This window comes from Balearica regulorum, chromosome Z (assembly GCF_011004875.1).
Source record: "Balearica regulorum gibbericeps isolate bBalReg1 chromosome Z, bBalReg1.pri, whole genome shotgun sequence".
Lineage (NCBI taxonomy): Eukaryota > Metazoa > Chordata > Aves > Gruiformes > Gruidae > Balearica > Balearica regulorum.
The window spans coordinates 45,473,310-45,718,138 of NC_046220.1; the positions used below are offsets into that span (position 1 = coordinate 45,473,310).

Genomic DNA, 244,829 nt, shown 5'->3' on the forward strand with positions numbered 1-244,829 from the left:
GGGAAGCTGAGCGATCCAGAACTAGAGAAGGCTGACTTTCCCTTCTTACTTTAGAAGAAATACTGAAATAAGAAGTAGTCCATAGGTGGTACTATCAGAGCTGAATTTGTGATGCTGTGGAGGGCTGGAAAGCTTCTTTTGGTTAAAAACACAGCAGTCAGTATTTTAGTACAAAGAGTATGGATGCAACCTCTGAGTAGGAAGTCCCACTTGATTTTTCTAGCGTGCCTCCACAGGGCTTCTTGCAGGTAGTTTGGAGGCTGGTTCTGCCAGTGATAGAAACACGAAGAAGGTTTTGAAATAATGCTGCTGTCCTGCAAGAATCCTTGATCCTGCCAGTGTATTCTATCTTAAATCTAGTGATCTATATAATGGGGATTTTTTTAGCCAAAATATTGACAGGAATGTATGCCTCTACATAACTTAACACTAGCTTTACATCAGTTCATCAGATTGCCTGTATTGCACCATATGGTACTCAGCTTGGTCAAAAACAATAGTTACATGAACTCTTGACTTGAGTTCCCATGTGTTTTATGTCCAAACCCAGGAAATCATACAAATTATACCTGGAAAGACATACTAGGTTTATTGCCAAACCAATGCAGAGCATTCCCTACAGGACATTTCCGTGTGCTCTCTGCATTCTAATATAATGTCTTGAGCAACAGATCTCCCTGTTAAGAAAACGGTTTCAGTTTTGTATAAATTTCACGGTCAAGAAGCTTTGCCCACTTTGCTTAGGGTAATCTCACTATTCTTAAATATACTCTATGTGTAATACTAAGTAATTATTTGAATTTTTCTGTTTATGGCCTTCAAATATTTGGAGATGTTTATTGTGTCCCATTCTCTAAGCTAGGATAACAAAATGTATAAGCATGCAATATCTTATGTCGCTTCCATTATGCTGCTGATTAGTTTGCCCGTCTTCCCCCATTTTTTATTGAATTCTAATTCTGCTAATAAAGAATTGAATAAACAACCTTACTTATCCAAATGGTTTCGAGAAAAACATTTTATCTCTTCCACCTCATAGATCATAATAGGTTCTATTTCATTACCCTAAATCACTCCTACTGCCTTTGACATTTGGTTAAGAATAGGTTTAGGAGAGACTAGTTTGTCATTACTGGTGACATAGCTTTCATGGAAATGCAGCAACTCATGTACTAGAGGCTGTACTTAAGAAGAAACTTTAAATTAAAAAAAAACCAAAAACAACCCACATCATTAAAAATATTCTGTAATAAAAGCATCTTTATCAATTTAAGAAAAAAAAGCTTTCGGTGATCCAGTATTTTGTATGGACATAGAAGAATTGTGCCTCTTTAAAGTGCCTGATTATTCTGAGTTACAGTCCTTTCTGGGACAGTTGATATTCTTGATACATCCAGCAGAGAAAACAGAGGTTGGGTAGCCATCATTATTACTGTAGATTCGTTCCTGGCATCAATAAATAATAGTACCATTGTCACTGCAATCTTGTTCTAAAGTTCAGTGCTACATCAATGCGCTGCTAAACCCTTGATTCTTAATGTGGAAAAGTCATATGTACATACATACATATATAGATAAGTATATACGCACATATATACATATATATTTGTATGTATTGAATAGTATTTGTGGGAAATGCACATAGAGCTTGCATATATTCTTGGAAGCTAAAAGGTATGTGATACTGTATTCTATTTGGGAGATGGTGTGTTTTATTTGGGAGAGCATTTTTATGAGGTTTTTGTTTATTACTGCTGAAAATTGAACATTCACCTTTTCTGCACAGAAAGGTGAAAATGCAAAAAATTGTTAGAGGGAGTGTTGTTTTGAAAATTTCCAAACCATGGCACGTACGTTGTTAGTACTATGAAATCTATCTCAAACATCTATCCAGCTGTGTTATGCCTGTGTGTGTAATGGGAAAAGCTGAAGAGTAACAAAAAAGCTTTGGTCACTCTTGCTGTAGTCATTCTTACTGTGTTTATTTCTGCGATGCAGGCTCAGAGAAGTGTTTCTTTGAAATTGTCAGGCCAGAATATCAGAACAATTGCAGAAAATATTTATCAGCATCCGTGAATAGCCCCAGTGGTAGCATCATATGCCATTGCTTGTTGAAAATTAAGAATAATGTGGAATTAGTCTGAAATCAAGTGTTGGTGCTTTTACATATGTACTATAACAACCTTAGTCAAACACATTATGGAGGGTTTGTGTAGTTAGCTATTCCTTTCTTCTCAAAAGAAAGTAATTTTCTAACCAGGGAGGCTAGGGAATTTCTGAGATCACTCTAAAGAGGTTATCCTTTTTTTGACATTCTCCATGCGTTTGGCATAAAACTGTGGACTTTCTTGTTTTTACATAAAGTGGAATAAACTTCTTTGTACCAGATAATGCATCTCTGCCATTCTTTCTTAAAAAAAAAAAAGTTTCCTTTTTATTTTTGAGTTGTTGAAACATGTAATTTCTTTTCCTAGAAATCATGCCTTCATTGGTAAAGATCTGAAAGTCTTTGGAGAATGCTGGCTCATGATATATCTGATGCAGTGAAACTCTCTTTTCCATATTTTCTCTTACAGTGTATGTTGTCAGTTTGTCTCAGCTAATGTAGATCTACCTGAATCAATGTTCTGTTTTTTTTAACCTGAGTTTCTGTATGTTTCTCCAGATGAGAAAATAGCATCTTCCCTCCAGACCATATGTTTCCCCAGATACTGCAAGCGTGACATTGGGAAAGGAGGAAAATTCAAATTAATATCTGGCAGAAATATTATTTCAAGGTTAGAAATTTGTTTGCTTTTCCATAGCTGGGACCAGGTGAGGCAAAGCTTTAATCTCAGAAATATTTTTTGGGGGAACAATCCTCTTTTTTTTAGCATTATCTTTTTGCATTCCCACAGTGCCTAGGAGCTCATTCAACAAGACAGGACAAGGTTATGTGCTGTCAAGAACAAACCAGAAAGAATCATGTATTCCAGAAATTCCTCATTTGTGTGCTTTTAAACAGTCTTTGAGTTTGAGTTAAACTATCTTTGAGTTTGTATTTTTAGATGCTGTACAACCAAAGCTTTTATTACAGAAACAAAAATTAGCCTACTGTGAATATAAACTTTCTGTCTACTTACTTGGACAGCCAAATAAGCAAGGGGAAAAAAATGACAGGAAAAAGATGAGTATCTACTGCTGGAGGTACTAATTGGTCACTGTTTAAAATCCACTTCAGAAATTTCCCTTTTACTTTAAAAAAATACAGGGTTTCCTTAGGAACAAATCTGATATAAAGCAGAATCAGATCTGAGGTAATCTTTCTAGAATAGCATTTGTGTGTCCTTTCTTCTCTGCTGATGTAGAATAAATCAGCATGCATGCCTCTGCTGTCTTTTGACAATGCTTTAGAGCTCTTCTGTGTGGTACCATGATGCAAAATTGCATGCTGTAAATGTAACTTTCACAGAAGGAAAAATTTCAGCTGGTTGTTTTTTAAAGGCAAACTACTGTGGACAAATGATATACAAATGTCTCTGAAGGGGACTGTGTGCAGTAATAAGTGTGTGTGTGTGTGTGTGTATAGAAAACAATCAGCTTGATTTTATATACTTGTTTAGAGTGAGATGTGTGGGTCCATGCTATGCAGGTATATCATAAAAAATGAACAGTAGAGCAGAGAGAAGAGCTGCTTTTAAGTAATATTTTTTATAAATGCATTTCATATCTCCCAATAGTTCTGAGAGATGATCCACAAAAATGTTTGTTGTTATTATTATTCTTTTTTAATCTAGTTATTAATTTATTTTTCAAAGGTTTCAGTCCATATTAAACCTGGTTTTGAACAGCTTGCTTTTGCTGTGGTGCAGCTCTGTAACCAAGCAGTAGAGGGCATTCTTTCTTTAGGAGATGGCGCTAGTTCCTGTAAAAGACTACTGTTTCATTTAGCAGGTTAGTGTTCTTGGGTCCTTTTTGTCTCTAAATGTAGCCCATTCACATGTAGATGTTGGAGATAGGATAAAGGGATAAATTCTTACCTCAAATGTGCAATATACTCCTTAGTCTTGAGTAAATAGTTACTAATATTGTATATATTTTTAACTATTTCATGGAGTATTTTTGGATAAAAAGGAGATTATACACTCATTATTCAAATTCACTCTGCAGCATTTTTCATAAATCCAATTCTCTTGAAATCTGAGCTATTTTAGTTGGCTATGATCAGTCAATAATCCTAACAAAACAATTTTCAATAGTACAGCAAACTGCTCTAGTTGGCAGCAGCACCTGGTAAGTATTTTCAGAGCATGTTCAAATGCAGTTGTTGGGGACCGTATCAAAATTCCAATGGGTATATTTGTTTTTCACGAGTTTTGACATTACCTTAACCCAGCCCTGTCTGAAATTAAATTTAATGTGGTGTCTTCCTCTCCTGCTTGGAAAATGCTATCTTATCTGGGGGAAATGAGCACTGGGGGTTAGACCCATCCCTTCCTAAGTTGGGAACTTCCCTCCTCCATTCAGTTGTCTGGAGATAATGCAGTCAGAGCCCCTCGATGGAGAGCAGCAGGGGGACTGCACCCCCAGAAAAGAAGGCTAATTGGCAGTGGCTATGGATTGCCTGTCTTTCTGGCACTGTTGAATGCTGCTCTCCCTTTACCAGAGAACTGACCACGCACTGGGTGCTTGGAGAGTATGTTTTTAAGTGTTCCTCTGTTGTGAGGAAATTGAGATTTTCTTCTTCTTTTTAAACTGAGGTGACTAAATGGCTTCTAAATGTGGGTATTAGTCATAGGGAGATCCATTATAGGCATGGGTATAATTAGGCATAGGCATATAGGCAGACCTGTTATACTGTAGATTTCATTTCAGAAAATGGTTGTCTTAGTGAGTCTAGCAACATCTATGTTTCTGGATTGTGCAGAATCGCAGGTGAGGTATGAAACAGCGTAGACAACAAAATGTTTCTGTATATATACACTTCAATAACATCAGGAAAACCAAAATATCTGATACCAGAGATTAAAATGTTTACATTTTAAATTTGAGGCTGCGTATTGCAATTATATTTTCGATGTTGCATTTGAACACATGGAAATAAAACTCCTTCCCATGGCATTGGCCTACTGATTCACATCTGCTATTTTACAATTTTTCCCTGATGTTACTTGGTCATCAACAGCGCATAACCTAACTGTATATTAAAAAGAAACGCCATGGGAGAAGTCATAATTGAGAAATGCAAGAAGAAGCCTGAAGAGACAAACAACAGAATGTGATCTGATAAACCACTATTCCGCTATGACATGATTTCATTTGATGTCTGGTGAGTTATTGTTTTAATTTTGTACCAGTTTGGCTTCAGAAACAAAACAACCATTTTGGTTTCATATAGTACTCCAGTCAGACCTTTCTTAGAACAAAGTTTTTGATCTCTATTTCAGGAATTTTCTCAAACTGGTAAAAGAAGTTTTAGTGTTGATATTTGTTTGCCTTTAAAAAAAACAAAAAAACCCCCACCCAAACCATTGTTGTTTGTTTAGTATAAAATAGCTATCAGTTATGAATGAGAGAAAAAGTTTTTGTTCCCTGGAAAATGGAAAGTCCAGCAGGTATTGCCTCTTCAGCTGGCTAGTAGTTTTTCTGATATTACAAAACTTCAAAACAGTTACTTAAGATAATATCTGCAAATAAAACTCCTTTCCATGTCACTGGCCTACTGATGCACCTAACATTTCCTGGCTATTTTGATGTTAAATAACCACCTTTTGCTTGCATAACCTTGAAGCATTCAGGAATCTGACTCTGCAAAACAACACATTATTTCTGAAGATGACTGTTAGCAGGAGACAAGTGAATTTGGGCACACCCAGACTCTAATTATGTGTAAAAGAATAAAATAATCCTGAAAAGTAGATGTCACTGCTGTCTGCAGCTGTGGAATTGTGAAGATGGTTCTGAGGCTGGAACTTTTATTGTCTGTTGCTTAGGTGGAATATCTGCCCTATGGTTTTTTTTTGATGTGAATGGATTTGCACAGAGAGTATCAGAGAAGGGCGATCTTAGTGATACAACAGAGTAATGAGAGCAAAAGTTATTCCCAGCTGAAAACTGGCATTTATGGAGAAAGCTCACAGATTTTGAGATGAGAAAGGGCTTTCTGATCACCTGTGGTAAATCTGTCTAATGTTTACTGCTTCTCCTCTGATCCTAGACACATGCTTCTTCCTACTTCTATATGCTGGATTTGAAGTTGTTGAATTCTGTGTTGGGCAGGATCTACTGCAGTGGAAAACTAACCTGGAAAAAAAACCCCAAAATGAGCCCTCTTTTTTATGGAAGAGGGAATTATGCTTAGAATTGATTCAGTGATGTGCCCAATAAGCACTGCTGGTGCATAGAAAGGTGATGGGAGTACTGAGCGAGGAGTATTGGTGAGACAAGAGAAAGAAGGATCTCTTTGCAAAGTGAAGAGCTATGTGGTGGGCCGTTTGACTAATGCTCTGGAATACGGGTTGGTAGGCTCCATCCTATGGCAACTATCACAAGTAATAAAGTGAGAAAAGCTGAGGGAGCATGGAAAGATCTTTAGACCAGTTACTGGATTTGGTGAGTTAGAGGTGAATTAGATGGAAATGCAATATTTATGGTTCTTGGCAAGTTCTAATGCTTCATTGCTCAGCACTGGCAGTTCTGTACTTGAATGGAAACAGATCTGTAGGCAGTTTTCCCAGGGAAAGGACTCCCATAGGTCCCTAGGAAGTTAAGCAATAATTTAAAGGGGTTTTTTAGTACTTGAATTTTTTCATATGTGCACAGATGGGAGAATTTAGTTTTAAGATTGGTCCATGAAAGTTAGTAGACTTGAGTTGATTTGCTTATAAACAGAAAAGTCTGAGATAAGAAGATAATTTAATGCAAGTGTCTCAGTTTCTGCGTGTTCTGTTTTAAGCACTGGTCTGTCTTCAGTTTCAATTGTGACATACTGCTTTTTCCTTTAAAGTTGGAAAATTGAAATTTTAACTCTGTATTTGGTTGCTTCACCAGTAAGCTTAGCACTTTGTAGACTCAAACCTTTGGGTGGGAAATATTTAACACATTGACTAGGAAATGCAAAGTTCTCTAAATAAAATACTCTCAAGTCTAATGTTAATGGTGTATATAGTTGATTGGTAATGCTCTTTATATGGCATCAGCAGTCCTGAGCAGAAATGGAAAAAAGAAAAAAAAAACAGATTGCATTACAGTACCTTAGTATATCATGGCTGTCTGTCTCGGGACTCAAAAAGGAGCATGAGCTTAAACATGTTTTTAAAAACATGTACTAATGCTGAAGTAATGATGCTCTCTGGCCTGAATGTTAGCCCACAATAAAATCTCTGTCATTGTCCTGAAAAGCACCATGTTCTCTATTATATTTGGGTTTGGGGTTTGCTTTTTTGCTTGTTTGGGTTTTGGGGGGGGGGGGTTTGTTGTTGTTTGTTTTTGTTTTTCCCCAGGAAAAAATGGCACTAGCAAACATTAAACATTGTGTTTAAATATTAAACATCAAAATGCACCATGAATTTTTAATAAGCCAATTAACAAAGAAATATCTCCTCTTTTTTTGGTGCAAATGTAAGGGTAGCGCAAAGAGTTCAGCAGACAGAATGTCAGTTGCAATGAAAGGAAAGGACAGCATTATAAAGCAAAACTGCTGCTCCCAGAAGGCACATTATTAAACCCAAATAATACTTTGAAAAAACAGAGGGTCTGGGATTTAAAAAAAAAATCTTAATTTTGGGAAACGGTTGAAAGATATAACCTTTAAATTTGCAAAGGTTCATTAAAAGGAAATTAGTGCCCTAACTTGTAAGTGATGTGACTTACCTTTAACATTAAGGAGAAGAATGTTAGAGAAAAGCAGAACAGCAAATTGTATAGCTGTAGCTTTTCACAATGGGAGTGTATTCTCATAGGGAAGTATTTCTTCAAGATGTTATTGCAGACTCCAGTTACTGTTACTGTCAGGCAAATTTTGTATGATAGTTTTTTGTTGTAAGGCTATTTCCAAAATACAGACCCTTCTCCACCTGGCAAAGTGGTAGGAAGTTCTGCCTCTGGAAAGCTATGAATGTAAATGGGAGTACATTTGTAAGTAGGAATTTCTTCCATTTGATACAATTAACATGGAAATGCCTATCTTTGAGGCTAAGATGAGCATTTGTGAAAGAGTTAGATGTTTAATAAGGAGAAAATGAAGTTTATGAGGTTGGACAAAATTTGAATCAGTCTTATTTCTGGGCAAAGACCACCTGGTTGGGTTGCCTGACAATGTGTGCATGTGGCATCATTCCAGGAATCTATGGTTTCAGAGTAGCAGGTGAAGGTTAACACAAAGGTCTTAACATGTAAGTACATCACAAACCCATAGCTCATAGAACATGTTGAGAAAATAAGGAATTCCTGGTATTAACTTGTTTATATTTATTTATTTTTAATTGTGAAATTGAAGGGGCAGGAATAAATATAGTGTGTAGAATGATTATTCATGTCAGCGGTGCAGGTTTTCACAGCTCCCATTGAAGTACCTGTTGCTTTTCATCATCTCAGATGAAATGTGGGACTTAATACGGCCTGAGTTTCCCCATTCCTTGTACTGATTGTTTTCTACTATCAAGGTGGAAAAGATCTATCCCATCACTGAATTCCAGTTCAAGAATAACTGTTACATTCACTTTTTTTTTTTTTTGTTTTAGCTTATTGGGAGCATAAGACTACATTTTTTCCAAGTGCCAAAACATGGTTGCTGTGGTGTATAACCATTTTTCTCTCTGGCACCTTTTGGACTTCTAAAAGTCTATTTGACTAGGCTTCATCTAGTCTTAACTTTGATCTCTTCTTACTTTGTCTCATACCATCCTCCTTTCCCAACACTGTCTCAAATCACCCCTCAAAACAAAACAAAACAAAGCCTTTTAGACTGTTAACTTTTTGAAGGCAATGGGACATTAAGAACATTAATCAGCATAGCAGAATGATGTTGGAGTGTTTCCCTTTGTGAACACCCTGCATGAAATAGCCCTGAGAGCAAGCTGTTCTTTTTTGCTATTAGAGCACTCTTTTTCCTGGCACTTAATACCTCAGTGAACTCCATTGTTATTTTACAAGACCTTCAAAAATTGCCTTGGGTCTGCTATATTAAAGCCCTAGACTTAAGTGCAGAGCTTTGTGCTGTTCTTTTCTGCTCAAAGCAGTCTCTGCACCTCTCTCAATTTGCTATTCATTATGTATGAATGGCACTTACATATATACTGGAAATGTACAGCACTTATGATGGGATCTCAACAGATGCAGAGGAAAGATTTTTGGTTAGCTTAAAACACACAGGAATTGCTAGCACAAGCTTCTGTTGTAAAAATTTTGTAAAGTTTGCAGGACCTAAACATATGGTATTCTTCCCTCTTCTTTTTGTGTGGTGCCTATGAGCTGAAAGAGCTTTTCATTTATTACTTCCTCTCAGTTCCTGCTATTGAAATACAGATGGACCTACGTACATGAGAAGAAAGATGTTCTGATAATAGAACAGTCATTGTGGTTTAAATAGTTTGGGCTGATAATTTCCTACCATATTGATGGTTATGGCTATGTTCTGGGCTGACCTTGGCTGGACATCAAGTGCCCACCAAAGCTGCTCTATCACTCCCCCTCCTCAGCTGGACAGGAGGGAGAAAAATATGACGAAAGGGTCATGGTTTGAGATAAGGACAGGGAGATCACTCAGCAATTCCATCACGGGAAAAACAGACTCAACTTGGGAAAATTAATTTAATTCATAACCAAGCAAATCAGAGTCAAGTGATGAGAAATAAAAACAAATCTTAAAACACCTTCCTCCTACCCCTCCCTTCTTCCTGGGCTCAACTTCACTCCCCATTTCTCAACCGCCTCCAGCCTTAGTAGCACAGGGGGGATGGGGAATTGGGGTTGTGATAAGTTCTGCACACATTGTCTCTGCTGCTTCTTCCTCCTCCTCAGGGGGAGGACTCCTCATACTCTTCCCTTGAGAGACAGTCCTCCACCAACTTATCAACGTGAGTCCTTCCCACAGGCTGCAGTTCTTCACGAACTGCTCCAGCGTGGTCTCTTCCATGGGGTGCAGACCTTCAGGAGCAAACTGCTCCAGTGTGAGTCCCCCACAGGGTCACAAGTCCTGCCAGCAAACCTGCTCTGGCCTGGGCTCCTCTCTCCATGGGGCCACAGGTCCTGCCAGTAGCCTGCTCCAGTATGAGCTTCCCACGGGCCAGAGCTTCCTTCGGGTGCCTCCACCTGCTCTGGTGTGGGGTCATCCACAGGCTGCAAGTGGATGTTTGCTCCACCATGGACCTCCATGGGCTGTGGGGGTACAGCCTGCTTCACCATGGTCTTCTCCACAGGCTGCAGGAAAATCTCTGCTCCGGCACCTGGGGCACCTCCTCCCCTTCTTCTGCACTGACCCAGGTGCCTGCAGGGCTGTTCCTCTCTCATATTCTCACTCCTCTCTCCTGGCTGCTGTTGCACAGCAGATTTTTTCCCTTTTTGAGTATGTTATCCCAGAGGTGCTACAACCGTCGCTGATGGGCTCGGCCTTGGCCAGCGGTGGGTCCATCTTCGAGATGGCTGGCATTGGCTCTGTCAGACATGGGGGAAGCTTCTGGCATCTTCTCACAGAAGCCACTCCTGAAGCCCCCCTGCTACCATGGCTTTGCCACCTAAACCCAATACAGGCTGGAAGACATTCTAGCAGAAATCAGTGGTAAAGTTCTTGTTAGTGTCTAATTGTAAATCATAGATGAATCTCCAACAACTACTAATGTGATTACTGAAACACATAGGTGGAATGTAAAGAAAGGCATTCTGTAATTGGATAAATATTCTTATTGTAGTTTTCTATCTGTGTATAAGTATACATGCGCTGACTGTGGTTTTCTCAGATACCTTCAGTTAAATTTACTTAAATACCTTAGGTTTTCATTTTATCCATTTTTACTCTGGTTATTGATGAAGTAGGCTTTATATCATGGTTTATTTGCAATAGTTGCTGGGAGTCAATCTGAGGAATTGAGTGTGTTCTATCAGAGGTTATAGATGAAACATTCAGCAGAAAAGTCAAAGCTAATTCATTCCAAAGGTTGAAATTAATATGGGGAACATTTTTTTTAATCCCTCCATCAAAATCTCACTCCTTCTTTTAAGCCTTGGAACAGGATTCAACTTTCATCACTTTTCTTAATTAACACACTGGTGGCCACAGCAGAATCCCATGAAATAGTCCTTATATCTCAAATGTCTATGATGCTGAGCACCGCTAGAGTGGGAAGCTGTAGAGAAGCAGCATGTCCTTCACCTGAGCAGATGATTCCTTCAGTCTACTAATCCTAATTCATTCACTGAAAAAATTGTTTCACTCTTACCAGTTGACACATATCTGAAACAAATATGCTGCTGATTTTACATGATCTTGCATCATGTATGGTATTGCTATTTCTACAGCTTTTGGAAATCTTGAGACAAAAATATGAATCATTCTGAAATACCAGCATTGTTTTCCTTGTATTTGAAAGGAAGGAGAATCAGGAAGGAGATAAGTACGGTATGATTTGTATATGGTGGAAATTATGATTATTACTGTTACTACAGTTATTATTTTATTATATCAAAAAGGAGAGAAAAACACATTAGCTGGGTGTTCTGACATGATTTCCCAGGCTGGATGAATCTTTTTAAATAAAAGAGGAAGGGTAACTTCATTAAAAGATATTGGAAATTGAGGTGCTGGTTTAAGTAACTTGCAAGGATGTGCTTGACTTAACACGTGTAGTCACTGGAATTACTCAGATAACTGTTAGTGTGTTTGTATGCTTGTGAGATCTGGGCCTTACAAAGGGCATGAGATAGTATTGGTACTCATGTATTAAAGCCAATGAAAAGAAGGGAGATAAACTTTTCTCAGAGGTCAGTGCAGGGAAGGGAAGAAAGGTAAATATTTGTCAGCCTTTTTTTTTTTTTTTGGACTACTGTTGTCTATGATACTACCAAGAAAAGCAAATTACTATATGTTAAGATTGATTATTGGCAGTTAAATCAGAAACATTTCTGAATAGCTACAATTTACAGAAATAACACCTGTTGTATGTAAACTAAAATATTTTTGTTGAGTATTAAAAATCTGAATTAAGATGTGGAATAAGATGTTACCTTTGGAGTTCTGAAGGCACTTAAAAGCCCTAGGCAGTTTATGTTTAATTGGCTCTCCAAGGTAGAAAACAATTCTATATAGACAGATCCCTTAACATATTATCCTTCATCCCTACCTTGGACTTATCCATCTGAAGGAGAGCTAGAGGAGAAGTAAAAGTACAGTCTAGCCAGAAAAGTGGATAGATCAGTTGCCCACCAAGCAAATAATTCCTGAGTATCTTGAGAATTTGCTATAAAAATCAATAGTGTATTCTTTGTTCTATACTATGTCCTATTTGAAGCAAACAATGCTAATTCAGTAATTGCTCAAGAAAAATAATTGCTAAGATTGTTGCAAAGTTGAACAGCTTCAAAGAAGTTCCGCCCTTCATAAAATGATTAATTTGACTAATAGTTGACTATTCACATTACAAACAGCTGCTTTCCTATAGGAAGTTTCTGGACTGTAAGCCATCAGGAGGCATGAAGGTGAGTCTGTAGATGTTCAACTGCCTGAATGCTGTCTGTCAAGAATTATGTGCCTGAGATTCTGCTTACAGAAGCTTTGGGCCATAAAACAAAATCCCATTTTTCTGCCTGTAATAACACAGTTCAAATATCTCCGCTCCTCAATGATTCCGTACATTCTGGATAGATACGAGCTCTTTAAGAAGTAAAGCAACTATACCAATATGCAACTAGATTAGCTATGCACTGCCAAAACAGAAGATTCCAAAGAGTAGCATAGGAATTGCTTACCAAGAACTGTAACTCCAATAAGAATAAAGGAGGCAATTTTTAGTACTACCTAAATAGTGTCATGCAAATATAAGCCGATAAACATGAGATAATAGAATACTGCTAACAAAGGAAATCAGTATGAATAACTGTAAATTTTGGGACAGTATGAGAAAGATTCAACTAATATACAATACCAAGTTTTGGGCTAATTTCAAACACAAGCATTGTGGCTGTCATGAAGCACTACAATACATGTGATTTCAGTTGAAAATGAGTATTTTGTTATTCCTGTATTATTCATCTTGTATTCCTGTGTTCTTTTCTGCCTTGGTCTATAAAAATGCAATACTTGTGAATTAGACAATTTCTAAGGTTCAAGAGCAACTGAAGATAAATAAGAAGGAGGAAATGTTGACCTGACTGACTGTGGTGGAGAACCTTCTTGTTGACATGAGTAGATGCAGTCTTTCATCTCTTGTTAAAAAAAAAAAAAAAAAAAAATCATCCTTGAGGAAGCACTGCCATTCAGGCATACTGAGTTAATTCACCTTCAGGTGGTACAACAAAATTCTCCCCTGTTGAGGGGAGAAAAGAAATAGAACATAAAAAATCATTTGCCCTTTTTAGAGCAAAAGGGATATCTATGCAGAAGTGAATTGACATCATATTCAGGGGGTCATGATACAAGTATATGTGTTGATTCTGCTTCTTATTCCCAAGATTAATTAGTTCTAACATCCTTATTCTTTGATTAGTCTATTCCTCCCATATATTTCACTCTCAGTAGTTATTTATTCTACAACAGTGCAATTTGCCAACAAGATTCTTTTTAGGCTCAGTGTTGGTTCCATTAGTTACTGTGAGTATTACCATTTTTTTTTAATATGCTTTACTTGCATTTTACAATTTTCTCCAGGCTGTAAGTCTTTCTCCCCAAAAATGTTCCTGCTAAAGTGAATGGAACTGCTCACTAAGTAGACTGAACTCAGCACTCAGAAAAGCCTATTGAGGCATAACTGTCCTGCATGTTAACATCGTGATTGCAATTATCTCATGACTAGGAAGTCACTGTTTATATACAGTTAGCAGATGAGAAGGCCACAACCTCTAATCTGATCTTCCTCTCTAGTTTTGTTATACATACTGGGAGTGAGGGTATAGAGGATACTAAGTGATGTTTTATTCCTTCATAAACTCTTTAACTACATAACCTCTCTTTTCTTACTACCATGAAAAATGTTTCCTCAAAAAAAAGGACAGTCTTATCCCACCACAGATTTGCACTGACTTGCAAGGTAAATTTTACTCCTTTCTTCTATATTTCTGAAGTAATATTCCAATAAATATATTTCACTGTAGCTGGTTTTGTGGTTTAGAAGGGAGATGGCGTGTCATAAGACTATCCTGGATTCTGTCCCTCTCTCCTGAAGCAAGTCAACACCCAAACAGTGCGATTATCCAGCAGTCACTTGGGAACAGACTGAATCCAGACGAAAATACCTGAATGGGAGCATGCACATAGAAGGACACACGAATGTAACTAACAAAATATATTCTGTCCGTGGAAAAATACCACTAACTGCAACTCCGTTCACAGCTACAAAATTCCCCTCATGCAAGTGGCATATTTTGTGTTTTGGAATATGTAAAACATTAATCTTTTCAAACAAACAATAATTTAGATTATTTATCAAAACATTAATGATCTCTTGTCACTGTATCTTTTGCTTTGGGATTGCTTTGGAAAAAGCACAACTGTTTCCTAAAAACAAAAGTAGCAGATGATGCTGATAATCCATATTAGGCTGTAGTTGCTAAAAAAGATCATTCTTGGTTTTGGAAAAGTAGGCTTCATCTGAGGAGGGCAGACAGCTACCTTCTTACCTGTCTTACTGGTCTCTGCTTGACAATGTTTGGAAATTATAATATTGATTTAATAAACACATTGTTCATACTTCAGCAAAAAGTGCACAGTCGATAGACACTGAATTAATTTGAAGATAATTTTTGTTAATATTCTAAATGGATGTTCTTAAAAAAATTTATCCAACATTCATATTTGTTTCTAGATATTTTGTGTGATAGGCTTTATGATAGACCCAGTGCTATAGTTTGTGTTTGTTTATTTATTTCTGCTGCCGTATTGCAAAACAGTGAAGTAAGACTTTTATTTCAGGTCTCAGGGGAGGACTTTATGATGCCGAATCTCTGTTTGTAGAATCTGATACTGGTGTTCTTTATCTCCTAAAGTAGCCCTGAATAAATAAAATGCTCTGTAGTACTTCAAATTCTTTGTTTTTCTGGTGGGTAATTTACATTAGAAGTGATGAAGTTTTGTTTGTTTGTTTGTTTTTAATGTTTTTTTTTTTTTTTTAAATCGTATGCTGGTTTGAAGGCAGAAGCTTGAACAGATAATTTTTTGACCTACCACAGCTCTCAGTCACTTCTCTGCTGCTGCAGCTCTTATCCTTAATACAACTTCATGCATCCAAAACCAGTGTTTGCCTCACAGTGTGAAGATCCACATTTATTCTGTTCTTTCCCTTTGAGAATAGGAGTGTCCTCAGTTGAAAGAAAAAGTCACTTCCAGAGCTGCACAGGGAAGCTTCTACAACAGCTGCCTGCACTGTATTTGTACTGTGGGTAAGTAGGGGAGTTTGAATAAATATTGTAATTAGGAACATAATAGCACATTTTGATTGCTTTAATAAATAATGCCAACATGAATCTTTTCTTAGTGGTGACACTAATGATCATTAATGGCCAAGCCTGTTATCTTTATGGTATGAATTCTTAGCTGAAAAGCCTAAGTCTTGAACAAGACATGCTATTACTGAAACAGAAAATAAATGCAGAACTTTGGCATTAATCTTATTAGTTTATGATAGTCTTCAAAAATATAAAACAGAAATAACAGAAAAGACTCAAAACCTTTTGTTTCCATTGGTTTTCATGCAAAAATAATAGGAAGCCGCATGGACACAGCTGGATTCCGTACGGCTGTGTTTACTCATTATACACAGCCTAGCTACCTTTGTGCTCCAGCTCTCTCAGGTTTCTGTGCCACACAGAGCAAGTACCAGAAGACGTTTCCCACTTTCCAAACACTGTGTTATCCAGTGCGGATGTTACAGGCTTGAGGCAGTGCAAGTCAAAGACACAGCTTTGCAGGGGACTTGTTTCAAATGTTGCCTTTAGCTAGCTCAGTCATATATGCGTTCCTTGGGGCTGGGCATTTAAGGCCCATGGTGTGCTACTGATTAAAGCACTTGCAGAATCTACTTTTGGCAGAACAATGTCTACTTTAGCCAGTTTTCCTTTGGAAATTGTTACTTTCATGTCTGTTACTGTTTCCAGCAATAACTTTTAAAGCCTTGATCAGTTTCAACCACATTTGAAAGAATTTTCCACATATTTAACTTGGGGAGACGAATTAAAGGCTGAAGATTAGTTTCTCTTTATCAGATGACATATTGTCCATTGAGATGCTATCAAAAGTATCAACTATCAAAAGTCTCCAGACTTCCAATGTAGACACCAGAAAGTCCTCCAAAAGAAATATACCTCTTCTTAGAAGACCCTTTGTTGGTCTGCTCCTCTGTGCTGTTCATGGAGCTATTAGCTTTTTGCGGTATTCCTCCACTTGAATATAAAAAGACATTTTGATCATGAAAATGCATTAATGTCATTAAATATACAGCATTCTACAAATGAAGTCTTATTATCAAATATGATAAGATTATCTTTGGATAACATTTTACAGACACTTTATCAAAACACGTGGAACAATGTGCTTTCTAGCCTTTCTTCATCAACAAAATCATCCAGCTGTGGAGTAGGGGAATCACACTTGAAATGTCTGGTAGGAACAGGGATGTACAGCACACTGGTGGTGTTATGTGACATTGGCTGTGCTCTGTTTCACAAGAGGTACCCATAACGCATAATGTTCTGTAGAACTGGTGGAAGCTTTCTTCCACCTTTGCCAAAACACATTGCTGTCTCTCATTTCTCATGATATAGGGAGAATCACACCATGAAGAAACATCACCATCTCCAGGTCTCTGTTATCTTTTGTCAACTTATCAGTCCATCACTGACAGGGCTATAATAAATCTGTATGGACACCTCCAGCTCTATCATATAAAACACCTTCTGTCAGCTTATAGGAAGGCAGTACATTTGCAATTATCTGTTGTAGGATATATTCTCAGTTATAATTTGAAATACTTACTGGAATACATGAATAAATCTTTCTACTAGTGCATTTGTTGCTGTATAAAAGATGATGGGACATATTTGAGACAATTCCTCTTCAGAAGTTAACAGAATTCCTTGGTGACTTAAAATCTGTTCAGGAACTCTATTCTTCAAGAAGTATAGTGATAATTTTCAACATCTCCATTGAGTTACAGTCATACAGAACACAACCCATTTAGAATGGGAATCTGTGGATTCAAAAGTCTTCTTTAGTATTATCTTCAGAAGAAGATGACCATGCTTTTTGAATGATCTGCATATATTCTGTATGTGCTTCAATTTGTTATTCCTTTTTTCAATTAACAACCATGTGTATTGTGAGTAAAACACATTGTAGTTAGGTGTTTAACCCCAGTTTATCCAATTATATTGCAGCTTCCTGGAATTTTTAGCAAAACTCGCAACTGACATGATGAAGTTTAGTACCAATCTTAGGGCTAAATTAAACTTAGTATGCATATCTTACTTTGCATGCCACACAGTAGTTATTCCCTTAAACTCTTCCAAACTGATGACATTTTAATTTTACCCAATTTAGTCACATAGAAACACTTGAGTTATTATTTAATTCTATATATAAAAGTGGAAATGTGCTGTAGTGGCTTAGGAAGGAGTTAATACAAGACCTGATAGCCAGAGTCTTAGGAAAACCAGTCCCCTGCGGCATTTATAGAGGAGCAAGTTGTAAATTTTATCTCCAAATACGATTAATAAAATTTCCACCTTTAAATGAGCTATCTTAGTACCACTGCATACTGCTATAACCTGTTGATGTAAACAGGCCAGCCTTCAGCTAACCTGTCAAGAACATTTACTTTGCCCACATAGAAGATTTTAGTAACTTTCATAAACATTAGACTAAAGATTTCATTCATTTTTCTAATAGCTAATAAACTGTACTCAATTTCACTTTCCTAGCTTTCCCCTATAAATACCATTCTCCCTTTAAAACATGAGAATTTCAACTATGGAATGTTCTTTATTGTACTTTATTAATCATATAGAATATTTTTACTGGTATTTGGGACCTTAACAGTAAATGCTCCTCTACTTCCAGATAAAGAAACTCTTCATCTTCCTCACACCATCGCACAAGCCTTAATTTTAGCCTCAGCATACCTACTAAACATTCATTATTGTCCTCAAGGCAGAGGTCCTATGAATTTGTTGAGCATGTGTGAATTTCAAAGCTCAATGTAAGAATTGTACTGGCTTTATAATATTATTTTTAAGAAAGTAATTGTAGTTATCTATGATACTTGTCTGTGGAATGAGAAGACTTAGCTAAAAATTATAATATGATATTCTACTAATTAAGTAGTTTCTAACTTAAAAAATACTTTGAGCTGATCTATTACAAACAATAGCATACTTTGCTCAGCTTGCAAAATGAGAAGTACTGCTACTACTCTTTGGATTTAAAATAGTAACCAATATAATATTCAGTGTAATATGTTTCAGAATTAGGTTTATTGTCACAGAGCCAATATTCTGTTAACATTATATTCTCTAGTTTGAAATTTGGAGAACATTTTTATTTCCTTTTTATTTGTATTCAAACTATCATTTGCAAGAACGTTCACTTATGTAATTTTGTTAAACAATTCGAGAGTCAATAATAATAAATTTACTATTATGCAATTGATTAATGGTAATCTATAAAGCAGCAGATGTTTTATGTACTGTTTGCTCTATTTTCTTATAGTTAATTTGAAAATACCTTGTGCTCACTGCAGCATAAAACCTTATTGTCAAAGGCATGAGACTGGATATTGCTGAGAAAGGAAAGCGGTCTTCAAGGACTTTGACCCATGTGCATGGGAAGCAAACAGTGTTAATGATTTAAGTCAAATGGCTTAAGCCCTTTCCCCCTATTTCGACAGGGATTGCTGTACCTTGGAAACGTAATTTCTGCTTAGTTTAAATGATACTAGTGAATGGCAGTGTAATGGGAATAGATTTCCTTCAATTAGCTTCCAGGCAAGGGGTAGGTGGACAGGAGGTTTGGTAACAGCTTTAACCTGAAAAGCTGAGCTCGTCTATCAGAATTACTTCTTTGACCTGGGACTAGTTTAATATGAGTAGCTTGTATTCAGGCTGTGCAAATGAAGTAAAATACTCTGTCTCTTAGTAGATTGATCATTTAAACAGTTAGGGATGTATTCACATGGGGCATGTAATTTGCTTAAGTTCTCAGTATAAGTGGCCTAAGAAAGCGGCAGCAGCACAGCAGGTTGATTTCTATAATAACCTATCTTAGTGCTCATTTGTATTGAAATTTGATGAACAACCTGGGAACACAGTTTCTATGGACTTAGTGCTAATGGGAAATGCATCTGGATTCTGGCTTCTCGCACTATTTCATGGTTTTTTTGTACAAGTTGGAGTTTGGGAGGGGCCTAAACCTGCAGTTCTATTGTCTGTGCCTGTTGGCCTGTACTTTCCCAGAAAGAAAACCATTCAATCAGCCAATTGTTTGGGATACCTCCAAGTACTTTTGGTATTGATTCAGTGGTGCTTTTTGGCTTTGAATTAGTAGCCAGTCTTGGCTGAAAAACATGCACTCTGGTCTCTTACTCAGTTTTGCATGGAAGAACAGAAAAGACAAGTATTGTAACACAAGAATTATATGCTATTCACAGCTAAAATGAGATTAATGCATTCAGTCTTTGAAAACCTCAACAGATATTTGTATCAGATCTTTAGGAGTTATCTCCTAGCCAGGTATGGCTTTTCCTTTCTCTCTCTTTACCCCTCAGGAAAAGCAACAGAAATTTCATTTTTACCATACATAGTATTTCATGAGAGCAATAGGGGCTGTTATAAAGCTTTCATCTAGAAATTTATGGTTGGGAATGATGTAATCAAGTAAACAACAGTGATCCCTCAGAGAACATAATTTCTTATTAGTACTTGAGTTACATTGGGCAAACTAGCACTCCAACAGGGACACTGAGTTCATTGACTCAATTTTCATGCCCACCTTCTCTAAGGAAAGACAGGAGGTCTTCACAATTCAGAGGTTTTATGCATTGTTGATGGACAGTATTCACGTTTGGAGGAGCAGAGTCTCCCGATATTTGGAATGGTTTCTTTCGGTCCATCTTTATAGGCTGACCAGTGTAATTGAAACATGTAAAACTGGGAAGTGCAAGCAACATGGGAAAGCATTGCTCCCCATAGGAAGTGAAGATGCTCAACACAGAAGACTGGATAACTGGTGACTCTAAGTACATGTCCTGTTGATAAAACCTGTGAGAAAAAAGTAGTAGCTTTCATGGGTGTATGTGGAAATCATATGGAGACCCTGCAAATAAAAAGGCTTGAGTGCCAGTGTCAATGCCTGTCAATCTGCTGCTGCTATGTGCAGTTTTGGTCTTCCTTGTTTATTTGGGTGGTGGTCTGGAGAATTATTCCTTCAGTAATTTGTGAAATCACCTTTTTCCTTTGAAATTCTTTAATCATATCCTCTTCCCTGTTGTTTGGTTTTTTTTTTTTCTTTCTTGTATTGAAATGATTATGTAACATTTTGATTCCATGGGGAAGAAACTATTTCTTCCTACTATGGTAGTATAGCAACTCTTGCAATGGGAACCTGAGCCTTATTTATCATGAAAACGATTGTTAAAATCATAGAATCATAGAATGTTTTGGGTTGGAAAAGACCTTAAAGATCAGCTAGTTCCAATGCCCCCTGCTGTGGGCAGGGACACCCTCCACTAGACCACGTTGCCCAAAGCCCCATCCAACCTGGTCTTAAACACTTCCAGGGATGGGGCATCCACAACCTCTCTGGGCAACCTGTTCCAGTACCTCACCACTCTAACAGTAAAAAATTTCTTTCTAACATCTAGTCTAAATCAACCCTCCTTCAGCTTAAACCCATTACCCCTTGTCCTGTCACTACACTCCCTCATAAACAGTCCCTCACCAGCTTTTCTGTAGGCCCCTTCAGGCACTGGAAGGCCGCAATTTGATCTCCCCGGAGCCTTCTTTTCTCCAGACTGAACAACCCCAACTCTCTCAGCCTGTCCTCATAGGAGAGGTGCTCCAGCCCTCTGATCAGCTTCATGGCCCTCCTCTGGACTCTCTCCAACAGCTCCATGTCTCTCTTGTACTGGGGCCCCCAGAGCTGGACGCAGTACTCCAGGTGGGGTCTCACAAGAGCGGAGTAGAGGGGCAGGATCACCTCCCTCGACCTGCTGGTCACACCTCTTTTGAGGCAGCCCAGGACACGGTTGGCTTTCAGGGCTGCAAGCGCACACTGCCGGCTCACGTTGAGCTTCTCATCAATCAATACCCCCAAGTCCTTCTCCTCAGGGCTGCTTTCAGTCCATTCCTCACCCAGCCTATAGTCGTGCTTGGGATTGTGTCGACCCATGTGCAGGACCTTGCACTTGGCCTTGCTGAACTTCATGCAGTTCACACAGGCCCACCTCTCCAGCCTGTCAAGGTCCCTCTGGATGGCATCCCTTCCCTCCAGTGTGTCGACCACACCACACAGCTTGGTGTCATTGGCAAACTTGCTGAGGGTGTGCTCCAGCCCACTGTCCATGTCGCCGACAAAGATGTTGAACAGTGCCGGTCCCAGTACCGACCCCTGAGGAACACCACTCGTCACTGTTCTCCACTTGGGCATTGAGCCATTGACCACAACTCTTAGACTGTGACCATCCAGCCAATTCCTTATCCACCGCATGGTCCATCCATCGAATCCATGTCTCTCCAATTTAGAGACAAGGATGCAATGCGGGACAGTGTCAAATGCCTTGCACAAGTCCAGGTAGATGACGTCAGTTGCCCTTCCCTTATCCACTGATGCTGTAACTCCATCATAGAAGGCCACCGAGTTTGTCAGGCACGATTTGCCCTTAGTGAAGCCATGTTGGCTGTCACCAATCACCTCCTTGTTTTCCATGTGCCTGAGCATAGTCTCCAGGAGGGTTTGCTCCATAATCTTGCCAGGCACGGAGGTGAGACTGACCAGCCTGTAGTTCCCTGGGTCTTCCTTTTTACCCTTCTTAAAAATGGCGGTTACGTTCCCCCCTCTTCCAGTCGGCAGGAACTTCACCAGACTGCCAGGACTTCTCAAATATGATGGCAAGTGGCCTGGCCACTTCATCCGCCAGTTCCCTCAAGATCCGCGGATGCAACTCATCAGGTCCCATGGACCTGTGCACCTTCAGGTTCCTTAGATATTCTCGAACATGATCTTCTCCTGCAGTGGGCAGTTCTGCATTCTCCCACTCCCTGCCTTCTGTGACCTGAGCTCTTTTTTACTTTTCCCTGTATGGTCACAATGAAGATGAGAGGAGAGTTTTAGAGGATCCCATAGGGTAAGGCATTCTCTTTCCACATAATTACTAGAGCTATAGTTTTTTTTAGGACACAGAGAAATGATACAGCAAAATCATCATGTATTCCTGCATGCTTTAATAATGGCTGAAATTTAAAAAATCAGCTTTTCCTTTGTCCCATGAATAGAGAAACATGCACTTCCAAATCATACTGTCTCAGAAGTGCAACATAATTTATATTTACATTTTCAAAACCACAGAAAGGTACAATGCAGAACTCGTTGTTCACAAGCTAAATCTCATCAATGTGACAAAAAGTATTGCAAACGTGCTGATGAACAAGCAAAAATTCAGCATTGCTCAACAAGTCTATTTTTTAAATAATTCAATTCTATGCATGAGATATAGAGTAAATTCTCAATTTGGGACACATACATGACTCAAACTGATTTCATAAGGAATTATGTTACACACACCAAGGGAGGAACACCCCTTAGGAACAGCTTCGGGATGAGTTTAGTCCATTTTTTGCAAGATCATATTGATTTCTTACTTGGCAAAAAATTCTTAGTAGACCTTAACTCTGCATCTCAAATTACACAGCAACTCCTGTATTGCAATACTTCAGTTTCAAGTGTGACAATATGTTGTGCAAAACTTGTAATCTTTCAAGAGACCTACTTTTCTTTAGAACAATGGGAAAATCCAAATTCAGATAGAGTTCTGAAACACACTAATGTGTTTCAGAAGAAGAAATGTTCCAGTAAATGTAGCAAAATTCAATTTTATCTGTAGAACACTGTCATTTACAATACTTTGCTTCATGTCTTTTGCACAGTGCTTCAGTCCGCCATAATATTTTAATGAAGATTTACCTTTCTGTTTTAAATGTTTCTAATACAGACTAGGGGTTTTTTTCCCTGTTCCCCAGAACACTTTGGAACAGGAACATATGACTAGTCAGAGCAGATTGATCATGACAGGGAACTCAGTAATAGGATCTGCGAGATATCATGAAAGAATTAACAAATCAAATGGGAGTGAATTACACTCATAAGAAAAAGTTTGTTAATAAGGAAGCAAGAGCTTTTAGCTGTTACAGTAATATCTTCAATGAGCTGTAAAATAATACACAAGAGAAAAAAATCCCAAGTCTCATAGCACTGAATTTATTAATAATTAGCCATTGCTAACTCCTCAGTGAGGCACAACTTGATTGGAATAATAAATCTGTATTATTCAGGTTAGTTATTTATAGTGGGCAAAGGAAACACACTGGTGAATACTAGTGGTGTGAGAGCATTGGGGAAGCTATGAATCCTGCCAGTTTTTTCGTGGTCTATTCTATACTCATCGCATGACCTTCCAGCGACTTCTACAGTCCCGGGCAGGGACTCCAGCTCTTTGACATTTCACTTTATTTTGCTATAAAGTGGATGCTATGCTAGGAAGCTCCTTTGCGAGTTTTCAGTTGAATATGTATGGAATGTGACTGTGGGCACTACAGTTAGAAAGGATCCTAGGTCTGAAGTAGAGGGCAAGGTTTCTGGAGCCTAGGCTGTGTCTGCTAGGTTCCCTCCAGAGCTTGTGTCACCGTCGTAAGAGGACCCCGAAATGGTCACTGCCTCTGGCCTCGATGCCCCAAAGCTTTGCCTTGTTGGGTTTTGCCATCTGTAAAATGGGAAACTGAGAAATCCCTGCCCGCAGCAGCCAGCAATGCGTACCTGTTGCTTTGAGACCCCGGGATGGGCGTTAGAGTGCCTTTATTTCGGTCATACATTATTGAAACAGAACAAATCAGAGGTTTTACGGGTCTCACAGACTGCGCAGACCAGAGGGAAACGCGATCCAGCTGCACGGGAGGGGGCTGCCTGCTCCACGCCTCCTGCCGCGGGCTCACCCCTCCGCGGGGCTCCGCACCCCTCCGCGGGGCTCCGCACCGGCCCTTGCGGCACGGCCTGACGTCACCGCCCGCGGCGGCGGGCGGGGCGGGGCCGGGCGGGGCGGGCGGCGGGGCCGCGCTCCAGAGCGGGCAGCGCGGAGACCGTGCGGGAGCGCGGCGCGGTGCGGAGCGGTGCGGCGCGGCGGGGTGCTGCGCGGCGGGGTGCGGCGCGGCGGTCCTGCCTGCCTGCCCGCCCGCCCGTCCGCCGGCCTGCCTGCCGGCCGGCGCCATGGAGGAGTTCCTGCAGCGCGCCCAGTCCAAGCTGGTGAGTCACGGCGGGGGGCAGCGGGCGCAAAACTTCGCCCGACTTGCCGGTAATTGCAGTCATCGGCCTCTGTCCCCGCACCCCCGGCTGCAGCACCCGCGGATGCTCCCGAAAACTTCTCGGAGTGTTTCAGCAGCTCTGTGGTCCTCGGCGTTGTTAAGCAGGGCGGGCGGTGGGAAGAGGATGGGGCTTGCGACCTTTGCGCCAGCTGGGGCATTTTTTGGGGGTGCGTTTTCTTCTCACACCTTGCTGCCCTCTAGTTATTGCTGAATAATGCTCTGCTTTACCAGTATACGAACCTGTATTTGACAGGCATGTGGGGAGTGGCTGCGTGCCATTTTGAGATTGTTTGCGCATTTGTAGAGTCTTCAGATGCATCAAGTTGCATAGTTGAATGGGGGAAAATTTGTATCAGAAGTCACTGAAAACCTGTCATTTCCATGGTCTAAATGTCACTAGGAGTAGGGGATAAGTTTGGATAAGCAAGACTTAAAATAACTGAGAAATATGCAAAGGTAATCAAGGACCAGTCCCATAATTGTGTCTTATCTGCCATAGGTAGTTAATATTGTGTAAGGAATCACAGAGATACATAAGTCCTGTTCTCAAATGACTCTGTAGGGTTGTGCTGAAACTGCAGTGCATTTATTTTGTTTACAGTGACTGATAATCTGTCCTCAAATAGTATGTGCTTTTTTTACCTTACATGCAGTGCAAAAGCAGGATTTTTTTTAAGACTGGTCTTAGACCAGGTTGTTTCCTGTCTTGAGGGTTGATTTTCTGTGCAAAACTCGGTTTTACAGTTGTTACCTTTCATGGGCAGCCTGAACTCCTGCTAGCTATCTCAGCTTTAAGAAGTATGTTCAATTATAGAACTAATAATGGGTTAGTAAAAAAATCCCGTGGCTGGTAGTTTTGCCCTGTATTTTTGGGTGCTTGGGACCTATATGCCGGCAGGGTCCTTTCCCCACCATTTGGAGAACGCTGTAGGTAACTAAATGTAAACTTCATTGTTGATAATTAGAAGAGTAAGGCCTTCCCGGTTTCGTAGATCTGTTAGGAATCTCTGGAGGTGAGCAATCGTAAAACCAAGATCGTCTTTCTCAATGGCCATCATTCTCTCTATATAATAATTTGTACAAGATGGTTTGTTATACCATCTTTTGTTGTCACGCATATATTGGTAATCAGAGAATTAAGGCATTTTTTAGAAGACTGGCAAAATAGAATCCCTTGGTTGCCCCCTTAATATTTAACTGTGTGGGCAAATGTTAAGGGTAAACATGAAGTGTGTCATCTTGGTCACATGCCAGCTAAGTTGTTTTACTGTGGTTTTTAGGAGTTTGTAAAGTGTTTCCTGTATTTTTCATGTAAACAGTCTAAATTTTGGTAGCCCTTTTAAAAGATACTGCATAGTGCAGTTACAAATACTTAATACATTTTTGCATCAGCATTTTATATATTGCAACATTTGGACTGGAGACTTGGTTTTGACAAGTTTCCTGTTCAAGTACATCAAAGGTGGTCTTACTTAATAGACATTAATTATGTTATGAAAGCAGTCCCCTCTGAACCATTAGTAAATGGCAGGCAGTAAAAACAACTTGATTTTACTACTAAAAGAAAATACTGCATTCATCTTTCTGAATAGCTGTTGATAATCAGAAATGAGTTGTCTGGAAAACAATAAATCTGAACAGGTCCATGGATAATAGATAATATTATTTCTTTAATTTATATGAAACAGGGAGCACAGCAACTGAACAGTAGCCCTTTTTATTTCTGCAATGTGGGTTTTCAAAGGCAATGCAGACTTCTCTTTGTACCTTCTGAACCATGGGAGAAAAGCACATTTTGGAGCAGGTCTCCTCTACAGGAGGAGTACTGCGGGGGCAGGGGAGTGTCTTTCTGGCTATGATATTTCATTGTATGGTCGTGTCAGCTGAGCATGGCTGGGGAAGAAGCATCTGAGCACTAGCATGTTCAGTTCAGAACACATTTATAAATCTTATCGGTTGACTTCAATTTCCCAATTTACTTTGTACCACAGTAGCCTGAAAATGGTAATCCAGAGCAATTCAAGATTTGCATATTGCAACACAGAGGGCTGATGATGTGTTTTCCTTCCTGCTTGGCCAAGCCTTTTGTGGGGAATCTTTCTCTGCTGATACAAGGTAGCCATAGACTGAGTTGAGGGCAAAGGGCTGCGTTTGGTTTGTCGCTGATACAAGGTAAAGCTGCACTGGTAAATTGGTGAATGGCTCAAAACTTACGATTTGCTGTGTGTTGCTGTGCTGCTGCAACCGTATCGGTGGAAGATGCTAAAGCCCTACATTTGTAGCTCAGAGGCCTGATGATGCCAGTCTTACAGTGCTAGTATTTCACACCATAGGTAATCTCATTAGGTTAAACTGATTGCAGTTCACTGGGTACATGAGTACTACCCATCATGAGTAAAGGAAAATTTTCGTTGCTCATGAACAATAGCTCCAGAAGAACCATTGCTCCAGACTGTGCAGGAGAACCTATTACTGCAAGTGCTTCATCATTCATTTGGGTCTGGCTCCAGCCACAACGTTAATCAAGGCTTTGTCCGCATGGAGTGAATTCTAGCCTGGGAGTATACCACACAAAGGACTTGCACTTTTTTTTGTTTTCTAAGACTCTCATATTTTGTACCTTCATTGATTTTTAGAGACGAAAGTTCTTTCCATAAGATCCATTAATAATACAGTCTCCATTAGGCTATTCTTTCCTTAAGAACAATGAATTTTGCTTTTGTGACTTGTCATGTAATCATAGAGCGTTGTCAGTAATTTTCAGTACTGATTTTTAAAATTGTTGTGTATAATCTATGTAGAACTGAGGGAGGAAAATGTTAGAAGGCAAAACATGGCAGAACATGAGATGAGGCACTGACATTTTTTGGCATTTCCAGTTTAGTCCTGCAGGTTTTTCTCCATTTTTTTTCTAAGTCTAGTAATAATGTGAGAATAGGTGAGACTAGGTGAGACCAAAGGTCCTTCTAAGCCAGTGTTCTGTCTTGTCTGAGGGAGGATTATAAGCAGGAGAATATACAGGTCTGCTGATCAGGTGTTGAAAACTTAGATCAAAAAATGTGTCATCTGAACTACAATGTTAGCCACAACTAGAGCCATATTCCATACATTTGGCTACATTTTGAGTTTGCTGGGGTTTTTTTGGGGATCAATTTATGCTTCGGGTTCCACAAAATCCCTGAGACAGATGAGTTTTACAATTTTATCATGTGCTCTGTGTAAGTGGGGCAATATCCCTGTTTGTTTGCTTTAAACCATCTGCCCGACAATTTTAATGGGAGTTCCATGGTTCTTATGCCTTGAATGAGTATTTTTCCTTCACATTCTCCATGGTGTTTAGTTAAGTATTACCATGTCCCCCTTCTCTTCTCCCAAACATTTCCTAGCTAAGGTTTTCTATTGCCCCTTCTTACATGAGCAATGTTCTATCACTCTGCTCATCCTTGTGGCCTCTCTCTGAAGATTTTGTAATTTTATTAACCCTTTGGAAGTTGTGGAGCCCAGAACTGCCTGCTGTATTTAAGGCATGAGTGCATGAAAGACTTTGACAACAGTATAACAACATCTCAGTTTTTTTCCATTTTCTTAAGAGTGCTTGATATTCCACTTACCTATTTATTTTACTGTCAGAGAGCATTTTTCTGATGCTTTCAGAGTATCATTTAAAATTAATGCATGATTTTTTTTTCTGCTTAGTAGTAACCATTTTAAAGCCCATCTGACTGTGTATGTTACCTAAAAATAGTTTAAAAATGGAGTTGGGGTTGTTTCTTCACATTTTTCTCTAGTCTGCACTTCTCGACCTTCATTTCCATTTACTATTTTATTACCTAGTTCCTCAGTGTCATGAGTCCATTCTGTAGCTCTTGTAGGTGTTTTTAAATGTGACTCTCTTGAATAATCTGGTATTGTCAGTGCTTTTCTCACCTTATGATTTGCCTGCCTGTCCTACTGGAAGTAATATTATTTATTATTTATGGATATGAAGAACAGCACATATTCCAGCACATATCCTTGTGAAGAATCCTTCACAGATATTTTTCCTTCGTTATGAAAACTGACCATTTGTTCCTGTTCTTTGTTTCCTAACTTTTAGTTCTTTATTATGCCATGAGAGGATTACACCCCTTTTTTCTTTGGTGATTGAGTTTCTTTACTAGGCTCCGGGAAACTTCTCGATAATATTTTTGGAGACCCAAGTACAATGCATTGACTAGCTTGTCCTTTTCTGCATGCTTGTTGAATTCTTCAAAGAACTTTAAAGGATTTTGTACAAAAATGCCATACTTCACAAAACCTTGCTGTCTTTCCCCAGTATATTTGTATATTCCCCAATATATTATTGATATGTTTTGTGGCAATTCAGTCTGTCTCTCTGGTTAGACTCTTTCAGGCACAGCTGAGCTCTGAAGTGGGAGAAAAGTGACTGATCAGTCAATATATCATTTTGTATAATTTAATTAGAAAAATAAATCAAAAGTTTACAGCTTCAGTGGTGTAACTTCAGAATAATTATAAGAATGGTTATCAAAATGTTAAAGGCAATTAAATAGAGAAGTAAAAAATCAGAAATTATTTATTTAATAATTCTCTGATGTGAAATACTGTGTGCTGCATGAGGTAGTTAAGTTTGGTATTTTCAAGTAATCTCATGTGCTTCAGATTGTTTGCAGTGAAGCTGAATGACTGTGAGAGAAATTAAATCAAGGGAGTCTGTCAAGAAAGAAGCTGTAAGAATTTAAAAAAAAAAAATTCAAAAATTGACAGAATTCCCACTGAGAGATGCTGAGACAATGGCTGCCAGCCAGTACTTTTCCCCTGGCCTTTGGTCTGTGCTTAATGGAGAGCCTAATGCTTTGTATGCTGGCTTCAGGGAAGTCAAAGAGGACAGAATGAGCCCTGGAAAGGGCTTAATGTGCAGATGATACTGAGATATCCACACACTGCAGCAAACTGCTTCATACTAGCAATTGAAAGATGGTCCTCCCTCTGCAGACAATAGCAGATCAACTGGGGAAATAACCTTTCTAAATGCTGTGTCATCTTCAGCAGTTAACAGTATTTGGAAGAAACCCCCAAGCCCCCTAAAACATCAAGTTCTTTTAATCACTTGCTGCCATAAGGAAAGAGAATATAATGCTAGACCAATGTTACAGCTGGCAGAGTAATACACTGGGCAAAGGGGGAATTATGCCCTCAGACAGATGTGCCCAGAGAAAAATTGGACTATGCAACTGGACATTTTCCAAAGTAAGGGCCATGCCCATGACCAGGGAGATGCTTTTAAGAACAATAAAAAAAGCTTCCAAGGCATCGCTTTGATAGGTATGAAAAATGACTGTTGTTCTTGTTTCTGAGTCAAAGAAGTTCAAAGAACAGTTAGTGATGATGGCAAGACTTCAGCAGATTTATGTGACCACAGTTTGAAAACAAGCTGAGTCACTGACATGTTTATTTGTATTCCCTTTTATTTGCCTATCTGGAGTTTTGTTATCAACGATAGACGGTGGTTACTTTGAAAATAATATTTGATTTGGTTGGAATAAAGTGGTGGCTTTGTTTGAAGTGAAAGACATAAAGTGAAGCAGAAGTTATTTTCCCAGAAATTGCTGAACTTATCCAAGCAGAGGGGTAAAAAAAGCTTTCAAGCATTAAGACAAGGAATCAAGTCTTACCGTCTCATGTATCTTCTTTGCATTAATCCAGCAGCACACAGGGGACTTGACTCCATTTAGTAGGGCACTTACAGTATGTACAGAATTAAGAGTATGAGTAATGATATTGACTTCAGTTGGAAAACTCATATGTGTAAGTTGTACATACGCCTAAAAATGTTGCAGAATCAGAGTCTTACAGCTGATTAACCTTTTGTTCCTTGAATCAGTCAGAAGAAACCATGTACTAGGCAGCAGGAACTTCAGAGTCAGGGTTCATTAGTAATGTGGAAAAAGAGTAAACATTGCACTAAGGTAATTCTGAGATGAATATTTAAACAAAGAATAGTTGTGAGCCATGCTGAGAAGATATAGTAATATTAAAGGGCTAACAGAGATGAGTGAAATGATTAGAAAAATGTTTTGGGAAATTCTACTGAAGAGCAGTTCTAAATATGCCTTCAATACAAGTAGAAAAATCTGTGAGCATGAGAATAGGAAGATGGAGATGAGTGCATCACTGCAATGTAAATAAGACATGCTTGTAGGGTGATATAAGTGTTAAAAAATGCAATTTTGGGATACAGTCTTCATATCCCATAGTAAGGCACTAATAGACCTTTGTATGTTTATACACACTAGGCACATCTTTACTAGGGAGGCTTATGTCCTGCAGACTTACTCTGTCTCTTTTTCATCATCATTATGCAGTTTCAAGTGGAATGCTTCCTTCTGTTTTGGGTACCAAAAATATTTCTTGACTGGATGAAGAATTCAGAGAATCATAACAAAATGATTTAAAGAATTGACTTCCAAGCAAATAAAAATGAACTAATCATAAAACTTGATTAAATTACTGCTAAGCTGAGACATAAGAGCAGTCTGGATCTATCGGGTACTAAAAGCAACACAAAGAAGGAATCATTCATTCATGTACAGAGGTATAAATAAGAAATTGCAAAATGGTCAGTGGAGGCTTAATAACAAGAGAATATTTCCTGAAAATGAGGTCTTTTAGCTAGGAGAGCAGTCTCCCAGAGGAAGGAGAGGAAGCCCATCCATAAAAGCAAACCAAAATAAGACCTGAATTGGATGAACATATGTAAAACTATTTTAAAAACAACATACAGTTGTAAGGAAAATATATTCGGTGATTTAATAGCCTTCTACAGTTCCACTAAAGCCATACAGACTACTAAACATGTAGCAGAAGCTGAGAATTAAAAATGCTTTCCCCCCATGGATTTTCTTGGTTTTGGAGGACAGAAATAACATTTTTTAAATGATAGCCTACATACCTTGCCTTTCATCAGTCTCTGGTGCAGTGATATTTTTTCCTTTTTCACACATTAAAAAAAAGAAAAAAGGAGTGGAAATGGGAGAATAAAACACATCTTGGTGAACTTTCCATTGGAGGAGGTCAAGTACATCCGATTAATCAAGATTAAGCCAAATTCTGTCCTGAATAACTTTTTGGGTTTTGGATCATTGCATGCATAGCTGACATACTTTATTCATTGTTCTACACAGAAAGAAATTCCAAAGGCATTTCAGTGCAGTATATGTCAATTTACTGAGTATCATGCTACTCATACTATTATTTAAGCGTGGTATTGACCAGGATCCTGTTGTCCTAGATGCTATGCAAATACTACATAAAAATCTGTTCAATCCCTGTCTTAAGGAGTCCATAAAGTAAGCTGGATAACATGTAGGAGGAAGCAGATTAATCCAAGATAGTAGTAGGGTGGTAATAGACAGATATGATAACATATATGTATCCTAACCTATTTGTTAGCATTTTGGCAAAGGGCAGCTTTGAGTAGGAATTAGAAAAAAGAAGGTGGGGAGGTTTGGAAATGTGTCTTCAAGTGTAGGGAGGAAATGAGAAGATCTGATTACTCTTTCCATTCCTCTGCTATTGACTGTCTGGAGATAAAAGTTACCGTTTCATTATTGAATAGGAGATGATAGATGAAGCAGAGGGAGGTTTGTAAAGGTTACAAAATGTGGTTCAGGGATTCTGTTTAATGTGTTGGATCAAGGAGAGCCAGGAGAGAGAGGCTGGCATGAACAGAGCCAATATGGCAGGGTCAGAGCCACAGACTAGGGGGAAGGTTTCCCACAGCATGGTTCTAGAAGCTGCCAGGTTACATCTGCTGAAGCCAAATAATGTTTCTGAGATTAATCAGTTAGGTAATGATAGCCAGTGTGTTAGCTCTGAGGGTAGACAGGAGAGATTGATGAGAAAAAAAACAACCTGTGGAACTTTGGAATAGGCAGGATATGTGTGTCTAGACTGAACACGATGCCAAGATTATGGGCCGGAGTGATGGGTGGGATAGTTTTCTTAATCTCTCTATATCTGTTATATATGTGCCTGTGAGAGAGATGTGCAGTAAAAGGAGAGGGAGTACAAGCTTGGGTTTAGCCATGCTGAACTGGAGGGTATGGTGAGATTTTGCCAGGGAGGTGGGGAGAGGGTGTGGGATTTTGGTGTGAAAGGTGCAGGACCACAGCGGCACCGAAGTCCCATTTGCCAGCCTGGAGTCCAGAGGGAGATTAGGCTCAGAGCTTAAATGACTTGATAACGTTCCTGTTATATTCTTTTTCTCCCCAGAAGAGAGCCTGGTGCCAGCAACAGTTAGACAGGTCCTTAACAACTGGAATGATATCACTTGTCCTAATGAGACACAAATAGATTGCAGCACAGTAAGGACAGAGGACGGACAGTGAAAAGGTTAGGAACATTTCAGAAAACAATGACGTCTGGATGATGTCAGCTATTTCTCTTTCCTTGTTTACTGTATCATTTGGCAATAACTGAATAATAGACCTAACAGACCTAATGCACTGGCCCAGTTCCATTTTGCACAGTCATAACCTGCTTTTGTAGATTCCCCTCTAGCCTCAATTTATTAGTCTTAAGCCTCCTTAGTCAACTTCTGTCTAAAGCAAAGTATACCTGGCATGATTTACCTGTTTTGTACTACTTAGGAAATTTTGATTTTGCTGTATTTTGAGACCAATAATTGTGTGTATGTCTTTTTTGTAATTGATGTAGTTTTGATAGTGGTTTAGTTTTCTGCATGGAAACAGCTCTGTATACTAACTAACCAAGTTAGCCACTGAACCAGCATTTGAATAAGTGACAGGTAGTCATTCTGAAGTGACCTTTTCCGTAACGGTTAATCTTATTGTGCTACATCGTGATACAGAACATAAGAATTATTATACTTAATAAATGCTTTCTTGCTCTTGTACAATAGTGATTAAAAAATCCTGAGCAAAAATGAGTTGGCAGGGAAGAAGAACCTCTGAATTGGTTCTTCAGATACTACCATGCTTTTATAACGCATGGAAATAACTGGAGACGTAGAGTCTAGCTGGTATGCTGACAGAGAAAGGCATATTCTGCTTCGTGAACTTTGTATGCTGTTCTGCAGTCAGTGGGATAGGAGGAAAGAAAGGAACTTTTCCTTTGATTGTGCTCTTTTTTTTCCTCTCTCTCTCTTTTTTTTTTTTTTTTTTTTTTTTTTTTTTTTTTTAGTAAGAAGCAGAATTGCTCCATTTGGAATATATTTGACTCTTTGTGAAGCAGCAAAAAATGGTAAACTTTTAAACACTTGGAGGGACAGTGTCTCCTAAATATAGACAGTTGGCAAGTGATCTATTGACTGATTCAGCAACGTTTCTTTTGCCTAACAAAGGTTTTAACACTCAAAGTCAATTGGATGCCTGGCTGGATTACAGCTGACTCAGAGGGAGTGCAGTGATAGATTAACTTGCTGGAAAAGTACATTACTATTTTTTGACAATACATGTATGCAGACCACAGCAGTTTCATGTATGTTTACCTAGTTTTCTTACAGGTAAATCTGTCTGAGACTGTATCCTGAGCATTCACATTACTCAAAAAGCAAGTGGTTTTATGTGATGTACATGTGTGTTGTGCATTTAAGAAGTTTAGGTCTACGTGAAATCTTGGAAAGGTTAGCCTGCCAGGTTCCTGCGTGTTTTTTAATACATGTTTGAAGTGGACAGCCTTATCTAGTTAAAAGACCAGGTATGATTTTAAAACCACTGTTTCACTTCTGGTGTCTCTCTGGTTTTGGATTTATTTATGTGTTGCTTTGAGTTTTTTTATTTTTTAATTCAACAAGCATAAAAATGGAAATTACTCATTCAATGGAATAACTTTAATGCAGAAAACAAACAAAATTTCTCCTTTTTGCAAAGATGGACCTAGCTGTCCTTTCTCTTGACTTAGTTGAGATAGTAGCTGTAGTAATTTTTTCACTAGAAAAAAAAATACTGTAATTCACATTTACCTGAACTACAGATTTTTATTTTTTTTTTCAAAATGGATTACTCGTTCAGTTTGTGAGGGCTTTATAGGATGAATCATATCACTAAGGCATAGTCTGCGGTAAGAGATTATATACTTCCTCTCCGCCACCCCTCAGGGGAATGTGTGCGTTTATCTCTTTGTGATATGATGGAACTGTAGAGGCTAATGATAGATAAACTGCGCAGTTGCTGCAACCAGCTTTAACAACGATGCATCTTGGCTATTTTTTTACATAAAACTTATTCTGTATATGAGAGGAAGAGGTGTGGGATGGCTTTGTGCAATTCTTTCCTTTCTGCATATTGTGAGAGACTAGCTACATAAACTCATATAAAAACAGTTCCATGCTGTTGTGTGGAATTTGTTCCCTCCCTTGAGAATTTGATGCACACTAGAACTTCAGCACTGGCAGTCTTAGGAAGAATAAGCAAAGGCAGTGACTTCATTTACTCTTTGAAAGGGTGACATAACTGTGCATTAAAACATTCATTACAGGGATGAGAGAGTGGTGCAGTTTGGAGTTCTAGTCTTTCATCTCCAGACACATGGACTCATATCCTGTTTTAGATCACATGTGATAATGAGTTAAGTGATCTAATCTTAGTAGCTATATTTGTTCACCTCTCAAAAATCATTGCACAGTTTTCAACCAGCAGCTTTTGCACAGTGGAAGAGGGATTTCTAAGGCTGGGTCTAAAGTCTTTTGGTTGATCTGTTTTGCAAAGTTTGTGCAATAGTTGTTGGTATGAACGTGCATCAATATCAAAGCACTGAGCCTTCATTTAAAAAAAAGCAGGGAAACCAAGCCAGCCATCAGCTTAAGCTCCCCCCGCCCTTCATTGTGTGGGAGTTGAGTGAGTTACAATCTCATGGTCTGAAAAGATTATTTACAGATTCTAAATAAAACACAAATTACAGTTGATAGAGAAAATGCACTCATCTAAAAAAATACTTCTAGTTAAGTTTAGGTAAGCACGAAGACTATGAAGTCTGTTTGACTGAAAATACTGAGGTCTTATTTCTTGGAAACAGACCAAATTAAAGTATATGGCTTACTTGTTATGGAAAGTTTATATGCCATTTCTGTGTTCTATATCTGTTCCCATATAAAATAATTTGAATGTGCCTCTTTACCAAAGTGTCTATGGTGGCAGAAACCATTGCCAGAGAAAACTTTCAGGCTCTCTATTGATTTTATTTCCTCCCCCTCTGCCCCCCCCCATCATGTAAAACTTGAGATTTTATTCTTGCTGTCAAGTGCCTTGCAACTTTTCTATTAGGTTGGGACTTAGAGTTCTGCTCTGTGTTACAGTGATGAAAATACAGAGTAATGCCAGTTCTGGTAGCATTGGTTTGTGTTTATACAGAAGAAAACAGAAGAGACTGGTTTCAGTATGCTAAAATGGAACACTAAATATAAAAATACTCTCTTTTAATGCAGACAGCAATAAGCAGGTGAACTTACCTTCTTTGCTTCCTTTTCTCCTCAACTTTGTAGCTTCCAAAAAGAAGTGAAAGCAATGAGATCTTTACTGATATATATACATTATTTTCTTTTTCCTTTTCCTCTTTTTTCTCTCTGCTTTCTCTCCTTTCCTGCCAGTAGCATATTCGATAGTCACAGAATCACATAATCACACAGAATGGTGGGGATTGGAAGGGACCTCAGGAGATCATCTAGTCCAACCCCCCTGCTTGAGCAGAATCACCTAGAGCAGGTTGCGCAGGATCACATCCAGGTGGATTTTGAATATGTCCAGAGAAGGAGACTCCACAACCTCTCTGGGCGGCCTCTTCTAGTGCTTGGTCACCCTCGGAGTAAAGAAGTTTTTCCTCATTTTCAGATGGAACTTCCTGTGTTCCAGTTTGTGTCCATTGCCCCTTGTCCTGTCACTGGGCACCATTTAGAAGAGTCTGGCCCCTTCTTATAGACATCCACCCTTTAGATATTTATAAGCGTTGATGAGATGCCCTCTCAGTCTTCTCTTCTCCAGGCTAAACAGACCCAGCTCTCTTAGCCTTTCCTCACACGGCAGATGCTCCAGTCCCCTCATCATCTCTGTTGCCCTCTGCTGGACTCTCTCCAGGAGTTCCCTGTCTTTCTGGGCATGGGGAGCCCAGAACTGGACACAATATTCCAGACGTGGCCTCACCAGGGCAGAGTAGAGGGGGAGGATAATCTCTCTCGACCTGCTGGCCATGCAGAGCCATGATGTGGCCATGTAGGGGCATACATACCAATGTATGTGAAACTAGTATGGTCTCTCAGTAGATTTCAACAGTTTCAGTACACTGTAGTGTAGGTACTTTCTAGTTCTCCAGAAATGCTTGTAATATTACAGTTTGTCATTTCCTTCTGTGCTGACCAATGAGGTACAGATTGGTTCTTTTGGGTGTCTTACAACATTTAGGATAAGTTAGCCTTTTGACAAATGATTGTTTATGAGCTGTCATTTTCTGTTCTACCTTATAACATGCTGTCCATTGCTAGACAACCAGACAGTTCATCCTGTCTGCCTCCGAGGTTATTTCTCTTTGCATTTGCTGCACTGGAAAATAAACAAGGGCAGTAAACAAGTTGAGAAATGATATTCTAAATCTTCCTAGCCCCACTTAATTACATGTATCCTCCACTGTTAACTGAGTGGTTAATCACTTACCTTGTAACCTATATAGATATTCATTTTAATTCTTTGCACATTTTAATTTTTCAGAGCTTAGATTGGTGCTGTTTGATGATGTTGTGGAAAAAACAACCTAGTTAGTTGCCATATTAAGTAGTGATTAAAATCTAGCTGCTTCTCTTCCAACCAGATAATAATTACTGATATTGAATTAACGTCAGTCTGTAAGAGCAGAATCTACTCTTTGCTTCCATAAATAAGAAGTGGCTATGCAAATGAAGCTTATGGGTAATAGCGAGACAAGGAATTCTGCTGAAGAAATGCTAGGCTTATGGCAGAAAGAAGGAAGAACGCAGCACTATTTCACAACATTGTTTTGAGCTGAGACAGCAACCCTGTGGTACAATAGCAGAAGTTAGAGCTAGAGTAGCAATCTGACATGTTCTCTCCAATTTGAAAACTTAAAAGGTGATATAATAGATTGCACTCAAGGCATTGTAAGGTGACAACATCTCTCCCAGATGCATGAAAATGTCTCTTACAGATTTATTGCATTGTGAGAACATGGGACTCGCTTTAAAGTACAGGCTTGGATTTTAATGTTTTCCAAAGTGACTGCATAGATCCTTTAGGTATATGTTAGCAAAAGAAAAGAAGCCAAGATAAAGGAAATTGGAAGGAAGTTGTAAACATTGAACGTGGCTGTCCAACCTGACATCCCAGCCTTACCAGTTTCCACTTAGCCCATATTATTAAAACACCACTTTCATCTAGTACACTTGCTTGTGTGCTTGCACTCTGTCACTCGCACGCACAGAGAGAAACATGAACCACATCTCCCTGCAAGTGGGTTAATGGACTAGAGAGCCCTTGGGCAGAGTTCTCTGCTTTAAACGCCTAAACGCGACCACAGTGTGAGGCTGAGGACTATCTCTGAAATCCCAGTGAACCAGCCGAGGGATGGTGTCTGTGTTTTGTGCATGCATGTGCATGTACATGCACTTGTATGCATACTGTAGTACATCTCTCAGGAAGTATAACTGGTGTCAAGCTCGGGAGATGCAAGGGGATGCGATGTGTTTTATTTCCCACTCATCTCTAGGGAGACTTCTTCCAGAAGTTGTTGAGATGTGCAAGAAAATTCCCGAGGTGACAGGGGTGGAGGCCTTACTGAAAAAGACTGGTCCAGTTGGTGTCTTTCATAGGTATTAGAAATACTGTCCTCTTAGGTAAATTTACACCTCTAAAGAAAGGGGAGACTGGACTTCCCTCATGTCCCCATTGTATGCTACAGCTTTTAACTTGCTGACAAAAACTGTTCAGGAAATAAAGTACTCTTAACGCTCTATTTTTACTTTGATTTGAAGGAAAAATTTGAAGGCTTCAAGGGACTTCCAAGGAGCAGCTGAGGCCACTTGGTTTGTTCAGCTTGGAGAAGAGAAGGCTGAGGGGTGACCTCATCACAGCCTACAGCTTCCTCAAGGGGGGCAGCAGAGGGGGAGCTGCTGATCTCCTCTCTGGTGACCAGTGATAGGACACGAGGGAATGGAGTGAAGCCGTGTCAGGGGAGGTTCAGACTGGACACTAGTAAAAGCTTCTTCACTGAGAGGGTGGTTGGTCACTGGAACAGGATCCCCAGGGAGGTGGTCACAGCACCAAGCCTGTCAGAGTTCAAGGAGCGTCTGAATGATACTCTCAGTTATATGGTTTAGTTTTAGGTAGTCCTGCAAAAAGCAGGCAATGATCCTTATGGGTCCCTTCCAACTTGAGTTATTCTATGATTCCATGAAAAATGAAGAGCTTTTAGTTCTTCCTTTGAAATTAAAAGGAATACGGTAAATGAATTTTTGCAAGCTTTTCTACAAAATCTAAAATAGATCTGTTCTTCTATAACATGACATGCTCTTATGTGTATTTTTAAGGCTGGATATTAATAAGTATGTCATCAGAACATCGCAGGTTCTTGAGAAAGCATTTCAAGTCAACTGACTGTCATTTTTAACAGGAAAGAGATGCTAAGCTCCATCCCCCCAGAGATCCCAGCAGAATCCACAGCTGCAGTAAACAGAACAGGTGACTGGATGTTACTGACATTGTACACAGCTATAGCTGAAAGATCATTTATCTTCAAGTTAAAAAGATTTAGCCCTCACAAAAGGCTATTCATCTATGACAGTCCAGAGAAGCTAAGGAGTAGCATGCTTTCTAATTCAAAGATTCCTCTTTTTTTTTTTTTTTTTTTCTTTTTTTTTAAGAGTAACACACTCTTGTATCTGCTTTGAGGACCCCTTAACACATTTCTGAATGTTTAGGAAATCACCCATTTTTATGATAATTTGATGTGAGTCAGATTGGTAGGTGACAGACAGAAGAACATATTGTGTGCACTGAGAATTAGAAAACACTGCTGTAATAAGAAAAATAACCAAAAGTGTGTAAGAATAGATAACAGGCAAGGCAAAGGAATTTTCTTGCACTTTCTGCATCTTTACCAAGTACTTGGGTAATTGCAAGCCCCATTCTATCCCTGCCCATTAACACTGAGTACTATTTTGAACAAGATTAGTCTCATACTTTTAAGTTGAGGAATAGCTTGCAGGAAATCATGGAACTTTATTTGAAATGATTAGTGAGTAAGACAGGACCAAGGCCAGGGAGTGAAAACCACACCAAAAAAAAAAAAAAAAAAAAGCCAACGAAAAAGAGAAAAGTGGGAAGTAGAATGATAATATGAAATATATTATTTATTGAATGTAGAAGTGTCCTGTCTGGTTCCTGGTTCTGTCAAGAATCTAAATAAACTTGAAAAGTTGACTTGAGTCTTGAAAACTTCCTCCTTTCCCTATGCTTACATTCTCTGTCTGCAATTTTTGGTTACTATAGTTAGAGAGATATTAATTTCAGGGGCCCAGCTTTACATAATTGCAAATGTTTCTGAGGGCATTTAATTAACTTAAATCAACATGCATAAAGTTTAAAATAGCTCAAACCCACTGAGCTTTAGTAACTAGGTCTTTTTCCTGGCAAGCCCTTGTAAAAACACCTTTATAGATTTGACAGTTGTACTGGGAGGCCAGCAAGCAGTGTAAATCAAGGGAACCAAGTGTCAGTTTGAAATCATGGGCTGTTTCTAGTCACAGAGAGATGCATTTTCCTCTGCCTCTCCTCTTTGGTGTTTGTAGCTTCTGCTGCTGAGTGGTCTGTGAGAAGAAAGGTTGTTCTATTGGTTCTGAAGAAGGCCATGCTGAACCACAATGTTATTTCTATTTTTGACAGGGTGGTCTGTCATCCAGTACCTAATACTAAAGCTGTCTAGTCTCTGTCACTTAAAACACATCTCTTGTAAGTGCATCTTTTGAAGTGTCCCTGGAGGAAAGAATCAACAAGTCTGATTTTAGCTCTTTATCATCTGCTCTTTAATTGCAGACATTAGTGCCAAATCCCTGAATTGGACTTGCAATCAGTCATGAGAAAAAGGAAGACATAGAGCATCAGTGTGTTGTGTTCTTTTTAGCTAATGATAGTCCGTAAGGTAAATGTCCTCAGTAAGGCAAGTGTGATACCACTGTTGTCCCTGCCCTCAGGTCCACACAGCTGCTGTATCCAGGAAACCAGTAGGAGGGTGGGAATGGAGTTGGGTGTAATTAGTTCTGATTCTGCAGATCTTTACCGAGATGAATTAATAAGAAATTGAGTAAGTATCACTAGCACAGCTCAGCACTCTGTGGCAAGACCAAAGACATTTTGGAGGAAATAGGAGAAACATACTAATACTGTTACTGAAAGCTTCTGAGCTTCATGCTCTTTCTGCAGCTTTAATTTGAACTGTAATTGGTATTAATGTCAGATCTCTGTTATTTGCAGAATTAGTATCACTTACAAAAGTGCCATTTTTGACATTATGTATCTGGAAACAATAATATTTCTTATCTGGGAACAATACTGTACTGCTATATTTGCTTTGGATAGAATTTCTGAAATGTCTTGCCTTTTTTTTTTCTTTTTTTTTTCTTTCCCCTATGCCTTTCAGAATGTCTGTGCTGAATCTCTGCTAGTTTAATTTTCAGTACTGACTGTTATGTTATTGGTATCATTTAGCCACGAGGGATGAAGGAAGTGTTTAGACAGGCATGATACCTGTCTTGCTATTTGCGAAGTATTCAGACTTCCAAATCTGATTGTATTTTTTTCTGAGGACTAATATATTAATTAGGAGATTTTGTCATTTAAATATTTTTTACTACATTTTCTGAATGTCATTTTTTATGCTGAAGTGTTCCTGAAAAGAGAATTCCGTTCATGAGGAGCAGTTAGGTGTAGATTTCATTTAACTGTGTTACAGACTTTCCCCATATCATGCATTTTTAAATGGCATTTTAAGTTGAGTTTCCTCTTATTGTTAAGCACAGCTGTCACTTTGTATCACAGTAATTGATTTCACAGACTAAATGTCAGCAGAGTAAAAACTGCAAGTTTTCTTGCTAATGTTAACTTAAGCATGTTGCACAGCTCAAATGCTTCACAATATACCTGTCATAACAAAACAGATATTTTATGTCATACTCTTGTTAAAACACGTATATATGTTGCTATCTATATATTTATATGCTGTTTTTAAAGAAAAAAATTTAAATGCAAATTAAACTTTCTATTTTGATGCTAATTGTGACACTAACTACCATAATTATTAGCATCCTGGTTCCCCAAATTGATGGAAATCTTTACAATGTATTTGTAAGGCTGGTTATCACAGGAATGCAATATTCATGTGACCAGCAAGTGGACATGGATCTCCTCTGCTAGCCACAACAGTCTATTTTTATAAGTAGACCTCATTCTCAAAATTTGCTTCTCATATACTGCTATGCCTGTAACAGATGACTCAAATCACAAAGCCTCTGCGGGTTGGTCCTTGTATAAATTTAAACAGCTTGCTTATCTGTTTCAGTTATCATGTAGTGGAATATCTCAAATCTCTTTTAAGTCAGTATGTTCTTTTTAAGACCTGCTGTGCTTTTTTTATTCAGGAGTGGCAAGTATACCTTGGTATTTATACATACGAACTCTATCTAGAACCAGAGATTAAATATTCAAATGGACTGCGTATAAATACGTTGCCATTATACCTTATCCTCTTTGATGGATCCTGAGATAAAATGTTGTTCTACTTAGCTGGTAAAAGAAAGGAAAGAATTATGCTGTGTTTATTTTTAACAGACTTTCCTAATTCCATTAATGCTAAACAGATACCCTTTCAACAGCAGTAGAAGGCCAGCACATGCTTCCCGTATAAGGGAAAGAAAGCTGCACATAGTTATTCCTCTTGTTCTTTCAGTGCAAAATGCTTATTTTACATAAAATGCTGTGTAATGTTCCTCTGACCTGCTGAGATTTATGCAATTAACTAAGCAGAAATAATAAGCAAAATAAATGTCAGATTGAGAACAGAGTGACCTTACACTGCAAAGCCGTGAAATCATCACCAGTTTCTAATGTTACCACTGTTCCTGTTCTGACAAGTGTTTAACTGGAGGCTTGTCAGTATCTCCGTGGGTGATATCCCTTCTTTTAACACCTTGAACACCTTGTGAATATAGAGAAATTTCTGTTCATGTGTTGCAGCATTCTCATAGCTGGAAACACAGGAACTGTGTTATTGGCACATACAAAACATCCATGTGATGGAGCATGTTGTGTTGATAGTCATTGATGTAGGGTTTAATCACAGGCAAATACTAAATGCCCTACCAGTGTTCTCAGACTTTACCAGTAGAAAAGTGTGGATCTTGCTGCTGTGATCAGTCTTGTACATCAGATATTTTGGCTTCCATAGGTCCCTTTATGGTTTGGGGTTTGGTTTTTTTGGGTTTGGGGTTTTTTGGTGGGGATTTTTTGTTGTTGGTTGGGTTTTTTTCCCCTCGCTTCCAGAGATTTAAGGACTTCTCTGTGTGCAAGAGGTGACCTAGGAGAGATGTGCTCTCCGATTCTTTTTACCTTCAGAATCACTTTAAGCAAGTTTAGAGCTCCGCGATTTGGTGGAAGTAGGATATTAGCCTGAGAGGAAGCCGGTTGTTCTTTGCTAGCTTAGGTATCTCTCCTTACCTTTGGACCCTTTGTTCTTATCTGCAGCGGACACAGGAATCAATGGAGCTTGACTGTTGAGAAAAATCAAGCAAGTCCCTGTGTGGGGCAGGATGCAGTTGTGTTTTCCGTAGATTAAAAATACATCATAGTGTGTTAAATACAAAACTAGAAGATAGTGCTGATCGATATGGAAACTGTCAATTGAAAGTTAAAGTTGAAATATTAATGTAATTCTGTTTGTCATTACCATATTTTTTTTCTAAAATATTTGTTCTCTTTTGAATTAGCTAGTGCAGCAGATTTGCCAGGGATGATGAATTGCCCATTTTGGTGTTAACTGAGAAGATTCAGCAAAATTATCATTGAAGAGGATGTCTTACTTAATCAGTCATTAGTGTCTTTTCATATGTGAATTGGTCAATTTACATCTACTGTTTCCTCCTTCTTAATAAAATTTGAAATAATACATTATGGAAATCTTAATCAAAACGGATGAAATTGAGCCAAACCTTAAACAAAAAAAAATCTCTTCTAAGTCTGTTCCTTGTTCTCATATTCTGTTAATGCTTATAAAGTTTTTTAACAGAAATGAATGGCATTAAATATCTTTAAAGAAATTGTTTTATAGCTTTATAATATAAACAGTGCTTCAATTGACTTTGTAATTACACTTTAAATTTTTTTTCTATTATTTTCCATACTTTAAAAGCAATAGTTGATATGCTTACCATGAAGGTCATCTTTAATACTATATATTCTCTATTTCTATGGTTCTTCTCTATATAAAATATTTTTTATGAGATGAACTATTGTGCCAGATAGTTTGTGGAATTAATATGCTAATTGCCATTACAGAAGCTCTCACCTCTGTTTAAGGTGGGGGTTTTTTGGTAGCTACAGTGACAATCTGGCTATAGCTCTATATAAGAAAGATGTGTTTATTGTGTTGTGGTTCTTGACAGATCTTGGCTGTAATGGAACATTGCTGTGATGACCAGCAGAACTATCATAATTTGTTCCTTTTTTTCCTGTACCAATTGTCCTAGTGTGTTAAATTTAAAATATGACTCAGGTACATGTATGTTCTATGTCAAGACAAGATAATGTGGAATGGAGTTGTGGTTTAGATGGGCAATAATAGTCATCACCATAAATATTGTTTGCAGTATCATCATCTGTATGTCAGTTCAAGGTGTCATTGGCACTATGCAAGAATAATAAGGCAGGAGTCTTACCCAAAATATGTAACCTCTAGGTTCTTACTTTTTTGGGAATCTTTGTAACAGGCATGGTCGTGCTCTGTGGGACTTTAACTATTGCAGTGCTGAAGGAATGGGAAATGCAGATTTGAGCATATTCCCTCCTATAGATCTTTCCCAGCTTGCCCCAAACGTAGGAGGTAATCATGATTCCACCTCCTGATAACAAATTTTTACTTCCTCTGGAAGATATTTTTCAAAGTGATTGTTATTTATTCCAGTTCTTTTACTATTTTTCCATTGTCAATTGTGCTGGACAAATACAAGGATTAGATTCAGTGTTTTCTCTGATGCAGTGTGTTTTCACAGAAAGACACTTAAGAATTAAGTCCCTGCTGAAATTCATTTTTTTCCTGAAAAATCTTACATCCTTAGCAGTATTTAAAATGTATTCCCTGAAACCCAAACACTCCACTTCAGTTTCCTACCCTTTTCTAACTGAATGTTAGAAGAGGAGGGTTTTTCTCAATAAGACTAGTGTTGCATTTCTTCAAATAGGAATATTTTTGATTTTTTTTGTTTTTACAGGAGTGTATTTTACCTGTTCTAACTCATTAGAATGAAAACTAACATCAGCACAGCAAAAATGAATGTTTTAGATTGCTACTGTATATTGCCTTTCAGCACACTTTAATTAAAGTGGCGTTTGTTTGTCCTTTAATATCATCATTCCCTAATCGATGTACTGAGCAAGCACCATGGTGACAAGATAAGTTGCTTTGTTTTGTTCCATATGTCTGTGTTCCAAATTTTCCATAGTTTTAATTGGTTCCCTGCAGAATAACATTTACAAGCATATGGTATGGAAAATGCTGACTGCATTTGTTATCATATATTTTAGTACATTGGTGGCACTAGATCACTAAGCCTTTAAATGTGATTATGAGGTTATTTAATGCAGTCAATAGTGTGCTTAAAACACAGGAAAAATCTGCAGTGAGCCAAATGGTATCAAGGAAATATGTTTGAATGCCTTCTTAATGCTTCAAGGATAGATGGAGAATGATTCAGAAAAGCTTTTGGGTGATGTTTATGCTGAAACATACTTTGTCACCTAAGAGCAATTTGGAAAGGTCTGTAGAGGCTTCTTGCCACCTCAAGAGGAATGTACATCAAAACATTGAATGCAGAAAAGGCAAAATATATGATACATCGAAAATTATTGACTTCTGAAGAAAGGTACTGGCATTAGCTGATGAAATAGAATACAGGATCAGCTCTTAAATTTCATGTGTCTGACTTTGGAGACATCAGCACCACATTTTTACACTGATTCTGCTCTGGCAGAAGACGGCCAATCCAAAAGAGAACACAACTGACTGAAAAGACCCCAGTCATCTCAACATGTGTGAAAGTCTGAGTTCAACAATATTGACAGAGCTGTTGGCTCAAATCAGAGCCTTTTTGATTGTGCTGAAGGGGAGGGTGTGTCATGGTGGAGAATGGCTGTATTGGATTTCTTGCTCAGACAAATTGACCAAGGTGGTTTCAGACTTCTCTAAGAAGTCCTCAGTGGGTCGTTGTATTAATGACCTCTTTAGATTTCATGAGCAGACTGGGAACTCAGACACAGCCCAAACGATGAGAGAAAGAGGATCACTCCATGCATGGAGATTTCCGATGTATGGATTACATCCTTTTTGTATGGATTCAAGAAGTACCATATCCCTTCTGTCCCTAGCCTGAACCCAGCCTAACTTACTAAATAAATTACTTCCAAATTTCCACTGTTTTAATATCATTTATGTAGAAAAGAGTATTAGACATTAAAGCAGCACAAGTTCTAAGATTATTAGTGACTAGATGTATGTTGAAAAGCATGTGAATGTTAAAAGTAATTGAAGAATGTGATTACACATTTCCTCTTGCTCATACACAATACATACATGGTTCTGACAATAGTATTATGGTGGGGACACTTCAGAGTACATCTAAACAGTATAGACATAACCAATTACGGTATGAGTAAAACCACAGTGGTTTCTCATAATGGAGCATAGGTTTCTATGTTCATAACATCCCAAATCAAAAAATAGATTGTTTTTGTAAAATCAAGTGACAGTTTCATTCTGACTGTTCATTTCTTAGTGTCATTTCACTAACAAGCACAGTGTTGCAAGAAAATTTCTAATTTGTGCTCAGCTTCTGCAGCAAATCAACCCAATATCTATCTCTCACAAAGACACTTGGACTTAAACATGTTACAATAATAGAATTCCCTCATCGAAAAAGAAGCTGCCAATAATAAGAAAGGGCTTTTGAGAAAATTCTTTTGGGGAATGATATTTGCAGCAGGCATAAAGGACAGTAGAGGAGTACTTGTTAATTGGTTTCTGATTTTCAGTGTGGGAAAAGAAATAGTGACTAAAATAATACTAAAGTAAAAAAACCCAACAAATGAACCCTGCATCTTTTCTGAGGCAATTTTACCAGAGAATGAATAAAAAGTCAAAGACATTTAGAATTATAGTATGATAAAAACCTGTTGAACAATAAAGAAAAAATTGAAAGTGACTTTGGCATCCTGATCCAGCTATGATTTTCTCTCTCACTTGAAGGTGTGTAATACATTTTAGGATAAGTCACTGATGGGAAGAGGGTGTCTATGATTCTGTTGTGAGCATGGACTACTTGTTTGTCTTGAATCACTGAGAAAGAGGGGACAGAAGTTTACACAGAAGATCTGAAAAAGAAATGAAGATGTGAAAATGTAGCCACGCATGATGTTTGTATTTGAGTTCAATATAGTCACAAATATTATCTATAGCACACTGATAAAAATTTAGAAGAAACATTGAGATTGCAAGCTGCAATGACATAAAAAAAAGAAAGAATAGAATAAAACTTGCTTATATATTGTCCACATAAACACAGAAAATTCAGTCTCATATGACCACTAACGGTATTCCTACTGGGCGGGTGGCTCACTTCAGGGTATGGTGTCCTGTTTGACTTGGTGCACATCACCTAAGGGCTACACTGACTTAAGAAACATGAAGCTCAACTCCAGAGGCGCCTGTATAGCACAATGTCCATGTGCATCCTAACTGTTGGTAAATCTATTCTCAGTTGCAAAGTTGCTTCTACCATTTTAAAGAAGACACTAAGCTTCTTAAATGCACTGAGGTGTGATGTTTAAGTCTGTGACAGAGGCAGAAAAAAGAACTGCGTTATTTGAGTTGAATTCCCTTGCCTTCACCAAAGCAAAATCACCTTTTTTCTCCAGTACACTTTCTCTTTCCTCTCTATAAGTCATTCAGCTTCTGCTGTGTATGATGTAAGGGATTATTGGTACTGTTCACCTCCTGACACATCACAGAACTGATACAATTACTCTGCCCCTCAGGTAAACGTGCTCACTACTTTTAACTCATTTGTTTTTAATGTCTCAAGGGACAACTTGATCCCGTAGTAAAAGCTAAACAATTCCTAAAGGAAATGAATACTGTCAAGTCCTGTAAACTGATAGGCATCCCAGTCTCATGTTTGCACGTAAAGCGTCAAGCAGGGAAGGAGAGGAAAGAAGAGTCGTGTAACTTGACCTGAAAATTCAAAGACATGCTGTGAGTCACTTTAAACACTAAAGATAACCTGGAATAGGAATATACTAGTTCTGTTGCAGAGCTGAATTACTGTATGTTGTATTGCATAATCAGTTATTAGGTGAGAGCAATAATCCCGCATAGAACACAGTAATTTGAACAACAAATTAGTCAATGCAGCATAAAAGGAAGAGGGGAACTTTGATTTTTACTTTAGTAATTTCTATGATAGAGAATCCTATTGACAGGCTGTTGAAGTACTGCTGATTCAAGCTTAAATAATCATTCTGCTGGAACATTTTCCTTTTTCAGCCATACGAGAGTATATCCTGTTTTGTCCTGGCAGGAAGGGCAATGTGATATCTTTATTGAGCCTGAGGTCATTTAAATAAGATTTTCCCCTCCTCACCTTGGTAATCTTGTATCATAAAAACATAGGTTTCTTTAATTCCCTCAGACAAAATATATTTAATATCTGTTTGACTTAACAGGAGTTTTATTTGATGTAACTGCAAAATTGGGATCAAAATATATGGTGCCAAAGTCATGCTTCCAAAATGTGTGTGAACATGGGCATGTATGTGTACCCTACATATGACCCATTTTGAAAACCAGATACTATTGGGTACATGGTATACTTATACCCCATGATCCAGTAGAAGTGGTGTCTCAAAAGCTGGCCCTAAAGGCAAAATTTGGAGAAGCAGGAGTGTGAACATCTAAAGCTTATAAAACATGGTGGAAAATCAATGCCAAACCAAGTGATGGAATAAATCTAATTTTAAAAGACGCCAACAAGATTTTGATCGATACTTTTAATTCTGTGGTGCTTCTTTTGATATTTAAATGGCATCTCTGCATTGTTTGATTACTCCAGCTACTCTTTTTCAAATGAAAATTACATGTAGAGAACATTGTTCATTTTTGTTTTTCGCAATGTGAATAAATGCACGTGATAAGTTAGAGAGAAGGTATTTCAAGAACGGGCAGAACAGACTTGCATGCAGTTATGTTTTGTAAAATTAATTAAAAAAGAAAAGAGATCAGATGTTTGCAGTTGGTAGGAATTCTTTCTTGAACAGCATGAAGTTTGTCTGTATGCAGAATGCCAAATCAGAGCCTGTTGGTAATGCAGAAATATTGAACTCAGTTCTCAGCAGCAATAGCTGACCATGCCAATTCTTGATTAGAAATTACTGGAAAAGAGAGCTCCTGTCTTGTGGAAATTCCAGTAACAATCTAGGGATGGGACTTCCCTGCCTGGCTGACATGCCAGATAGTTAACTTCACTCATTTCCATTTTAAGTTTTGAAGGATCAGCATGCATCTACAGAACAGTGTGATTTTGGGAAATGACATTTTAAAATAAAAATCTCTTCAGCAAGGTCTTGGCTCTTAAATATGGCTTTTAAAGTGTTAACTTCAGAAGACCAATAATGCTTGTTCAACAAGGCTATGTTCAACCTCCTGTGGGAAGTGCAGTCACCATCAGAGAGGGGACTGCAAGTAAGACTGGGTAAAATATGTGTATCAGTTAGGCCCCAGGTGAGTTCTATATGCATGATAACTAAGGTGTTAAGACCTTTTCCTGGTATTTGTTATAGATTAGTCATAGTTTTTTGTCGTTGGATCTTATTCCAAAATATCGGGTGATATTTTATGCCTGTCTGACCAGTTCTGAGTGTGGCATTGAATTTTTATGACCGCTTTTGTTTATTTTTTTTGTAAGGCTGTGTCTCCCTTACAAAAGCAGATGGTGTGGATTTAGCAAATTGCCCTTTTGTTTTATTATATTTGGTTCTGCTAGTGGGATTGATGTTTGCTGTAAAAGATTTTTTTTGGATCCATAAGTGAACCAACTTTATACAATATAGATCCAACAGATAATGATTAAAATATGGCACACTTGAAATTTTCTCTATTAAATTATGTTCCTTAGGGAAGAATCCACTATGTAATCACGTATTATACAACTATTAAAGCAAACTATAATATATATTATATACTGTACATGATAAATGTGATACTGCAGGGGCAGAGAAACATAATAAGTTGTGGTTGGGTTTTTTTTTTTTTTTTCTGTCCTTAAAAATAAGACAAAACAAAGACTTATCAGGATAAGAAACCATCTTTTTTTCCAGGCCATTATAACCCTTTCTTGTGAAAAGACTTATGAAATATTAAACTAACCTGAACTTTGCATGAAATATTAAATTAACTTTGCCTTGGCTTAAAGCCATTTCTTTGACAACGGAGAAGGATGATCAACTTAAAAGCCCTCAGGCCAACGGAAGTATAATACTGCCTGAGACTATAAGGCAAATGCAGGATGTACTCCAAAATGACTACTCAATAAATTGTACCTCTGGGTTGGAGGTACAATTCCAAAACTACTGAATAGGTACAAAAATTTTCTCTCATGTAAGTAAATGACTTAAAATCTCAGTTGGAATATTTATTACTATCTTGTTCTTGGTCCGGGTAGTTTGATTTTTTTTCCCCATGCATCTCCAGGAAAGCTAAGTATGTTTGTGTAGCTCTGCTCCCTTGTTAGTTTTCATGATTTGTAATCTTGCAAGATCATTTCAAGTTCTTCTGTATTAACAGAAGGGGGAAAAAAAAAAAAGAAAAAAAAAGAAGAGACAATGTAATTTTTTACTGGGATATTGTAACTTGATGAATCACTGTATGATATGTCCTAGCCAAAGTTTTTGCAAACCTAATTGCCAGTATATGCAGTATGTTTGAATGAATCAGCTGTTTGATGCAGGTAAGTACCAATAAAAGGTATTTTTGACTGCAGTTGCATAAAGATATAGCTGCCATACTAATGCTTTTATGTGATTAAAGATGACAAAAGTGGACAGATAGGAGAGTTTCTTCACCTTATGTGTCAGAGTATCAGAAGAGATCTCTTACTAGATTGTAGAAGTAGCTTCGTGTTTATGTGTCTTTTTTGAGCATTATAAGTGAATGTTGATCTGTGCAGATCTGATCTGAATTGAGTTGTCCTGACTGATGCCATCTGAGAATGACACATCATTTCTTTAATTCATTTTATCCCAGACTTCCAGTGTTTGTGCATTTTACAAATTACTTTTAATCTAGCTAAACAAAAACTCATCAGCACAAAGAGAGATCAGTGGTCTCTTATGAAGTTTAATTTATGAGTTACAGTTTCATCATCAACCTGCTGGTTTTTTTTAATTCTTAGAGATATTGAGGTTCATGATTCCTCTCAGGTTTAGCTGTAGTAGCTGCAGGAGTTAATCACATTTTGGTGCTATTGCAGCTAAGTCTTACAGAGTTTATGCATCTAAAGCTTCTTCGTCCTGATTGTGGGCTTCTCTGCTGGGGTTTTACTTGGAAAGACCTGGAAGAGGTCACATCCATGTGCCTGCTTTTCTCCTAGCTGGCTGATTAGCAAGCAGTAGACTATGCAAACTAGTTGTATCTGAGATGACGAAAGAGGAAGCAGTCTCAGACCTGTAAGATAAACTCTAAGCTTGGATAGCCCTGTGAGGGTATACTTCAGGGTTGCTTTTATGGAGAGTACACTTTTTGGAAGGTTATTATTAATTACTAGTAGTAAGATATTAAAAGCCATTCGGGGAGCTACACATGAGGAGAGGAAATGTTGGTGAAAATGTTGCTTTCATAGTCCTATGTGCGGAATTAGTAGATGGCACCCATTTATGCTAGGATGAATGCTTGCAGTAACGTTCAAATTTTTATCACTGTGATTTGACAGAGTTTGTCTTCTTCCTAATGCACAGATCTCAAATTTTCTGTCCAGCACAGGATAAAGCAGTATTTAACCTGCTCTCCCTTGTAGAACACTGTGGTCATCGCTAAGCATTTCATAATGTATCTGTGTTGTTGTATCAAGAAGGTTCCCTGTGTTAAAATAGAATGAAGGAGATGCTACCTAGCTGTCTTGAGTAATCTATTAAAATATAAATACATTGTCTGTGATTCTAGCATCAGATAAATACACAGTTCAAATAATAAAGATGCTTAGAGTAGAAAATGTTGTCCATGTGAATAGGTTACGCAATTGTGATTTTTATGTGTCACTAAATTATTGTAGTGGTTTTCACTGGGGAATGGGAAGGTAAATAATTCAGCAATAATGTACTGACCTGTGTCAGGGATAGCATATACCTGTTTATGTGCTTCCCTGTAGATGTCCTTGGCTGATCAGTTTTGCACGTGGCAGCTCTCAGACCATAGGTCCTGATCTGTGGTTTGGAGTTACATCCATGTACTTAGGGGAGTTGCTGCTTAGCCCAATGGTTCTAATTGTCCTGATAACTTCACTTCTAATGGGACAGCACATACTATGTGAATGCAAATAGCAGGATGGGACTTATAGCTTCGTCTGCTGCAGATTGTCTGCAAGCCTGATCTATCTATATCAAATTTGTGCTGTTTTCTAGAAATGTATCATAGAATAATAAAAATATCTCGAGTTGGAAGGACCCAATAAGGATCATCAAATCCAACTTGTCTTTGGGAGAACATATGACTTAGGTGGATAAGAATATTTGTTCAGAAAATGGAGGATTTAACTTAGGAAAATAATAGCAAACATCTTCTTATGCTTTTGAGTAATTAAGAGTGACATTTTACGTTGTTTTTGTTATGTTTTGCTCCCTTTGTGAGTTTCCAGCACTACAGGAAGAATTAGCGTCCAAACGTATTCTACAACTTTATTAATATAAATGTATTTTATTTTTAATAAATAGTTTGGCAATACATGATTTGGTGTTGGAAAGCACCTCTTCAAGAATCATGCTTTCACATTTTTTGAATGAAGAAAATTCCTCAGACTGGTGAAACAAGATGTGGACTATCACTTCACTGTTTTGTCTGTGTGTCTTACATCATCAGAATGTGAAGCACAGACTTTCTTTGCTGTTAATTCTGGCCAATTTTAGCTTTGAAATCTGTGAAAAAGAAACTTGAATTACTTATTAAGACAGCTTACAGGTTGACTTTGAATTTTAACATTAGTAGAATAGCTGCCGTATTTTATTAGAAAAACCCCATCATAAAAACACTTTGCTAAAAGTCACAAATGAGAGATTAGGGAGTGAAATGGGGTAGTTGTGTGGAAATGAACAGATTCTTTCTCAGGGAGAGGTAGGGTCATTAAAATAACAAATTGTAGTGCATGAAACAAATATATCCTCTCTGGAGTGACCAGAGAAAGGCAGTGTGGAACAGAAACCCCTGAACGCCTTCAGAAATTTGTTTATCATCATTCCTTTTCCTTTGGGAAAGAGTTGTCAGTAGCTAGTAGGTCATCTCGGCTGCATGTGTGGTTTAGGCAGAAATATTCTGAAGGAAACCAGCAGTCGTTTAGAGGGCTAGTATGTTAACAGCCTCATCAAGAAATACACCCTGTCACTGTTACTATACTTACTGCCATTTTAAAAACTCAGCTTAATAAGCTCCATCTCAGAGTTCTTGTTAAGCTCTTGAGAACAGCCCAAGGAGATGGCCTGTCCTTCTGCAGTCTCTTCTCGTTCATATGTGTTGATGAAATTCTGGTGTGCTGGAGTTAAAATGATCAGTCCTCAGATGGCTAGTTGACCTGTTTGGATTATGAAGAGATGGTCTCCAGAGCTTTCTTGCTCCACTATGGTCTCTTTGTATTCCACTCTTTATTGCCATGCTTTTCTCATTTCTTCAGACGTCAAGTGTAGGGTTCAGAAACTTTCAGCCTTGGAATTCTTCAATTTTTGTGTAATTATTCTGTCTTCATTCATGAAGAAGTAATAACGAGGAGAGGCATGATGGAACATACAAATGAGTGAAAGATGCTGGGTTGTTTTGTTGGCTTTTTTCTTTTTTTCTTTCTTTTTCTTTTTTCTTTTTCCTCTTCCTTTTTCCTTTTTTCTTTTTCTTTCCCTTTTTTCTTTTTCTTTTTTCCTTTTTCTTTTTTCTTTTTTCTTTTTCTTTTTTCTTTTTTCTTTTTATTTTCGCCGCCCCCCCCCCCTCCTTCTTTTCCTTTTAAACAGCTGTTAAGACAAGGTGCATTTTCCATCTTTGGTGGTTCTCCTCCCACATGATTTTCTACAGGTATTAGAACTGCAATATGCCTGTTGTAACAAGGCTACAGCTAACATGTGAGTTTAAAAAAGCCATAGCAACATATGAGTTGTAAAAACAAGTGTGCAGATTTTAGTGCTTGAGAGAATGAATTCTAAAGACAACACGAAAATGTCTTAATATTTCAGAAGAAAACACTCACCTGATGAAGGGGTCTGACATTCATCACTGAAACTTAGATGGCTGTTGAGGATCGTTGCTAGTTCTATATGGAATACTGTTTTGTGGACTATGAGCAACAGAAAGCAAATTGTTTTATAGGTACAGAATATGTAAATACAGAGCAGAATCAGATTGGTTGAAATTTTTTATATTGTTTGCACTGGATTCCTGGATGTGGGTGACTTCGTGGATTTAATAATCAATTTTCCAGTTCATTCAATTTCCTTCTTTTTCAAGGTTGAGTCATTTGTTTTGTAGTTATGACGAACCTAGAGAAAAAGACTTCTATGCACTGAATAGTACTAAAAAAGGATGAGCTCATGAACTTTATTTTCATTCTTTAGGGTGGTAGATCAATCAGAAATGTACGCTACAGAAGAACAATATGACAAAAAACATATTGAAAAGAGGAAAATGGAGACAGTTTATTGCTGGTGAAGGCCTGCAGCTAGAATGAACATACCTGTTCCAGGCACTGAACTCTTCAGAAAGCTGTCTGTCTTTCCCAGTACATAGGGAATGGAGAATAGGTGTCCTGGTTTTGTTACTCAAAGGTATTTTGACGGCTGTGTTCCGTATAAAGGAAAGAGAACTAAGTTTCTTTCTTCTATCTAGATAGAGGTAAGATTAGACACAGAGAAAAAAGGTTAGTTTAAAAAATTTCACATTTATAATGATTGAGGATAATATACTAATTATATACTTCTGCTGAAAGACTAAAATATTACTCGATAGCCAGAGCCTAATTCAAAATAACAAAAAGTACATCAGCTTGTATATCACAACAACAACAATGTTTAATTGCATATTCTGAGACCTTAGTGTCAGTCAGATATATTTCTCAAAATAAGAAGCATAGCTCATTAAAAGAAAATAAACCGTAATGTTTTTGTGCAGCTAGCTTGACATTAATGATGTGCACAGGAGAAAAACATCACCTTTTACATTTTGTGTGTGCAATTGTGAAGACGGTAGACACTTCCTTGCAATATTTTGTTTTCAAACAGTTGGGCTGTTTTTTCTTTTCCTTATATTTGGAAGGCTCCTAATTTTATTAAATACAGAACAGACTGAGTTCTGTTTGTGAGTAAGAACAACTCGAAGCCCTCAGTGGTTCGTAGGGCATGTTCAGCTTCTGAAGAGTAAGGGTGAAAGCCACTTACTTTGTCTAGTTACCCATTTCAGCCAAGCAAAGAAAAAAGGGAAAATTAAAATTACAGCTTCCTACGTATGTTTGCTGTGTGTATTTCCACACTCTTTGGGACTGCTTTTCTTAGATTCGTGAGGTGTTTTCAAAAGCTTTTCCCCCATATACATGAAGCTGCTTATCTGTTACTCTGGTGCTAAAGGGACTTCTGTCAGGTTAGATCTTGTTTGAGTTCTAAACCGAGGCCTCTTGTGAGCTCCAAATTTCTTGGCTTTCTTGGGAGCTTTGAAGCCAAGGAAACTGTCTGATCCCACACTAAGTGCATTCTTTCAGCCAATGGTGAAAAGCGCTGCAACTGAGGACAATACCTGATATTTCACGTGTTTTTTTAAGTGTCTTGGTGATTGGACTTTGTTTTTTCTCATCATTGTCACTCATTGCAATTGTCTTTTAATGTGTTACAGAACAGGAGCAAACGCCTGGAGAAAGTCCATGTTGTTCTTGCGAATAAATCCTGTGATCTGGATTCGCTCATTTCTTCTCTGGCCTATGCCTACTTTCTAGACAAGGTAATGGAAAAAATGGACCAAATGGTCTTAATTCATTTGTTCCAGGTAGTTACAGACTTCTTATTGTTAAGTTAATTAAAATATATTGTAAAAATATTATGCTGGACAATGCTTTTTTTATAATCAGAGGTGAGGTTTTTAAATAGACACAATCTACATTTCTTTCCGTACAAAAATTAATGAGTAGGTGGCTTATTCAACAGCAGCAAAAAGTCACCCCTGTACATCCTTCTTTTTCCCTTCTCCTTCCTAGTTTCTGAATGATTCTGTAGGAACCAAACAGAGACAGAAGGACAAGAAAACAAGCAAGAGACTTTTTTAAAAAAAATTAAGTAAAAGGAGAAAAAAAATCAAACCAAAAATTCAGACTGTTTCTAGTTGCTCACTCTGTTAAAACATTTTCCTAATAAAAAAACAGGTCTTATTTTATGCAACTCTGACAAATGCACACCTACGTTACAGGTCAGTCCTCCTGACGTTCTTTGCTTACCCGTGTTGAACATACCAAGAAGAGATTTTAGCTACTTCACAGAGACAAGATTTATATTGGAGGAGCTGAATATCCCGGAGTCATTCCATATCTTCCGAGATGAAATCAATTTGCACCAGCTGAATGCTGAAGGGAAATTGTCTTTAACACTTGTAAACAGCAACATGCTGACAAGGTATTGCATTGTATGTACAGCAAAATGGCTTATATGGGTTTGAGCTGTTTTAAAAATTATATTTTACATTTTTCTGCATTAATATTAGTATTTCTACATTAACACAGACCCAAAAAAATGAAGTTAAAATATATTTTGTCTCCCATTATGTCCAATAAATGCAACAAACTAAATAGCCACCTTTCCATCACTTTTAATGGAACTCCCTTTTTTAAGTACCTTGTATTTTCACACAGCTTAGATTAGCTCTTTTAATTTAATTTAAACAGTCTGGAAGTTTTCTGTAACCAGTAAGTAAGAGATTAGGGGTTTTTTTCCTGCTTCTCAGTTATCTTTTACTGAAGGCATTAAGACGCTCACATTAATCTGGAGATGGCCAGCACACTTGGATATCTGTTGTTAAGATGGCTGCTAGATTATTCCAGTCCTTCAAAAGAACAGCATTTTTCTTAAAATGTCCTCAGTACCAGAGGCTCAGAGTTACTCTGTGGAAGACCACAGTCCATATACACATCCTTAAGAGGGAATATTTACAAGTCCATAGTGAGTCTTTCAAAGGGAGCTTCTTTACAATGGTCTGCCTGTCTTGCCCAGAGTGAAGGATGCTGTTTACTTCCAACTATCTTTAGAACTTGATTTAAGATAAGTAGCATCCTGTTGTGCTATGGCCCCGTCCTACTCTGAGGGGTCTGTAGATTAGAATAAAAGTAGGGGGAATCTAAAATGAGAAATACGCGTAAATCTCATAGCTATTGATTCTTTAACTGCAGTCAGCTCAGTACATCATTCACTTTTGCAAAGTAAAAATTATCCATAAGATTTGCTTTTTTGTTTATTAGTGTCCCTTGTTGTGTTTCTTCGTTCTAAAGAATTATGATTAGCATTTTATATTCTTAAATATGGTTTGGCTTTGTTATTACTTTTACGTGCAGAAACATAAAGTATCTAAATGCAAAAAAAAACCAACCCAACCAAACAAAAAAAACCCCTTTTGTAAGTTGCCAAAATATTCAATGGGGAAAATTCAAAATCCCCTCTATAGAAAGGGTACTGTATTTTCAGTACATGTAGAAATATTTTTTTTCAAATTATTGATTTTTAAAAATTTTGGTAGTGGAAATGTAAACATTTAAGTCCTAGCACTTAGTGATGTATCAAGGAATAAAGCCACTGTGAACACTTCATTAAAAAAATCTCAGTTTTAGGACTTCCTTGTGACATTCTTTGGCTTTATAGCAGACTTCAAGTAGCAATGACACTAGTGTTATAGTCTGGAATTTAATTTTTTTTTTTTTTTTGCATTGTTTTTCTGGGTTGTCTAAGCATCTAGAAAGAAAAATATATATAATTTTTAAATTTTCTTGATAGTGAGGATAAAAGTTTGGAATCAGCTGTTGTCAAAGTCATCAATCCAGATGAGCAATGTGACGGCAGCCTGGAGTTACAAACGTCTTCTTCCTCTTTAGTAGTAAAAGAGATTCTTCAGGAGGCACCAGAGTTAATCACTCAGCAACTGGCTTATCTCCTCAGAGGTGAGAGATTACTCTTTATATTAAATACTGAAAGGTTTAATGGAGTGTTTCTGAATCTGCTCATGCAGAAAGAGTGTGATCCATTCTTTGGTTAACAATCCCTTTAAAGACCACGGGAAGCTTCATAAAAGAAGCAGGGAGTAAAGAGTTTGTTAAAGAGTAACATTATATTGAATATTAAAAATGTGCATTTAAAAATAGGCATGAGAGGTCTTTGCTGTATCACTAGACAAGAATATTAAATGGAGCTGTCGACACACCAGCTGGGTAGCTGGAAAAGCTGTGCAGTTCGTCGATTCCAGGGGCTGTGCAGTGCCACCAGTTCGGCTCTGCCTGCCTGTGGACAGCAATATGGATTGGAATCTAATATTTACACGTTAAAGCTTCTCCTGATGGTGGTACCTTTTTATAGAATGATGTTTTAACGGCTTGACATGAAACTTTTACTGTTTAAAAATGCTGTGACTGCATCTTCATTGCACTCTCCTTTTCTTTTGTATCATATGCCCAGTAGTGTACAAAGGATGGAGCTCCAACAGTCAGAAGTATTTTCATTTCTGTCTTCATAGTTCATTTTTTGTATTAGTTTCTTCAGTTTATTTGCTGCAGCAGAACTCTTCAATCAGAAATAAAACTGGGTTTGAAAAGAACTGATTGCTGCTTTTATTTACTGAATTTAAATAGCATTTAATGAATTTTAAAGTTTTTATGTTTTAATTGATGTGCAACTGTTAAATGCCCTTTTAAGAAATTAATGTGGGCATGTTTAATGAGGAATATGAAAACTTGTCTACACTTAGATTTCAGAAGCTACTGGAGTCTGGTCTTGTCATTGTACTCATCACTGTGATAACTAATGTAATGAGGATGTTCTGAGAAATTACAAAAGGTAATTATGGGGTTTTTTTAATGTTGCCATGGAAGAAGCATTAACAATAACACAGCATTTAGCCCTCTCTTTTAGTATCCTTCCATGCTAATAAGCTCTCATAAATGTGCCATGAAATATTTTTTTAAGCTCCAGATTTCTGTTGAGTAGCTGTCCAGGAATCTAGGCAAATGACCAAGCATAATAATTGAATTTGGAAGCAGAACAAAGAAGACTTTGGGGATCTCTCAGGATACCTGTTTTGTGCTGTGTAGAGTCAGGAGGGAATGCTCTACAAATTGAACAAGAACATGTTCAAGTACTATACGTGGTTGTAAGTGTCTGCATGTTTTGGCTCTCTAGTCTGTATCCAAGTTAAAATTAGAGAAATATTGAAAGCATTTGCGTTAGAGATAGCACTTCCAGTTTTGAGGGAGATAGTAGCTACATTTTTTTTTAATCATTAGCAACTTCATTTTAATTACTGTGTTTGGTAGCGCATATTTGAGGAACTTAGTGGATATGCATTCCTTTTCTTGCCTGGTATGAGAAGTGATTGACAAAACCTAAACAACGAGACACAGCTGTGCTTGTGACTTGATGCTTTTCTGCTTCTCCCAGCAACACGGTTTGTACATACAGAAGGCTAAGCAACACAGTGAGTCCTCTTGTGGTTCTCTTAAAGTAGAAGAGGTTTTCGGTACTTAAGAACCTTCCATTGCAAATGCAGAATAGTCAGTAAATCCCATTGCTTGTTTTGATAATAAGAAAAAAAATTCCTAGATATAAATGTATATAGATGGCGTATCAAACTACAAGCAGTCTGAAAATAAAAGATCAAATACAACCTACCCAAGTCTAGCTTTTGTGTTTCTCTGTATATATTATGGCCTTTTGTCAAAGTCCTTGCCCATAAAGTACAGCTTTTTAAATTCATCTCACCTGTGAGCATAGGAAATGAAGGGACTACATGCATATCATGGTCTGGTGGCTGCTTCATTCTCGCTGCCAGTGAATGCATGCGTAGAGGCTCGCAGGATGGCCCTTCCCTCTGGTGGCACTCTATGGGCGTACAGCCAATGAAAGGGTCCTACTGCATTTTTCTTGCTTCGTTATGTTACTTCCAATGTAAACCTGCGTATTTTTAGTATGTATAAATTTCGGGGGAAGTTCAGAATAGAAGTCCGAAATGGAAGTCAAAGTGCTAAGAATTAGGATTTTATTTTTATAAACAGCTGAGAGATCCTAACATCTGAGTCTCTGAGCTGGGAACTCATCTTTCATTTTCTGGCTTTCCAGTGAGTATTTTGCTGGAGTTGTAAGATAATACAAATATCTCATGTTTTAATAATTATCATGCAGTAGCTTCATTTGTTGCCTCTTTTTCAAACTACTTCCTTCTCACAGTCTGTTAGCATTTTTTTATTTTAATAACAAAGATGTTTATAACCTGACATATTTCAACTTTGAACAAACTTCGCCTGCTATGTTTAAAAAAACACACTTCTGTGTTTAAAAAAAAAAGTCAAGAGAAAATACTTTTCCTGTGAAACTGAGCAGTATTGATTTAGGTAGCTTAATATTTAAGGACTTTCTTTTCTGCTGAATGCTTTCCTGGTATCTTTGTCTCCCCGTCAGACGTAAGTTAATTCTACCCTCGGGCTTTGAATAGAGCCTGCTTGGAGAGTCAGAGTGTTGTACAGCCATATTTGCCTTAGGTTAGAGCTTGTGCTGCCTCTGGATTTATGCCAGAAGCAAACAATTATAGAACCTGCCAGAGACTTGGGCCTGTATTATTTTATTTCCCCAGAGATGTTTACAAGGGGACTGTTGCCAAACTCGAGATCCATTAAACTGCTGAATCATTACATTTTCTGTTGCAGCCAGCTGGCAAGGATGATTCCAAGCACTTGCTGTCAGGTACCTTGGGTCACTGCACTCTCAAAAATGCCTCCTTATGTTTATTTGTATAAGGCCTTGAAGGATGCCACAAGGTGCAGACTGCAATGTGTAAATAGAGACAGATTTACAACAAGGGCATCAGCAATTTTTTTTTTTTTTAGTGTGAATCTGCTTTTGCTAGTTATGAGCTGCATAGTTGAGGTCTTTTAGCGCCCTGTTGGGGCAGTCTGACTTTCAATAGAGAAGATTAGTTTGTTATTCTAGCCACCCAGACAAATGTTAAGAAATGCCCTTTTAAGGACTTCGGGAATTATGCCATTTTTTTGTTGTTGTTCTATCTTGTACGTTGATCAGATGATTCACATGTTCCCTAATTGGTTCATCCCTAATATATATGCCAGAAAGAAAGGAACATTTTGAACTGCACCAAACACTGCACTTACTTGGAGTGATACTTTTGTTTTAGGTATGGAAACAGTTTTCTTAGACGCATTGCTTCCCTCCCTGCCCTTTCTCCCTCACATTACATTTTATTCCAGCTTTCTGGCTTTTCTGTTAATTGCAGTGATGACTGCTTGCCAGGGTCTGTTTTGGTTTGTGGATTTTTTTGGAAGTGAGGAGTGTTGAAGTACACTTTTCATGAGGGACTGTTAGTTTTCCCCTTTTCCCTGTCCTTTATTTTTCCAAGTCATGGAACAAAACCTCGACAGGAGAAATGCCTATATTTTCATTGTACTGTTTCTCTCAGCCATAAACTTATAATTCAGGAGATGCTTGTGCTGTTCTTAATGTTTTCCCAAAACGACTTCTGCCTTCATTAGATCATGTTTAATATTAATGCACAGCAATTGCTTTTGGCAAAACTAGTGCTCCACTTCCAAACTGCTTTGCAAAAAAGAATAAAATGCACATTGTTTTTAAGAAAGAGTCCTAGCCTATTTTCTAGTGACCTCTCCTTAGAAAAAAAATATCTGTAATGTAGTGTGATGTACACAAATAATATTGAATCTTCTATTACCTATTATATATTTCTTTTTTCTGTGCTTATCAGCAGACAGAGCAGCCTCCATTATGCTTTCAGAAACCCTGGGGGAGTTGCACCAGCACTCAGTAAAATCTGCAGGAAATTTCTGAGCCCATGTATCTCTTTTACAGCAGGTACTTACAAGAGAGCACATGACTAAATGGACCACTGACCTTTGGCCAAGCAAAAGTACCTTGATTGAACTGTTTTTCTGAACTACAATGCCTGGGAGAGAAGACATGTGCCTTTCTGTCCTGCTGATGAGCATAGTATTAAAGAATGAAGGAAGAATAAATGTTGATCTTAGGGCTGGCTGACACCCTACTAATTTGAGAAGGATCCTTTTCTTGCTTTCATCCTAATAGAAAAGTTAGCAATTGCAAGCACTACAGTATTGCTGTGACAAGTAGCAAAAATAACCTTTTAAAAACCTTTCTAAGATGTCTGCCTATGATGAGGCATTATTTCAGGCTGACTGCATTTCATTCTTGTATTAAGTGATAAACCCCAAAATTTCTAAGTTTGCTTTGCTCTTTGAAGATGTCATCCTTGATCAAAATATGCAAGGGGATTGACTCTGAGATGAACTGAGCAGTGAAAGGCAAAGATTTGCATTTAGATGCTGCAGTACAGTGCATGTCTAAACACATTCTGGTTTTACAACTTTACAGTAATTTCTGTGTCCTGCCAAAGGTGATATCAAATCCAAGATGGCCTTACTGTCGAAGAAAGCAAGAATTTGTCACACGTGTGAAAGCAAGAGATAAATGCACACTGGTACCTATAGAAATGCATGGTAGGCTGCCATAGTGTGTCCTAGGCAGCCTTTCCCTTCCTTTTGATTGGGGAATAGATAAATAGTGTAAAAGTTTCCTTTCACCAAGCCATGTGTTTGTGAGAATTAAGCTAGTTTTATTGGCATGAGCAATGCTGCTGCAACACTATAGTAGAACTGCTTTGGGTGAAAGAAATCCATGTATTATTTTAGCAAAGAGATACTTGTGGTGATTTTTGGTGCTACATAGCTGCTATAGATCAGGCACTTGTTAAAATCACTGCCAGATACTGACCTGGCTGCTAGAACCTGTCTTGATGTAACCACAACTTTCTGCTGCCAGTTCTTCTATTTCCTGCAATTGGAGAAATACAAGACTTTTCCTCTTCTTTGTTCAATTTCTTTCTTGTCTTGCCTCCCAATGCCCTTTTGCTTGGCTTTAGAAGGGCTGGGCTACGTTAGGTCTGGAGCTAGTCAGTTTAATTTGGTGGCCCAGTCCTGAACTTTACAGTAGAAACTACCTGTGCTAGATGGGAGCATCAACTATTTGAAATAATGACATAGAAAAAAAGTTTAGTTATATAGTCTATTTCATTTTATTGTAATAGTTTGGGAATTTCTTCTGTGAGAAGCAGGAGAAAATACTTTTTCTGTCTTCATTTGACTGTTTCTGTATGGTTCAGCTTTTATTATGCTTTAGGAAGGACACAGTTCTGCATTTGTCTTACAGCTTAGTTGAAATCCAGGACTGACTGGATAAAAACTGTGGGTAGTTATCACACAATTCACAATCAATCCTGTAATGAAGCTGGAATGATTTGTAGTATAAGGAGCTAAAATGCGTAAGAAGTTGCTGACCTGACAATGAACCCGCTACATAGTAATTTCTGTATAATTAGGCAGACAATGAAGCTCACGTCATGTTGACTTCAAAACTGCTAAGCTTGATTGGATATACAATCCACACATCTTGTTTTACTGCATTTCCAGTATGTTTGTGTTAGGATTTTCTCTTCTTGGTCTTCCCCAAATACTCGCTCCCTGAAGCACAGCTCAGCTGTGGTAAAAGTTTGACACGTTGTGTGTCTGAGGACCTATGCAGATGGACAGACTGCCTAGCTTATCCTAGTGCTCCTGGGAGGCTGTATGGGATATGCTACAGCCTCCTTCCAGTAGGTAGCTGTATGGTGAATTTGAGCGTGGATTGTAGGTCCAGTACTTTCTGCTGGAATCTCCATTTCCATTGTATGTGCCTGAGCAATTTCCCTGTCTGCTCCTGGAGGAACTAAAAAAAAGGGTGCTGAAAAAGCAGAAGATTGCTATTGCTAAAATAATTCATGCAACCTGGTCCCTGAGCTGCTATTTATCCAGGTGCAGCTCTGTGCTGACTGGGAGTGTGCTGTGGGCCAGATAACTCGTTCTCGTCACTGCCCTTCCCAAGGTATGGATAAGAATAGGTAGCACAGGCGCTGTTACCTGGTTAGAGGTGGGAACAATGAAAGGATATTGTTAGATGAATTATACTGGAGGCTACTGATTACTTCATATAAAAGGGACTGAAAAATAGGTCTTGCTAATCTATATCTATATCATCTATATCTATATCTATATCTATATCTATATCTATATCTATCTCTATCTATCTATCTATATGTATCTATCTTGGGTGGTTTATATGTCAGTTATTTACCTGTAGTCATCTGAAATCTGCTTGCTGTGGAGCCATGTTGTATGTATGTAAATTTACAAATGTCATTCTGGGTAATTCTGCATGATTTTCATGCAGTCTGCATTTCTTTAATATTTTTTTAATACTATCAAATAGGGCAGGAGCATTATCTTAAAATGATGATGAGACTGACATAAAGAAAGAAACATGGAAAATTAGAAGAACATTCTTCTTCTATTGTAATATTAGAAGAATATTACAATATCTGCAACAGAAACACAGAATGGAATTTCATGTGTGTGAATTTCCAGAAAATTATATCTGATGGGGAACAGCTTTTGGCTTATTAAGCATTACTAAGTATTTAATCCACACAGGATTTGTCTAATAAGGAGGTGTGTACTTAGCATGGCAAAATTTTTTGTGTTGCAAGTGCTTTATGAATTTTGAAGAAATGCTTTTCATCACTTTTGTGATGGCAGTGTAGTAGAAAAATGGATGCATACGAGATGTTTGGGTCCTAGTCAGTCTAATGAGATTGAGGATGGCTGTGTCCAAGTTTTTCTTTCCCTCTCTTGGCTCTGTGCTAAAACCTAAATATTTTGGCTTACAACAACTATCTTATACTATTGTACTGATTTGCCCATTGACCTAGCATGATGCAATGCAATCATACGCTTGTTTGAAATCCCTATGCACAGTACAGTAGTAAATATTTTCAGTGCTGAAGTATAAGATTTTATTACACTTAATTTAGTGTGAGTAATTGGAAGTGAAGGCTATCTTTGGGTATATTAATAAATGGGATCTCAGTCTCCAGGGAGTGAAAGGCTGACTTTAAACCTTGAACCATCAGGAAAGTTTCACATCTCGGATGGAATACGTGCAGCACATAGTGGTCCAAAAAGACATCAAACCCACCTCTATATTGTATGAGCATACCAATTATGGTGAAGTTATTTATTGGATTATGTTTCTTTTAAATTTTAAGACTGAGTGAATCACTTTGGCTGAATGTGCTGTGCTTTTTTGGTATGTTCATTGACGATAAATTAGCCAGAGTCAGTTACACCAAAATGACCAATGACTTTAAGATCATCTAGTCCACCCCCCCTGCCATGGGCAGGGACACCCTCCACTAGACCAGGTTGCCCAAAGCCCCATCCAACCTGGCCTTGAACACTTCCAGGGAGGGGGCATCTCTGGGCAAGCTGTTCCAGTGCCTCACCACCCTCACAGTGAAGAATTTCTTCCTTATGTCCATTGTAGCACTTCATTGACAGGTCTGTGGAAGGAAGGTTGGCAATGTGGATTTACAGTTTCCAAGTATACCAACACTTGGTCTAATGCGTAGAGAGAAGAACAAGCCCTGGTGACCCAGCGCTTGCTAGTAGCCATGCTGCAGAGCTATGTAGGACGTACAGAAGCATGCCGCGCGGCAGCACTGGGACCAGCCAGTTAGCTGTAGCGTAGGCCCTGATAAGGCACCCAGTTCAGATTTTAGAAACTGCCTTCATGTTAGGAGGATGTTTCTGCATGAAAAGCTTTCAATATGTAATTCAGTGAACTCATCAGTGGAAACAACTCAAAGAAGGAAAGCGTTTGGATGGTGATACAGTAAACATTCCTGTTTCTGTAGTACCTCTTTGCTGATTACAGGAGGCATTTGTTTTTGTCTTTCAATGTTTCAGGAAGCATTCTCTTCAAGTGCATGTCTTTGGAGGCTGACAGAATTACAGAGCAGCAAGAGAAAGTACTGTCAATCCTAGAGGAAAAGTTTCCAGGCCTTCCCCCACGAGAGGAAATTATCTCTGTTCTCCAGGAGACTCAGTGTAACCAACAAGGTACTGTAACTTGCTTTTATTTTTCAGACCTTTTACAAATTTAGTTATGTAACTGTATCAGAATATATTGGCTTATTGTGTGTGGTGAAAATAATTGCAGCATGCTATCTTCATTGACAGTTACATGTAATTATATTTAATTTTAAATTAAGTGGCTTACATTCTGAATCATGGAATTGTGATTTCTGTTGAGGAACTACTAAACTCTTAAATAATCTTGTATTACTTTTACACATAAAGTAAACATTAATTTATTTCATATATTGCTTTTACAAGTGTATTCTAGTCAAGAATTTGTGTTCATGAAGTATAGAGGCATAATCAACATGTCAACTCATGTACAGAAATTGTGCTGCAATTGCCTACATGGTGTGGGAGTGGATTTTATCTGTTGAACCTTCCCAAATTTATCAAGGGCTCTGTACAGGTAAAGTGAATTTGACTTCAGACTAAGATTAAGGAAGCAGTGGGAAAATTGCAATTCTTTCATTTCCTTCTGCTAGGAATAGATGAACGCAGTTGTCATTTTTTCAGTGATCAAAAGCGGGAATGTTTGAACCCACAATTTGGTAGCAGGCCTTCGAAGGGATGCTCTGAAACCCTGAACAAAATTGTTGCAATAACTCTCACATTTTTTACTGTCTTTGTTAAATGGCATTTGCTACCAAGTTGTTACCAAAGAGCGAGTATTGAATTACTGACACACTTCTTTGTTAGATATATCAGGTATGCACAGACTGCATGCAGACTCATAGTCTTTTTTACTGTTCTTTATCCACCCATCTGCAGAATCTTCTCATCTGAATTCAGACTGTCAGCCTGAGATGGCTGCCCTAGCTGGTAGTTAAGGACAGAATTTGAGGTGCTGCTTCCTTTGCTCTTTCTTTCAGTGAGGTCAAGGCTAAATTAGTTCAGGGCTACAAATCTTCACATAGTTCCCTAAACTTCCTCCAGACGTTAGTCAAGGAATCGGAAATGAACTGAATGCAGCCTGGGTTGGAGAGACCCAGTTAAAGTGGCTTTTATGGAACTCAGTCCTTAGTTCTGCCAGTTGCCTGGGAAGATGGTTTAGTAGTTTGTCATGTACTTGGCCTATGAAGTTTACCCTAATATCCAATGTAAAGTAGACATAACGGACAAGTAGATATAATGGATTCAGTTTGCATGGCACTGGTTGCCAATAATTTTTATATGCCACATGAGGAGGGCAATGTCATATACCTTTTTTTTTTTCCTCATAGCTACTGTTTGCTATGTGTTACAAGGTACATATTCAGCACTGCATACGCTCATGTGGCATTTGTGTTAGTAAATTGCTGTTGCATTTCTGAAGTTCTTTGAAGGCACTAACCGCTACTCAATATTTTACCTTATGTACCTGTTATTTCAGGCAGTATTAGGACAATTAATCAAAAAAAGGTCTCAGTTTCATGCAGAAATAATGATTTATTTGCCTGAATTCATGAATTAATTTGTTATTTGAGGCACAGTGGGTTGTAGCCCACCAGAAAGTCTACACGTTACCAATAAATATTTTTAGAAGGACAAGTGTGTAAATATAAGAAGCATGTTAGCCAGCTCATCTTGTCATTAGATTGAATGCAGTAGCTGGACCCTATACAGGAACAGTAATGAGAAGATTCTTTTTTTTTGGCTTAAGTTGTTATTTGGTTCCCTCTTAAAAATAACTTATGCAAACACATTTTGGATGTTATGCTGCCAAGCTTTAAAAGTCTGTGGACACTTTAGTTGCCACCCTGCTGAAGTAAGTGGCTTGCAGCTTTCTTTTTATAGACATTTGGCTATCATGTCTATATTTTTGATTGTGTGATATGACCATGTTCCTATACATGATATATATTTATTTTGAGAATCTTTAGAGCATTTTAGACAGACATCTCCCACTAAAGAAACTTAATCATATGGATTTTCACTACATTGTACTTAGACATATCAACATGTCTGGTTAATGTGAAGCAATTCCAATTTTATACTGGTGTTTCTGATGATAATATGTACTTCTGTTTCTGCAGTACGTAAACATCTAGTTGGTTCATTCACCATTTGATGTATATAAGAAGAATGCATTAGTGTTGGTATCAATTTGTGAGGAAGGTCAGAAAGGTTGAATGACTTTGTGTTTACAGAATATCTTAACTGCTTGCTTTGAATATTTTATAAATACCATAGTATTCCACATGTGCTTTTCAATATATCACTCATTCAATATGTTACACATTATAGTGTTGCATATTAGTGATTTTATGTTAGACCATAGTAATCATCTATGTATACCTTTATCATTAACTGGAATTCAGTTTACTTAAAAAATGTGAGTGTTCACACAACTTAATTGCAGGAGACTTAATTCTTCATCCTTTGCTCCCCCCCCCACTGCCCCCTCAAATCTCTTCTTTCCTTAAAAAATCACTCTAGAAACATTAAGCATTAAAGTATTAACGTTGGTTTTAATTTTCTCGTAGGACATCCTAAAATACAGGAGGCTCAACATTAAGGTCTAAGCTGTGTTTTTAGTTTATGTTGCAGCATCTGGTCAGTTGTAGATACTTGTACTTATTGAACTTCCTTTCTTCTCAAACAGGTGTAAGTATTGAGGAGATTATGCTGAAGGATCTCAAGGAGATTTCAGATGGAGAAATCAAAGTGGCAATCAGCACTGTGTACCTGACACTGGAGGTAAGAGGAAATCTAAACATCGTAGTTGGTAAACAGCCCTATTGCATGTGAGGATAGTTCTTTAACAGAGAGTTTGAACCCGTTATTTTCCCAAGTTTATATGAGCAGAATTTTCAGTGATTTAATTAACATTGAGAGAGGCAGTAGCTGTTTGTATTCTGACTTACATTATTATGCATGTATGCAGACCTGTTAGTCTGTACTGTGGTGTGTTAAAGCAATGGCATCAGCAAATTGCAGCCTTTGGGCGAATTAAAGGTGTGAGTTTTCTGTCGTACTTTAGTAGGCGGTTACTAACTAGGGCTTTGTCCTACCTTTACCTTACAGTATGGCATACAATTTATAAAACCACTATAACACTCTCTCAGCTTTTTGAGAGGAGGGGATATTATTTTATGCCTTCTATAAACCTATCTTGAAACTGTGTAATGAAGCACATCCATTGGCACATCGCCTACATGAAAATCTTGGTAGAAACAAAAGGACATTGATGGGGCAGAAGTTCCTAGAATTTTGATCTTTTGGATGAAAACTATAGTTTTGTCCTTATGAGTACTCCTGAGACAGCCTGAAGGTGGCTGCTTGGGTTTTCTTTCTTGACTAGTCCCAAACATTTTGTAATTGCTCAGGGAAAACTCTTGCGTAGTATGTTTTGTATCTTTATTTCAAGATGGTTTGTATTATGGATGTCAGTGGCTGTTTACCTTCACTTGAAGCAGATATAAATGTTACTGGCTATTATGTAAAAAAATTAATTAAAAATATTAATGTTTAGATCACTGAACAAGTAATGACATAACAGTATTACTTCTAATGGAAGTTTGTATACTGATATACTGATTAATAATAAAACTAACTATATTGAAGAGAATTTCAACAACAAAGAGGTACTTCTATGTAGTATATATTTGCAATTTACAATCTTACCATTTGCCTGAAAGTCACGTATACAAAAGTATTTAACATGCAAAAGAAGTTGTCATCTTCTACTTTTGCATTTTACTTTCATTTTACCTCAAATGGTACTAAAAAAAAAATCACTTGAATAGTTCTTTCCTATGAGATTTCTTACAACATGTCTTTTGTGATGCATTTTACAAAAAAATAAGATGTTTCTGTGGTTGAACAAGTTTGTGGTGCAATCCAGCTAATAATTATCCATAGATTTCTGCTTGCATACTGAAATATACAAAGAAAATTGGGTAACAAAGCTTCAAGAAATGAATCAGAATCTTAGTTACTTTCTCAGTGTCAAGCAATCTTTACCAGCCACCAAACCTGCACTGCTTTATGAACCATAATTTTGCTTCTGAAAATTATGCAAGGTTGGTAGGAGAGGGCATGGGGAAAGACTATAGTAAGATAAATCCCCCAAAAGAGGAAAAGAGATTTTAAAAAATTCTTACTAAAACCTTCCTCTTCTTTTGTTTTAAAACTTTCTCTTTTATTCTGTCAATAAGTCAATGGTGAACACACAGGGCTAGTAATTAGTAGCTAACTTTAGCATTACATTTTCTTTTTATTTATTTCCCTTTTAATCTTATTAATAGACTATGTAGAATGCAGGCCTTGCACTCCACAGATCTAAGCTCCAGCTGAACATGGCTGGACTCATCTTTACTACTTTACATACTCAAATTAATCATAACATAAAACGTGTCTGACTTTTGGCTGCAACTCATAAATTGAATTTGGCAACAGTAGGTTTTCATAGTCCTAAAACCAGGCAAATTTTCAAAGTTTTTTCAGTGATTGTGTAACATTTAATGCAGACATATTTTGTTCAAGGAGTGTCAAGATTTGGTGGTCAAGCAATAAATGTTTCAAAATTTTTTTTCTTAGGACATATCTAGTGGCCATCATGGAAGAAAAAGGAGATTCAGTTGCATGTAAAAAAGAAAAAATTGATCAGCATTTTAGTGATGTTAGATGGGGTTTAATCCCAATCTGTTAAGTAATTTTATTACTAGCATTTTTGATGGTATTTTTCTGGAAGTTACAGGTATCTCTCTTGACCTCTCTCTGTTGTTCTGCTGTGAATAGTTTGATTCAGAAAGAGCTAATTTTTCAGGGATGCAAATTCTTTTTTTCTAGTTATAATGTTTACAAAGTCACACTTAGTACTAAAAGGACTCTTAATTTCACATTTGGGATGGAGATCAGTTTTGCATTTGTTGCATTACTGCACTTTGTTCAAACATTTTTTGAACTCTCTGATTTACAGCGCATGACCAGCACAAGACTTTTTTGCTTGCTCTTACTCGAGCCAGGGATGATATAGTCTGCATGATGGTAGAGGAGATGGCTTGTAAAAACATTCTGCACTAGTTACTTCACGCAGTGTAAGACACAGAATATATATAAAGGAATTACAGACAAAACTGTTCAGATCTGTCTGTTTTTTCAGTTTAGATTTCTGTTATGAACTCAGAATACACAGACTTTAAAGACTTCAGTAATTTCTCAGCAATAATAATGATAATTGTTATTCACCCTCAAAGTGCTGTATGGATGTTACCTGATTAAACATTAAGGGAACATGAAGAACAGGCCTGGCTTTGCTGCAGGTGTTGAATCTCTAATGTGTTTGCTTCTTCAAAAATCTCACAAGGTCAACTTTTTTTTTTTTTTTTTTTTTTTTTAATCAACAGGTATGCAAAAGTATCTTTGACTAAAGTTCTTTACATAGGCTTGATTATTTGGTTTGGTTCAATGGTCTACCACATAGGTGATACTGCTAAGACCAAAGATGATAGTCATGCAATATAGTGGGTAGAGTAAGCTGTTCACAAGCATGCATCCACTGCTGCGTTGGGTATGTGTCATGAAGAATGAACCTGTTGCAGCTCAACCCTCAAGGTCTGATTTCAGTCAGAGTTTCACAATAGTAAAGACAGATATCAATAAGTCTGGTATTCTAACAAATGTCACACCTCAGTAGCACATACTCAAATGATTCTAAGCTTCCCTTATTTCTGTTTTCATGGCAAATGTTGCAGATCTTTACTGAAAGTAGATTCTGAAAAAAATCTCTGTTCTTGAGGGGGTGGATGCTCTTTTTTAGCAAAGTCTTGACCTGGAGCTAAGTTCCTTTCCTTTCTCTACTGCTGATTTCCTATGTTAAATAAATAAATAGTTTCCTCAGTTTCACCTCTGTAGATATTAATTTTTTATTTCATAAATATGCCATGAATTTAAATTAGTTGAAGCTTGTGTTAGATATGTTGCTATAAATCCTATTTTTTTAGTGTTGATACACATTTCCTAATATCTGTGGGAATGTTTTCTTAGTTCTGTACTTTAAAAGGAAGGAAACGATGGTAACTAATAAGTCATCAATTGTAATTTAATACTTATAATTGCTTTTAGTACTATGGCATAGCAGTACTCAGGCACATAGGACACATGCAGGTACACTCCTGCTCTCCAGTTTCTCATGAAGACAGACATGAACGCAAAAATAATAGTGCAATTGATCTTAGTGCTTTATTTGTATGTGCATACTGATATTAGTCATCAGAGTGTGATTTACATCCATTGTCTGTTGGCTCACTAGTTGTCAACTGACTGATTTTTAAGTGTCTCGGTAGAAGAGAATCTCAGATATTAAAGGAATAGACAGTGTTGGCGTTAGTGGTAGAGGCAGGGGAGGCATTTTGTGTGGATGTGTTTAGGTTTCTATAAGAGTCTATATGCAGCTTTGCATTTCTTGAGATAACTGCCTTTGGGTCTGGACTTCCTGGATTTAGGCAGCATTAAAGCTGTAAGTTGACATCAGACCTGTGTCTCCAGTGACTGGCTGCCAGAGCGTATGCTACTTGGATTTTGCATGCATAGCAGCAATTTTTTCAAGAGAGTGACAAAAGAAAAGCGACAGAGGCTAGATCACAGTTATTTTTGTTGCCTGTGCTGGAAAGTTTCCCCAAGTCATAATAATGATTACTCATAGGATATTGTGGCAAAATTCAGTGCATGCGTTACAGTTAATTTCTGTTACATTATGTTATACCCTGAGAGTATATTTTGCTTGTTCTCTGCTGGAATTCTCTTGGAAATGAGAAATATCTTCTCAATGTGACTTTCTGTGAAAGTCATCTTTTTCCTGAGGAGTGGATATTTCCTTTGTAAACTGAACTTTATTCTCTGCTTTCTTAAGTCAAGCGCACGAAAGAACAATCCAGGTTTTGGGAGTGTTCAGTTTAGTTGAAATGGCTCATGATATTGTAGCTTCCTAATGTGTTTGTTGGACTAAGTCCTTTACCTTTTGATTCATGAAAATTTATTCTAACTGCTCACAGAACTTGCAGTAACTTAGGAAAAAGAAAATCAAGTTTCTCCAGGGAGAAGCAGGGCAGTCGGTTGAAAACAAGGCAAATAATCTATGGTTGTCTGCCATTGACTATTACAGACAAGGGAATATGTGCGTTCTGAAGGCTGACTGATCTGTTGAGGCTCTTGTTCATGTTTCTGGCCATGGTATCTGAATGCTTCTTAAAGACAGCTTCCAGGTTGTAGAGGTTGTGTAATCTTTTAGTATTGTAAGGTTGGAGCCACCTCTTTCTGGGTGCCAGCCAAGAGGTTCAGAGAATGTCAGAGCCTGAATGGACGCTGCTGTCACCCATGTTGCCCCAAGAAAGTGACCTGCAAGTTCATGCCGGCACAGTGAGCTTGACTGTCCTTCGGTAGTATCTGGTAGTCCAAATGAGCTGAGGATGGTACCAAGGAAAAGTTCTGGCTCTTGCAACAGCTTTCCTCTTTATGGCTCTGTGTCTCAGAGAAACTCATGGTGGCTGTTGCACCAACAGTAACTTTGGAAATTTAGAAATGTTTGGGTGCACAGTAGATCTGCTTCCTGATGAATAAAATAGTCTGATCTCAAAGAGGCGGTTTCATTTTCAAGCTATTTTGTAGTAGTAGTAGTATGGCATGCAACTATGTTACTAATTGGGACAATTTTACTTGTGTGTTATGAAAAGCGATGCTTTTAATATTGCTGTAAAGCAAAACAAGAATTTCTGTCTAAGCTGGAGTGTGTCAGACAAGTACTAGGTAGATTACAGCATGTTTGTTTGAAGATTTGAACTTTTGGTGTCTGTAATGATTGGACCATAGTTACGTATTTGGGAACTTTTTTCTTGCAGTATAAATATAAACATATTTTAAATGGCATCAGATTGGTCCATGAATTTGTTTTTAATGCTAAAAACAAAACAAGAAGAAAACCCCAAGTAAACATGTTAACATTTAATCTTCCAGTAATGGAATTGGAAACAAAATTCTCAGCAACTTACAATAGCAATGCTGTTCAGGGATATTTTTCTGACGCCTGTTGTGAGAAGTTAGGGTATGTAAAATAAATGATGTATGGAGCTGTAGGAATGCGACTTTTGCAGACTACCTTATGTCTAAGGAACATTAAACATAGGGTTCTCGTTTAGCAAATAAATAACCATTCATTTCAATGGCTGCATAGTCTGGACTTTTGTGCATATTTTTGCAAAGATGAGAAGAGGCCATTAGGGATTTAATATAAAATAAATCGCCAAGGGGTCTTCTTGTAGTCCTAGTCTTTCTGCCACATGGTGTGTCACTAATGTGCATAAATGGGCTTAAATGAATTTGTTATCTGTATTACATTTGCAGTATGTATATATTTATATATTATTTTTTAATTGTGTTTAAAAATAAAACATTAAATACATCATTTCTGAGAGTTGAAAACATACCATTTGTAAATAAATCAACCTTAATTAAGGTCTTAAAATGTCAGTGTGTGAGATCTGCCTGTAGGAAAATGTACAACTTCTATAGCACACAAAGCTTGCACATTCTTTCATTTCCTTTTTTTACAAGTATTAGGAGGTTGAAGTCATCACCTTATAGGACTGAGTAATGCAGCCAAACATGCATTAATGTAAATACCATACTCATGTTTAAACATCAGACTTCCGTGTTCTGGAGGACGGTAGCTGTTCTGTTGGTGGCTCGGGTCAGCAGAAGTACCCCAGTTATAACGAGTGCCGTCCAAGGTGTGGAGGGCTGAGGCAGACCTGCTGAATTCTCTGTTGTAGTAAGCTACTTGTCTCTACAGGTATGAAAGGAAACTGAAGGGGATAATCTAAGACTGTTCTTAGTGCTTCCTAATTAACTATGTGAAATCAAATGGCAGCAAACCCAACATTGATTGCAGTGATTATCAGGATTGCTTATAGTTTTCAAATCAAGACCAGATTCCTTCCAGAAGATGTTGTGAGGGTGATATGAGCTGAAATTCCCCTACTCAGTGACATGTTTCTGCATGAAGTCATGCAGGGTGTCACACAAGGTGTCCATTGTTGTCTCTTCCGATGTGAGAAAAATGTGAACTTGAAAAACTGGCCGAGACCATTATATTTATCAATCAGTTCAATTCAGCCTGTGCTTAAATAATTAAATAATGATTTATTTAACTGTCATTTTTGCAAGATGTATTTGATTATTTTATTCTATACTACTGTCATAACTTGTAATAAACCAGAAGCACCAGAGATTTTGTAGTATCTCTTTAAGAACACACAACGTATACAGCAATATCAGGTCTGCAATGGTATGTATGTTGAATTTCAGTTTATTTCAGTGTCTAAAGATATTGGATAGACTTCATCTGTAATCATTTGTGTGACATCTAGTCTAAATTTGGCCCATGCTACTGTTTATAATTTTGCCTTTAGTGGTTTTGTTCAATCTTGGTTCAAAAGTTAGTAAAGAAAGTAAAATAACTATGAGAATTATAAAAGGAATAAGCATAGACATTAGATTAATCTACTAACATTACAGTAAAAATGTGCTTGCGATTACAAGTACATTGTTTAAGAAGATAAACTGTATTTTCTTTTGTATCATTTATGAAATGTGTTTCTCTAAATAAATTAAGATAGTTTCTTTATTAAATACAGCTGTATAATATGCAGTCTCTCAGCTAAATAAAATGCTGTCATCTACAGTATCATTATTGGACTGCATTCCTGACTTCTACAAAGCTGACTAATTTATCATTTGTGTACTCTTCTAGTTCTTGTCAGTAGCATCTCAGCTCAGCTGCTCATGGGGCATAGACATTGACAGCGGGAGGTGCTGTTTTGAGAAATGTTCAGCATAAAAAGAGTTTTTTCTATGAAATACAATATACTTTTTAAAAATTTCAATACAAGACCTAACTTAGACATTTAATATTTTAAGATCTAGCCGTAATGCATGAGAATACATGAACTGGTAATAGTAAGGGATAACAACAATATAAACATTACAGAAAAGTAAAATTTTATTTTCTGCTATTTAGTTTATGCTTCTTTTTTGCTATTGTGTGGGAAACAAATTAATTAGAACATTAAACTGTTGATCCAAGATTACAATGTAATTCCAGCTATAAATAAAAGAACTTCTTTTGAGTTTACTGGCGTTAGTGTTGCGTTACTACAGAAGAGAGCAATTCTGTCCACAGGAAATGACAGAGAGATATAGGGTATTTCTAAGCAAATGTCTGTCTTGGTGACGGCTTTTGTATTTTTCATTTTGAAATTAAAAAAAAAAAACCAAAAAAACCCAAAAAACCCACAAACAAACCACATTTAAGATCCTGCAATATTTATTTAGGATAACCAAATTAATCTTTAAGCAATTAATCTTTTACCAAAGTTGCTAAGTACAGATTGAATTTATTGATTATGATAAAAAGAGTAGGAAGTATTCAAGGTAGGTTTCTAGCATTTCTTTTTTTCCAATCTGCTTTTTAATTTTCTTATAATTACTTTATCTGAAGAATAGATCTTGGTAATTTGAGTTTCATAACTTTCTCCATATTTGTGATTAGTGGTTAATAACAAAATCATGCTTTGTCTGAATCCTTAGCTAAGGAGAGATTTTCCTTTCTCATGCTAGTCTAATTCTTGTGGTTTTGTACAAAGCCACAGAGTTCTCATTTCTGTTTAGGTAGAAAAGGTAGGACAAGATACTTTCTTCAGCTGTGATCATGTAGCTCTCAATGCATCAGAATTCCTTATGCATATCTAATGGCTGTCTTCCAGGATTCTTACAGTCCCCTTTCCTTCTGAACACAAGGTAAATACAACGCTTAGTCTGATATAAAACAGAAAGAATTTTGAGGCCACTAAATTTATGCCAAATGAAAACTATGGCAACTGATTATGTTATATCTTCTCCAAATAAGAAAAATCACATTATTTACATTGCAGAGATGGGGAATTCAGGTGTACGTACAACCCTTTCACACTTGGGAGAATGTTACTGTCAGTTCTGTGAGAAAGAAATCATGAATCTGAGTATGGGTATGAATCTTCGATTCTTTGGCTCAGGACTATAGAGTTAGTAATAAAATCAAAGAGAGAGCCTGGCAGAATTATCTGTCTTCATTGCTAGATGACTTTTCTTCTTCCTTTGCATGAACAATGAAAACAGTTGAAGAAAATCTCTTCTACTCTGGATTCTACCTTTGCCAACAAAAGCTATTAGTTGGTATCTACTTAATGCCAGTTCTGGTTCTTTTTACAGAAGGACAAACCTCGCTACTAGGTATTCTGTAACCTGACTGCATTTCAACATTTCTGTCTTGCTGTTGTTCTTTTTCTTAGTCACATTTCCAATGAATTTTCATAAAGCATGACTCTCTCTCCCTCCTCCCTCTCAAAGGAAAAAGAAGAAAAAGAAAAAATAAGAGTAAACACAGTCCACAGGGAATATTCTTGCAGTCCAATCTTTTTTTTTTTTTTTTTACTCCATTGCAAGATCGCCAGAGAGATTTAGCCAGCAATCTGTGCCTGGATTCCACACCAGGAATTTGATTTATTTCTTTTAGGTTTCATGGATGCCAGACATCTGTGTGCTGGTTCGTTCTCTCAGTGTTTGTCATAGACTAGAAAGGAAAAAAGCTGGAATAGATTAATTTTGTACCTAAAAAGGGAACTGTTAAGTCAACTCTTTGGCTGGTAGAGCACCGTGGACTTACACTGTGGGTTGTTTTAGCTGAAGGATTCAGGGATAAGTTTGAATAAATGGCAATTTTACAATCAAGAATGCTTGTAATTGTGTTTTAAAACCAAAAATCTTGACTAAGCACTGAGTTAAGTGCTGTTTTTTGTCAGATTTCATCAGGTACTGAATCATATTCAACTGAAAGTGTATTTCTTTGGTCTAAAAAGTTTGTCATCTCTTCTTCGCTACATAAATAGCATTAGCAGGGGTGTTTCTCAGCATTTGCTATTAAACAAGACTTTCTAAATAAAGGGACTAGAAATAATTCAGAAACAAAAAAGTGATTTTCCTTTCACATCTCTCAGTTGAGTATTTGCCATATGGGTTGCTCAGCATCACACTCTCAGCAGGTCTAATTTATGGTAAACACACAGTGAGTGAACATAAAAAAAAGGCAATGAAAATATTAATATTCTCCCCCCACCCCATTTTTTTAAACGGAACCAAACATATTCAGGTTCAGCCCATATAGTTGTGGCATTTAGCTGAGTATATATGTATTTGCCACTCTGCTGGGAGTTTGTGAAGAATGAAATGCTGCACTTTTCTTGCCATGAGACTGATTTGCTGGAGCTTGCATGGCAGTGTGTAAATTATACCTTCCCTGCTCCGATATGGCATGCTGCCAGGCCCCCCAGGGCTGTGCTCGCTCCATGAAGGGCAGTTGGTGAAAACATTGCTGCTCTCGCTGTGGCGTGGGGCGCGTTAGCTTTTCCCTGGGCCTCCACAGGAGGATCACCAGCTGAGTGAATGTGTTGATGCTCTGGTCCACTGCTAGGATTTGGAATAGGCAAAGAAAGAGAGATAGAAAATAAATAATAGTATGGATTTTTCTCAAGACTCACAACCATGGAAATCCACAGCATCAATATTTTGAAAGCCTCCCATCTCCCACGAGTTCCTGGGGCTTTCTTTTTCTGTTGCATATGTGATTTCTTTCTCTCTGTGGGTTACCTTCTCCCTCTAGGGACTTTGCTGCCATAACTGTCCTTCAAGGACTCTTTAGAACTTGGTCAACCCCACTCCTTAGTGTGCCTGTGTGGCAAATCATTGGAGAGCAACATGAAGTACTAAGCATGTATCAGCCTAAGTGAGCAGCCTTTCATCAGTGCTTCCTGCTCAGGGAATGAGTTTTTTCACAGGAGGATCTGCATTGCTATATAAAAACAAAACAAAACAACCCAACAATCTGTTTTACAGTTAGGAGCAGGCATATCTGAGCAAAAGAAAATACATTTCATAAACAGATGCATTGTTCTGAGAATAGAAATTGCTGCCATTTCACACTTGATATTGTAATTACAAACAGGAAATAGCTACAAAAGAAAATGCTCTGCCTTATGGTCATACACTAGACCCTGGTAATGCACATATTTCCTTTCTATCTGGATACTGTCTGTTCCAGCAAGAAACCTGCACATTCCCATTCCAAATTTGAAGATTCAGCCAAATAATTAAGAACTGTACATGGTTCAGATTTAGAAGAAAGTCCATTAGTGCTGCATTGAACAATCATCATATAATTTCCTTTAGGCAACATTTTTTCTGAGTCTTCAAGAGGAACTACTTAATTTGCAACACCTGCAGGTATTTATTTCAAATAAATACAAAACTTTTTCTATGGATCCTGCTAAATAGTTGTCTTAGCATGATCTCCACAGGTTGGCAGCAAGATCCGCAAGCTGCATATTTAACTTGTATATTAGTACTTGCAGTTGTGTTCGATTTCCCCGTGTTCATTTTTTCGAACGGGGTTCCCTGGAATGGCCAGTTTTGTTTCCCTAGTTATTACTGGGTGTCTTGTACTCCTCTAGTGTCCTGCATCTTGTTGATCTTCTCCATGAACTAATCTGTAAATACTTGTAGATGAAAAAATAGAAAACATTGGTTATCATCTAGTATGAATTCTTCCTTCATGTATATCATTAGCTTAATTGTTTACAGTGTTCCAGTCAGTTACACTTACACAGATCCTCCGAGGTAATGGAGTTGTGTTTTGTAATATAAACCAATATTTACTCAGAAGTCAAACCTCAGCCTCACTTCCTGTGGACTTCTACTACTATCAGTGTAGCAGTAAAATCCAAAGTGAGATTTTCAAGATGCCCAGGTGAGCGGAACCATGAACATAGTAATTTTACTAATTCCTAGTTATGCATTTAAATTTCTGTGAATAACAGCCAGCTAAAGTCAGGTGCCACAGGTGACTATTTGGGACTCTGTGGATTTTATGCTTTAATAATTTTAGAAAAATGTTAATTTACAATGTCTCTGTCAACTGGAAATGGTTGGGAGGTTAAAGTAAATTAAGTGATGAGGGATCTTTTGTGTACTGTATACTCAGTCATTGTGAACTCACATTCTGAACACATTTCAAGTGGCATTGAATCTGACTATATTTTTGATCCATTATTAAAGACCCAGAAAACAAGCATATTTTCAAATGGCGTTCTGCACAGTCAGTGATGTATCTGTGCTTGATGCCACTATTCTTCACAAAATGTGATAATAATGTTATCTGTTAACATAAAAACAAAGTTTGACTCCACAGAAGCAGCTGGAAATGGATAACCGCAATATGCTTAAATCTCTTAGGAACACACTGTTTGACATATACTACTAAAAGTTCCTCATATTTAGGAATTCTTTTGAGTGAAATACTTGTGCTGAGTCTCAGCTGGTGTGCATGAAGGAATATTCATTTCCCAGTGGTAACATGGAATTTGATTTTTTAACCTTTTTATATATATATTTAATGGATTGAAACACTTTGAAGAAAAAAAAAAACCCATACATTTCTGGTCCTAATGTAATTCAAAGGGGTTTTATAGTTCTGAATCCAGCCTTTTCTCATGTTTTATGTATAGGTAAATCAGAAGATTATGCCTTGTCCAAGCTAGCGGGGAGCAGAAACAGTCCTTCTCTGTGACATCCAGGAAGGTGATCAGTTGGGCTATGAAAAATGAATGTTTACTGGGTGGATACTTCAGGTGATTTGGAAAGAGATTTTCTACAGCTTGGCAAGAGGGTCATGCTAACAGCAGTATGTGTTAAAACTTATTATTTTGTAGTAGTGAGTTGCAAGAGAGGGATATATGAATCTCATAATGTATGCTGGTTATTTCATGCCTGCAAATCCATTATAATTTAAAACTTTTAAAGTATGATTATTATGTTTTAGTGTTCTCTATATAGAGTCAGGCAAAGTTTCTGCAGTAGAAGTGAGTGGTGGAAACAACTGAAAGAACGGAGCTTTCAGGGATTTGATGTCTGGTCAGAAAGGACATTCCAAGAGTCAGAGGAGAGGTACAAAATGATGGCAGAAGAGTAGAGTGAGTTACTATGGCACAGAATATAAAAGCTTAAACCAGTATGAGGTGGGATATAAACCAACTTGAAGCTTCACCAACTTGTGGGCTTCAAGACTATGCCATGTCCAAAGAAGGGCAACGAAGCTGGTGAAGGGTCTAGAGCACAAGTCTTATGAGGAGCGGCTGAGGGAACTGGGGTTGTTTAGCCTGGAGAAGAGGAGGCTGAGGGGAGACCTTCTCACTCGCTACAACTACCTGAAAGGAGGTTGTAGCCAGGTGGATGTTGGTCTCTTCTGCCAAGTGACAAGCAATAGGATGCAAGGAAACGACCTCAAGTTTTGCCGGGGAGGTTTAGGTTGGATATTAGGAAAAATTTCTTCACCAAGAGGTTTGTCAATCATTGGAACAGGCTGCCCAGGGAAGTGGTGGAGTCACCATCCCTGGAGGTATTGAAAACATGTGTGGATGTGGCGCTTAGGGACATGGTTTAGTGGTGGACTTGGCAGCACTGGGTTAATGGTTGGACACAATGATATTAAGGGTCTTTTCCAACCTAAATGATTCTGTAATTCATAGAGATGAGGCTGCTAATTTGTGGCACTGCATGTCACATCAAATTATGCCATACATTTGTATGTGTGTGTATGTGTGTGTATATATGCACCACATACATGTGAGGAACATGTGAGCTGTGAGAAATATGAGCTGTCTACCTGCTGTGTAACATGAAATTTTTGCTACACGGAGAATGAATTAGGCTCACTCTGTTTTATCTGTAATTACCTTTATTTTTTTTTTTTTTTTTTTTTTTTTTTTTGCTAATGCAATTTGGTTCTCATTTCTGTCAGTGAGGGTGCATATAGATTTCTGACTCAGATCCTGAGAAATACATATCTAAATTTCTGAAATTCAGACATGTTCTGAGAAAGCACCTTGCTAAAGTTTCCTGTTTCAAAGAAATGGAGAGACGCTGGAGTCTCTGTTGACATAACTGTTACCAACCAGGAGTGTCATTTCTCTCTTAAGTTTGACTATGCACAAGCAGTAAAATTGACTCAGTTACACTCAGTAGTAAAATCTTTTTTCCAGAACAGTTTATTCCATGTATGATTTCGCTTAAATTTTGCTATATTGAGAATGTAGTTTTCAGAGCTGGAAGAAGTATTTGTGGTGAAAGTCAACTGAAAGAAAGGGGCTTTCAGGTGCAGAGTGAATTAACCTTGTCCATAGGATATTCTAGAGGTAAGATACAGTCCAGTTTCCATTGAGGGAAAAGAATAATTGCAAGCAGACGAGTAGCAATGCTCTTATACCAGAGCCATAGCCTAAGATACCATCTTGGATGGTACCTACAGTAAAATATTTTAGTATATAGGCAAAGCAGAATGAAAGTCAAGACGATATGATATGTGGAAAGAACTGCATAATTCCACAGATCAAAGAAAACTAGAGGCAAAAATATCATGCAGATACAGAATATATCTCACATTAGGTTTTAGTTAATAGTGTTTCATAATCACAGACAGTAAAGTTGAAGCTCTTCGCAGAAGTATAAGTGATTCTGTTGCAATGGGCAAATGTGGATTTTAACAGAAAAGAGTTTATTTTGGGTCAGAAGATAGAGTCTTTCTTTTCCTGAAGAAAAAATGGTGTTAGTTTTGCAGTATCTCTATAATGCTGATAGTTTTAAAGATACACCACTCGTAAAGCTTAAAAAAAAGGATCTCTTGACCTCATGAACAAGTTAGTTATCTGGAATGTTAAATGCAATTATATTGACATATGGTGATAATGTGATAAAGCGTAAGGGTTAAAGGTTGAAGGAACCATGGCTTGGCAATTAGCAATGTAAATGAAACATTCATTATCCAGCATGCTGAGAAGTTGATGAACTGTACAATAAATCTGAGCCCAAGTCACTACTGAGATAACTCATTTCAGACATAACAGTATTTATTAGGATCCTGGACATTGTTTTGCATTCTCTGATGAAATATCTTGCTATATAGAAATATTTTGTCCATTAATTTTTTGAAATAAGTTAATACTAAAAAATCACAAGGCCCTAAACTGTTCTCCAAATAATATAGAATAAAAAAGGAAGAAACATGAAAGACATTGAAGCTCATTCTGTCTGGAACAATGTTTCATTAGACATATTGGTATCTCTTCAAAGCATTGGTATTGGTATTTCTCTGATGGAAATTTTATCCCATTACTTATATTAACTAATTTGAAGCCATTTTTCATCTTACAAAATACAATTGAAATCAGAATCTGACCTAGTAAGTAAAGAGCCAATTATTCAATGTTGTAAGTTCCATTTATACATAAAACAGGGTATTTTTTGATAAGAACACAAGATATACACTTGTTTGAGACATGATGCAGAACAGTATTTGTAACCATAAAGGTTAGGGTTGAGTGTTCTCAGACATTTAACAATTGAGTGTTCTCAGACAGTTAACTGTACTTGTGTCTCTCTCAGAATAATGCCCAATACCAATAAAGCCAGAGCTAAATGTATTAACTTGACGACAGCAGTGGTAGATTACCTCCCATTCATTAGACAGTTCTATGAACAGCTTAGGAGAAGTTCCTAATAATAAAATACATAGTGCGTAATTTGTTCAGTAAAAATAGCTAAGGAGAAGTTAACAGAAACCAAGACACACAAATATGCGCTTTCTTGTCAGTGAGACAAAAGAATTTCACGTTCAAGTGATTGGTGGCAACAGAGTATATATTTGGTTTGTGTTTTAAAATGTTGAAGATGTTTGTTCCTTTTAAAGGCTACTAGTTTACCATGGCCATAGCAAGCAATACGTTGTATTTTCTGCTCCAGCTTTGCATCTGTTTGATGTTGTTAGAAATTTTGCATTACATTTTATTTTACATAGATTTCCCACTGTGGCATAGACAAATTTCTTACTATCAAGGCAAAACATTTGAGTAGATCTGTATTAATGACATATAAACTCTGAGGGAGTATCACATCTTATGTAGTTTTCATGCTAGTCCTGTGAAATTTTATTCTTATGGATTGTTATGAATGCTGAAAGATCACATAATAATTTACAAATTGAGCCAAAACCCCCTCAGCACTCCCTTAATCTTCTCCTCTATGAGAATCTGATACACATAATTCTCACTTCGCTCATTGGTGTCAGCAAGAAATGCAGTATTTGTTCAGTAGTACAATAAAATGTAATGCACTGTTCAGTAAAAGAGTTTAATAGTACTTATTCTGTATGGAAGAGATAGCATTCCTATATGTGTATATTATCATATACTTGCATACTATTCTGTAGTACACTGAAAGTACAAGGAACATGCAAGGAAAACTGAAGAGCATTGGCTTACCACCCCCCTTCATTCATCCTACAGAAAACTTCAGAAAATAAACTTACGTGGTATACATATCGAAGTGCTGATAATTGCTTTCGATTAGGCATCTGTCAAAGGCTTTGTATCTTCAATTTCTTTTTGGAATCTCTCTAGTTTTATGATTTGACTGAAAGTTCCTTGGGTCAGCATGATACACAGGTTGGAGGATGCAGGATATGTTGGAGATCCTATGGGAAGCCTATAATAGGAGCAAAAATTTAGTACTCTGAGTTCTTTAAATAGCAATTTGAACTCAAAAAAGTCTTTTAATCTTCTTGGAGTAATTGAGATGGCTGAGTATTACATATGTCCCAAAAATAGGTTGCAAAACAGATTTGCAGGAATTACTTGGTTTCTGCTATGGTTGTGTCAGAGCATGGCTGTACTTTAAAATCTAAGTTGTGGGAACTTAACAGTGGGTGAAGCACATCAGCCAGAATACTTACTATAAAGACAGGTGCAAGTGCTGTTTTGAGCACAGCTCTGTCAGAACTGAGAATGTAGCCACAAAGTTGTTATAAAATCGTGAGGAAAACACTATAAAGAAAATATTTAATAAATCTTAAGTTATATTCATATAAAGAGTCTCTTATTTAACTACCTTTGAATTTCTCTGTACATCTACCTACCTTTTACTTCTGTGGCTATTGCTGTGCTTTCCTATAACACTGATATCAGTTAGCAGAGTTTGAGGCATTAAACTCTAAAGTATATAGTAGGTCATCATTTACCCAAACTTTTTGAATTAAAAATGACCACAAATAAGTTAATATGTTGTGTTGCTTATCTTTCCTTTTAGAATGTTTCACTGTAACATCTCTAACCTACATACACTTGCTGACCCACAGCTTATTTGTACTATTTGGATAGTGTACTTCTGAATTACAATATTTGAAAGTCTTGATTTCCTGACTACATATTGATTGGCTGTACTGGATCAACTTGAACTGAAATCTGTAAGCAGTAGTCTCTATGTTTACATGCAGAGACTACTTACGATGATTTCTCAGAATATGTCTAACTTATTGCAAAGTCCTTGAACCAATCTTCTGGAAAGATCATAGATGAGATTAAGAAAAAATAAGGCATTGGGAAACTTTTTGCATACTAACATGAAGGTATCTACACATACACTGTACACTTTTCAGACAAGTTAAGGCAACATTCTTTTTTACAGATGCAACAAAATTAAATAATACTGTGCGATATGGGTAAGTTCTTGAAGCTGAAATCCAAGCAGTTTCTCAGAGTTCCAAAACTAAGAGAAAAATAATCTTTCTTCTATATATTTGTGAATTTCTCAGTTAAAACCAGTTGAAGATATTCAGTGGCATATCCATAGGCATGAGGTCCTTTTGTCAGATAGGAGGGTCCACCTATAAATGGCAAAAATATCTAGTCTTGAATCAATATTTTTTTCTTATGTTTTTCTGGGTACATCACTCCGAAGTATCACCACTTGTTCTCAAAGAGTAACTCTCCCATCAACAAAATAAGCCCTTTCCAGTATGATGCTAGTGAGTTAGTAGTAACCAGGAAGAGTCAGGCTTGAAGCGATTTTGTATACTTTTTTTTAATGCCACCTGGTTTATAAATATCATTTGTGGGTTTTGCAGTCTAATCTCATTGGAGGATTTTTTTTTTTAAGCCCAACTCAAATATAGCTGGTTAGAGATAGAAAGTACTTGCATTTTGCTTGATCAGATTCAGATTGTGCTTTGTAATTGCTTTCCTCTTATCAGCTGCAAGGCCAGAACGAGGTCTGACCACAACTCTCTTGGCAAACACCAGGAGAGACAAAAGGCCTTAGAGCATGTGTCTTGGGAAAAACAACATTTTTGTTAACTTTTTAGTACTTCTGGCATGAAAACTTCTGCTAATAGCTATGCTTTGCAGAATGGATCTGAAAAAACAGAGTAAACCAAATAGAAGTGGTAAGTGATGGTAGGGTATTGAAAAGACTAGGAAGAGAAGGCAGTGGCTGTCCATGTAAAGCTTCATGAATGTCAAGGCACCACATGAAAAAAATGTAAAGATTATTCTTTTAGTAAGTTTTCTGATTACTTGAGACAGGTAAATGCTTATCAGACCACAGAGATCATCAAGCACAGAGGTAGAATGTGAAGCCTGTAGAGCCTGCCCATAGCTGATGTTTACTCTGAGCTAATTACCCAGGAGAACCTTTATGGTATGGGTGAAAGGTGCCTTTTTGTAAGGTGGCTACCTAACACTACTCACAAACAGTACTCACTTCACAGCTTTTTTATTCATATCTTGCTTACTGCATACCAACTCCCCTGTTCCTGTATTGTGGAAATGACAGTCTTGGCTGAGAATTTTAGTGGTAGCTTTCTTCTGTGGAGAATAGGAGCCATCTACTGTCCAAAGAGAGCATCGTTTAAAGCAAAGTGTGTGCTTTTTCTGTCTTGTCCTATATCCTCAGAAATTCTCCAGTGTTGTTAGTAGTATATATGATGACACCAAATTGGGTGGGAGTGTTGATCTGCTTGAGGGTAAGAAGCCTCTGCAGAGGGATCTGGACAGGCTGGATTGATGGTCCAAGGCCAACTGCATGAGGTTCAACAAGGCTCAGTGCCGGGTCCTGCACTTGGGTCACAACAACCCCATTCAGCACTACAGGCTTGGGGATGAGTGGCTGGAAAGCTGCCTGACAGAAAAAAGACTGGGGGTGTTGGTCAACAGCAGGCTGAATACGAGCCCAGGTGGCCAGGAAGGCGAACGGCATCCTGGCTTGTATCAGGAATAGTGTGGCCAGCAGGACTGGGGAAGTGATTGCCCTCCTGTACTCGGCACTGGTGAGGCTGCACCTCAAGTCCTGTGCTCAGTTTTGGGCTCCTCACTACAAGAAGGACATTGAGGTGCTGGAGCGCGCCCAGAGAAGGGCAACGAAGCTGGTGAAGGGTCTAGAGCACAAGTCTTACGAGGAGCGGCTGAGGGAACTGGGGTTGTTTAGCCTGGAGAAGAGGAGGCTGAGGGGAGACCTTCTCACTCGCTACAACTACCTGAAAGGAGATTGTAGCCAGGTGGATGTTGGTCTCTTCTCCCAAGTGACAAGCAATAGGATGCAAGGAAACGACCTCAAGTTTTGCCGGGGAGGTTTAGGTTGGATATTAGGAAGAAATTCTTGACTGAAAGGGTTGTCAATCATTGGAACAGGCTGCCCAGGGAAGTGGTGGAGTCACCATCCCTGGAGGTATTGAAAAGATGTGTAAATGTGGCACTTAGAGACATGGTTTAGTGGTGGGCTTGGCAGTGCTAGGTTAGCAGTTGGACTCGATGATCTTAAGGTCTTTTCCAACCAAAATGATGCTATGATTCTACAATTTGCTAACAACATGGATGCAAAATTAATTAGGTCTAGATGGTCTACATGTTTCTGGAAAAAACTTATCCATTAGTACATATACTAAAAGTCATTTATTCAGACTTCAGCATTAACTATTATTTAAAAATTTGTATTACATGGGCAGCTTGAGAGTCAGCAAAAAACCTGGACAAACAACCATCTGCAAGTGTGCAACATCTAAAAAATTCCTTCAATATAATTAACAATTTTTCTGCTCAGTTCATAGTTAGCTTCCATTCCTAGTTATTATATCAACAGTTTTAAAAAAATCTCATTTGCTGAAGTACAGTTCAATTCTGAACACGACTCAAAGGAAAAAGCAGCATGCCAGGGTCCTATTTTCCTATTTCTTCCTGATTTTGGATCTAATAGATACCAAAAAATATTTGATCATACATTAAAAAAAAAAAAAAACAACCCAACAAAGCCCTCTCACAAACTCCCCCCCCCCCCCCCCAATAAAACCACCCCACCCCAAACAACCAAATCAAACCAAACCCAACCCACCAAAAGTAAAACCCAAATCTGAAACAAGTTATGCTTTTCTGTTTTTATCTCTGGTCAGTCTTCCAGCTCAGATTGAACTTTGGAAGCTTGTCAAGATCTTTTTCCTCTACTGTTTCTCTACCAGTTCTACAGGTCACACTGTGCTATTGTCTGCTAGCCAGTTGTCCCATTTATGCCCTTGTGACACATAGTACTATATTTCAAAGTCTTAAACTTAGCTACATGGAATTAACCAAATAGTCATTTGTCAGTTTGAGACATAAAATAGGCTATAATCTAGGCAGCTGTTTTTTAGTTGCAATGAGCTAATCAAGAGCGGGAAGAAAGAAGAAACATATAAAACACTTATTTGCTGTTAAAAATCAAGATACATGGTAATTAGTGTAGCTTGTAAGGTTCCCCATTATTTTCATTGCTGTGGTAGTTGCTCACATCTTATACACATATACAAACACACCCAACGCGAATAAGACAGCATTTATGTGTAGGTTGAACCAAATGATTATAAATGAATGGAGGGATGTCTCCTGGGATTGGACATAAAGGTCTTGTAAACTGAAAATTTTATAAACAAACAGCTGTTGGGAAAATACCATTATGCTGTAATAGCTGCTATTAAAATCCATTAGCAATCTTGATGGCCTGTTTGAATTTGATGCATCATTTGCTCTGACAGCATTTCTTTCTAAAAGAATTTTGTAAAATATATGTAGATTATGAAAGACAGTAGTAATAGACTAGGAGATTAACACTGATTACACATTTTACTTCCAAGTGCCAATCAAGCTTTGAAGAATGCTATGTGTGCTCCAGTTTAAATGTCAGTGGACAAACAGGAACACATTAACCTGAACAGCTGTGAAGCTTTCTCCATCACTGTGGGAGAAATACACAGCTCTGCAGAGATGGAGTATTTCCAGGTTAAAAAACATGTTTCAGGCAACAAAATAAATCTCCAGTGTTTTCTAAGAGTTTGTTTCTCCTAATTAATGCCAAACTGTCATTCTCCTCCTGCTCACAAATCCAGATACCACAGTGGATACCAGCTGCCATAGGGGTAGGCATGGCCTGTAGATCATGCTGCTACAAAAATTAGTCAGATTTCTAATGAGATTTTGAAAAATCAGTATGCCAAGAACTATCTGAAAACTCTCCTCTTTTAAGAACAGTTCAAGTGTCAGTGTTATATCTAAACTGTCCCTTCAGAAACAGCTTTGAAAACCCACAGAGTGAAATGTGATGTGTCTGTGTCTGTAGACAGAGGTAGAGATGCGCTTGGCTTGTCCGTGGATGCTGCAAGGGCACCATCTGGTGGGTGAACAAAAATAAAAGACTAAAGCTTGATAGAGCAGTCAGATTTAAACATCTTTTCATCAAGATTTCTTGTCTGCTCCCCCTTTTTTGTAATGCTCATACTCAGATGATATAATGTTAGTTGTTGTATATGCTTTGTTTCCTATTTCTTCCTGTACCTTGTGTTTTTCAATTTTTTATTCAATGAACTAAACAGAATTCTTTATAATTATTGTGGTATAAACTCACACGCCAGTTTTATGGTTACCCTCTTTTCTCCCCTCTCCTTCTACCTGTTCTCAGTTTCTTTCCCATATCCTCTTTCTCCTCTCTGATATATCTAAGCAGCTTTGTGCTAGAAGGACTGGCAAAGGGTGCTGTGTCTCCTCACTCCTCCTCTCCTTCCTGGTGGAAGTATAGTGGTGGAGCTGAACCACACCTTGTGTGTAATAATGTGGTTCTGCTGAAGTACACAGCATACAGCAGAGCCGTGGTCAGTTCCTTTTGCAAGTGGGAGGTATAGAAGTGTTTGTGCTTTAATGTAAAGAGAGCGAAGTCAGTACGTCTATGTCCTTCTAGCTCTGGACCATTCTGTCTTAATTCTCTTTTGCAGATTTTGGGTTTAAAATTTTCTTTTTCCTAAGGATTATGATACAAGTATGTTCATCAAAAGAGCTGTAGGTCTATGATACCACTGTTTGTTCTGGTATTGTCTTAACAGAATTGCAAGAGGCTAAAACTAGACTAGTAGTTGCACCATTTAACATGCAAATTGTTAAAAGAGCCTTTACTTTACTACTTGTCGGCTACTGCATGGTTGTGATAATATATTATGCATTCCACTGAATGCCTCTCTCTAGCACTGAGCAATACATGGTTTTGCAATGCACAGTGTAGCGGAGGTAAAGACCTTGTGTCATTCCATATGGATTTTTTTCATGGTTTGAAAGAAGATTGGATGTTATTGGAGCCTCAGCTTTCTTATTTACATGTTAACATTTTTAATAATATTTTCAGAAAATAGTTACGGCCCTGAATTTAAAGACATCAATTTCACAGAGGTTGAAGTGAGAACATTCTAAAAATGAACCAGCAGGATAGAAAGCCTTAACTACAGGCCTAATTAGTAAGGTGTTCATGCACATATTTTTTACTGCTGTGAAATACTTCAGTTCCAAAGATTTGGTAATATTTGAATATATTTTAAGTACATTTTATCTGCAAGTGTATTAGCAGTTTGATCACCCTACGACCCTATTTGTACCTCATTTACTTCAATGTTCAGACAACACAAATTCAACATTTATAGAATTGCATTTAAACCTTGGTTTTGAAACCTCAAATTATCAACAGGCTACAGTGAAATCAATGGGTAGCAGTACAAAATTTAGTAAATAAGCTGCTTGCTTTGTTAGATAAAATTTTGTTTTGACATTACCGAGAAGTACTTGTTTCTTTCCCTATTGTGTTTGAAAGATGCTTCAGTGACAATGCATGTTTACACTTATGAAGCAGAGGGTGAATAAGGCAATGCATGGCATGCCTGTGGCTAACTGAAATATGTGCTGTTAACTTGCTATATATTTATTTTGTGGTCAATTTTTTTCATTTGTTACTTATTGAGTTTAAATATATTTATTTACTTTATTGACAGTCTTACTATACAATTTACCTGACAGATTAGGCTTGGCTCAAGGTTTAAGTGCTTGGAAGAAAGCTGTAATTGCACGAGGAGAGTCAGTTGTGCTAGCTGGAGTCACTACTGCACAGGGTGGAATTGCCAACCGTTGGTAAAGCCCATTTTAAATTTGCATTAAGCTGCAGAGGCAGTACCAACCTAACTTCATCAGCACCAACAAAAGTTTTTGGAAACTGACTGCTGAACAAATTGGAAAATAATGATTTTGCTTGCCACTCTTCCTGTAATATTAAAACTTGGAGCACTTTTTTGTTTGCCAGGCCCAACAAAATCCCTGTATTATTGTTCTTTAGGAATTTTTTTTTTCTTTTACACACTTAGACATAATTTATTGTTAACATTGAGAGTTCCATGTAAGTATCACGTAAAATTAGAACCATATTAAATGTATTCCAGCTGCTTTGGGCCCTGAGGGCAAACGGTTGTTAAACTAGATTTACATGGCAGTGATAGCAGAGCAGTGGTCCCGTGCCTCAGAGTGCTTAACTCCAAGTTGGATTCAGAGTACTGTCTTGCTTTGCATCTCATTTTTCACTTTTACCTGTCTGGAGAGAGAGCAAAGCACAACTTTCTGAAGCATGCAACCCACATAAAGCGCGTATGCTGGAGAACTGGATCCTACCAGTTGTGATCCAAAATCTGCCTTACACACTGCTAGTGTTTTCTTCTCAGACACTTGAACCATCTCAATGGTAAAAGCTGCTGTCTCAGCTACTGTGTATGTTAAACAGACAAGGGTGCCACTGCTGAACTTCTGCCTGGTGTAACCAAGTGTGTGTCTCCTGACAGGCATCTGCAAAGAACTTTGTTTTATCCTGTTTTTTGCTTGTGTTGGTAATGAGTCCTTTTATCTCTTCTGAAGGAACTGACTGTTTAACAAATGAGTTGCTAAAGGCATTTTGCTTGCATAACTGTACGTGCTTATTAGAAGAATCCTTGGGAAAGCTTAAGTGAATTACAAGAAACTGAATTGCTACTCTTATTTGTAAGAAGACTAGGATTTTTTTGGTGGCAAAGTTCTGTGACAGTATTCGATCATCTCTCTCCAGTTCCTAGTTCCCGTTCAGAAACTGGCATTGCACGCGAGACTAAAGGCCAGTGCCACCGAAAACGCATTGATCCCTGTTTGTTTGTGTGTCTTGGAGCAAGAGTTCAGCTTCCTCAGCAGAGAGATGAACCAATAAACGGAAAATTAATTAATCTTTTTGTCTCCAGTGGAGACATTCCAGTGGAGCATTCCAGATGAGGGTTACTCAATATCAACAAGGCAACATGAGTGGCCAAGAAAGGTGCCAGTGATTTAACATACAGTGCAAAACTGACTTAATCAACACAATTTAAAACGCATTTTTAAATTTTTTGCATACTTGGCAGAAAACTTTTGTTTCCTGGAAGGGCAGTTTGCAAAACATGAGTGCCTGAGAAATAGCATGAATATTGTCTGTGTAGGGAACTGATTGGAGGAATATTTACATGTACATTAGTGGTGTTTGCCAAATCCTTTGAAGTCAGCAAGAGGCTTTCCATTATCTTCTAGTTTGTATGATTCTGAATAGGCCTGTTCATTCAGGCTTGCAGAATGAACACTACAGATAATAAATGGTATTTATATTTTTTAATACACAGGGACCCCCGGTTAGAGTGAGGTATTTCAAAGCCATGGATATGTGCTGCTAAAAGGAAAACAGGATAAAAGTATAATAAGGACTGGGGTACAATCGAAGAGCATTTTGCCTTAACAGGAAACTGTATTTGCAATTAGGAAGATTGACGGCAATAGGAAAAAACAATAAACAGTTAAAACTAAATTCCTAAAGTAGCATCAGTGGTTCTCGCTGAGAATTCAATTGCAATAGGAGAATGAGAAATTTGAAACAGGATCAGAGAGTTCATAACAGATAATAGGGAAAGTAAAAATTAACGTAAGTCAGGAATTTGCAGCACCAGAGGAAGAAAACTTGTAGGAGAAAATAGCCTTTTGGAATCAAAAGAATGAATGGAAGAAGTACAGTTTTTGAGAAAAATGGTTTGCAATCAAAAGACCAAGAGAGGAAACAAACAGCTACTTTAGAAAGGCAGAAAAAGAGGTAGCTAGTTGAAGCAGGAGTCTTCACCAATTACTAAAATTTGATGCAACAATCCAAAACTGACACATTTAACAATTTAGAATATAGTAAAAGTGATAGATCTGAATCCTGCATGAATGGTTCTTTTGATCTATTATCAGCTGATAGTTTTCACAGCAGGATTTTTGGTGGGGAAAGAGGTTTGGATCCTGCCCAAATCTGGGTGCCTGGATGGGCCTGTATCGATAAGAGTGGTCCATTTTTGTATTCCAGATCAACTATCTTGCAAAATCATTTGCCCATCTATATAAATACAGTGAAATAGCTTTAACAATTAAGTAACTGTGGTTTGTTCCTGTAGTGAGATTGTGAGATGTTCATATAAATTAGTAAAGTAAATGTAATGGGGAAAAAAAAAAGGTAAAAAATAAAAAAGTCAGAAATTCAGGATTTAAAGTTGTCATTTAACATTTAAAGAACTTAAAAACATTTAAGCAATTATAATAAATTACTAAAAATTTTGGTAACTGAACCAGAAAACCGAAAAGTGTGAGTGCATCTGCATGGCAGCATTGCTGTGTGAAGAACACTCAGATTGAAAGACAGTATTCCCCAGCAGGTTTTGTCGGTTTGGTTTTGGTTGGGGTTTTTTTGTTTTTTTTCTGATGAACTAGTAATTTCACATTAAATACCATTCTCTTTTAAAAATGATTTAATGCTGAGAGATAATGTCATCCCACAAAATATTTTCAAAGTTTCTTCTTATTTTGACTTCTTAGCTGCAAGTTTTTGAGCTCCATTCAAAATATTTTTGCTGTTTTTACAGTCTACATTAGTATTAAAAACTTTGGTATTTTGTTATTAAATACAAGTCATACTGAATGGTTTGTTCAGAGTCCCACAATGGAGGAAGAACTGCAGGTTTCCTTCTACTTCCTATACAAATGAGTTTTCCCCCTCAGCACAGTGGTGTTAAGGAGCAGGAATGCTGGTAGAAACATGGTGCAATGGAACTCTGCTAGATCATAATCCAACAACATCAGGTGGAGATGTTCGCTGGTTGCTCTCTTTGGGCTGCAGTAGGAAGTCTAGCAGCATTTTTCTCTCCTTTGCAAAGAGGGGACAGGGTTGGCTTCCCTTGTATCACAAAAAAAAAAAAAAAAAAAAAGAAAAAAAACCAAAAAGCCTGCAGGACTAACTCAGCTACATTATTTCTAAATATGCTCTTGGCTGAAGACTGATGATTTATTAGCCTGAGTGAAAGTCATTTTCAAAGATTAGGAGAAAAATATTTCCCGTTTCAGGTAGGGACGATATGTGTGATACATATAATATAGAAGGTACAAATGTATATATAATTTTTCAGACCGGCTGCCTGTGATGGTATCCATTTACAATATTGCTAACTTCTTGCCATTGAAAGTGTTTTTAATGGTACATCTAGTCTTACTGTCCCCAAACAAAAAAGTGTTCCTGAAAGTTGAGAGAAAGCACTGTTTCATCCCTCTATAGTGACAGCAGCTAAAGAGATGTAGCGCTTTTTGCCAGATAAAACTACATGTTTATGGGAAAATGGCAATAGTATATACTATTGTCATTCTTATGATGAAGCAAGTCTCCATTTCCTATTTAAGCTGCGAGCATTAAAAGTGCACATAAGAATAGCTCACCATCCTGCCTTGGCATTTTTGTTTTTTCCTTGATTATATCTTCAGGAAGAATTAACATTTTGATACAACATTTGTTCATGGATTTGCAGTGGTTAAATCAATAGTTAATGAGGTTCGTCGTATAATTTGAGCTTGTAGTTTGTTTATGCTAGACCAACTTTATCCATACTCCAAACAAATTATCTCTTATAATCACCAGCCTGAAGATAAATCTCTAAATGTTTTTCTGATGATAGTGCTGTGGTTGGCAGGTGTTAGAAGTGCCTCCCAGGGACAAAGATTGAAGATGGGCTTGTTCTCACAAATCCTTCAGGCGAGGTTGTTTAGCTTTCTATCCTGTCATCTGCAGAGGAGCCTTGTATGGTGCCCTGCTAATGAAATCTAATAGGCAAAGGTCATATATCTTTATGAAGAAAAATGCAAAGCTGGTGAGTGATAAATGTGCTCCATGGGGTTCAATGGACGATGCTCAGCAATAAAATCCGTGTTTAAACAGTGTTTCAAACGGCTTAGCATAGCTCTGTTTTTGTGCCTTAACTACTTTTTATAACAATTCTCATTACTAGTGATGGGATTAGATAAATACAAAAATAGTTGAATATGCATGCAAAGTTGTTTATATAATTAAAGAAAGAGGTGGTGACTTTAAGTGGGTAATTATTTTTCTGTATTCATAGCATAATAAATAAGATGGCTCACATAAAAGTACAAAGCAGTGTTGTATTTAAATTTGAAAGCTCTGTTGACTACTAGTAGAAGCATCTTAGCTAGTGTGAAGATGTGAAGATTTAGGTAGATTCTAGCACCAGTTGTAAACCAAAAATGCCTTTGTCAAATGTCAAAATGAAAAAAAAAACAACCCCAACCTAAAAACTAGAATGGAAACAAAACATGCTGGCATAAAATTGCAGATGGAACTTCTAAAGAATGCAAGTCAGTCCCTTTAAGAAATTGCTAATCTGAAGTTAGAAGGAATTAAATAAACCCGATATTGTTGAATCACTGCTGTTTTTTGAGAAGTTACCAGTTCATTTGCTATAGTTATACTGCTGAGCTAAGAGACAGTTCAATAAATCAACTCAGGCTTGATGGATTCTACAAACCATTGCAATGAGTGCGTGGAAGAGGAAAGAAATCTCTTAGTATTCCCTCTTTGACAAAAGGGTATGCAAAGAGCCTGAATGGATGAATGGTTGATTAATTTTGCCAGAAATTTTCTTGACAGCCAGAAATGTGTTTTTGCGTTACCATGTTTGCATGGGAATTATTTTGTAAAGTATGAATTATTACATATAAACTTACACCTGAGACTTAGCTGGCTAAAATAGACAGCTCCTGGTCAGTATGTATCTGGTTGTGATGTTTCTTATGTTTTCATTCATCACTCTGGCAAGTCAGCCTTTTGCTCGTTACCACTTGCTAATCAGTCAACAGTGAAATCAAATATTGTATGTGATTAAATGAACCTTGTAACTGAAGTGGTAGGTTGTGTCTTTTTCCATTATTTTTTTAATTGATTTACAAGCTATGGAAAAATCAGATGGAAGTCCTTAACCTAGGATCAGAAAGCAGAACAATATAAAGGAGAATAAAAAAGTGTATCATACGCCATGTCCACATGGCCTATTGATTAGTAAGACACAAAAAAAGTGTTTCTTTTTCGCCTCTTAAGTTTCTGAGGTAAGTAATATATTAGATTGTATATACTACATTGTACTTCAGTATACAGATGTTTTCCTTTTCATTTTGTGTGTATTTTGTGCATATTTTGTACAGGTGATATTTGCTTATAAATGTGGTGCATAATCAGGTCCCTGGATTCCTTTAATTTTAGGCTTTGGATACTTATACTTGTGGTTTCAAAATAAGACACTTTCCATGCAGTTTGCTGCAGAAAAATATGTACATACTTACTTCAGCCTTTAAACTGACCAGGAGGGAGTACATTTTAGCATAATGCAAGTACATTTCCCTGTATTTCCCTACTTGCAGCAGAAGTTGTATGGTTAGGATTGCAAGCTTTCTAGTTTGTCCCTTTAACTATTTTACAGAGACAGAGTTTTAAAGACACACTTGAAAAATGAGGTGACATTTAAGCCTTTAAACCTGCAAATCACATCTATATATTTAGCTCTATTTTGTATTTTTAACAACCCCAAACTACTTATCTGTTAATTGCCAAAAATGCTGAAAAATGGCAGCTTTATCTTTATCATTCATGATTTTCTTATTACAGAAAGCATCCATTAACAATAGGAGAAATTACAACCGCTTTGAATTTCTTCTCACGAAGATAGAAATAAATAAGGGCTTTCACCTTGATCTCACTAGACTAGACGACGTACATTCCTTCTTGGATCCGGTGCTGCTGCAAAACATTTTTTCTTCTAGATGTGGTCACAGCCATCTAATATCGTCATGTCATTCCAGTGCACATCACAATAGAATGCGCACCATTACCTACGTTTGTCTATGTCCTTAGGCCGAGTGTTTAATGTTTATCTCATGCAGCAGCCCCTTAACAAGCTAGACTTCATCTCCAGCCCTTCTGGTCTGTTACATACTTTGAGTGTATGGGCACAGACCCCACCAACAGCAGGGACCATTTTTGACTCTTGTGTTTCAGGCAGTTCGTTGTACACCCCAGTAGCCAGGGGATAAGAATTTGTGTTCCTTCAGGTGCGTGGCAGTGATGGCTGCTGAAGGCAGATATTCCAGCCAAAAGAAGAATGTTCTAAGCCAAATGGGTCGTTATGATAGCCTTATGTTCATGGACAGTATAATGTCTCTTCAGATACATGGAGATGCTGTATCCCAACTGCTAAATTCAAAGCTCTCTCAGCTAGCTCTGAAAATGTGGAATAGTGGAACTGAAGTTTGGCTGTTTGCCTAGGCAACTTTTTTTTTTTTTTTTTTAAATTTTATGAATGAATCAAGACTTTCCAGTCTTTCCTGGAGATTGTGTGCTGTGCTAAATACATATAAAACATGGACATCTTTATAAGTTCTAGTTAAACACAGATCAAAATGGACAAGCCTGAATTTGAATACACAGAATTTGTACTTGTATCAAGTGCAAGCAAACTTGTTTAGCTGTAATCTTAATTCATAAAGAGTGGATCATTGATAAGACACACATTCATAAAATGTACCAGTGCTGTAGAAAAGGCACTGTTTCCAGTGTGAAACTGCCTAAACACACTTACATTGAATAAAGCTTGATAATTTATTTTATTATGGATTAATTCTTCTTTCTTCTTTGCTTTATTTTTTTTTAGTTATTCTGAATTTAATGAAAATAATAGACTGTAAAAACACAGCCACCACCTATAGTAATGTGAGTGAGATCAGTGCTAAACTGGCATTCATCACTTTATTCCATATGCAGTGTTTCACAATGCTATAGAATTTCCTGTTCGTTTAAATTTCCTACTAAGTTAAGCTTGGGAGGCCTAAAGTTAAACATAAGGTGTGACTGGGGTCTCTATATAGCAGGATAACACAAGCTCTCAGATGCCCAGTCTCCTGCTCTTTGGTTTAGGACCTAATACCTATTTCTCTTTGGAAACTTTAGACAGCAACACAAAGAAAGCAGAATTAGCTGCTATTTTTGTTCTTTTCAGAAAACTGATAAATATTGGTACAACAGAGCTGTGATTTGGTAGATTGAAATGCACAACAGAAAAATGCAATCTTTCTTTACAGAAAAGATGGTGAATTTTGTATAGACTGTTTTCACCACTGGTGCTGATACAAAAAAAGAGGCAAAATAGTGAATGTACTTGTCCATATTTCTGGAATCTTATAAACACTGTACTGTTTATAATGTTTTTTCCACTTTTAGTGACCTTACCTGAAAACTTTTATAAAAAATTGAGTGGTTTTTTGCTCTTTTTTCCCTTTTTTTTTTTTTTTTCAAGGAAGGGGCTTCTAGTAATTAGCTGGGTTTAGAACAAATGGCACACAGACTGTTAGCTCTGCATGTGTGCTATAACATTGGTGTTTACCCTATTATATTGCAATTTAAGTATGTCATAAAGTTTTGTCAGTGATCACATAGAAATAAACTGGAATGAAGAAGTACTGACCATGAAATATTAAGAGACTACCGTGTGAAGCAGTATGTATCGACTTCTGTATTGTGATAATTGCTTTGGTTGTGAAAATTGTAATGGGATACAGTGATATTCCTCATTTATATTTTGTGATGGTTGGGTATTTTTAGCAAATGAGTTGTCAGCAGAAAGGCTTCATTAGACCCATCAGGGTATCTGCCCATGAATAACGAATCCCAAACTGTACTGACAGTTTCCTTGAGCCAAAATGATGGAGCACCTCTGACAAAAGCCATATTGTGCTCTCCATGTGAAGAGTGTGAAGAACAAAAGAGACAGTTTGTTCTTAATTTGGTCAGGTTAATATTGACACAGTTAGCTTAGAAGAATCAGAAGTGTGTGTAATGTACATTTACAGTGATCACGCGGGTAATTGACTGTTGGCTTCTGAATTAGAAAGTGTTGCTAGACATGAAGTCATAAATTCTCTTTGGATATTTTTTGGTGGTTTTGCTTCTTTTAAAGGATCATCCATGTTTGTAGTTATGTTAACTATTCAATTTAAAAATAGATTCCTATAATGAAATCAAGTTTCAGAGAAAGAAGCTTCACAAAAATTACAGCCTATGTAAAATGGTATTTCTCAACAGAACTACGTAATAGCTGAGCAGGTCATGTTAAAAATACTTCAAAAGTCTGTGGATTTCTTAAACTTTATTATTCTCTTTACTCAGATGATAAAAAAAAATTTGTAATTTCAGAATGTTCACCATATTGTTGTGTTGTAGCACTGTATAAACTATATGCATTAGACAAAACAAATGCACAATTTTATTACAAATGCTAAGACACTATATTTCTCCAGTATCCAAATTGCTGTTAACCATGCAAATGCTTTTGCAAAATATATTTACTACTAGATTCTATTTAGTTCAAGTATTCTACATTTCAAGTATACTTACAGACCTTTTTTTTTTAATAGGTTATTTAGAGGGCATTATGACAACTAATAATGTTTACATATGCTGTTTACCTGCTGTACACTATGCAAATATTAATCAATATTTAAGCCAGCACATACTAATAAAGTAAGGAAAAGTAGTATAAGAATGAATAGCTGACTGACCTTTGTCATGGTCTGGCTATATCTCAGTGTATTTCCTACTATACTAAGTCATCAACAGCATATTTTACAGTGCTTGTAATTAATTTGGGATGTAGCAGCTTAACTGGTGAAATGATTAGCATTTTTTTCATTTCTGAAGGAAATGTTTTAATTTCTGTTAGCATTTACAATACATGCAACATTCTGGATGTTTACTTAGGTTAGCAAATTTGTTGAAGAGTCCATATGTTTACCATGTCTTCCAATACATAGTCTTGGGTAATTTATAAGAGTTTCTTGTTTGCAACTGTCTTTATTTCAATGTTTGAATGCTTGTGAAGGAAGTGTCTGAATTGTGTTGGTATTATTTTAAAAGACTAAACTTTATGGATGTTTGGGGGAGGGATGGAATGAAACTAAGTTTTATAAAAAATTATTACTTAATAATATTTAGTAACATTAATAAATTACCTTTACCTGTTTAAAAATTAATAATTAGTTTTATATTTTTATTAATATTCCATCCAACCAAAAAAATTAATGGGGTAGAGTCATGATGCTGTAAGACATGTGGTCTGATCTTGTTTTTATTCAATAGCTTAAGTCAACAGCATTTTCCAGCAAACTTAGTATTTGACTTATTCATTCAACAAGGTCTGTTTGCCTTGTGTTTCATATCTGGATGCACTTAGTGATGTAACAACTTAGGAGAAAAGCTTTTTGTTGATTTTTAAAATGACTGTGAGAAAATTGAGTAACTTATGTTGTCAGGTATTATTTGAATATTAATTGTTGCTTAGTCATAATAATGTGAGAAGTTTGTATCTTATTCCTCATGCCACAGAATGAATAGCAACTTGGGTTTTATACCTTTCCTGAATAATGACTTTTTTGTCAGAAAGTTTTCTCACTGAGAGGCTATGGGGTAAAGTAATAAATGGGATGTGATCAGCATCATTTTGCTTGACTTGGACTTTGTTCTGATGTGCTTTAATGACTCCCTCAGCATTATCGTTGATTGGATGTCACTGTAAAATATCTCTTCCCATCTTGCACTTTTAAATCTTCAAATAATTTGCACGTTTTCTTTAAAGATGTTTTCTTTCAACGTGATGTATGGTGCTGGCACACTGAAACCCGTTCCCATGCTGCTCCCCTGCACCAGGTGGCGCTGGGCCATTATGATCCCAGTAACAGGCAGGCAAACCCTGTGATGTACTTTTTCAAATGCTATGTATCACAGCTAATGTTATAAGGAGAAAACACGATAAATAATCCTATATCCCTTTAGGTGGTGGGAAACCTGAGAGGTGTTGCATTGAATAAACCTCCAATCCGTGCACAGCATGCTGGAGACGCCCTGTTCATAGAAGAAATTTCCACCTTTTCGTCATTTTAGCTATTATAGGATTGTCTTATAGGGGAACAACTTCATTCGTCATTTCTACCGTCAGAAAGAAAGGATGTTCATACGAGAACTTGTTGTTGCACTTTTAGATAAAGGCAAGGATGCAAAAGTGACATTGTTGCTCGTACCAAGTGGATGCTGTCTGCAGTCTTCTCTGGTACAGTTAGCTGGCCAAGTTTATTCTATGTCCAGGAAATATATGTAGCACAGCCCAAAGGCCAAGTTGGATGTAAGGCACGCAGAAACACGTAGAAAGTAACTGATGTCCTTCTGCAACTTGTACCCAATGGAGAGGGATGTGTAGCCTGCTCAGAAGCTTTGTGCTTCTCTCAGTCATGAACATGCTGAGAACCTCAAGAAGGAAAAATATGCACTGAATAGTAGTAAGTTTGAGAGCATGGAAGAAATTGAGAGAACCTCAAGTAGCTGGATTAGATAATTATGTAGGTAGTACAGATCCATTATTGTTTATATTAATCTGGCCCAGTGCCAATTGCTCCACAAGGAATACATACTTGGCAACTTCCCCACCTACAGCAGCAGGCTACTGGATCACCTGCTGCTGTATCAGTTCCTCGGTGTTGCTCTTGATTGTATGACGTAAGTTAGCAAAACACAGGGCACGAGGCAAATTCAGAATTTAGGACCTTTAGGGGCTTTACCATGGCTGTTTACATCTTTAGTTCCTGCTCTGACTGGTAGAACTGACCTTCCATTGTATGGCATTTGGTGCCATACGCTTGCTGTGGTAACCATTCCCACCACAAATAGCTGCTAGCATGTGAATGTTCTGTCTTATTCTCTTCTATTCATAGTCTTGCTCTATGGTGCCTTAGTGGTCCTTGGCCTTAAACTCTAGAACTGGACCTCTGATTGCACTGTGTGCACACATTGACTTTCCAGTAGGCCATGATAGTGACAGGGGAGTTTTCCCTGGCCATGTAGGCAGGTTAAGAGGTTCCTCCCTCAAAACACTGCAGAAAGCAGGATTTTTGGCACTCCCTAATCTACTATTTTGTGAGTGCCAAATGTGGGCTGACAGCAGATATTATCTCACTCAATGCCACTTTCATGACGCTTCCAGTTCACAGGATTTTAACAGAAAATTTCTAATTCCTTGCATTTTCAGCTGATACAACCAATTTAGAAGATAAAGTATCGTGAGGCTTGAAGGCTGGATATTTTTAGAAGGATCTTTTTTTACCTTATGTACAGCCATAAACCACCTTGCAGACTAGATCCCTGATTGGTTCATGTCCTTCCCTGTGACCTCCCAATCTTCTTGAATTGCTTGTCAGTGGGTAACTGAGATAAGGAGCTATCAGGGATTTTCAGATGGTTTTGAATCTGCTTTAGTTCAAATTTTTCATTCCAATAGATTTTAATTAGTCCAACTGCAATTAGAGTGACATAATTGAAGTAACTTTTCCATGCTTAAGTACATTTTGGCACTTTTTCTAATATACCAAATACCTGAGTCTTCAGAAAAATGTTACTGGTTTGGACATTCAAACCTTATTCACCATAATTCCTCACTATAACCTCCTATTCAGATTTCATATGTGAATGTCCACCAGTAAAATGACAGATGACTTTTGTTTGTGCATTAATCTGTGTGAATTTCACATAAAACTCTTTTTTAGGTGCTACATGAACATCAAAGTGGAACTTCATCTCTAATCTCAGAAAAGAATCTACTTCCAAAGCATTTGACAAACAAATTTTTTTTTGTTGTTGTTTTAAGTTTAACTTACAGGGAGGGAGACCCATTTTGTGGACAAATTTGAGTAGATTAATAAATAGTATTTGTATATATGTAACCAAAACAGTAATTTATCAGGTAGGAGACAGATGCAAGGGAATAACATGCCAATCTGCATATACAGTTGTGTTGTGTTCATGATGAACTGCTGTTTATTCAGGGCCAGTGTAGCTTGTCAGCATCAGAAGAACTATTAGCTAAAAGATGACAAAAAAATTATCTCAAATACAAATAGCAGAAACATAAAGGAGAAAATAAAATTTCTAAGTCTTTGTTCACTGGCAGTTATCAGAACTGGGGACTGAAGAGAGACATTTATACTTTGTGCATTATGTCCCCAGGTGAGAAAAAGTGATGTATGTCTTACATTGCAAAATCTGGATAATTGAACACTGAGCTAGTCCAAGTATAAATGAGAACAGGAATAACAAATGCAGTGTTTACCTACTGTCTATTTTGTGTGTGGGATGCATGAAAATAACCTTTTTTTTTTTGACACAAAGCAATTTTAAAACTAGTTTGCCTTACTCTATCCTTATTTGGGGGGCTTGTTGTTTTGAAGACTTGCACAGAATTCAAAGAGGAAGAATAAACAAATCTAACGGAATAATCCATGGTAAAATTGTATACAATCATGTAACATCATAATAGACACATATAAAGGGCTAAAAAATTAAGGTAGCACATACAATTTCCTTTTGCGTGCCTGATTTTGCACCTCAATACTATTATTGTAGCATCTATTGTTTTAAATGAAAGATTGACATGGCAAATTTCATAAAATATTTTTATTTTTCTAACAAAAAAGGGGTTTTATTCAAGAAATAGCAGTAGCCCAATACTGTTAAGCAACGTTGCAAAATAAAATAGCAGGAACAAGTAACAATTCTGTTTCAGCAGCAGTTTCAAGAAGGCAAAACCTACATTTAGTATTTTAGTGTTGTCCAGAAATAAAAGTCCATTATTGTGCCGTGAGACCAGTTCTTGATTTTTTGTAAGTACATAGCTGTTTTGACAAATGGAATGGAATTCTCTTGCCAGTTACAGACACTGATGCTTGTTAATGTTTCTGGCTATTTTCACCATAGACTTGGATGGAAAGAGCAAGAAAAGACACTGACATTTCTTTCAATTTCTTACCATATTTCAGGACTGCATATTACACAGAAGTCTTGTTGCTGATCTGAAAGCATTCATAGATAAATATGGGTTTGATGTACTTGTCATTTTGGCCAACTGCTTGTCAGATGAGAAGCAAACGAAACGACAAATAGCGGTATACTCGGAAAACGTAGAGCTAGGCAATCAAGTAAGTACCTGGAAAAACAACCTACTAATGTCTTTCCAGAAAAAAATGTTTGTTTTTTTAAAGTAGTATATGTCAAAGTGTTGAATAATTAAGTGGTGTCAAAAAGTAGCAATAGTTGTCTAGCAACTGAGTAGCTATTTGAAAAAGCTGCATTATTTATATGATACAAAATGAAAGATTGTGATATTTATGATTGTTTCAGACTAGCCTACTAGGAAGAGTGTAAGATTACAAGAAATACAGAAAGAGACAAGATTTTTCAATTTAGCTAAAACAGAATGATTTTTTATTTTATTTTATTTATTTATTTAACTAGTTTTGGCTTGGTCTTGTGTTGTGATCTACACGAATGAGTTTTTGGCAGTGAGGGACAAGCAAACACATTGTAAATGGTAATGACCAGAACTCATGTTATTGCTAAAGAATTTAAGCTCTGAAATGAAGCCAAATTATTCCTAGGGTGTTCATTTATCCAAAGCCAGCTGCTGTCAATTTTTTTGACTGTATTTGTTCCCAAATGGAAAAAATCATCTCGGTGGCAACTTTTTGAATGTTTTTCTCAGTCTTATAAGCTTCTGTTCTTTAGGAACAGGTGCCTAAATGACTATTCCTTTCAAGGTCAATATAAATATATTTATTTTATTAGTCTAATTATCCCATTCTAGAAATACTTTTCTCACGTACCGTTACATATTTTACTCAGATTTCTTAAGGCAACAACTAAACATTTTTTTTTAATTTTCTTTTGCTAGTGAAAAGTGAACTTGACAGTCAAATGGTATAATTTCAAGTAAATATTCTGACCATTTATATAATGCATATTTTGTATTGATCTTCTATTTTAATACTTCATCTGTTTAGGAATCATAGTAAAGCTGTTACAGTGAAAGAAATAGATTAATAGGAATAGATAGGTATGTCTATGTTACACAGTGAAGTAGACAATATGTGCCCTTATGCCCATGATTGCAATGGCTTTTGAAACATCCTATTTTTCAACAGATCTGCTGTGAATTAGAAGAATGTCAGAATCCTTGTTTGGAGCTGGATCCTTTAGAATGTGGATGTGACCAAATTCTCATTTATCATCAAGAAAATTCTTTGGTGACCTGTGATCAAATTTTTCTTCTAGTTAAGGAAGTTATGAATAGAAGACAACCGGAAATGGTATCAAACAGTAGAACTTCTTCTACTGAAGCTGTTGCTGGAAGTGCTCCACTTTCACAAGGATCTTCTGGTATTATGGAGTTATATGGTTCTGATGTGGAACCACAGCCCATTTCTGCCAATTTTATAGAAAATCCACAAGATCTAAATGGATCTATGCAAGCCCACGTTGATGTTAATGTAGACCTTGTGAGCCCAGACAGTGGATTGGCTACCATTAGAAGCAGCCGGTCTTCCAAGGAGAGTTCTGTTTTCCTTAGTGATGATAGCCCTGTTGCAGAAGGTGCTGCTTCCCATCACAGTCTTCTGCCTGGCTTTGACTCCTATAGCCCTATTCCTGAAGGAGCAGTAGCTGAAGAACAAAAACCTCAGTCTAGAGACAATAGTGATAACTTTGATCTTTTCAATTTCGATCTGGCACCCGTGGTTACAGCTCCATCCGAGTCATCATCTCATTCTGTCGATTGTTCCCCAGCAGATGACTATTTCCTTAATAGTGATTCATCAGAAGGACATCAACTCACTGTGCAGAAAGAACTTGATGAGGCAAACCTACTAGAAAATGATACAGCAAATTATTCAAATGATTTATTTGTAACACCGAATGAGGAAGACAATTTAACTGAATTTGATGAGAATCCAGGAGAACTGTGTGAGAAAACTTCAAATTTGATTGATTTAGTTGAAGGTGATTCTTCACCAGAAATTTTGAAATCAGCTGATTCAAGAGTTCCACCAACTCCTATGAACAGTCTTGTAGAAACTTCACCATTAGATAATGGGCAGCCTTTATTTTTCCCACAGGATGTCATTAAAAAAATTAATGAAATAGATGGCACAAATTATTCTCAGTCTCGTGTTAGATATGGGAGCTGGTGGGATGGCTTTGACATAGAGTCCAGAAATGCTGATACATGGAGTTCAAGTGAGCAGGAATCTGTATTTCAGAGCCCTGTCTTATGGAAAGATTGTAAAGAAAGTCCCTTGCTACGAGAACATATTGATAGAAGAGCCTCAGATTCTGTATTCCTACAAAAACAGCCAAAGCAAATGGAATACATGAGAGCAGGTCTGTGGGATAATCAATTTAAACAAGATAATTGGAACCATGAGAATCAAGAGAAAAACAGTGAGCATTCACGTTTGCAAACTGCTTCTTTAGAGGAGACAAAGCAAGAACTGGAGAGCTTTACTAACCCATGGAATGTCAGTCAGCCGACATCTATGATATCAGATGCATGGTGTAGTGGTGAAGGGAAGAGTAGTCAGCTAGCTGGAAATTCTTACGAAGTCTGGACTAAGTTCGAAGCAGGAGACATTGCTAGATCCTCAGAAAATATGTGGAACATGCCCAGACTGGATAGAGAAAAAAAATCAGTGAATATTCCTGAGGAATGGGCCATATCAAAAACTAGTTTATCAGATTCTTCAGAAATCACAGCGGACAATGAGGCTGAAAATCCACCTATCCAGATATCTCCAGAAGCCTGGGATAAAGACAGATATTATTCAGTAGAATATGGAAAATCTGAGAATATAAATTCTGTTTTCAACAATATGCAAAATAATTCCAAGCTGCAAACAGAGGAAAAAACTGTATTTGGTGACCCTAAACGTAGACCAAAACAATTTGAAAATATAGAGACCTGGAATATCTATGACAAAAACAACATCCGGAAAGAAGTAACAGAAGTAGTAGTGCCATGGGAGGATACCTTCTTGTATAAACACTCAGATCTTCCTTCATCCAACATAAGTGAAGATTTAGTTATTTCTCCACCAGACACCAATTATTCAACATCTGATTCATATGTATCACCTACATATGTGGAAGATGAAAGAGAAAATGAGGACAAAGATTTTGATGAAGGATCAGTTATTGATAAATTGATAAACCCAAATTTGGCTGAGCCAAAAGTACTTGAGAAAGCAAATAAGGAACCATTATCTCCTAGAAACATGCCTTTTTCAAGCACTGGAAACACAGACATCTGGAACACTCCCCTAAATAATGTCACCCCGTTACAAGAAAGAAATTCTGAAATTACTGCTCTTTCTGTATCTGCTAAACCTTTCCTTAATTCAGAACAAAGACCTAATCAATGTTTTTCAACTGAGATACATACCAGTGAAAATAATTTTTCTGTATCTGAAAACAGAAGAAAAACACCAATATACAAACAAACAGTAAATGACTTATCACCTCCACAGAACAAATTAAATACTAGACAGACTGCAGCTGAAAATGTAGAAACAGTGAGCAGTGTTCCTGTAGAAGACACAGACACATCTACGTCAACTTCGGACACTGGGAATGGTTTGGATCTGAAAATATGTGACTTAGGGAGTGAGCTAATTAGTAAGAAGGCAGTGCAAAACACTGCTGATACGGATGAAAAGCTGGATAGTCAAGATTCAGCGCAGCAGCTGAACTCATGGAGTTTACAGACTGGGCAGGCCTGTGAGGAAGTCTGGGAGAATACAACTGTCATCTCTCAGGACGGAAAAGAGGAATATAAGAGTACAGATGAGATAAGTGAACAGCAAATGCTTAGTGACATCTGTAATAAACCAGTGCAAGAGGACAGTGAATCTTCATGTAACGCAGATTCAGAAGAAAACAGGTCAACAACTGAAGTTCCCAGCTCCCCAGAAAAAACGAGGAATAGTGTTAGTTTAGAAGCATTAGTCACAGAGAATGAGTCATTTTCCAATCAAAGTAATCCAGTTAGTCAGGAAGAGAAGAAAGACTTGTTACAGAATAATGTAGAGTCTTCTTCAAGTCCTTCTGAGGAAGGCAGAAATTATGACTCCAGACCACAAAATTACAATAATAGTGAAACATCACATCTGCTTTCTGAGAAAGCTGAAAAGGAGACTACAGTGATAGAGGATGCAACAAGTCCTGAGATGGAAAGTATGTCTGAAAGTTCTGATAAGGGTAGTGATAATCCTGAAAACAATTCTTCTGAAATGTGCAGAAGCTCGGGCATCTGGAATGATTCTGGAAAGAGTGGTTGCGACCCAGCCACATCAACTCCTCTGATGACTGACCCACAAGAAGAACTGGGAGAAGCGAAAGAGGGCTTACATGAAGTGGTTCCTAACCATCCAGGCATTTGTAAATCTGAGTTAGTATCTTTCAAAAATAGCTCTGAACTGAACAGAACTCATGAAAAGTCTTTCACAGATGAGTTTAAGAGTCCTTCTTATGGATATGTTAGTGTTCCTGACATTACAGATCTGTCTGCAGTGGAAAATTCATTTTCACATGAAATAGTTTCTGGGAGAAATGAAAACTCTGAAAATTTAGACCCTGCTAATAATCTTTGCAGAGAGCCATATGTAATGTTTAATGACAGTTTTCCCCAAACTGCTTGGAATTCACAGCCATGTGAAGATTGTCAGTCTCCTGGAACAAGCCCTGAGGCAAGTGAAGCCCTTGAAATGGCAAACACCACAAGCAGCCTTTCAAAAGCTATACAGATCAAAAGTTATTTGGAAGAAGATAATGTGTGGAGTGATTCAATAAATGATTACGCGCACTCAAGTGGAACAAGTCCTGATTTAAGTGATGCATCTGTGAATGTGTGGGGAGACATTCCAGTTGCCAGTCATCACAAAATCAGTAGGGATATGTGGGATATTAAGAATAATAAAAATCTTGAAGATGCTTACAAAAGGAATGAATTTGACAATAAATGTGAAGAAGGATTTGAAACCAAGGCTGAACAGAACAAAGTTCCTAAAAGCTTAGATTTTTGGAATGCCCATGTAGATGATGATACTGTATCTTCTCTATCAAGTCCTGACATAAATGAAGATTCAGAGAATTCAGAAACAGGTTCAAAAGTGATTCATGAAGATTCCATGTATGAAAAGGAACAGCACAAAGGATCTGAAATTGGAGAGGATTATGCTCAATCCAACGCAACAAGTCCTGAAGCAAATGAAGACAATTTAGATGCAAAATCTAAGGTGGGAGAGGAGGTCCAGGTAGGCATCTTCAGTGAAAATCCTGAAACAATTAAAGCTGGGAAAGTATTACAGGAGGCCTTGACTACAATGGAGTGTAATGAGACTTCTGAATATTTAAGTCATTGTGAAACACTTCAGAAGAAAGCTCAAGTGTGTATTTTCAGTGAAAAAACAGGTAGTGGAGAAGACGCATATTTGTATCTAATGAATGAAGATACTACACCAACTTCTGCTGGTGGTGATAAAGAAGAGTATTCTTCAAAAGCTGTAGATACGTGGAGTACGTCATTGGAAGCCGATTTAAAAACTGATCCAAAATCCACAGCGGGAACATTTGCTTTTCCAGATGACAGTTCAGAATGGTGGAATTCACAACCTGGTGAAGAAAAGCAAGTGGAAGATCAGTATTCTGTTTCAAATCACTCTGCAACAAACCAGTTAACAAATAGTAAGAATGACCCCTGGGGATCACCCTCACAAGATGAAGAACTAAAAGCAGCACATTTCACTAATGCAAGTAATGACGGAAATCAGCCTCTCTCTCTGTACTGCGATGAAAAAGAAGATGAAAGGCTAGTACATCCTATGAATATTCCTGGTAGTCAAATAAATCAAGATGCTATACAGTTCAAACAATTTGATCCCTTCATACTGGATAAAGAAGAAAAGGGCTTGAAAGAGCAGGAAAATGAACTGACTCCACAGAATCCTTTTTCAGATGAGGAACGAGGTATGCCAAATATGTCAGTTCAAGAAATCACTGTACTGGATCTACCAAAAGACAATGAGGGAGATGCAAGTCTCATTCCTCAAGAACAACAGCAGGATACCTGTGAAAGATCAGAAGTGCACAACTCCCTTCCAGGTGCTTTCACTGTAGATGACACATCTTTTGAAATGACAAAGAAGCCAAGTCCAAGTCCAGGGTGGAGTATAATAGTTCCCCAAACTGCATTTATCCCAGATATTTTACAGGACAACACACAAGAAAGTAATCAGCTGCTTTCAGTGGAACCTGACCTGTGGACTAATGCTGAGCAGATTGTTACTTTGAAATCAGATGGTGAAAATCCTGATATATTAAGTCACTGTGACCAAGACAATAGTTCAGAGGCATCAAGCAGTCCTGATGTGTGCCAGGAGTATGAAGTTAAGCATGCGTCTATCTCATCTTCTCAGATGGGGGTGGAGCCTGAAGACAAAAATAGTCAGTCGATTCACACATGGTCAAATATGAGTAGAGAGTCAGGTCTTGATTCAAAGTGTCAGTTAGTAATACAGAAAGTAGAGACACAGTCTGAAAGCAGTAGCCCCCAGGACCATGATCAGGGAAAGACCGATCAGCTAATCTCTTCTAATACTCAGGAGCCTCATGAATTTGCAGTTTTGGAAGAATATGGTCCAGAAAATAGATTTGTTACTGATCCAATTGAATCAGCTGGAATTACCAACGAAGTTTTAGAAGTGACGTCCTTAGATCTGAAAGACACATTCAATGAAAGTTTTACTCCTGCAAGCCATCAAGGAACACCAACTAATACAGCTCAAATAGTGACCTCCCAAATGCGTTTGGTTCCCATAGATTTCAGCCTACCTGATAGGGCAGAACAAAACTTAAAAGAAATCAGTGCCTTGCCTGAAGTTGGAAAATATTCTGATATTGACCATACAGCAATAACTGGTAATGAGCTAGACATGTCAGAAGCATGTGTGGATGACTCTGAGGTGGGGGTAGAACATAACATCAGGAACAGATCAGTGACTAATGTCCCGGCAAGCACATGTGGTGGAATGGCCATACTGGCAGTATTAGGCAGTGAAGCAGGAGAAGGGGAATCAAAGGATAAAGAGATATTTTTTCCCAAATCCTTTCTGCCTGGTGATAATGAAGACCATGAATCTGATTCAAATAATCAACTGGTTGATGACATAGCAAAAGAATCTGAAGATGCAATTGAAAATGATGTTCCTGTGTTTAAGGAAATGCCCAGTGACCAATCACCAGTGCTGCATGCTCCATCATCCTATTTATCTTTTGATGCTGAACCCTCTGGCAGTAGAGAGTATGCAAAGGATGAACTCTTGTTACAGCACCCATTTTGTGACAGTGTTTCTTTGGAAAAACCTTTACCACTGCCAATTCCTTCAGAAGGTGCAGAAAGCATCCTAATGACCAAAGACAGCATTATTAAAGATCAGGTGTCTGGCACATCCACGGAGTGCCTTCAAGAGAATCACACATCAGTACCTTCACTCTCCAAGTCTGAAGTAACTCTAGGAGCTTCTGAGACTTCGACAGGAAAATCTGAAGGAGAAACAATTGATCTCAACTCACCGCCAGGTGGAGATAAAAGATCACCTGATGGTAAGAGAACATGCTTTCCAGAGCAAGTTCATAGAACAAAGAAAGAAGGAAATGTCTGGAGTATTACTGCTGAAAGATGAGGCTTTGAGTGAAGTTTGAACTTTTGTGTCTCCCTGATGTACAAAACTCTGTACTTTGGGAAGACCTCAAGCATCACCCTTCTAGACAGATCCAAATCTTTTAAACATTGAAGTATGAACATTATTTCGGTTGTTTGTACAGGGCCAAGCACATGGGACACTGAATCATTTCTTCCTTTAGGAATGATTACAGTGTTAATGTATAATCTTTAACAATAATAATGATGATGATGTTATAAAATTCAAGTACACATTAACAGAGCAAAGCAAACTGAGAAGAGCTTTATCTCACTGTGCTGATTTAAAAAAATCATGGTGACTGAAATAGTAATTCAAAAACTAAAAGGAGTTTCTGTTTGCCTGTTTTTTTAGAAGCTGGCACTGACTCCCTACTTTGTACGGAGAATGAACCGAGAAATTCCTCTGAGAGCCCCGAACTGAAAAGTACAGAGGGTAAGGAAGATGTGAGGATGCAGGTGCACCGAGATCCAACTTCACTGGACATGGATTACATCCTTGTTACTGAGGAAGAAAATATACCATCAACAAAAGACACCCTTGAAAGAAATGAAAGTAATTTTACATTTCAAGAAGCTAATGTAGCTGAACAAACAGAATCTCATGAAGGCTTTTCACCTGGCTCCTTGGATACCTTTCAGTCAATCTCCATTACAACTGAAAGGGAAGATCACTCTGTTTGTGGGACTGAATGGGACTCTGTTCATGTAGAAGAAAAACGTTCTTCTGTTGTGCCTCAAAAACTGGATGATGAAAGGAGATCTCAGGAAAGCTCTGGGCAAGATGAGGGCTGGATTATATTGGGCCAAAATGAAGTCAGAGACATATCACCTGAAGAGATTTCTGCTGAGTCAGAGATGCCAAAATCGGGATCTGGACATTCTGGAGAAGAACCAGCAGTTGTTGCAACACAGGAATCTATCCTTGACACTCAAACAGAATTTCAAGCAGAAACTCCCCTTCAGAAATCTTTTGAACATGAGGGTTGTTCTCCTTCAGACATCCTGACTACAGAAGACAAGAATTTAGGCATCACAGGAACACATGTATTGCAGGTGTTTGATGGTGATGAGGTATGGGAAGAAAATTCTCAACAGACGCTTGGAAATAACGTAGCAACAGAACAAGAAATGAAGGAGGAAGTAGTGCTTCTCAACAGTGAAAGAGAACAGAGTCAAAACTCAGGGTAAGGACAAAACAACCTGTTTCCTTTCAAAAGTCTTCTCTTCCATTCTTATTAATGTTATTGAAGTGTATGATGTTATGAATAGATGGCAAGACTTTCAAGTCTGAAGTACTAATTATATTTACATGATTTAAGTATCACTATATTCCTCCCTTTGTAAAAAGAGAGTCTTGGTTCTTGGTTACTTGATATGAGTCAAATTAGGATTATTTTGCAATGCAGAAATCTTGTAAGGCCACTTCCCTGCAGGAATAAGTCCGTCTTCCCCCTATGAAGTCCCACAGACTTCATAATCTACCTTTAAATCTGAAACAGATGTGGCCAGGGAACACAGGCCAAACATACTGATGGAATTGCCAGTCCGATGAAATGACAGTAATGAGATTATGGAGGAATCGAAGTGAAGTACTATCTCTGCCTAATGCGAAACTGCTGGGAAGGAAGATAAGAGGGAGTTGAGGCCCAGGGTCAGAAAAAGGTGCTGCTTATAGAGGAAAGAAAAGGATAATGGAAAATTATGGTCTTTGTGGTTATGTCCCAGCTGTAGTCAGGTCAGAGCAGCATTTCTGTGTTTGGACTGGACTGGCAGGTGAGGCAGTTCAAGTATATTTGCACCTGCCTTTGGGTGGAAGTGCAGCCTCTGTGCTTACTGCATTACTACTGCCTGCTGTCTCTCTGCTGTGTCACCAGCTGGGAAGCGAGATGACCCTCTTGACTCCATTTACTGTAGTGTATTGGAGAGGGTGCTTCTGTTGTTGACGACTCATCTTTTACAACCAGGAGGTTGTAACTCCCATAGTGGACTTCTAGGGTAGCCCCAGAGATGCAAGTGTGGAAGTCTGACCTCATTTCTCCTGGGCATCTGCAACTGACATGCTGCGGTTTTACAAAGAGGAACCTGGCACTGGGTTTATACAGTGAAATTCTTGTGAACAGTAAAAGAAATTTCCCAGTACAAATAAAACTAGGGGGTGTAACTGCTTTGTACTTGTCACTCTTTTCAAACTGCACTTACCCCAGGGAACATACGTGGTATGAAACATGTGGAAACATATTTGTGTGGAAGGCAGGACTGAAATTTTACTTTTTTTCTGGTTTCTCCCAAGCAGTTGTCAGTTCAGTGTAGAATACACATCACATTCATAACTTCTATCAGGTCTTAATTGGCTTGCAATTTATTTTAGACTTTATTTTTTTAAATTTTCACTAACAATTTTGCAATTTTAGCATTAGGGTTTCTTTCCGCTAAAGGTGGCATGCCCGTGTATGACAGTATAACCCTGATAACAGCATGTACTAATAATCTGTGATAGGAAAGCACAGCTTTTTGCTAGCCCCCTCCCCACCCCAAACAGTTCACATTTTATTAAGATTTCAGGAATGAATAGGTCAATAGCTGTGATTTATCTTCCCCCAGACTTGTTAAAATACCTCCCCTCTAACCATTTTCACACATTTTTCAAAGAGTATATTAAGAGTATTATTACCGCAAGACCAGACACTGTTATAGCTGAGCTATTTTTAATATAGAGTAAGTGCCGGCTTAATCCTAAACAGAAACCCCGGTCTCAGAAACTCTGAAATATAATGATGTTGCTTGCAGGCTTAAACTTAAGCACCTGTATAGGACTTTACATTTTCTTGACAGACAAGATTTTGAGTAGTATACAGAGCACACTTTGCCCTTCACACACTGCCCCTGGCTGAAATCACTTCAATCTAACTGGACAGACAGTACTGAAGAGAATATGAAATGAGAGGGGCTCTGTTTCTGTAGGGCAGTGTCAGCTTTTATTGATGCAGGTTAGCATTTACTGCCCTAAAGCAAGAGGCAAATCTTCAGAAGGTTTAGCAGAACATGAGCACTCCCCAATTCTGCAGTTCTGAAGTAAATGAAATGCTGAGTGCTTCACCTTGAAACTATCAAAAGTAGAACTGATTGACATAACATTTCTGTTGTACTCAACCCTCCAAGCTTTTAACTTTGATTCCAGAAGGAAAAGCAGAAATTTTGAAATTTTCTACAAAAGAGAAATCTGGAAGAAGCAAAACAAGCAAAATCCCAAGCAGTTGTTTTGAATCCACATAAGTGTGTGGAAGGGCAGCTTGGGATTTGTGCATCTAGGAAAACTAGATGTCCTTTGAGTTTGCATGTTAGGACTAGTCCACACCCTGGAAGTCATCTTCCTCCATTATCTCTGCAGGGTTTCAGTAAGAGTTAATCAAAAACAACTAATTTAAATACATAAAGCTGGGTTTTGACAAACTAGTAGCTTGTAGTGAAAAAAATCTTTAAATCAAAAAATGCTTACCACCTCTGCTCACAATAAATGGTGAATGGGATGGGAAAAAGGAGGGATTGTTTAGAGGTGCTGGCTAGTGGCAGGCTTGCAAATCTGACATGAACAAATCAGCTGTCAACTCCACTATCTCCCATAAAGCATTTTAAATTAAAATCAGCCAGATGCTGACCCTGCTTAAGTCACACTGATTAATTACATGCAGGCAGCATCCCAGGGTTTGACTTGCCATGCTTACATGCCCATGATGTTCTTAGAGAGGAAAAGAAAACTGGTCTAGGTATCTGATTTTAAATTATTTTTATAAATCAACACAACAATGTTGAGAAACCTTTGAAGCAGTAAGATTCTTTGTTATATACCTCAAGAAAAGAATCTGATTTTTGAACTTACACTGGCACTAGGAAAATCATTCCTATGGCCATGGGCTTGTAGGGTTTTTTAACATCTTATTGCTATGAATTGTTAGATTCACTTTGATAAAAACTCAACTGTTCTTTTCTTTGGAGACTTACAGAAATTCCTAAAAACTTGAATCATGCACGTAATAGTAGTTTGCATTGCTGTTTCAGACGTAGTACATTCATTATTGTTAGAGCTTAGTATATTCTCTGAGACCGATTCCCACATTAAAGTCCAAAACTGGACCATATTAATGTAAGAGGGTTTTCAGTGAAAACTTAAATGCATGAAGGAATATGGTGCATCCTGCAAGGAAAGGATACAGTAGTTCTTGGTATAGAACTATATATACTTGGTATATAGTATATATGGTCACTATAGCTTTCACTAAAGGCTTTTTTCTTATCTGACTCAGAATCATAGAATCATAGAATGGTTTGGGTTGGCAGGGACCGTAAGGGAGGGGGCATCCACAACTTCTCTGGGCAACCTGTTCCAGTGTCTCACCACCCTCACAGTAAAGAATTTTTTTCCTTATATCTAATCTAAATCTACCATCTTTTAGTTTAAACCCATTACCCCTTGTCCTGTCACTACACTCCCTGATAAACAGTCCCTCACCAGCTTTCCTGTAGGCCCCTTCAGGTACTGGAAGGCCGCAATTAGATCTCCCTGGAGCCTTCTCTTCTCCAGGCTGAACAAGCCCAACTCTCTCAGCCTGTCCTCATAGGAGAGGTGCTCCAGCCCTCTGATCAGTTCATGGCCCTCCTCTGCACTCTCTCCAACAGGTCAATGTCTTTCTTGTACTGGGGACCCCAGAGATGGACACAGTAACGATTCTATGATTCTATGATTCTTAGCTCTTAGACTGCCCTTCTGCCTGAATTTTTGTACTTATGAAAGGCCATAATTTTGATTCAGGAAAGTTTCTTGAATGCTTCACTAAATGTGACTCTTGCCTTGACTGAATAGTTGTTTCCCAGGATATGCTTAATTAAACCTGCTTGGCATCAGAAAATTAAGCACCCTTAATCTGAAGGTCTGGCTGGGTAGCTGTGCCCTTAGCGTGGATTATGCTCTCTGTTCATTTTTTTGTTTTGTCAAATACTTCTGCTTTATGCATTCTGAACCTGTAATGCCCATCTCTGGCTTTTAGAAGTGGCTTCTGAATCAGGGGCTTTCTCTACTGCAGCCTTTGCTTCCCACAAGGAAGCTTTCCTTGTGGCCTGCCAGTTGTTGTTTCAAATACCCCTTTGCAGCGTATAGAAATTACGTTCGTTATTTTTAGGTATGTACTTCACTGTCACATATTTATGTATGGCACAAACACATTATCTCTGAAGAATAAAGAAACACATCGTTTGTACTCAAAACAGATGATGGGGACATCCCAACTAATGCACAACTGAATTGGTAGTCCAAAGTTTATGGAGGCATTTACTCAGTAACTGCCTTCTAACCCCCCTTCTGAATCTACTTATTCACAAGTCTCTGTTTAGAAAAAAATGAGGTTCGTGCTTGCGTACTGTGCTGAAGTAGGTTTCTTTAGTAGTGGATAAGGGTTGGTAAAGCATGTGGTTTGCATTATTTTCTGCTCTCATCCAGAAAGTGTCTGTCACTTTGTCTAAGAAAATTGACTGTTCTGTAGAAGAGGGAATAAAATTTTTGAAACAGAAAGTGTAAACAAAAATGAGAATGAAGAAGTGGATTAAAACCTTGATGTTTGCTGGTCACTGTCCCCTTCATCCCAATGTCAAACATAAGAACTCTCTAGGCTGTTCAGGTGGGTTTTAAAAAAGTCTGTAACTGGTGGTAAATTTCATCTCTCCTGTCCTGTTTTTCTTCTGCAAGATAAAGCAGCAGCAGCAGGAGAAGAAAAGTATTAAAAAGGTGAAGAAAAGATATAAACTTGTGTCAATAATACACAGACACCAGAAATAATAAACCCTAGAGATTTCTTTGGTATCATAAAAAAGTACAAAAAAATTTGATAGCACATTATTAATGTCAGCCTTTCCAGAAAGAAAATAGCTTTTTATACAGCTTTCCATATGTGAACAGCTGAGAGTGAAGAATTTGTGGAGCACTGTATGAATTTTGCGTAGGCAGGATAATATGCATTGCTGTTGCTGCTGTGGCTGGAGGTGTGCCCGCAGTAAAATTTATGAAGACTGGAGGTCTTTTTCTTCTTGATAGAAGCTGTCCTGTCTTACAAAGCTGTATGAAGCTCAGTGGTGACACAGTGGTCAGGAGGCAGAGGGAGAGCACTGCAGATGACTTTTACCTACCAACACCCTCCTCCGGGTGTGTTAGTGGTTGTGTATACCAGATCATTCTTGCTTTTACCTTTACTGTAGGGAAGGATTATCTTTCTCCTTAGTAGGAAAAGTTAGAAAGAGCTGAGGGAAATACTATGAACTGATGTATTGGCTTGAGGAATAGGAAGTAGTGAGAGCAGTAGAGATAAGGATGCTGATGCTTGGAAGGTTTGGGGGAGAGCTTGGAGAACTAGGGGAGAGTGGCAAAACTGAGATGAAGACAATTTCCTTTAAACAACTGCCAAGATTTATTTAACCCACTAGAATAAGACTTTCACAAAAGAAAGCTTCATTTATCATGTTCTCAGGGAAGCAGGAATCGGTCTTTTCTGCTCACTTGTGTAGTGACTTTTGGGACATTGCCTCTGTCCAAAATATCTCTCTGTGACCACAGCTGCACTGATGTCTATTAAAATTGCCCAGTACTGTAAACAATCCAGTGAATTTTTAATAGAGAAGTCTGTTTTCATCACATTGCCTGTGGTTGACAGTGAATAAAGGTAATTAAATAAAATGAAAGAAAAATCGCTGACTATTTCAAGATTAATAAGAGTTCTGAGACTACTCTGCTATGTCTGTGACTTAGCCAAATGCACATCATATATCTCAAAGCCTTTAACGACTCAGGTCAAATATCACTTGATGACCCCTGTGGGTCCCTTCCAACTTGAGATATTCTATGATTCTATTCTATCAATATCCAGTACTGAACTGAAATACTGACGGAATGGAACCAGGGGAAAAAACTCTCGTTGATTCCAGTGGACCAAGGGTTTCACCTATTATTTTCTTAAAAAGTCTATTCTATCACCCCAAAGCTAGGATAAGGCATGAATTAAGGAGCCCAGGTTTGCAGCTTGCTTTAACGGGCAAAGCAGGCTGCTATATCTAGAAAGCCTAAAGGATAGAAAATCTCTTTTAAGTTTAAGAGGCCACATTCTTCAAAGCAACCTTTACTTCCCTTTGGATGCCTGTTTCCCTTTTTCCTTGCATACCCATGGGGCTGTCATCTTTCACTCCTGTCAGGATGGTTTATTAATCGGCCAGATTTACTGGAAAGCGATTTCAGGCACTCTGGGGACCAGGCATGCTGCTGCAGTGCTGCTTCCAGCTCCCGCTGAACTACAAGATTATGGACTTGAAATGGGAATTGAACTCAGGTCTCCCACTTGGCAGCACAAAGCACGACAATTGACTAAACACAAGGAGCATGCTGTAAAGGTTAAAAACAAACATGTAAGGAAAGGAGCAACAACTAAGAAGGTTGCTTGTAGGAAAGTCCATGTAAATAAAAGTTGCAACAGTGAAACACTAAACATTTTGTTTAGTTTCAATCCTTTGATTGAAGGGATTGAAGCTAGACCTTTAAGAGCAAGGTCTTTAAGATTGCTGGCTCTGAACCTGAGATTTTAGTGTTCATCTGAGTTTAGGATGGCAAACTATATAATTAATGTATTTTACATTATTATATATCATACCATTATAATCATTATAGTAATATACATTATGTAGTAGAAGCTCGATGTTATATATTAGCCTTTGCAAAGATGTTTCTTCTGTGAAAACAGAAGAATTCCTGGGATAGATTCAGAGCAGGGAACTTTCCAACAAAATAACTGTAAATGCACTAAAGCTTTTTTTTTTTTTTTAAATTTTGTAATAATCTATTTTAATGTCAGTGAATGTCACTGCTAACCTTTTTATTGATGGAAATAACAACATATGCTGTTGATGCCTGGGCTTTAGTAATACCATTTCTTTCCCTGTACTTGATTTGACCTATGAAGTCATAACAACCGTCTTTTTTTGTTATCAATTTTGGGGTGATACAGTAACTTCCATCACCATCTGGAGGTTGAAAATTAATTAAAACTAAAAACCCAGTTTTCCATTGCAGAGCCAGCTGTTAAACAATAGCAGCAGCCAATATGGTGATGATTCTATTTTTGTAAAAACAGCACTTATATTTACATGCCAAATACCAAGTACTTTACAAAAACCTTTTAACAAGAAGCAAACAACATTTTAGTGACTGAAAAACAATTTTAAAAGGAAAAAAATCCCACTCGCTATTATTCACTTGTGGTCACGAAATTTTGCTTTAATTGTGAAATTGGGCTGATAGAGCCACAGGCCATGAGCATTGCTTCTTGGTGCTCACACAGTTTGTGTTTCTAGAATTCACCCTGCCTTCTGAACTGGTGGTGGTTTGGGTTTTGTTTTGTTTTTAAATTTGCATTGCATTCCAACAGCTGAACTGCAAACCGAACAAATTATGTAAAGCATGTTTGAATATGCATGTTCTCTACAAACATCAATGCAAACAGAAATGAGGGCTGAGACAGTAGAATCCATAAGAACTTTTGTCATGCAGTCTCTCATCACGCACTTTCCTCAGGCTCTGAAATGAAACAGCAGGGAGCTTTTCACCACTGCCAGCTGACTCGCCGTATCGAAGTTTGGTGATGCTCCGACAAAGCTCTGCAGGGAATGTAAAAAAAAAAAAAAAAAAAAAAAAAAAAAAAAAAAAAAAAAAAAAAAAAAATTCACAGCCGAAGCACAGCTCTGCATTAATTTAAGTGCTCCTTTAACCAAAGCCCGGTAGCTGCTGGTTCACACAGCCGGCTATCTGAAGGCAGGTGATCACCCTTATTTAGCAGTACCACTAGCCACGTGACAAGAAAATGGTGGAGGATCTGTATTCCTAGTAAACTGCTACAGAAAGAGGGATGCTGAAGTGCAGCAGTAAAGCATCTTTATTATTTTCCCACTAGAAAGGCCTCTTCAAGTCTTTAGAAGGTAAGCATCTCTTTGTGCTGAGAGGCTGATATGCAGAAGGTTTTCTGATTAATGGCTCTATTGTTGCAGTTACTTTAGACAGAAAAAGGGGAAATGTTTGTCAGCATGATGCAAAGCACCCAGGACCTCATTACTGAAAACTGGGCAGCTGTATTTTAATTCTGTTGCAGCTCTTTATGAGAGAAGCTTACATCAGTTCAATGGGATTTCTTTTGTCTGAACGCAGGCACAGTATTTGTAATTAGGAAACAAAACTTCACTGCACAGCCCTCACCTAGCACTTGAGACTATTTTCAGCTTGTTTGCCTAGCTCTGAGGATATGGTGGGGGAAAAAAAAGGAACGAATGTTGGGCATTGTCAGTGGATAATTTGCTTTTAAGACTGCTTGATTACTTGCATAGCAATTGTTTGTGATAGCTCTCATTGTAGACTACTTGACAATCGTATTGTTTTCAGGGTTTTTTTCTATAAACTGAAGCATATGACTTTTTTTTTTTTTTGCAATGTCCTTTTAAAATGTTGCAGTGAACAGAATATGTAATCTCTGAAGGTTGACAGATCAAGGATGCAGCAATAATCTCAGTGATAAGAGGACTGAAAAATTACCTCAAAAGTTGGCTTGTACAGGCAGCATTTTTATTTAAATATAATTATAGGAGCTTGATTCAGCTCCATTCAGTTGTTTACTTTTCTGTCTGTGATGAAGGTATGAAAATATTCTCCAGTTTTAAGTGTGATAAGCAAACAAATGATAGTAATGTGCAGGAGTCCTTGAAAATGTATGGAATGTCTAAATATTAGCTACTTAGAGCAACACTGAAAGGAGATGTATGCAGGTTTGGTGTGTGTATTTAGCCAGAATCATTCTAAGTAAGGAGGGGCCTGGCAGAGATGTCATTTCTGGACTTATCTGTATTAATACACTTGGGAAGCAGAGCTGTGGTGAGACAGGGAAGATGCGCGCAGCTCTAGCAGCGCTGTCAGGAAGCATTAAGGCAACCGTGGTGCTCGGGGCGGGAACGACACGACACACACTGATCCTTACTCTGCCAAAACACTTTTTTTCCAGGGCTGCTTTGTTCCTCCCATGACTCTCACCCACACTCTCTGCTGCTGTCTCTTGTGGGGCAGGGGAGCACTAAGGTCTAAAATAGCCTTTTTTATTCCTGTCTTTGATGAATCTGGCTGTTATTTGGCCTTGCATAAATCTGGATAATATTGTAGAAAATCTGTGTAGTTAGAGACAAGTCGCTTTCACATAAGTTCACTACTTTCAAAACTTAGAGCCTGCTACAAGCAGCCTATTGTAGTTTTGTGGCACCTCTGTAGTATTCAGCAGTAACAGGAGAGCAATGTTATTTAACAGCTTGTAATATATCTGTAGAAAAAGGCAGAGAAAAAAAACCCAAAACAATTTTAACTCCACAGTCTTTGTTCAGGCAAAAGGTGCAGCTCTCAAACTTACCAAGAAACAATCTGTAGATGAGAATACAATTTTGTTAGCACCTGTGAATATTGATAAAGCTGGTTTTTATCTCTGTAGTGTCCTCAGGACTGGAGACACTTCCCATCAGACCCTGTACAAATATCCAGAAATATATGGTGCTACTGCAACAACAAATGAGACAGAGGCAGAGGGGAGGATGGGAGTGACAGTCCTGTTGCTCGACAGATTTCTTAGTTTATCTACTTGTTTTACCTTTGGACGTTGAAGGAAATGGCTTAGCTGTTACAGGATTTTATGAAGTAACTTGTTCAGGTATTTCTAATTAGTTCTTAGTGTATACTGCAGATTGCGTTCCTTATAGTCATTGCAGCTGTGAAAAACGGACAACAGCAGATCAGACTTCCTTATTTCAGGCTATCAGATGAAAGCTGACTGTGTCCTACAAGAACAGGATCACTCTCCTTAGCAGAAAACACTGGCAGCAAGCTCTAGAGAGCTGTCTTAGGGACAGCAGCCCAGCTGCCCTTTGCCTGCTTGTCTAAAGCAGTGGAGCATATAGCTAATGTTGCCTTTGTATTTCCCATCTATAATGTGTGAGGACTGCCATGGGGGGAAGGAGGAGCCCGAATTTCTCACCACATTTCTGGGCATTACTTCTTCAGTCTGGCATTTCCTGTCGCTCTGGGTCTTTTCAACATTTTTGCTATGTCTGACATCCTCCTCTCTCCCATACTTTGGTTGGTTTTTATCTTCCTTCTGCTTCTGTGGCCCTTCCAACTCAGTGACAGAGTTCTTCTGAAGACAACCAGTGGCTTTCTGCGTCTCCTGTCTCCCTTTGCCCATGCCTTCTTAGACCTGCCTACTGCAGGGTCTGACAACCTTCCCCGCTCTAACACCTCCTGCCTGCGCAAGCAGGCTGCAGGATTGCCGCCTTTGGTGCCAGTTTTACTGCTTCAGTAGAGCTTATGTGCCTTGAGCAGCTGTCTTCCCTGGCTCATGGTTGGGCTTTGCCTGTATTTTTCCCAAGCTGCAAATCACCCAATATGGATGGGAACATTTCAGTTACCAATTTACACCCATTAGGTTACTTCTATTTTAACCTGCTGGTTAAAATTCGCGCTCCACATTCTGCATTGTCACTTACATTTCCCTGCTATCTGTTATGTCTCTGACAATTGCAGCTTTAAGAGAGACTGAAGTTTAACGTCAATGTCTCTTCAGAGCCTTTTTTTAGCTCAGTCATAGCCAAGGTAGTGAAAATGAAGCTGTTAGTTATTTGTAGGTTTGCTGCAATAGGTAAGATATTAATCTAAATTTTAATAACATCGAAAATCGTAAGGTGTGAAATCATAGTTACATTAACATGGAAAAGATGGAAATTCGGCAGTACTGTGACACAGAAGTGAGAAGAAAAGAGAAAATTAACAAATTCACAAGATGTAAAGTATAGAAGTAATAGAAGTTCTTTGAGAACGATAAGGAATGAAGTCATAAATAGGACCAGAGAAAAAGCATTATGCGGGGAGGAAAAGAAAAATGTCGTACAGTATATAAAAAAAATCTTGCCATGTATATTTTCCTGTCTATCAGCATATTATACATTGTGCAAAGGCTGTGCTTGAAATCAGAGGAGTGATAGAAAAATCCTAATGCTTTAAGTAACAGATCAGTAAAAGTGCTATGAATTTGTACATCTTGATGTTAAGTAAGTTATGATTAGCAGCTCTGAAAATTATCCCTAAAAACACTTTATCATACAAGCAAAACAGAATAATTCACCTGTAGTAAGATACTTTGTTAAAACATTTGATTCCAGCTAGTACAGTATGGTAATAAGTATCATCATCATTGTACGTGTCAGCATCCATACATGCAGAGGAACAAATCCATTAAGCAAAGTAAAAAAGTTGACAGTATTACAGAAAAGCCAAGTAGCAAACAGGAAATAGCCATTAAACTTCAGAAGAAAGCTCAGTTGCAGAACTAGTGATTATTGCTAATGGTTAAGAGCAGTCTGAGGCATTTTAGCGTGTCTTCATTTGGAAGCAAATGTGCTTGATAAGGTATAGAATGTAATAATAGTTGGAGGGGAGTTCTCAAAACTCCACTGGAGAATCTCAGGAGGGCGTAAAATATAAAACTTCTGAGATTCATTAACAGAGTAGATGTTGCAGGATCAGAAGCAGAAAATCTTTAGAAATATAAAACTTCTAAAGATTTTCTGCTTCTGATCCTGCAACATCTACTCTGTTAACGACTCTCAGAGCATTAGTATACTTCCTGAAAGTGCAGATGGCTGCACTGGATGTAAGATGAATACTGCTTTTTCAAGTGCTGTTCATGTGCCAATTGCATCATTTGGAGCTGCAGGTATTCCTATGAATGGTCTTGACAGCACAGTATGGCAGGAAAATGGTCACTGTGAGCTGCACATGCTAGACGGAAAACTGGTTTTAACGTGAGGAAAAATAAAACTGAGTTTTCCCAAGTAGTAATTAATTGCTCAATGAAAGTGGAAGGTGGGAATCAGGTCCCAGATGTGTGATTAGGCCTGGCATTTTAATAAATTTTTAGAAATAAAATTTTCAAGCAAAATGTATTTTCAGGTTATGCTTAAAGATCTTTTGATCAGATAGATTTAACTCCTGCTTTCTCTGCTGTCATTACCTTGTTACAGTGCACTTGTAGTGATTGTTCAGCAGTGGTTGTTGATTAACAGATCATCTAGATGTTATTTGTAGAATATTAACAACTTTTATTAAGAGTAGAGAGATCAGATAAGTTTAAACAAGCCTTCTAAACGCTAATACTGCTCTGAACCAATGTAGCTCATGTCCAGACCTTGTGGTCTTCCAACGCCGATGGAGGAGCACCCTTCACACAGGCTCCCCAACTTTGTGTTGTTAATTCTGCTAAGTTTCCACTGGCTTAGAAAAGATCAAGCAGTGTTGAACTAGGCACGTAACAGCAGAGAGCTTCTGCTCTGAGGGCAAGATGCTGTGGTGGTATGTGAATGCAACGCAAGCAGAGCAATAGAAGTCAAGTGACATGTTATTTCTGCCTTAGATTTTGTTCTTCTGCTTTTGGATGCAAAATAATGAGTTAAGGGAATATTATTAAACTGGTAATATTAGGAAATGCCTAGCAGGTTCTACACTCCACTGTAAGAGGCATAGTTGGAGACAGCGCTATTTCATGGGTACAGTCAGTTAACACTGCCCTGAAGAATTGTCTCCTGTCTGTTGTTATGTGGTACAGGGCAGCTCACTAGGAGTCAGCAGCTGCTTGCATCACACATGTCCTCCTCTGACCCCTGTCTGATTTCTTCTTTCTGGATGCCAAAGTGAAGCCACGGGGGTCTGACCATACCAGTCTTTTTCAGTGACAGCTAGTCATGAGAATCAGTAGTAGCATATAGAAGATATTATAAAACACTACATATTCAGAGAAAAACCCCGAAGGTTATTAGGCATCACATATCAGGAACTCACAATTAATGGATACTCTCAAAGTTGATTTCTCTTTCTTTTCTGTAACAGTGAATAATTCCTTATCTTTACCTCATAAAGCTGTCGTCCAAGGCATGCCAAATAATGTTTGGAAATGCCCGGTACTCAGGTGATTAGGAGCTCTGAAAAGCCCCAGAAAGGACTGATTATCCTGTCTCTAGAGCAATGTTTGAATGGTGCATGGTTAACAATGTTTGGGGATGCAGAAAGGACAGGATAAGGTATTCAATAGGTGTTCATTGGGTTGCACTCTTTCCTGTAGCATTCTGTGACCTGCTGGTGACAAACCTCTAGAAAGAGACTTTTGGGGACTCTCGGATCTGCTGCAGGTAGCATCAGCCTGGTTTGCATTCCTAAGACCCTGTTTCAACAAGTCATTGAGGTTTGGGACTTAAATCCAATTTCACTCATTCTACATTGAGATGCCTTTTTATTTCCTGTGGCTGGAAGTCAGAGATAATTGAAGAAGCCTGGAGCCCTGGATTCCTTCCATAAGACTACCTCATCCATGGGCATATGCATAAGGTTGCTGAAATAGCCTTGTGAATCCCATTATCATTCATCTATTTACTTAGATTTGTCCCTCCATGGATCCTTGCACCCCTCCCTGGCTTTCCTTGGTTCTTTTGTGCTGTGACACAGGGAGGGACACTGGCAAGGAGTCAGGACAGACAGCCTGCGGCTGCCTAGCAGCAGTGAAAGCAGCAGCGTATGCTTAAGAATAGCGGCTTTTATTTTTTTTAACAGTCTGAAACTGATAAGAGCACAGAGGAGAGCCTACTACTATGAGTGGCTACCTGGGAAAAAAAAAATTGAGGTTTACAGTGAAAATTTAAGAAGAGGAACAAGGAAAAAGATAACTAGATAAACAGATGCTAAACATTGAACTTGACTGGAGACTAGGAAACATTTTAATAAAGTTTGGTTAAAAAATTTATTCAGTGGCCCAAAGTGAGAATTTTAACATGTTTTCAGTTAACATACTGAAATGCAAACAATTTAAATCTTCTGCCTAGAGTACAGGATTTTCCTACAGAAAGAATATTACCTCTTACAGACATGCCTAACTTTTTAATCCAACTTTGATGCTGAAAATGGAGTAAAAAATCAGTACATGGTAAATATTAAGTAACAGTATAAACAGAAAAAGGAGCTTTAGATCTGAAGAGTGAAGTGTGAAAAACTAGTGAATGTTACTAGTTTAGCAATGGTTTATTCTGGCTGTCAAGAAAGTAAGTGACATGTTTTTCTGTGAAATAGGAATGTCAGCATGTGTTTATCTACTGTGCAGCAGTATGACAATGATTAGTTGACATTTGCACAGATGTTTGATTAATCAAGCTTTTGGCTCAAACAAAGCACCACAGATAATTTTTTGGGGTTTTTTTTTGGTTTGCATCCAGAGATGGGAATAAAAGTCTCATGCTATGCATAAATTCCAGTATTCAGTCTATAGCTTTTTTCCTGAACTAATTTGTGATTAAGAGCCACCAAATAAACAGCCATAGAAACACAGTTAATTCAGTATACTAACATATGGTTGCTAAATGCAGCTCTCGGGAGGTTATAAAATTAATCCATTTTTACAAGTCACCTGTATACAGTATGATTATTTTACACAGCTGTGAGTAAAAGTAATGACTTTTTTCTAGTCTCAGATGTCCTGGAGTGCATTCCTTCCAAGATGCTCATTTTCTTGGTATGTGGATGTAGTTGAAGCATGGTCTCTGACTGATACTGACTGAATTCTGCACAGTGTATGTCACCGATTTGTTGCATACTCAACTACAGTTTAGGGATCATTTTATTCTGCTGAACCTGCACTCACACTGCAGTCTCCTTTATTTCTGCTTAGGCAACTGTAGAAATTTTTGTTTATTGTCTGGGAGTTTTGTAGCAAGGACTAGTTTTAGGAAGCAATTTTGGGGGTTGTTTTTAGTGAGTGCATTTGCTAATGGGTTTCTTCTTCTTCTAGTACATAATCCAGTTGGGTTTTTTGGGACTAATGTTTCTGGCTTCTTTCTCTGTTTCTTTCTGTGCATTTTCATCAGACTTTCTTAAAACTAAAGCCCATATTTTGTCAGGTTTTATTTTTCAACTTTATAAACTAATGCTTTATTTCCTATAGCATCTTCTTTTGGCTATAGACACAGTTGATACTGAAGTATGTCAACAGTTCTCTGACTTTGCTTGTAGATCATTTCTACCTATCTTACATGGATGAGAAGTATCAAAATGCAAACACATGCACATTAAATTGGGATTTGTTATTAGTCCATTGGCACTAAAGGTCTCTGAAATAATACATCTCAGTTATAACACAGTTTATAGAGTTGTGTCTATAACCAGAAGAGCCATCTTCTGTTTAAAACAAGGGACAGCATAACTATATTCTGTCTTTTCTGAGCACTCCAAGAAAGAGTAATGATTTCAGAAAGTAGATACTTGCTGTTATTTTACAACATACTATTGTAGCAAGGGTCTGTAAACTTCTAATCTCTAGCTTTTTCTGAACAGAAGTGGAACAGCAATTACAAGCCATAAGCTTGGTGCACACATATATAACATACAAAAGAAAGGGAAAGATGTTGTATTTGGATGTAAATGCAAACCAGCAAAATTTCAGTTCTGTTCTAAAAATGGAATAATGTGTCAAGGGTTTAATAACAGAATGGGTTTTGATATTCTTTTATATGAGGTGAAGTGAGTGTTAGAGCAGCTACAGAGATGGATGATAGCAAAACACCCCTTGTAAGTCAGCTATCTGGTGAGATATTTTGGCTTTAAATTTATATAAATTTCTGTAGCACAGATTTGTAAACTGAAGAATATAGCAATTAAGAACACACTTTGTGTCAACTCTTCCTTGATGTAAATTCTGACTTGAGACTAAAGCAAATCTTTAAGCACTCTACCATTTCTGAGGCTTTTTAATGCTTCTGAGTATGGAAGAACAGCATTCTCATTTTGTCCGAAAGAGGTTAGACATCCTTCAGGTGCAGCAACTGAAATGCTGTAAGAGCCATTAGTAGTTTGCCTCTTGCGGTGGAAAGTCCAGGGATGGGCTTAATCAAGGTACTGTGTACTCTGGCCTTGGCCTGGAAAAGCACTTAACCCTACACTTTCAGACGGAGCCATGCTGAGAGTCAGCGGACAGGCGTTACCGGATAATCACCAAGGGCTTTTTCATACCTTCCGAGCAAAATACTCTATTGTCATGTCCAGTTCCTCAAGTTCTCATTTCTCCTTACCTGGTCTCTGTGCTTGCGTAAGGGTGATGCTACAGGTGAGGACGAGAAGGGTTTAAAGGAAAATTACTTTGTGCTGCCTGTGTTCCACAAAAGCGACTCGAGGAGGAACTTGAGTTCCCTTACCTTGTTTTAGTACCTAAAACTTCACAGTTCATGCATTCTTCCTTAAAACAGCTCAATTTTTCACTGCAAACCAGTGAGACAATGGGCTATAAGCAGGACTTTTATTTCATCCAAGACCAGGGTGTACGTGCATAATGTGTGGAATTTGAGAATATGAAAAAAAACAGATGTGTTTTCATTGTACTTCATCTCCCCTCCTCCCATTTAGTTTCAAACAAGCTTGTGTTAATATGAGCTGAGATGAATCCATCCATGTCATTCATTTTACTAATTGCGCTTTGAAACTTTATAAAAACCTTCAACATCTTATGAAAATTTAAGCATAAACATATTTCTGTGTGTAGAGGGAGCAGCACAAAAGAAACATGAGTTACTTGTCTAGGAAAGTGTTTGGCAGTTGTGGGCTTCGCTTCAGATTAAACTTGTGTGTTGGTGAGTACAAAAGCCTGGAAAATGTATACAATTTAGTCTGGCTGGTGAGCAAGTTGTGGTGGGCTGGAGCGGAGGGATTCTATTTAGAAAGGTGACGGTCACCGTTGGATTAATGTTGCTCTCTCTTGCAGATTGTAGGTGTTCATTCACAGCAACCCATTGGAGAGATTATTTATTTTAGACTAAAGAAATTAACTTCTTGATATGGAATAGCTGCAGAGCAGCCTGGGAAAATGGTGATATATCACATATGACACAAGGGTGAGGTAGCACAGCCCGTAGGGATTATGCATATTGCTGTGAATATTCAGAGCTACTCTTTCCAAAATAGCAGAATGCTGCTGTACCTAGAAAAGTCAGGAAGGATAACTTTTATTCTGAGAAATACTGATTTGAGAGAGCACTAAGAATTATTTAAAGATTATTAATTTATTGAGCTGTAAGAATGTCTGAACCAAGAAAGAGCAAGGAAAGGATTTCAGCCTCCAGACTCTCTCTCCTCCTTTCATAAGCATTTGGTATCTGTCTCTGATCCACCTTTGAGAAACAAGGGGCTTTTAGCTCCTTTTGAACAAGTAAGTAGACCTGAATTATCAAAGCAAATATGCAGTAACTTGATTCCTAGTGCAGCTGATGCTTAAATGACTGGTCTGTGTACCACATAAAAGAAGTCATTTGTGTCACAAAAAGCTTATTTGACTTTGACCTCTGTTCCAAGTGAAAGATCCTTTTTTTTTTTTTTTTTTTTTTATCAATCCAGCAAGTCATAGCTAATTAGAATGGAGTTTTCTAAAGTAAGTTAATTTACTTCTTCAATAAGGAGTATTCATTAAAAGGGAAAAAAAAAAACCCCAGTGTTGGGGTTTTTTTCCTAATACTTTTGGCCACATCATCCATGGCATCAGTTGCACCTGTATGGAAGGTGAGGAATTTTGTAAGCTAGAATTTTTGGAAGTATGTGAAGTAATCTGTGGGAAATTAAGAGGAAGTAGTTGCTTAATTTAAGTTTCTGGATTCCATTTTCCATTACTAGGGTTCCTGTGGAGATCTGTTGAGAGCTTGTGCACAGCCAGAAATTACTCTGCAAGATGTTGAGCTGCTCAGCATAGCACGCTCTCAAAATCCATCAGAAAATGGAGACCTGTGTCTGTAGAAAACAAACTTCATCCATGTCTTGCTCATTCTCACAGTGAAGGGGAGTCTGGAGCTATATGTTGAGGTACAATGTCACAGAAGCCATGCTCTGTCGCTGGCTTTCTAAACTCACCAGATTTGAAAGATGCTTGTATGGACTATTAATTTATGATGGAACATACATTAACTATGGCTTTCAAAAAGTATTAACTTTTGCTGAACATAGAGTATGTTTGTCTGGCAAGGAATCTTTAATCTGTTTGTGTAAAGTGCAAGGGATCTGGAAAAATATGACTAACTCCAGAGTTAGATCTCTCTTCTCTGAAAAGCCTGTTGACTGTTTGACAGTAAATGAGAACATGGCACAATGAAAAAAAAAAAAAAAGGTAAATCTAATCTCAGCTAAAAAATTTCTGAAAGGTGATACCATCTTTTTTGTGATTGAAAAAACAATGAATAACCTTGTGTTAGCAATGCTTTTGGTAACTGGGCTTGAACTGATTTTTAACTGCCTGTCTTGTCCCAGATCTTTCAGGACCACAGATTTTTCCTTCCCAAATCAAATATCCCAATATGAACAATATGGATTATTGATGTTAAAAACACCTTGCCATCAAAATAAAGTTAGAGATTCTCAGACAAGTTCTGATGCTGTTTACTTGTAATCCCTAAGTGAGGGGCATTTTTTGAGTGTATTGCCTGTAGCAGTAGTTGTATTTAAGTAGAAATCAGACAAAAGGATATGAAACACATTTATCTTTCAATCCCCTAGAAATGTACCACTCCTATAAACACAAATGTAATATAAAATTCTGATTTAAGTCAGTTGTGCTCATCCCACTGAAAGCAGAAAAACATTTCAAATTTATGTCATGAAAGTGTAAGAGATTCTAGAGAAAGCAGCAACGTACATACACTTTTTTCTTTTAAAAAAAGGATAAAGATGCCACAGGGAGAAAAGCAGTCTTGAGGCAATCCTAGAAATGTCATGACTCAGAATAATTCTGTCCAAAGCATTGCAAAAAATTTAGGCAACTCTTAAAATTCTGACTTAATTACTTGCAGAAAATTGCATTTTTCAGATTATAATTGTCACTGTTTCTGTAGGGATAGAGTACATAAAACTCAGTCATGCTTTTATCATACAGAGAAGATGATCTTCATTCTGCGCAAACATTTTTACAGGGTTAATGCAGAGAATACCGTCTCTTTTTTAATATAGAAATCCTGAAAATTCACTGTCCTCTTGCAGCTTATTCTTCACACAACTTGAAAGAAGAGAATTTCCTTTCAAATAATTTCCTGCAGTGATTTCTGAAGCTTGTTCAATAAAGAATTGTCGTTTGGTGTGATAAGGCTGTAAGAGATTTTATAAATGAATGGGGTATATGTTAGTATCAAAACCTTTTTCTGGCCAGCCAAACCATACACCTTTTGAGTTCCCATAACTCATCATCTGAGTAGTCCCAAACTGTTTTAATCCAAGAACTGTTCATAGTTTTATATTTAGAAAGGTTCATAAAGCCCTCCCAGCCCCCCCCCCCCCCAATCTTAATCTGAATTTAAAAGGGATTAGACGTATTCATCCTCCCCCCCCCACTGTTTCCACCACTATGGTTTCCTAACTTATCTGGCTGTTACTTAAACAGCACTTCATTAGAATTCACATTCATCTCTGCTATGTTCAGATGAATAAATTAGACTTCATTACATATATTTTACTATGAATTGAACAGGCAGCAAAAAAAGCCAAAGACTCTAATGACTTATTTACATTTTATAAGTAAATTGTGATGGTATACTGTGTAGCAGTTTTCTCTACAGCTTTGAACACAGATGATGCTACAGAGCAGAAAAAAGGGAAATGGTACGTTACAGACAATTTCTGCCATTCATTTTATTCATGAGCAGGATACTTTGATCAAATTTCTTTATGTTCTATTGTGTATCCAAAGAGAAAGAATATTTCAACCCTTATTTGACAGTAATTAAACCTATTCCAGAATTGGTGTGTTTTGTAGAAAACATTAAGCAGTTAATCTCTGTTTTTGTGAAAGATATACTCTACAGTATGTGGGGATAAACCTATTAAAATTAGCAAGATTAATATGTGTCTCTCTTTATTGAGAGACAAGGCCTGGTCATAAGTTGAGCAGCACAAGAATGTTTGACTCTAGCTTTATGTTGTCTGTATTCTCTATGGCCTCACGGGAAAAGTGGGAGTTCACTAGTTTGCCTGTCTGTATTGGGAATTTGGCGGCATGGGGCTTGAGGTAGAGATCTTTCCCAACTTTAAGCACAGTGAAGCCTTCGGTTCACTTATAGGCAGGCCTACATTTACACATTTCTATATAATCTCTGTGAAATTAACAAGAAATCACAGAAACTATACTCATACTCTGATGCAATGACTGGCCAAAGGAGTCTTGTCTGCGCACAGTACAATAATGAGGATATTCCTCAAGGGGAGAGCGAGTGTAGGAAGAAACTGCAGGAGTGACAAGCCAAGCCTATTCAGACCCATTCGGCTGAATCATTCAGAGCAGAGCTAGATGATGCTGTGGCAGGGAAAAGTACCTTCTTTGATCTCATCGCAGCTCTGTTAATCAAAGTGTAAAAATTGTCTGTTCTTCAGCTTCTGTGGGGAAAAAAAAATTAAAGTTTGGAACAGGAATATAGAAAAAAATGCTATAATTATTTTGATAAAATAAAAGAAGTTTTTTTTTTTTTGTGTCATATATTTTTAGTGCAAATAGTTTGGAAACTGTCAAGAGTGTCTTGAAAATGTAAAATGTTGTTTCCTATCTGCAGCTGAACCATCCTCCCATTTTTTACAACCATTTTGTAAAATACTTGAATAGTAGATAGACATAAAACCAGTCAAAATTTGCTTTAAACATTCAAACACCTTTGTTATTATTTACACCACTTAATGCTATTTACTTGTCTTATGTAGGTATGTTAAATGTAATTTCTTAGTATCTTCCTAAAAATGGAGTCTAGGTGGGATATTTTGCAACGTTTTAGTCTTTGAAAATCTGTGATGTAGTTTTGATTCTCGCTTTTGTGCTTTCTGTACTGTTTCAATGCAGGACATCAACTGTTTCGGCATTACAAAATGACTGATTTGGGTCAGAATTGCTCTAAAGTACACATGATATCAAAAGAATGAAAAAATCCACTTCTAACCTCATTTTTGCTGCACAGTAACTGTATGTACAGCAATGAAAATACTGTTAGGGAACCCATAATGGTGGCGTGCAGTTTGCAAAGAGTAGCTGAAGCTCCCTGCAATGACATGTCTGGTTTGCCAGATGACAAAAGACAAACTTCATTTGTATAAAATGAGAAACACTACTATTTACCAGCCTGTTGTTATTCAGTGCTCTGTCTTGATCCAGGTAAAAGTGGCTATGTGTTGACCTACAGTCTCCCAAAGGCTCTACAGATGTGTGTATAAATAAGGGGTAAGAACAGCACAGTAGAATTACAACAGCTGTGTTCCTCTCTCACATCAGTTTGTGATCAGACTGGTACTGGCTGTGTGAGGAAAATTTCAGTTCCATATGAGAGCACATGAGCTGTATGCAAGGTCAACCCGTGCATCTCTCTAAGATTTTTCTTTGTATTTTACCTCTCAGGTTGGTACAAGAGGATGTGGGAATGGACATCCCCTTTGCTGAGGATGTACTAAGCCCCAGTTCTACAGAGATGAGACCTGGTGAGAGAAGTTCTTACTCATTTTCTTAATGATATCTTATTCCCTTGGCATTTAATTATGCGGTGAGAAGGATGCTTCTGTGCTGGTAAAGATTGAGTTCAGTGTTGAAAAAATGTTTAGTTTGTTTTATGTAGTCAACTTTCTTGTTCACTTGAGAAATGATAATTGTAGTGTGCCGTTTTCTTTTGTGCATTGTTACCATCACTCATTTAGTCCTTGTGAAGTTTAAGTAATCTCTATTATTTATATTATATTTGACTACTGTCTGAGTGAACTTAGTTAGCATTAGAATGCTTCAGACAGAACAGCTTGAAATGTGCCACACAGTGCAGTGGCAAGGGACAAAGCCACACCTAGGTTTGTCATGTTGAAGACTACTTTTATTTAAGACTGATTAAAAGACTCAGAGGTATTTTTATTTCTGTTACTGTATTGATTAAGATATTGTATAGTTCAAACTAAAGACGTAGCTACTTGCAAATCAGCACCATTCAAATAGCACCAAGTGCATAAGAAAACAAATATTTACAGGGGATTTTCACTCATATGAATTTTTCTGGGATTCAGCAATGTCTTGGTTCATAATTCAAATGATTTGTATGTTGTTCTTTAAATTCTTAAACATTGTGGGTCAGAGCATGTCCAAGGCTTGATTTTTGTCTGATGATTGCAAAAGAGTGAATCTGGATTTTGCATAATTTAAGAGCTCCCAGCTACGTCTGCCATTCCTGTAGATGCTTAGTTTATTTCTTTAAACATTAATGTTGATATTTGTGTTTTATGTTAGTAGTGGTCTTAAATGGCTTGGTGTTACTAAAATTGATCTGTCCCAGTGTGTTTGAAGGTGATTCTTAAGTATCTGGGACATGAATTGTATACAGAGGAGATAATGTTCTTGTTTTCTTCCACTTTTTTCAGAACCTCCCAATTCTCTTGATCTTGACGGTTCCCATCCCAGAAGGATAAAGCTCACTGCTCCAAATATCAATCTCTCTTTGGACCATAGTGAAGGGTCTGTACTCTCTGATGATAATTTGGATACACCGGATGAAATTGACATCAATGTAGATGACCTTGACACTCCTGATGACGCAGACTCTTTTGAATACACTGGACAAGGTAATGTTCTAAATTGTAAATGTAGAGTTCATCTCTGTTTCTTCCTTTACTGCTTACATGGTGAGTTTCATGTCTGTCAGGCTATGAATATGGTTAAAGCATTTCAGAGTTAATGCTAGGTGCCCAGATATTTTTACTGTCTGCTATTTTTTAACTGTTCTTCCCCTATGTAAAGTAATACATTTCTGCTTACACAGACAGCAGAAAGACATAGTACAGCTGATCAAGTAAAATAAGAAGAGCTACCTAGAGAGAATCAAATTCAAAGCCCTGTCACCATAGGACTCGTCTGAAAAGAGTTGTTCAAGAAGGAGAGAGCAGTTGCCCTCTGTTGTAGAGAACACTATAGCTAACTGCACCTTTGTGCAGCTCTGGCCAGCTCTAGTTTACAGTTACATCAGTAGTACTTGGGGATATAACCTTGTGCAAATTGTGTTGGCTGACATAAGCTGCACCAAAGAGCTTGCAGTGTGTAAATGAACTGGACACAGCGTGGTAAGAGAGGTCTTTTGTTAGTGAGAAAGGTCTTTTTTTTTTATTCCCATGTCTGGTTGGAAAGCTGAGACGTGGAAGGTATGTGCATGGCATGATAAAGCTAGCTCACGTAGTGGAACAACAGAATTACTCATTCCACCAGTTTAAACACGCTTTCTCAGTAGGGCTAGTTGTACAGGATAGATACACCCTGAAGTGTGCAATGGGTAATTCATTCTTTCTTCGCATGTAAATGATTTTCTCTCGTGTGGTGCAAAAGCATTTTACACTGTCTTACTCACTTTACTTACCCTCATGATGTACAAAATAGGGTGTTAACACTCATTCCTTGCTAGTACATTAAGAACCATCTAAGAACTGTATTCACGAATGTAAATACATAAAGATCATAAGCTATTTGGGGGGAGGGAAATGAATGTGACCATTTTACAATCTACAACAGAAAGAAACTTTAAAAATGGATCAATTTAAACTGAATTTTCCCTTGCATTTAAATTCTCTGTGGCTAGTGAAGACACTATAATTTAAAAATTGTATGCTCTTTTGAGCATACAAGAACAGTTGCATCAGTTTAAGTGGTATTGCCAAAGAGGCATTACTGTGTACTCAATCATGCATGAGCATCTGTAATGTCACTTCTCATTAGAAGGCCGATTTCCTTATGGGTAGATGCAGAGCATAGTGATGAGCTGCTTGATGATTAGTTTTAACCTTTGCTACAAAATATTCTAACACACGCATGCTCACACCAGAGCAGTGTGTGCTTGCAGTTTTAGACTGTTGTGACCACTGTGTGAGAGCAAAAATCTGCAGTGGAACAGATTTTGCCTTTAAGCCCTCAAGTAAATACGTTCAACTCCAGTGCTTTTGGTGGCCGTTGTATTTGTAGCAATCATTTCTCCCCAGCTTTTTTTGCTGCTTTCTAAATGTGATGATTCATTCAATTGCTAAGGTTGGACCAGTTTCCGTAGACTCCTAAATGAAGAAGAACTCAAGGTGCCTGTGGTTTTGGTGACATTTTTACAGTTGTGTAGTTTGATTTTGGACGTACTTAATTGGCAAAATGTCCTCCACTTAGATGAGCCAGAAACAGAGAGTAGAAAAGGGAAAAAAAGCACATTTTATCAAAATTAGTCCGCAATAAAATAAGTAGGGTATGTATTACTTGAACCTGATAGCTGAGTATAGTCATAAGAACTACTGCAGAATGGTTTATTTGCATGGTAAATAGCCTTTGTGATCTTTGTACTTCTGTCACTCTACTGTCAACCAGTATGCACTCTGCTGTTTCCAGCACTCAGTCTCCCACAGTGTTTCTAGACTGTTGTGCCAAACACAGGGAAGTAAATATTGAGAAGATGTAGCTGTTGAGACTGTAGAGAGCAATGATTTTTAGCTTGTCGTGCTCAGACTGCTGAAGGTCCATTTGAACTAAAAAAGGCACCTGAGAAAAGCAAGACTGTTGTCGTGATTTGGGGGTCCACCTCCTTGCTGGAAAACTGATGGCTCTGTAATACAAGAAATACCAGAACCCATTTGTTTAAAAGAATGATGAAGAAGAATCATCACAACTGTAATATATGGAAAAATAGATGAGAGCAGAAATAGTAAAGTATTTGTCTTAAACTAGCACCTGATTTGTTTAGGGATTGGTTGATCATCAGTTTCATAGGGGTTTTTTTGTCACTAATACCTTAAATTTGAACATTTTGTCTCAGAATGTAGTCTTGTTTCTGAAATTAGCTTTTTATGAGTATTACATTAGATGACATAAAAATTGCATTTCTGAAAACCATGTGTGCATATAGGTGAATGCCTCCTCCCAAATCAGTGTTATCTGGAAAATAAGAGAGTGTTTATTATGTTGTCTGCAGATGTTTATTTCCTTTCTGAATTTCACAGTGGTGCATCTTTCTGTGCAAAATCAACTCTCCAGGCAGTAAAGCATAGCCACATAGTCAGGAAGAGGCAATCTGATATGATTTCTATCAAAATATAATCCATTTGGCCAGTGCCAGCATTGTAAGTTTTATCAGGGTCTCTTTTCATCATTTTTTAATCATTTGCAGTTTCACCAACAAAAAAAAAATAAAATTATCAAGCCCTAAATACAATTTCAAAGTTAGTCTGCCAGTTACTTAGCCCAGCCTCTTTTCTACCCTCCAAGGAACTACCTGACTAGACAGTTATTCCAAGGCTGTTCTCATAATCACATCTATCTATTCTGAAACCACCTGAGCTGTGTAATAGCATCCTGTGGGGACCCTATATCCTTTAAGGAATGGACCACCCTGTGATGGCCTGTCAAAGTCTGCATAGCTTGACTGCAGGCATGTAGTTTTCATATTGTTTCCCATGGTACCTTTACAAAATTAACATCATACAAAATTGCATTAAGCTATCTAGGTTTGGAGGGAGTGGGAGTCTGTATTTTGTAAGCTTGTTCTCAATGTCATGGAATATGTGATAATTCAAAATTGAATACTGAGTATAGTATTAAACATTGTGAACATTGTAGCCTGAGAAAGCATGAATCCATACTTCAATTCCACAATATATATAATCTACTGAGCAGCAACTGTTAAACCACTTTGAAATAGTATACTTGGGGAAAAAAAGAAGTCAGCCTGTTCTTCTCAACCTTAGATCTCCTCAAATTCCCTTTATTTGCAGTTCCTAAGGAAAAAAGGCTTATGTGGTCACATTGTATATGCACATGTATATATTTCTTGATCTTCCATCCCTGTTTCCACCATTAATAAAATTTTTTTCTTCAATATGTTTTAACTCATTGGCTGGTTAGGCAGTGAGGTAGGAGGTGAAATATTACTCCTTTCTTGCAAGATTCCAGCAGGCAGGAATTAGGGAAAGAAAAGAATTGGTGATAGACTCAGCTTTTGTTGCACGTGGAAGAATGTACGTCAGAGAGGGAGACCTTCCTCTGGAGTCATTCCCTAATAATACTTTGTATTAGGGACAGAAAATACAAGACAGGCAGCAATAGAAATACAGACTTCGTTAGTCCTGCTGTAACAAAGAATGTGTGCTCAACCTCATACATATTTTTTAAAAAGTTCAAAGCTTTTTTTGGTAGTTTGAGGAACTTGATATTCCTAACAAATCTGGTGAAATTGTAGATAGGTTTCAATGCCAAAATCAGTTTTACAAATTAATAGTCAGTACATGTGCATACAGGTTCTATGTGTGTAGATATACGTGGTATACACACAGTATACTATCTTATTCCTGATTTCTTAAAGATAATTGATTTAATTCTTATGATAAACAGGTGTGTTTCAAGGATCATATACTTCCATTTGTATGAGTAGTTCCAGAAGGACCATTAATCAGAGGCATCCAAAGATAAACCAATACATAGAAAGATTTGAGGACGTCTATGAAACATTATGTTCTTTACTTCTTCTTGTCAACTAAAAGAACTTCTTTTAGTTTATTCTTAATTCTTGTATTGTCTTTGGTATTTTCAAATAAGATGTCTGATCAGCTTTTTATGTACACTCATGTATGTCATTGTGTATGTCACTACATCTTTATTTACTGTTACCTCACTTATTGACTTACATGATCAAATTCTGCTCTTACTTATGACTACAAAGCCAGAATAATACTTTAAAAATAACAGTTGGTTTTGTTTACTCAAATATGTGTAATGCATAAAATGTATAGAAACTTTACTATGAAGATAAATTAATAATATGCACACAGCCACAAGGCAAAGGTACTTCAGCAAAATAATAGTACAAAAGAGGGATATTTTTTTCCTTTCAGTAAAAACAGTATGTTGTAACAATAACTAAAGAAGGAAATTAAATCTTTCCATCTGCAGACAGAATCAATTTTCATGTCACTTTCTCTGTAACCAGACATTAAGTTTGACAAACTGGAATGCAGTTAAATTTGTTGTTAAGAGCCATTTCCTCAATATGCAATGGAAATGTAGATTTTGTTAATTACTTCACAGCTTTTCCAAAACTAAGAGCATCCAGCAGAGAGGCTGTGCTATGAGACTTCATAGTCTCTTGTCAGCCGTGCAGCTTATTTACTGTGATCATCGTATCTGTGGACTACATGTACCTGTTCTCTCACAGCTGCTGGTATGAACAGGCCAGATTGCCTGGCTGCTCTGTACTTCATATCTGAGAGGAAACTGGTATTTAACCTCAACCAAAAGGCCCTGAGGGAGGTGAATACTGTGCGTATATGAGGAGTCAGCATTATCTCATGACAGAAGCAGAGAAAGATGGGCGGGTTTTGTATTTGCTATTGGCAGACGTGAAGATACTGGAGACAAACTGGGAAAAAGTTCAGAAGCTGTAGCTCTGGTAATTCTTCTCTAGACAAGGAGCATCCCTGTGCTCACTTTTTTTGCTTTTTAGTATAGTTTTGCTTTTTAGTATAGTTATCATACCTGCAACACAAAGATTTTTAAAGACCTGCTGTGCAGTATTTCTAGTGAGGCTGATCAGTTTTACTAACTGGATGCAAAAATCCCTTAGGGGTATTCTGCATATTTGTGGCAGCAAAATCAAATGTAGCCAAGACTATTGCTGCTAAGGGACACCATGGTATAGTCCTACCCCTGTGCTAATGTATATCTAAACAATGTACTAATGAAGATGTGATTGTCAAGAAGTAGAAGCGTAACTGATAAATTGTTAGTTTGACCAACAAGCCTTGAAGACTCATTGATGATTGCCAAAGAAGAAGGAAATTAGGGGAAAGGTAATTCCAACAGGGGGAGATTGTGACCACTGACCCATGGACCACCCACCCTAATTATACCACTGACTCAAAAGATAAAGGCGGAGAAAAGAACTGAGCGTGCATTCTAGTTTGCATGCTAGGCGAAGAAATCTAAACCAATCATTTAATAGAATAACAATGCATATGCATTAGAAAGATGAATATGTTAATGTGGTATGTATAAATAACCACTGATTTGGAGCTTTGGTGTGCTATCTTGGACAGGCACCCATAGCTGCACAAATATGCAATAAAATACCTTTGCTCTGTGTGTATATTGGCGTGTTGCACACGGGGTAAATGAACCCCCAGTTTTGGGACAACATAGTGATAATTGTTGCTGTTCTTTTTATGTTCAAAATGATTAAAAGTTTTTTTTTAAAAGCGGAAAGTTCTCATTTACTAACTGTTAGATGATCAAATTCTGCTCTTACTTATACCAGTGCAGATCCAGGATAGTGCTGTAAAAATCCAGTTTATTTCAGTCATCCATTTCAAATGTATGTAACAGAGAAAATATTTAATGCTTTTACAGGAAGATGTAATATATACAATTTTATTTTTCAGAAGAGCGGACTGCTGCTAAGGATGCTTCCCAGGAGGAGTCAGAATCAATTCCAGAGTACACCGCTGAAGAGGAGCGAGAGGACAACAGGTTATGGAGAACTGTGGTTATTGGAGAACAAGAACAAAGAATTGACATGAAAGTCATTGAACCTTACAAAAAGGTCATTTCACATGGAGGTAGGAAAACTCTGAATGCATTTTTTAGATTTATGTAAAAAGATCATGCTTTATTGAGCAAATTCATGCTTTATTTCAGTTCAGTTATGGTACTGGCAAGGGGAGAGTTTATGTTTCAGCCATGGCTGAAATTTACCAGGCTTTCAATTCAGTGTGGCAATGACTAAGGAGTATTTTAAATACAAAGCAATTTCAGGAGCAACAAATAAACTGACATACATGTGTCGGTAACAGTCTGGTCATTGTTGGCTAAAACTGTCTCACAGAACTTGTCCTACAGGAAAAAAAAAAAATTGAAAACTTTTTTCTGTGGATTTTGGCAAAAACTTTTGCATGAGCAAGTATAGTGCTCTGTGATTTGCTGAATGATGTATGTGAGTGCACAGATCTAAACAAGTGGCAAAAGAAAAAAAATAACAGTTTTCCCTGGGGCTCCCATTCGTCTGGCTAAGCTCCTTATGTTATTGTTCTGCCATTTATAGTTGTCAGCAGATAGCATTTCACCAGCAACTGTTTTATGGGTTTTTTTCACATAATTTGTTAATGATTATCAAATAGCATATGAAAGAAAACATTTAAAATAGGAAAATGACCTCATGTGCTTATATTGTTCCCTCTGCTCTTCTGCTCCCTAACTTCCTCAGAGAATTTGTAGTTCTGGTGTTACTAGCACACTTCTGTATAAATTAATTCAAATGGATAAATATTACCACAGATACTGAAGGAAGAGAATGAAACAAAGCTTTCTAAGTGCCTTTTCCTTGGTGTCTCACAGTTAGATTATTTTGGGATTCTAGATGTTTGGGGGACACTGTTTTCCGCTATTAAGTAAGGTATTAAGTAAGGATGAGTTGTTCTATTCCTGCAAAAACTGAGGCAGGTAACTTAGCATCTCAGAGGTAAGATTTGTGAGTTTATATGACGATGCTTCTGTCACAGTGTTGCTGATCTGTAATGTCATTTAAAGGGAAGCCATTTTCTCCAGTATTTTCAGTATTGAATCTCTATCTGGTAAAAGTGACATAAATTATGGTTAATCATATTACCTAAGGATGTGGTCCTCAAATTTGCACGTTTAGACTAAAAGCAGCTAAATGCTAGCCTACAGATGTTCACAGTGGCCAGTGTGCAGAAGGTTTAGTTGGAATTAATAAACACATTTAAACCTCCAAGCATTTTCCCACCATAACATCACCATCAAAGATTTATGAATGTGATGACACCTCAGATACAGTTTAGCAAACAGACACAGATGGCATAATTTAGGAAACAAACACAACATTTTGCGGCCTTGCTAATTGTGTTTATTTATATGTTTTTTGTATGCTGTAAACTAGTCTAGGTACATTTGTGGTGAAAACTGTCACGTACAGTTCCCACTAGATGCTGATGTATACATTTATACCAGCTTTTTTGAAAAATAAATACCTGTCCATTTTAGTAAGCGGAGAAGTAGCTCTTAATTGAGCATTGCTTGCCTGTTGAACAAGGACTAGTTCCAGTGGCAGACATCTCTGATGGCAACGATGAAGTACATTTATCTAAGATAAAGAGCATTATGTTTCCTTTACTTCTGAATGGGTGCTGGTCAGTAACATTTGTCATTGTAAAATAAATGGTGTGAGAGGTAATGATAAGTTTCAGCCCACCATTGGCTAAATTGGAAATTTTGCCTGAAATCTAGCCATATCAAAGCAAGTTAAGGACTGGACTAAATTCTCTGTTTAGGAAGTGGCAGACTGAAGATGTGGAAACAAAATAATTTTGATGTATGGGTCGTGGGAAAACTTTGGACAGCTTCAACAGTTTCTACATTATGGCGGCTAGGCCTATTCTGTATCATGTTCCCTTTGGCAATACTATGGTATCTTTGGCATGCTTTAGAAGGCCAGGAATCTTTCCTTTAACCTCGAGATTAAGAACAGTTAATTAGCAGTCAGGTCAAGTATCTCTTGATGATTCAATGATCTACTGAACATTCCTCCCTGCCAAAAGACAGGTAACACCAAATGCAGAATCTAGATGGTAGCCACAAAATAGGAAAGGGGAGAGTAGACTTGGCAGTCTAGATACGAGATTGCCTTCCACATATGTTAGGGAGAAATTTCTTTGAGATCTGTCTCTTTGCATAGGCTGACTGAGAATTTGTGCAAATGGCTTTTACTGGCTTCCAGTGATGAATTAAAAAGCACTTCTCCCTTGGGTGAACATTCCTTGTCTACAAGCATGTGTAGGAAAAAGTGACTTAGATTTATCTGTGGGTTTTTCTTCTGTGTGCTGTTAGGTGGCATCTGCACATAATCATTTTGCTTTACGTGAACTGCAAACTGTTCTGTGTAATCTGGTGGACACGCTTGCCACAATGTGCTCTCGCTGCCAAACTCCTGAGCCAGCTGGACAGATTGCTTTATGGCAGCCTGATATAAATTGTCCCAAAAGTCCTTTAAGGCAGTGCTAGATTAATGGTTGGACTTGATGATCTTAAAGCTCTATTCCAGCCTAAATGATTCTGTGATTCTATTATCTCTGTCTTTTTATAGAGAATTTTGCCTTGCTTGGATGGATACAATGCAAGAAGTTCTACAAGCATTTGAGTTAGGCTTGGATACTGCTCTCTAGTACCCAAAAAGCCCTGTAAAAGTCAAAATCTCCTTATGAAAGTGTTGTATAGGTGATGGTATTTTCCTTTGATTTTGTCAGGAATGCGTTCCTATCTCCAAGCGAGATTTAGAGTTTCCTTTGCAGATATAATCTCTCCCTCATGATTGGTTTCTCCTAGCCTCTTTAGAAAGGTTTTCTAGTTGTTCTTATATTCAGCTTCTCTCTCTTTGTGTCATTACTGCTATCTACCTACAACCATTTCTACAGCATCTTTATAAATTGCCTCTTGATTGCTTGTATCTTTTAAACAAAACTTTCAACTGAATTGCAGGATTATTTTGTATTTATTATTAAGAATGCAGAAATCCATAGCAGCTGCAAATGATTGTGGAGAAGATTAACCAGCATTAATCCACCATGAAAAAATATTTTTTTTTCTTTTGGGTAACAAGCAACTGTCCTGGACTCCACAGCAGTAGTGCTGCAGTTTTGAGGGTTTACAACTATCATTAGGCACTGGTGCAGCCCAGAGAATGCCAGTATTGGACAACTGGAGTGTCCAAAGTAAAAAAAGTATTTTATACAAAACTTGCAGCAAAGGATTTAACTGATTCCCAGGAGCATTTAAGGTATAGTGGGATGCAGTCATAATTGTAATATCCTGAGGCTATTGGAGCTGCGCAAGCCCACTGAGATTGGATTGCAAGACTTTCATAGAATCATAGAATCATTTAGGTTGGAAAAGACCTCTAAGATCATCAAGTTCAACCATCAACCCAACACCACCATGTCTATTAAACCATGTCCTGAAGTGCCACGTCTATGTGTTTTTGGAACACCTCCAGGGATGGTGACTCCACCACCTCTCTGGGCAGCCTCTTCCAATGTCTGACCACCAGGCAGCTTTCCAGCCACTGTTCTGCAAGCCTGTAGCGCTGCATGGGGTTGTTGTGACCCAAGTGCAGGACCCGGCACTTGGCCTTGTTAAACGTCATTCAGTTGTCCTTGGCCCATTGATCCAGCCTGTCCAGATCCCTCTGCAGAGCCTTCCTACCCTTGAGGAGATCAACACTTCCACCCAATTTGGTGTCATCTGCAAGCTTACTGAGGGTGCACTCAATCTCCTCATCTAGATGATTGATAAAAATATTAAAGAAGACTGGCCCCAAGACTGAGCCCTGGGGAACACCACTTGTGACCGGCTGCCAACTGGATTTAACTCTGTTCACCCACATCATTCAAAAGATGCAGGATAACAAATGTAGGATATTTTCTTTAGCCCCTTATTCCTCAGTCTAAGGTGAGCAGTCAGCACGTGATTGCCATAGCGATGCAATGAACCAATAGTTACAATAAGATCGTATTACTTACAAGGGGTTTTTGTTGATCTCTATAAAAATGTACTAATAGTTGTACTAAGTGTGTTTTTCAGGAATTCAATATAACTGACTATCCTCTTCTTTATCACTGGATGATAGTTTGCACATTTTTGTCTTTCTTCAGCAGTAGACATAATAGCTCTATTCCAGAACTTTGAGATTTCTTTTTAAATTCATCTTGTTAAGCGCTTTTGATAAAGATAAAAATGCCTTTTTGTTTTTTCCACAGGATACTATGGTGATGGTCTGAATGCTATCATTGTGTTTGCAGCATGCTTCTTGCCGGACAGCAGTCGAACTGATTACAACTATGTCATGGAAAATCTTTTCCTGTGAGTGATATGTGAGCAATGTGACAGAGGCTTTTGAGTTAGTACTCATAATTATCTAGTGAGAGATAACCTGTCTTTAGTTAAGAGGTAATTTCAGTCATTAGAAGGGGAGTGATCTGAATGACAAGGAAAATAGCAGTTTTAGATAAACTGCTCAGTGGAGTATTATTTTGGTGTTCTTTACCTAGTCACCCTTCCAAATTAAGGCGTATTTGCCAGGACCAGATCTGACTGTATTATCTCCCTAAATGCCAAGGAACGCAGTATCTTCAGCTTCTTGGGCCTACAATGCTTGTACTGTTTCACTAGTGATTTCCAGCCCTTGCTGAGAACAATCAGCAGGGACTCGGCTCTTGCTGAGAACATCAGCAGTGAAAGACTGGTTTTCACTGTTCATTGTTTATTATGTATTATCATGATGTATCAGTGTATATCATAATTTTAATATATGCTGTGGCTGTGTTTAGGAGTCACAGGACCATTTTGTGACACTTGTTTTAAAAATACAGGATGAACGGCCAATGCTGACACAAACAGCTCTAAGTATTTGTCCTGACTCCAGCTGCTTCTGATTCAGTTGTAAGTGCCAGGGGCGTTGGGCAGGACACAAATTTGGCCACGTGAACCCAAATTTATCACAGGAAAATTACTGCTAATAGCAACTTGGTTTGGAAGCCAAAAATTGTGAAGGCAGCACTTCTCTGAAGTGCCTCCAGCTACTTCCACTTACAGCTGTTAAAAAAATAAATCATTCCAGCGTTTTCTGTGCTAAAACCCAGTAAGTCATTTCTAAACCCAGCAGAGGCCTGGCCATCACCGTTTGCATCTTACGAGGCACCAAGAGCACAGACCCAGTCTCCTTAAAAGTCCAGTCCTTGAAGATACATATGGTGACAGCCAATGCCTTCAACATTGTGTCTATGTATGAAAAACAAGATTGCGTGCTCTAGTTCCAGGTCAGACCAACTGCTAGCATTTGTCTAGTAGAGCCTCTAAGACCCTCATGTCATCGACAGTAATTGATTTACACAATGCCCAGTGATTTAGAGGGGAGGAATTACTACAGTGGTTTTAACTCGGTAACTAGGTAACCAGGACTGACATTAAATAATTGTTCTTTGACTTCACCCAGAAGCTTTGTTTACAGAACTCTTGGCATATGGACTTTGTAGAGAAAGCCTTTTCAGTCTGGAAGAGACTTGTCCATATCACTTGAGGATATTGCCAAAGTCAGTTTTATAACTCACTGTGTTTTTCTTGGTGTAAGAGGGAGTTCAGGTTGGCTGTGAATCTTCAGCTTATTTTAAGGCTTGTAGGCTGTTGGTTCTCAGTAAGAGAACAAGAAAAGGGAAAGTCATATCAACCCTTTCTTTCAGTTGTAGGCCTATTAATTGCATTGAAATAGAGGGAACGCAACAGTTTACAACATATCCAATGACTGATATGTTTAAGTATTTGTGAATTCTTTACTATTGAATTATGCAGTAAATCACTAAATCTCTTCTCACTTTTTATATGGTATGTTTCTGATAGATAATCGTGCACTTGCAGTATATAAGCCACCTCTAGTTTCTGATTAACAACTGTCCTCAATTGTTACTGAGTTTTGCAGTTACTGTCCCTTCTGGATTCCCTTCACATTTCTAACTACCTTGTTCCTATTTATTGCCTTGACTAATCATGTAAAACTGTTTTTGAAGAGTTGGGCTTGAGCCAAAAGTCTTGAGAGAGCATCTTCTGCAGCACTTCTAGATGCTGCAGCACCACACAGAGAATTCTGCTGTTTCTTTTGTGGCTGCCTGATACAGTCTAGAGATTAAATGTTTTTTAAAAGAATGACTTGGAAAACTACACTTTGAAAATCAAAACCAGCACTTTTTGACTTCAGAGTGAATTATTCTAGTCAATGAGAAAAATTTTGTCCATATTTTCAAATAATAAATCAATTATTACCAAATAATAAGAAATTAGTTAAAGCTAGCAAGAACTCTCTATAACTGAAAGACTTGTAGTGTTTTGAGAAGTACTTACACACACTTTTCTGTATGTTTGTATCTAAATGCCTTTAAATCACTAGATGTTGTGCTCTGTGGGAAGGGCTAATTTCATAACCTGTCAAATAGTCAGTAGATTCAGTTAAATTAAGCTTTTTGCATCAGAATGTCCATACAGTCCCTCATTTTGATATTTCACTGTTAGACATGCACCTTTACAAATGTCAGGCAAAAGCAGGGAATGCACAACTGCAAGGTGAGGAGAGCAGTGAAAAGCATGGAGTGAGTAGTGATTTAGGGGGGGATTTATCAAATGCATGGTACTGGTCAGTTAATGGCTGCCTACTTTATGCCCAGGTAAAATATCACTCTCTTTGAGACCTAGATTTCCTACTATTCTTTTAAACAAACTGCATCTTAAGGAATTTAAGGGTCGGATTAGACTGTGAGTCATTCCCATGCACCTGTGAAAGGGACCATTATGTTCAGGGATAGAGCTGCCTTTTGTAGTGAGCACTCAGGCATTCAGGTTTTTAAGGTGTGACTCATGATTTCTCACTGTAGTTTTTACATAGACATGCCTTGGGGCTGGATATCAGAGAGAACAATTTGAACATTCCTGTGATGAACAGCTCCAAAGTGAGGTAGGGACTATAGAGCAGAGCATCTGCATATATAGTTCTGGACAAGAATTTAAAGCTACCCTTTCATTTTTCTGAGTACTGTGCTCTTCTAGGTAGGGTGAGTTTGGCCCCCAGAGCACTGTTTTTGTCTGAATTATCATTGCCAAGCTGAGGAATTTTAATGAGTGTTTGGAGTGTTTTGCTCACAAAATGAAGTGATGCCATGGGGTGCTCTGTCCCATCAGAAGGCAGATTGATGGAAGAGTTTTATTAGCCTTGAGATTCAAAACATTTGAAGTTGACAGTCACAGACTCAGTAGCAGTAGTGTGAGTATCACAAGAATTATAGGTAAGTACGGTTTTGCATTGAACAAACATGACGATTAATAGTGAAGAGAAGTTTCTCAACAGTTAATTTCAGAATTTCCTGGAACTTCACGTGGTCCTGCCACGCTCTCCCTTGCAAAATCTCATGATTTAATGCCATTTTAAGAAAAAGCAAAGTCACCTGTGAGATAGTGAGTATTCCAATGAAGCTGTCCTTTTGTAAGGAAACCATGTATTTCTGAAAATGCAAATAAGATTGTCATTTTCTAGTTATACATCTACATGCAGCATGGTAACCAGAGCTAAGTGTTTGCTTTGGTTGAATGGAAAAGAAAACACTGTCTTGTTATAAATTGTTTAGTCTGCCTTGATTTATTCCTAGTAGACTGATTTAGTTTGGGCTTAAGTGGATAATGTACACGCTCACTTCTGTACTTTTATCAGCTATGTAATCAGTACCTTAGAGTTGATGGTAGCTGAAGACTATATGATTGTATACTTGAATGGAGCAACACCAAGAAGGAAAATGCCTGGACTGGGTTGGATGAAAAAATGTTACCAGATGATTGATCGAAGGTAAGTAGTATTTTCCTCTCTGATCCACACCCATTATTTTAAACACTGTCCATTTCTGTTACTCCCCTGTATGACAGTGTTCACTGTATATGATCTTTCTGTATGTTTTGTGGGTTTTCTTATTTTTAAGAAACCATTTCTTTTTTTTTGCTTAGATTACGGAAGAATTTGAAATCATTTATTATTGTTCATCCATCATGGTTTATCAGGACAATTCTGGCTGTGACACGACCTTTTATAAGGTATGTAGTGAATACCAGTGATTTTCTGTGTCCCTAAGAATACAGCAGCACCACAAATCATCACACATGGCTGTTAATCTTTCACTGAAGAATACTCATATTACAGTTCATGTTGGGATTTTGACGGTTGAGGTTGACTTACCTAAAGTGAGTAGAAAACACCCCATGATTTACATGAGTATCTAGTTGAAGACATCACAGGCACAATACCTTGAACCTGTATGCAAACTGGGAATTTCGTCTCTTAAAATTGTCTTTGTTCCAAGCCCAGCTAAAAGGTATGTAGAAAAGGGGTCCGCGTGTAATGATAATCAACTCATAAAAAAAGATTCCTGGCTACAGAACGAGATTGAGCTACAATTCTGGGTTTAAAAAAATTAGTTGCTCTTCCTGGAAGGACTGCCAGCACCCTGAGCTGTTTGAATGCATAGGACTTCTGGTTCCAAAAAAGGTTTAATGCTACCAAAAATAATTATTTGATTAGTAAAAAAGCAAAGAAATGTTACAGACCCTGAAGATCGCACCAGCTGTTAAAGAAGATGGGCAAGCATGCATTTGAAATCCTGAGATCAGGGGAGCAGACTGACAGGTGTGAGAAAGAGTTGCTTCAAGAAGCATTGTCTACAGAAGCCATAAAGTGAATTACATACGTGAGGACAGACATCAGAGGGGTCTGCCCTCAGGCTGTAGATGAGGATACTAGAGGTGTCTGTCACAGGTGATATTGGGTTGGGGAGCACATGACTTCTCCCATTGCTGCCAAAATGCAATAGGCGGTGTCATAACGGAGCTTCTTCTTTCAGGTGTTGTGTCTTTAATACCTAATAGAAAGTGACAATTAAAAATACCAGAGTAACAGGTAAACAATACTTGGAATTATCAACAGTAGTGATGGTGATTCACTGAGTTGCATTTGGAGTCTGGGATATTTCTGTTGGCATCTTATTTGCTCCCAGAGGAAAGGTAGGCAATAAAATTTTAAAAAATCAAATATGCCATCTCTGTTTCAAATCATTAGTCATTTATTCAGAATGACCATTCTGAGCACAGTGACTAGAGGCTTTGCATTGCCAAACAGGAGAAAAGGTTTGCTTTAAATAGTTTGGCAGAGCAAGTTAGCAGTACAAAACCAAACACAATAGAGACCAGTTAAAGCTCTCCAGTTCAGCTAAGTAGGTTGAGTCTCTGTCTGTGCAAGAAGAAAGTTAAGTGCAAATGGGAGCTAAAAAAAGGTGGGCAGGACAGATGGCCAATGTGACTTTTATGGAAGATAACATAAGATACTCGAACCCTCACCAAGAACAGAAGACCACTATAAGAAAGATGAGAAAGCTAACCAAAAAATTCCAGGAGGCATGAAAAGAGAGAGTCAATTCAGTAACAAGCGATGTAAGGAGATAGAAACTTGATACATTGAAGGCTGGTGGCTGTAGCTCAGTTTGCTAGCCCCAGGCTGTTCACCAAAACACTGATGTGCATGGTGGGAATTTTAGAGTAAGAAATGAATTTTTCCCAAGGCAAGCAGAGATTTCAGTGAGATAGCTAACATGTTTTGAGATGAGCAACATAATTTTAATTCTATTTCAGCTGAGATGTGGGCCAAAACAGTAGGAATCAAGAAACTGAAAGACAACAGCGTGGCAAGGGACAGTCAAGACACTGAGGCTGTGCTATAATCAACACAACCACCTCAAATACTAGCATGGGCATTCAGTGGAGTCTGGGACTCATCTTGACTGGCAAACACTAAACAGCTGTCTGAATACACAGGGTAAAAGAACTAGTGGTTACAAAGATAGATCCTAAATACTCTTTTATGGACCAGATATTCACACTAGACATCATCTTAGCTGCGTTAGGTAAGACATTAGGTTTCTAATAAAACAAGTTTCTGTGAAAAGATTTTTATTCCCCCCCCAGTCTTTAGAAGCTTCTGATTGGCTTGCAGCTTGCCAAGTTACTTTAGCTGACAGTTCAGATGATGCAGACTATGATTAACATTATGGATAAAATGTTAAAATTGTCTGTATGTTATCATGGCTTTGACTGGTCAATTGTGAGTGATTCATCCATGGTCAAAGCATGGCCATTGGCCTGCTCCAGTGTGTGTGCCTAGTGATGCTAGTCTGGTACAGAGACAAATTAAGCAACTATTCACAGTACCTTGACGTATTCCTGTTTCAGTTGTCTCACTTTACATTATTAGGAAGATATGTATGGTAAAGGTAGGGGCAGTAACTTTCTGCTCAGGCATATTTCAGAGGCTTCATGTTGTCTGGCCATGCCCCCAAATCAGCAGTAAGTAGGAAGAACGTGTTCTGTTTTTCGTGGCCCACACTTCACATTTACAGTCAATGTGCATTCGTCACTGTTACTGATGTTAAAAGACTATCTAAATACAACCAGAGGTAAACTTGGAAAATTGCTTTATGAACCAAATGAGAAAGATAGGTTTCTCAAAGCTGAAACATATGAAATAATTCAGGTTAGACATTATTTTTTAAGTGTGTTTTCTGAACAATTTAGCCTTTTTCAGAGTGATTGTTTCTCAAACACAATAAATGATCATAGAGCACAGCTGAAATAAACAAGGGAAATATTTCCTCATAAGAAGACCCTGCAGTAAGAATAGACATGCACATACACAATCAGATCTGTACTCATCTAAACAAATGAGGAAGTTCAGTTTTATTATGTTTGATTGAGAATCAGTGTCAAATATAAATCCTAATTCATCACGATCGCTTGATGTTAATTCATCATGACCACATTAAGTGAATGCTTCCTATGCCTTTTTACATGTAAGTAAAACATGCTGTAGGGGATTTGATTCTTCTCAGAATTTTAATACACCTCCTTCGAACTGTAAAACTAATCGCATTGCCTAGTATGTAGACATTACAATTTATAATGTTGTCCTAAATACTGTGATTAAGCCTAAGCAAGAAACAGCAAAAGGTCCAGACTTGATTTCAGCCTCACTAGAACTCAGGTATGCTCATTATCAGCTGAACTCTGTAATCGAAATATGAATAAAAATGCTTAATTATTTAATACATTAAGTACACGCCTTCTCTTTTTTTAATATATTGTAAAAGATTTTTGGGGAAAAGTCAATTAACATGTTGTTTCTGTGTTTCAGCTCTAAGTTCAGCAGTAAGATACAGTACGTTAACACATTGGCAGAGCTTCGTGAGATGATTCCAATGGAATACGTGGATATACCAGACAGTATTGTCAAGTAAGTGATGTACAGTAAGCGTGTACTTGTTCTAATGGAAACTATTTCCACAAACTAATGATGGTGTTTCAGAGTCTGTAAGAAAAACAGAAAGCCCCTTCGTGGATATTTTTACAAATTTATTATTCCACAAAAATACCATTGTCAAACTCAGAAACAGGAAAACACTGTGTAATGGAAACACAAACCACAATAAATACATACTCCTAGTGGAGCCAATGTTTATAGGAAGAGAGCGGGTTTGTAGTGAACCAAATTATAGGTGTGGTAAAATGAAGAAAAACTTTCAGGCTGAGTCCCTTCATCAACCTTAGAATTATATAATCCAAATTGGAACAGACCGTTCACTCACTAATTGGAACCCAGAAAGAAAATATGAAAAAAAGTCAAACCCTTTCACAGGTATCACTTCTGCTATATTTTTTCCATAACTTTTCCCACTATTTAAGTAAAAGTGGTTTTCCACTTTAGTCATACAGAGCTTTGAACTGAAACAGTAATTCATAGCCTGTTCAATAGAAAACCACTGAACGTCCATAGATTCACTGTTCCTTATCTTGTTGATTTTCATGGTTTAACCCAGAACCACTGAAAGACAGTCTCTCAATTCTTCTTCTTATATATAAAGGTTTTTTAAATGCAGGTATTTCTAAAGGAAAGACATATATTAAAAAATTGTAGGAAGTTGATTTGAATTGTTCACCTCAACTGCCTTTTTTTCTGACCTGAGAACAACAAACTGAAATGGTATACCGAGACTGAAATCCTTGGAAATCCTCATGGTTTTCATGTGGATCACTATTTAAAAGACATGCTGTTCAGGAATGCCTTTTTTATTATTATTCTTTTCATATTCAAATATCCTAGGTTTTGAACAGGCAAACATTCTGCTCTAGAAAGTATTTTAATGACTAAATACGTAAGTATGATTGTCTTTTCCTTATGGTTTGTCAGTGACTAGACATGAAGAACACTTCTTTTGGAGCTGTCATAGATGTCTTCAACCGCGGCAGGAGTTTTCACACCAACCTCACAGTAGTTGTGAAAGCAGCATAATTTCCTGCATCGGGCTGGTGGTTGCTCCAATATTTGTGCAATTCCAGGGAGCAAATGGGAAGCTCAGTTCTTACAGTGGCACTTGTAAAAATAGTAAATTACAGTCATGAAATCAGGGATCATAGGGACTTTCACTCAAATTTATTTGCTCCTGTAACTTCTTCAGAGGTGAAGTGATGCTAAGAATGTGCAGAGGTTGTTGGTCACCTGATAAAGAAATGTCCATAATATTTTAACATCCCTAAAATTATTTCATCCTCCTTCCCTCCATTCCTTCCTCCCTCCCTCCATTCCTCTTTTGATTCCTGTAAGCATTTTAATATCTTATAGTTCCCTTTGATACAGACCTTAAACTGATAGTGTTTCTCTCTCTGCTTCCTTGCTGCGTTTCACTGTCACACTGTCTGTAGCAGTACACACATGTGTGTAACACACATCTTTTCTTCCCTGTGGACTGAAAACTGCTGGGAAAATCCATTCTCCTCTCAGACCAGAGGTGAAATGATTGCAACACCAGTACTAAAGAAACCTTGGGACTTAAAGCTTAAGGAATTTTAGGGAACTGCCTACTTCATGTCATCAGCAGCCAGATGAGAGGTCATGATTTTGCTGAAGAAAAAAACCCCAAAAGGTGACAAGTGTGCCCATTGGTGGCAGGCGTTTTCAAGATGATGTAATAGAAGGATGTAGTGGGTGTGTGCATTCAAGGCACTGTGAAAGGTTATTCCCGTGCCATGGGGAGAAGAGCAGTGTTCAGCTGATAGCTTCCCTTCTGCTGCAAACGGAGACACATTCCTGTAGCAAAATAAAATACAATTCAGTTTTTGGCTTCATAATTACTCCACTGGCAAGAACAGAAATACCACCGATAGTCACAAGGACTATCACCCACAGAAAATACAGAGGGTTATGGCAGGATTTGGGTTGCGTGGTTGTTTGGTAGTTTTTACTGAAGTGGGATACAATGTGCCTGTTGTATCATATGAACTTGTACATCTTTTCTCTTCCTTCACCCACTCTTGTCTTGTAAGGTATGATGAAGAGAAGTGTATTAAGAGAAGAATGAGGTAAAACTTGCTTTCTAGCCCATGCTGCTGCTCGTAATGGAGTGAATCTGTGTGACAGCCTTTCACCTGCAGGCGACCTCAACAGCTGAATGAGAGAGGACTTGAAATGATGTGGAATCTTACTTTCCCCTTCAAGCTGTTGAGATCAGCCTGCTTGCAAATAAAACTTACTCAACTGTAAACGTCCTTGACTTGGCCAAGGCTGCAGCTAGGTTAATACTATCTGACAGAGCAACTGACTGCTTTCAGCTCTGTCCACTGGGCATGCCTCAGATCCCTGCTGCTTTTATGTTTCTGCCTCCAAATGAGCTAAATAAGGAGTTACAAATTAAAGGTGGGTTGAGCACAGGAATAAATGGTATCATTCTGAACTCAAGAGCTTTAGGGTCAGTGCATAATACTCGGTGCCTATTTTAGAAGCATGCACTATATTTGTTCTGCTATTGCTCTGCTTCTCTCTTATGTTTTGCCTGCTTCTTTGTTTCTTTATATCAATAATTTTTACTCATGCAGACTGGATGAAGAGCTGAGGGAAACTTCAGAAACAGCTAAGTAAGATAGCTTTCAGCTGGATGCTGGCATTATATTTACTTGTTTCACAGGAATAGATTGAATGCAGAAGTACATTATGTGTTTGGTACAGCAACCAGCTTGTAGTTGCAATTACTGTGTGAGTTGCCACATTTGTGAATTGACTTCCCCTCTCACTATGAGCAGCCTGCTTTTGTACCATTGGGTCTCAGTAAGGAATAATCATACCCTTACACTATAAAAAACATTTTTGCTGTCTTTTTATGATTGTTTCTGTAGTCATGGGGAAGACTGAAATCACTTTTTTACTGCATTAAAATAGTTTATTAAACATTTTCTACCCTTCACCCATTATGTCACATGATTCATAAAGTTTTTAGGAGGTAGTTCTTTTTAAAAATTATTTTTCACAGTTTACTAAGTTAGGGATACCTATTGTGCCTCATTCTCAGCTAAGGCAGGTAGATAACTTTTCCTGTCTTTCCAGTGTTGGTTGGATAGGCCAGTGGATTAATATTTGATAATATTGTATTGTCTATGGTCACTTAATAAATCAGTGACTGCTGCTGATCAGATACTTTAAACTCATAACTCTGTGCCTTAGCTGTAACATACTGAAGCAGTATGGTGTAAAGTACCATAGACATCCTTAACTGGAAGGACACAATCCTTGACTCACTCAGCAGAGCTTATAAAGTATGCAGTGCACTTTTTTCACCTGTGTATTGTATACACAAGATTCTGGAGAAGGGATCTGTGTCTGTCACTTCTACTATGACATTTTCCCTGTCAAAGATTTTGAGGTTTTGAAGTTTCTTTTCTGTCTCCCTCCCCTGAAGTGCTTGTGCACTTCAGCATTTTCATCTTACCACTTCTTTGTTGTATTTTTTCTGAAGTTTCTTCTTTTGCAGTACACGTTTTCTTCCATTTCTCCTGAGATTAGCTTTTCAAACAACCAGAAATACCCAAAACACTGGCCACTGTTTTTTGATTCTAGCAGTTAGACTGCCTCAGAAGCAATAAATTCAATATCTGATGCCATCTGAATATTTTGTTAAACAAATGAGGCCCACCCAACCTTGAAATGCAACTTCTATCCCTTCTGTATTGTAGTATATGACAACTAAAACTGTGGAAGAAAGCTGCTTTCTCGTTATTCCTTTCATTTAAAAGAGTGCAGGCTGCAGCATAGCAAGTGAAAGGGGAACTAAATATTCATATGAGGCATCACTGATTATTGTTATTGTCGGATGTATGAAGTCACTGTAGTGCATTTCCCTTCCCCAACTTAAAGAAATAGCTTAAAAATTTATTACTCAAACTAATTTGTGTTGCAGGCTCTAAGCTCACTACATTTCTATCAATAACATTTGTGTGTTTGTGCCGTCAAAGATACTCACTACAGTTAGTTATTACATCCCCCAAATTTGATGTCATATTTAAAAAGAGAAGGAAATAAAACACAGAAGAAATGTTTACTACTACCTCTTCTTCCTGTATCCAGAACTAGCTGCCTCTCAAATGATCCAGAAATCACTTCAGTGGAGCAGGAGTAAGAATTTATGCCTAATACTGTCATTACATTTTACCATTATTTTACAACCATGCCGCTAGGAACGGGGGCTGGGTAGACTCCATAAAGGTTTTTGGAGGCCTAAATGCTTTTATAGTTATTTTCAGGAACTTGATACAACATATACAATCAGAAAAAGCACTGAAGTTAGGATTTATTATATTTGCATTGCAGATGTGTTTAAAGTGTCCTTGACCATTTCCAAGCAGAAAGAGATAGAATTCTTAGCCTGAGGATATTCAGGTTAAATTATGTGTAAAACAGGTAGAAAAAGTGCAACGTGATCAGAGCAAAGATGGTCCCATGCATTATCCTCAATTAAAACAAAAAGTTGTAAACTTGCCATTCTTATTCAGAGATTAAAAAGTCTTAGATTTTTACTTCGATCTCTCGGTCATGCTCTTGATGTCTTCCTTCACTTTGCTTTTTGTGCTTCTCAGCTTCTTTCGTAGTTATCTCCAGGGTCTTTATGTTTTTTCCTTTCGAAGCTGTGCTGGTTCCCTTGGAAATGGGAATGTGTCAGTCCTCTGGCATGCTGTTCCTCCATCTGATACCATAACTGAAGCGTGCAAATGGAAAACTCTGCACTGCTCTTACTGTGCATCCGTGAGGCTGTTCGCAGCTGTAGTGTGTCACACAAGCACTAACAGTTCATTGCTAGAACAGCGCGTCAGGAGGACTAGCCATTGCAGCAGTGTGTGCTGCTGGCCAGTGTGTACAGGGGAGGAGTGATTGGGGACTTCGCTGCCCCTACCCATCTCACTGGTATGTAGAAATACACTTGTGTCTCACACTGGAATATTGTTCAGGAAACAACATATAGTAAACCTGACTCCTTAGTAAAAGAGTCCATCGATAACATGAGTACTAATAAGCAGGCAAATAAGTACAGGTAGCGCACAGATGTATAAATAAAATGGAGCTTTTCTTCTTTTTTTTTAAATAAAATTGTATTCTAGTAAACTATCACAGTATCGTACCTGATAGATCCATAAGCTAAATTCCTGATTCCTAGGGCAGTTGACATAAAGTCTCTAAGCATCTTTTTTTTTTTTTTTTTTTTTTCCTCAGACACTTTATTCTGTAATGAGTCAATGAGAACTGTTTATTTAAAGTATGAGAACAGAAAATAAACAACACCTTAAAGATTATTTATTTATGCTTTTGGTCTTTTTTGTGGCCTGAACAATTTTCCCGTTTTTCTCAAAAGAGAAGTTGGGTGGGAAAAAACAATATGAAAAGATAATTTATGTATCTTAAATAAATATAGTTGAGGCCAAATTAATGCTAATTCCTGCTATTTCTTTTCTCTGCATAAATACGAATCTGTCTTTAGAAGTGGCAATAGTTTTCCTGTGGTCATACCACTAGTTTCTGGTGTCATTTGTTCAGGAAATAGGATTTCCCATGTAAATGCCTCCACAATGATAACAGCTGTTTTACACAGACTTTTCTTCTGTATGCTTTCTGCTGAAACCTCTCTGGAGTCTGCCCAGCTCTTAGTTTGCTTCTGTTGTCTTTTTCATATCTGTTCAAAAGGCTTTTGTCTATTGTCATGCTCTCTCATGTTCTATTTTGTTCAACTTCTTGCACTTCCTCAAGATTAAAAAAAGCCCAACATTCATTATGAAATAAGTCACAGTGAAAGAACCCTGTGTGTTCTGTAACAGTTCATAAATATTGAGGGTGCTTTAAATAGTTATGTATTCTATAAGGAAAAGTGTATTTTGATGCACCGTTTATGATGACAACTTCTTTATCTAAAGAATGTTTCTAAAGTATTTGATAACATGTGCTTTGCACTACATGGCAAAGCTGTACTCTTAGAAACATTTTTAGGGGCACCCATATCTTGCCACACTGTGGTGGCATTCTGCCAGTGGATCTTTCCACATCTGGTGTCTACTTCAGATTGGAATTACTAGGAATGTAGTTATTACTTTCAATAAAACAGTAACAGATCTTTTTAAGGTGTATATTTTCCATATATAGTAGGTAGGATGTGTGTAAACTATTTGACACCAGTGCATTTAAGTAAATGAGAGATGAGGATGCTCTATACCTTGTGGGAGCTCAGGACTGGGGAAATGACTAGCCATTTGTTTCATAGGACTGATTTCTTTATTTTTCTTGTTCTTCTGTGTTTGTTTGTTGTCTTTTTTTTTTTTTTTTAATATATAGCATTGACATGACCCTGAAATAAAAAGCATCATTGCCAGACATTTGAAGAAGACGGTTCGCTTGGATTTGTATCACCCAGACTCCCATGACCATGTTGTGCAAGAGGCAATTTGGGTTAATTTTGTTTTGTTTATGATTTTTCCATGTCATTCAGCAATTCAAGAAAACCGAAAGGGCCAATTCTTGCCATGGAAACAGCAGAATTTTGGGCCTGGTTATTTCTGTTGGTTTCAGAAATAGAGCTTTCATTAGGAGAGCTTTATCATCTAGCATTGGTTTCTCTGTGTGTGCGTGTGCAATTTCCGTTTAAATGGATACCACTTTATCAACAGTGTCCCTCATGAACAGGTCCACAAGGATGTGAATTTTTGTTTCAATTTTGTCTTCACCATATTAATGTTTATGTATAGCTGAAGAGAACAGTTATTGTTACAATAAATGTTAGCTTGGTTGTGTCACAGAGCAGCAGCAACTTTATTGTTTAAAAAATAATTCTAGAAAACTTGCAGGACTTTCTTGAATTTCTCTGCTTCTTGATACCTGACAAGTCTTTCCATGTTCATTTAACCCTAATGACTTTTTTATTTGGTCACAGAAAAGACTGATATACTAAAAAATAAAAAAAGATTAGTCAGCAAACAGACTTCCCAGAGGACAAATCAGTAACTGAAATTAATTTTATTTTAATAATTTAGTTTTGTATCTTTATTTTAGGGATAGCTTTTATAGAAGCAGCTAATCTTGTACATGATTGTCATATATTCTAAAAGCCTTGGAGCATTAATTTGTTGTTTTTGTTGTTTTCTAAATCTGTTTATCCAGAACTCTCTTTTTTCAGTTATGAGTCTTCACATTATATCCTCACTCCAACTCTAAAGGCTATTAATGCTATGAATATGAAAAAAATACTTAGTATTTCCTACTAACAAAGGAAGGTTAAATGTATAAATCTACAGTTGGGAGTCACACTCATTTGTTAGGAATAGATGTTGAAGTGTTATTCAAAGTGTATCTAATAAAAAAAGATAAGTATTACAATGCAGTTTATTGTCTGTGTTATAGAACACAGCAGTAAAAACATGAAAAGGAAAAAAAAAACAACCCTAAACATTTCTTGTTTGCTGCTGTCCTGCGTACTGGCACAGAAGACACTGCAGTAAGTCCTCATTTTCACTGGAAAATAACTGCAGTCTCTCAGACCGTTCTTTTGCAAGAGTGCAAATTAATTGTCAAGTGAATTCTGCTTGTCTGCTTTAAAAAGTCAAAAGTCAAGAATATTACTTATGCTTTCTCTTCCCCTAATAAACACATGCATGCACTTTCCAAACCTGCTGACTCACCTGCCTTTTGGGATGTCCTAACAGAAGTGTTACGCACTCTCTGAAATAATATTCTTATCTTCACATATGCCCTAGAATTACATGTGTGGATTCTCTGCTTTGTAAATAAGTCCTTAGCCATAACAATTCAATATAATTTGCACCTTCTTTTTATGTGTGCACTAACTCCAGTCCTGCTTCCAGTCCAGAATTACTAATGAAAGAGAAGACAAGCAAAAGTTTTCTTGGGGAATAAAGTTTAAGCAAAAGGCAGGACAACATGAGTCTTGATTTTTTTCAGTAGGATCTAAACTGAGAGTGAATATTATATTTTGTCTTTTGTTTAAAAGATTGATACTTTTGTTCTGTGGTTTGCACATTTCCATTTGTATCTTGTATTTGCAAGATAATCTGCAGGCAAGGAAGCAAGCATCCATCACTGTGTGTGCAGTTGTTCAGCTACTGTAATGAAGATTGACAAAATCCTCAGAAAGGCAAGAACTTGCCAAATGCTTTCTTATCTGCCAGCATGAGACCTGAAATATCTGCACCTCTGCAGTCCTTGCTCTGTACTGACAGGTGGTGGATTCTATGTCATACTAGCTAGCCTGCTGTATCGCATCTTTCTTTCAGTTCCTGTTAATTTTCACAGAGAAAGGGCCTAATCCTGCTGACCGTTGTTGCTGCTCTATAACCTTGCCCTAAATTAGGTTCTGGTAGTTTCCACCTTTTCTCAGATATTTGAATCTTGGCTTGTGTCTGCCTTATAAAAGTGCTGTCACTAGTATATTGGGGATAATGTTTTATGTACAGATTAATATTTGTATTAACTTTCAGATGCTAATTAAGCTTCACCTAGATCTAAACTATTAAAAGCGTTCAGTAGCATGAAGTCATGTCTTCTGTAGACCTTGTAGTTTAAGCCACCTAGAAGGAGCCAGATCACTTGTGTTATGCTATAGTTGAGAGAAGTGTTCGCTAAAAGAGAAGTTCACCACAAAGCAGAGGTTTGGCACAAATCTTTATGCGCTGTTTGAGACCTAAGTGGGGTATAAGAGATTTATGGTCTTAGCAGTGGATATCAGCTCAGATATGAATTTAATTCTAAAGGCTTTGTGTGAAATTACTAAACAGCAAAGCTATACATGAATTAATATGATTCATGTGGGCGGACTAATAGTGGCAGCCTGAGATTGAAGGAATTTGTTTAAGCCAAATGTTACATTAAACAAAATGGGACTTCAATGTGATGGTGAAAAAATTATTGCAAGATCAAGGTGTGGTTATCTTTGCTTATTAATATATTTTGAAAAGTTTTTTTAATGTTACAATATAGCAATTCTATATTATACTAACAATAATATATCGATATTAATAAATCAGTAGTTTGTTGAAAGAGACATATGGTACGTATAATTGCACAGATATAATCTTTTATATACAGATTTTTTCTACTGTGCATCAGAGTGCTCAGATCAAATATAAATTAATAGTTGCAATTTTTTCCTGTTAAAAGACCTATGCTGACTTAGATTAAGCAATACAAGGATATCTAATATCATTGTATGCGTATGTATGCATATGAATCAGAAATAAAGAACTTCAACCCACCACTGGAACTATTTCCTTTCAGCTCCAACATTTTTTCTTTATTCCCTGGGTGCTTGGAAACACCTGACTGTTTCAAATCACAGTTCTTTGCATAGTTGTAAATATTTTTTTTCTTTCTATTCACTACCTGTCCTTCCAAAAATTGAAACTGAGTCAATTCACTTCCATGTATTCAAATCCTTGCCATGCTGATACTAGCAATGATGTTCCTGAAAGCAAGCAGGAGCAGCTCTTCAAATCGGTCTGTGCTTTGTGTCTGTGCAGTTATCTAAAAATCAAATGCATAGATAGTCTTACGCCATCTCATATGGTAGGGAGAAAACAGAAGCTATGGGGCAGAAACAGATTGTGAAACCACCCTGAGCAATTTAGCAACCTTATTGATTGCAGTGAAGGAAGGAGTAAGAGCTGGTGGATGTTCAGTCCTCTCACCTACCTGGTACCAGGTGCCCACTCCTGTCCCCATCTACATCTATGTCAAATGGGTCCATTTATATTGCCACTACTTTAAGTACACCTGGCTGACTTTTGGACAGCTAGCCTGGCTCATTGGCTATATTCAAATATGGTGATTTGTCAAATCTTAAACTTTGCTAATTGTGGTGGGTTGACCCTGGCTGGAGGCCAGGTGCCCACCAGAGCCACTATCAGACACAGGGGAAGCTTCTAGAGGTCTGTGCAGAAGTCACCTCTGTAGCCCCCCTGCTACCAAAACCTTGCCACACAAACCCAATACAGTAATTTAGGGCTTAAATTGAGACTTAGAAGCAGACTTGATCATGGCCATGTCATACAAAAGAAGTGCTGCTAGATGTCAGGAATCATAATAGTGGTTTGGTTTTGATTATCTTTCTCCAGGTCATAGAATCATAGAATGGTTTGGGTTGGAAGGGACCTCAGAGATCATTTAGTTCCAACCCCCCTGTTATGGGCAGGGACACCCTCAACTAGACCAGGTTGCCCAAAGCCTCATCCAACCTGGCCTTGAACACTTAGAGCATCCACAGCTTCTCTGGGCAACCTGTTCCAGTGTCTCACCACCCTCAAGGTGAAGAATTTCTTCCTAATATCTAATCTAAACCTACCATCTTATAGCTTAAACCCATTACCCCTTGTCCTGTCACTACACTCCCTGATAAACAGTCCCTCACCAGCTTTCCTGTAGGCCCCTTCAGGTACTGGAAGGCTGCTATAATGTCTCGCCGGAGTCTTCTCTTCTCCAGGCTGAACAAGCCCAGCTCTCTAGCTGGTAAGTCAGGAAAGTTCTGTTGGCAGAGCTGTTGGGACTCATCACGGTGTGTTAGAATGATTACAGAAAAAATAAAGGAAATCTAGTTTTCTTAGAAAGATCTTCAAGTGTATATACAAATACAGAGTTGGGAAACAGTCCCATATGTTATAAGACCCATGGTAGTTTGGAAGTTATTGGATTAAACGAAAAATCTCATCTTTTACATTAATTTGAAAAGTTAGTCTCTAGTCCTCTTGAGTGATCAGATATTTATGATGTGAAATGTAAATGTTTCAAAAGAAAGCAAATAAAAGAATTCCTTACAGTTTTCTCTGAAATAAGTGTGTGGTGGATGGGTTTTTTAGATCCACCTGATTTTGGTGTGTCTCTTCTGCCCTCTGAAGCCTTTGGGCTGGTAAAATTGTATCCTCTACAAGTTAAACTTGTTAGCGTTGAAGGTTTGTGACAGTGCTGGCAGTGTATTTTGTTGGAATTACCAAATCTACAAACATGGATTTTCAGGTTTGTGATATAATATTTTGTAATTTTTGAGTGTTAGCAGTGCTCTTCAATTTCCTACTAGTTCCACTAGTGGAGATAAAAGGTCTCAGATTGTGTCATACATAGTTATTTCTAGAGACAAGAGGGGTGTCCCTGTGTTACCTGGCACAGACAAAGCCAACCGAGCAAGTGTTGGGAAATTCACTGTTCTAATCCTCATTCACTGTCCCTTTCCTCCAGTCATGCAACCCCTCTAGCACCTCGTTCCCATTGCAAAATACAGCCTGCCCTGCAGGCAGATGGTGACAATTAACTAAATGTTTACAAAGCTTTAAAACAAGGGCCTAAGTTCATGAGGTAGCTCATAAATCTCTTGGATGTATGGGGAACGTAGGAGGGCTTTAGACCACTGTGTTGTTAGGGTGAGCACGTAATTTTTTCTAAACTTTTCTTTGATGCAGGCTTGCCCTTTAGCGCAGCTTTTCCTGTCTGTGGGCTTACTTTCTGCGCATCAGCACTTGAATTAGGCAGAGATAAACGTTTATGATGTAGGTGTTTTGTTGGAGCTTATTCTAGTTCCTAAACAACAGTGAAGCTATTGGTCTGGCATCCAACTGGTTGATCTTTCTTGATTCCTGTTATGTTTGTATTTCATTTTCTTGTCTTGCCATGTGCCAAATACCACCATCTTTTAATTTTAACCAGTAGCTTTGTGCAAGTGGAAAAAAAAAAAAAAAGCCAAAACAAAAAAACAACCCGCCAAAATATCCTTTATTGAAGAAATCATTTCAGTTTCCAGGCCTGCAATTAGAAAAAAAATACAAAATTGCTTGTGCATGCTAAGTCATGGCTTGTAGCATAATTTAACTTTCATTTAAAAATTGCTTCTTTGTAGAAGGCAATATCTAGTGAAGAACAAATTATTACCTATTTTATGTGTAGATGCTGTTCTGCATAATTAGCTGCCTGTGCTCAGGAGAAGGTCGAAGAATGGCACTATGAAGTTAAAATGTTGGCTGTTCCTGTTTGCACTGTTTCGGTTTACAGTTTGCAATCTTTGCCTTGACAAATGCCAAACTACTACAGAATACAAACTCACCCAAACAAACTATTTTGCAAAGCTGCTGAAGTCTCTTTAAAACACATGCTTGGTTCTTACAGTTATTTTTCCTAGAAAGATCCAGCCATTTAAGAGGAAATGACCACTTGGTGCTTGCACAGACTTCTCTCAACAGTCCCTCTGGTGACTCTCAGTTTGTCCATTCAGCAGGAGCAATGGAGTTGGCTGGGCCAAATTCAAGAACCTGAAACGAAATGTAGCCTGAGCCTGCAACCTCTTCTTTTCTTCCCCTTTACTTTTCTTAACTTAATACGACCCTGTTAATCACAGCTTTGTGGAACACTTCTCAAGGCTTATAGTACGTAATAGCACATTTAAATGTGCGAACTGGTACAGGCTTTTTGCTATATCTTTGCTGGCTGTTCCTGTATCAATAATTATTGCTAAGGAAAAACCACAGAAGACTGATTCTACAAGTACACTTGCAATCTCCTCATTTTTTCTCCATTATGGAAAGTGTCTGGGTCTTTTAGGCAAGACAGGAATAAGAAGGCGAAATTACAATTTTTAATTATTTTTTTTAAGAATTGTATACTATTATCAGATTTTATCTCTTTTTGAAGAAAGCTCAAACAATCATTTCATAAATGTTATTAGAAAAAGCTAATTTCATGTATTAAAGTATGCATACATTAACATTGTTAGCAAGGTGTTTGTTGGCTTCAGTGGACTAAGGTTTTGGTCTTACATCCAGAATTATGTTAGGTGTGAGAACACACTGTACCCTGTTATCAGTATCGTTTGCATCATATTTGGATTATAAAGTTAGAAGAAATGACATTTGAAACCAATATTTCTGTATCATGAACAAGTAATTTGAATCCAGCACAGCTCTATTTCTGAGTGATTTTAAAGTGCCTTGAGGCCACAGACCAATAGACCCACATCCCTGCCCTAACATTAGCTGGTAACCTATGAACAGTCTTGGAAGTAAATGACAACTCCAGAGAATGATGTTTCTTTTGTGCTTGAGATGACCCACTGTGACCTCAGTGGTGGGCTGCTACAGGAAAAAAAGTGGTCTGTGGTCTCTCATACAGTATCTGGTCTGTCAGAAAATCTGTTGAACTCTAGGATTGTCAAGCCACACTGTTCAAAGGAATTAAATTAAGGTGAAGAAATAAAAAGCATAAGCTCGCCTCCCAGTATTATCTGTTTAGCCAAGTCACAACTTATTACAAAAATAGAAGCAGTTAAAAGAAAATTCAAATAAAAAATGTCAGAACCTTATCTTCTTGCCTCTCTATTATGTACTTCAATAGGCAGCTGCCAGCCTTGGCAGGAAAATAATCCACAGAGTACTTCACACACCACTCCCTGAGGCCTGATACTTAAAGCAACCTCCCTCCATGAGGGAGTGACTCAGAAGGTGCAGGGCTGGCTTTATATGACAGACCTGTGTTAAGCCATCAAGACTGCAAAACCTCATGTCTGTCTTCATCCGTTTGAAGTATGAGTAACGCTGCATTAAACAGCCAACCTAAAGAACACAGGGGATATTAATGTGAGATTTGGGCTTTACAAAGAGAAAAATGAAAAGGAACACAGCTAAAATTATTAGTCTGGGAAAGGAAAAATAGGGGAATAAAGGACAGGTCAGGGAAATGACCAGGGGGAAGGTAGTGTTACAGACATCTTTCTGCTTAAGGCTCCAGCCTTCTTCCAAATTCTGATTCTCCTTGGGGACAGCTTCTGAAACACAGCAGGCCCTGTTTGCCTGGAGCCTTGACTTAAAAGAAGTGCGAGTCAGCTCTGTTCCAAATGTTCTTTTTTCCTCATTTAAAGAAATGATGGAATCCCTGGAGACAAGTACCTTAATCTGGTTTTCCCTCAGTGTAGAATAAAACCTTGTCAGCCCTTCTGTAGACAGCAGAGGAAGCTGGAAAAAATTGGGAAACTTTGCATGAATTTAGAAAAAAAATAAATGTAGCTATTTCCCAGTGACTTGCACAGAATAAGCATGAGTCAGAAGACATCATAGGTGTGAGTAAGGAAACAAATTAAATATAGAAAGGAAAGAGCAAGATGCAATAGGGGGGCATATGGAAAAGAGTGTTTCATAGAGAAAAATAGCTGCAGGAAAGAAATGACACAATTGGATATGAACTATGCCAAAGAGCATAAACAGTGACCAGAAATGCAATGTAAAAAAAAAACCCAAAACCCCAGCTAATTGCCTCAGAAGAGAATTGCTGTGCTATTTAATGAGTCAACAACAGTAGTGCTCAGTGGAGAAGCTGCCATGTCCTGAAGGTGTCTCAGTGATGCACGATGGTATAGATGTGTACAGCAGTGAAAGATCTCAAGTTATCCATTCACCCACTTTTTACCCCATCACCACTGGAAGAGGAAACAAAATCATTGTGGGGAAAGCAAGTGGATTTAACACTCTACAGATTTTGGGAGGAAGCACCAAAATTAGTGAGACCTTGCTGATCCACTAAAGTTGGTCTGCTATTCTTTAACAAGAAGAGTGGGTTTTGGTGCTTTTTACAGAGTTCCATCACTGATATAGCCATACTTCCTAAATGCACACCATGCCCAGAACCCGGTCCACCAGCAAAGTAACATTATTCAAATGGTCATTGTAGTCCCAGGAGGAAAAATTCATAGGTTCTGGCTGCTGCTATTTTCTCTGAAAACAATTTTCTTTGGAAAAATCTCCTTTCAAATAGTATTTTCTTTAGATTTCAGTAGTTGTGGATTTGGAATTTCTATTCTGTCTGTCAGCCTGGAAGTATCTGTGAGAAGCATTTCTCTTTCACAGCTGCTATTGGATGGAAAACTTTGTTTCTATAATTCATCTCATAGATGTTGTGGGTTAACCCTGATAGGGAGCTAAGCACCATGCAGCTGTTCACTCACTCCCTGCAACAGGATGGGGAAGAGTTTTAGAAGGGTAAAAGTCAGAAAACTCATGGGTTGAGATAACGGCAGTTTAGTAAACAAAGCAAAAGCCACATGTACAAGCAAAGCAAGACAAGGAATTCATTCCCCCCTTCCCATGGGCAGGCAGGTGTTCAGCCATCTCCAGGGCAGCAGGGCTCCATCATGTGTAATGGTGACATCAGAAGACAAACACCATAACCATGAAACCCCAACTTCCTCTTCCTTCTCCCCAGCTTTTATTGCTGAGCATGATGTCATATGGCATGGAAAAAACCCCTGGTCAGCTGGGGTCAGCTGACCCAGCTGTGTCCCCTCCCAACTTCTTGCGCACCCCCAGCCCACTCTGCTGGCAGGGCAGTGTGAGAAGCAGAAAAAAACCCCTTGATTTTGTGTAAGCACTGCTCAGCAATAGCCAAAACATTGGTGTGCTATCGACATGGTTTTGGTCAGAAATCCAAAACAGCATAATACAAGCCTCTATGGAGAAGATTAACTCTATCCCAGCCAGTACTATTACACCAGAAGATCAAACCCAGGCTGCTGTTAATAAGCATAATTTTGGCCTACTAAACCTGACTTAAGGCATCTTTAGATTATGGAGCAGTGATCAACTAGACCCTGGTCTAAATGCTATTGGTGTTGGTAGACATCTCCAGTTCATGGGAGGATTCTCAGCCAGGTTCAGTGCCTGCTGCAGAGAGCTTTCTCAATTGCTGGAATTGTGATGTGAGTAAAAATGGATGAGATTAGTAACATGAACGTACACAGTCAATGTTGTCACCAACTCAGTTAACTCATTTGCCAGGTCTCTTCTAACAAGTCCTGGAAAGAAAAGGGCCCTCCATTTTTTTCCTCCGGAAGCCAAATCAGACAGGGACAAAGCAGGGTAAAGTGCTCTCAGAATCACCCTCCTGAGGCTGGATAGACACCCTTCTCATTTTCCTCTGTGCCAGCTTCTGCACTTCCTACAAAGCTGATGCTCCGTTGTCCTCTCTTGTGAGCGGAAACTGTGAGCACAGGAAAGAGAGCAGGATGAGAAGAGTAGGGATTTTTTTTTGTGAATGCTGAACAGAATCCAGAAGCGACATTGTGTTTCTCATCCTTAATTGCCTACTCTTGATTTTTGTCTCTGGTTTGTTTAGCCTGGTAAGTTCTTTTTTTTTGTTTATTCTGACTACTCTGTATTAGGTGTTGTTACTGCTGTATTACCATTCATTAGCATTTATTCCATTGATAAACTTCCTAACTTTATTCCAACTTCAAACTAATAATTACTACTGATGAAAGGCTTAATCTTTTCATGTTTCTAATTCAAACAGCACTGTTTTTTTAATTGCCTTCTCTCAAAGTGTGAATGTGGTGCAACAGGAATCTTAAGGAGAGCACAAGAAGGTTCCTCAGAATGTTTATTGACCTGAAGCTCCTGGGCTACTTCACTGTGAAATAGTATATATCTATATAGATACATAGATACACACACGCGCGTATGTATAGATGCATAAATACAGCAGCAAAGCCAGAGCTGAAAAAAGATTATATTGCATTCAAGCTTTTATGTTGCTTTTAAGCTTTAAGGGATGTGTTGGGTTTGCATGGCAAGGTTTTGGTAGCTGGGGGGGGGTGGGGAGGGGGATTTGGGGGGGCTACAGGGGTGGTTCTGTGAGAAGCTGCTAGAAGCTTCCCCCATGTCTGATAGAGCCAATGCCAGCCGGCTCCGAGACAGACCCGCCGCTGGCCAAGGCCAAGCCAATTAGCACCTCTGTGATAACATATTTAATAAGGGAACAAAAACAATTAGAGAGAGCTTTTGCAGCCAGAGAGAGCAGTGAAAAGATGTGAGAAACTTTACAGACACCAAGGTCACTGCAGAAGGAGGGGGAGGAGGTGCTCCAGGCGCCGGAGCAAGATTCCCCTGCAGCCCGTGGTGAAGACCATGGTGAAGCAGGCTGTCCCCCTGCAGCCCATGGAGGGAGGATGAGGGGGTGTAGAGATTCCACCTGCAGCCCGTGGAGGACCCCACGCCGGAGCAGGTGGAGGCACCTGAAGGAGGCTGTGACCCCATGGGAAGCCCGCGCTGGAGCAAGCTCCTGGCAGGACCTGTGGATCCGTGGAGAGAGGAGCCCACGCCAGAGCAGGTTTGCTGGCAGGGCTTGTGACCCCGTGGGGGACCCACGCTGGAGCAGTTTGCTCCTGAAGGTCTGCACCCCGTGGGAGAGACTCACGTTGGAGAAGTTCATGAAGGACTGTCTCCCATGAGAGGGACTCCATGCTGAAGCAGGGGCAGAGTGTGAGGAGTCCTCCCCCTGAGGATGAAGAAGCGGCAGAAACACCGTGTGATGAACTGACCGTAACCCCCACTCCCTGTCCCCCTGTGCCGCTGGGGGGGGCGGAGGTTGAAGCCGGGAGTGAAGTTGAGCCCAGGAAGATGGGAGGGGTGGGGGGAGGTGTTTTGAGATTTGATTTTATTTCTCATTCCTCTACTCTGTTTTGCTTAGTAATAAATTAGATTAATTTCCTCTCTAAGTTCGGTCTGTTTTGCTCATGATGATAATTGGTGAGTGATCTCTCCCTGTCCTTATCTCGACCCACAAGCTTTTCGTTGTACTTTTTCTCCCCTGTCTAATGAAGGAGGACAGTGATAGAGCGGCTCTGGTGGGCACCTGGCCCCCAGCCAGGGTCAACCCACCACCAGGAAACACCTGCAACTGTTGCTCTGCTGCCTGATGCTCTGCTGGATATTAAGTTAGCTGTTCCAGGGATACAACAGTTAGAGGATCAACTGGTTTACACTGCTTTCATGTACCACAAATGACTTCTTTTCTAGTGTGGAGATAGCATCAGTGAGTTGAAAGGTTCATCCTTTCCTGTTACAATGCCAAATCATGTCGTGAGGAAATGGATAATATCAACTTTTGACATCTTAATATTAGTCAGATTTTCCTGAGTGTGTTCCAGTATTTATTTTCTGTGAAGGGGAAAAAAAAAAGAAAAAAAAAAAGTGATCTGCATATGATTCTGACTCCTAGCCCCTACTGCGAGTTGCCTTCTTTGCAAAATTAATTCAAGCATTAAACTTTTTTGTTATTCCAAAGTGATTTGTATCCATACGCACAACCTTCTCTGTAGTTGTAGTAATACCACTCCCTACAAGTGGCCCAAGAGTGGGCTGGTTAAACCTTGGGTCAGCACAACTTGCCCATTGCTAACAGGATGGCTCCAAGGTGCAGTCACAGGATAGGACAACTGCCGTGACATGAACTCCCAGTGTCTTCCCACAAGTCTTTTCCTTCCTGTCCAAAAAGACAGATATCTTCTTCCAGAATACCTCAGTAAAGGATCCAGCATCTGCCTCTCTGTACAGCAGGACTTATAATTTGGGGATTTATTACTGGAAGCCCAAACACCCCTAACAGCAAAGTGCAATGCAAACACAGACTTGTTCTGTGGCTGCTCTCACTCGAACTGTGCTCTCTCAGTTGAGGTATGCCAGAAGAGCAGACCATCCTTATGCCTATCAGGAAAAAACTATATATTTCTTTAGGTACACTGCAAAAATGTAGATTCTATGGGTTTAGTTCTAACTTTGTTTCAGCATTAATTCACTATTCTTCTGCCCTTCCATGTGCTCACACACACCTTGAACCCTCCTGGGTGGCCTCCTAATCCAGAAGGTGAGCTGCAGCCTGTCACCCTGGGCAGGAACATCATGCTGTCATTATTATTCCCATCCCTTCAGAATTTTATTAAACCATGTATTTTAGCTTGTCTTTCCAAAATCCGATATGTTGTACTTAATATCATGGAGGACACAAGGTGTATGTGAGGGATGTTCTCTGCATACATGAGGATTAAGAATATTTAAATAGGTAAAATAAAGTATAACGACTAATAGCTCTGCTACTACCTATGTTCATTCACTTTCATTATATACTATTGATAGAGAAAAAAACCCACAACGTGTTTAAGGTGTTTTGTTGTTTGGTTTTGGTTTTTTTTCTCTTTTGGGACTTCAATAAATAAACCAGCCTACAGAACAGGTGAGTCCTAATTGATGGGAAGAACTGGTGTCTCAGTTTTGGAGCTGGCCCACTGATCTGGTAGATGAGTCTCCCTATGAGTTTTTGGTTGGTAAGGTTTATAACCAAACTGAATAGCTCTTCATCCAGTAGGTTGTAACTGCTCAGCTGAAGACAAATAGAGATGTACAAGTGTGTGTGAGAGAAAATCTTTAGTGATGCTGTGCTACTTTTACCTAGGACTTTGTTGTTTTAAATTGTCTGTTAAGTGCCTGGACATTTTGTTTCCTTTAAATAAAAGCAAATAAGGAAGTAAACACCAGTAGCCCAAACAACACCTGTTGGTGAGGAAAAAGGAGAAGAGAGCAAACAAGTCTAATTTCTTGCTAAAGAAGGGGCAAACCAGAAAATATTTTTAATGGATTTAGAAAAGAAAGCCCCAGATTATTTAAATGTCCTTTCTGATTTCAATATTCAATACGAATAACTTTGAACTTCTCTGAGTTTCCAGTGTTTTTTTAATTTTTATTAAGCTCTGTCCAAGAAGTTGAACAGTGTTTGACTGCGCATTCCTTTGAACATGCAGAAGTCACAGGTGCCAGTTCAGTGCCTCTGCTTGGGAAACACAAGTGTTTGAATGTACTGTAGCAGTGGTCATCAGCAGAGACATCCGTTTTAGGGAGATTTCCCTCTCAGCTGTTCCAATCTCACTCATGAATTAGAAACTGGGCATGCGTGGGGAATCCAAAATATAAATCAGTCTTTTGGTGATCCAGGTTGCAAAGCTGAGATTTTTCCTGACTATACTAACATGAAAAATTAAAACCTGACCATGTCTACCTGCTGGTAGCTTCGTCACATAGAGCCAGTTTGTAAGTAAATACAGGTATTAAAGAAATTAATTTTTTTTCTGTTCTTGAGATGAACTGGCCCTCAAGACACTGCAATGGCTCAGAGAGCCAGAAGCCTCCCTTATTCTGCTCACAATTTACAGGCAGCAAACAACACCTTCCCCTCACCACTGCTTCACATAAGCCAGGCTTGGGCTATTTCTTCTTCCCAGCGTAGCCTGCAGAGCGGCTGTTGCTCAGAGTAAACATTTTATCTGAGCACTGCCGCCTTTACCGCCTGCCAGATCTGCTCCTGCCTCTGGCCGCAGACGGTCTGGCTGCTGCCCTCCCACCGCAGGCCCCCCCTGAGCTCCCCTCCAGCCCGCTGGATTACCCTCCTCTTCCCCTCTGCTCCTGCATTTCTGAGAGTCTGTGTAACACCTTGTAACTATTTGCATAGGTAAAAAAACTGTGTAGGGCCGGTACACTTACACACCTACATTCTCTGGTTGTTCTATTAGCAATGCAATAGTCCACCGTAACTACAGTGAAATCTAGAAATGACTGTTTTTGCCAATTCTCATGTTCCTTAAGGAGAAAACTGCTACCACATAGAAACTAGTTCTGGACTGGTCTGGATGATACACGATTAGTCTGCTTTCTGATGAAAGTATTATTGCAATGCTTAGCTACGAGGCTTTCTTACACACATTCATTTGAAACATAACCCAGTATCTATCAACTCTTGTATTTAGCTCAGGAAATAGTTTTAATAAAACGAACCAAACACCGCTCAGCTTGCAGTTTTGCTGAACTATGTTTCTGCCTGGGACAGACAGGTCATTATGAGGTGGGGAAAATAGAGCGAGTGACAAATCTGTGGTAGCTACTGGCAACACTGCTGAATTCAGACTATTTATTTGGCTCAATTTCTACAGCTATAAAAATCCCCCAGGAAAAGTCTGGTTGCAAATTTTTCTGCCCGTCCCCAACAAGACCTTTTTCAATTTCAGACCTCTCACATCTTGATACTGGCTACATAGTTTTCCAATTATTCTATGCATTTTCTTCACTTTTACTTTCTTACTCTTTCTATTAAATGACCTTTCATGGTTTTTTTTACTTCTAGGGAGAGGGAGGTTTGAGGAAATAAGCCCCATATCTGTGGGCAGGCCTGTGAAGACCTCAATGTTTGATAAACATTAGGTGTAGGTGTTCTAAGTGAAAGGTGTATTTAATGTAGTGCTATAGCAAATGGCATAGCACAGCTCAAGCCAAGACCTTACAAACAGGGCTGTACAAAGATCTCACAAATCAGAAAGCCTGTCCCTTTGCCTGGGTCTCAGACCCTCAGGAAGATGGACTCATCCTCCTCGTTGCTTTAAGGTAACACTCTAACAATGTAGGAGAGAAAGTTCAGGTAGAAAATAGAGCCAAGTAATGGAAGGATGCATTAAAAAAAAAAAGCTTATCTTTTTTCTTAGCAATATGCCTATTCATATGCTTAACTAAGTTTATAAGCAGCAGTACTCACTGTACCTGCCTTTGGTGCTCCCCGGCAAAACACAGTGTTCCAGTTCTTAACACATACTCATTGCTTCCACCTAGGAGCAAAGGTGAATTAAGTAACACAACTCTGTGCTTAGCACCAGATTAAATGTAGTCTGCATAAACAAACATGCTGTACTTCAAGTTGCTTTCTAATTTTAATACTTATTTTGGTGTCTTTTAAAGAAGAAATTGCTTAACTGGCACAGCACACAGACTCTTTTAGCTAAAAGGTGAATCATATCGTTATTTTTATGCTTTTTTTCTAGTTCCACTGCAATCCCCTAACAGTTTACTCATTATTTTTATTATTAATCCTCTGTTTCAAAGATGGGGATAAGCCACCTATTATAATTGTTATTAGCAGAGTTAGTGTGCCCCAAAGTGTTTTGCTAGTATTTCTGCTACTGGTAGTTGGGGAGTACCCTGATAAATAGTAAAAGTTAGTATGCAGATACTCATCTTGGCAAAAACTTTCCAGAATGAGTCAATGCAAATATGTGCAGCTAAAAGCAACCAGCTAACCTCTCCCATTTCCTAAAATGTGAACACTTACACTGGTGAGCAGAAGCTTTCTGTATGAATGCTAAGATGAAGCTACTGATGGTACCCCCTGTTTACAACAAAGAACAAAAGCACAGATATAACTTCCTGAAACTTATACACCAAAATCCATACCGATACATTTAAATTTTCACCTGTATTCATTGGTATTTAGGAATCTTCAAAAGGTGTTACCCGACCATTTCAGCACTATTGAAATTAAATTCATGATCAGTGGGCTCACAAATTAAATTTCATTCACTATTTGGTCAAAGTCACAAAAAAGAAAGAAGCAGAACCACAAATGTAATCAACGTGTTACATGAAGCAAAGCTATCAGAGCTACAATATTAATCACAGACTAGCTAAATTTTTTTCTTCAGAACAGGAGTATCTACTACTTAATAAGAGTTCAATTCTGCTAAGAGTGCCTAATATTAATTTGGCTGCACATCATTTTCAGCCACTGCAGTCTCAAGGAGAGAATAAAAGCCTCATTCACTCAAATGGGCTTATTTATTAGCCTCTTAAAAATTTCCACAAGTATGTGTTCAGGACTTTTCAACAGCAATGTTATTTTTCTGCAGTTTTACTCCTGCTAACATTAATTTAGAGAGAAGGAAAGTCTGTGTCATTGTAGTCAGGCCTATATAACTATTTTGCTTTGAATCCTCATTCCCAGATTAAAGTGACGTGACTTCAGGAGCAAATCATTGTCAGTTGGGACACTCTGTACATTCAGTGAATTCCCTTCAAATAGATACAGAAGTGAGCTGGCTGGGCTAGAGTCTCAGACTTGGAAGAGCCAGGGTATTTACAAATGTTAAACATATTTAAAAGGATAAATGTAGAAGCCAATCTATTCCATGAAAACAGACAAGAAACAGTAATGATAATTCCTTGCTCAATGCAATAACCATTTCCTGAGGGTTATCCACTCTAATTCAGGCAGCTGTGAAGTGTGGTGCTTCCAAGATAAGGTTGGTTTGCATCCTGAGCGAAGTGAACTTGTATTCCATAAAAGGCAGAGAAGAAAAGAAAGTTGACGAAATGGTATTTCCTCCAGCCAAACAGTAGTTGGACTCAGTTGTGTTCTTGAATGGTTCACAGGTGCAGTATGTGGCAAATGTTTGTGATGCTGCACCCAGAATGGCCTAGCATGACACGACATTGTGTTAGAAATAAGGACAGCTGGATGACTCTGAAAGGATGCCAAAATTATTAAAAAGGATACAGTTGCTACCTGTCTTTTCTTTGTCTAATCCCTTCCAGGGGAAATAGTCCATAATAAAACCATATTTTTCATCTGGGGAGTTACAGTTCATTGAGAATAGACCTGACAAAATAATGGGCAGCCTAAGGCTTAGACCTAAAAGTAAAATAAGGTACCCAGGAAAGTGTCTGCAGAGACACAAGTTCAATTTTTAAGTAATCTAGGAAACAAAGTTTCAAATCTAGATACAGAAAACTCCAGCAACTCCACAGTGTCAGTGTCAGAGAACTGGGATGGTTCATGATATATCCCCATCCTTGAAGAACACAAGGCTTGCCTCTTGTTTACTGTAATTAGAACCACAGAATCATAGAATGGTTTAGGTTGGAAGGAACCTCAAAGATCATCTAGTTCCAACCCCCCTGCTATGGGCAGGGGCACCCTCCACTAGACCACATTGCCCAAAGCCCCATCTAGCCTGGCCTTGAACGTTTCCAGGGATGGGGCCTCCACAACCTCTCTGGTCAACTTGTTCCAGTGCCTCGCTGCCCTCATAGTAAAGAATTTCTTCCTAATATCTAATCTAAATCTACTCTCTTTCAGTTTAAAACCATTGCCCCTCATCCTATCTCTACATGCTTTTGAAAATAGTCCCTTTCTATCTTTCCTGTAGGTCGTCTTCAGGTACTGGAAGGCCGCAATTAGATCTCCCTGGAGCCACCTTTTCTCCAGGCTGAACAACCCCAACTCTCTCAGCCTGTCCTCATAGGAGAGATGCTCCAGCCCTCTGATCATCTACATAGCCTTTCTCTGGACTTGCTCCAACAGCTCCATGTCTTATGTTGGGGGCACCAGGGCTGAAGACGGTACTCCAGGTGGGGCCTCACAAAAGCCGAGTAGAGAAAGAGAATCACCTCCCTCAACCAGTGGGTCATGTGTCTTTTGATGCAGCCCAGTGTATGGTTGGCTTTTTTTTGCTGCAAGCGCATGTTGCTGGGTCATGTTGAGCTTTTCATCAACCAACACCCCCAAGTCTTTCTCTGCAGGGCTGCTCTGAATTCATTCTCCCTCCCAGCCTATATTTGTGCTTGGGATTGCACCAACCCATGTGCAGGACCTTGCACTTGGCCTTGTTGAACTTCAAGAAGTTCGCACGGGCCCAACTCTCAAGTTTGTCAAGGTCCCTCTGGATGGCATCCCTTCCCTCCAGTGTGTTGACCACACCACACAGCTTGGTGTTGTCGGCAAACTTCCTGAGGGTGCACTCCAGCCCACTGTCCATGTCGCTGACAAAGATGTTAAACAGTGCCAGTGCCAGTACCGGCCCTGAGAAATGGCAGTCATCACTGATCTCCACTTGGACATTGAGTCGTTGACCACAACTCTTTGAGTGTGACCATCCAGCCAATTCCTTATCCACCAAGTGGTCCATCCATCAAATCCATGTCTCTCCAATTCAGAACCAAGGGTGTTGTATGGGACAGTGTCAAGTGCTTTGCACAAGTCCACGTAGATGATGTCAGTTGCTCTTCCCTTACCCACCAATGCTGTAACCTCATCACAGAAGGCCACCAAGTTTGTCAGGCATGATTTGCCCTTAGTGAAGCCATGTTGGCTGTCACCAATCACCTCCTTATTTTCCATGTGCCTGAGCATAGTCTCCAGGAGGGTCTGCTCCATAATCTTGCCAGGCACAGAGGTGAGACTGACCAGCCTGTAGTTCCCTGGGTCTTCCTTTTTACCCTTCTTAAAAATGGCGGTTATGTTCCCCCTCTTCCAGTTAGTGGAAACTTCGCCAGACTTCCAGGACTTCTCAAATATGACGGAGAGTGGCCTAGCCACTTCATCTGCCAGTTCCCTCAGGATCTGTGGATGCACCTCATCAGGTCCCATGCACTTGTGCACCTTCGGGTTCATGAGATGGTCTCAAACCTGGTCTTCTCCTACAGTGGGCAGTTCTTCATTTTCCCAGTCCCTGCCTTTACCTTCTGCAACTTGGGTGGTGTGGTTCGAGCCCTTGCTGGTGAAGACTGAGGCAAAAAAGTCATTGAGTACCTCAGCCTTTTCTATATCCCAGGTAACCAGGTCTCTCATTTCATTCCAGAGCTGCCTCACATTTTCCCTCATCTTCCTTTTACCACTAACATACCAATAGAAGCTTTGTTTGTCGCCCTTGATGTTCCTGGCCAGATTTAATTCTATCAGGGCTTTAGCTTTCCTAACACAATCTCTTGCTGCTCAGACAATGTCTCTGTATTCCTCCCAGGCTACCTGCCCTTGCTTCCACCTTCTGTAGGATTCCTTTTTGCATTTGAGTTTGTCCAGCTCTTTGTTCATCCATGGAGACCTCCTGGCATTTTTGTCTGACTTCCTCTTTGTTGAGATCCATTGCTCCTGACCTTGGAGGAGGTGATCCTTGAATACTAATCAGCTAAGGAGCTCTCTGAAGAGGACAAATTCTGCTCTCCTGAAGTCCAACGTAGTGAGCTTGCTGTGCACCCTCCTCACTGTCCTAAGGATCTTGAACTGCACCATTTCATGGTCACTGCAGCCAAGGCTGCCCTTGAGCTTCACATTCCCCACCAGCCCCTTTTTGTTGTTGAGAACAAGGTCCAGCATGGCACCTCTTCTTGCTGGCTCCTCTATCACTTGAAGGAGGAATTTATCATCAACACATTCCAGGAACCTCCTGGATTGCTTATGCCCTGCTGAGTTGTCCCTCCAACAGATACTGGAGTGATTAAAGCCCCTCGTGAGGACCAGGGCTTGTGAACATTAGGCTGCTCCTATCTGTCTATAGAAGGCCTCACCCACTTGGTGTCCCTGGTCGGGTGGCCTGTAGCAGACCCCCACTATAATGTCACCTGTCCCTGCACTCCCTTTAATCCTGACCCATAAGCTCTTGGTCTGCTCCTCCTCTGTCCCCGGGTGAAGCTCCATGCACTCCAGCTGGTCATTGACATAGAGGGCAATACCCCCTCCTCATCTCCGCTGCCTGTCCTTCCTAAAGAGCCCATATCCTTCCATTCCAAGACTTCCATCATAGGAACCATCCCACCACATCTCTGTGACACTAAGATCATTGCCCTGCAGGCATGCGCACATGTCTACCTCCTCTTGTTTATTCCCCATGCTAATGTGTTTGCATGCTGGCATTTAAGTTGGGTCCCCAATGAAACTGGCTTACTGGTGACAGAAATAGTTGCAATTTGCTCTAAGAAAGCATATTTGAAACCTGTATTGTAATATGTTCTACCATGTGCAATTAATTTTAAAGCCCATTTGCAGCTTGCTTGATGGTACCTGCATTATTCTGATTACAGGCTGACTCGGAACAGCATTTGGTTTCACACTTAGGTTCAGTTTTATTCCTTTGTGGGCACTCCTGCTGCTGCTCTGCTGGTGTCTGCGATTTTCCCACTGTTCTTGGCATCAGCAGTGCCGCTGCTCCGCTACCCCTCCATCGCGCCTCGTGTTGCTGCTCCTGCCGATGATGGAGCGGAAAGAGACGTGGCAAGTGTCAGGACGAGCCTCAAACCAGGCAGATTTTTGCCATGGCCCTGTAGCTTTCCGGACAGCTGGAGAGGGTTAGATAACCAGGGGTCATTTGGTGGCTTTGTGGCTGTCTGCTGAAGTGACATCTTACAGTACTACTGTTGGGTGACCTTTTGGGGTGGGGGTTGAGTTTTTTGCCTTTAGCGTACAGAAAAAAAGCCAGCTTGTAGTCAGGACACTAAAGTAACTTAGAGTGGTTTGAAATGTAACACCTGGCCACATCCAACTATCCTGTTGTTATTCTGCAGTCAGCATATTTAGCAGCATTCAGAAACACTGACTGAAGTGCCTAACTAAGGGGCAAAATGACCTATTACAGCTGGCCAGCACTAAGATTGAGTTTATAATTAAAGCAAATTCATTGTCCATAGAAACATATGTATGAGTAATTTTAGACTGAAAAAAAAATCATCCTAGAAAGAAGGGCGCTCTGTAAGAAAATAGATCAGTAAAATGTTTCAGAGTGTATACACATTTCCTTAGCATTTCCTCATTGCTGCTAAGAAAATTAAATGTAAACATTGGTTAATAAATGTGAAACACTACTACATCCCTTTTAAAGCCAGGGAAGTTAAAGCAAATTCAGTGGCCCTTCTAGTATTGGCAGAACATCTGTGAAACTGGAATTTCCTGGTGACTCTTGGTTTGTATTAGACTGAAACTTACCAAACAGGTTTTGTTTCTTTTTCAAAACCTTATCTGACATAACAATTACTCTAAACTTTTAAAAGATTTCTTTTTTTTTTTTTCTATGTAAATGAACTCTTGGCTTTCTTTTCTGACCTCTACTCTCCTATGAGCCTCAAACAAACGTGCTTTATGCTGTGTGGACTGAACTAGTAACCAAATGTCGAGCCAAGAAAAACAATTGTATCTTGGCTTTCATTAATGAGGTTAAATGCAGGAATTTGTTTGGACAGGTCCTTTTCTGCATATGGGTAAATCACTAGTGAAGATGTACATTAGGGCTTGCTGTGAGGTAGTTTCCATTTAAAATGAAACCACCAATGGAAAAAAGAAAAAAAAAAAAAAATAGCATGGGATTGATGTCAAGAAAGAGATCTGGGAGAAATCTTGTAGAGTGCTAAATGAAAGTCAGATACCTCAAGGAAAACTTATGTAGCTGGGAAGTAAGCCACCTTTCATGATTTAAAGCTCCTTTTGACCACTGCTTTATCAAGATCCTTTTTATACTATGAAGAAATTTTCCTGATCTCCTGATGATGGAATTCCAGATGCAAAGTCATGGAGGAATTCAGAACAAGCAAGAAGAATTTATCTGTGATTTGGCTTAGTTAATAAACTTCCACATCATGATTGCCATTGATTTTATTTTTGTTACCTAGTTCCATATTATTCACAGTTATTTTCTGCCTTCCTCTTCAGTTTTGTCTGTTTTTTTTTTGGTTTTTTTCCCTTGTATGAGTAATTCTCTCTGTCTATGGACAGAGCAAACCCTGGAGAATACAAAGTACTGCTACCCAGCTGGAGCTAGTCAAGGTATTGATCTCATTCCCTGTAGGATACATCTGCAGGTGTCTTTCTCTACCCAGGATTTATAAACAAGACTGGGATCATCTAATATACCTGCAGAGGAGAAGAGGTGAGTCCTTACTCTGTTCAGCCTGCTCCTGTGAGTGTAAGAATCAATGTTGAGCCTAGAAGGTCTTTGAACAAGACATCAGTCATCATAATAAATTACAAGTGGGTAACATACATGACACGAATTATAGGCACCAAAATTCCCAAAGGTATTGCAACTGCTGACATGACTTCCCATCTTTTATTACCAGATGGAGAGAAAAAAGGAGCTGGAAATAAGCAAATGTACAACTCTGTGAAAAATGAAATTAAGCCATGTAGCGTTCTCTGAGGCTGCCAGTCTGTCCTTGCAAAGACAAGCCGGAAAATGCAAAGCTGAAGACCAACTGAAGCAAATAGAGTTAAAATTAGCCTGACAGTAGCATCTAGGAACCAGGCTGGCATAAAGACCTCTTGTGCACCACACTATAGCCAAGCACTGTGACTTCTGGAGTCAAAAAAGGCATCTCAGGTGGCCTCAACAGTCCTGATGAGGTGACAGGTGAGATGGTGTCTGAGACCAATCTGTTCCAGACAGTTTGTTCCTGCATTCAGAACAAGGCTAATAAACAGAGGGCTGATGAAACGTGAAAGGAAAGCATGTTTGACTGAATTAGATGGCACTTGCTGATGCAAAGTAAGCTAGGGAAAAAGGACTTGATATGCTGGTGGGATTGGGATCATATTTCTTCAGAGGACTGTCAGTCTAACCTTGAATTAGATCCACTAAAAGATGTGCACATGTAAAGCAGGATTCAGGCACTTTGTTGCTGAATGAGCCCCAAACTGCAGCCTGTTTTTTTCCACAACCCAGTCTCAACACCTCCCCCCCCCCGGCTACTCAGTTGCTACATAAAACTACGTGAGCCCGAGCTGCTCGATGCCTGTCTGCTGCTTGAGTCCAGCCAGGATGCAGATACAGTGGAGACAAGTAAATCCCTAGGGATGGAGCTAAAGGAGATTTTTCTGTTGCATTGATGCAGCTGGACGCTCTTAATGCGCAAGCTTCAATGTCTGCTCTGCAAAAAGGATATTCACCTACAAATGTTCTTCCTAGGCTTTGAGCATTCAACTTCATATGTCCTCTTCCCTGGAAAGTGCCCTCACCCTTGGGAGAAGCTAAGGCACAGCACTGCTCTTCTGTCAGTCTTGTATGTGAAATTGGGTATTGCATGTGAAATACAAAGCACAGGTTTGTATTGCAATGTTTTCTCTTCTGCCTGTTAAAGGAAAGGTTTTCTCTTCTGCTTATTACTTCATCCTTCCCAGGGTTTCTTAACAAATAGTGTGACCATTTGAAAAATTATGTCCTGTACAGCGTAATGGAACCTCTCTATTGACAAGGCATCATTTTTAAATTTTGTGTCTTTACACAGCTGTGTATCTAAATAAGCACAAACATACATTGCTGTATTTCCATTTCTCTGTCATGAAGACAGTAGTGCTATTTAATGGTTTAATTTGTAATGATAGTCTAAATAAGAAGTTTCATCTAAAAGTGCATGATTTTTTAAGATTAACTGCATAAAGGTCTTGAAGGCATAAAACTATATTCATTGCTTTTAAGTATCTAGTGAGAATAATACACTATTATATTTTTAAATGCCAAACTTTTCATTTTTATAAATGGCTGACATCATTGCAAAAATTGCACCTCTCCACATGTGATGCTACATGATCCTTGGAGGATTGGAACAAAAGTTAAATGGAGGAATTTAAGAAAAATGTAGTGGTGAAAGAATAGAGAGATGGAGACAGGCAGTTACTGTTAGCTAAAAGGTTTCTGTTTGAAGATTGTCTGTACTGTTAGACACACAACTTACTTGGCTCTGTTGAAGTCAGTCAGTTAACACCGTCTTTAAAGAAACGTTCTGCAGGTTTTAGCATTTCCTTAGTTGCGGTGACAGGACTAAGAATAAATATTGCACTATCTCTGTGGCAATGCTACTGGTAAAGATAAGCAGCCTAGCTGAAGGAAGGTTACATTTTGATTCATCAAATAAAATACAAATTTTGATGGTTTAGCTTGCCAGCAGTAGCTGGCTGTAACCAATCCCTACTCTTGTCAACCTTTTACATTTCTGGTGAATAAAAATTACTTTAACACCTACGTTAATTCTCAAGACATCTAGGATTATCTGATTTTTAAATCTGACAAGGTATGTGCCTTTTTTAGAGTGGAGGCAGGGGAAGTCGATCTTAACTGTCACACCGAGGGTAACTCAGCATTGAGGCAGACAAAATGCTCACCCAGCCCAGAGCCCTCCTGCCTCAGTCAAGCTGCAGTACATGGGAGATGTCCCCTGTTTGCTCTCCCCTCTGGGTGCCCCCCCGGGCCAAGGCCACTGTGTGTTTCTCCAGTGCTCACTGGCCCTCAGGGGCCACCACCAATCTTGCGTGCAGCCCCAGAAGGCCATCGCACTGTGGAGCAGCCCCCTCATCCAAAGCCACCTGAGACGACATCCGCAGGGCTGGCAGCAGCAGGAAGGCTGGGGCAGTGTTGCCCACCACCACAGCACTCCCTCAGTCCTGCTTTGCTATGACAGGGTGCATTTTCTTATCTACATGTGATAGAAAGGGATTTTGAGACCCAGACCTCCTGCACTGGTTCAAGTCTTTGCTGATGCTGGGTTTGTGCTCTTGTAATTCATTAACCTTGGATCATCTTGAAATCACCCAGATGCTGAGGATACACAGAATAAGATGATTTTCTTGCAGTATGAGCACATAATGTTGTTTGATCTCCATTTAGTGTGTATGAACTGTCTGGAATATATTCTAATACTAGTTGTAGTGACCGTACTACTCATGACAAAAATGTCTGGATTACAGTTTCTCATAAATCACTATGGTAAGCAGGGTGTGTGCTCCCAAAGGAAGAAAAGCAGTCTTAGCTGTCTGGTAGTAATAAAGCTAAAAAAAATTTGTTTTAGTTTTAGGCCTGAAGAACACTCTATGCAGACTAGATGAAAATGTATTATGTAGTGGGTACTAGATGGCTTTCTGTTATTTCCTCAAGGTCGTGGATGTATTGTGAGAAAACACTAGGATAGAACTGCATAAAGTTGCAAGAGATACACCTCATCGTTTAAGATGACTGATGTGTGATGCTTAACTTCCTTTCTTTTAACTTTCAGATAGGAATGAGCATCCTGATCCGCATTGTTCTGTTTGTGGAGTTAACTCTTTTGTTTAGTGAAAGTCAGTGTGGATGGCCTTGTTTCAGAATAACATTTGCGTTGTTCCTATTTAAGTAAAGAATTAGATGAAAAAAAGGATAAAGGCATTATTATGTAGAACTAACTTTCCGCAAGGAGAGATTTTTCCAAATAGTTGTTCCATTTTGGGTAAGGTAGAAATTTAAATTTCCAGGGAGGAAAAGACCTAGGAGTCTCTATGAAACGGTTTTATTTCCATTTAGTGTCAAATCTTCTGGTGCTGCCTGATGTCATTCACACTGAATGCGTAAGTACTACCTTGCAGGTGGGAGGAGCTTATGTCAGTTGTTCTGGGGACAACAGTGTAAAGGTTTTAGCTTTATTATGTTTTAGTTTTATTACTAGGTGCTGTTTTTAGCTCCTTAGAGTGATGTTCATTTAGGCTTCTGGTTTTGTCCTGGGAGGTGCTGGTCTGTTGCCATCCCAGTAAGAAAAGTGCTCAGACTCTGTAAAATATCACTTGTGATGCTATTTATTAGAACTAACACAATAGGAAGAGAAAAGCCTAGATGATCTTACATCCCTTTGGGTGCTGGGAGCCCCAGGCATCGAACAGGACTCTGATCCACACGCAAGACGCCTTGCAGACCCTGTTCATGGCAGAGAGAGCAAGCGAGTCACCCCTGCCAGCCATTCAAGTTGTTATAGGATTTCCTAGCAAGATAGCAACTCTATTCAACATTTCTACTGTCAAAAAGGAAAGATGATCTCCAGAGAACTTCTTGTTTCTCTGTCAAGGACAAGGCTTTATCACCAGTGCTGAGTGGGAGCTGCCCACAGGCTCCTCCAGCACCATGCACAGGCTGCGGCGGAGGAAGGCATGCAGCACGGCATGGCACGGCACGGCTCAGCACGGCTCAGTACGGCATGGCACGGCTCGGCATGGCACAGCATGGCACGACACGGCACGACACAGCCTGAAGGCCACACTGAGCATGCAGCACCCGCCCAGGTTAGCTGCAGTGTGGGTCACTGGCTCCTAAATGTACAGTGGTCTCCTGGTCAGGATCACTACAGCTGCTTGTTGGCAGAAACTTGTAGTTTTCCACAAGTAAAACTTTAAGTAATTTATAATACTTCAGCATAGTAGTGGTGGACAGGATGTGTAGAGATGAACAGACAGAATGGACAACCTTTTGAAATGTCAAAACTTAATTACAATAGTTTCTTCCACCATCTGCTGCCACTTTAATATCATTACCCTTTGCTAGTTCTTCTATTCCTCCCTTCCTGCTCTCTCTTCTTTCACCCGCCTTCCTGTTTTTCTATTTTTGCCATTTTTCTAGTTCCAATCTATTTTATTCTTTATTATTTTCTTGTTCTATTTTCATCAGTATAACAAAATATATTCTTCATCTCGCTTGCCTTTTAGTGTATTGCCCTGTGGTTTTTGTCATATAGGTTCTTTGGAGAAGGTGGTCTGTTTTCCTATTTGTTTACACACTACTTGCCACAGTAGGGCATTTCGATAAAGTCACAATGAAATGAACAACCCTGTGATATTTTGCTTCCTTTTCTTTCCTCTAGACAAGTTAATATTTAACTCTAGTACAACCCATACTGTGGCAAATCTTTTTTTCTTTCTTTCTTTCTTTTTTTTTCCTTTCTTTTTTTCTTTTTTCTTTTTTTCTTTTTTTCTTTTTTTTTTTTTTTTTCTTTCTTATTTCTCCCCCCTCCCTCCCAATATCTGTCCACTGAGTATGTGTCCACTGCCAGGACTCCAGAAAAAGTTAATGGATCCATGCCATTTTCTTTTCTATACTACTGTGTTCCCAAGGTTTACAAGAGCTTCTTAGCCACTTCACTTTTTCACATCTAACACTGAACGCTCTGTCTCTTCTTACCATCTTCCTACTATGTGAAAAAAATGAAGTGCTTGTGCTAAGCAGAATCTCATCACCAGTTCTGCTTTTCACAGCTCATTTTAAGACTTCTTTTTTTTGGCTTTCAGTTAATATAGACAGTTTCGATTTGCTTAGGAGTCACTGTGCTTTCTAAACCTCTGCCGGGGTTCTTTGTCTAACAAAAAATGTACTCTGTGAACCCTCTTATAACGTACTGTAAAGCACTGAAATTGCACCATGGAGCCTCCAATCTGCCCAGCAGCTGGACTCCTCATGGCAGAAATAACCTGATCAAATGGGGGCTGAGCAGCTCTGAAGCTAGGATTTGCATGTTGAACTGTGGCGATGGAACTGATTCAGTGAGAAAAAAATGCCAATGGCCTCTTGAAATATACTTAAATATTATTTGACAGTGTTTTATCCAACAGCTTGATCCTTGCACAGAGATCTGCAAACATTAGTGAAGACGTACACATTAGGCTGCATTTACAGACAGCATTAAAAATGTTTTTTCAGAGGGACGTTGGAAGTACATGCCTGATTCCCTGTTCTGGGCTTAAGTGCCAGGCTCCATAGAGAGCACGAACAACTGGCACAGGGCGTTATCAGCTGTATGGGACTGGCCAAAGCAATAGCATGGAGAAGGGTTTGTCGTTCAGCCACTTGTCTCACAAAGCTGGTGAGACAGGGATACGTATTTCCTATTCTTTTAAAAAATCAGAGTGTGCTGTTCTATGATAGAGGGGAGGGGAAGGGCAGGAAAGGTTTCTGAGCATGCCTACAGCAGTATGTCTTTGTGCAGACTTAAAAATTAACTAGGCGTTGAGCTAGGCAGCATGGGCCTGGCCAGGTGGAAGAGGACATGTAGATTCACATGTTTAGGTAAAGCACGAAAGATTAAGGATAAAAATGTGATGGAAAGAAGATGCCTCTAACTTCAGGTGCAGTGAGGCAGGGATGTAATTTTGGACATAACTATCCAAGTTCCCACATTAAGTGCTTTCAGGTTTTTTGAAAATTGGCCAAGGCTAGCAGCTTGAAATACAAACTGTATCATAGTCATTTACTGCAGTTTAGGCAATGCCAAATATGGGAAAGAAAATTGGAGCCAGGGCTGTTCACGTAAAAAAAAAAAATCAAACAACATTTCATGGTCACTTTTTGTTGCTGATATTTTCCCTTCCATTACCATTGCCAACAAATGACACAGAGCACTCGGCAGAAAGTGAAATCATTTTGGTGGAATTATTTTTCCTTCTTTTTTCCAGCAATTAAAGAGAGTAGCACTTAACAAACATTAACCAAATACTGCCTTCTGCCAAAAATCATTTATACTACTATAGCCCTAATGCCTATATATAAAGAATAATTTCATTGGTATATTCTGATGTACTAACTCCAAGCTAAGCTTTTGCATGGGATTGTTAGACTACATATTAAGTATCAAGTTCCCATCAACGGCCTGCATAATGTGGTTTCTCAGTTGAAACTATTCTAAGTACGTGCTCCTGTCCAAAGAGATGGCAAGCTCTCACAAACACACACACATCTAGCCTTTTTTTACAATATCTTTTAAAAGTACCATACAAGTCCAGACATACAGACCTTCCTAGGCAAGAGGGAGCACACATCAAAATAAACACATCAAACAGATATGCTTTCCTACAGTTCATCGTTATAATTACCTTTACAACAATCTTTAAATGGCTAAAAAGCCAAATACCTTTTTAGACCAGCACTTAGAAGAGTGACCTGATTATGCTGACTCCTCTTTCTGTCCAAAGAGGGCCTTGTAGAAGCGCACACTGATTTTCCTCCTGACTGCACTCCAAGAAAAAGAAGGGAACCATCTCCTACCATCCCCCTGTTGTACTACACAAATGGGTTAGTTTGTGGCTTCATCTGAGGATGTGAACAGAGCCAAATAGTGGGTACAACAGTACCAGAAAGTGCTAAGGGTCTTCATTATTTCTCAGCTTTTTTTTTTCTTAATCACTATTCCCAGCTTCAGCTAGGCTAATTGATCCTCTTAAATACAACTGCCAGTAATGGGCAGAGAGTTTTACATTACATGTAGTGAGCAGCCTGCCCTCCTCAGAGTGTAGTTCTGTCATTAAAATTAGCAAACATTTGAACAACTTTAATCCCAGATAGATGTGGCAGTATTCTTGTGAAAAGAATGCTATGTTAAAAATAAGAGAACAGGTGAAAAAAGGAAACAATGTGTTGGGGCTCTGTGGGGACTGGTATTTGTGCGGATGAGAAAGTGGATGTGTGCAACACGGGAAAATGAGTTACAGCAAGCCTCCGGTATTACATATTATTTAAAACATTTGGTTCATAAGAAATGGGTTATCTGAGTCTGGAAATGTTTTTCTTCAGCTCTCACTCCTCTTGAGTGGTTTTGTAACTGTATAGCTGCTGGAGGAATATAGAAAAATGGTCATGTGGGCTGGTATGGACTGCAGGAGGTGTCCAGTCCAACCCCCTGCCCAAGGCAGGCTCAGCTCTCGGGTCAGACATGGTTGCACAGGGCTTCACATGGCCAGGGCTTGAAATACCCCAAGGACAGAGATGCATCTCCAGGCAGGCTGTCCCAGTACTTAGTTGTCCTGCCATGGAAATTTCCCACTCCCGCTTTCTCTGGCTGGAAACTCTCCTGCTTCCATTTATGGCCACCATTGGCAAAAAGCCTAGCTCTGGTGACCTCCTCATAGGTAGAGCAGGCACCTCAATGCACCCTTCTCCAGCCCAGCTCCTGCTGCCTGTCCTCACAGTGTCTGTTGAAGCCTTGCTCATGTCCGTCCAGGCCAACAACATCTGCTGGTCTCCCTTCATCCACAAATCCAGTCATTTTATCACAGAAGACATCATTTAGCTTTGGGTAATCTTTGCTGACTATTCCCAATCCATGTCTTTCTCCCCTGCGTGCTTGCACATGCCCAAGAGTTCTTGCTCCACCCACGATTTTCTCAGGATCCGAAAATGAGGCCAGCCAGCCTGTAGCTCCCCAGATTGTCCCATTTGCCCTTCTTTGAAGATGGGTACAACATTTGCTTTGCTCTGGTCTTTGGGACCTCCTCCAGTCTCCACAACCTGCGAGAACTGAAGGAGAGCAGCCTTGTGAGGATGTCGGAGAGCTCCCTCAGCAGCCTTGGATGGAGCCCAACTGTCCCAGGGGTGTGGATGGGCTGAGGGCTCACTTGAAAGCCACCAAGTATGTCACCCTCTGTTACTACATTACTGCCCCCCTTCCTGTCACTGGTCCAAAGCTGCTGTTTAACCTCCACTGGCTGAAAGCAACTGGTGACTAGTGCTGAACCACTAACTATAGCATCTCAGACAGAGCTATGTGAAATATTTTGATATGTTGTCACTCTCTTCCTCTGTGAGTTACTTTACAGTGTTTTCTGCTCATAACACACTTTTAATTTTTTGAGAGACTGTTCCAGCCTGTGTCATTCATCTTCAGCTGATGAAAAGTAGCCTTGTGGAGGATTTTCCCTCTCATTTAAAATATTTCCATGTGTGACTATTTTTAATGCTAGAAAGATATTTGGTGGAAATTTATTACGGTTTCATGCATAACTGAAGTACATGGATTACACAGCTGAGCTGCCAGTCTAGCAGATTTAATATTTTCTGAGTGTTCTTCAGGCTACTAGTAAATATTCAACCTTCAAAGGTCAAGAAGGGTGAAAGCCCACTATATTGACTGCAGATTTTGATATATTCATGGGTAAAAGAAATATGAGTTCAAAAGCACACAAAACTCTGATGGTATAGTGTTCAATATTGTTTTAGTTAGACCTGAAAAACATTAAGCTTGTGTGGGCTTTGAGGTTTTTGGGACTACATACCCATGAAGATAGATCAGAGACATTTAGGAACAACTGCTCTTTCCCAGACTATTTATTTTAAGAATTCTGATGAAAACTGAACTTGACAGTTGCAGCTGAGGGTTTAATTTAAAAGAAAACCTCAGATCTTTTTAATTATTCTCTGCCAAATAAATGGCAGCCATGCAAAAGCAATTATTCTTAAAAGGATTTGAGATTCTGAATTTACTAAAAAATTAAACTAAGAAATAGCTACCGAATTGAGAAACAAACATACATACAAGATCTAATCCATTCTCTAGGTCCCACTTTCTCTTCACTAGTTGCTCCCCTTCCACAGACGTACTGAAGCCTAGAGCTGTGCTGAAATATGAAAGAAATTATTCTGCCTATCCTTCCCCTAAATAAATAAATGTATATGCTTCTCAGGTATACAACAGCACAGAAGTGACTGCACTCAATTGAAAACATTTCTGTGTGACTGCTGTTTGTGGAAAGTCCTATAGAACCTAAGAAGTGTGTTTTCAGTGTTGTGTTAAAATAGTGAAAACTGTTTCTAAATGATGGAATTTGTCCTATATTCATGACTCAAATTTCTATTTTATCCAGAATGTCAGTCTATTACTCTTACACTTAAGTAAATGTAGTGAAATTGTAAATGTGATGTATGTAGTAGCTTTTGAATTGTAATTCATAAAGGAAAAATATGTGTGTTTGAATATTTTACAGATTAGAAAGTACCTAGAAAGATTTCAGCTGCTGAGAGAAACCTCATTTATTTTCCCTATGTATCTGAATTGCAGCATTTTAGAAAGATTTTCAGGTTCAGGATAGACTGCAGAATAAAGCTGGACAGGTAATCTACCAAAGGACTCTCCTGCCTATACATAGTTAAAGGTGACTTGCACCCAGTCTAGATATCGCCGGGACCCTGAAGGCTGGGAAGCTGGCAGGAGGAAGATAGCTTCCAGGACCAAAGTAATTAAGTACCCTTGCCCTGAGTAGGATCTGTAACCCCATATGAAAATAGTTTTACTGAAATTTAACTTCTCCTTGTACCTTGGCCACCTGAAGTCATACTTGGCAAGGTCTGTCAGTGCTTCTTTCAGATGCTGGGCTCTCTTCTCAGCAGATCATGGCAGGAGGAGAAAAGTAGGCTGGAGACTGTGAACCAAGGAGGCAAAGGTGCAGAAGGTCTTGTTTGGTAAGGAAAGAGAAAGCCCATAAGACTGGAGATTCTGAAGAAGAGACCTTTTTCTCTGTGCCCTCAGTTGCAGTAGGTAAGCAGGCAGAAAGGGTTAAAAAGCAGCAAAGGCAAAATGCTTTCACATGTTCCAGTGAAAACAAAATGAAGTTTCTCTCTGGTCCTTCTGGTTTTGGTCATTTGAAGAGATGTCCAAAGATCAGTTGCCACTGGGAGCAGGCATAGAAGCAGGGGCTTTTATCTCAGTTACCAAAGATCCTGTTTGCTGAGTTTCCTGGAATGACAGCAATTCAAATTAAATTTGGGGGGGGGGGGGGGGGGGGGGGGGGGGGGGGGGGGGGGGATGTGTGTGTGTGTGTGTATGTAGGGAAGGAGGAAGAGAGGGAGGGAAAAGTACGTGTGGTGCTTGTGTTTTACCTTCTAGCAGAAGTCCTTAAAGAAGATGTACATGAGTTGTGTAATCTGGATATTTATTTTTTCTGAACTCTTTAAGTTTCATAGCTGTCTGATTGTTGTTAAGGATTTATGTATCTCACAGGCAACAGCTCCTCAGTGCTATGGTGCGACGTGCACAGGAAGAAAGTATAAATGTTTTTGTTTTCACTGCCCCTAAGTAGGTTGACCTGGGTTTGCTCCAGTGTAAAAGCAAAACACCCCTACTCTTTGGGGCCCCTGGAGCAATAGGAATTGAATGTGTCAGGATGCACGGCTTACAAGTCTGCGGTATGTTATTTCTTAAGAGCATCTCCTTGCTCTGCATGCCCAGCACAGATGTGCCATGCAGGTAGTTAAAACAGCACTGCTTGGTCTAGAATAAATGAATCCACTGGGCTCATTTGGGGTCAAGAGCTACATGCAGGCAAGGGGGGCACTTGGCCTGGCCAGCAAGAGTCGGTGTGTTGCTAATAACAGGTTTGCTGATTTTTGCAGAAGGATCTATCTGCCTTAAACTTGAAAAGGCACAAAGGATGGCTGGGATTAACTCAAAGTTAAGGGTGACAGCATGCTATCTACTGCTTGTGGAGGGGTTTTTACAATATTATCCTAATAATCTAGTTGTTCCAAGAGGTAATTAAGGTTTAACTGCCTGGTGCAAACAACATGCTTAATTAACATCAGTCTGCTATTAAACAGGATCCCAAGCATTACATACAGACAGGTGATGTGCACTCTTCCGGTATGTTTTCCATACTTACTTCACATCAACATTGGGAAATCCCTCTTTCCAGGATCACTAATGCAATTCACACAGCTGGTGCCAAAGTGTACCAAGGACTCACCTATAATGTGAGTTGATGCTAAGCCACAACTTTCACTTTCCCTATCACACACCAGTTGGTAAAATATACTTTGAAGCCATATGACCATTTCTGCTACACATCCCCATATGTAGCAAAGGCGGGTTGGTTTAAAGGGAGAGAGAGAAAGGGTTTCAATGTAGACAAACTAATTTCATTAAAGTTAGTGGACACTTTAGTTACTAAACATTTCCTGCTAAAGGATTTCTGAAATACTGCTTGTTTAAACAAGAGAATGAAGGTAGGGTCAAGTCCCTGAAAAATAAAAAAATACGAAGATAGCTAAGATTACATATGCTTTCATGGTACAGAATGAAAGATCATTACTTGTATGTGACTAGATCTGCCAGTAGCCCTAGGTTCCCACATTCAGAGGAAATTATTTTTAAAAAGTATAGTTAGACCTGTATCTGTCAGGAAAAGCTCCAATATCCTGTCCTGGAGCATGTGACATGGATTTTAACAGGTGACATCTGCTCAGGGCCCATCCTGACATGTTTTTATTAGCTGCATTTTTTTCTATATCATATTTTTTCTCTATACAACTTAGATTTTGGGGGAAAAACTGTATTTTTAAATATGTTGTTCTGACTTCAAGGATTTGGTTGTTCTTAACTTTTTCTTGTCAATCTCTATTATAGCTGTAGAAGACAGATAAAGTAAAACAAATCCTTGCAGATCCTAGAAGAACCCAACCACGTATAAGTCTCCAACAGCAAAGCTCAGTTTCAGAGCCACAGAATTTAAATGAGGGCACTGAACAAAATACTTCCCTGTCTGAAGATACTGTAACGTAAGGCAAATAAGGGAGACCATAATGCAAATACAAAGGATCTGCATGAGAGTAGTTGCTGACCCAGAAAAGAAAAAAACCCCTCAGAATACATATGAGGAAAATAACCTGATAAATCAGATTAGTGTAGATTCTTGAAAACTGAGTATGAATATCTGGAAAAAGTTGAGTGACTTGATTTGGAATAAGGAACATAACCTAAGGGGTATTGACCCTTTATGTCTGCTGTTTAAGGCACTGAGAAGGCTCCTTGCCTGTCAAAAGCACGTTACTGTTAATTTACCACATTGCAATCTAGGCTGTTAAAAGCTCAGTTAAGGAAACTGATCTATTGGAAAGAAGAGAATTTGAAAACTATGAAAACTAGTCTACTAGATTATTGACATATTAAGCTGAGGATGAATGGTATTGCTAACTAGAAATGGGAAGCCATTTTACATAATACAACTTTCCACATTTTAATTGACTGAAGAGGCACTCACTATAATATTAGCTCTTTTATATATTCTGTAACTGGCTAAAAAAATCCAGCAATAAAATTTTCAAGACTAAAAGAAGCTATAAATTAAAACAGTGAAATATTTTAAGAAAACTTAAATTAAATCACATTTATTATTTTTAATGACAGACACAGCCATTCCGAGCTAGCAATAGCACTGAATCTGGAGGAAAGGATTATGTCCTCATCAGCACAGTGCAAGCATGTTGGAGCAGATGGACTCTTCTTTCTTTTTTATCTTCTAATGCATTCATGTTATAATCCAGGTCAAATTTTAATTGTCAAACCACTTGAAAATGCACCAAGTAATGGTGAACTGGTTGGTGACCTTAATTATTACTGCAGTGTTTAACTTGAAGGTTTCCTTATTATTAGGGCCATTCAAAATGCTTATGTGTAAGTGGGGACTGAACTACAGTAGTGCCCCTGATGCACTGAGCTCTTTTGGAAAATTCTGCTATGGAAAATTAAAAGACAAGTTAAGGGATTTTGAATAGCTCACATGTTACTTCAGCAATGGTTTCACCGGCTACTCATTCTTTCCCAGCACTGGTAAGCTGGACTGAGAAACTGAACCAGCTTTAAGACATTGGGAAAACAAAAACAAAAACAAAAACAAAAACAAAAAAAAAGAAAGAAAAAAAAAGGTTATTTGGCAGGCAGAATGCAAACCAGTTTCCTTCCTAGCTGCCCAAAGGATGATAAGGTCACACACAGCATGAGGGCTAGTATAAGCTGGATGCGTGCAGCAGGGAGTGGATAAAGCAGGTACTTTGAGCGCCCCAGTGTATTGGGTCTGGCTGAGGTGGAGTTAATTCTCCCCGTAGCACCTCACAGCGTTGTGCTGTGTGTTGGTAGCCAGCAAGGTGTCGATACCGCACCCGTGTGTTGGCTACTGCTGAGCAGCGCCGGCACACATCGAGGCTGTCTCTCCAACACTTCTCCCCCCCTCAGCAGTAGGCCGGGGGTGGGCAAGATCTTGGGAGGGACACAGCCAGGACAGCTGCCCAAACTGACCAAAGGGATATTCCATACCATACGACGTCTGCTCAGCAATAAGAAGCTGAGAGATAGGGGGAGGAACTGGGGGGCATTCAAGATTTATGACACTTGTCTTCCAGAGCAACCGCTACGCATACTGATGCCCTGCTTCCCGGGAAGCGGGTGGACATCGCCTGCTGATGGGAAGTAGAGAATAAATCTTTTGTTTTCCTTTGCTTCCACACACGACCTTTTGCTTTTGCCATATTAAACTGCCTTTATCTTGGCCCATGAGTCTGGGGTTGGGGTTTTTTCCATCTTACTTTTTTCTCTTCCCTGTCCTTCTGAAAAGGGGAGTAATACAGCGGTTTGGTGGATACCTGGTGTCCAGCCAAGGTCAACCCACCACACTTGGGCAGCACCGTAGCTGAACCCACCATCATGGCTTCGATTTTTACTATCCTCTCTCCAGCTTCGACATTCAATCCTGATGCAGGTCTGTGTGTTGCCTTTTTTCCCTGAGAGGGAACCTGAAGGTGATCAGAGTAAACCAGCAGTTTTCTCATATTAGAGCACCACTGTATACAGAATTAATGGTTGAAGGGTTGATGTAATGATTAAGTTTTTAATTTTAAGCTATTCCTAACATAAGCCCAGTGTCTTCAGGACAGCATCAAGATTAGCTTGCTGCTGCAGTATCAGTGAAGCATTTTTCTTTCATGTTCATTCAAGCTAGTACTAGACTTTTACTCCAGTCCTCTAAACATCTAGTAGAAAACTGAGACAAGCTATGAAAAACCAACCGCTGATGTCAGTAAGGGATATAATCTAGATTTTTAGTTTTGTTGGTGCCACAAAGTTGCTTGATTCTAGGCTGATGAATATTTTGGTTAAGTTTCTTGGCAGATTCAGTGAAATACAAAGGTAAGTTAGATTGCTTTTTCTACCCATTATAGTTGGCTGTGGTGTCTTTTCTGTATGCGTAGATGCAATACTTTTAATTAATCTATTACCTCCTTTGGCACATTTGGTACTTGTTCAACAGATTAAGAGTTCTTTTCATGAAATTGCCTTTCTATATCATTTAAAATCTACTAGATCAGGGTGTCTCTTCTGCAAGTCAGTTTGAGGGAGGTGGGGTTTTTTGTGATTCACTTTTCCCAGAAGAAAAAGAAATTCCTCCTTATCGTATGGAGAATGTACACAAAAGAGCAATATTCTCATATTTTTCCTTCTGTACAGAACATACAGTGAGTGTACGCAGGATCTCTCTTGACTCTATCCAAGCAGTAACATTTGGAGCACCTAGTCAAGTAGCACCTTCACTGTCTATCTATAATATCATTACCAACAGAGACACAGACAGGCATTGATTGTAATATACAAATGAGTAAGTACAAAGTAGGCTGGAATAGACAGGTAAAGGGGTTGATGTTCCAGCTGTCTAGTGGATTTCAAGCAATTGAGTCAGCAGTCCATCCCTCTGCAGAGAACCTCCTTAGGACTTTTTCAGTCTATTTGAACTTCTGGTCTCATAGAAGCTATTCATGTAACTTGTATTTAGGTGGAAATTCTTAAAAACAAACAGACTCCTTTCTGCTAAAATGTAACATGACTTCCTGGAATTTCTCAGTACTATATGCAGTGAAGTTACACCTTGTTGTAGCTTGTGTAAAGGTGGCAGAGTACAACTGTCTATATAAGAGCATTCTTGTAGAAAGGCCAAAGGGTGGGGAAGACAGGGTATTTCCCTCCACTGCCTCAGCTCACAGGCTTTAATTACCTGTTTATGCATCATGTGAGTCTCTGAAGACTCCCTAAACAGCTTTCAGGTGGTTTTGAAGGTGGGGGTTGGGAAGAATAGGCCCTATTTCAGATAAAATTGCTTGCCTCCCTAGCTGTTTGCATGATCAACAGTAAGCAGCAGTTCATTATGTTAACGTCTAAATATTGGGGCACACCTTAGGAGAAACTTCATGATAAACTACCTCTCTAAGAAACGAATGCTTCAATCACAGCAACAGTTCAAGAAGAAAAATTTATTCTGCAATTTGCTAGTGCCTGCAATGAATTCCTCTGTCATCTCAGGAGTAAGATGAGACATCTGGCAGTAACTATGCATGACAAACTTGAATTCATATGAAAAGAAATAATATAAACCCTCACAGTGTCCTGTTCTCTCACCACCATGCTTCCGTGCCACATTGCAGCCACTAAACTAAGCAGGGACCTAACACAGAAAAAAACTCATCCAGATTTCCTCCTTTCCCTTCCACCAAGAGAAACAAATAAATAAAAGTCTGCCACACCAGCTAAACCTAGACAAGCATAGACACATGAATTAATGAACATATGGAGGAAAGGTAAGACTTGTCTCATCTGCAGCTTCAGTTGTGTATGGTAACCTACAGCAAAAATACTTTAGGCTTCATCATTAGGAATTTTTGGTGGTGCTTTTAGAAGGACTTTAATTGTAGGAAGAGGCAATATCATTTAGAAAAATAACTTTATTTTCACATATTCAGTGTTAAAAGAGTCTGGAATACAAGTTGAACTTGACAGAAAGCAAAAACCAGCAGTTCCATCATCACTGACATTTAGACACTAGTCCAGTTGTTCTTTTAAGTTTTTGAGAAACTTGAGTCATTTTGGATCTAAAAGCAAGACTCCTGATACAGTAAGAGGTGTAAAATTACAAGTCTAACTCTTATCAGGCACAAAACTGAAGTTTCCCTGAGAAGATGTGATTACAAACTAGTGTATACACTTTATATCACATTATCAGGGAGGTTTAAGAGTACAAAAGCAAGATTTAGTGACAAAAATTTAACCACAAGTCCTTAATACTCCATGCTGAAGATGAAATTTTCAGGAGGATTAAGGATTACATATTACAGAACTACAGCAATCAGATTTAAGTTAAATAATGACAGCTGGCTTTGGTATATTCCCTTTTGTTTAGTTTTCAGATCAATTCTAATGTTATTTTCCTGAGATCTTTCAGTACTCAGTATGAAGTCTGTGCAGTCCAGCTGCTTCCCCACCCCCCTTTCATCCTTCCCTTCCAGCTAGCATTACATTCATGGGGGAAAAAAAAAAAAAAAAAAAAAAAAAAGAGGAATAACCATGAACCATTTTCCAAGCCTTACAACCAATAGTTTAGCCAAAGGAAGTCCATTAATTACACCTTTTAGATAATAAATATTCCAAAAACTGCTGTCTTCAATTTTGTACCCAAAGTTCCAAGCCTAATGTGCAACGTAAGGTATCCCCATCTTCACTCGAGACATGTCTTCTCTCCCCCTTGTCCGTGGACAAGGCAGGGAAGGAGTCATCACCACCATATCAACATGGTGAGAACCGTTATACCCATCATCAGCACCACCACCGTCAGTGTTACATGTTAAAGTATATAGCCGTATACAATTTGTATGTATGTTTTGTAATTGGAGCATGCAGCATTTCAGTTCTTTTGCAGACGCAAAGCTTTGTGTCGCAAATACTCTTCCAAACATTTCACTGCAAAAGGGTCAACATCAGTGTCGAACTTATTAGCAAAAAAGTGGTGGTTTCGTAGCATCCAGTTCAGGTCTCCCACCCCAAAAACACAGACAGAGCGAATGTGAACTCCACTGCATGGTGGGTAGGGTGCACCTTTGGACACATCACCCTCAAAGTACTGCCACTTGACAAATCTGGCCAGTGCATTCATGTCAGAAACATCGTACTTGTCACTAGAAGAAACTGCACCTGGGACTTCAGGGATTCTCTGAATTGTTGCCCACAGATATTCATCTGGGCTGTAAGTGTCTTTTGCCCACTCAATGAACTTAAGTATTTTGCTGCTTTCTAATATGTATTCTACAAATCTTCTGCTAACTACAAAATAGGCACTACCAGAAAAAATTGGAGTACTGAGAGGTGGTAGCTGTTTGTCTACGCCCGTGTTCTTTATTTTACCATCAATAATCTCATGGTGTTTTTTCCACCTTACTTCTTTATAAACAGGCATTTTTTCTGTTTCCAAGCTGTTTTCACCTTTAAGAGCTTTTAATTTCTCTACTATTTCTTGGTTGGTCTTTATAGGAAAGTCCATGCCGCAGAGGTTTATTAGGTATTTCCAGTTTGAACTTCTTCTGTACAGATCTTTCATGCAGTTAATGTCTGCCTGCACCCTGCTCCATGAAGCATACACAACACTCTCTAACTGGCTGGAAATAAAGACATTATCAAAACATGAGACTATTCCCTTCACAGCAGCAAAAAAAGATTCTGGAGACTTCTTGTCAACATGAATGCAGTAAAAATTCTGAGGGGCATAAATTGATCTTAGAAGTCTATCAAGCATCTCTATTTTGTGATAAACCACTATTGAGTAAGCAATCGGAAATTCTGCTTCTTCATTGCTGAGAGGTTCCATAATGTATTTTCTAGTCTTGGTGAAGGAGGCACAGTCTGCTGTCATGTTAATATAATCATTTGTAGTTAGTCTAGGGCGTTTCTTAAATGACACTGACAACGTCTCAAGCTTTACTTTTTGAATTTCTTCCATATCCCCCTCTATAATCTTGGTGCAATTAATATTGCCAATAGGGTCTTCTTTTGTCAGCTCTAGATGTCTCCGATTTAATAAGTCTTGTTTCTGGTTAACTTTCAAAACCGAAATGACTACTAAAATTAGAGTTAGACCCAATAAAAGCCTGAAGCATGGGTTGTGGCAAAACCGTAATTTCCTCTTCAGCATTTCAAATACCAGGTAGCTTTGCAGGGCTAAAAAAATTGCCCTCCACTCTGCTCATATCAGCTTCAACAACTTCAGAAAAAACAGTTTGTGTTTCTCAGAAATTCGGTGAGTTAGTCAGGAAGATGGAAGGAAAAAATCCTAAAATAAAGTGAAATATGACTGTCATTCAAATACTAAAAGGGTTTTTTAAAAAAATTACCAGTTAATAATTACATTGCTATTTAGTGACAGTAAAAAGTTCAGCCAAAAATATTCTGTTGAAAATTAAATGAATGAGTTTATTTTTCTAGAAAAAGATTGGGAGAGGCAGATAGTTTTCATGAGACAGTATTTCCTATCTTCTACCAGTTGTAGCACTAAGACTACAAACCAAAGTTCAGTAAGAAAACAGAGCTCATTCAGCTGCATCTGACATGATTAAAACCAGTAAATCAGGTAGGTTACTGAAAAGCAAGCATTTGATATTAATTCATGCTTCAGAGTTTGACAAGAATGTTTTATACTTAGTTCAGCAGTGACATAAATTTCATTACAACTTACCACTCATTTCCTAGATGCTAGACACGCTTTATCTTCTCACCAGGAAAGCAGCCCCTAAAGCTTTTCAAGATTTCTATGTGAGATACCGTCTCTTCAACATCCTGCAGATGAGCTTAGAAACACCATCAGGAAAGAGCTGATGAGAATGAGAGAAAGAAATTAGTATAGCATAGCTCCTCAACTTTCAGAGTTGTAAGAACAGCTGTGACTGAATTGCTGAAGTACCCTTTTAAGGTAAAAGGCAATGCTTACAGCCTATGTATAAAGCTGATTTGTGTTAAGTCACTGCAAATGCACAAATCTTAGAGCACAGCAGGGTTGTGCTGCCATTGTTTAAACACACTTGTTTTTGTGATTCGGCAATTGCTTTTATGTGGAAATATGCTGCAACGCTGAGTTGCAGTAAGATTTATAATAGGTCAATCTTACTTTCATCTTTATTTCACATTATTTTTGTTTGTTAGTCCTGTTTCCTCTTAAGCACTGGTTTTCTGTTTCAGGAGTCTCTGATGGGATCACTGCACAGTTTTGCAGCTGCTACAGAAATTCAAACCACCCTCTAATTGCAAAAAGCCAATACATCTTATAGAGAAAGTCTTCCAAAATTTAATCTACAAGTTAAAAGGTTAATGAAATATTGAAGTATTTGAGGGATATACAGCTCCTGTAGTCTTTACTACAAGAAAAATTTCATGCCTCTGAATAACTGTCTGAACAGCTCTAAGAATAATTACTATCCAAAAAAACTGGTAAGAAAATTTGTGTAAGAAAAAGAAGTGTGCAGTATGTGCACTTCTGTGCTTTGCTGTAGGCTAGTTAGTGTAAGATTTTTCTTTTTTGCCCCTCTTTTCTTTAAGCTACCCCAGTATCATTTTAGCTTTTAATTCTCAAACTGTGGCTTTTAACCTGCTACTTGCAAATCTCAGAACAGGTGCGTGTAAGAAACTGAGGCCTGGCATCACAGAGTTTTTTGGTAGTAATGCTGCCACGGGGATCCACTACACATTGGGTCTACCACTATGCCCACAGGATTGCAAACTGACTGTGGGAACTGATCCACGTGTAGTAGTAGGTGGGGGGAAGGTGTGGATCACTGTACAAATGTCTAAGGACCAGTGGTATTTTAAGCAAATACTATAACTAAATATCTTGTAATTCAAGGCACCAGCAGGCAGAGACCACAAACTATTTGTGACTAACAGCATTATATAAACATCTTATTTACTGTAAAGTGTACTCTGTTTTCAGTTATAGAGGTGATTATTTTATCCCGCATTTCTAATTTATCTTAGGTAGATAGACATTTTTCCAAGTCTGTTTTAGGTGTATAGTGAAGTCAAACTGGAAGAACTAAAATTTTAACCCTTCAGGTAAGTGGGTAGGTGAACTAGAGTGCAGTTAGAGGTGAAAGCATGGAGAGGTACCTTTTAAGTATCAGGTCTCACACTTTGAATTTGAACTAAAAAAAAATTTAAAAGGGAAATTCCACAATTACCACTTCTAGTTTGCAATGTGGCATCAAACAAAATGACATAATTTAGAGCAAATTTTAACATGGTTATAACTTATCACACGCTTGCTCACTTGACATCCTTCTAGTTTTGACTAGTAGATCTGATCTAGTAACAGTAATATCCATTACATATGAAATTAACAAAGGAAGGCTACTAGCTATGTGATAGTCTCCATAATCTCTATTGAGTCTGTATTTCCGTAGGATGAAGCTTGTGATACTGGTTACCCTTACTGTTTTCTGCCTACTTAAAAGTGAAGACTTTTCTAGAACTTAAAATGTACTTCAAATACACTTATATTTGTGAAGGTGGAATCCTTCTTTCTTTAGGATGAGACTTAGCACTACTATTTTATCCTATTCTCAGTTTTTATAGAAGGACTAGCATTGTGGAGTACCACAGACTTCACGAGGATTGCCACCCCACTCCCTGTTCTTTACAATGCAGGGAGACAGAGCCTTAATTGAAAGCTACCATTCCAGTCTTCACCTTCTACAATTTCCAAAGAATAAAGCTTGCTAAGAAGTCTTTCCTGCTCCTGTTTTAGAATAAAAGTTAGCTGAAAGCAGGATAAAGAATCTCTTTCAGAAAGGCCTTGTATACCCAGCTGGGTGCAATTCCTCTATTGTTTTGAGCTCAGAATAATCAGACCCTGCATTTCTATTATACCAAAATGAGAGATCTGCAAACATTTACACGTTAACATGGCTCTTATCTTTAGGTAACAGTTTTTCTCCCGCAGTCAAATTTCTCTCACTGACATGCTGCTTCCTCTGAACAGTCTTAACAGTAAGTTATGATTTGTTTATGCTTTCAATTCCTTTTCTACAAAGTCCTAACAGTTGATCATATCCCATTCTTTGCAAAAGCTGACCTTTACAGGGTAAGGAAAGATTTGGTACCTTTTGTCTAATAATATACCTATGTTTTGTTTTATAGTTTTACAAGCCTAGAATACTCACTAATGTAGCTTCAGACTGCATTCAGTAAAGCTTTTAACATCTTTTTCTCAAGCTCTGCATAGCTTTAGTGTGCACACTAGACCATGCGGTATCAGAAGCAGCACTCCGCACTGTGGGAGAGTGGGAGGGAGGTTTGCACAGCCACAGATAAAAGACTTCATGCTGCAGCCTTGGTCTTGCTCTCAACCGAACTTCAATCGCAGAAGCAATGTACTTGCCCCGCTTCCTTCTTTTACTGTCTCTCCCTCAAGTCAGCCTGTATTTCTGATACAGTAGTTGTTAAAAGGGGAAACTTAGGCCCCTGCCCCCGTGATGCCATAGCAGGGCTGGTCTCCAGCCCCCACAGCCTGGCCACGGGCCCTGACAAGCGGTGATCAAGTCCCAGCCCAGCCTTGGGCCCCTGTCCCCAGGGAGTGCCTGATGCCAGGGCTGCCCCTGTGCCCCCTCGCTACCCCGCTCCAGGCTGGGGTGGTGGGATGGGCCCTGGCTGCCCTGAGAGACCCGCCACGGGAGCCACCGGCCCTGCGGCACCCTGGAAGTCTGTGCTCACCATGCCGCAGTCCAGCAAATCCGGGCTCTGGGTTTTAGGCTCTTGTTTGGACTGATACGGCGGAGAGTGAGAGAGGTGTCTTTTCCTAAAAGAGGTTAAAAGCAGTGACAGCCACTAATCAGTGTTACACTAGGGTGGCACTGCTCTCTGGGGATATTAATTCTGCCTGAATTACGGTGTCAGGATTGGGAAAACAGGATTCCTGTTTCTCAGGCATTGCAGGGCCTCCCAGCTCGTGTGAAACGCATCACCCACTCTCCTCTGTCCTGTCTGAAGTAGTTTAGAGAGCGAGTGGAACCATAAACAAAGTAGATATTTTTTGTATTTAAGCAATTACCATATATTTTTACGTTGAGTGTATTTTTTACTTGGAAAAAGCAGTTAGGGCTTGCTGTAAAATGGTACACAGACCCATCTCATGATAAGATGAAAATCATTAGGGGCTGGTGGCACAGGAACAAAAAAAATCAGATCTCTTTCAATTTTGGCACTTCAGTGTTTTCTCACACTGATGGCAAAACTGTTGAGGCAAGATGTTAAATGCAAATTCAGCATGCAAAAGGAAGCACTGTAACCTCCAAAACACACGACAGGCCAGTATCAGCACCAAAAGTTCAGAAGGGGGTAGGTGGAGGGTAAGAAAGTACTTTGGAGTACTTCAGCAGCCTATAAATCTCCTATAAAAGCAGGAAAGAGCTTAGAGTTACGGATCATCATGGAGGCTGTCAGGAGTTTAAAACCAGTTATAATAAGAGCATGGAAAGTCTGATGGGTCTTGCAGGCTTAACTGCAATGTTCTAGTGTCATGACTCTGTCAGCCTTGTGGGCTGCTGAACTAACGTGCACCCAGCTCCTTCTCTTCATTCTTCCTCCTGTTCCACTTCCTCTAACAAATACAAGAGGAAGTAGACAGTGATGTTTGCTCTCTTGTAGTTGCTTTGGTGACTTTCGGTATACAGCTACTATGGAGAGGACCCAGCAAGATGAACATTATGCAGGCCTCTATTATATGTCCATGGACACATTAGCTTTTAATCAAAGCTTTACAACAGGTGTTTGAAAACTGCCTGGCAGCTGCATTAGTATCCTACATCCATTCACGACAACCTGAGATTTTTTTGTTTATACAGAAATGTATCGAAGAAAAGCCAAGTGGAAAACGGAGTGTGGAGTACACCCACCTCTGAAGTGGGCCAGGAGACAAGTAATCATTTTGATGGGTGGGGAGCGAGAGTCAGAACTGACTTATTTTTCCCTTTTCTTGCCTCACAGGGAGGGAAGATGTAAGGAAACTTCAGCTACCCCTGAGAATAGTAAGTGAGCAGATGTTGACCAGATCCTTGCTGTTCACTTTCCCCATTCACAAATTCCACCTGAGATGCAAAGCTTTTCCTTAACACTTCAGAAGGCAGCCCTCCACTAAGCGTAGATTTGCTGGGAAGTCCATGAGTTTTTCCAGGGCATATCCATGACACTTCAAAGCATACATGTCCTGCTTCCATTAACCTGTTTCCATTCAGGTTCAGTTATGCAGAACATTTGTTCTGATGAGGAAGTGATTTTTAAAGCCATAAGCAGCTTGCACAAATACAAACACGCATAAGCACAAAGACAGACTGCACAGGTTATCCGCAGAAATCTGCCAGAAGTAGTCACATTTACTCAGCATTTCCATGGTATCAGGCAGCACAATCCTGAAAACAGATACTCCTGTAACTGAATTAAAGTACTCGTGTTTGTTCTGTTAGATGGTCTTCAGTCTTAGTGAAAGTAAGACTTGGTCACAAGCTGAGTACTTGGGTTACCATTAGACTTTATGGGACTAAGACCTTAATTCTGAAAGTCATGCAGAGGCAGTAGCAGGGTTCCACATGGGTGCAGTTGTCTGCTTATTGACAACACTCTGCAAGAGCAGAGCTTTTCCCTCAGAGCTGCTTAAAAATGTCACTAATAAAAAAGAGAAAGACACTTCCTTTTTAGAGAAAAAACCCCCACATTTCTAGTCCCTTGAGAGCTTAGAAGGCAGCTTTAAACAAAACTCCACAAACAACTAGTACTGCTACACCTAGCCCTACATGGAGATTAAATAGTGACAGTAGTTAAAAGTAGATAGCTGTTTTTCAGGGAAAAAAGAAAAAAAGAAAAGAAGTATGGAAATAAATTCAAACCCCAGGGTTATTTGGAGATCTTATGTTCAAATGTCTGGAATCTGACACACTAAATCTTTCTCTTTTAAAAAATGAGTAAAACCTGTATGAACGTACACTCAGTGTGTAAAATAGCATTGAAAAAATGTAAATTTTGGCAACCTTTCCAGTACTCTATGGTACTACTGTATCAAGTAAATTTTCCTCAGAACAGTTCAAAACCTGATTCCCATTTGCGTTCATGTCCATCCTTAGAGGACCCACAGGAAGAGCCGTAACTGTAAGAAATTTCAACTAAGGAAAGTCATTATGGCAAATTAATTCAGTGCCCAGTTCCTACCTCAAGAAGTCTGTGACTCTTTGTACTGACAAAAAAGATACATTTTACCTCAAGGTAACCTACTTTGAAAGTACATTCATAAACAAAAAAACCCACAAAATCTTTAACATCCAATTTAACACCCAGTACAACTTCCTGGTCTTCATCAAGGTAATTTGTACACATTGGCTACTTCAAAGTAAAATGCATATCTGTTTTTTTCACATTATTCTAAAATAGGAACTGTAATTTCGCAAGGAACAGAGCACTCACTGCACTCCTCGCACCCAGCTACAGAATTTTGCAAATTGCTGCCTCGTGACAATGCTGTGTTTCAGAATGGCAGACTGTTAGAGGAAAGGTACTATCTATCAAATCACAACTAAATCTCATGGGGGAAGGAAAAGGTTGTCAATTTTTTGAGTACTTGGAACCCTCTTCAAGGACATTTGTCCACTGGTGAACATTTTGGTAACACAGTTACCAAACACACAGCTTTTGTTATGCTTTGCAATGTTCTGGTCTGGTAGGTGCAACAGCTTTCTGAGATAACCTATCACAGTTTTCTGAGATGTGATGAGGTTTCTGTTTATTAAGCTTCTCTACTAGTGCCACGATTATCCTGCGTATAATAATGCTTCACAGTGCAAGAAGTGGTTTCCCTGAAGCTATGAAGTAAACCTAACAGCGCAAATTATTTCAGTTATACTAATTGGGCGTGCTACATTCCTGTGGAATTACCTTTTTTCACCTTTCCTAAGACAGAATTCTAGGTTGACAAAGTTATGTGTTTCCAAGTTTCAGGAGCTTATGAACCAAAGTAAGCGAAGAACTTTTGGATTATGTTGGAATCCAAAGGAAAACCAGGAGGAGATTAGAAAAACAAAATTAAATCTTTTCATAAGACTAGCAGTGGGCTTTCCACTGTGACAACAAATTTGGAGAGCAGGATTTTACTCAGTAAATCGCCATATTATCAGCAAAGCAGCCTATAAATCTGCAGCTTCTATGTTCCCCAGTGCATTTTGTTTAAGTTAGAAAAAAAAGAGAACAGACTTGGCAAAGGTATTCATTGACGTTTTTAAGCAACTTTTGGCTCTTCTGGTCAAGAAAGCTGTATTACCCCAGACAATTCAGATTCATAGGAAATAGATGATGCTGATAACTGATGTTTACTACAGGCAAAGAATCACTGAGGAGAGAAAAGTATTTTCTTTTGTATACACCTACTTTCAAAAGCCACGTACCATCGTAACTGAGCTCCAACTTGAGCTACAAATACTGCATTATTTTTCACAAGAATTTTCAAGTTGAAGTCAATAGACTGAAATGCTAGATTTGTCTCCTCTTTTCTTACTACCGTTTCTAACTCTGTCATTCTTGCCAGCTCTGAGGTCGCCCACCTCATATTCCATTAAAAAAGAAATTTAAAATTGCAGACTCCAAGACAGCAATTCCATCCTGCTGCCACTCCTCTTTCCCACAAGGAAATCTACTTCTGAGCAACACTGAAAGGAGGCAAAGTGCCAGAGCATAACTGTCAGGCTTCTGAGTTCTCCCACCCAACTTGGGTCACAGAAAACTATTTACAACCTTCTAAACAGCTTTACTGTTCGGGGGGGGGGAGTTTTCTTCAGAGTTTTCCCAGTTCGGGGAGGGGGGGAAGCCACACCCCAGGACTGCAACACCTCAGGAGCATCAGATGTCCCCTGTACCCTACGTTCACTAACAAATTTCACATCTACCCAGCACCCCCGAGGCCAACAGCCTGCCCTGGGCTCCCCTGCATGCACTGCCGTGTGAAAGGGGGAAAAGCAAAGGGGAGAAAAGGAGAAGAGAGGAGAAAGGAAGGAGGGCGGAAAGGGAAAAAAAGGAAAAGGGGAAAAAAGGGAAGGAAAGAGAGGAAAGGGAAGGAAAGAGAGGAAAGGGAAGGAAAGAGAGAGTAGGAGGCGAGACAAAGAACGAAAGAGAGAAAGAAAAATACCAAAAAAATGAAAGAGGGGAGAAGGAGAGGAAGAAAGGAAAGGAGAGAAAGAGGGAAAGAAAGTAAAAAGGAGCCGAAAGAGGAGAAGGAGGAGAGAGGCACAGCAGCTGCGCCTCCCCTGCCCTCCAGTGCGGCACCTGCCCGGCGATCCCGCGGCTCCTGGAAGAGAGCTGCACCGCTCCGCACGGCACGAAGCAGGCTCCCGGGAAGAGCGATGCCCACAGCCCGGCCCTAGCCGCCGCCTGCTCCGGGAACGCGCCGCTCCCGCCCCGCCCGCCGCACCCACCTGCGGGGCCGCGGCCGCTCTAGCCCGGCGAGGGTCGATGTGTTGGGACGGGGAGGCGCCCCGGAGCAGGCAGCGCTCCCCAGCAGCGCAGAGCTGCACGTCCCCTGCCTCCGCGGCCCGGCTCTGGGCTCCCGGCCGCCGGCCGGCCCCCCGCCTTCCCCGGCACCACCCACCCACCAGCCAGCCCGGCCGGTCGCTCCGCGGCGCACGGCGCCTGACTTTCTTCAGAGCCGCTCGCCCCGCACCCCGTCCACCACAGTGGAGAGCTGTCGCCAGCCCCTTTTGCAACTGCTCTTGTTTAGCATTCTCCTTTCTTAAGGCTTGCCCTGGCCGTGCCGGTAACGTTGAAACCCATGCAGGACGGAGCGGGGGCAACTCCTCGGCGGCTCATGGCAACAAAGGGCTTTCTCACCGTTCCACAGGCCACCCCGGGAGATGGCCTGGCCGGTCAGGAGGACGCAACATCCGCAGGGCATAGTCCAAAATAACCATAAACCCGCCGGGACTGTGCGGCATGGCAGCCCGCTATGGGTGCAACCCCGGTGGCGAGGGGGGAAGCCGCGGCGACGGCGCTGAATGGGTTAGGTTTGGTTTGGTTTTTGGTTTGGTTGTAGCAGCCCCGCGTTTGTGAGCGGGGACCCAGCGGTGCCGGGGCTCCTACAGATGCGGGTGCGCAGCGCCCACCCAGCTCCGGGCTGCCCGGCGGTCGCCTTTCGCGGGCAGATGTGCTTTAAATGGGTCAGTGGGTGGAAAAATCGAGAGGCGGAAGAGGGGGATGGGGTGGGAAGGGAAGGGAGCAGACCTGGCCGGGTACAAAACTTGCAGCGATGAAAAGAAAAGCGTGTCTAGACAGAGTCTAAGGAAGACTTTGGTTTGTGGTTCACTTTGTCCCGTCCCAATTAATATGTTATCAAATTACTTAAGAAGAAAACAGAAAATTAAATTCCAAGGAAATAGGAAGTTCAAAGAAAGCATCTTCCTCATTAAAACACTCCCAAGTGCTGCAGCCTGCAGCAGCTTGAAGTGCTTGCAGCATTCCCCAAGAGTGCCTGCACATCAGCATTATCTGGAGTGCAGTATGATTTGGCAGATCGAAGCAGACCTAAAGCACTCTTCTGTCCTTTCCTCATCTCAGTTTGAGCTCCCACAGGAGGTTCATGCATATGTACGGTAAGCAGGATCAAGGGGCTGAAAGCTAACAAGAAAATGAGAAGATTTGGTTTCAAGGCTGTCACTAGGAGACACTGCCAGGAGAAGGGGAAATTGCCTACACATGTGGCCACTTAGGTTAGTTTGAGAATAGACTGCAAGACCTCAAATCTGCATCGTCATGTTGTCAAGAAAATTTTCATTGTATATGTACCTTCTGGGTAGAGAAGTAGTGTATAACTACATGCTAGCTTGGCAGCCCTCCCTTTTTCCTGACGGGGGAAAAAAGGGGGTCTTTCTAGTGTGTCTGTTATTTATAGGGCTGAACTTCTGGTGGAGCACCATACTAAAAAGGCCTTTCCTCTGTAAACCCAGTAGAGATTGATAACGTAAGTTTCCAACAGGAGTGCGAAATCTGGGGGGGGAGGGGGCAAGATTTCCTACTTATTTTTCCCATGGAGAGTAATGGTTTATGATTACAGCCGATGACTATATCTTGTTGGTCTTGCATGTAAATTAGAACAATAAGTCACAGGCAGTTCTCTTGCTAAACCATCTGCAAAGTATCGCAGTATTGCCATTGCAGTACAAGAACTAGTAACGGTAGAGCTGAACACCAAGTATTCTTAAAAGAGTGAATTGGGTGCAAAGAAATGTGTTGGATCAAAACAAGCAAAGCACCAGAGTTGATGTGTATTGCTGCAGTAACAGAAAGTACCCTCTAACTACTTCCTGCGAGAAAAAAAAAAAGGCAAAAAAAAGCAAAAAAAAAAAAGCATTAAAATCGTTACTGAAAGTACTTATTTTGGGTAGACAGCTGAAGTTCAGAAGTCTCTTATTCTCTAACTTTTGCACAGGTAAAAAGTGGAGTTCTTCGTAGACTGACATGATTAGAGAGATTGTGATCCTTGGCTGACCATACTGGCAAAGATTCATCATTTGTTTATCGCAGCTTTGTGAAATTTCAAGGACTGTGTTTCAGTTACAGTTGCTTTCATGGATAGTTTTTGTAACCTGATTCTGAAAGAAAATGGATGAAGTGGTTTTGCACCTGGTTTTCGCTGTTCTAACATTGAGGCTGGCATATAAATATAACAGAGTCCACAAGCTGCCCTTCCTACTCTGATAGACCAGTGAGAGAGATGTGGCTGTATGGCAGCAGTGAAACAAAATAAAGTAAAACAGAAAAAAGAGATGTCATTCACAATTTTGGAAGTACTGATAGAAGAAATAACTAAAACACTGGAAAAAGTGGAAGTTAGTAACAAAATATAGACAAAAGTGAACAAAAAGCAAGTCACAAATATGGGAAATTTGAACTACATGATTGATTTTCTTGTAAGTCTTGACTGATTTGCATGAAATCAATTTGTGCATTAATATTTGATAGCTATGGTAATACCAACAATCTGGTGAGAAGAAGGCATACAAACAACATAATTGAGAAAGTTTCAAGAACAGTGTTCTGTGCATGGCTAAACTGACATAGTTATGGTACAGGAGAATACAGCTTAAATATATTTCCATTAGGAGGACATCTGTCTCATAGGTATGCTTGCTCTAAATTGGTATTAGTATCTCATTTGTCATTTGACAGCTGCTTCCAGACTTTGAGGCTTTTTCTTGGAAAACCTAAAGAATATAGAACATTTTTAAAGACCTTCATTTTCTTATGCTCTGTCAAAAGTTTGAGCTGCAGAGAATTTTTTAAACCGAATGCTTACTGCTCATTCTTGTATCTTCTCAATTTTACATTTTAAGGAGGTAAAATTTTCCTTTTTCTGTAAAGCCAGACAGTGGTCTATATTTTGTAATGTTAATAGCTTCTCTGCTAAACTTTTCAAAAGATCACTTGTCTGAGTTGTGTCTAATAAGTGTAACCCCAATATCTGTTCCTTGTGATATTAGGAAGATGCTAGATCCTAATGTCTAAACTCAGGTAGACAGAGGATCCTAACCCCAGTTTTGAGTCCTGCTAGGGCTTGAAGGTTTCTTAATATGGAGACTGTGCCTTTACTACATTAGCCTTCTCTGAAGAAAGACTTGCTACAATCCAGAAATCTATACTGTCTTTTCTGTAAGCATCCCTAGTAACATTTCCTTTTGTTATAAGGTTTATGACACTTCACATTCTTGCCTAGATTCCCCACGCTGCTTGTTCTGTGCCTGAGTAGGGAAAAAAAAAAAAAAATCAAATCTTCAAATTGCAATGAACTCCGGAAAGCTGAACCTCAGCATAAATCAGAGGGGGTTGCCAGAAATGCAAACACTGGGGGTGGGGCAGGGGGGAAAGGTCTGAGGAAGATGATCACAACTGCCAAAACCACTTTAACACAAAACACTGTCTGACAGAAGGAAGACACCTCACCCCATTTAAGAAAACATATCTGAAGCACGTTGTAGCGTACTTCTCTTTGAAACGAAGTGTCTTCTGATATGGGTGAGTATTCATTTGCAGGCATGAACATAGCTCATGCCTAAAGTTCCCATGACTAAGGGAAGGTAATGTTTTCTCCCTCAGAATATGTGTAATACATGTTAGAAATACGCTTTCATTTTACCCGTTGTGTGTTTATACAAAATTGTCATACTTTTTGAGAGGCAAAATTTTCAGGTAACTTTAAATTAAATTTAATATGGATCAACTATGCTAGTACTGCATGATCAAGGCCATCCTGGGATAAACTTCTTCCAAGACACTGGCTGGCAGTACTAATTACAGAATCGAAAATAGAATGGAGTGGATTGCAGCCTTGAGTGGCCAAAATTAACTGTAAAACATACACTGGGTAAATTAGGGGCCTCTCATTTGGACCACTGTGGTGGGTTTGACCTTGGCTTGCTGCCAGACACCTACCCAGCTGCTCTCTTACTCTGCCTCCTCAACAGAAGAGGGTGAGAAAATAAGATGGTAAAGGTCATGGGTTGGAATAAAGACAGAGAGATTTCTTTCCGATTATCATCATGGTCAAAACAGACTCAGCTTGGGAAAGATTACTTTGATTTACTGACAATTAAAAATAGAGTAGAATGGTGGCAAACAAAGACAAATCTAAACCCACCTTTCCCCTAGACCCTCTGGCTTCTTCCCAGTCTCAACATCACTCCTCTGTTTCTGACTCTCCTACCTCCTCCCCTCTGAGCAGCACAGGGGGATGAGGAACGGGGGTTGTGGTCAGTCCATAGTCGGTCTGCTCTGCCACTCCTTCCTCCTCATGCTGTTCCCCTGGTCCAGCATGAGTCCCTCTGTGGGATACAGTCCTTCATGAACTGGTCCAGCGTGGGTCCTTCCCACGGGGTATAGTCCTTCAGGAACAGACTGCTCCACTGTGGGTTCTCCCCCTGGGCTGCAGCTCCTGCATGGGCTCTCTGCTGGCTGCAGCTTCCCTCAGGGTATATCCACCTGCTCTGGTTTGGGGTCCTCCATGGGCTGCAGATGGATACCTGCTCCACCATCATCCTCCATGGGCTGCAGGGGGACAGCCTGCCTCACCATGGTCTTCACCACGGGCTGCAGGGGAATGTCTGCTCTGGTGCCTGGAAGCACCTCCTCCTCCTCCTTCTGCACTGGCCTTGGCATCTCCAGGGCTGATTCTTCCATGTCTTTCTCACTTATCTCTCTCACAGCTGCCGTGCAGCATTTTTTACCCTTTCTTAAATACATTATCACAGAGGTGCCACCAGTGTCACTGACAAGCTCAGCTTTGGGCAGCACTGGGTCAGTCTTGGAGCCATCTGGAAGGAGCTGTGTCCAGCAAAAGGCATCCCCTGACCTCACAGAGGCCACCCCTGCAGCCCTCACCCCCCCAACATTGCCAAGTAAACCCAATAGAAGCACTTAGGTTATTTTTTGTTACTCTGATCCAGTTAAAAAGTGTGACTTGCTGGTTGCACTGAAGAGGTGAGAAGCAGGCCTGGCATTAACCTGTCTGCTGCAGGAATGAATGACTCCTATTCTTGCTGGCTGCTTTGGCAGGAGTGATGAAAGATCGGTCTGGTGTGGCCTGGCAAAGTTGGTATTTTATCCATAAGAAGAATCAGTCAAGCTCCTCCTAAGACGCTAACAAATTTTATTTATGAAAGTGTCATTTGTCTTAGAAAGTCCCCTCTCCCAAAGTAAAAATAAGTCAATACCATTATTATGTATTTAAATATAAATACATACACACATACATATATACACACATATGTGCAGACATATACATATCGGTATGTATATACCAGGAATTGTGAACTAATGTCTGAGACGGTTTCATTTCTCCTCTACACTTTTGAAACATTTCATGAATTTCAGAGCCTGGTCTCACAATTGCTTTAAGGTGAGCTAAGTGCAGGCTTCTGAAAGGAGTGTGTCTCTGTGTCTGCAATGTACTCAAGCCCTTCCTTTTCCGTTTAAGTTAATTTCATTTCTCCTTCCTGCCTTTGTTGAAGGTGGTCTGTTGTCCTAGCTGTGAGGAACTATTCCACAATACACTGTTTTATAGTCACTCTTGTTCATGTTTTGCTAGACAACCATGTGTTTTCTTTCTACTATAAATGATTAAACTCATGTGATCCTATATCAGATGAGCAGCATCTTTGATTTAGTTATAATATTTTTACAATGACAGTGTTTTGCCATCAGTTGTTACATAAACTGGTAGCCTGGTGCTGAGTTTGCTATTTGCATGTTGCTGATGTTGCAGGCTTCAGGGTTGTTGATATAATATATCTAGCTAATATGATTTCACGCTATATTGTCTGGTATTGCTACTTGTAGACAGGAGGAAAAAAGAATTCAGTATCAACACTTCCCCCCCCCCCCCCCCCCCAGCATATCCCAACAAATTAACGCCAGCTTAGGACCATGAATCTAAAGTTCCTTTAGATGTTATATGTACAGCATTAACCTCTTGTCTTTACTTTGTTTCTGCTTTATCATAAAGCTTTCAAAATCTTTTCAAAATCTTGGTGGCAGCTGCATAATTCCTGTAACACAAGATTGACTTTAACTTGTATATTTAGTACACATGAATCTATAATACAAATTGTCCCCTGGTGTATGATCTGATTACTACCTGTTTGTGATTTTATTGTAAGCTTTAGACATCACATATTCATATAAACTGCACATTACCATAAATCATGATGGTTTTATTCATGGTACTAGTGCAGCTGAGCACCATGCAGCCACTCGCTCACTTCCCCCTTTGGGATGGGGGAGAGAATTGGAAAAGTTAAAGTGAGAAAACTCCTGGGTTGAGATAAAGACAGTTTAACAGGTAAAGCAAAACCCATGCTCACAAGCAAAGCAAAGCAAGGAATTCATTCCCCACTTCCCATGGGCAGGCAGGTGTTCAGCCATCGCCAGGAAAGCAGGGCTCCGTCACGCATATCGGTGACTTGGGAAGACAAGCGCCATCGCTCCGAACTCTGCCACACACCCACCCACCCACCCACCCCTTCCCCCAAGTTCCTTATAAACTGAGCATGACGTCATATGGTATGGAATACCCCTTTGGTCAGTTTGGGTCACCTGTCCTGTCTGTGTCCCCTCCCAACTTCTTGTGCACCCCCAGCCATCCCACTGGCAGGGCAGTGTGAGAAGCAGAAAAGGCCTTGGCTCTGTGTAAGCACTGCTCAACAACAACAGGTCCATATAACAAAAACATCTCTATATTATCAACCCTGTTTCCAGCACAAATCCAAAACAGACCCCCATACCAGCTACTGTGAAGAAAATGAACCCTCTCAGCTGAAACCAGGACAACTAGTTAGAACTGCCTGTTGAACAGTTCCTAGAATCAGTACTGGGGCACTGTAAAGTAAGAGTATACTGTCATTTTTATTAGGAATTTCATCTTTGTCCACAGGTTTTTGCAGATGGCCTAAGTTCTTGGAAATGTAGCAATTTCATCAAAAGGATGGATACTGCTGGGATGTTCATTTTATTACACACTTTATGCAGTCTTTTATAGTCGACCTTCCAAACTCATCCTATTGCTTTTGCAGACTTAAGTTTCCAAATCTGTCTTGTTTCTTTGTGTTCCCAAGAGTTAGTGATTTGGTCATGAAGTCCATTATTGTTCTGCCCTAGAGGGTAGATGTGGGGTCCTAATTACAGGCTAGTTGATTTACATTCTGCAATTCACCACTCCTTTTTTTATTCTCAGTTTAAATCTGGGTTCTATGTAAACATTTTGATCAGTTTTGAATGTCTCATGTCTGTCACAGATAGATGCTGAACCAGAAGTTCCCTAAGACTTTAAGACTGCCTATAAAATTGATGTCTCTTGTAAGAACTTTACAAGTTTCCTCTTCAAGTCTGATACCTTTTAACAGTTTCATACTTTCTAGGTCAAGAATACTTAGTACCTTTCCTTAGTACAGTCCGATAAACATATAGTTTCACTTATGTATCAATTATTAAAGTAATCTCAAATATCTATGACAAAACAACTTTCTTCTCATAGTTGTTTTCAGGAGCTCCAGTGACCCTTCCTGAGGGACAAAATTCCTGCTGGACGTCTTAGATTTTTTCCATTGGTCTCTCTTCTCCTAAGCCCAGTCTTATTGTGTAGTGTTCATAGGTGGTGGTGTTTTGTGGCAGAGGTAAATATAAAAAAAAACCAACAACACAACCCCCAAAAAACCCACCCCACACCTCCCCCCCCCCCCCAAAAAAAAACCCCCAACCCCAAACAAAAAACCCAAAAAACCAAACAACAAAAAAGCAGGAAGTATTTACCTCTTGATGATGAGTTACAAGTAAGAAGCTTGTGAAAAAGGGTGGGTTTCATTTCTTGGTCTCAGTACTATAGTAAGTCTTCAAGAGCAGCTTTGTTCTCTTAAAAGGTTTTCAGTCCTCAAAAGAATGAAACTTTAAAAATACCATACCTTTTTCCTTGTGAGACATCCAGAGCGATCTTACACTTCTGGTAACCTCTGAAACAGTGACACAACTCTATACAAGGAAGAGGTCTGTAAAGTAAATAAACACACACACAAAGAAACAAACAAGCCCAATTTCCAAGCAAAATTCAGGGGGTTGCACTATAATGTAAAAAGGCTTAGTAGTGAAAAATATAAACAAATATTCTGATGTGGTTTTGTACCCCAGCTTGCTGGCACGTGCCTAAAAGTCATCTCTGTAGCTCTGCTGGGAAGTAGGATTGTTGCACCCTGAAGAAAACTATTTTTCCTTCAAGATCCACATATGAAGATTTGAACTGCATCCTCAGAAAGACTCCTTTGTCCTGCACAAAGGCTCAACTATCTTCATTTAATCCATATATTTTACATTCTCTTTACTCTTAATGTTGTTTGATCTGTCAATTGGCTGCTCTCTGTACCTTAGGATGGTGTTCACCAAAAGTGTTTAAACCAGCACTGGAAATCAATTGACTTAGTTTTAAATTACCAAGAGACCATCCAGTAATCAGAGGCAGCATTTTCTTAGCCATGTTGTCTAAAGTAAGGAAAATGAAGATCATAAGCAAATGTGATGCTAAAAATCTCTATTCAGGCAGACACCATCAAGGTGTAGCTATATAAATTGATACAGAAGAGAAAATCATTCAAATAAATCACTGTTCTTTCAATAATCTGAAGTGAAAAAGCTGTTGTGTGAGAAGACCTGTAGCCTGTTATTTTCTAGCACCAAACCAGAAAAGGAATGAGAAATAAACAGACGCTATCTCAATCTGAAAAACTGCACCTAAGTAAATACAGAGAAGCCTTTCTAATAATGCAGCTTGAAGCCATGCCTTTACAAAAATGTGTTTCTAATGCAAACCAAGAAGAAAGAGTACCTGATGTATAGATTTTCTGGTATCTGTAGTTTCTGATTAGATAAAGAGGGTAATTATTTCTTCAGTGAAGTGCTGTGAGGTTTACTGGTTAACTGTTCTGTATAGATGTAGATATTGCATTGCTGCAGTCATTGACATGACTGTCCAAACCTTTTGCAACCTTTGCTTCTTGTAGCCACCTTCTGTGTGATATCTCAGAATATGTTCAATCTACAGTCTGAGCCCAAAACATGCAAATAGTCACTTAAATTCACTTAAAGCTCAGAGTGAAGTCATGGTGACAGTTTTGTTTCTTTGACATACTGCTGCAACTTTGTGTATAAAGAAGTTTAATCTATTGATAGGCCATTCTGGGAAACTTGCCTGCCTGGTATTCTCACAGAAAGGAAGAACTAACCACATATCATTCATCCTGTTTCTCCTCTTTCCTATGCATGCATGGCAACAGCTATGTTAAAAGCAAAGTCAAAAAGAAAAAAAGAAAATGCCTTATTCCTACCACAGCAAAATATTGCATTACGCATTCTACTTTTGAAGAGGCATAAAATGAAGTGGTAGATATTAATCATGTTGGTTAGGGCTGAACATACTGAGGCTCTGCTAATGAAGCAATAACACATTAGAGAACCTTTTATGTATCAGACATGATTCATCAGAAATTGTTTCAGGACTAAAAGTTGGTTGAATAAAAATCACTATATATATAATGCCACTAATGCACAGGAAATAATTACCCTAACTATGGAATTTCTGAATAAAAAATCACTTAGGTTTTTTACTAATTTAGAATTGAATATAATCCATATTCCTGGAAAACATATATACAGACAACTAGCCCACATAGGTAAAACTGATGGGGTTTCTTTACAATGTGAAAACCTAAAGTATAGAGTGAGGCTGTCCTGTAATTTATTTTTATTTAAACTATAATTCAACTGATTTAAAAAAACCTACTGAGTGTTCAAACTGAGGTATCTGGAATCAGAATTTGGCTTGATGCTTAAGCAACCTATTAGATCAAAGTGTTAAGGATATTCATTGGCCAGAATTTTGTTTCTGATGTGTTCTAATATTGACTGAGAAATGGTCATAAATTCTTCAAGATCCTTCCTTCAAGTGTTCTTGGCCAAGTGAGGCTGCTGTGAATGTGCTCACAGTCTGACATATTTTATGAACTATACTATGAACTATAAACAGGGAAGATGTCTGATACAAATATATTTAGCAGAAGTACTTGTCAAGAAAGTGGAGGATAACCTTTAAGTAATTGTCTAATTTGGCAACATTTTAAGGACTGAAATGGAAGGGCCTTCAACGCCATATTGACATTCTCTTTGTTTAAATATAGTGTTGACATTCACTCAAAAACTAGCCAACCTGCATACACAAGTTAATACCAACTTGGGAGCATTTTTGAGTACTCAGGTAAACAATTATCTTTTGCTAGCCTTTTCTCTATTACTTCACTAATCCATGCCCGTGGAACAAGTCTGTAAGAAAACTACAATAACAGCAGATAGAGAAGTTGATTAAACAACAGAAAGGTCAGAATGACAGAGGTACTGATCTTCCTTGAACTTCCAGTTTCAGCTGTGTACATTTTCCATCTGGCTGCAGAGGGATTGAATGGGAGATACCAAATGTAATAACGTCATTCACATTGAGAAAAACTTGCACAACTCAGTGTTCTCGTTGAATTGGGTGAGGCCACAAACTGTGAGTCTGAACCTTACATATGCAAAGTCTCATCCCAATGTGGTAATTAATAAGGTCATGGGCTCATGTATGACTGAAAAGAAACTAGATACAGGGATACCAACCAGCCCATGAAGTCACATTTGTGCCTTATCTATGAGCATTGTCCTCAGATTGTATGTTTGTTTGTTTGCTTGTTTATTTGTTTCTAAACTTAACCTTTTGGAGGACTATGAGTTGCCTGCTGAGGAGCGATGTGGAGAGTGAGCTGCCAGGAATAGAGTAGTGCAGTGAACCAAAAGGCTAGAAAAAGCATAACTGCAGTTGGTCTTGGTACGTGTTATTTCACAGCTTCTTCTTAAAGATTTTTCAGACTATATTGAACTTCTGAGTCATTTGCTATTAAGTTCCTCCAAAAGGCAACAGGTGCAGAAACTTACATTCTAGTTAACAGTATAGGCAGTAAAAATTCATTAAATATTTAGCATGAAAACAAAAGCGTCGTTCAAAATAGATGTTTGTACAGATTCTCTTCCATGGCTTGATTTCTCCTTAAAAGAATAATAAAATGTCAGTTTGCTCAGTTTTGTTATATTCTCTAACATCAGACAAAACAGTTTGAATGCTTTTGTGCCACCTTCTTTTTTACCTCTAGAGATAGTTAATGACTGTTGAAGTTGCTTGTCTGATGTGAGAAAATACCAATCCGAAAACTAAACAGAGTATTTCTTCTTTCTGTCAAAGAAGGAAGTGGAAGATTATCCAAACCACCCCACCCCACCACTTTTTCACTCACAAGATGATCTTTTGCAATACCTCAAAATATCTTTTCTGTGTTAGTACGTTCTGGTTGCCAAGTACAAGTGCAAGTGCAAGTACAAGGTTGCCAAAATTCCTGATGGTCTGTACCAATCTCTGATTTATTTTTTAGGCAACAAAGGACTATGCAAATCTCTTTATTAAACTTATCTGATACTACATTGATGATGGCTGTGAAAACCCCTGATTTTGTGGGGATAATTAGTTCTATAAGGTAAAGCAGGCTCTGTAGAATCTTCTGCTCAACCTGTTTTGTAGCATAAATTATGGGTTCCCACTGTTATTTCTTTGCCAAGATACATAGTGTGGGGCAAAATGAGCAGACCAAGTGCAGGAAGTAGTGATAATAATGTAGAAAAACTGGTTAGAACATCTCCACAGGAATCTAATACTGGGTTGGATTGGCTATTTTGAACCTCTGCAGCTCAGGATACCCTTGAGAAAGTAAGTGGAATAAGAGATATCCTAAAACCATCCTGAAGTTTTTGGGGTGTTTTTTGAGGTGTGTGGGGGAAGAAGTGATTTTTAATTATAACTCCTAATGAGCAAAACAGTCATTGTTTTCATTTCTGATGGATGCAGGTTAACTGGAAGAACGGAGGGAGAAGCATACAATGCTTCCACAATGTAATTAATTTAGCACCAAACATACCAGCTGCATTATTCAGACCATGCAAGCCTTGCTACTCTTAGGGCAAGACAGAATGACCCACCAGCAGCTTGGAGAGCAGCTCTGTCAGACCTCACGTAAGGCTTGTGAGTTAGCTTCATGTATTACTATCAGCAGTCAGTTTCCATCGTCTACCAAGGAACTCACTGGAAACCAGCAGGTCTCATTTGTAGAAAAAGACAGATCAAGTGTCATGCTGGAAGGAGTTCTGTGAGACAAATTGGTGATGCGAAAGTGGATGGAATAAGGCTGATATCCCAGTTACAAAAATCTATTTATTACAAACTTCCAAGTAGGGATATTTACCTACTAGATACCGTGCTTAAGCCAAAGGACACATTCTCATTTGCAGCCCTGTGTTTGGCATCTCCCATGTCACCAGATCCAACTCTTTAGCATGTACATCATTGCCACTTTTGCTATGGTATTAACACAGTAGGTTGCACACTGCTGAGTAAGAAATCAAATAAACTGGAGAGAAAGGAGAAACAAAATATGGTGGAAGGGCTTGAGCTTCAAAGAAGTTGGAAGGAGCTACATGAGGAAGTGAATCTGATACAACAGTTCAATTCCAAGTGTTGCAGTAGGGCTACTTTCTTCTTTAACACCTTGCTTACTGATATGGGTGGTAATTATTTATTACACAATGCACGCCCTAGATGCATGATGGGTTGCAAAAAAAGAGGAGGAAACACATGGACAGAATAACAGTCACCTTTTAGCAGCCCTGACCCTAGGAACAGACTTTTATCCTTTCATATTTGGTGTCTTTTTGCAATTAGATAGCAGATATTAGAGTTATGCTTGGTTTGGCATCAGATAGGATATGATTTAGGAAGAACTAAGTAGAAATAAAATGCTTCTTGCTTATTTTTTCAAAATATTGCTTCTAGTAAGAATTTGCCTGTTTATGGAGGAAGAGCTAGCTTTGGAGGAAATGCAGATTGATTTTGCCCTGAATTGTTTAACTCTATGCATGGTTAATAGAAAGCAGTTTTATGCTTTGTCTAGTTTATTAGAGTGTTTGTGTTTATGGAATCAGTATTGCTGTTGTCTGTGTTGTGTAATCACTGGAAGAAAATAATTTTGAAGGAATTGCTTGAGGTAGGGTCACAATTTTTTCTTCCTCTTTTAACATTAGGGCTTTATTCCCCTCCCCTAGCCCCCAAACAAAAGAAATGAGAAAGTGGTCTTGCATTACCTCTGGGATTCTTCTTTGTGCATATCTTTTCTATTCATAGCTTTGGTGTGAGTCTGCAGATGAGTAGGGCAGCACCATGCCAGGTTTACCAGCAAGGGCAAGTGACTGTAGTTTGCCCATAGTGAGGCAACTTTCAGGAGACTGATGTGGAGTAACCCTTCTGTGCACAGCACGGATGAGTCTCGCGCAGGCCTCTTGCAGGAGTCCTGCGATTGTGTGCACACCAGTTGGAATGTAGCACAAAAACCAAGAGTGGAAATAATGGCTAACATGTTCCCTCATTGTTGTGCAAATATTTCCTGTCTTAAGAAAACACCAGGTTGCAGTCAAATAGCGTGCATGGAGAAGGGTCTCTTTGTCGTGGCAGGCACAAACAATGATTAGGCTATTTCTTCAATAGGCAGCAGAAAGAAGATTGCCAAATGAAAGAGCGGTTGCCTTATATAGATGGCAGTGCTGTCAAAAATGCAGGCATGCCCTGCGTGTGCTTGGAAACCAGCATGACATGTTGGTGATGGCAGGAGTATTATACACTGCAGGTTCCTTTTAACAATGAGAAATTTTCAGCAGAATCTCTTTTGTTTGCTCAGCCATTGCTTAGTGTGTGTAAGGCTGTAACAGTGAGCCCAGGGAAAGAAAGAAGGAAATTATCTTAAAAACTGATAATTAGCATGCAGGGAAAAACATTGCAGCCATTTCCTTCATTACCTCCTCCCTGCAATGTCGGTCACTAGGACAAACATTTTAACCTTCTGCTCTTTCTGTCGCTATTGTATAGGTGAAAAAGCTTTCTCCCTTGTAGCTTAAAAATTAAGAAAACATCTTCAGCTTTCCATAAAGAGAATAGAGGTGAGGGCCTATGCAGGGTATTCCTGGACATAAAAAAGCAAACCTATCACCGGGGCAATACGTATCTTGTGGTTTTGAGAGTACTGTTTGAGGGTACTGTTCTTCCCAGCACTTCTAAATACACTTCCATGAATGAGTCCAGTGGTCACTCGTTCAAATTTTTATTCTTAATGTCATCATGAAACCAGTTCTTGCAGTAACAGAAAGTGGCTTACTTTCTTTTGTAAAGTGTTCCCAAACTTGTGAAGTCTCATAAGCATCAAATATCTGCTCTTTTTATCTCCGTATTCATTCCCACTTGAGCTTATGCCCTTCTAACAGGCCTCCCTTTGAGAGATTGCCCTTTTCTGTAAGCATTTATAACTTTACCTTCTGTTCTTCCCCAAGAAAAGTGGGAATTAAAAGCCAAGTAGTACTTAAGTTCTAGGTCAGAAAATATTTGAGTATTTAATTTCTTTGCTTTCCAATTCATCAGAAACAGAAATTATTCAGATTGACCAAAATCAGAAACTAAGTTATTTCTGAGTTTTTTTACATTTAATGAGCTGAAAAATCCATTGCCCATCCTCTTGTTTGTGGCTTTCATAATAAATCTCAGCTAACTACATCCTGCAACACATTATTACTGCTTACATGCCATTTCTGCAGGAATACTGATCAGAAATAGCTTGACACTAACCTCCAAGTTGCCTAACATCTATTCATCTGCAAGGCATTGCACAACTCATGATAATACAGTAAACATCTCCTAACCTACTTCACTGAGATCCCCAGTCTTGTTCTCCCACATTTCATTGTGGGATTCCTGGTAGCAATCTGTAATGATTGTTGAGAAATGCAAGGTATTTTGGAACTGAGAATCTAAAACATATGAGAATCTTATTTAGTTATCTTCAAGGGTGGAAGCTGCCCAAGATGCATTGCCCTGTACTGTCAAAGCCTCTGTTGGTAGGATTCTCCTGAAAATTGCACCAAACCATTAATCAGGCTGTGTTGTATCTTTCATTTTGAAGCAGATTAGAAATCTAAATCAAAGGTTTTAGTTGTTTTTATACTATGTGATAGACTGGTCACAAACATTTTGATCTGGGTCAGCGGTGACTGGAAAAAATATGTGTGATATACACCTGACATTCAGATGGCCATCATTATGATTCAGCCTAATCAGCACTAGTTAGATCACAGTTATTTAATCTGAGACACCTATTAAACTATTTTTTGAAAATGGACAAATAGGAAGGCTCTTTGCCAAAAAAAAAAAAAAAAAAAAAAAAAAAAGCGACTGAGTTCTACAGCAAGTTTTAAAATTTAGAGAATGTTAAGTGCTAACCATGAAGTATGTCCACGTGGCAAAATACAATGCTGTGCAGTGACAATGGAAAGCAGTTAAGCTGGTTGAAAGCAATGCTGTGCATTTTTCAAGAAGTCAATTGAATCTTTCATGTGGAGAAAAGGCACTAGAAACAGTGATTTGAAAGCTGAGGGAATTTTTGAACACATTGATAAAAGCTTTCAGAAAGCATCAAGCTCTATGCATTTATGACATATTTCTGCAATATCTGAATTGCACCAGTAAGTAATCAAACAAATCTCTCACACATTGTTTAGTAACACACAAATGGTAGTTGCTGGAATTTTCTATAAATACTAGAAACTGGTCAGTAGATAATATCAGCTATGCCTTACTATGCAGACATTGATAGTAGCTGTTGCTTCACTGTAATCTAATGCAGTCTGGGTAGCCACCACGTTTATCTGCAGTTATTTCTTCTAGAAGAAAGCAGTCTTTTCAAATGGAACAAAACTTCAGAATGTTAAAAAAAAAAAATAAAAAAAAATTAACTTCTGTGGTTTGCTATTCCAGACTAAAATACAGAAAAGATGCTTTAAAAGCAGGTGTATTTATTGGACATTCTTGCAAGAGTGTTTTGTATATAGCTTTGTACTCTGATTTCATCACCTGGTTTCAGCCCACTAAAAGTAAGGTGTGCCAGAGTGTCCTTGGATTGAACTCCTGAATCAATGAGAGTTTTGTCACGCTGGGAATGGAAACTTCCAAGGAGCTGGTTAAAATGCTACTACTTCTACTACATGGCACTCTTTTCTCTGAGTCACCTCCTGAATATTTCACTGAATCTGGTGTAACCAGAATTTCCAGCTTGACTAGGACAGCCCTAAAATACCCCAGTATCCAGCAGATTTTTTTTTTTTTTTTTTTTTTACTATTTTTCCATCTTACATGGAGGAAACAGGATATTCCTGCTCTCACCTTAAGCCATGCCTAGGAAGGCACCCTTTTGCAGCATTGCAGCAGGAGACAAGGACTCCGGCACAGGGTTGTGATGTGATACAAGTCATATGTTTTACTATGAAACGAGATGAACAGAGCATGTTCTGTATTGTATTAATGTTGGTTAACATGATGAGTCCACAAAGCTTCTATTCAATCAGGTAACCTGACACGTGCCCTACACAGATGACATAACACATGCTCTGTTTTCTTTATTCTGATTTCTATGGCTGTATATATATACTAGAAAAATATTTAAACATTTTTCACTGACCACAATAGCTGTAGATAAAGCAGCATAAACAGGGAACAGAACTTCCTTCCTAGCTGCCTGAAAGAGTGCCTGCATTTTCTCATTGCAGGTATGAACTATCAAACCGCTATTCTCTTGGCTGGCAATGCTAGCAGACAGGCTCTTCATTAAAATTTGATGACACTTTTGGAAGAAACATGTCTACTAGGTCTACTAAATTTTAGTACAGGTAAGTAAATTCTACTCATTCAAGACCCCCTCTCCAAGATGAACTAGGTACAATGGATAACAAAAGAAAAACATGTCTAGTATCAAGAACAGCTTAAGTTTTAGCTGGATCACAGCAACTCATCATGATGAGCGATAAAAATGATTAAACTTACAACTATTTGACAGAATGAGATAGAAATCATCAGTTAGACTTCTGTGAAATTACCTAACCACGCAGTTCTTAAACAAATACTTCCTTAACTTAGTATGTCTCACCGTCCTCTCTGTTACTGAGGTTGTAACCCTTATGCCCGAACCTACAGACACTGAAAAAGAAGACATTGCATGCCATCTTGTGGTTATCACAAGAACATCAACATTTATTCTGTAAAGATGTATTCATTTAAAAAAAAACACCAACCAACCAAACAAAACCAAACAAAAATCGAAGAACACAAACTTATACCTCCTTAAATATGAATTATAACATGATGCATAACTCATTACTATCAGGAAGAAACATATTCTGGAAAATATAATTTGTTTTGGTTTGTTTCTTGCTATTCAGCTGAAATTAACAATTCTAATAGCCGTGGGGTCACATTGTCAACTGTTAATGGTCTACCATTAGTTAAGCAACTATGTAACAATGTCGGGATTTGGACCTAACATCCAAGACACTTTCATTGGGAAGTATCACTGAAAACACTTTTTGTAACATTATTCTTTATGTGCTTGGAGAGCGCAGAACAGAATAGATGCAGTCATAGCATACTTAGGACTTCTATTCTCTTCCACTTTTCCTTCTTACATATCACCATTCTGTTGCTCAGTTACAGCTAGGTATCTAATGATTCTGTAAGTCAGTCAAAGGTATTTAAACTGAAGTAATGAATTTAAATGTTAGCATGAAAAAGGTAGTGAGGAATTGGGATAAGAGAAAAAAAATAAAAAAGAGGGTAAGTCTGAGGCAGAATCACTTTTTAAAATAACTTTGACCTTCTTATATTAAATAGTTTCTGTCCACAGCTTCCACTAACTGGTAGCATTCAGTGTTTTATGGTATGACATGTAAGGCAGTTTCTCAGGACAGTTCCCATTTTAAAAAGTTATTTAGTTGGAATGCAACTAGATATAAGCACAAGTCATAGGTGTTTACACTGCTTTTCCCCATTAAAAAAATAACTAACAGAATCAGAGGTAAGTCCTGAAATATTTTTGTAGCAACTGTGTTTTACAAGAAAAAGGGGGAAAGACTGGAAATTCACTTCAATGACTTTGGTGGTATTTCTAGATATAGATATGTGCTTATACACAAATATGCTTATGTGCAGCGTAGCTGTGCTGAATGAGACCCCAGAACTCAAATGGCATCTATACCACTGATACAGACTGTCTGCTGGCAGGCTGCATGCTCTGTACTTTAAACAGATTACAGACATTCTTCACACCTAACAACACTATTTTGAAATCATGCAAACTAAATTTATTTGAGCTGGACAATAGAAAAGAGAGTGTGAATCACCTAAAGACATTCAAAGGATTTAACAACACAGCTAGGACATAAAGTGCAACTGGAAACAGGAACTGAAGGGAATTGCTGAGTTACCCTTCACTTTCCTTTAAGTATATAGAGTGAGCACAGGGTGAACATTTCTGTCTTGATGCTTTTTTTCCAAAGGAAATTCCTGCACTACCAGGGGTAAAAAAGGAGATGTGAGCATGATGGCAAATCAGTGGGGAGTAAAAATGTTTGTGGGGTTTTTGTTTTGCTGGTTTTGGTTTTTTAAAGTAAGCAACTACTTTAATAGTAGCAATAGTTCATTGCTATCATGTTACAAAAAGATCTATTCTCCCCAAATGTCTGATGTGCTCTGAAGCACTTGACCTTTTCTGAAAGAAAAGGTAAAACCAGAGTTACGGAGGAAGTAACTATTACTACGCGTGGGCGCTGAGTGCCAGAGGTAGCTTTTCAGGGAAGAGGAGAAAGGTGCGGCAACTGCCAGTCACCCTGAGGAGCTGCTGCTGAACAGCCACAGCTGTCCTGGTTAGTTTTCATCGCATGAAAGCTTCCGGACCGGCCGGATCCAGCCGCTCCCTGAGAACGGAGTCCAGTGAAGTCAGTCCGCAGGACTCACACCGCCGTGAGCGCTACCGCCTGCCTCCGTCCGCAGACGTCCCCTGGTTCGGCTCCCAAAGCGGGTGACCCGCTGTCCTTCCCAGCCCCCGCAAGCGGCCTGCCCAGCGCGGCCTGGCGCTCAGCCTCCGGGAGCGGGCCCTGTGTGTCGCGACACGCCGCTCCGCCTCGCCTCCCGCAGCCCCTGGGCTGACGCCGACCCTCCGGGCGGCACCAAGGCCGCGCTGCCGGCCTGTAACACGGCGCGACGGGGGCAGGAGGGTTTATCAACGAGCCCTTTTCACACCCAGAGCGGGAAGTCGGGACAGCCCCTGCCCGGCCGGGTAGAAAGGCCGCCGCCACCACACCAGCGGCCTCTGGCCCGCCCTGCCCGCGAAGCGACGCGACCCTACGCGAAGGGAGAGAGCGGGGCCCCGGGCAGAGCCGCCAGGCTGCAGCGAGACGCCCCTTCCCGCGACTCAACCACCACACCCAGAGAGCTAGCTAGGTGTTAGACTGAGCATGCGCAGATCACACCCACCCCCCCATGGGTGGAGTGGTAGTGGCCGTGTGGGCAAGTCCATTCTTGAGGGGAGGCAGAAAATTGTATGAATTGAAAACTGGAACGATTCGGCAGATTCCTCCCCTCTTTTTGGTAGCGCCGAGGGCAAGGTGGTGGGGAGCGCTGCGCGCACAGGGAAGCGGTTCCGCGAGGCGCTGGGCTGGGAGCTGCGGGCGGCTCTCGCGGGCGTCGCGTGCCCGTTCCAACGGTTGCCGCCGCCCGCCATGAGGCACCTGCCGTACTTCTGCCGCGGGGAGGTGGTGAAGGGCTTCGGCAGAGGCTCCAAGGAGCTGGGCATCCCCACGGGTGAGCGGGGTGCGCGGGGGCCCGACCCGGGGCGGTGTCACTCCGCCTCCCCCGGCCGGGTGAGGGTAACACCCCCGTGGAGGCCACCGGCGAGGCGTTCGCCACGGCTCGGCCTCGGCCAGCCCGCGCGGGGCCGGTGGTCCGCACCCGCCGGGGTCGGGCCCGGCGGGTTTCAGCCGCCGGTAGCGCTGAGAGCAGCTGAGCGGAGCCGTGCCGTGCGGAGCCGCCGCCGCCGCCCAGGGGGAGCACGGGCGCCTGGTTGTCCTGCCGGCTGGGGGTGCGGGAGCTCGGTGGCGGGTGACTGAGGCCGTTTGGAGTCGGGAGGCGCCCAGCTATCCCGCACCACGGCGCTATTGGCGTGACTTGCTCTTTCTGTGAATAGGCTTGCCTTGTTCCGCGATAGCATTTTCTCGACTTCCCCTCCCCCCCCTTACATTGCTTAGAGTCTTGTACCCTTTTTTCTGTTATTTTTCCTTCAGTCTGTTAAGTGGTTTCTTTCAGTCTTGGTTTTGGGTTTGTGTTGTTTTTTGTTTTTTGTTTTTTGTTTTTTGTTTTTTGTTTTTTGTTTTTTGTTTTTTTGTTTTTTGTTTTTTGTTTTTTGTTTTTTTTGTTTTGTTCGTTTAATCATCTAATGGTCGTTATGAAGGTGTACAGGATGTACCTAAGTGATCACATGCAGGGTGTTGTGGTGGGGCAGCTTGGAAAAATATCCGTTCACATAAAGCGCAGACTAGGAACAAGAAAGGGAGTGGGCATTGGGAATAGCTGTAAGGAAGGAAGTTCAGGGGGAGTAATGGCAGAGGTTGAAAAACAGAGCAAGTGGGCTTGGCCTACGAAGAAATATGTTTTCCTATTACTCATCTCTGTTTCAGTTGTTTAAATACAGCTAGATGTGTAATTCAAGTGAATTTTGACCTTAGACACTGAAGTCAACAGTCATGTTGCACCATTCCTAGCAGACAAGGAAACTTTATAAGACTAATCTTGAGGTGCTGGATTTCTGACAACATCTGTCAATAATTTTGCATTTTTCTCTTGATTGTGTATAAATGGTGAATTGGTACTAGGAAATAGGGTAGGGAAGTTGTTACTGCTTGTGAGCTTTGATAAAAATTCAGTAACCATAAACTCTTTCAAATAAACTTGATGTCTTGCATGAAGAGATCTACTCGTATGGGAAGTAGGAGTAGGATACTGATTTTGAAAGAAGGTTAGGTTCAGTCAGAAGGGAATTTATTTTACTGTAGATAGGTAGTTTTAAAAAAAATCCCAGAAATCCACAGATTCTTCTGAAAGGCAACTTGTACAAAAATGACAGGTGACTAAATCATAATTTCATTTATTTCTACATATTTTATTTTATAAATAGTTATTTTACTGACAAGTAAATAGCTCTGATGCTATTTTATAGTGCAGAAGAAACTTGAATTTTTTCTCATTTTTCATCATATTAAAGCTATGATAGTTATACCAAGAGTGAAATGTGTTCTGACTGGATATATTGCATACACATTTATTAATTATTACCACAGAATAAAATGTGTATAACTATAAAATATAGTATGCATGAAAGATGTGATAACTCTGGTATTACCACAGGGACTGAATTTTATGAAACTGTTTTGTATTTTCTACTTTGCCAAATGGCACGTTGCATCATTCTCATCATCACCAGTGTTATGTTTGTAAGCAGTATCTAGGCACAGTTTGGCTTTCAAATGTTTGAAGATTCCATTATGTCCTTGACTTACATGAACTCACTCACACTTTACACTTTCTAAAATTTTTGCAGCTAACTTTTCTGAGCAAGTAGTTGAAAGCTTTCCATCTGATATCTCTACTGGTATATACTATGGATGGGCCTGTGTTGGAAATGGAGATGTGCATAAAATGGTTTTGAGCATAGGATGGAATCCTTTCTATAAGAATGTTAAGAAATCAGTGGTAAGAATTTTGCTTTGTGGGGGATTTTTATTATAATAAATGAGCCAGATATTGAATTTTAATAAGATAAGCAGAATTTGATCTATAATGAGATTTAGAAATTCTGTTTGCTCTTAGAAATGTATTTGGTATCTATATCATATGTTTGTATTCTGAAAAGGAAACACTTAGTAGCCAGAGAGCATGCAGCTATAGGTGAATAAAATTTATTTTCTTCTTTTTATTCCATCACTACTTAAATACTTCCAAAATAAAAATTTAACAGCATTTCTGAAATGGTGGTTGCTTATGGTGCTGAAATAGCTAACTAAACATAAGCTTGATAGATGCATTGAATTTACTGGTTATGAAAGCATGAGCTGGAACATACTAATCTATTGTTGTCTCCAAGCTATCTACATTTAAAATAAGAGATGTTGGGGCATCTTAATTTGTGATGATTTTATATTAATTCTTCTCTTAAACTATGGAATCCATACATGAGGTGCTGTGGCTTCATATACAGAATAAATATGCAAAGGTAGATGATAATAGGGTGGAGGAGTTGAGTTAAAATCCTGAGCTGTGACAGCTGTGGTTTTCTTGCTGTCAGGTGCTGGTGCTTTTCCTGAGCCTTGCAGAGCTCTGTTTTAATTGTTTAAAACACTTTTATTTGGGCATGAATCTTTGCTTCTAAAGTTATGGGTGTGTGAAGACTCCATAATGTGTTTGTCTTACGCAAATGTATACTTTTTGATAAAAGATAACTTTTCTGAACAAATAGTCAAAAGCTTTCCACCTGATACCTCTGCTAGTATATGCTATGGGTGGGCCTATGTTGGAGAGGGAGATGTGCTTAAAATGGTTTTGAGTGCAAGATGGAACCCTGTCTTGGCACTCACTCCTCGAATTTTAGCATTCAGTTCCCCTGTGAGCTGGCTGTAAAAGCTCTCCTTAAGCCAACTAATTCAATCCAAATCTTCATAGTTCTTTAGATGCATCAACTTAACAACAAAATGTTAAGCTTTGTTTGTGATTTGCCACCTTGGAAATCTTACCTCCAAGAAGTAGTGAAGCATTTCTCCTGAGTAATGGCGCTTTCTAAATTTTTTGTTTTTAATTCCATGCAAAGTACAATTCTTCTTCCTAACATAAGAAGAAGCCCTAGCCTTTTAATCTTGCATTATACATGATAAACTAAATGTCCCTTTTATTGGTATGTGTTGGGGAGAATTTAAATTAGGGGTATTAGCTGTACATCCTTACGATGAGGGAAATGCACTCAAAGTTCATAATAAATGCCAACTTATTTCTCTTTCTTTAGGAAACGCACATTATTCACACCTTCAAAGAAGACTTTTATGGAGAAATTCTTAGTATAGTCATAACTGGATATATTCGACCGGAAAAAAACTTTGATTCTTTAGGTCAGTATTGCAGGTCTCCCTCAAACTAGTTTCTTACTTGTCCTGTCCATGCAAGTACTGTGTCTTCACTGTCTCTCTTTCCATAATGAGATGTTTTATCTGTTAACCATTGAAATTTCAGTAAAATGTTTTCATAAGCTAAATGTACAAGTTGGTTTAATTAAAAAACCCAACCAAACAAAAACATACTCCCACATCTTCTAGTGTATCACACTAAAAATTGTATTGTTGTGTCACTTGTCTGAGGAGTAATTTTAAAATCATGAACTTGTTGTAAAAGCATCGGCCTAGTCTGTTAATTTATTTTTAAAATGCAGCTCTGGTAGACTTGAAATGGTTCATGAAACTGTTGATATTTTGCTAAAATGTCTTTTGGAACAGGGAAAGGGTAGTGCTTATAATGGTGAAAAACACAACTCTGACATGTTTAAAAAGAAAAAAGGCATTTTAAACCCAATGATTTTTGCCTTTCAAACCTTGTGGTAATGATTATATTCTACTTCTGTGATTTTTGTTTGGTATTCTATGGTACTCCTTTTTTCACTTGCTATTGTGTATTCAGAATTCAAACCAACTTTTAAATATCTCTATTCTTATCTTTTTCAGAGGCGCTCATTTCAGCAATTCAGGAAGACATTGAAGAAGCAAAAAGACAGCTAGATTTACCAGAACATCTTAAACTGAAAGAAGATAACTTCTTTCATCTGCCAGGAGGCAAAATAGCTAACAACCACTGAGCAAGCCTGTACTGCTTTTTTTTTTTTTTTTTTACCTTTGTCATGGAGCTTTTATATTTGTGCTGCTTTTATAAGTACTTTTTTGTCATATGTCTGTTGAGGTAACTGAGGTTGGAACCAACCATACAAAATTATTTCAGTTTCCTTGTATTAATTTATCATTAACCCAGTCATGCAAAAGGAATAGAAGGCTGTTTTAGGTACTTACAGATAAATTGTATCCTAAAGTTACCAGCTGTTCGGAGATCTGAGCACATGCAGAGCATGACCAGTTAATCGTGACCTCTTCTGAGCTTAAGGTATAGACAATTCACTTAGGCGAAGAATGTCTGGTTTTAACATACAGAATGTTATTCCAACCTCTTTTCCCAGTTTTGTGACCTTCTTACATCTAGATTTTAGCTAGTAGCTTAGAAAATTTTGCTATTGATTGAATCAGAAATTTCCTGTGCTGCAGGAAGCCAATGTTTATAACAATAGCAAGATTAATTCTCTATAGTTCTTAGTTTTTATATGCTACATAGCTGTTGTGATTGAAGTTGTTATTTTAATTCAAATTATTTATTTTAAGTTTATTTGAAATGGAGGAAATCACTGTTGCTCGTTGAGTTACTGGAGTCTGAAATATACTTCTTAATAGTTGATTGTACATATGACAACACATGACCTTTGTAGTTTACTTCTGAGGAAGTGTTTCACTGAAATTCAGGAAATTAATGACAGTGTGAAAGTTGATAAACTTTAAGGGTTCAGGTGCAAAACATGCAGAAGCAGTATAACAAGACTTCTGCTCATTGGGCCTAAGGCAAAAGAGGTAACAAAAGGCAACTTTGCATTTTATGTGCTACTTGCATTTGTAATACAAAAATGGGGAGAATCTTGGGGTTATTCCGTACACTGGCAATTAAATGGCTGACTTCAAGATTGACATTATTGTAAGGCACAGAAAAATCTCATCAACTCTCTGCACCAAGTGCAGGTAAGAGCCAAGGTTTTGGCTGACCAACGAGATCAATATACAAAGGAAAACCTTTGGGGATTCATGGAATAATATATCAAACCTATAGTGGCAATTGGTTATTCATTACAAGTAATTGCAGACGACCCTACTCTGAAATGTAGGGACCGGTAAATGGAGGGGGTATTGTCAGAATTCATAGTAATTTGGAAAATACATCTTCAAGTATGTGATGTGTGATTCCAAATCTACTCTTTCTTTTCCTCTGATAAATTTTTCTATCCCCTACTCAGTGAGTGGAACTAGGTAAGCTGCAATGACTTGTCACGCTCATCATCTTTTGACGTCAGCTTCTGATGCGGCTGGAACATTTTCTGAAATTCATAATGGTTCTGTGGATGTGTCCTAACTGTAGTTCTGTGTCTGAACTACTATGTACAATTTGGAACACACAATTTCTGTAGTGCAATTTTACAAATTTACTCCTTGTCCTATCCTATTCAAATTGTACTTTTCACTCCAGGGTTTAAGACAGTTTTAACAAGGTAGCCATTTGGGTCTTTGTGGCGCGTGCTTTCAGGATGCTAGTTCCACTTTGTATTGTTTTAGCTTTCAGATAACATCATGCGATATTTTTAGGGAGGAGGTCTTGAGCAAATTGAGGGCTTGTGTTTGCTCTGTAGGACTTCAGAAGAAACTTGATTTCATTTAAATGAATTGTTTACCAGCACTGTTCATAGCGGAGACAGGTGGAATACAGAACAAGGGGGGAGGTGGGGAGGCAGTTATCAGTAGTTAGATATACTTTTTTTTTTAAAGGAGAATAAAATAATTTTGTGGACTTTTTCTATATAACATGTTGGAAATTGTATTTCTAAAAAATCTGTAAAAGAATTATCTTGCAAGAGTGACAGCTGGAATTTTTTTTTACATTTTAAAATGGAGGGATGAGGGAGAATTTTTTTCCAAAGATTTGAGGCATTCTTGAGATTGTAACAATGTCAAAATCTTACATTTTACTTCTTAAAAAAGAGAATAAACACAAGCCACGCTAGTTGACTGAATATATTGTCCAAGAATATATTTAAAGAATAGATTGTTGTTCAATGTGGTACTGTAGCTAAACAGTCATAGCCTTCTTTAAAACTGTTTTTTGTCTGTAATTTCATGTGTCCATTGTGGAAACCATGGTGCCTTAAGCTGGTTGTCTGGATGATGCTTTTCTGTATCTACAAATAAATGCTACTATTGAAAATTCAATTCACCATTTGGTTATAGAACCACTGTGCTATCAATACAGAACCGTGGCAAAGGGAAAACTTAAAAACTGTTAGTTTGCTCTCAAATCTGAGGTTGGATATGTGGATACACTAAACTGATAAACTGCTCTTTGTGTGTTTGTCTTTAAATTAGACAAAATGCTATTACATTCATTTGGCTAAGTGTACCTGTCCACATTATTTAAGAGAAAATGTTATATATAAACTGTTCAAATGCAATACATAATTCCTAGCACAGTATAAACTTTATGAAGGGTTATATTTTTGTATTATGTACAAATAATTGTATTTATTTCAGTTGATGTTGCTGCACTAAATAAAGGAACTGTAATTGACAAAGTTATCCTTCTTGTCACAGGCTTCCTCCTTTGCCATGCCTAGCAAAGACAGTTGTCTCAGTCTTACACAAAGTTTTGTGGGGATGACAGCCTAAAAAGCTAGATGACAAAAGAGTAATGAGATGTTCTTCAGCCTTCCTGGTGTATTCTGAACACTGGTCTCACTCTGGGGACTTTTGTGCTTTAGTCAGAACTTAGGGGAGCTACAGCCTTAGAATTCACAGCCTGAAACCCATGAATTGATTTCTCTATACACTGTCTTTCAAAACTTTTTGAAACTGGTTGTTTCTTTTAGGATTCAGATGGAAGAACTGCATTCTTGTCCTACGTTCTGCTTCAATTGTTAAACATTTATCTAGGGCAGGGCAAGGACTTTGCTGCTGAAGGACGGTCAAACCTGTATCTTAAAACATGTTATTGTGGCTCTGGCCGCTTTTAGGAAAAAGTTCCTCTGGTACTTCCACTCTTGGCAACTGTTTATATGTGGACCTTTATATAACCTCTGCCTGGCATCACTGGTTACGTTAGGAAAGAATGTAGGATATTTTGGTGGTATAAGTGGTAAGGGTTGCTTTTCTGTTGCAGGTAGTGGACTGTTCAGTGTAGACTGGCATCTGTCAGAAGTCGTGCTTTTAACAACAGAGTGCCCAGACTGGAGGTATGGATATAAGAGAGAAATCCTCAAGCACCTATGTTGTTCAGGGCTTTTCTTCAACACTCAGCACTATGATTTCCAAGCATTCAGATTTTCTACTAGTTCTCTTCTGGAAGTAAAATTAAATTTAAAAAGTAGATTGCCTTTAGAAGTCTTTTGTAATGACTATGCTCTATATACAGGTATAACCCTTTTTCCACACATGCTTGTATTTTCTGAAGGGAGAAGGAAGGTTTAAAAAAAAAAAAAAAGACACAAACCAAAAAAACCCCACAAACCCAAAACCTAAGGAGCAGAAGGCTGTACTTGCTAGTGTAGTGATTGGAAGACTTATGTTATCTACTCTTCCAAAGGAATTTTTAGGTAGATTTGTGGCCTCTTTGGTTTTTAAATGGGCTGGAGCTTTAAAAATGTTACTAACAATGGCAGTTATTATCTAATCAGGTGCATAACTCAAGGTAGTGATCTCTATCTTGATCTATAATGGTTGGGAACTAATTTTGGCTTCTTGTTTGTGGCTCAGAACAACCAAGTGCTTAGTATCTTTTATATGTTCTTAAGTTTGCAGTTGGTTTGCTTCTGTGCTGCTAAGATTCCTAAGTGGAAGAAGGCGGCAAAATTCAATGCAATAAATGAATACAGTAAGATTTGTATTTGTCACTGTTGTTTCCTAATGATGAGAACCTAGGTGAGGGATTTTTTTCTTTCCCCCCCCTGGTCCTTATTGAAAAAAAAACCCTAATAAATTTGGAATTTAAATGATGTTAAGTGACAAGAAAGAGAATAAAGGATGCAACAAAATAATTAGATGGGGATTTTGGTCATGGCACACACAGTGAGCGAGGATGGAGGAAGTCAAGAAAAAGAAGAACAATTTAGCATAAGGGTTGTTAGAGAAGTGTAGAACCTGAATGCTTCGTGAAAAAGACAAGTCCTTATCTAGATGCTGAACAGATAATATAAATGAGGAACAATAAAAGAACACTTCCCTTTTTGAAACTTGACTGAATGTGTAATATAAATCTGCAATGTCATGCAAAGAAAAAATAAGTGCATACGTTTTGCTGGTTAGGGACATCTGCGTCCTGCTTAAACCTGTTCTAAAAAGGGACAATGGGAAAAAGTTGTAACTGCTTCTTACTTTAGAATGTTATATACTTTTCTGGGGACAAAACTTCCATTGGGTTCACAATTAATGAAGTCTCAGGAGATTTGTTAAAATCAGTTTTTAGACATGTATTGGGCAACTCCCTAAATATTTCTGAGCAGTAGGAAACAACCAATAAAAGTAGGAATATGCTAGTTACTTGGAAAGACCAGAAGTTACATGTGCATACTTACCTGGCAGGGGAGACGCCATGATCAGGCAGGTTGTTTTCCCAGGGCGAGGCTCATCCCCTGCACTCCGGGTGTGCTGACCCCTGCGATTTCCCCAAATGCGGGAAACTCGACTGCATAATTTGTGGTAGTGAGGGACTGCGTTCGCGCTCTCCCCTGATTTTCAAGAGTACCACCCAGGGATCTTCCCCAAGGCTGAATGATCAGGGCTGGCATGGCATGTGGGAGAGTATGGGCAGGTATCTAGAGACCTTTTCACCCCCAATGGTTTGGAGCTTCACTCCCGAACAACTGCAAGACCCTGATAAAATGATAGAATATTTGAAAGGAAAATGCTGTGGGGATTCTAAGGAGACACAACTTACTGCGCTGTGCTGGGCCCTGGCCACAATCTGTCAAACACTGCTTGATAGTAGACAGCACCATCCAGAGGGAGAGAGCATGAAGAAGCAGCAGAAACACCGTGTGATGAACTGACCGTAACCCCCATTCCCCGTCCCCCTGTGCCACTGAGGGGGGTGGAGGTTGAAGCCGGGAGTGAAGTTGAGCCCGGGAAGATGGGAGGGGTGGGGGGAGGTGTTTTAAGATTTGATTTTATTTCTCATTCCTCTACTCTGTTTTGCCTAGTAATAAATTAGATGAATTCCCTCTCTAAGTTCGGTCTGTTTTGCTCGTGATGATAATTAGTGAATGATCTCTCCCTGTCCTTATCTCGACCCACAAGCTTTTCGTTGTACTTTTTCTCCCCTGTCTAATGAAGGAGGACAGTGATAGAGCGGCTCTGGTGGGCACCTGGGCCCCAGCCAGGGTCAACCCACCACAGTCTTTTTTGGTGCCCAACGTGGGGCTCGAGGGGTTGTGATAAGGACAAGTCTGACCCAAGTGTGTTAACACAAAGTTGTTATAAGCATTTATAATGTTATTGAAACTGTCACTGGTCATAATGATGTTCTGTTTGGTCACATGGCTCTGGTTTGTAAACCCGTGTTTACTCTATGTAATCCCTGCGGCATTCTTTATCACCGCTGGGAGAGGGGTTCGTGTTCTCATGTTGTTGTACTGTGTGATAATGACTTATGAGAAGATATCATTGACAGTCATGGGTCTGAGCTGGTATGTGTATGTAGCATTTAGGTCAGGCCCGTACCTCAGCCAATATTTTTCAGAATTGATTAATAATTGCACCCAATCTGTGGGGAAGACAGGGAGGGGGATACCTTCTCCCACTCTTTGACCTCCCCTTTTCCCTTTTGGTTGGTTACAACAATTTTGGAGAATTTTGAATACCCTTGGAATGTTCAGGCCAGTATATTCCTATTGCTAGGTCTCCTGCATGCTTTCCAAGTCCTGTTCAGGGTTAGCAAAAATTGCTTCAAGAGTACCACCCAGGGATCTTCCCCAAGGCTGAATGATCAGGGCTGGCATGGCATGTGGGAGAGTATGGGTGGGTATCTAGAGACCTTTTCACCCCCAATGGTTTGGAGCTTCACTCCCGAACAACTGCAAGACCCTGATAAAATGGTAGGATATTTGAAAGGAAAATGCTGGGGGGATTCTAAGGAGACACAACTTACTGCGCTGTGCTGGGCCCTGGCCACAATCTATCAAACACTGCTTGATAGTAGACAGCACCATCCAGAGGGAGAGAGTGGACCCACAGGCACTGCAGCTGCCCAAGCCCCTGCAACAGGCACTGCAGCTACCCAAACCCCCGCAACAGGCACTGTAGCCGAGCTAAAAGATCAACCTATACCAGTATCAGTCGCCCCTATACACAAAAAGAAATACACAAGGAAATCGGTTTGCTTAGTGAGAGATGATGATGAACTGGGACCGTCACGAGAACAAGAAGAAGAACCAGAACCAGAAGTGATCACCTGATCCCTGTCCCTGAGTGAGCTGTGAGATATGTGGAAAGATTTCAGCTGCCTTCCAGGGGAGCATGTTATTACCTGGCTGCTCTGCCGCTGGGATAATGGGGCCAGTAGCCTGGAACTGGAGGCCAAGCAACTGGGATCCTTGTCTGGGGAAGGGGGCATTGACAAGGCAATTGGGAAGAAGGCACAGGCCCTTAGCCTCTGGAGGCGACTCCTGTCAAGTGTGAGGGAAAGGTATCCTTTCAGCGAAGATGTCGTATGTCGGCCAGGCAAGTGGACCACCATGGAGAGAGGTATTCAATATCTGAGGGAATTAGCTGTGTGGGAGATGGTTTATTATGATCCCGACAACGCACAGTTGCCCACAGACCCCGATGAAGTCCAGTGTACCCGACCCATGTGGCAAAATTTTGTGCGAAGTGCACCATCATCGTATGCCACCTCACTGGCAGTAATTGACTGGAAGAGTGAAGAGGCACCCATGGTGGACGAAGTGGCTGGCCGACTCCAGCAACATGAAGAGAGCCTTTCTTCCTCCCTCATCTCAGTGTGGATACGGGACGGGCTGAGGTCCAGTCGGTCGGTTGTTGGATCGGTAAATCATTCTCTGTCATCACCCATTGTGGATATCTGTTATCAGCACTGCTGTTGATTGTTTTTCCCTCTCCCTTGCCATCCCAGTAACCTGTCCTTACCCCAATCCTCGAGGCTTTGCCGTTGTTTTTCCGTTCTCCTCCCCATCCCGCCGGGGGAGGGGTGAGCGAGCAGCACATGGCACTCAGCTGCTGGCTGGGGCTGAACCACGTCAGATGTCTACTATTATTTTTGGATTTTAATATCTATACATTTATCTTGATCATTGCAAATATGTATTTCCAGTCAGAATCTTCAGTCACCTGTTGTTTCATTGCTGAACTGATGGCTTATGTATCCATCTGTATGTTCTTGAAAAGGTAATACTGCTATTACAATATTTTGTATTAAATTGATTCAGCACTTGAAATGAGCTTTTAAACCCTAATTCCTAATCCTAACATCTTTGGTATTGCCATATACCTACTAAGTAGAAAAAAATGAGTCAGAGTAGAAAAAACTTGTTAGTCTTTCTATTCACAAGTCCTTTTGGACCCTCAGAACATCTGTCTGTTCCTCATCAGGTTGCATGTTTCATTATTCCTTCAAATTCAGGCTTGAAACCACGCTTGTGTTTTTTTAGGTTGAGGGTAGATGAAAAATCTATAGTCAACACAGCTCTATTCTGCTGAAAGAAATGTATCTTTCCTTCCTTCCCCATACATACATATATATATATAATGCAAATACATATTTCTCTTGAAATACCTGTCATTTGTCATCAGAAAACGAAATGCCTCAAAATCCATTTGAAATGGTTCTGTGGTGACTTACGTAGTTGAGTTCTTAATATTTTTCATTGCTCTCTTTGCTTTGAAATTCCAGCCTGAGTCCCTAGCCAGAAATCATCTAATGGTCATACAAGACCCAGAGGCAATTGCATGGTGTACCTCAAAAATGTAGTCTGATTTAGGGACTAGCCTGTGGGGGGAGGGGAGTTGGGCCTCCAGGTACTTAAGACTGTAACTCCTACAATGTACTTTCCTTCACTTCCTTTCTGGCAAAACTTCAGAACAGGGTTATTATCTGCCATCTTGTAAAACACAGACGTTTTCACCCTACCTATACAGCATAAAATCATGCAATCTTACTGCTGCCTCTTGGGACAAGGCTTCTCATCTGAGCTGTCATTTGAATCCTGCCAAAAGCACTGATTATTTTCTGGGAGGAAAGAAGATACCAGTACTGCTTCTCTCTTGCAGCTGATAAATTGAAAACATGGCTGAAATGTTATGCCCAAATCAAAGCACCTCTGAAAAGAATTGCCATTTGAGAAGCATTCAGAGCTCTTCATTTTTGGGATGCATACTTAGAAATTTTGTTTTGTTCTGGTCTTACTTGCACTAATGTAAACCAAATTATTTTAAGAAAAGGATTGTGGGGGGGCTTTTTTTGTTTGTTTGTTTTTGGTTTTGTTTTCCCAAATAAATGCTTATATGGTTTTGGTGGAGTTTGTTTTTTGGCGGAGGGTGTTTGGATGGGTTTTTTTGGTGGTGGTGGTGTGTGTGTGGGGGGGTGTTTTTTTCTTTTGTTGTTTTTTTTACCATTCAGGGTTACTCTACATATGAAAGTTTTCATAAAATAATGATGATGTTAGTCTGAGAACCCATAAACAAAATGCTTGCTACATCCCTTTCTTGTAGTGATTTAAGGCTGCTCAGATGTACCTTGGATTAAGCCTCTGAAATTTGATAGGAGTCATGTTATATAAACCACTAACAATAATAAAGTGTAATATTAATCCAAACAAGTGTAGGAGTGCAGACTATCACAAATAGTAATTTTCAGCATCACCTTTTGAATCTATTTTTCATTCTTTTTGTTTCTGCCTTTGTTTTTCCTGGACAAGTCCTCCAGATAAGAACTTGAGTTGAAGTGACAGACCACATGTGCCTTTCCAAAGTACCTTATTATATTGCTTTTGATAAATATAGGCCCTTATTTTGTCCTTTTTAATGTCAGATGATTTTCAATTCATTTTTTACTGAAGGCGCTATGATTAAAAGATCAAAATCCAACATGGACTCCACAGAACTCCTTTAAACTTGCATACAGAAGAATTCTGAGGTCTTTAGAATTATCTAACACCAAAAAAAAATCCACCAAGGAATTGTGCCATAAAAATTAGTCTTTCTCACATTTACTTCATTTGTAAAGCTAAAGCTAAGTGATTAACAGTTCTAGAGCTGTTTATTATTGGAAACGTAAAGGAACTATTCTAAGGCTCAGTCTACTGTCTTAGTCACCTGGCTATACTGACAACAAATAATAGTACTGTCATGGTGGTTTTGTGCGAAGAATTTCTTTCACACAAGGGGCTGTAAAGAGCATTCTTTTCTGTAGTATGATGTATTTCTGTAGTGCTAAAAAATCATGTTGTTGTGTCTCTTTAAGTTAAATTATGCACTGAGTGCTATTTATTCTCTTTGGCATAGTTTGAAAGTGCTGAACCATTTAAAAGATAAATGGAAAATTTCTGTTGGAAAGGGTCTCTGCTTTTTTCAGTTCCCTGTAGCCCAAGAAGGTAGTTAAAAAGACAAAAGAAGTCCTTTTTTGCCAGTGTGCTTATAGACTGTCTTTCACTTCGCAGTAAATCCAAAATCTGTGTGTGTGATGAAACGTTATTTAACAACCACCAGAATTAAGATTAATTGGAGATTGATAACATATAAAATATTTCAGATATTTTTCATACAAACGATGAATACAGTGTATGTATTTGGAAGAGACTTACAACCATAAATCTATAAGATCATGTCATAGATGCAGTTTCAATGGGAAACATGCTACAAGATTATGAGGAAAAATATGTTGGCTTTGAGGAGCACAGATGCAACAGATTATATCAACAAAGAAAATCTGGGTTAAATACGTATTGTGTTTTGAATTGCTTTGCAACTATAATTACACCGTAGTAAACTACTGGCACACCATCCCAGTGACTTTCACCATGTAGATAAATACACCCATTTTGTTTATCCCTGCCTGTTTTGGTAGTGATTGAAATGATTCCTAATAAGTGTGTGCAAGCGCAGTTTGGATAGATGTTTGTATTAGAATCACAGAATCATAGAATCATTTTGGTTGGAAAAGACCTTTAAGGTCAAGTCCAACTGATAACCTAACACTGCCAAATCCACCAATAAACCATGTCCCTAAGCACCACATCTACCCGTCTTTTAAACACCTTCAGGGGTGTGGACTCAACCACTGCCCTGGGCAGCCTGTTCCAACGATTGACAACCCTTTCGGTGAAGAAATTTTTCCTAATATCCAGCCTAAACCTCCCCTGGCACAACTTGAGGCCATTTCCTCTTGTCCTATCACTTGTTACTTGGGAGAAGAGACCAACATCCACCTGGCTACAACCTCCTTTCAGGTAGTTGTAGAGAGCGAGAAGGTCTCCCCTCAGCCTCCTCTTCTCCAGGCTAAACAACCCCAGTTCCCTCAGCTGCTCCTCATAAGACTTGTGCTCTAGACCCTTCACCAGCTTCGTTGCCCTTCTCTGGGCACAGTCCAGCACCTCAATGTCCTTCTTGTAGTGAGGGACCCAAAACTGAACACAGGACTCGAGGTGCGGCCTCACCAGTGCCGTGTACAGGGGCACAATCACTTCCCCAGTCCTGCTGGCCACAGTATTCCTGATAAAAGCCAGGATGCTGTTGGCCTTTTTGGCCACCAGAGCACACTGCTGGCCCACATTCAGCCGGCTGTCAGCCAGGACTCCCAGATCCTTTTCTGCCGGGCAGCTTTCCAGCCACTGTTCTGCAAGCCTGTAGTGCTGCTTGGGGTTGTTGTGACCCAAGTGCAGGACTCGGCACTGACCCTCGTTGAACCTTACTCAGTTGGCCTTGGCCCGCCAAGCCAGCCTGTCAAGATGGATCCAGGTACAATGCACACACACACACTGGGAAAGGATTTGCTTTCCACACAATGAACAGAAATGTAATCTCTTAAGCAGCATACATCTAGAGTGCTGCTTAAAAGCCTACCAAGTATTTATGTAAACCTTTAGAAAAACAGTGTATTTTAGAAACCATGCCCCTCTCACAGTATGTATTGGCTAAAATCTTGAGCTCAGCATGCTAGGAAATAACTAAATACACTGCAGTAATTTTGTAAGAAAGGTAGCAGAGCAGAAAATCTATGAATTTGTAAAGAGTTCTCTAACTGAATAAATTCCATCCTATTCAAGCTCATCTTCCTTATTGTGTCCCAAGAGTCCATTTTTAAGTTTGCAATGAATTGTTGCCATCCTGTGCCATATATGTCATATCATCATCTTAATCTCCAGTCTCAATCTCTGTACTCAAACACTTGATCCTCCTGATAGTTTGTGTTGCTGTGGTAGTTCCTCATGTGGGAAGGAAAGTTTCGGAGTGATCCATCAGGTTCTTATAGCCACCTTCATTTATAGCTGTCCTGACTGGCCACCATAACAGATGGAGCTCAAAGTCATGGGCTAAATGACTCAATGGACATTTGTGGAAATTTTATGGACATTTTACCAGGGTGGTCCATGGACTAAGGGAATGATATCCGCACACCATATGAAAGGATGAGAAGGATGATGGTGGTTAATGAGAATGTACTGGATAGTGTGGGACCTGAGCATGATGTAAACCGTATGGAATAAGGGGTGGAGAATGTCCTGGTTTCAGCTGAGACAGAGTTAGTTTTCTTCATAGTAGCTAGCATGGGGCTATGCTTTGGATTTGTGCTGAAAACAGTGTTGATAATGTTTTTGTTACTGCTGAGCAGTGCTTGCACAGAGCTAAGGCCTATTCTGCTTCTCATACCGTC

At 38.9% G+C, this 244,829-nt stretch overlaps 3 protein-coding genes and 1 non-coding gene across 9 annotated transcripts; 3 read left to right on the forward strand and 1 right to left on the reverse strand.

The window, feature by feature from the left end:
- Nucleotides 1-24,564: 24,564 nt before the first annotated feature.
- On the forward strand, nt 24,565-163,203 carry PRUNE2 (prune homolog 2 with BCH domain). 4 transcript variants are annotated; one of them, XM_075740891.1, is made up of 20 exons: nt 24,565-24,685; nt 56,149-56,253; nt 56,716-56,918; nt 58,287-58,450; nt 66,380-66,532; nt 69,135-69,229; nt 105,037-105,195; nt 106,198-112,705; nt 113,158-113,989; nt 135,347-135,426; nt 136,345-136,545; nt 142,372-142,548; nt 146,758-146,860; nt 150,249-150,380; nt 150,536-150,622; nt 153,765-153,863; nt 155,951-155,986; nt 156,500-156,538; nt 158,022-158,069; nt 160,272-163,203. In XM_075740891.1, the coding sequence occupies exons 1-20, from the start codon at nt 24,650-24,652 to the stop codon at nt 160,291-160,293; spliced, it is 9,279 nt and encodes a 3,092-aa protein (XP_075597006.1). In that variant the 5' UTR covers nt 24,565-24,649; the 3' UTR covers nt 160,294-163,203. The 4 variants fall into 4 exon arrangements, with proteins under 4 accessions (XP_075597006.1, XP_075597003.1, XP_075597004.1 ...); XM_075740888.1 differs by lacking the exon at nt 156,500-156,538; XM_075740889.1 differs by lacking the exons at nt 156,500-156,538; nt 158,022-158,069.
- A 35,190-nt stretch (nt 163,204-198,393) lies between these two features.
- Nucleotides 198,394-209,090, reverse strand: GCNT1 (glucosaminyl (N-acetyl) transferase 1). Of its 2 annotated transcripts, XM_075740651.1 has the most exons (3): nt 208,951-209,090; nt 201,189-201,324; nt 198,394-200,786 (listed from the first exon to the last, which is right to left on the reverse strand). In XM_075740651.1, exon 3 carries the CDS (start codon nt 200,646-200,648, stop codon nt 199,368-199,370), a length of 1,281 nt encoding a protein of 426 aa, XP_075596766.1. In that variant the 5' UTR covers nt 200,649-200,786; nt 201,189-201,324; nt 208,951-209,090; the 3' UTR covers nt 198,394-199,367. The 2 variants fall into 2 exon arrangements, with proteins under 2 accessions (XP_075596766.1, XP_075596767.1); XM_075740652.1 differs by lacking the exon at nt 201,189-201,324 and having other exon boundaries at nt 208,951-209,060.
- Nucleotides 209,091-228,639: 19,549 nt separating this feature from the next.
- LOC104630781 (riboflavin kinase) lies at nt 228,640-235,528 on the forward strand. 2 transcript variants are annotated; one of them, XM_075739881.1, is made up of 4 exons: nt 228,640-228,860; nt 230,653-230,804; nt 232,108-232,210; nt 232,817-235,528. In XM_075739881.1, the coding sequence occupies exons 1-4, from the start codon at nt 228,779-228,781 to the stop codon at nt 232,945-232,947; spliced, it is 468 nt and encodes a 155-aa protein (XP_075595996.1). In that variant the 5' UTR covers nt 228,640-228,778; the 3' UTR covers nt 232,948-235,528. The 2 variants fall into 2 exon arrangements, with proteins under 2 accessions (XP_075595996.1, XP_075595995.1); XM_075739880.1 differs by lacking the exon at nt 228,640-228,860 and adding an exon at nt 229,507-230,178.
- A 1,983-nt stretch (nt 235,529-237,511) lies between these two features.
- Nucleotides 237,512-237,675, forward strand: LOC142599627 (U1 spliceosomal RNA). The gene has a single exon (XR_012833205.1). It is a non-coding gene; the product is annotated as a U1 spliceosomal RNA (small nuclear RNA).
- Nucleotides 237,676-244,829: the final 7,154 nt, after the last annotated feature.

What these genes read in the sequence shown, in the direction of transcription:
- PRUNE2 (XM_075740891.1), top strand. Translation starts at nt 24,650, where the DNA reads ATGGAGGAGTTCCTGCAGCGCGCCCAGTCCAAGCTG. An exon ending in TTCTACAGAGATGAGACCTG is followed by an intron (nt 135,427 to 136,344) that starts GTGAGAGAAGTT and finishes CACTTTTTTCAG; the next exon opens with AACCTCCCAATTCTCTTGAT. An exon ending in GTGACACGACCTTTTATAAG is followed by an intron (nt 150,623 to 153,764) that starts GTATGTAGTGAA and finishes TCTGTGTTTCAG; the next exon opens with CTCTAAGTTCAGCAGTAAGA.
- LOC104630781 (XM_075739881.1), top strand. Translation starts at nt 228,779, where the DNA reads ATGAGGCACCTGCCGTACTTCTGCCGCGGGGAGGTGGTGAAGGGCTTC. An exon ending in GGAGCTGGGCATCCCCACGG is followed by an intron (nt 228,861 to 230,652) that starts GTGAGCGGGGTG and finishes AAATTTTTGCAG; the next exon opens with CTAACTTTTCTGAGCAAGTA. An exon ending in AAAAAACTTTGATTCTTTAG is followed by an intron (nt 232,211 to 232,816) that starts GTCAGTATTGCA and finishes TATCTTTTTCAG; the next exon opens with AGGCGCTCATTTCAGCAATT.
- GCNT1 (XM_075740651.1), bottom strand. Translation starts at nt 200,648, where the DNA reads ATGCTGAAGAGGAAATTACGGTTTTGCCACAACCCATGCTTCAGGCTT.